The sequence below is a fragment of the Aotus nancymaae genome, unplaced genomic scaffold, assembly GCF_030222135.1.
Source record: "Aotus nancymaae isolate 86718 unplaced genomic scaffold, 86718_ANA_hifiasm-v0.15.2.pri h1tg000064l_0, whole genome shotgun sequence".
Lineage (NCBI taxonomy): Eukaryota > Metazoa > Chordata > Mammalia > Primates > Aotidae > Aotus > Aotus nancymaae.
The window spans coordinates 8,930,980-9,219,337 of NW_026988478.1; the positions used below are offsets into that span (position 1 = coordinate 8,930,980).

At 37.7% G+C, this 288,358-nt stretch overlaps 2 protein-coding genes, 1 non-coding gene and 3 pseudogenes across 3 annotated transcripts; 3 read left to right on the plus strand and 3 right to left on the minus strand.

Moving 5' to 3' along the window:
- Positions 1-37,182: 37,182 nt before the first annotated feature.
- Positions 37,183-209,434, minus strand: DTWD2 (DTW domain containing 2). The gene is made up of 6 exons (XM_021664903.2): positions 209,217-209,434; positions 167,544-167,634; positions 156,757-156,851; positions 145,599-145,791; positions 45,780-45,908; positions 37,183-38,774 (listed from the first exon to the last, which is right to left on the minus strand). The coding sequence occupies exons 1-6, from the start codon at positions 209,432-209,434 to the stop codon at positions 38,604-38,606; spliced, it is 897 nt and encodes a 298-aa protein (XP_021520578.2). The 3' UTR covers positions 37,183-38,603.
- LOC105714633 (olfactory receptor 5B21-like) lies at positions 74,163-75,085 on the minus strand (annotated as a pseudogene).
- Positions 103,212-103,641, plus strand: LOC105715297 (mitochondrial intermembrane space import and assembly protein 40-like; annotated as a pseudogene).
- Positions 209,435-226,344: 16,910 nt separating the features above from the next.
- LOC135270573 (U6 spliceosomal RNA) lies at positions 226,345-226,451 on the plus strand. Its single transcript, XR_010338730.1, has one exon. It is a non-coding gene; the product is annotated as a U6 spliceosomal RNA (small nuclear RNA).
- Positions 226,452-228,703: 2,252 nt separating this feature from the next.
- LOC105716335 (N-acylneuraminate-9-phosphatase-like) lies at positions 228,704-232,270 on the plus strand (annotated as a pseudogene).
- A 34,340-nt stretch (positions 232,271-266,610) lies between these two features.
- Positions 266,611-269,141, minus strand: LOC105715850 (transitional endoplasmic reticulum ATPase-like). Its single transcript, XM_064366109.1, is given in 1 exon segment — positions 266,611-269,141. A coding segment is annotated over 1 exon segment (2,445 nt). The 5' UTR covers positions 269,123-269,141; the 3' UTR covers positions 266,611-266,677.
- Positions 269,142-288,358: the final 19,217 nt, after the last annotated feature.

Below are 288,358 nucleotides of genomic sequence, written 5' to 3' on the forward strand. Positions count from 1 at the left end.
ATCCAAAAGAGTGAAGGTTCCAAAATCTATCTATATTTGCCCTTGCGTTTATATGTTTATGTCTGATCATTTACTTCAGTTAATGTATATGGTTTCATTCACTAAATATTAATTACTTACTTACTTTATGCCAAGTACTGTGCTAGGCGATAAATATACACATAAAATGAAGAAGGAGCAACTGCCTGCAAAGATTTTATCCTCTGGTAAGGAAAAGAAGAGAAGAGACAAGATTGTATAAAGTAAGTAAATATCATAGAATTTTAAGAAAAAAATATGCATGTATTTAGGTATATATATTACCAGAATGGGTCAAACAGCTACCAGATAAGATTTTCAAGAGCCTTACCTTGGTTAATTTTCATGTACTTGATCTGGTCTGCTTCCTAGAAAATTCAGAATCTGATTTTTTTCTTTCAGCACATTAAGCATGAATCTACCTGTGGGACATCAACTTATATTAACTGAGCTTATCAACACTAATGTATAGCCCAGAATTTTAATTAGCCAATTTACAATGAAACCTAGCATTGTCTTATAGATGATGGACAGAGGACCTGAGATGACTCAGCCAGCTCATTCTGCTTCTGAAGACAGAGCTACCACATTCTCAATCTTCGTTATACTCAGAAGAGTATTTAGATGAGTATAGAATCAAAATTAGGGGAGTTGTTTTAATGCAACATGTGTTTAATGACTTCAGACTGTAACAACCAGACTATCCACCTTCACATTAGAGACAGATGCTAAAAAGACCCAAACAGTTAAGACAACAGTCACCATACCCCCAGCCAAGGCAAAGACATGCTTTTCCTGCTGACCAAACTGTATCTTCATTAATTAAATTTTTAAGTTTAAAGAAGAACTAATACCAATTCTACTCAAACTCTTAAAAAAAAAAAAATTGAAGAGGAGGGAATACTTGCAAACTCATTCTACAAGGCCTGCATTACCCTGATAACAAAACCAGACAAGAACACAACCAAAAAGAAAACTGTGAGCAAATATCCCACATAAATATAGTGCAAAAATTCTCAACAAAATACTAGCAAGCCCAATTCAAGATCTCACCGTGACCAAAGGGATTCATACCAGGGATGCAAGCATGGTTGAATATATGCAAATCAATGAAAGTGATACATCACATTAACAGAATGAAGAACAAAATCCATATGATTATTTTAATAGATGCTTTAAAAAGCATTTGATAAAAGTCAACACTCCTTTATTAAAAAAAAAACACCTTATCAAACTGGGTATAGAAGGAACATTCCTCAAAATAATAAAGGCCAAATATTACAAGCCAACAGCTAAATCATACTGACCAAGGGAAAATTGAAAGCCTTTTTTATAAAATCTAAAGCAAGGCAAAGATGCACACCTTTACCATTTTAGTCAATATCGAACTGGAGGTCTTGGCCAAAGCAATTTGGCAAATAAAGAAAAAAAAAAATGAAGGGTATCCTAATTGGAAATGAAGAATTCAAGTTAGCCTTACTTACAGGTGACATAATCTTATATTAAGAAAAATAAAAAAAAACTAAATAATCCACCAAAAAGCCATTAGAACTGATAAATTAATTCAGTAAAGTTGCATGATACAAAATCAACATACGAAGATCAGTAGCATTTATATACGCCAATAGCAAAGAATCTGAAAAAATAAATCAAGAAAGCAATCCCATATACACTAGCTACAAAAAATATAAAATCCCTAAGAATCAATTTAACCTAAAAAAGTGAAGATATATAAAAGGAAAACTATAAAACACTGATGAAAGAAATTGAAGAGAACACAAAAAATGGAACACTGTCCCATGCCCATAGATTGGAAGATTTAATATCGTTAAAATGAGAATACTACCCAAGGCAATTTATAGATTCAGTGCAATTCCTATCAAAATACCAACGATTTTTTTACAGAAATAGAAAAAAAATCCTAAAATTGATATATAACCACAAAAGACCCCAAATAGTCAAAGGAATTGTGAGAAAAAGAACAAAGCTGGAGACATTACACTACTTGACTTCAAAATTTACTAAAAAGCTATAGTAATCATATCATGATACTGGCATGAAAACAGACACAAACCAATGAAACAGAATAGAAAACACAGATATAAATCCTCACATTTACAGTCAACTCATGTTCAACAAAGGTGCCAGAACATACAATGGGGAAAGGACAATCTCTTCAATAAATGGTGCTGGGAAAATTATGTAACTATACACAGAAAAATGAAATGAGACTCTCTCTCGCCATACAGTAAAATCAAATCAAAATGGGTAAAAGATTTAAATCTGAAACATAAAAATATATGACTACTAGATGAAAATATTGAGGAAAACATTCAGGACATTCGTCTAGGCAAAGTTTTATGTAAAATCTCAAAAGCACAGGCAAGCCAAACAGAAATAGACAAAGGGGATTACATCAAGCTAAAAGCCTTCTGCACAGCAAAGGACACAATCAACAAAGTGAAGAGACAACCCACAGAGTGGGACAAAATATTTGCCAACTATCTAGCTGACAAAAGATTAATAAACAGAATATATGAGAAGCTTCAACAAATCAATAGCAAAAAACATAAATAATTTTATTTTAAAATGGGCCAAAGATCTGAAGAGCCATTCCTCAAAAGAAGACATTCAGCAGATGTCTTGGCCAGGTGCAGTGGCTCACGCTTGTAATCCCAGCATTTTTGGAGACCAAAGTGAGCGGATCATCTCAGGTTGGGAGTTTGAGACCAGCCTAGCCAACATAGAAAAACCTCATCTATACTAAAAATACAAAATTAGCAGAGCAAGGTGGCACATGTCTGTAATCCCAGCTACTCAGGAGGCTGAGGCAGGAGAATCACTTGAACTCAGGAGGTGGGTGTTGCGGTAAGCCAAGATTACTCATTGCACTCCAGACTGGGCAACAAGAGTGAAACTCCATCTCAAAAAAACAAAACAAAACAAAACAAAAAAAGACATACATATAGCCTACAGGTATACTAACAAATGCTCAATATCACTAATCATCAGAGAAAAGCAAATCAAAACCACAGTAAGCTATCATTTCATCCCAGTTAAAATGGCTTTTATCAAGAAGACATGAAATAACAGATGCTGGCAAAGATACAGAGAAAGGAGAACCCTCATACACTGTTGGTGGGAATGTAAATTAGTACAGCCACTATGAAGAACAATATGGAGGTTCCCAAAAAAACGTAAAACAGAACTACCATATGATCCAGCAATTCTACTATTGGGTATATATCCAAAAGAAAGTAAATCAATACATCAGAAAGACATCTGCACTCCATGTTTATTGTAGCACTATTCACAATAGCCAAAATATGGAATCAATATAAATGTCCATTAACAGATGCATGAATATAGAAAATGTAGTACATATGCACCATGGAATATTATTTGCGCATATAAAAGAGTGAAATTGTGTCATTTGCAGCAACATGAGTGGAACTGGAGGCCTTTATGTTAAGTGAAATAGGCCAGGGACATAAAAACAAATATTGCATGCTCTCATTCATATGTGGGAGCAAAAAAAGTGGATCTCATGAAGATGGAGGGTAGACTCATGGTTACCAGAGGCCAGGAAGGGTGGGGAGATGGAAGATGAAGAGAAGTCAATTAATGAATACAAAATTACAGTTTGATAGAAGAAATAAGACCCAATGTTAGATAAATTAGTGGGTTAACTATTGTTTACAATAATCTATTATACATTTCAGATAGCTAGAAGAGAAGAATTGAATAGTTCCAGCATAAAGAAAAGACAAATATTTAAAGTGACATATATCCCAATTTCACTGATTTGATCTTTACAAATTATGTGAATGTATTAGATTGCCATATGTGCCTCCAAACTATGTATATCTGTTATGCAACAATTTTTCAATTTTAATTTGTCTAATGTTGTGTGTGTGTGTGTGTGTATGTGTGTGTGTCCCCACAGTAAGCTATGGGCTCTTCAATATTTTCTGCCATCATGGTGTCATACCAAAAGGTATTTTAGTTTTGCATCTAAAATACTTGAAAAACTGGAGTGCAGTAGCGCAATCTCGGCTCACTGCAACTTCTACCTCCTGGGTTCAAGCGATTCACCTGTCTTAGCCTCACAAGTAGCTAGGATTACAGGCACGCACCACCACACCCAGCTAACTTTTGTATTTTTAGTAGAGATGGGTTTCGTTACATTGGTTGACCAGGTTGGTCTCAAACTCTCAACCTCAGGTGATCCGAATGCCTCAGCCTCCCAAAGTGCTGGAATTACAGGCATAAGCCACTGCGCTTGGCAGTGAAAATTCTTAAAAGTGCTTTTAGCTCATTTACATTAGTCATTCCATCTCTTACACCTACAATTCTCCCCTACCCCAGATAAATACTTACCTCCCTCACTCAGTCCCTTCAAACCAACAATGCTTCTTCCTCACTCCACTTTCTTTTTGGTCCTTTTCCACATCAAATCTGGCTGTTATTCCAATGAGCATCCGTGCTCTTTAGCATGTCTTCCCCACTAATCTGTAGGCAGAGTGAGAGAAATAACCATGTCTTTCTTCTTTCTCTGTGTATCCCAGCATGAAGAAGAGTATGCTAAATACAGTTGTTGCTCACTGACCACATTCTCACACACACACACACACACACTCATTCCTACATACGTTTTACAGAATTTAATTAATCCTCTATATACCTTGCAATCACTTACATTGTACACCATGAGCAATTTTCTAAGTCATTACAATTATTTTCTACAGATAACTTCCCACTGGTTGCATAATATTCCACTATAGAGCTATTCCATAACTTTATCACTTCCCTATCTGGATTTTTTTTTTACTTTTGTCTGCATATATAATGCAGCAATAAATATAATTGCACATAACTGTCTATCTAAGATATTCCCTTAGAATAATTTTCTAAAAGTAAGACCGTTGGACTTGACTCAATATGAACTTTTTAACATCTCAGTATAGACTGCCAAGTTGCTTTATAAAACAGTTGCAACAATTTCATTCCCACTGCAAATAAAGGGAGTAGTGCTCTACTCCCTGAACCCTTATTTACACAGGGTACTGGAATTTTTTGTTTTTATCTTCTCAAAATCAAAATTTAAGAAGTAATATATTTATTTTGGATATTTTATTACCTTCAATAGCACTGATTTGACCTGGGAAGCAACATGTATTAAATCCTATACAATAAATTATACAGTTAAAATTTCCAAGGTGACCCTATGTCCCCTATTTCCAAGTTGATACCTTACATTTTTTTGGAACAAGGTGGAGTATAAATGAATGCATCCTCCAAGTTCTTAATGTGCACCTCACTAGTGCTGCCAGGAGAGATAGTAGAAGACTATCCCATGTGTAATAGAAACATGTAAGAAAAACTTTGGAGACAACACAGAAGATGTTTTGGAGAAGAAAAATAATCAAAAGCAGTTTTTAATGAATGTTATTTAACAGGTATACAATGAAGATAAATGAATATGCTAGATTGTTACAGTAGTGCATCAATGAGTCACATATCCTGGCATCTGGGTCCTTTCTTGCTTTTCTTTTTATTTTTTTAGAGATGGGGTCTTGCTGTGTTGCCCAGGCTGGCCTCAAATTCCTGGACTCAAGCAATCGTCCCACCTCAGCCTCCCAAAGTGCTGGAATCACAGGCATAAGCCACCATACCCAGTCTCAAGTCCTTTCATAATCCCCTCCGACACTGACTCTGAGCTTGGTTCATGACCTGCTTTGGCTGAGGGAACATCAGCAAACACAACAGAGCAGAGCCTTTATAAGTACTTGTCCAGTGGGATTTGCCCACCATCATGTGAAAACTCACAGGTGAAAAACACAAAGAGAAAGAAGTTTAGTCATTCCAATCCCAGCTGAGGCACCAGACACATAAGTAAGCCCATGTTAGACCATCTAGTCCCAGCCAAGCTGCCAGTTGACTGCAGCCACATGAGTGAGTACAAAGGAGACTAATCAAAATATCATCCAGTTACATTAATGTCATTTTCTGTCACAAATTTAGGTGGTTTGTTGTGTAGCAGTTGATAACTGATCCAACACACTCTAGGATAAGAAATGGCACTTGTCCAGCACTTACTAAATTCTTAGAGTGCACAAACCTGAGAGAAAGACTTGCATATTAAATCAAGATAACTATGTAGTGTGGAAAGAGCTGTAATATTTGATAGGTAAGGGCAAAAAAAAAAAGGAGTTGTCTGCTTCGATTAGTCAAAGACTTAACAGAAAAGAAAATACATGAATTTTGTCTTGAAAGATAACCCAGCTGACTAAGAAGACAAAGACTCAAATAGGTACAGAAAACAAAGAAGGTGTTGAGGTGAGAAACCAACAGGCTGTTCAGGAGCCTGTATGTTATTTTATCCAGTAAAAGTAATAGTGGGTATTGGAGAGAATCTAAAGATGGAAGCACTTTAGACTCAGATAAGGATTAAGTAAATTCTTAGTACCTCATTTTATAGATTTTAGGTGAGAATAGAAGTCAGTGTATGCTCTTGAGTCTACACTATTTTGCCTCTCTAAAATTTCCAATAAGAATGTTGAATATTGTCCCCCATTTTCTTCTGGCTTGTAGGGTTTCTGCTGAGAGATGTGCTGTGAGTCTGATGGGCTTTCCTTTGTGGGTAACCCAACCTGTCTCTCCGGCTGCCCTTAGCATTTTTTCCTTCATTTCAACCCTGGTGAATCTGATGATTATGTGCCTTGGGGTTGCTCTTCTTGAGGAATATCTTTGTGGAGTTCTCTGTATTTCATGGACTTGATTGTTGGCCTGCCTTGCTAGGTTGGGGAAGTTCTCCTGGATAATATCCTGCCTTCAGGATATTTTTCAAGTTTTCCAGCTTGGATTCATTCTCTCTGTCACATTTGGGTACATCTATCAAACACAGATTAGGTCTTTTCAAATAATCCCATATTTCTTGGAGGCTTTGTTCATTTCTTTTTATCCTTTTTTCTCTAATCTTGCCTTCTCATTTTATTTCATTGAGTTGATCTTCAATCTCTGATAGCCTTTCTTCTCCTTGGTCGATTCAGCTATTGAAACATGTGCATGCTTTGCGAAGTTCTCATGTTGTGCTTTTCAGCTCCATCAAGTCATTTATATTCTTTTCTAAGCTGTTTAATCTCATTAGTATTTTGTCAAACCTTTTTTCAAGGTTCTTAGTTTCTTTGCATTGGGTTAAAACATGTTCTTTTAGCTCAGAGAAGTTTGTTTTTACGCACTTTCTGAAGTTTGTTTCTGTCAGTTCATGAGACTCATTCTCCAACCATCTTTGTTCCCTTGCTGGTGAGGAGTTGTGATCCCTTTGAGGAGAAGAGGCATTCTGGCTTTTGGTGTTTTCATCCTTTTTGCACTGGTTCTTCTCATCACCGTGGTCTTTGTAGTTGGTGACTTTCAGATGGGGTCTCTGAGTGGATATCCTTTTTGTTGATGTTGATGTTATTTCTTTCTGTTTTTTAAGTTTTCCTTGTAACAGTCAGGCCCCTCTGCTGTAGGACTGCTGGAGGTCCATTCCAGATCCTGCTTGCCTGGGGATCACCTGCGGCAGCTGTAGAACAGTAAGGGTTGCTGCCAGTTTCTTCTTCTGTTATCTTTGTCCCAGAAGGGTACCCATCAGATGTCAGCTGAGCTCTCCTTTATAAGATGTCTTCTTGGATATACAGGGGTCATGGAGCTGCTTGAGGAGACAGTCTGTCCCTTATAGGAACTCAAGTGCTGAGCTGGGAACTCCATTGTTCCATTCAGAGCTGCTGGGCATGTATGTTTAAGTCTGCCTCTTTTCCCAGGTGCTCTGTCCTGGGAGGGTGGAGCTTTATTTGTAAGTTCCTGATGTGCTGCTGTCTTTTTTCAGAGATGCCCTGCCAAGCAAGGAGGTGGTCTAGTCACAGTCTGCCAGCAGAGGTGTTGCTGCACTGCCATGGGCTCTGCCTAGATGCTGTGTGAACTTTCTTGTGGTTTGCTTACAGAGGTACAACTGGAACTGCCTCAGTAATGGCAGTCTGCCTCAATAATGGTGGACTGCCTCAGTAATGGCGGACTGCCTCAGTAGTGGTGGACTGGCTTGGTAATGGCTAATGCCCTTCCCCCCACTTAGCTAGACTGGCCTGGGTCCAGTTGCACTTGCTGTGAAACTCTCAATGCAGAGCATTTCAGATTGCTGGTCTTTGTAGGGGTGGGATGCACTGAGCCAGATGCCTAGCTCCCTGTTTCAGCTCCCTTTTTTTTCAGTTGAATGGGCAGCTCTGTAACTCAGGCATTCCAGGCACCAGTTCTAATGGCCACCCAGATTTGTGTGTGTTTCTGTGTGGAGACCCACAGTGCTGTGGGAAACAGCCATGCTGGAAACTCGTGGTGCTTTTCAGCCTGGTAAGCTCCTGGTCTGTAGGCAGTAAAAACTCATTTGGAAATGCAGTGATCACTCACTCTCTGTGTTGTTCTCACTGGGAATTGCACTCCAGAGCTGTTCCTATTCAGCCATCTTTTTTTTTTTTTTTTTTTTTTTTTTTTTTTTTTTTTGAGACGGAGTTTCGCTCTTGATACCCAGGCTGGAGCGCAATGGCGCGATCTCGGCTCACCGCAATCTCCGCCTCCTGGGTTCAGGCAATTCTCCTGCCTCAGCCTCCTGAGTAGCTGGGATTACAGGCACGCGCCACCGTGCCCAGCTAATTTTTTGTATTAGTAGAGACGGGGTTTCACCATGTTGACCAGGATGGTCTCGATCTCTTGACCTCGTGATCCACCCGCCTCGGCCTCCCAAAGTGCTGGGATTACAGGCTTGAGCCACCGCGCCCGGCCTCAGCCATCTTTTTTTAATGTGAAACCTCAAAAGCACAGGCAAGCCAAACAGAAATAGACAACTGGGATCACATCAAGCTAAAAAGCTTCTGCACATCAAAGGACACACAGCAAAGTGAAGAGACAACCCACAGAACAGGAAAAAATATTTGCCAACTATCTATCTGACAAGATATTAATAAACAGAATATGTAAGAAGCTTCATTAAATCAATAGCAAAAAAAAAAAAAAAAAAAACACAGAAATAATTGACAGGCAGACAAGCAACCTCATCAAGCAGCTCCCTGAGACCACCACAGCCAGGTAAATCCACAAAGATGGGAAAAAAACAGTGCAAAAAAGATGAAACCATCAAAGACCAGAAAACTTCTTCTCCTTCAAGTGATCACAACTCCTCAACAGCATGGGAACACAACATAATTGAGAAGGAGTGCTACGAATTGACAGAAACGGGCTTCAGAAGGTGGATAATAAACTTTTCTGAGCTAAAGGAACATATTTTAACTCAATGCAAAGTAACCAAAAACACTGAAAAAAGGTTAGACAAAAATGCTAACTAGAATAACCAGCTTAGAGAAGAACATAAACAACTTGATGGAGTTGAAAAACACAGCACGAGAACTACATGAAGCAAACACAACCTTTAATAGCCAAATCAATCAAGCAGAAGAAAGGATATCAGAGATTCAAGATCAACTCAATGAAATAAAAAGGCAAGACAAGAGAAAAAAGAGTGAAAAGAAATGAACAAAGCCTCCAAGAAATATGGAATTATGTGAAAAGACCTAATCTACATTTGATTGGTGCATCTGAATATGATGGGGGAAAGAATCCAAGCTGGAAAACACGCTCCAGGATATTATCAAGGAGAACATCCCAAGCCCAACAAGGCAGTTCAATATTCAAATTCGAGAAATACAGAAAACTCCACAAAGATATTCCTCAAGAAGAACAATCCCAAGGCACATAATTGTCAGATTCACCAGGGTTGAAATGAAGGAAAAAATGCTAAGGGCAACCAGAGAGAAACGTCAGTCACCTACAGAGGGAAGCCAATCAGACTGACAGCAGATCTCTTGGCAGAAACCCTACATGCCAGAATAGAGTGGGGGCCAATATTTGACATCCTTAAAGAAAAGAACTTTCAACCCAGAATCTCATATCCAGCCAAACTAAGCTTCATAAGTGAAGAAGAAATAAAATCCTTTATGGACAAGCAATTACTGAGAGATTTTGTCACCACCAGACCTGCCCTACAAGAACTCCTGAAAGAAACACTAAGCATGGAAAGGAACATGTACCAGTCACTGCAAAAGCAAACCAGCTGGCAAAGACCAAAAATGCAATGAAGAAAATGAGTCAACTAATGGGAAAGAAAACCAGCCAGTAACAAAATGGCAGGATTAAATTCACACATAACAATATTAACATTGAATGTAAACGGCCTAAATATCCCAATCAAAAGATGCAGACTGGCAAACTGGATAAAAAGTCAAGACCCATCATTGTGCTGTATTCAGGAAACCCATCTCACATACAAAGACACACACAGACTCAATATAAAGGGATGGAAGAAGATTTACCAAGCAAATGGAGAACAAAAATAAGCCAGGGTTGCAATCCTAATCTCTGATAAAATGGACTTCAAACCAACAAAGATCAAAAGAGGCAAAGAAGGACACTATATAATGGTAAAAGGATCAATCCAACAAGAAGAGTCAAATATCCTAAATATATATGCACCCAACACAGGAGCATCGAGATATATAAAGCAAGTTCTTAAAGACATAAAACGAGATTTAGACTCCCACACAATAATAGTGGGAGACTTCAACACTCCACTGTCAATATTAGACAGATCAATGAGACAGAAAATTAACAAGGACATCCAGGACTTGAATGTAGAGCTGGACCAAGCAGACCTAATAGACATATACAGAACTTTCCACCCCAAATCCACAGAATATACATTTTTCTCAGCACCACATTGCACTTACTCCAAAATTGACCACATCATTGAAAGCAAATCACTTCTTAGCAAATTTAAAGGCATGGAAATAATAACAAACAGTTTATCAGACCACAGCACAATAAGACTAGAACTCAGGATTAAGAAACACACTCAAACCTGCACAAACACTCAGAAACTGAACAACTTGCTTCTGAGTGTCGAATGGATAAACAATGAAATGAAGGCAGAAATAAAGATGTTCTTCTAAACCAATCAGAATGAAGACACAAGTTACCAGAATCTCTGGGACATCTTTAAAGCAGTGTTGAGAGAGAAATTTATAGCAATAAATACCCATATGAGAAACAAGGAAAGATCTAAAATTGACACCCTATCATCAAAATTGAAAGAACTAGAGGAGCAAGATCAAAATAACTCAAAAGCTAGCAGAAGACAAGAAATAACTAAGATCAGAGCAGAACTGAAGGAAACAGAGACACAAAAAAACCTTCAAAAAATCAATAAATCCAGTAGCTGGTTTTTTTAAAAAATCAAAAAAATAGACTGCTAGCCAGATTAATAAAAAAGAAAAGGGAGAAGAATCAAATAGATGCAATAAAAAACGACAAAACGGATATCGCCACTGATCCCACAGAAATACAAACTACCATCAGAGATTACTACAAACAACTCTATGCACATAAACTAGTAAACCAGGAAGAAATGGATAAATTCCTAGACACTTGTACTCTACCAAGACTAAACCGGGAGGAAGTTGAAACCCTGAATAGACCAATAACAAGGGCTGAAGTAGAGGCAGTAATCAACAGCCTACCAACCAAAAAAAAGCCAAGATCCAGACGGGTTCACATCCGGATTCTACCAGATGTACAAAGAGGAGCTGGTTCCATTCCTTCTGAAACTGTATCAAACAATACAAAAGGAGGGAATCCTCCCTAACTCATTTTATGATATCAACATTATCCTGATACCAAAACAAGGCAGAGACTCGAAAAAAGAAAACTTCAGGCCAATATCCATGATGAACATCGATGCAAAAATCTTCAATAAAATACTGGCAAACAGATTGCAACAGCACATCAAGAAGCTTATCCATCATGATCAACTAGGCTTGATCCCGGGGATGTAAGGCTGGTTCAACATATGCAAATCCATAAACATAATCCATCACATAAACGGAACCAAAGACAAAAACCACATGATTATCTCAATAGATACGGAGAAGGCCTTTGATAAAATTCAACAGCCCTTTATGCTAAAAACTCAATAAACTAGGCATCGATGGAATGTATCATAAAATGATCAAAGCTATTTATGACAAACCTACAGTGAATATTATACTGAACAGGTAAAAGCTGAAAGAATTCCCTTTGGAATCAGGCACTAGCCAAGGATGCCCTCTCTCACCACTGCTATTCAATATAGTATTGGGAGTTCTAAACAGAGCAATTAGGCAAGAAAAAGAAATAAAGCGTATTCAATTAGGAAAGGAGGAAGTCAAACTGTCTCTGTTTGCAGACGACATGATTGTATATGTAGAAGACCCCATCATCTCAGCCCAAAAGCTTCTCAAACTGATAAGCAAATTCAGCAAAGACTCAGGATACAAAATCAATGTGTAGAAATTACAAGCATTTCTATGTACCAATAACAGACAAACAGAGAGCCAAATCAAGAGCGAACTCCCATTCACAATTGCTACAAAGAGAATAAAATACCTAGGAATACAACTAACAAAGGATGTAAAGGACTTCTTCAAGAAGAACTGCAAACCACTGCTGAACAAAGTAAGAGAGGACACAGATGGAAAAATATTCCATGCTCATGGTTAGGAAGAATTAATATCATGAAAATGGCTACACTGCCCAAAGTAATCTATAGAGTTAATGTTATCCCCATCAAGCTACCAATGACCTTACTCACAGAACTGGAAAAAACCACTTTAAACTTCATATGGAATCACAAGAGAGCCTGCATAGCCAAGACAATTCTAAGCAAAAAGAACAAAGCTGAAGGCATCACACTGCTGGACTTCAAACTATACTACAAGCCTACAGTAATCAAAACAGCATGGTACTGGTACCAAAACAGAGACATAGATCAATGGAACAGAACAGAGGCCCCAGAAGCAACCCCACATATCTACAACCATCTGATCTTTGACAAACCTCATAAAAACAAGCAATGAGGAAAGGACTCTATGTTTAATAAATGGTGTTGGGAAAACTAGCAATGTGTAGAAAGCGAAACTCCAGATGGATTAAAGATCTAAACATAAAACCTAACACCATAAAAACACTAGAAGAAAACGTAGGCAAAACCATCCAGGACATAGGCATAGGCAAGGACTTCATGACTAAAACACTAAAAGCAATGGCAATAAAAGCCAAGATAGACAAATGGGATCTAATTAAAATTCAGAGCTTCTGTATAGCAAAAGAAACCATTATTAGAGCAAACTGGCAACCAACAGAATGGGAAAAAATTTTTGCTATCTACCCATCTGACAAAGGGCCAATATCCAGAATTTGCAAAGAACGAAAACAGATATACAAGAAGAAAACAACCCCATTTAAAAGTGCGCAAAGGATATGAACAGACACTTTACAAAAGAAGACATATATGAGGCCAAAAAACATATGAAAAAATGCTCATCATCACCGGTCATTAGAGAAATGCAAATCAAAACCACATTGAGATATCATCTCATGCCAGTTAGAATGGCAATCATTAAAAAATCTGAAGACAACAGATGCTGAAGAGGATGTGGAGTATCAGGAAAAGTCTTACACAGTTGGTGGGAGTGTAAATTAGTTCAACCATTGTGGAAGACAGTGTGGCCATTTCACAAGGATCTAGAAATAGAAATTCCATTTGACCCAGCAATCCCATTACTAGGTATATACCCAAAGAACTATAAATCATTCTACTATAAAGACACATGCACACGTATGTTCACTGCAGCCCTGTATACAATAGCAAAGACCTGGAACCAACCCAAATGCCCATCAATGATAGACTGGCCAAAGACAGTGTGGTACATATACACCATGGAATTCTATGCAGCCATAAAAAACGATGAATTCATGTCCTTTGTAGGGACTTGGATGAATCTGGAAACCATCATTCTCAGCAAACTGACACAAGAACAGAAAGCCAAACACTGCATGTTCACACTCATAGGTGGGTGTTGAACAATGAGAACATATGGACTCAAGGAGAGGAGCATCACACACTAAGGGCAGTTGACAGGGGTAGGGGAGAGACAGCAGTGGGTGGGGAGGTTGTGGGGGAGGGATAACATGGGGAGAAATGCCAGATATAGTATGCACCTAAAGTACAATAAAGAAAAAAAAAACACAAATAATTCTATTACAATATGGCCCAAATATTTGAATAGATATTTTTCATAAGAAGACATACACACAACCTGCAGGTTTATGAACAAATGCTGAACATCACTAATCATCAGAGAAAAGCAAATCAAAACCACAATGAGATATCATTTCTCCCCAGTTAAAATAGCTATTATCAAGAAGACATAAAATAACAGATGCTGGCAAACATACAGAGAAAGGAGAACCCTCATACCTGTTGGTGGGAATGTAAATTAGTACAGCCACTATGCAGAACAGTTTGGAGGTTTCCCCAAAAATTAAAAACAGAACTACCACATGATCCAGCAATTCTTCTATTGGGTATATATCCGAAAGGAAATCAATAGATCAGATAGACATCTGCACTCCATGTTTATTGTAGCACTACTCACAATAGCCAAAATATGAATTAACCTAAGTGTCTATATACAGATGAATAGATTCAGAAACTGTGGTATATGTGCACAATGGAATATTACTCAGTGATAAAAATGAAATCCTATAATTTGCAACTACATAGATGGAATTGGAGGTTATTAAGTGAAAAAAGCCAAGCACAGAAAGACAAATGTCTTATGTTCTCACACATCTGTGGAAGATAAAAACGTGGATCTCATGAAGATTGAGAGTAGACTAGTGTTTATGAGAGGCTGGAAAGGGTAGGGAGTCTGAGGGAATGTAGAGTGGTTGATTAATGGGTACAAATGTACAGTTTGATAGAAGAAATAAGGCCTAGTGTTTGATAGATCAGTATGGTGGCTATAGTTTACAATAATCCATTGTATTTTCAAAATAGCTAGAGGAGAAGACTTTGAATGATTTCAGCATAAAAAAGACAAATTTAAGGTGACAGATATCCCAGTTTCACTGATTTTATCTTTATCATTAATAAAAATTATTAAATTATTACATGTACCCCTCTCCAAAAAAACAGAAATATCGAGGTAAATGGCAAAAGAAACAACCCCTGGGGCAAAGGAATTGAGGTGGCAATGGGTATAAATGATCAACACTATATTTCCATAATAAACTTTTTTCATTTTTATACTCTTTATGTGCAATTTACACACCAAAATAAGTTACAGAAAAAAATAATAATCTAATATTTTCTTTTAGAACCCAGAAGATTGTGGACTAAACTGCGTGTATACTCTACTTTGGAGACCACCATTTTAAACAATATGACAAATAAGATCCTATTTCAACAGCAAGACCTCCTAAGAACTCTGTAACTGAGAAGAGGTCATATAAAGAGAATACAGAGAGAATACTCCAGATATCTCAAATAATACATGAAAGACCTTTCATATTAAACCATGTAGTCTGCCTAGACTGAGCTCTAGGAATCCAGCAGTCCAGTGTCCTTTCCCTGCACAAAACAGAGATTCTCATTTCATAATGTGCAGAAAAACCACCTGGGGCACTAGTTAAAAATGCAGACTCCATACTCTGCAAGGCTGAAGACTTCTATTCAGTAGAAAATATAACACTGGAACCCAGGGAACTTCATTTTTACAATCGCCAGGTGATTTTATTACTTTGATGCTCAAATCTTAAGAAAGAATGTCAGTTGCTCTTCCTAAGTTTCATGCTGTAGGGCAGGGGTTGGCAAACTTTCTCTGTAAAGAACCAGATAGTTAATATTTTAGGCTTCAATAGTCATACAGTTTCTTTTGCAATTACTCATCTTCACTGTTGCAGTGTGAAAGCAGCCATGGATCATAAGTAAATGAATGAGTGTTACTATGTACCAATAACAACGTAGTTATGGACACCAAAATTTGGATTTTGTATTAATGGGTTACTAAAAATTATTCTTCTTTTGATTTTTTTAAACTACTTAGAAATGTAAAAAAATTCTTACCCCCAGGGCTGTAAGAAAACAAGTATGGGGCTGATTTGCCATCAGGCAGTAATTTGCTGATGAAACGTGACCACCAGTGAGTGCATGGACAGAAGGAAGCTCCAGAAACCAGAGTCTGAAAATAAATCATTCATTCTCCTTGTCACTCATTTGATAATATTTATGTGTGACAATATTGGATATAAGGATGAATAAGATTTTTCATTACCTGAAGCTGCTTTAGAGAGACTGACCCCTGTAATTAAATGTAGGTTCATAAACATGATGATTTATACATTAGTTTTCAGGGTTTCAGAAGTATTCCTATGACCAGAACATTAAAATAATTCTTTCCTCAGGGTTCAGGCTTTCATAAAGATGGCCTGATGTCTGTAAGGTTTTACTTGTCTTGTATTTTCAAGCACCACAGTTAGATCAGCAACTATCCCAATTAAAGTTTCACTACTAAATCACCTAATTAAGTTTTTTCTCTTTAATATAAAAATACATAGACCAGGCTGACATCACACTGTTTACCATCAATTTTTGTCATTGTTCTAGATTGTTTTGTGAGTAACTAAATAAACTAATCAGTATATTTTTATATCTTCAAGTTATAAATGGGAGTATTTTGAAGGAATATAATCATTTCAGATGATTTCAGAAACAAAATTTGTATATTAAGAACTCAAATTATATATCTTTGATTTCATCATGAAAGGTAATTAATGATTCCAAAATTTAGCGCAACTTAATGGTCTGTTAGAACTTGAAAATAAAAAAGAAGCAAATACTTCTGCGCAGCTTTTGCAGACCTCAGTCAACACCGAAATAATTATGTGGCCTTCGAAATGAATCTGTCTACAATCTGCCAGCAGCTCTGCCCCATTAGCCTCTTAGGTACCACTTCACATGTAGATAATTTTCAAAAAAACCAATGAAACTTTGATTTGTCCCATTCTGAGTGATTCTTACTGATTTGATTAATTATCCAACCTTAAAATTCCTTGAAAGACACTCAAAAAATATGCAAATGTCAATAGCAGTCAGGAATGCAGATGTGTAGAAATGTAGACAAGAAAAGAAGGCTTTGGCGTTTCAATTCTACACTCGGTTTATCTCATAGGTACCCTGTGTTATTTCCAATTCAGTCAGAATTATTCCCTAAAATCTTCCTTCTCCCTTCCTTTCAACCTCCTCTCCTTCATTCATTCACTTTCATTTACTGTTCCACACCCATCCTACTCTTGATGCTCTCCAGAAAGACTAGTCCCTTCAACATTTTACATTCATCTTCCAAAATTAGATTACTTCTTCAGATGCTCACTCTATAACATATTCTTTTAACACACTATTTCAATTAGAAGTAAAAAGAAAAAGAAAACATATCTCACATAAAAACTCTTCCAATTTACAGGAAAGCAACAGAAATATAATCACTTTTGCTTTAGTCTCTGTCATGAATCATCAATATCCCCTATAAACATACTAGGGAGATAAAAAGAACGATGGGGCTTCAAGGCCAGCCTAGGCAACATAGCAAGACCCGCTCTCTTCAAACATTTTCTTAAAAATTTATCAGATGTGTTGGCATACGTCTGTAGTCCCAGCTACTTGGAAAGCTGAGGTGGAACAATCACTTGAGCCCAGCAGTTTAAGGCTGCAGTGAAAAACGATCACGCCACTGCACTCCAACCTGGGCAACAGAGCAAGACACTAACTCAAAAAATAAATAAATAGAACAATGAAAGGTGAGCCGCCTCTGAATCTGGGATCAATTTAGATTCAGTGCTTCATAACATTTCCCTAACCTGCTGCTTCTGTTGTCCATTATGATAGTACTAATAAACTCGTAAAGAGTCTATTCATTCTTTAGATGGTTTCTATACATTCCTTAGTGTCTGTTCAAGACAGACATTATTCCTTCAAAGCAATTTGTTCATTATTCCTACATAATGGAAATTTTCCTCAAGTACTCCCAGTGGAAATAAAAGCATGTAAAATGTTTCCAGTACAGACAGAAGCAGAACATGTCCTCACTAACCATGCCTCAGCCACAAGGAACAAAGATTCTAAACCAATCAACTCAGTTCAAATTTAACTACTGAAATATGATCTTTTCTTTTTTACCAAAAAAACACATACATCTAAAAAACCTCCACATTCGCAGAAACACTGAAAAAAACCTTAAACAGATACAATATTATTTTTTTCCATTTATGCACCATTAGATCAGACAGATGTGGTGAGAGCTATACATCAGCATCTATACCTACAACAACCAACCTACAGAATACTGTTGGGAGCATGAAAGTGCCTTTGTTAGTATTTTCTTTGACTAAGAGAACCTCCATCTGACTATTTCCATGAAGGAATATGGGCCCAGTGAGGCCAAATCTTTTAATTTTTGAAAGAAGCCAGAAATATGGATTTTTAAAGTGAGATTTCACAGCATGAAATCCTAGTAACTAATTTTTAAACTTAAATAAGGTCCATCTTGCTTTTTAAAAAAATGTTAGTCCATGGGCTACCAGTCTGTCATATCTACTCTTAAGAAATTATTCATCATAGCCCATCCAACTCTTATCATTATGGAGCAACTCTTGAATAACTCTATGATAAAACTGAAGAATTATGTACCATCTACCACCTTCCTTAGGACTAATGATCGCATATTTTGGTAAAAGGAATATGGGACCATGATTAGAAGTGGAATAAGGTAACATTCACTTTCTTCTATCCATGATCACCTTAGTGTGTGAGAGATAAAGGCGAAGTAGGCTGAGAATGCAGTGAGGCTCTACAGAAAGGTAGCTGGCCTCTTGGAGAAAGATGATTTAGCAAACATATGTATAGAATGATGAGGTGATAGAACAGAGCTAAAGGCCAAGGTTCCACCATGTCATACATCTGCAACCCTAAGGCTTAGATCCTAGCTCCTTGTCTTGCCAGGGTAAGGGCTAGTGTTTCCCCACAATAATTCATCTTCTAAATCCCACATTCCAAAAACTGCGTATCTTGTTAGGAGCCTATCAACCAGCCATGTTATACGCCATGTTATATTTCTGTGCACAGTTTCAGATGTGAAAGACAATGAGGAACTTCATCCCTCCTACTGCTCCTCTCCTCTAAGTTTTCTCCAACAGATGCTATTACAGGACTAGGTGCACTGTCAGGTCAGTCAGTCTTGCAAGGCCTTTAAATGGACCTAGCTAGCAGAGGCTTTGGAAAGGGAGCGAGGGGAAGCTCAATATGCAGGCTGAGGCTTTAAATCAGAATGATGAAAGGAGAGTCTTTGTGATTTGAATATGGTCAAATGCAGCTCCCTAGGATTGAAGGTTAAATGGTGATTAAGGCAGGACAGAAATATAGCTACAAACGCATTTACTAGGGATTCCCCTGGGTCAGAACTCTCAGTAATAGGTGACAAAACAAGATCCAATGAAAGGAAAGTGAGCTGGGATTCACAGCTAGCAGTGGGAAGCTGATTATTTTTACTGTAGGAAAGAAGACTGCTTAAGGCAGAAAATGCTGCAACATCACAACCTGCAGCTACATCAAGATCAGCCAAGATCAGTTAGTAAAGTCTTACTATTGTTCTTCTACATTCCTGCTGTTTCAGGTCAGCATAAAATGACTGATTATAATACTGGTCAAAAAACATTAAGTTTTCCTTGGAAGATATTTTGTCCTGTTAAAAGCAGTTTATACAGAAAGTCATGTCAGTGTAGGGCTCTCCAGAAGGTTTAAAGTAAGAAGAAACAATGTCCACAAACTAGGCGTGAACTGTTAAATTGTCTAATTACCTGCGAGATGCATGAAAAAAATTTATTTGAAATTTTACAAAGTAAATATGGGGTTTTGCCATGTTACCTAGGCTGATCTCAAATTCCTGTGCTCAGGCAAACCCCCAACCTTGACCTCCCAATCTGTGAAAATTTTCAATGTGAAAATGTTGAAAAGGTAAGAGTTCATTAAGGCAGACTGGATTACTGATAAAATGAAAATCAAGATGCCTGTTAAATTAAAATTAACATGATAAAAGATTGGTAATTCCTCTGTCATAGACATTGAGCAAAAATGAAGACTTCGTTTTTTTTTTTTTTTTGGCCAGAAAATTTGTGGGGGGTACAGAAACTAACCAGTAATGAAATAAATCAGAACAAATCCCCGATATCCCAAAGCTTCATAATGTTCAAGTGCTAGACTCGTAGGTAGTGTAAATGTTGACTTTTTATTTCAAATCAGGGGAATCCTTCATAAAGAATTCATGCTACACAGGTAATTAGGCTTGATGGACAGAAATGGTAAAGTGTTTGGTTTTCAGTAATTCAAAAGAAACAAACTATAATTTCTTCACATTTTCTCAGTAAAACTAGGTTGATTTCAATTTTCTTCATATTCTGAGCTGAAATTTTTGAATACATTAGTAAATCAAAATGAACAATCAAGAGATAATTTCTTACCTTTCAAAATGTGAAAAAAAATATGATCTGGGTTCTGAACACAATTCCAAAAACATTACTAAAATATTGCAGAATATATGTACAACCACCCAATCTTATTACTCTGATCAGGACACTGCTCCTTGGGATGTATATAAACAGGTATATTTTTAAGAACTCACTTTAATAACTTTATTTAAAATTTTCTACCATGAGTATTTCATAAAGGAATCTGTATGGCTCAGGGAGGGGCTGGATATTCTTAAGATGGATGGCTACAGGTACAGCTTTTTATAGAGCTAGAAATCTTCCTTGCTGGCCTTTCTTTATGCCCCTCTTCTCTCCTGCTACCTCCTGTTTATGAAGGTCACTGTAGACTAGTAAACACTTTTTTCTTTCTTTGTCACATGTTTGGCCCATTTGAGAAAACACATTCATTTTTCATCATAAGCTCCAGAGATGCAATGAGGAAATCTCCCCATCTAGAAAGGCAACTCCACATCTAGAAAGGCAATCCTGGTATCATTCACAGGAGGTGAGGATCCTGGGCAGCATATACATGATTCCGAGTACCCTTTCTACACAGTGGGATCACTGTTAGCTGCTTGCTACAGGCTCCGTGTTTCCTCTGTGTGGTTTAACTGCTAATGTAACCATCAAGTGTCCTTTAGGACTCCTCTTCTGCTAGTCATACGAGTTTTTCTAATAGTTCTCCTTGGTTTGGGTCAACTCCCTGAACTCTAACAACATGACCAACCATTAGCTGATTCATCTTCAACACTCAGCTGGAGATAGTCATAATACAACGTCGAGAGGGAGTAATTGGGGAATGACAGTAAGGCTTTAAGCAATAAATGTGTCTTTTTCCTCAAAAGGCAGCATACACATTTTAAAATTCAGCATTTAGCAAGGACCACTGTTTCTCTTTGCTCTTCCTGACTTTTGAGCAAGTCAGGCAGTTTGAGAGTACAATACTTGATATTATGATATAGATTTTATCATTCATTTCCTACTTAAAAGGAGTGGGAAGATCCACTATTGACATTATGTTTAAGATGATGCCACAGAATCTGTTCCAGAATTTCTATCATAATTTTAAAATCTGAGAATCAGGAGACCTGTTTGCAATAAAATCAGGCTAAGTTACTCTACAAATTAGAGAGAGAGAACTTTTGGCTTTTTTTTTGTTTGTTTTTTGTTTTTTAATACACGGGCAAACCAGTTGAAAGAGGAGAAAGATGTTCTAATTGCAGTCTCAAACTCCTGAGGAAAAAAAAAACTATAACTTGTAGAATACTAGAATTGTGTACAGCTAATTGGTGGAATCCTAGCAATGCATAATAAGAATTTTATTTGTAAATTAGAAAATTCGGGTTTCATATTTTATTTGAGAAAATTTTTTGTAAAAAGAAAATAAGATATTAGAGATCTATGAGCCATTTTTTACCTTACTCCACTTATATACTCTATGTAGGCCTAAGATAAAAAATTAAAAGCAGCTGTCAGATGTATAGGATTCTTCACATATCACCCCATTTTAATTTTCCATATTATGACAGTATACTTGAGGGCTCTTTATTCCATAAGTTAATTTCAGAAATGTTTTTCTGTTTGTTTGATAAATATCTAAATGAATTTAGGAAAAAAAAGTCACCATTAAACATTAAAAAATGTATCACTTACTTTGGTGTGCGTGTGCGTGTGTGTGTATTCACGTACATGTGTGTTTATGCATAGTGCTGTTCTTATAACCAGAAAGTATTTTTTTAGTTTTATCTTTTGGGGAATCTCTGGATTCACATCAAGTAATGCAGGTACAACTCCAGAGAGCAAGCTCTCAAGCTCTTTCTGGTTCTATTTTTCAAGAGATTGTTTTGACAGCTCTAATTATGGCATACAGAAATGTCAGCTGGGTAGCTGAACTTGCATTTCAAAGACTAACCTTCAGGAATATACTTATTAAATATGAAATATGAGCATTAAGAATATTATACATTTTACATAGAATATTTTGGTTCCAACATGATTTCTTCTCTGGAATCATTGGTCAGTCCAATTTCTTGCTACTATCTTACCGGAATTATGCACTAGGCAAGGAATTTTTCTGTATAAAGCAGCAAGTAATTAGAGCAACCTCTCTGCAGGACGGCCCTGACAACACGTATTACACTCCTTTTTCTGAATTATACTCTGATGATAATAAATTGAAATAGGTTAAGAAAAGAAAATTAATTTTATTATAAGAAACACCTAATGAAGCTTTTATTCACTTAAGACAGAGATTTACCACATGGTGAGAACAACATTCTGGGCTCAAATAAAAATTCAGATTTTATTCCCCACTCAAAAAGGAAGTAGATGTGACTTGGTTTTTAGGGTGATAAATTAGGGAATTAATGGCTGGATCACAAGGATTGAGACAAACATTTTAATCTAACAAGTATATATAAAATATTACTGTTGTTATATCCTTCCTTACAAAGACCAAGATAGGATTAAAGGATTTACTAAAGACTACTGATGCCTACCACTGTGATTAAAAGTAAAAGAAAAGTAACAGGTCATTTGCCTGGGATTAACATTGTTTCTTTTCAACTAGATATTTATATCTACAAAAAGAATATTAACTGGATGGTCACGTCATACAAGTTGGCTTTCTTCTTTTAAGAGCAAGATATTATTTTAGGAATAAATATCTATGTGAAAATATCCTAGCCCTATTAATTTTTCCTGTCTAAACCCCAAAATATTGGAAAATCCAAATAGCTAGATTTTTTTTACATATATCATTGCAAAAGTAGCCATTCTGATGGCCCTGAAACACTGCTCCAGCATTCCAAAATACAATTTGAGTTAGAAAAATACTAATCATGATCAATAACTTTTTAACGTTAAATATATTTAAATTATTTGAAAATGGATATACTGTATGCATCTTAACTCTTAAATAATTAATGCAAGTAGCAAGAATAGTGTTCTCCAACTATTCTAAATAAATGTAAGGTGCACTGTACTTTTAGAGCTGTCAATAAATCTTCAAGAGTAAAACCCAAGGAATTCTCCTTTTGCAAGACTTGTTTTGATGGCTCCCAGTAGATGGACTAGAGCAAAATCCATCTTATGAGATGAAGGAAGGGAGCCCATTTGTTTTATTATTTAGAATAGTCTCTTCTGTATCTTTATCTTAGGTGCAAAAAAGGACTTCTGTACCTTAGAGAAGAAATTCAGATAATTATTTCTTTGCAGCAATAAACATGAACTGGCTTGTTTTTAACTCATGCTAAAAATAAGCATCCCTATTCTATACTAACATATATGATGTCAAAATATTTTAAACACCAAGAACAAAACATCTTTTTAAAAACTATACTATTCCTTAACTATTCATTAATTTGACAACTATTCACATTGAACATTAAGGGTTAAGCAATATGCTAGACATGTGAGGAGATAGTGGCAAGCAAAAACTTGGCAGAACTTGCAGTACAATCAAGAAGATGGATATTAATCAAATAGCTATCCAAATAAAAAAACTGTACCTGCAAAATGGTATCTGTATTAGTCCATTCTCATACTGCTAATAAAGACATATGTAGAACTGGGTTATTTATAAAGGAAAGAGGTTTAATTGACTCTCAGTTCAGAATGGTTGGGGAGGCCTCGGGAAATTTACAATCATGTTGGAAGTGGATGCAAACACATCCTTCTTCGCATGCCAGCAGCAAGAATGAGTAAAAAGGGAAAAGTCCCTTATAAAACCATCAGATCTCATGAGAACTCACTCACTATCATGACAACAGCAGCATGGGCGTAACTGCCCCCATGATTCAATTACCTCCCACCAGGTCCCTCTCATGACATGTGGGGATTATGGGAACTACAATTCAAGATCTGGGTAGGGACACAGCCAAACCATATCAGCATCAAAGAGGAGAGCATAGCCTTACGTAAACTGTATATAATAGGGCTGTGTGACTTGATGAAGTTGGTCAGGAAGGTTCTACCAAGAAAGTTGTTAGGAACCCAACATCTGAAGGATGTTAGATATTAATCAGGCCAAGAGGAAAGCAAAAGCATAGGAGAGAAAGAAAGATACAACATGTGCAAATGTCTTGCAATGGGAGGGAACCCGGCAAATATAAGGGCCTAAAAGAAGATATTCTATATCTGAGAGATAAAGGGTAGCAAAGAAGGGAACATGGCACAAGATAAGGCTGTAGACATAGGTAGAAGTTGACCATGTAGAGTAGTTTAACACATATTATGCTTTGGCTTTGTTTTTATTCTAAGTGCAACAAGAAGCCATTAAAGATATTAGATAGAAGACATACCTCCACTTTCCATTCTTCTACCCTAACCATCTATATGTTTCCACTGGCCTTTCTCTCACTGTGTTCCAGGGAAAACAGAATGCTTTATCTAATAATCAATTTGGGAAGAATCTCTAGACATGAGTAGTTCAGCTCAAAATTCCTTCTTCCTTTTGCAAGTAGGCTTGCCTCAGAAGAAGTTACAATGTAAATCTTACTTTGGCAGACCTCCCATGAAGGCAGGCTACCTGGTCCAGCACTGCCCAGGGATGGGTAGGCAAATCTTCCTGATTCTGAAGCACCGTTTTCTATTTCATTCTCAAGTAAACTACATTCTCTATGTACCTGCAGTGATAAGGATAATATTTTGGTTATTCTTTTACTTTTGATTTATTATATTGTTTATAATCCAGGAAAAAAGAGGCATGCTGTTTATTAGAGGAACTCTAAGAGACTCAGCAGAACAGTTTTCATGAGGGAGGCTACATGATAAAAAAAGAAATGGATGAAATAGTTGTTGAGGAAAGCCGAAGATTAACTTGAAAGAAAAATAAGTATGAATTAGACAAATATGGTGGCCTTTCTTGACGTTGATCATGGATTCATAATACTATCAGTGTCCTCTCTTTAAACTTTATAGCATGCTTGCCTCTTAAGGAGAGGTATAAAAAAGCCAATACTTGGGTCTCAGCCAGGGTTACAGTTTTACTAGGTAATATGACTTAAAGAAAGAGGAGCACAGAATTTCAGGATATTGGCCAAGAGTTCATCCATTTATTTACTGCTGTGTCTTCAATGTTTAGATGAGTGTCTAACAGTTATTAGATGCTAAACATCCATTTGTTGAATGAATGAATAAGATGTCTTAGAAAATGAAAAAATAAAGTCAGTGTCTGATTGAGCAAAAGAAAGTACAGGGATAAATGAACTGGAAGACCTGTTGAGGTCAAAGAATGATTACAGTGAAACTATTCATACTTGAACAAGATAGAAGAAAGGAGGCGGTAAGATATTAAAAGATCATTTTCAAATTATAGCATTTACAAGTGATATGGTGGACTATAGGGCCATGAAATGGGAGGCTGAGGAGAAGTGGAGGAAGTTATTGAGGATGTGGAGGTTAAAAACCTTGGAGGTCATGATAACAAGATATCAGGCAGGGTGATATCAAAACCTGGAAGGGATAGAAAGAGTATAACACCTGATGCCCCTTCTTCATTCAGTAGGGAATGAAGAAAAAAATTCTTGCCTAATTCATATCAGTATTTCTTGTAAATCTTCATCAATTCTACTCCTATCTTGATTCAACTCCTTCTTATCCTTAGGCTTAAGATCCATTTATAACTTTTAGCCAGAATTCATTTTCTGGAACTTTAATATTTGAGTGTACAGGAGATGAGTCCAGTAAAATTCTAATGAAATCGTACTTGTATGATTACCAATGTCATCAAACTGGGATATGAAGCATGGTGAGGATATAGAACAATTTATCACACAGCATAGAAAATAGGGTGTGATAGTTAATAGGAAAGGCTCAGGAGCCACAAAAACACAAGTTCAAATGCTAATTATACCACCATTTGCAAGGATTTGCCATTTTCTTTAAAATCTAAAAAACAAATGCCTCAGCTTCCTCATTTGTAAAATGCATATAACAACAAAACAAACTTCACAGAGTTCATATGACTATTAAATGAAATAATGCACTTAATAACTTTGTAGGATCCAAATACATGCTAAACATTTATTACTGGTTTTTATTTTACAAATGTTAAAGTATTTTAAAAGAAATACAAAATATCTTACTACATATGTACCTATCACACTGTGTGTGTGTGTGTGTGTGTGTATACACTATAAAAGAGTACAGAAAAGCTGACAATAAATAGCAACAGTCTTCTTCCCTACCTCTCTAGATACAAGTCCTTCACCAAATAAGTGACTTGTAAATCTTTTCTCCCAGTTTGTGTCTTGTCTTTCAAAGAGAAAAAATCTTAATTTTGATACAGATATGCTCATTTATTCTTTTGTAGATCATGCTTTTGGTGTTGCATCTGAGATATTTTAGACTAATATAAGGTCACAAAGATTTTCTCCACTTTCTTTTAAAAGTGTTATACTTTGAGGTCTTACATTATGTCTAGGATCCATTTACAGTTAACGTAGGTATAAAATATGAGGTTTAGGTAGAAGTTACATGTGTGTATTAAATTGTTCTGGTATGAGTTGTTGAAAAGACTATATCCTCTCTTACTGAATTGCATTTGTACCTTTTTAGAATCATCTTTTATTTTTAAAACACTTTTGAAACTTCTGCTACAAGATATTCCAGGTTTATTCATGCGCATTCTCTACTCCAGTCCTAGAATTAGCTATTTCTCCAGGGAGTATTGGTTACTTTTAATAAGAAATATGTGTGTACTTTACAGAATTTTGCTGGAAGTTCCACCCAACAACTTTCTTTTATATCTCATCCATACCCAGCTACAAAAGATGCTAGACAATATAATTTTTTAGTGTGCCAGACTTCCCACAGTACTGCTGTTATGGAAGAAAGATAAGCTAGATATTATAAAACAATTTACAATTGTTGATAAGGTGAATAATAGAGAATAATTTCTTAAGACCAAAAGCACAACTCATATTGATACACTTGATTACAATTAAATTTACTCTGGAATATATACAATCCTCAAAATATAGTCACAGTGGGAGAAGATTTATAACTTTCAAAAGGAACTTGTGTCAAAATCAAAAGAAGCCACATCTGATAAACCTTATCCACTTCTATATTTAATATAGATGGAGATATCATGGATTTTGAGCTGATGATGTAATGATATGAGTCTTCTGGGATCAGGGAAAATAATTAGTGAATTTTGAATATGGAAGGATGTCAATTGTTGCCCCAAAAGGCAAACTGAGGTAAGCTGTCTGCAAAAATAGCTGCCAAGAATTCCTACCATTCCCATATGCATCTGCCTACCTTTTTGTCAGGAGATCGAGTTTATATCGTTGTTTGAAACTCAGATGCCCAGGGCAGGTGCAGTGGCTCACGCCTGTAATCCTAGCACTTTGGGAGGCCAAGGCTATTGGATCACCTGAGGTCAAGAGTTTGAGACCAACCTGACCAACATGGAGAAACCCCATCTCTACTAAAAATATAAAAATTGGCTGGGCATGGTAGAGCATGCATGTAATCCCAGCTACTCTGGAGGCTGAGGTAGGAGAATCACTTGAACCCGGGAGGCGGAGGTGGTGGAGAGCCGAGATCACACCATTGCACTCCAGCCTGGGCAACAAGAGCAAGACTCCATCTTATAAATAAATAAATAAATAAATAGAAACTCAGATGCCCTCATAACTTGTATCAACCACTAGAATATGGTAGGAATTACATCATGTGACTTCCAAGACCTCAGCTACAAGAGGACTGGAAGCTTCTGCTTTCATTCCCTTGGGGGCCTAAGGCACCATATCAAGTAGTCTGGCCATCCTGCTCAATAGGTTACATGGAAAAAGGCCAAGAGAGCCTGTTTCAGCCATTCCAGCTGAGGCAAAAGACATGCAAATGAAGCCATCTTAGATCATCTAGCTCCAGTCAAACCTCCCAATGACTACAGCTGTATAAGCAATCTCATAAGACTAGCAGAGGAACAGCATACTTGAAACTAGTCCAACTGAGTGCAATACAGCTATCAAAATAATGAGCAAATAAATGGTGGTTGCTTTAAAGCATTAAGTTTGAGGCATTTTGCTTTAAACCAGTAGATAACTAAGTGTGATGATATTTGTAAGCCATGTAAATAACTGCCAAAGAGCAACATCAGCAGAGGAGGCAGCTGGACACAATGAACATCTATGGATATTAGTCTTTTCCTTAGCCACCCATGCTCTTGCCTAATTGGTTCATGAACAAAGTGACCATACGACAAAGATATAAATTATACATGGGCTCAGCAACATGGATTTTCATTTGCCAAGGCTACATTCACTCCTGAGTACCCAAAATGCCAATAGCAGAGACCAACATTTAACTCCACACCATTCCGTGGCTAGATCAGCCAGTCACTTAGTGACAGTTTGATTATACTGGACTATTTCCATCATAGGAAGCTCAGTGCTTCATTCTCAGTGGAACAGACATTTACCCTGGACATAAATTTGTCTTCTCTGCTGCAATCCTTCTGCCAAAACAACCATCTGTGGACTTAGAGAAACATGTACTCACTACTGTGATATTCCACACAGCATTGTTACTGACCAGGAAACTTCTTTTGTAGCAAATGAAATCTGGCAATGGGTTATGGAACTCACTGGTATTACCACATTTTCCATCATCTTGAAGCAGATGGCCTGATAAAATGATAAAACCATTTGAAAGTTCAGTTATAGCACAATGTAGGAAAACCATATGGCTGAGATAATGTCCTCCAAAAGGTGGTACATGTCCTAAATTAGCAACAAAAATATAGTACCATTTCTCCAATTGCTAAGATCCATGGCTCTGGGAATCCCAGAGGTAGAAATGGGAATGACTCCTCCTTAACCCTTAACCCCAAAGATCAACTAGCAAAATTTTTGTTTCCTGTGCCTGCAATTCTAGGGCCGGCTGGTTTAGATGTCTTAGTTCCCAAAGGAGGGACACTTCCATCAGGCCATACAACAGTGATTCCACTAAACTGGAAGCTGAGACTTCCACTTAGCCATTTCAGTTCCTCATGCCAGAAAACCAACAAGCATATGAGAAGAGGGTTATAGTTCTGACTGAGGTAACTGATCCTATCAAGGGCCACTGAGTTGCAAAATACAAAATGTGAAAAAAAGTATGTCTAGAATGTAAAAAGTGTATCTCTACTGTGTTTCTTAGTTCTCATGCGTTCTGTGATAAAAAGTTAATGGAAGAGTGGCATTAGCAAGATGGCAGAACAGAAGCTCCCCCAGCATCACTCTTTTCAAAAAAACAGAAGTAGAAATTATCCAAAGACAAGAATACTGCCCTAAATTCACAAGAATTTATGGGAGGAGCAGAGAAACTCCCTGGGCCTACAGAATGGACAGAGGCCATGACCAATAAGAGAAACAACCATTTCAGACTATGCAGCCCTCTCTTCCAATCCTGTATAACATCACTCACAAAAAACTTCCCTGGACTCATAATTTCCAAGGGATTTGAGGTGAACATCCAATCTTCCCAATAGTCTAGAAGCCTTTGTGGGAAGCCCACAGTCTGCTTCTGCCCATAGAAACCACTGAGATACCATGAGGGTACTAATATATATTCTGATCAACAGTGTCCTAGCTAGTGTTCCACTTCCTCTGCATCCTTGCCAGCATTTGTTATTTTTTTTCTTTTTAATAATCATTTTAACTGGGCTAATATCTTATTGTGGTTTCAATTTCCATTTCCCTGATTAGTGATGTTGAGCATTTTTTCATTTACCTCCTGGCCATTTGTATGTCTCCTTTTGTGAAATGTCTATTCAGTTATTTTGCCCATTTCATAATTGAATTGTAATTTTTTATTAAGTTGTTTGAGGTCTGTATATATTCTGGTTATTGATCTCTTCTCAGATGGGTAGTTTGTAGTTATTTTCTTCCATTCTATAGGTTGTTTCTTCACTCTGTTGATTGATTACCTTGCTGTACAGAAGCTTTTTAGCTTACTGTAATCTCATTTGTCTATTTTTCCTTATGTTTCCTGTGCCTTTGAGGTCTTACCCCAAAAATGTTTGCCCCAACAAATGCCCTGAAGTGTTCCCTCAAAATTTTCTTCTATTAGTTTTAAAGTGTCATTTCTGGGGTCAGGCATGTGACTCATGTATGTAATTCCAGCACTTTGGGAGGCCAAGGAAGGAGGACTGCTTGAGGCCAAGAGTTCAAGACAAGCCTTGGCAACACAGCAATGCTTGTCTCAAACTCTTGCTATGTTGTTTCTACAAAAAACAAAACATTCATAATGTCATGTCTCAGCATTAAGTTTCAATCTATTTTGATTTGACTTTTATATGTGGTGAGAGATAGGAGTCTAGTTTCATTCTCTGGCATATATTCAGTTTTCCTAGCACCATTTAGTGAAGAGACTGTCCTTTCCCTAATATATGTTCTCGGTGCCTTCATTCACAGTGAGTTGGCATTAAATGCATGGATTTGTGTATTCTCTATTAGGTTCCATTGGTCTATGTGCCTGTTTTCATGTCAGTACCATGCTGATTTACTTAGTATAGACTTGTAGTATATTTTCAAGTCTGGTGGCATGATGCCTCTAGCTTCGTTTTTTTTCTGCTCACAATTTCTTTGGCTATTTGGGGTCTTCCATGGTTGCATATGGATTTTAGATATTTTTTTTCTATTTCCGTGAAGAATGTCATTAGTATTAGGATAGCAATGGCATTGAATCCAAAGTTGACTTTGAGTAGTATGGGTATGTTAACAATATTGACTCTTCCAATCCTTAAACGTGGAATATTTTGCCATTTCATTGTGTACTCTTCAATCTCCCTCACCAATGTCTTACAGTTTTCATTGTAGAAATCTTTCAGTTCTTTGGTTAATTATCAGGTATTTAATTTTATTTGTAGCTATTGTAAATGGGATTACTTTCTTGATATGTTTTTTAGATTGTTTGCAGTTGGCGTATAAAAATGCTACTGATTTTTGTATGTTGATTTTATATCCTGCAACTTGACTGCATTTGTTGATCAGTTCTAATGGTCTTTTGGTGGAGTCTTTAGTTTTCTCCAAATATAAGTCATATCATCTGCAAGAATAATTTGACTTCTTCCTCTTTCTTTCTTCCTCTTGTATATCCTTTCCCAGGGAGAAGTCAGCATGTCTTCTGTTGTTCCATAGATACCTACATCATGGTAAGTGGAAGCATTATTTTGCTTTTTCCTTATTTGGAAGTATAGTTAAAAGGAGTGTGCCGGAAGGCCAAACAAAAGGTGAACTGTGTGTGGTCACTGTATTGTCACAACATGGTTAAACTGGGAACTCTATTTCCCAGAATTCTATTTCTTGTATGCATTCCAGTAAGGGTTGGCTTGAAGAGGAAGTTGCTTGAGATTTGGAAAGTGGAAGTAAAGAAACAGCCATTATTCTCTGAAGGCCAGGTAAGATGTTAGACAAATGAAAACCAGCCCAGCAGTTTCCAGCTTGTCCTGACTCTCTTTTCTTCTTCCTGCCTGCTAGTCCACCTGACCAACATCAGCACAAGGCCCATTAGCAGACACCCTAACTGGAACCCACAGAGACAGCAGCTATTCTGAGGCAACATCACCTCACATTCCCACTTTGGTGGCCAAAATTGCTAGAATTCTCAGAAATTTAAGATCTCACTTGCTTACCTATGCCAATGCTTCAGAAGGACTAAGTAGTGACTTCTTTTCTGATCCTCTAATTCCCCCTTTTCGACCTTCACTTTCCTAGTTCCACTCATAATTATGTAAGGTCTAATACCTACAATAAATCCCTCTTCCATAACCCTCATATTGGTTCTGTTTCCCAGACTAAACTCTAAGACAAGACCAAAGCATAGATCATATCTTAGTCTACTTTGTGCTGCTGTAACAGAATATCATAGACTGTTTATACAGAACAGAAATTTATTTTCCTCACAGTTCTGGAGGCTGGGAAGTCCCAGACTGAGGAGCTGGCATCTGGTAATGGCCTTCTTGCTGAATTATCCCATGATGGAAGGCAAAAGGTCAAGAGTCTAACAGGGGAACAAACTCACACTTTCATAATGGCACCAATTCGCCCATGAGGGGACATTCAAACCATAGCAGATCACTTATTTCAAACTTAGCTTATAATACAGGCATACCTTGGAGATATTGTGGATTCAGTTCCAGACCATCACAATAAAGTAAATATCACAATATTGATGATTGATTCCTTTGATCTATTATTTCTCTAAAAGTCATCTCTTCCAGCAAGGCTTTTCCCAACTACTGTGACTAAAGTTTCATTATGCTCTCTACTACAGAACCACTTTCATATCAGTTATCAATAACTGAAATTATTTTATTATGATCAACCATCAGAACTTCAATTTTTTAACATAGATATTCTGTCTTCTACATCACTGTATTCTCTAGCATTTAAAATAGTGCCTGGCACTTAGTAAGTGCTAATTAAAACATCTATTGAATAACTGAATGGCTTATTGGACTAATTACTGAGAATCACTAATTAAATAAACTAAAAACTGTCTACTAAACATAAAAGACAGAAGTTACAGAAAATGCTAACATATACTAAAACCTGGTATTTTATGGAAATCCAACCTTATTTCACTACTAACATAATATATTCATTATCCAAACTAACGGTACATGCATGAGGAGAGATATTAACAGACTCTCCTCTTTGCTGTTAAATACTAGATATAATTCATATATTTCAAATTAAATGTTTATATTTTAATGATAAGATTAATGAGAATCATCAATGAAAAACTATGGCAATTACATTTTTAAAAATAATTCAAATAACTTTTGTTATCAACAATAGTAAGAGCATATAACAAAATAACCATGATTATTAGTGATTTAACTATTTTTAAATGAAAATGAGGTTTAGCATTATATTAGGAATTTATTGACTACTAGATATTAGAAACTGCAGCTGTTTAGTTCTAAGTAAACTATTACTATATCCTATCAACAGAGATATTAATGAACTAAACTAAATGACGACCAATACTTTTTAAAGAAATGAAATTAGCACAAGTGAAAAGCCAAAAAGTGACACCATAATTCACTTTTCCTACTTTAACTTACTAAACACTTTACAAATTAAAGAATTAGTCACTTTGTTAATGATGTATTTTACCTTAAAGATACTCATTGTATCTACTGATCTTTACTTTTACCTTACTCACTAAGTGGATTTTTTTCTTTTATAGGAGACCATATGTGCGTTGGATGAAACTATCTGTCACTGCTTGCCACTTAGAACTTGAATTTGCAAGAGTTCAGAGAGTTACCAAAAAAGTAAGTATTAAAATATGATGCTAAAACATTGGTTTCATTTAAATAACTATTGACAATTCCAGAAATGGAAAAAAAAGGGAAGTTTTACATTTTAGACTTGAAATGACATACATTTAAAAATCTTTCTTCATTGATTTTACTAAGAAGCAACTTTAGAAATAAAGGTATTTAATAAAGCTAAAATACTACACAATAAGTTTATAAAATCTAATGATTTTGTAAATGATTTTTACAATCATATTGTAAATCATTGCCCGCTTTCCTAGCAATGATTTCCCATAAAATTACATTTGTATACAAAGAAAATCAGAAAGTTTTCCCCTTGCAAATAACATATTTGGAGGGAGAAATGAGTAAATGGTATTTGTATGCAAAATCAGTAAGGAGTACTCTGTGATGAAAACAATCCTGAGGTAGGTGCACTTTTTAAAATGTTTTAATTCTTTAATATACTTCTAAGTAACAATTAATAGTAAGTCATATAGAATAGTTTCTTATTCAAATAATTTTTTTTAAAAACCTTACATTAAAAAGTTTCTTTTAAAAATAATTCTTACATTGTTAGTTCAAGTGAATAATTCTTAAAAATTGAAAGACAATTACTTATTTCTCTAATATGCTTTTTAATAGAGTACAGGAGGTGCTACGGTCTGAATGTGTGTGTCCCCACAAAACTCACATGTTGAAACCCTAATTCCCATGGTATAGTATTAGGATGTGGAAACTTTGGGGGATGATTAGGTCCCAATGGCCCCAGAGAGCTAGCACGACCCTTCCACTACATGAAGATACAGCTAGAATGCACCATCTATCAACCAGAGAGTGGGCCCCTCACCAGACATCAAGTCTGCTGGTACCTTGATATTGTATTTCCCAGCTTCCAGACTTATGAGGAATAAATATTTGTTGATTATAAGCTATCCAGTGTCTGGTATTCTATCAGCATGGTGTAAAAAGTCATGGATTTCCATATTTCCTAAATAATTTTTAAATATAAAATTGTAAACTGTTAAGACCACTACAGTATATTTTGTTTTAAAAAATGCTTATGCAAGGATATATGAGTATCTGTATAAATAATGACCGTTAAGACATATGATAAGAACAGTAGAAAAGGAAGGAGGACAATGTAGGTGATGAAAGAAAAAGAGGAAGAGCCTGGCAAGGGGGGAAAAAGTGTGAAAAGAGAGAGAATATGCTTTAAGTTAATGTAGCCAATAAAAATTTAGATTGGACAATTTCAGAGATAGTGATTCATTCTACAAAAAGCCTACTTATGAGGCACAACTAAACGCAAAGTTTCATTCCATCTATAATGCAATATTATTTATTCATAAAAATGTCCATCCCTATTTTAAAAGAAATACATCTACATAGTAAAATATAGTTATGTAAAACTTTTGAGTTTACTAAGTCAGATCTAATTTTTTACTTGTAGCATCAATAAAATTTACTTTTGTACCAATAACAATTACATACAAGGGTCAATAATTTAGCTCCCTGAAATTCAGCATCCCTGAAATTCAATGGAAAGGATTTTCTAATAACATGATCACATTTTTAAACCTATTTAGGGCAACAGTTGGAAATATGTGATGAAGAAACTGAATAAATTATACAGAAGTGCTTTTCTATATAATTTACTAACTGAGAGGCCAAGGCAGAAGGATCGCTTGAGGCCAGGAGTTCAGGACCAGCCTAAACAACACAGCGAGACCCCCCCTATCTTCACAAAAATTAAATTAAAATTTAAAATTAGCTGAGTGTGGTAGCATGGGGCTGAGGTTCTAGCTACTTGGGAGACTTAGGCAGGAGAAACACTTGAGCCCAGGAGTATGAGGCTGCAGTGAGCTATGATTACACCACTGTACTCCAAATTGGGTGACAAAAGGAGACCCTGTCTCTTTAAAAACTAAAAACAAAAAAAATAAATCACTAACTGGTGTACAGTGAGGAGCTTATTCCTTCCAAAATCTCTGAAAAATATTACTTGTCATGGCTAAGAAAAGTATCTCTGGAGTCTTAAAATTAGAGAAAATAATTATTCCCAATATAATTCTCCTATTCCACAAAAGAAGTCTTGTAATCCAACCTGTAGAAAGTTGTCATGAACTATGACTTACTTTGTATAATATAGTTCTCAACCCTTTATACTCGTACGTGTGGGAAACTCTCAATATCTCTCATTACACATAGTGATTTTCAACATAGTATAAATGGCCTCATTAAAAGTGAGGTTACTTTATATATAAGGAAATACTAATCTCTGAGTTACATGGTTCAAATAACTCACAAAACCATCTACACCATATCAAAGTGCAGTTGGGGTACACAAGTTAAGCCTACTATCAGCTACAAATTTATAAAACCTGGAACTTCCAGGAAAATCAAGCAAACATAAAGAATCTGAATTTAAAAGCCAACTAATACAATAAAAAAGTAATTTTTTAAAAGCCTGATTAAATTTTCAGTTAAAATGCTCACATAATACTACACTTTGAATACTTTTAGTAATTAAAATAATGGCTTTTAAAACTTACTTAAAACTGTTTAAAGAAAACAGGTGACTAGAGAAGCATTTTATAGCACAGGTGATTAAATGGACTCACCTTGTTAAGAGGTCAGGCAAAAATAAGTAAAAAACAAGTGAAGTGAGTTCACAGGTCAGTAGAATTATTTGGAAAACTATACATACCTAATAGGAAACTTTATACGTTTCCAAAAACACTAAATTTAAAGCTTTTTAAGGCTTCAAAAATACTCTAAAATGTTTTATTTAAAAGATAAAAGTAGAAATTACTCTTAAAAATCAACAAAGTAAAAATATGAGTTACAAAACAGCATATTAAAAGGGGAGGGGGGAGTTTTCTTTTTAAAACATAACAATGACTAAAGGAAACTCATGAAGTTTAATATCAATGTAAAAAATTACTATAAAATGATTTTAGCCCCACTTGTTAAGAAACTATTATACATTATTATTATATGCTGCTTCATTTCTAGTAAACCAAATAATCATTTGATATTAGGTGTTTTACATTGTCAATGAGCTAGTTTTGTTTGTTTCTTTATTTTTTTGAGACAGGTCTCACTCTGTAGTGAGGCTGCAGTGCAGTGGAATGAACATAACTCTTGCAGCCTTGACCTTCTGGGTTCAAGTGATCCTCCCACCTCAGCCTCCTAAGAAGCTGAGACCACAAGAACATAGCTCCATGTCTGGCTAATTATTTATATATATATACATACACACACTAATTATTTATATATATATACTAATTATATATATATTTATATATATAATATTATTTATATATATATATTTGTATATATATATTGTGTATATATAAACAATATTTATATATATAATATTATTTTTATATATATATATATGTGTGTGTGTGTGTGTGTGTGTGTGTATATATATATATATATATATTTATTTGTGTAGAGACAGGATTTCACCATATTGCCTAGGCTGGTCTCAAACTCCTGGGCTCAAGCAATTCTCACATCTCAGCCTCCCAAAGTGCTGGGATTACAGGTGTGAGCTACTGGGCCAGCCCTAATAGTTTTTTAATCCAAAAATAAATCAACAACAGAATATAGTACTCTAACTTTTAACATTTTAAAATATTTTCTGCATAGTTTCCCCAAATATTAGCATCCTAATTGTGACTAGCATTGTAGCTTTTAATGAGTCTAATCCAAGTAAATAATAAGCAAATGAGCATGAAAACTGTGAGAAATAATCATTGGCGTATGCTTATGTTCCATAGTTATCAAGCTTACCTTTAAAGTGCATGTTTAGCTTTTCCTTACAACTTAACACTAGATACAGGAAACTCTAGAAGTCATAAACAAAGGCTAAACAAAATCCCCTATTCTTGCCAAGATGTGCACATAATTGCAGCAGACTTATGCTGAACATATACTGAACATAAATATATGCTACATATATGTCTCTTATTCTATACAAAATCTCAGTAAACATTTTCCCAAAGAGCAGGAGGAATTTGTTCTCTCAAATTGAAAGTTTTTTCTCATTAAAAAGGTTATTTTAAATAGCCCTACTTAGAGAAATATGTTCTGAAAATAAGCTTTATCACATTCCAGTTATTATTTTTCATATGAAAAAGTCAATAAAATAAGTTTACTATAGTCAATAAGCCTGTTCAATGAACACTGAAAAATAAAATTTATCCAGAGTGATCGCAAATGAAATGTTTGCTATTTCAAAATTACATGTACCTCTTTAAAAATCAGGGCAATTAATAGAACAGTTAAATCATATTAGCAGAGTTCAAATTTAGCCTCTAAACAATATTTAAAGTTTCCTTATTCCTTTATACTATTTTACAAAATAATAAATTACTTCATTATCATAATTTTCCTTTGCTACTTACTTCAAACTATAAAGTTAGGACTGCAAATCGATGTAGATATACTATTGGTCTACACCTAATTATTTATAAACATTAATGGAAACAGTACTGTTCCGATCCACCACCACAATTTCCTTCTATTTTACAAGCAAGAACTTCTAACCTAGCTCAACAACAAATCACATTTTAAATTTGGGTTTGAAAACATGTATTAAAGGTACACTTTAAAAAATTAGTACAGTGTGAAATCTTGCTTTTCAGTAAGCCAGTGAATTTTTGTTTGTTTTTATAAGTATCTGGTTTACTTCCTTCTTCTGGGCAAGATTAGTATGCAATTCTCATTCTTCTTTACCAAGTAAAAAAACCTACAGACCTACACTATATGAAAACTTTACTTGGTATTGCTAGATGAAGACAGGTAAGCTAGCACCAAATGAACAACTGTACTAAATTTTAACACTATTCATTAACAGTTCCATTTTCCTGAGTTTGCGTTTGTTCTTTGGCATTGGTTTAGGATATAATCCATTTTTCAGAAGGTGTTCCTTGCTGAGGCGAATTTGGGCACCATGCTGAAGCTGGAAAGAGCATAAAGCTTGTAGAGGGCGAAGCAAAGTCTGTTAAGAAAAAAAAAGAAACTAAAAAAGTATCTGTGACAAATCATGATATTCTATCTATATTTTTCATTCAGAAATATGTTTCTTATATTATGACTGGCTTTTAACTACGAGAAACAATAGACACTCTAATAAATATATAATTATTTCTAGATAAATAATGTCTTTAAAATTCACATCTTAATACCACACTAAGGAATTTTAGTAAAAAGATACAAATACTGATTTTCCACATAGGTAATAAAGTCTGATATTAGTTTTATACATTAACTTATTCAAACACCAGGAAAAATTGTTGCCATTATAATTGAATCTGTAACAAGCAGACTGAGACATTTAGATACAAAGATAAGTAATCATAATAGTCAATTCAGTTTCTCTCACAAATTAATGCAAGCTTACTGACACCTGATAACAATTAGATGATGGCAGCAATGGGTAAACGGTTTGCTATTTCGCTCATATTAGTTGCATGGACCACACACAACTTAGACACCCAGGTTTTAGAGCATTTGAAATCGTTCTAATAATATCTGAACCTGTCTAAACTCAAATACCTTTAGGCCAGCCATGTGACATAAACGAGTAAACCGGGTGGATCTTTATAAGCCAATCGAGAATAGTGGCAGTTGTAATACAACTGAAGTATATGCTCTACCTAAAGTTATTCAAATTAAAAAATTTAAAAAATAAATAACAACACTATGCCAGTGTTTTAAACATATTTTAGGTGAGATTCTTTTCTTGGGCCTGAGATCCCTGAGTAGATGTTTTCAAAAATAATAGCCAAAAATAAAAAACCTTAATTAAACAGATTGTTAATGGAGCACGAAAGAAACAAAGTAAAAAACTGACAGATTTAACCACAAAAAATTCACAATGTCTATGTGAAAATTTATTAACCCACATAGAAAACCCCATGTGAAGTTGTGAAGTAACCACTGCAGTAACGGTTCTCTTACATGCAGCCATATGTAATTCTCAACTATAATAACATCTGTAATCCCAGCATTTTGGGAGGCTGATGCATAACATAAGTGGTAGAAAAGGACTTAATAGCTTTAACTTACAAGGATCTCTTAAAATTAGTGATAGTCACTAGCAATTGCTTCTTCATATTCATTATTTTCTCCCTTATTAAAAGAATTCAAATTATATTCAAGGTAGCAATGTGTCCAGTTACTAATATTACATTGACTAATGACCCAACCTATCCAAGAAGATGTAAGTAGAAGTCTTCAGATGGGGCTTCTAGAGATACTCTTTAAAGGGGGCAAACTTAGCAGGCATAGGTTTTTGCCCTTTCTTCCCACCTAGAAAATGGTTGTTGAAGGTAGGACAAGCATCATGTGACTACTAGGCAAGAAACAGGAAGATTAAAGCCAAATACATAAGATAATGGACAGAAAGAAAAGAATACTTGTCCTTGAAGTCTTTTGCAAGCTGCATTCCCAGTCAGGACTGCCCACCTCAGCACTTCTGATATACAGGAGAAATATAAAACTCCATGTGAAGTAACCACTGCAGTAAGGGCTCTCTTACATGCAGCCAAATATAATTCCTTACTGTAATATACACCCTCACATCTGTAATCCCAGCATTTTGGGAGGCTTTGCTTGAGCTCAGGAGTTCGAGACCAGCCTAGGCAACATGGCAAGACCTTGTTTCTTGTAAAAAAAATATATACATAGAAAAAATCAGCCAGACATGGTGGTGTGCACCTGTGGTCCCAACTACTCAGGAGGCTGAGGTAAGAGGATCGCTTGAGCCTGGGAGGTCAAGGTGGCAGTGAGCCATGATCATGCCATTGCACTCTATCCTTGGTGACAGAATGAACGTTTCTTTAGGAAAAAAGGTCGGGGGAGAAAAAGGAAAAAAGGTAAACATCTTGGAAAGGCTCTGCACAATATTATTGTAGAAAACTTCTTAGGTATGTTCTCATCATTTATTTTAATGAAGAAAACAAGAGAGGAAATGCTAAAATAACTATATACAACTTTATGTACTTTACAGAGTGGGTACAATGGATTGATAGTATTCTGAAACACTGTACCTAGGAAACATACCTAGGACCACATACAGACCAAGAAAACTGAAGATTCTATGGATATTTTATGATATTTATTAGATTCTTGCCTACAGAAGAAAACTAATATTCCTATGATCAAAAGATTCCAACTTTTACATTCGGAAGATAAGATTCTATCAATTTTCTGAGGTAATGAAGAGAATGAATTTTGGAAACAGGCAGATCTGGGTTAGATCCCTACTCCATCTCTGTTGGCACTCCCTACAGCTATTCACAAATATGCCAGACCTCCTTCTTGGTACATAATCAGACTGCATTTTCCATCCCTTTTTAAAGTTGGGCACAGCCATATAACTCACTTTGGTTAATGAAATGCGAGTACAAGTAATACTTGTCACCTTAAGGCAGAAGCATTAAAAGTGGTGTAGGATTCATCACCTTCCTTGCCCCTTCCTTGAAAAAAGTGGAATGAATTATCTCGATAGTTCCTCCATCAGGTTGGGTGCCTGAGTGACTGCAATGAGCAAAGGTCCTCAGGGTAGTCTCACTGAACAAAGCATGAGAGACACATAAACTTTTGTCATCTTACGCCATTTCAACTTTAAAGTTTTAAAGTTGTAGCCTATCCTAGTAAATCCTTTTTGCCGCATGTGAAAAGTGACAGTTTTCAAGGAACCATTACTACCAACCATGGCATTGGGTAAAGCCAAGGCACTCAGGCTACAGCAGGAGGCTTTGCCACATCTATCTTTAAAAGTTCCTATGATAAACTTCACAAGTAGAGAAGGTTCTGTAATAAAAAACATCCCCAAGCTAAAGGCTTCCAAGATATGAAAAGTCCTAGTAAATACTACAAGAGCTAATGAAAACCACCATCTTTTAGTTCAGACTTTCTTTTGCCAATCTACAGGCAAAAATTAGAGAGGAAAGGAAGGGCAAAAGGATTAACTCTTCTTGAGTGTCTGTGTTGACAACTGTGGCAATTACTCATTATTATCTCAGTTCTTGAAATCCTATGAAATATATTATCTCAGTTCTTGAAAACAACAAATAGTTAGTTGTTTTCGTACAAGAAAACAAGTACAAAGAAATTATGTGGTCTGCCCACTTGCAAAAACTGATGATAATTAAGTTGTAATTCAAAGCCACTTCAAAGTCCACATCTTGCTACTTTCATGAAGCCATGCTTTCAGGTGGTTGAAAAACTGCTCTAGAATAAGGATGAGGATGAGACAACAGACTAACAAAGTTATTATCTACCAAGTTCTTTATTTTGAGGAGCCCTGCCTCTATAGAACGAAGTCAAGTGAAAACTTCACTTCTCTGGCGGCCCTGGAGGCTCAAGCCTGTAATTCCGACATTTTGGCAGGCCAAGGTGGATTGATCACTCAAACCTAGGAGTTCAAGACCAGTCTGGACAACATAAGACTCCCCTCACCTCTCCCATCTCTACAAAAAATGCAAATATTAGCTGGGCATGGTGGCAGGCACCTGTAGTTCCCAGCTACTTGGGAGGCTGAGGTGGGATGATCGCTTAAACCCAGGACGCAGAAGTTGCAGTGAACCAAGATCATGCCACTGCACTCCAGCCTGGGTGACAGAGCAAGACTCTGTCAGAAAAGAAAAAGAAAAAGAAAAAAGAGAGAGAGAAGCAAAGCAAAGCGATGAGAAGAGAAAAAAGAAAGGAAAAAAAAAAGAAAATTTACTATTCTTCCCCATCATCTTAAGGTTTTATTGGAATGTCCCTGATAAAAGGTTATTGGGAAAAAATGTATGTCATCGTTTTCCTCCCCGGGAAGGAAAGAAAACACCTATGTTCGGGGCAGACTCAAACTGCATTTCACAAAGATGCTAATTTATTATTGTAACTAGATGATAATTTTTTTCTTGTAACTAGATTTGAAAAGGCTGGACATGGGGTGGGGTTCCCCCACAAAGAAAACAGCTTTTACTACAAATTGTGGCTGGAGGCAATTTTTGCCATCTGTAATAATAATCAACTTGAGATGTTTCATTAGGTATTTCTTCTGCTCACGCTCCCATCATGTTATCAATACCTCCCAAATCACAGGTTTGACTGTCAAACATCCTTTTTCTACTCCTGGCCACTGTAGTCTTATGCCTGGCCACCAAAGCAAACAGAATGAGGGCTCAAAGAGCTCACTATTACCTTGGGACTTTATGATTAATTTTATCCACAGACAACAAAAACAAAAGCTGAGAGATAAAGGGTCTTGTCACCTTTCTGTTGTCTTAAACTTTGCCTTTTGTTAGACATTATACTCAGAAAGTATTTTACAAGTCTCAAGTGGTCACAATAAGGATTCCTTTTTTGGTTTTGTTTTTTAAGATATCACATCACAAAGCACAATCTAGCAAGACTCAAGTCAGTCTGTGGCTTTATGTCATCAATGCCTTGGGTTATATAAAACAATAAAAGTAATGAAAGAATGAAAAAAATGGAGAAGAAGCCCTAAAACAACATTAAGAAAGTTGTCCTAAATATATATTACACATTTTTTCAAAAAGTTCCTTATCAGTCAACTTGGAAAAAATTCATTCTAATACCCTGTAGAGTCTCGAATATTTGTAAAATAAAACCTGAAACATTCTTAGCTAATAGAATCCTAAAATAATGGTATATTAATTTTTAAATTTATCTTTTTTTTACAAGTAGATGTTATATTAATTAACACCAAAATAATATAAAACTGAAGAGAAGGCAATACTAGCAGAATTAGTAGTAGTAGTGGTAGTATATAAAAATGGAGAGAAGGGAGCACTAGTAGAATTAGTAGTAGTTGTAGCAGCAGTGGTAGTAGTAGTAGCAGTAGTAATAGTAATAGTAGCAGTAGAAACCCTATCCTTAACTCTTCACTCTATTATTCTACAACTACTATTACCATAACTACCACCATTACTAACATTAAAGTTCTGTTTTGGATTGCAGTAAAGATCTAATTCCAGTTGTAGGGATAAGAGATACAGGTTCATAGAGAATTCCTTCCAGAACAAAAAAGGAGAGAAAAGCAAGCTTTAAATATATTAGCTAAGGAATATATTCTTCCCTCAAAATTTGAACTTTCAATGGGTCTTTGATCTGATATTGTCTGATCCTAGAGTTTTACATAAACAAAAAAGAAGATACAGAGACTGTAGAGAAAGCAAGTTTAAACAACAGCACTGGGTTACATCATTCTATTAAGACACCTATAAAGGTTGTGTATGTATATATATTTGCTTAAGAAAATACAGAGATGATGGTAAATAAATGAAACAGAAAGACAGGTATAGGGTATATAAAGTACTATGTTCATGGCTAGGGACATGGGAGTAGGTGATAAGGTTAGAAGAGATGGAAAAGTGTCTGAGAACACTCCTTGCTCATTTAAAGTAAGAATCTAGGGTCTTTCATGAATATTTTTTCAAAGAACAGAGAAACTGAAATTGCCTAGACCCAAAACAAAGTCTACTCACTCACACACACACACACACACACACACACACACACAGAGGCTACATAGGAAAGCCTACTTCTTTCAAAAGAAAAGTCTCCAACTCTGACATTTTCCACAGCTTAGGGTAGAAGAGAGGAAAAAAGCAGTTCACTGCTTGTTTCTAACATTCTTTAACACTCCTTGCTTTTGAGATCTTTTTGTTCTCTTTAGGATTAATATCTTCGTAGCTAACACATTTACACTGAACTGAGCTTATATCCATTATTGAAATTTCCTTTGTGTTTAAGGCATACTCATACCTGTAACCACAATGTATAATGAGAAAGAAAGAAGGCAGGAAAGAGTTCCTCACACGTGTGTGTGCACGTATGTGTGTGCATGCATGTTTATGCTGTGTTTTGAAGGGGGAGTCATAAATCCCATTTAGTTGTGCTTGTTATCTTCTGATTTTCTTCTTAAGTTTTATTTATCAAAATTTTTCAATAATTAAACAAAAAACTAACAACTTAGGGTTTTTTCACTATTTTTTTCTTTTGCTGCAAATGCAAAGTTTCTTATATGTTCCAAAAGACTGAGATGTTAGTAAGCAAACTGAAACATTATTCTTTGCTGGTGATTATTAATTATATATAAAATCAACATGTTTTCATACAAATTAAATAAAATAATTGCAGGTTATAATGTTTTCATATTCTCTAGGCATTTTTTTTCTCAAGAAAAATGTCTTTTTGCTGGGTGCGGTGGCTCACGCCTGTAATCCCAGCACTTTGGGAGGCTGAAGTGGGCAGATCACCTGAGGTCAGGAGTTCGAGACTAGCCTGGCTAACAAGGTGAAACACCATCTCTATTAAAAATACAAAAATTAGCTGAGCGTGATGGCGGGCGCCTGTAATCCCGGCTACTTGGGAGGCTGAGGCAGGACAATCACTTGAACCCAGGAGGCAGAGGTTGCAGTGAGCTGAGTTTGCACCATTGCACTCCAGCCTGGGCAACAGAGTGAGACTCTGTCTCAGAAAAAAAGAAAAGAAAGAAAAAAAAAGAAAGAAAAATTTATTATTACACTCTAAGCAAGGTTAATAAAATAATGAGAAAGTTAGTATACCAACTCAAATAATGGCACCAATGCAAAAAGAAAAATGTTGCTATAGAATGTTCTTTTAACAAAAAAGAAGAAAAGGCTGAGCATAAGAGAATGCAAAATACAAAAAAGAAAAGAGAAAACACTAAAAGAAAAACCTATCCAAGAACTATTTAATGTTGTGCTACTTAAATGTAATTTAGCATATTACAAATGCTGTTTGCACAGCTTAGTATGAATATTTAAATAACGCAATCTGGAATGCTAAGCTAACACAGAAAAACACCAGAGGGGAAAGAAGGTTATAAAAGTACATAAATTCTGTCACAGAAGATTCTACTTGTCAAATGAGTTACAAATTTAACAAGTATGTCTAAATCTTCTATGTAAAATCTAAGAAAACTTCCACTTTCAAAAATTATAACCTTCCAAAGACATACCTCTTGTATGTAATTATTTTTCTCCAGGATGGAAAGAGCAACAGCTGCACACTCCAGTGTAGAAAGGCATCTATTAGTTGGCTGCATCCGAATTACATACTGACTAGAAATGCTAGTTTTTATCTGCACCTGAAATCAAAAACAAAATAGAATATAATTTTTGTTTTAAATTTAAAATTATAAAGTCTGTCTTTTAAATGCTGATTACTTTCCTTTCAAAACTGCCAGCAGTTTAGAAGTATTAAATGTATCAATATCTTTTATGTATAACATCCTTTTGTTGTAGTTACTGTTAAATAGTAGAAGCAAGAAGATAGCTGTACAGAAGACACATCCACAATACATACAAACTACTACATATCAAAGTAAAGAGTGAATATACACTTCATAAAAGAAGATATAAGAATGGCAAATAGGTACAAAAAAAGTGGTCAATATGATCTAATATAAATTAAAACCACATTAGGGTAATATTTCACACTCACTAGAGTAGCTAAAATCAAAAAGACTAATACCACTAAATGCCAACAATGTTTTTTTGCTTGAAACTCTCATATATTTGTAGTGGGAGTGAAAATGACATAATGACTTTGGAGAATTATTTCACAGTTGTTTTGTTAGCTGCATGGTTTTCCCTTCCATTCTTTTTTAAAGATGGTTTATTTATTTTTATTTAAGGTTCTGGGGTGCATGTGCAGGTTAATTTTTAAGTAAACTGTGTGTCTTGGGGGTTTGGTATACAGATTATTTTGTGACCTAGGTAATAAGCATAGTTATTACCTGATAGTTAGTTTTCAATCCTCTCCTTCCTCCAACAGTCCACCTACAACTAGTTGCCAGTGTCTACTGTTCCCTTCTTTGTGTCCATATGTACTCAATGTTTAGCTCACACTTATAAGAACATATGGTATTTGGTTTTCTGTTCCTGTGTTAGTCTGTTTAGGATAACGGCCTCCAGTTCTGTTCATGTTACTCCAAAGGACATGACCTAATTATTTTTGTGGCTGTACATTATTCCATTGTGTATATATACCACATTTTTTAATCCGGTCTATCATTGATGGGCATTTCGCTTGAATCCACGTCTTTGTTAGTGTGAATAGTGCCACAATGAACATATGAGTACACTTGTGTCTTTATGGTGGAATTATTTATATTCCTTTGGGTATATACCCAATGAGATTGCTGGGTCAAATGGTTGTTGTATTTTAAGTTCTTTGAGAAATTGCCACGCTGCTTTCCACAGTGGCTGAACTAATTTACATTGCTACCAGCAGTGTACAAACATTCCCTTTTCTCCACAACCTCACCAGCATCTATTATTTTTTGACTTTTTAACAATAGCCACTCTGACTGGTGTGAGAAGGTATCTCATTGTGGTTTTGATTTGTGTTTCTCTAATGATTAGTGATAGTAAGCATTTTTTCATCTGCTTATTGGCCACATGTATGTCGTCTTTTGAAAACTGTATTTTCATGTCCTTTGTCCACTTTTTAATGGGGTTCTTTGTTTTTTGCTTGTAAATTTGTTTAATCTTCTTATAGATTCTGGATATTAGACCTTTGTCAGATGCATAGTTTCTAAATATTTTCACTCATTCTGTAGGTTTTCAGTTTATTGTGTTGATAGTTTCTTTTGCTATGCAGAAACTCTTTAATTAGGTCATGTTTATTTTCTAGTATCCTCAAAGCAGTCTGAGTCTCTCACTTCTTTACACTATCAAAACTCTCCCATCAGTGGTATCTTGTCTCTCAGTCCCCTCTCTCCTCTGCATGACAGTCCCCCATGATGACAAATATGGTTCTTCTAGTCTGTGCTTTTTGTTCAAATAATTCACTACAACTTATATCATTTATTTCCTGAGGGAGAGGGGTTGAAAAAGGGAGAAACAAATTGCTACTGCTGCTATGTAGACATTATAAAAGAAGGCATTCAATTTTAGAATATGTCCTTTAAAGCAGATTTGACTAACAGTGTTTTACGTATGATTATTCTGAAACTACTGTGCATTTCTACCAGGTAGGAAAAAGATCTGGGAGGGTACAGAAGTGGAAGAAAATGGTAAAGAAACATGTACACTGATAAAAGCTAGCCTATGATTAAATAACCCTAAGAGTAGTTTACAGTGTGCACTAAGTAATTACTAACAACTTTGATATTTCACCGATATTTCACCAAAGCAACTAGAACAGACTACAGTCAACTACTTCTTTCAATACTTAATTCCAAGTTTTTATTGGAGAAATTTATAACAGACATTTGATTACAATAAAATCTTTGGGAAACATGCAAAACTCACAGGTAATTTGTTTACTGAAGCAAATTTGGTTTGTTATTTGATGGAGGAATTTTAATGTAAGAAAACTCAGAATTTGAATCTCTCCAGAAATTATAATGAAACTAGATGTAGTAAAAGACTAAATAGCTAAAATATGTCATATTTATAACTAATTGTTTGACTCTTCATGGACAACAACTGAACCAATTATGTAAAATTATAAATGTTTACATGTTAGTGTCTCAATAATTATTCTCTGTACTTTATTTTTAAATAACTTCTATTTGGTACATTTAAGGTATACAACATACTATGGGATACGTATAGATAGCAAAAAGGTTACTAAAGTGAAGCAAATTAACACATCCATCATCTCACAGCTACCCTTTTTTAATTTTTGTGACAAGAACAGCTATAATCTACTCATTTAGCATGAATCCCATATACAGAACAATTTTATGACCTGTGGTCCTCATGTTGTACATCAGACCTCCAGACTTGTTCATCTTATATATCTGCTACTTTGTATCCTCTGACCCACATCTCCCCATTTCCTGCCGCCTAACTCTCCAACCACTATTTCATTCCCTGACTCTTTATATTTGATTTTTTTAAGATTCCGCATATAAGTGAGATCATATAATATTTTTATTTCTATGTCTGGCATATTTCACTTAGCATAATGTCCTCCAAGTTCATCCATGGCAAATGGCAGGAACTTGCTTTTTCTTTAGAGCTGAATAACATTCCATTGTATATATGTAACATGGTTTCTTTATCCATTCATCTATTGATGGATACTTAGGTTACTTTCATATCTTCATTATTGTGAATAATGCTGCAATGAACATGGGATTGCAGATACCTTTACAAGATGGTGATTTCATTTCCTTCAGGTATATGCCCAGAAAAGACTGTAGGATCATATGGTAGTTATAGTTTTAATTTCTTTAGAAACTACCATCCTGTTGTTCATAATAGCTATACCAATCCATATTCCCACCAACAGTCTGCACTTTATTGAATAACTTTACAAAAAAAACTAAATAAAAGGAGACATATACTATGTTCATGGAATGGAAGGCAATTCTGGAAAACTGATTCATGAATTAATGTAATCTCAATAAAAATTTGGAGAGATACTTTTGGGGGAATTTCACAAAGCTCATTCTGAAACTATGTTAATGCAAAGGGTAAAAATACCAAATACTCTTGAAGAAAAATACAGAAGATTTTGCCCTACCAGTTAAACCTATTATAAAGCAACATTAATCAAAACACTATGAAACTGGCACAGAGAAAAATGGAACAATAGAAGAGAATTTAAAGCATAGAAATATATTTTCACTTACATGTACAAATGATAAATGCCAGAGATAATACTGCAAAGCAGTGGGTTTAAAAACGATCTTTTTAGTAAATGGTGGGCAGCCATATTGCAGGGGTGGTAAAAAAGTGAAACTATACCCATAGCTCACACTAAACACAAAAATCAATTATAGATGATTAAAGACAAATGTAAAAGGCAAAACTCTAAAGCTTTTAGAAAATAATATAAGAAACTATGAGAGATAATACAGACAACACTAACCATGAGAAAAGACTGAAAATTACAAGCACATTAAAATCCCAAATTCCATTTATCAAAACACAACAAAAGAAAAACAGTGAAAAGACAACCAGAAAAGATAGTGGACATTTGCAACTTACATAACTGTGAGATGTCTCAGAGCCAGAATACATAAAGAATTCTTAGAAATCAGTTAGAAAAATAGCCAAAAAGCTAAAAGAAAAAGTGGTTTAAAAAGGTATATAAGCACTTTAGAAAAGAGAAAATCTAAATGACTAATCATATAAGGGAAATGAAAATTTTACTACTACATATTAGAATATTGGCAAAAGTTTAAAATACCTGATGTCATCATGTGACAGAGAAGATAATTTCCATTCATTGTTGGTGGGAGTGTAAAAGGTTACAGTTGCTTTAGAATACTTTGGTTAAATCTAGTAAAATGGAAATGATGCTTAACCCATGACTCACCTATATTATACCTGAGAGAAACTCTTGCATGTGTGCACTGGCATATATCATAAGAACATTCATAGCAACACTTATTACAACAGCCCCAACGTGAAAACAACCCAAATGCCCATTAACAATAGGCAATTGTGATACATTCACATAATGGGATATTACACAGTAATGACAATGAACAAAGTACAACATGGATGAATCTTAAAGACATAATATTGAAAAAAGCAAAATACAAGAAAGTACATATATGGTTCCATTTATAGAAAGTTCAAAAATAGGCAAAACTATATTATTTAAAGGCATATACATCTATTAAAAAACAAAAAATTACAATAAAGATCAGTATATGATTACCTTGGGGAATAAGAGAAAGGTAGTGAAGGGAGTGTAACAGAGACCTTTTGAGACATAGCATATTTTTTAAATGTTCTATTTCTTGACATGAATAGTGGCTACAAGAAAGTTAACTTTTTAAGTATTTTTTTTTTACTTTACACATGTTTATGTACATCTCAATATAAAACATGTTACTAGAAATTCTAATGATAAATATTAGCTTAATAAATGTATTTTCCCATTCGAAGTTTTTTCTGCTATGCAAAAAACTAAAATCTAATTGAAAAACAGAGGACAGTTATCCATCATTATATGTGTGCCCCTGAATAGCTCACTTGCTTTTAAGTGTCTTGTTTTCCTATTACACGAAATAATGGGTTTAAATCTATCCTTAAAATTACTTCAGGTTCTAAAATTATTGAATTTTCTCTGTATCTCTCATTTTTCAGGTGAGCACTATCAGGACCCCAATTAAGACTCATGTACACTTCCTACGTTCTTTTCATTCTCCATTGTACAGCAAATGAAGAAAAAAGAATTTCATATGCAATGTCAAATAGATATACATGCAAACATAACATTTCACTGTTATTTAAGGAACAATGATCAGTCAAATTGTGAGCATGAATTACCATTTTGTCAGCCTAGTAAGTGCCAGGGGCATAAATAGATACTGATTAAGTTTTAAAAACCGAAACATACAATAAGCATCGTTTGAGAGCTGAAATGTGTGAAAGAGAATATTCATTATATTTTGTGGTATTGTAGAAACTAACTTTATTAAAGTTAAGTTTTTTATTGTCCATTCAAGTGTAGGCAACATATTGATATATTAGATAGTGCCTACACTGGTTCTGTCAATTATCTGTTTAGACTATTTAAGAGAGAAAATGAAACTGAAAAACTGAATGAATTCTTAGTCCATTTTAACACAGTCTGAGTAACATAAAGTTCCATGCAGTACCCATTAATAACATATAATACTTCCCCTCAGGAAGATGGCATAATTCCATCAACTTTGTAATATGAAAAATATATTCATAAATGTTATTCAGTTTGACAAATAAATTAGTTTTTGATGACACATATAAACTTAAGAACTGCCACCCAAAAAGTGATTAAATACCAAAAAGGGCAATGAAGAGTGAATAGAATGAGGAAAAATAGCATGAAGTGGAAAATTCTTAACAAATTACAGGAATTTCTTTTCTCTTCATAAGAAAAAAATTCTGATTTCAAATTACAGCTGAATTTTCCTAAAGTTCATCATTCATTTTTCAAATAATATAAATGGAAGCTCTATTAGGTGGTTAATCAAAACATAATGCCACCCTTCTTTGTATAAAGCAATAATTACAATAAAAGTATCCCTATGATGAAAAACAATCTTTAACAAATTGTGATTCATTGTTGCTGTTTTTCACCATCTGCTTAATGCTTCTCCCATAGCTTATCCCACTATTATCTTACTAGAATTCCCACTGCTTCCTTAATCTATATAACAGTTGTGTAAATTTAATTTATTTGCAATATTTAGAACCTAATTCCATCTATATTAATTAGTTATCTGTCCATTGGACAAGGTCAACATATTCAATCCAGGGACACAAAAACAGAAAATCTTTGTAACTACTAGCATGGCTTTTATTTTTGAGTAATTATCTTATCCTAGTTATAGTACACAATTCCAAGTCACCATCATTTCTAGCCTGGATCTCTGCAAATGCCTAACTAGACATCTTGCTTCCATTTCAGCCTTTTTAGAAATCATTCTCAAGCATCAGCCAAGTGATGTTGTAAAAATAAATAAATAAACTGATCACATTGTGACTCATGCTGAAACCCTTAAATGGCTTGCCACTAAGCAAAATACTTACCATGGCCTAAAAGTAATCCATTTCATCAATGTCACTTGACTCCCCCTCTTACTAAATAACAGACTAAAGGTGGCCTGTAAGTTTTCTGACTCCACTCTTTGCCTAGCTATTATTCGTTCATCAGTTTTCAAATTCTACAGAGGTTGTCCTGTATCCCCAACCTCAATAAAATCACCATATGAAAGTACCGTATGTTTAAAGCATTCACAGAATTTACCATAATTTGCTTATATATTTATCTAAGTGGCCATTTATATCCACACTATACATAAGCTCCATTAGGATATGGACTGTCTATTTTACTTACCATTGTATTCTAGAATCTAGAACAGTATCCAACACAGTGGCTTCTGTTCAATAAACATTAGTCGAATTAATAAGTGCTGATCATAGTAATTAACAAATAAATAAGTACAGCTAAGAATTACCAATGCCAAATCCAGCTGTTAATACTTAAATTTAGAAGGACAACAAAGGTGGCTGATGAGACACAGCCAGGAAATGCCTTTCCCACTGAAAGAAACCAAATATTGACTAATCCATCACATTTCAAACAGATCTTTTGAGAAAAAATACTGAAAGTCAAAAGAGACATAACACAGAAACTATGGTTAAAGAGGGAGGAAGCAGGGAAGCCTTCATGGAGTTACCAAGTGCAAGGACACGCTCCCAGTCCTGAATAGGTCCTAAGGAAAGAGAAAAACTGCCCAGAGAGCAGGCCAAACCTGCGCCAACCCCAGAAGGTTTTTCAATGCATGGTGCAGCTACAGCAAAATGTGACCACAGGCACCCATCACCAATGGCTGGCCTTCTTCCTCTGAGAGTGTGGATCCTGCTGGCTGCAGGCCAGGAGAAAGCAGGGCTGCCTTTCCCATGGAACTTGGGGATATCTGCTCCTAATGTATCCTTGTGCGCCTGCTCCTCCCAAGACTGCCTACTTGTGTGACACACAGGACAGCCTCCACTGCCCCACCAGAGTATTTTACCAGTGGCCTGGAAGGAGTTCAGCCCCAACAGCATAGCTGGTGTTTGACCCTAAGGGACAAGAGGAAAAAACTTGGGCCCAGCCTTGCTTCCAGGATTTAAGTACCCCACCCACAGATACTGAGTAGAGATTTGTGGCCAGAGCTTGGTCTGTGAAGGCGCCCCTACTCTCAGAACACTGTGAAGAGTGTGGTGAGGGTTTCTGTGCTGGCATGGGAGCTGGGCATCCATCCTACACAAGACTGGTCTAGGAAGGATATAGCCTGTTAACCAGCTGCAGCTTCCACCCCAGGAAGCCCCGTGGCCTATAAAAATCTGCAACAGCCCAGTGATCTGGGTACAAAAGGCTTGGAACAACGCTAGCTATTTGGGACTGCTCCTGAGGCAGATGACAGGGAGTACCAGTTTAGAGGAGCACAACCTAGGTGGGCCTCACAGGCATAAGGTGGGCAAATAAGGTGCCACACCAGCTGGACACCCTGAGTATCAATACCCTGCCAAGATCATCCAACTTTGACCCACTGCATCATTAGTCCACCTGTAGACATAACCCTATAACCCTCTCTGACTCTGACTCTGCCAAGCTCAAAGGACCAGCAGGTCCCCAGGGAGTTGTGGGTCTCCTGGTAACTTAACCTTTGGCTTGTATAACCCCTAAGGGAACAGTGAGCACAGCCCACCAAAGCTCCCATGGGGCTAAGGAAAAATAGGCCCCTAATTGAAGGGGGCTACACCAAGGCCTAAGAACAGACTCAGTGAGGGAGTCATCTCTTGTCCCCCACCTTCCCTTCCCAGAGCACACACAATGAAATACAAGAGGCACGTGGCTGAATAAGAACCTTTCAGAAGATCTTTACTCCTAAGTGCCATCTACTGGATTGATGCCTGAATTACAGCACCAAACAAAAATAAATTTCTTCAACATACCGCACCCAAGAAACCCAACACAAGGAACTAATACAACTAAGAAACTCATACAGAGTCTTAGCCCTTTGAAAGCACTCAGAAATGAAGCCAATCACCTATACATAATATACGCCACATTCAAACCATCAAGGGGAGAAAATATAAAAACAAAAGCATCAACCAAGTGACAGCGACGTCAAAAGAAAAAGAAACACCAGCTTCCTCAGATAAGGGGGAATCAGCATAATAACTCTTGAAAATTCAAAATATCAGAGTATTTATTTCCATCTAAAGTATCACATTAAGTCCCCAGCAATGGATCTTAACTAAATCAATGTCTGAAATGACAGGCAAGATTCTTGTCAGAATACAGACAGCAAGGAAATTCAATGAAATCCAAGAGAAAATTGAAATCCAATACAAGGAAGCCAGAAAAACCATCAGAGACTTGAAAGATGACATAGTCATTTTAAGAAAAAACCAGACTTAACTTCTGGAATTGAAAAATTCACTGTAGGGATTTCAAAATATAATTGGAAGCCTTAACAACAGCCTAAACCAAGCTAAGATGAAAATTTCAGCACTTAAGATCAGTAACTTGAATCAAACCAGTCAAACAAAAATGAAGAAAAAATAATTGTAAAAATGAGCAAAGCCTCCAAGAAATATGTGATTATGTAAAGAGACAAAACCTATGACTCACTGGAATTCCTAAGAGAGACAGTAAACAACATGGAAAACATATTTGAAGATATAAGCCACAAAAATTTTACCAGTCTCACTACATGCAACTTCAAAAATGTCAGAGAACCTTTGCAAGATACTGTACAAGAACAACCATCCCCAAGACACATAATCATCAGACTTTCCAAGATCAATGTGAAAGAAAGAGAGCTAGAGAAAAGGGTCAGATCACTTATAAAGTGAGGTCCATCATGTTAACAGCAAATTTCTCAGCAGAAAGCTTACAAGCCAGAGGAGACTAGGGGCCTATTTTTTTAGCATACTTAAAGAAAAGAAATTCCTACCAATTTCATATCAAGCCAAAGTAAGCTTCATAAGTAAAAAAGAAATAAAATCTCTTCCAGACCAGCAATTGCTAAGGGACTCTGTCACCACTAGACAAGACTTACAACAGACTCTTAAGGAAGTTCTCAATATGGAAACAAAAGAACAATATCTGCTATCACAAAAACTCACATAAGTACATAATCCACAAACTAAATAAAGCAACTATACAATTCAGACTACAAAGCAACTAGCTAATAACATCATAACAGGATTAAAACCTCACATATTAATATTAACCTTGAATGTCAATGGTTTAAACACCCCACTTAAAAGGCAAAAAGTTGCAAGTTGGATTAAAAAAATAGGACCCATCTTTCTGTTGTCTTCAAGAGACCCATCTCACATGTAATAACACCCATAGGCTCAAAGGAAAAAAAATAGAGAAAAATACATAAGGCAAACTGAAAACAAAAAGAGCAGGGGTTGCTATTCTTATGCCAGATAAAACAGATTTTAAACCAACAACAGTAAAAAAGTACGAAAAGGTCATTACATGATGATGAAGGGTTCAGTTAAATGAGAAGATTTAATTATCCTAAACATTACACACCAAACACTAGAGCAGCCCAATTTATAAAACAAGTACCTCTACATTAACAAAAAGACTTACACGGGTACATAATAATAGCAGGGAACTTCAATATCCAAATGACAGCATCAGACAGATCATCAAGTCTTGTAACAGATTCAACATGACCAGTTGGACCCAGTAGATATTCCCAAAATATGCCACCCAACAACCAGAGAATATACAATCTTCTCATCAACACACAGAACAAACTCTAAGATTAACTGCATACTTGGCCATAAAGCAAATCTGAATAAATTCAAATAAATCAAAATAATACAAGATATTCTCGGACGAGAATGGAATGATAACAGAAATCAATACCAAAAGAAAAAAAATGCTCAACATCACTACTGATCAGGGAACTGTAAATCAAAACCACAATACGATACCACCTTACTTATGCAAGAATGGCCATAATCAAAAAATCAAACAACGTAGATGTTGGCATGGATGTGGTGAACAGGCAACACTTCTACACTGCTGGTGGGAGTGTAAGCTAGTACACACACTATGAAAAACAGTGTGGAGATTCCTTAAAGAGCTAAAAGTAGAACTACCATTTGATCCAGCAGTCCCACTACTGAGAATCTACCCAGAAGAAAATAAGTCATTATACAAAAAAGATACTTGCACATGCATCACATGCATGTTTACAACAACACAATTCACAATTGCAAAAACATGGAACCAACCCAAATGCCCATCAATCAACAAGTGGATAAAGAAACTGTGGTGTGTGTATATATACACACACACACACACACACACACACACACACACACAATGGAATATTACTCAGCCATAAAAGGGAATGAATTAATGGCATTCACAGTGACCTGGATGAGCCTGGAGACTATTATTCTTAGTGAAGTAACTCAGGAACTGAAAACCAAACACTATATGTTATACTCACTCAAAAGTGGGAGCTAAGCTATGAGGATGCAAAGGTGTAAGAATGACATAATGGACTTTGGGGACTCGGGGGAGTAGGAAGGGGGTGAGGGATAAAATACTATAAATAGGGTGCAGTGTATACTGCTCAGGTGATGGGTGCACCAAAATCTCACAAATCACCACTGAAGATCTTACTCATGTAACCAAAGACCACCTATTCCAAAATAACCTATTGAAATAAAAAAAAAATTTTTAATATCAAGAGGATCTCACAAAGCCATAAAATTACATGTAAAATAAACAACTTGCCCCTGAATGACTTTTGAGTAAACAACAAAATTAAGGAAGAAATTTAAAAAGTTTTTAAATAAATGAAAACAAAGATGCAATATACCAAATTCTCAGGAACACAAGGCAGTGTTAATAGGATATTTATAGTGCTAAATATCTACATCAAGAAGTTAAAAAGATCTCAATTATCTAACATCACACCTAGAGAAACCAGAAAAACACAAACAAACTAAGCCCAAAGCTAGTAGAAAAAAAGAAATAACTAAAATCAGACTGGAACTAAATGAAATTGAAACCTAAAATTCCATACGAAAGCTCAACAAAATAAAAACTTAATTCTTTGAAAAAATAGGCATGATCAACAGACTACTATCTAAATTAACAAAGACCCAAATAAGCACTATCAGAAATCACAAAGGTGATGTTACAACCAACCCCACAGTAATAATACAAAAGATCCTAGGAGACTATTATGAACACCTTTATGCACACAAATTAGAAAATCCAGAGGGAATAAACAAATTCCTAGAAACACACAACTTCCCAAGATTAAATCAGGAAGAAATTGAAACCCTGAACAGACCAATAATAAATTCCAAAATTGAATCAAGAATTTAAAAACCTACCAACCAATAAAAAAGCCTTGGACCAGAGAGATTCACAGCCAATTCTATTAGACATACCAATAAAAGGTGGTGCCAATCCTACTGAAACTATTCCCAAAAAAATCAAGGAGAAGGGACTCCTCCTTAATTTATTATGTGAAACCAGCATCATCCTAACACCAAAATCTGGCAAAGGCAGAATTTAAAAAAAAACAAACTACAGGCCAATATCCCTGATAAACACAGACACAAAAATCCTCAACAAAATACTAGCAAACCAAGTCCAGCAACACCACAGTTAATTAGGCTTTATTCCAGAATGCAAGGTTGGATTGACATATACAAATCAATACATGTGATTCATGACATAAACAGAATTAAAAACAAAAACCACATGATCATCTCAATAAATTCAAAAAATACTTTCAATAAAATCCAGCATTCTTTCATGATAAAAATTCACAACAAATTAGGCATCAAGGGAAAAACCTCAAAATAATAAGAGTCATCTATGACAAACCTAGAGCCAACATCATACTGAACAGGCAAAAACAGGAACCCTTCCCCTTAGGAACTGGAACAAAACTTGGAGATCAAAAAATCCAAACAAACAAAGAAACAAACAAAAAAAAAGAACTGGAACAAAACAAGGATGCCCATTCTCACTATGTCTCACTATGACATAGTACTGGAAGTCATAGTCAGAGCAATAAAGTAAGGGAATGAAATAAAAGACATCCAAGTAGGAAGATAAGAAGTCAAATTGTCTCTCTTCACTGACAATATGATTCTATGACCTAGAAAACCCTGAAGACTCTGCCAAAAGGTTCCTAGATCTGGTAAACAACTTCAGTAAAGTCTCAGTATGCAAAATTGATATACCAAAATCAGTAGCATTTCTATACAGCAATAATATTAAAACTGAGAGCCAAATCAAGAACACAATCTCATTTAAAATAGCCACAAAAAAATAAATAAAACACCTACAAATACATCTAACCAAGGACGTAAAATATCTCTACAAGGAGAACAAAAACATACTGTTGAAGGAAATCAGAGACCATGCAAAGAAATGGAAAAACATTCCATGCTCATAGATTGGAAGAATCAATATCATTAAAATGGCCATACTGACCAAAGCAATGTACGGAGTCACTGCTATTCATATCAAACCACAAACATCATTTTTTATAGGATTAGGGAAAATTATTCTAAAATTTATATGGAACAAAAAAGAATCGTAATAGCCAAAGTAATCCTAAGCGAAAGAACAAAACCAGATGCATCACACTACCTGACTTCAAACTATGCTATAAAGCTATTTATTATAACCAAAATAGCATGGTACTGGTACAAAAACAGATACATAGACCAATGAAACAGAACGGAGAATCTAGAAATAAAGCCACATCCCTAAAATCAACTGATCTTTAACAAAGTCTACAAAAATAAAAAATGGGGAAAGAACTCCCTATTCAATAAATGGTGCTGGGATAACTGGTTAACCATATGTAGAAGAATGAAACTGGACCTCTACATATCAACATAAACAAAAATTAATTCAAGATGGCCAGATAGGGTGGCTCACACCTGTAATCCCAGCATTTTGGGAGGCCAAGGCTGGTGGATCACTTGAGGCCAGGAATTCGAAACCAGCCTGGCCAACACAGTGAAATCCTGTTTCTACTAAAAATACAAAAAAAAAAAAAATAGCCTGACGTGGTGGCACATGCCTGTAATCCCAGCTACTTGGGAGCCTGAGGCAGGAGAATCATTTGAGCCCTGGAGACAGAGGTTGCAGTGAGCCAAGACTGCACCACTGCACCCCAGCCTTGGTGACAGAGTCAGACTCCACCTAAAAAAATAATAATAATAATAATTCAAGATGATTAAAGAATTAAATATAAGACCAAGAACTATAGAAATCCTAGAAGAAAATCTAGGAAATACCCTCTGGATATCAGCCTTGGCAAAGAATTTATTACTAAGTCCTCAAAAGCAACTGCTACAAAAGCAAAAGTTGACAAGTAGAATCTAATTAAACTAAAAAGCTTCTGCAGACCAAAAGAAACTATCAACACAGTAAATCAAAAAACCTACAGAATGGGTGAAATTACTGGCAAACTATGCATCCAACAAAGATCTAATATCCAGAATCTATAAGGAGCTTAAACAAATTTCAAGCAAAAAAAACAAAGAACCCCATTAAAAAGTGGGCAAAGGATGTGAAAATACATTTTTCAAAAGGGGACATACATGTGGCCAACAAGCAGGTGAAAAAATGCTCAGTATCAATAATCATCAGATAAATGCAAATGAAAACCACAATGAGGCTGGGCACCGTGGCTCACACCTGTAATCCCAGCACTTTGGGAGGCTGAGGTGGGTGAATCACCTGAGATTGGGAGTTAGAGACCAGCCTGGCCAGCATGGTGAAACCCCATGTCTACTAAAAATACAAAAATTAGCTGGGTATGGTGGTACACATCTGTAATCCCAGCTACTCGGAAGGTTAAGGCAGGAGAATCGCTTGAACCTGAGAGGTGGAGGTTGCAGTGAGCTGAGATCATGCCACTGCACTGCAGCCTGGGTGACATAGTGAGACCCTATTTAAAAAAAAAAAAAAAAAAAAAACCCACAATGAGATACCATCTCACACAAGTCAGAAGGGCTATTATGAAAAAGTCAAAAAATAGCAAATGCCTGCAAGAGGTTATGGAGAAAAGGGAATGTTTATACACTGCTTGTGGGAATGTAAATTAGTTCAGCTACTGTGGAAAGCAGTGTGGTGATTTCTCAAAGAAATTAAAACTGAACTATTAATCGACCCAAAAATCCCATTACTGGAGATATATATACATATTTATACACACACACACACACACACACATATTTGAATTGTTCTATCATAATGACACAGTATCAACACAATATGTTGATTGCAACACTATTTACAATAGCAAAGACACAGAATCAACCATGATGGATTGAATAAAGAAAATGTAGTGCATATACACCATGGAACACTATGCATTTATAAAAAAAGAATGAAATCATGTCCTTTGCAGCAACATGGATGCAGCTGGCAGTCATCAACCTAAGTGAATTAATGCAGGAACAGAAAACCAAACCACATGTTCTCATCTCTAAGTCAGAGTTAAGTACTGGGTATACATGGACATAAAGACAGGAACAACAGACACTGGACACTACTAGAGAGAGGAAAGAGGAAGTGGGGCAAGTGCTAAAAACCTACCTATCAGGTATTATGCTCACTACCTGGGTGACAGTATCATTCATACCCTAAACCCCAGCATCACACAATACACCCATGTAACAAACCTGCACATGTACCCCCGATCTAAAATACAAGTTGAAATTATTTTTTTACATCAAAAAATAACAGATACTGGGAAGCCTGCAGAGACAAGGAGATGCTTATACACTGTGTTGGTAGGAAAGTAAATTAGTTCAACCACTGTAGAAAGCAGTTTAGAGACTTCTCAAAGAACTGAAAAGAGAACCACCATTCAACCCACCAATCCCATTACTGGCTATATACCCAAAGGAAAATAAATCATTCTACCAAAAAGATACATGCACTTATATGTTCATCACAGCACTATTCATAATAGCAAAGAAATGGAATCAACCTAGATGTCCATCAATGGTGGATCAGATAAAGAAAATGTGGTGCATATGCATACGGAATACTATATAGCCAAAAAAGAATGAAATCATGTCTTTTGCAGCAATGTAGATGCAACTGGAGGCCATTATCCTAAGCAAATTAACATAGAAAATGAAAATCAAATACTGCATGTTCTCTCTTATAAGTGGAAGCTAAACACTGGGTACACACGGACATAAAGACAGGAACCACAGACACTGGGGACTACAAGAGTGAGGAGGAAGGAAGGAGGACAAGGATTGAAAAACTATGTATTGGGTACCATGCTCACTACCTAGATGACCCCAAACCTAAGCGTCAGGCAATATACCCTTGTAACAAACCTGCACATGTACCCTCTGAATCTAAAACATTTAAAATTTTTAATACCTAAATTTTGGGGGTTTTGTGACTTTACTGGGAAAGAATATGTGGGGATAAGGAGTGGAGAAAGGGACTGTTTAAAAAGGTTAAAGATTTGTGTCTGATTTCAGGCTTACAAAGTTGATAACTACTTTAATCAATTATTAACTTTTAGTTGGAGAATTTTAAATTGGTAAACAAGTATTATTAGTCATCATTTATAACTCTGGAGAAACTTTGGTAAGCTTACAAAGTGGAGATAGCTCACTTATAGTACACATATTACAAGAATTACAAATTTAGACATTTTTTCATATTATGAAAAATGAAATATATTTCCATTTAACCTGAGAAATCTATAAAAACTCCTTAGACTTTTGATCCAAATAAGAACTGTGTTTAATTTATAACATATGTCATGCTAATCTAATCCTTTCCTAGGACTAGTAAAAGAATTGCTTTTTTTTTATTCTATGCAACTCTAATCTTTTTTTAATAATGCACAATCTGAAAACCTTATGTCAAAATATTGTCATTAATTTCTTTTAGGATACAGGAAAAATTCAACCGGAGCAAAATTTAGCATGTTACTGAAATCTACATCAAGAGCATAAATAAATAATGTTTTCCAAACATTATGCCTTAAAGTGACATTTTTAGAGCACTCATTTAGAAAAAAAATTCTAAAGACAACATGTAATTTTTAAAATTATATAGTCATATAAGAAAAGTAGATGTTAAAAAGACCTTTTATCCAACTAATATATTTGTCTAATCACATACATACAAAAGAAAACACACACAAAAACATCAAAATGGAGATTTATTTATTCTCCCATAAAAATGAAGATATACCATAACCTTCAAGGTTGTCAACTCAACCATGTACCTATTTAGGTATAAACTTAATACTATGGGAAACTAGTGTTTCATTATCAATTACATCATTCATATATTTCTAAAATATTTCACATTCTATATAAAGTTCAACTTTTTAAAAGATTTTAAATCAATCATAGGAATACGGTTTTAATAACCATAGAATTTACATTTTTGTTCCTTTAAAATTAAAATGTTGACTGGCACAGTGGCTCACACCTGTAATCTCCGCAACAGGAGGCCCAAGGTGGGAGGAGTTTGAGACTAGCCTGGGTAACAGGCCAGTTGCCTAGGTGTTAGCCATGTTAGTCAAGCATGGTGGCATGTGTCTGTAGTCCCAGTTACTTGGGAGGCTGAGACAGGAGGATCACCTGCACCTGGGAGGTTGAAGCTGCAGAGAGCCATGACTGTGCCATTGCACTCCAGCCTGGATGACAGAGCAAAACCTTGTCTCAAAAAAAAAAAAAATTAATTTTGGACCTATACCTAAGTGTAATTATGTAATTATAAGAAGCTGTGGTAGAACGTTTTGCTGCAACTTCTTATGGTTACATACTTATACTTGGCTATAAGTCCTAAAAGAGATTCTAAAAAAAACAGTGTCTTGTAGGCAAGGGATATTTATCACACAACTTTTAAATTAACTTTTACTTAAAGTGAGGGATATTAAACTTTTTAAAATTTTATTTATTGCTTTTATTTAGCCTATTCCTGCTGAATGCAGGCAATTGTTTAATAATACTGCATATAAACAGAAACCTGTATATTATACCAATAAAGAAAACACTAACCTAAATTTAGACTTATTAAAACACTGATGAAAGATAAAGATGTTCATCTGAAAGTCTGCAGTGAGAGTAAATATTGGGCCTGGTGATTGTCAAGAACAAATATCTTTAGTATTAAGATTGACATGGCAGCTTGATAGAATAGGATATAACTCAAGGTTACCACTCTTGTTAGAAATATATTGTTAAAATTTTGCATTTTTTTACTTTCTATAATTATTTTTTCTAAATATAAAAAAGCATGTTAATTATTAAAGACCTACAAGATTTAGAAATGCATAATATAAAAAGTGAAGTGCCCTGCAATGTCACCAGCCAGAGAAAATGACGATTTACTTCAACGTATTTACTCTTCCAACATCTTAACTTTTAAAATATAATTATAAAATGTTTAATATTTATAAGATAGAATAGGTAATAGTTGGGTTATGAAGTATAACACTTAAACTAATATCCTTGAATCCTCTAATAACCATTCAAGAAACTGAATATATCCAAAACGATTGACAGTACCAGTATGCTCCTCCCAGTATATTCCAGAGACAGAAAGAGAGAGAATCGAGATCCATCCAAGTTCACTTAAGAAGGTCTGTAATAAAACAGTCAAAGTTCTCCTAAAAAACTCTACCTTTCTGAAATAACTACTACTCTAAATTTTTAATAATTCTCTTACATTTTGGTATCCTAAATAAGACACTGTTCAATTTTGTCTATTTTTGAACTTTATAAAAAGCGTATGTATTCTTCTATGATTTGTCTTTTTATCTTTTTAACACTGTATCTCAGGTATTAATCTGTATCATTCTTATAGCCGCAGTATATTCATTTTATTTCTATCTTACAGTATCCCTGTCCATAAATTTGCCACAATTTATGTATTCACCGAAAGATATGGGATTTTTAAAGTTATTTGCTATTATAAACAAAGTAATAATAATTAAACATATCCTAGTCTAGGAGTACAAAAGTATCACTAGAATACATATCCAGGAGTGGAACTGATAAGTCCTAGGTTAAGCACATTTGCATCATCATGAAACAATGACAGACTGTGCTCCAAAGTAGTTATATTATATACACTCTTCCGTTCTGAATAAGAGTTCCATTTGTTCCATGTCATCTCCTACATTTAGTATTTTCAGACTTTTAAAAATGTTTGCCAATCCAGTAGGTATAAAATCGTTTCTCATTGTGCGTATTTTGTATTTTTCTTTACTATATTACTCATCAATTTATAAAGCTATTTTATATCCTTTATTCCAAAGAGGCTTAGATTTTTATTGTTCATGTTATAAACAAAGAAATGTAGATGCACACGTGTACTTCCGTCAAAAAAAAAAGTATGAAAATTTCAACAGATCTTAATAGTCTCTACCACCAACTAGATGAGTGAGTGAACTTTCCTATTCATGTGTGTGGGAGTGTGCATATGTGTTTGTTAAGCTTTTGTGGTTTTTTTTTAACTTAGGTATAACTTCTGTGTACATATGTATACATATATAATACAGAGTGTATGTCTTAATGTGTCAGGCTTGATATATTTTTACAAAATGAAAATTTTTACTTTGCCTTTATGTTGGGGATATTTTGCACTTTCCAAATGACAAATGCTATTAAGAATTTTGTCATATGCTCATTGGCCATATATCTTTTTTTGTGAAATACCTGTTAAGTCTTTTACCCCATTTTATAAATATTGGGCTTTCTGACTTCTTATTAATTTTTAAGTCTTTATATATTACAAATATCTTCTCACTGTGAATTATGTTTTCACTCTAGGTTTTTTTGATGACTAAAAGTTACTGATTTTAATGAAATATAATTTATAAATATTTTACTTTATGGTTACTGCTTTTCATATTGTGTTTAAGCAATATGAACATCAAAGTCACCTAAAAGAAAAGGTAACGGTAACTAGCAGACACAGAGTGCTGGGCTTCCCACTAGCCAGAGATCTGATGATTCACATCGTACTGTGTAGAGTACATAGAAGTCTTTCCTCAGTAGTAGAGAATAGGTAGCTCTAGATTAAACACTTGAAAACTTGTTGCACAACTGGACTTACTGCTTCCTCTTTTATATCTGCTATCATCAAGTGAATACACCTGGGATAGTTTACAGGTGTATGAGAAACAAGTAGAACTGAGTTGAATCATATCAGTGGCCTAGCCAGCCTGTGCTAGTTATAACAGTAAACCAACCAAGATTAGTAGAACTGCCTAGAAGACACCCAGCTGACCACAATGTGGGAGCAATAAGCTTATTGTTGTAGTGTTACTAAGATTTTGTAGTTGAGGCCAGGCATGGTGGCCCATGCCTACAATCCCAGCACTTTGGGAGGCTGAGGCGGGTGGATCACAAGGTCAGAAGAGCAAGACCATCATGGCTTACACAGTGAAACCCTGTCTTTACTAAGAATACAAAAAATTAGCCAGGCATGGTGGCATGCACCTGTAGTCCCAGCTACTCAGGAAGCTGGGGCAGGAAAATCGCTTGAACCAGGGAGATGGAGCTTGCAGTGAGCCGAGATTGCACCACTGCACTCCAGTCTGGGTGACAGAGCAAGACTCTGTCTCAAAAAAAAAAAAAAAAAAAAGATTTTGTCATTGTTTGTTACATAGCAGTATTGTGGCAATGTGTAACTGATAATTTCATGTGACCAAAAAAAAAAAAAAAAAAAAAAGGTTTCTGGCCTTAGAGTGATTGTTGCAGAGCTTTGTAATACTTCAAAATGAGATCTTTTTCTGTCATTTAGAATAAGAGGGTTGATTCAGAGAAAAGGTACTCAATGGAATTTAAAGGTTTCAGAAAAGAATACCTATATTCAGATAAGCTATATAATTTCAATAAAAGATTTCCCCACCCAAGTCTCTCATGTTGACACAGACATGTACTTTAATAAGGACTGTTTCAGCTGGTGAGAAGTCTCTCAGGAGAAAACTATGATTGTCTTCTCAGTGTCTATTTCATAAAATCATGTGAGTTAGAGGTTCTTCACAAACTTAAAAACTTTGTATTACTGAACTTTTCAAACATACCCTAAAGGAAAATAATATAATAAAGACTTATGTATGTATTATGTAGATTCCAGAATTATCAACATTTTGTCAATCCTGCCTGTTCTAAGCCCCCCAGTTCCTTACCATCTTTTCTTAAAACTATATTAAAGCAAATTACAAACTTCTTGCTACTTGATTCCTATAAGCTTCTGTATACAAGCATAGGTGATTATTATTTAAAATCATTACCACACTTTTATGACACCTAACAGAATTAGCAATTATACCCTAGTATCATCAAACAAATTTCTCAACCATCTCAAAACAAATGCAGCTGGTATTTTCAAACTATGATCCAAACAACGTCCACACATTGCAGTTAGCTGTTAGGTTTCTTAAGCCTCTTTTATATCATCCAATTCCTTATTTTAAGTCAGAATATTTCAAAGGTGATGTGCTGATTATTTCCCATTGTATCACATTATAAGGCACGTATGATGTCTGGTCATCTCACCTTTAGTGGCGCTAAAATTCATCATTAGTTTAAGTGTCAACACCCTGACTCCTCCATAATAAAGTTTTCTACTCACTCACCTAATGGTTGAGCATCTATTGATAATCTCTTCCTAAAACTATTATTTCCATGGAGGGTTGCATGACTATAATTTTTCTGGGTCTAATTTCCTCTGTATCTAGCTGGAATTCTTGTACCAAAAAAAAAGCCTCTTCAAGTACCTAGCAACCCCAAAATATAGTTTCTGTAGTAAAGGCAGGATAACTAAAGGGAAAGAATCACATATTCATTATCTTCAGAGTAATGAGTTGATAACCTTGCAAATGTCAATAAAGATCAATATTTTATTTTTCCTTATTTTTAAAGTATCGTTATGAATTAATGTCATATGTTTTACATGTTTCATATAGTATGGATTTTTTAAATGTTTTGATCCATTCCAGAAATTAATATTTTAGATATTCAAATTAACCCATCTTATGGATCCCTTCAATTGACTCCTGCAGCCTGTTGCTATAATGTCATTAGTTTTGCTGTCATCTTTGCTCCGGCACTAATAATTAGGTTCCTTTGTTTCCTTCGCTTTCATTTTTAATGACTGTCATTTTATGTAATTATTTATTCATAAAAAAATATTTACATAGCTGCATGGTCAAACTGTGTAATAAGATAAACTTATGGAAGTTTTGCTTCAATGTCTGTCCCCTCTATTTATTGCTTTCCTCCCTCATAGGTAACATTTTTGTTTTGCCCATCTACTACTTTTTTATAAAAAGATGAACAAATACTTAGTATATAAAAAATACAGGCCAGCAACCATGGCTTGCACCTGTAATCCCACCACTCTGGGAGACCGAGACAGAGGATCACTTGAGCCCAGGAGTTCAAAACTAGACTGGGCAACATGATAAAACCCCATCTCTACAAAAAATACAAAAATCAGCCATGTGTGGTAACATGCACCTGCAGTCCTAGGTACCTGAGGAGCTGAGGTGGGAGGATATCTTGAGCCCAAGAAGTTGAGGCTGCAGTGAGCTGTGATCATCCCCCTGCGCTCCAGCCTGCACTACTACAGAGTGAGACTCTGTCTCAAAAAATAAATATAAATATATATGAATATATGTTATATTATACTGCTACAACACATTATATATTATATAAAGGCATAGTGTGTTTATAATATCTATTGTATAAATATAATCTTAAATAAATATAACATATATACATTAACATTCTTTCCTTTCTTACACAAATGTATGCTATAAACATTGTTTGGTACCTTGCACTTTTCATTTAAGTTACTCTTAAAGATATCTGAATATCATTCCTTTTCATATTTATTTTTCTTTTTATAACAGTGTAATAGTTGATTGTGTATCTATACCATAGTTTATTCATGCAATCCACTTTTTTGATATTTGCTTTGTTTTTCTAGTCATTAGCTATTTAAAATAATAATAATAAATAGCATTGCATTAATCTTTCTGCTGGAATCCTAGGGATTGCTGGGTCAAAGGGAAAATTTACATAAATGTTCACTAAATATTATCAAATTACTCTCAATAGAGTGGTAACACTCCTACAAATAATACATGAAAACACATGTTACCCCACAAGTTCATAATAGAGCATATTGTTTAGGATTTTTGACAATCTGATAGATCAGAAATGGTATCTCAGTATAATTTTAATATGCAGCATTCTTGTTAGGACAGAGGTTGAGCCTCTCTGCCATATGTCTAAGGGCCCATTCAAACTTAGTTTTTTTCGGTAAGCTATCTATTAATATCTTCTGCCTATTCTTCTGTAAGATTAATGGTCTTTTCACTTTTAGAAATGATTACATTATATAAGTTGCACATTTTTTCCTGGTTTATCTCTTTTGACTTTAAATCTATATCCACTTTGGGGCAAGCTAAATGCAAACTGCCTCCATTTCTCAATAGAAGTCAGAAAGATGAGAATTCATTTGTATGCATGACTTTATTGCTTTACATTAGAAATGGGCTTTAAAGGACAATGTTCTCTAATTACTAATTACTGGTTTGAAAATGCCTTCACACTGAAGGGTTCTAAAAACGAAATGACAGTTGTTGCTAAATGTCTCCCAATAGTTACCTGGATTAGAGTTAAATCATTTAAGCAGACATTGTGCAATGCAGTTTTCATTGGTAGGTTCACCTGAAACTTACTTAGCCTAAAGTCTGATGTTCTAATGATACCATGAAATTGAATTTTATGATTATAGTAAAGATTTGGTAAAGCCCACTTAAATGATTTCCAAACTAAACAAATCTCATTCTTGGGACTTCATCTACCCATTTCAACAGTGCTCAGATTAGGTGCAGAAATACAAAATTTTTCCCTGAAGAAAATTTTGGCTCTGCTCAGAGGTATTATCTTGATTTGTCCTACTTATAGAGGTAGCATAGCCTTCTACTGCAATAGCTACCCTTTAAGATGCTCACCCTCACCTTCGGTTTGGCTGATAAGCCAAATACATAGGTTTTAACTAAACAAAATTTTTTAAAAAGAATAATTTCAAACTCACTATTTCTCAGTATTTTTTCTTTCAATAAACATTTACTGAGTACCAACTATGTGCCTGGTACCTAGAAAAGAGACTGAGATAAGGCAGAGACAGCAAGAGAGAAGTTTCTTGTGTCATGGGTCAGTATAGCCAAAACAGCAGAAAATGAACATAAACTCAAATAAATAATAGCACTTAGTGGTAGGTCCCAAGAAGAAAACAAAATGGGCTAACAGAGAGTAACTGGAGAGGCTCATTTAGAATGAGTAATCAGGGGAAAGACTCTGCCGAGGGAGGTAACATTTGAGCTGAGAGCTGAATTATAAAAAGCTAAAATCACAGGGATCTAAGGAAGCAAGTTCCAGGCAGAGTGAGTAACAACAGCAAAGGAGGTAAGCCAGGGGTCTCCAGCCCCCAGGCCATAGACTGGTGCTGGTCCAAGGCCTCACAGGATGTGAGTGGTGGCAGGTGGGTGAGTGAGCATTACCACCTGAGCTTTGCCTTTCGTCAGATCTGCCACAGCACTACATTCTCATAGGAACGCCAACTCTACCATGAACTGCTCATGCGAGGGATCTAGGTTGCACACTCCTTATGAGGATCTAACTAATGCCTGATGATCTGATGTGGAACAGTTTCATTCCAAAACCATCGACCCATTCATAAAAAAATTGTCTTCCAGGAAATCAGTCCCTGGTGCCAAAAAGGCTGGGGACTACTGGGCTAAGCAATAGTGGCATGTACAAGGAAAAGCTAGAAAGCTAGACTGTCTGGAGCACAGTGAGTAAAGGAGGGCATCCTTTTACATCCAGGGAGTTTTAGGTCTCTATTCCTAGGGTAAAACAAAAAGAATGTTAGAAATGGGGCAGATATGAGAAGGTATCAAGGCAGCTTTGGTTACTTCAATGTCTTTGTATACAGGTCTTTTAGTGTGATTATAAAAGGAAAAAAAAAAGTGAATATCTTGAATTTGCATCTCAAAACAGGAATCCACCTAAAATATAATTTACTTTGAAAAAATTTCAAATGCTATACATATATACCAGTTTATATCATTATACTTTTTAGTTGGTAAAACAATGTTGATTTTCTACCTAATGATCATTTACCCCACCTTCCTTGCCACCAGAACCAATTTGTTCAGATGTTCAGTTAACAATGTACTCAGAGAAGGTGGGGTTGCATTGGGGAATGAGTCATAATAACTACAAGCAAACCGTGGCTATCCCATTACTCTTTTCCAGTGATTCGTTTAGGGGTGATCATATGAGCCAATTTTGGCTAATGAGACATAAAAGGAAGCCTAATGTGGCACTTTTGGAAAAGTTTTATCTAATAAAAGCAGAGAGAGATGTTGAAAAGAAGCAGGAAGAATATACCTTATTCTTCCTGCTTCTTGCTTTGGACATTCCCATTTGGAAAGCTGATATAGAACCCTGATGGTGCTGAACTGCTGACCTAGCCAACCCTGAACTGCCTACCTCTGGACTTTTTATGAGAAAGCCCATATTTCTTCAAGCCACGTTTAGTCACATATTCTGTTACATACAGGCAATGGCAACCTCAGTAACACAAATGGACACTGCATTATGTTTTTCGGTTCATCGCTTTTACTTTAGGTTATTTAGCTATATACTTTGTACTCCCCTAAATGTCCTGAATTATAAAAACAAATAGTTGTCCCCAGAAAAGGTAGAAGTTTTACATTCAGACTTCACAAGAGAATGTTCCTACAAATCAAGTGTGTATAAATTATATGCTGCCTATATTCTTCTGAATCCTTTCCACTGTGCATTCTATCTTTAACTTAATTACATGTCATCATGCACCAAACCAAGTATGCACTAAACCATAGATGAAAACATCTTATTCAAGAGTCCTTTCCTATAAGAAGAAATATACATTCCAATGCTCTTCCATTCTTTTGAGTCAACTGCATAGCTACTGTATAAAGAAGTCCTTAATAACAGATACAGTTACTATAATTTCTGTGGTTAAGTAATGTATGTATGACTCCATACAAAAAGGAGACCTATGACTTAAAAGTTAAAAAAAAAAAATTCCAGTTCAAAAAGGTTTTGAGTCATTGTATTATAGTATTTTTGGACATAGAAGACATGTAGCTTGAGAGGAAAAGATAATTTTGGACATTCTCACGGGAGGAACAGATCCAGAGCCCTGATACTGTGCATTTACAAAGTACCTAACATAATTTTATAAATACTATTATCTCATTTAATTAGTTTCAAAGCATATATAATTGCTACTATTTCCAAATTAGGAGACTAAAGCTCAAAAACAGGTACATAACATGCCCAAAGCAATTAGCTAATAAAAGAGGAAAGGGGTGAACCCACATCTGTCCAGTCAAGGATCTTTCCCTTACACAACATGATGCATTAATACCAAGGATGGCATTAAAAAGCCCTCCACAATCCGGGCTCTATCTTATTCTCTGGCCTCTTTTCTTGCCATTTCCTTACTTTACAAGAAACCCTGATCTGCCCATAGTTTCTTACATATATGATGCTCTTTTTCTTCTCTGGGACTTTGCTCCTACCCTGCCCTCTTTAAGTGTCCTTCTCTTTCTCTGCTCATCTTCCCCTGGATGACTTTTACATATTCTTTAAGTAGGTAATACTCTTCCATTAGAAACCATTCTGTAATTTCCCCTGCCAAGATACATGGCATTTCTCTTCTCCCAAAATACCTACTAGCATTGTTCTTGGTACCCTGTATCATAATTATATTTGTGCATTTGTCCCCCTCAACTCTACTGTGATCCTTCAGAATGGAAATGTTCCTTTCCCTCCATCTTTGTATTTGCACCTAACAAAGGGATTGGCACAAAAAATATGCTGAATAAAATTTGCCTGATAACTACATGTGTAAGCAAACAGACTAGCCAACCAGTCACATTTCCTTCACAGGGAAGGATTTACCTTCTAATTTTTCCTTGCCACAGAGAAAAGTACCCTGGAAAAGGATCTCATATTGACAGAAAAATGTCCAACAAGATTTATGAAGAATACATCAAATTGGGAAGTAGTTTCTGAACTAAAATACTTACTAATAATTATGAAAAGAAAGTATATAATAGCACAGCTCTCCAGAAGTGCTTTTAATCATAAAATAATATACAGCTCCAAACATGTTTCCTATCTCTGTTTTAAGAGTTACTATTAGGCCGGGCGCGATGGCTCATGCCTGTAATACCAGCACTTTGGGAGGCCAAGGAGGGCAGATCACAAGGTCAGGAAATCGAGACCATCCTGGCTAACACAGTGAAACCCCGTCTCTACTAAAAATATAAAACAATTAGCCGGGTGTGGTGGGCGCCTGTAGTCCCAGCTACTTGGGAGGTTGAGGCAGGAGAATCGCTTGAATCTGAGAGGCAGAGGTTGCAGTGAGCTGAGATCGCACCACTGCACTCCAGCCTGGGAGACAGAGGGAGACTCCGTCTCAGGGGGAAAAAAAAGAGTTACTATTAAAAGTAAGAAACATACAAGGAAGTTGGCCTCCTAACAATCAGTCAGTAAATTTTGAAATGCAACTTCAGCAAGATTTGCTTTAAAATGTTTTAGCATAACAGCAAAATAATTTGTTTTTTTCTTGCCCTATCTTCAGCCGAATAAAAGAGTTTTTTTTAAGTAAAAGTACTACACAGTTAAAGAAAGGATAGAACTGCTTTCCACATTGGTGCTATATTTAATAATATACCAGAGTTTATATTTTGTGTCCAAGCCTTTATTTGCCTTCAAAAAGACTGCTGTACATGAAGAGAAATATATGAAGTAGAAAAAAAATCAGTTTGAAATGGTTAGTTAAGAGGCTGGTGAAATGGTAACTACTGTGATTTATTTACATTTGGCTCATAGTTCTCATCTATAGTTCTCATGTTAAAAGTTCATTAAAATCACCAAACTTAAGGGTGCTAAGAAATGCAAGCACTTAATTCAGAAGACAAATATATTTTTTCATAGCTCTAGGGAAAATAGCTTTTTTTCTCTAAACCTTCTGGAAGTTTTGGTAATTATGTTAGAAATAAGAAATACAGAAGATAATGTAGGCTCTCCAAATAAAGGTTAAAGTTTAAGTCATTCATCTATTAAAATATTTCCATAAGTCTGTATACAACAAGGTTTATTGTTTCCCCAACACCTTAGCAAAATGGAATGGCAATTGCAAAGGCACATGACCAGTGAGTAAGGGTAGGAATGTGGGTAGGGAAGGGAGAGTATGAGGTTGGAAGGATTTAATCTTCGGCCACCTGACTCTTGATTTAGTGCCCTGTCCTTTAAATTACAACTTTCTCTGAAATATCATTTAAAGTATTGAAACATCCTTTGTCTACATTAGAAAGTCCAACTTTCAAACTCACAGAACAAAGAAATAAAACACAATACTGCATGTTTAGTTGATAAATATTATAAATGAAAGTGGGATCTCTACACTAAGTTTAATAGTGAATGAAAAATTCTTACAGTTAAAAATATGGTTAGGAAAATTCAGCACATTCAGTCGTATGCTTCCATCTTCTGCTTTGATCCACATCAAAAAACTAAATCAAGAAAAGCTTAACTGTCTCATGTTGCTGTTCACTAAATACAAGATTATATCTGTGAGTAAGACTTTTCAATACGCTGCTTTTTACATCTTCTCCTGATAGCAGAAGTAACCACTGTTCTTGGGGAAAAAAGAACTGAAACCAGACAAACCTTAAAAGTCATGATGGCATTTAGGAGTGAGAGAAAGTTTATCCCTTAATTGCTTGCCTACTTCCCACTCACACTTAATATTGGGGGTAAAGTTTGTTGAGTATTTTCCAGAGAGCACTTTTCACTTCTTTGTTCCTAAGGCTGTAGATCAAGGGATTCAGCATGGGAATCACCACTGTGTAAAATACAGAGGCTATTTTGTCTGTGTTCATGGACTGGCTGGAGTTGGGTTGTACATGAAGATGATTGTGCCATACAAGATGGACACAGCAGTGAGGTGGGAAGCACAGGTGGAGAAGGCTTTCTTCTGCCCTTCAGCAGAACACATCCTTTGAATGGTGACACATATGAAGAAGTAAGAAACAAGGATGACCAGGAGAGTGAAGAAGACATTGAAGCCAACCAGAAAGAAGACCACCAACTTGCTGATGCGTGTGTTGGAGCATGAGAGAGACAGGAGTGGAGGAATGTCACAGAAGAAATGATTAATCTCATTAGAACCACAGGAGAGTCTGAAGGTGCCTGCTGCATGGATAGAGGCATTGTGGAAGCCAGAAACATAGGAACCAATAGCAAGGAGGGCACACACACCTTCTGTCATGGTGGTGGTGTAATGAGGGGGCCTACATACCACTGCATGGCGGTCATAAGCCATGGAGGCCAGAAGGTAGCACTCAACAGTGGCAAACCCCACGAAGAAGAAGAACTGAGCTGCACATCCATTGTAGATGACCTTGTCCCCTGACTGCAATGCATCCATTGTTTTGGGGGCTACAGCTGATGAGTAACCCAAGTCTACAAAGGAGAGGTTACTGAGGAAGAAGTACATTGGAGTGTGGAGATGGGAGTCTGAGTGGATGATCACCATCATTCCCCCATTCCCAACCATCGTGATGAGGCAGATGAACAAAAATGCGAGGAGGAGGGGTATCTGAAGATTGGGGTCATCTGTTAATCCCAAGAGGATAAACTCTGTGACTTCTGTGCTATTCTCCATTGTGACAAACTTGAATTAGCCTGATGATTAAAGATGAGACAGCAACAAAATTCAAATGAAAGTATGAGAGGGGATTATGGGATGATAAAAAGGTAAAAAACTAATGTATAGAGAGAATGTACTGTGTGTAAGATTCATGCTAGAATGTTCTGGTATATTATAGCTTTTAATTCATATGAGATAGATGCTATTATGCCCATCTTACAGATAAGAAAGTTAAGGCTCAGGGAGCTGAATATTGAACAAGATAGTCTATTTAGGGGTCAGAATCAAAGTTCGCCCCTTTATATTGCTGAATCCAAAGTCCATACATTCAGTTTGAATTCTTCAACATATTTACATCGTATAAAGTCAAAATATGATATGGATATAACTTTGTATATAGTTAATTATTAAACATTAAAAAATCCATCAAAAAAAGTTCATTAAAAATGAACTTTTAATGTTTATTTTTAATGAACTTTTAGCATGAGAACTATGAGATGTTTTAAAGTACAGAACTATAAAGCAAAACAAAGTTCCCTAGCTGAATTAGGAAACGACTTTCCATTAATTAAAAATACGCACTTTTCCTCATCCATAGACTTTAGCATACTATTTCCTTAGTCATGATAAGGTAGCCAAGATTAAACAGATAAGCAGGAAAAAAAAAGAAAACTGTAAAAAGTTACTTCTCTTTATATTTTTCTGGTAATATTTCATAAACAGCTTATCATGTACTATATCATTATTTTATGCAGCACTATAATTTTAATAATAACTAATGATTAAAAACAACATAAATAACATTCCTGAAGGTGATGAGGAAGAATGGAGCTGGTCTAAGTTACTCTGGAAAATGATATCTTAACTAGATACCGTTAGGCTAAAGACACAAAGAACTACATATAAACATAGCACTCTAGTGGGTAAATCCGTTTCTTGTGGGGATAGGCATTAACAATTCTGAGACTAATTTGCATGTATACTCAGTTTGAACACATAAATTATAGAATGGGAACGAGGTTTCTTCATGGTAAAGAAAGAAATTACATATAAGCAAAGAGAAAAGGGTAGAATGAAACTTGTGGTGCTGGATGAGAGTTTGAGATGCCAGTATAAACTCATTTCTCTTAATATACAGAAAATATTAATTAAAATTAATAAATTATTAATATTAAGATATTATTTTATTTATTTAATATAGTAATATTTCAACATATGTAGACAGCTAGATACAGAAATATTACACATGTACGTATACATTGGTTAGCATACATAGACATATTTCCAAGGGCTCTCAACTGAGAGAACCTAGAAACTGACACTCTACATAGCAAGGAAGACACCTAGGGCCCATACCTTGGTTTCTAAATACAATTCATCAATAAAAGGAACCCAGCTTCCTTAGAGAAATGAGTGGTTTTAGGGCTAAAGTAGGAAAATGCCAGATGAGTCTGCAGAACCTGGTAGTGACAGAAGGTAAGAAAGTGATCAAGAAAAGAAAGAGAACAAGGGGTGAGGCATGTCAAATGGATCCAGGAACCAACCTGAAGAGCTCCCAGTGACCAAAGTTAAAACAATTTGAGCAAAAAAAATTAAGATAGAACTGGATTATAAACAAAGAATAAAACAAATATCCCTGAGTCAATACTGACATAAATAAATGATTAAACAATAACAATGAGATAGAAAGAAATAATTATTATAGATACTCCTTTACAAAAAAAAATCCAAGTAATATATTTAGATATTCCTGTTTCCAGGAGGTAGATCTTAATTCTCTCCACCTTGAATGTGAACTGAATTTAGTGACTTAATTCCAATAAATACAGAACAGGAAGCTGGGTTCAGTGGCTCACACCTGTAATCCTAGCACTTCAGGAGGTTGAGGTGGGCAGATCACCTGAGGTCAGGAGCTCAATACCAGCCTGATCATGTAGAAACCCCGTCTCTACTAAAAATACAAAATTAGCTGGGTGTGGTAGTGCATGCCTGTAATCCCAGATACTCAGGAGGGTGAGGCAGGAGAATTGCTTACAGGAGGTGGAGGTTGTGGTGAGCTGAGATCGCGCCATTGCACTCCAGCCTGGGCAACAAGAGCGAAACTCCATCTCAAAAAAAAAAAAAAAAAAAAATAGAAAACAAAAATGAAAAATAGTAACTTTACAGTGGAGAAAGAAGGCAAGACCAGTGTCTTGTCATACCAGTGACAAGTCATGTTGATATAATGTGCTCCTGATATGATGAAAAGCGCGCGCGCACACACACACACACACACACACACACACACGCACGCACACATATTTTTTTTTTTTTGAGACAGATCTCATTCTATCGCCCAGGCTGGAATGCAGGGGCGTGATCTCAGCTCACTGCAACCTCGGCCTCACAAGTTCAAGCGAGTCTCCTGCCTTAGCTTCCCGAGTAGCTGGGACTACAGATGCCTGCCACCATGCCCAAATAATTTTTGTATTTTTAGTGGAGATGGGGTTTCACCATGTTGGCCAGGCTGGTTTCTAACTCCTAACCTGAAGTGATCCGCCTGCCTTGGCCTCCCAAAGTGCTGGGATTACCGGCATGAGCCACCGCGCCCCGCCACTTCTGTATTCTTTATCAAGATCTTTAACCTCAGTATCATCATGAGAAGATATCAGATAAACCCAAATTGAGTAAAAAATACTTGACTAGTACTCTTCGTAAGTGTCAAAGTCATGAAAACCTAGGATTATGTCAAACAGTGACTACAAAACTGTCAAGATTAGAGGAAAGAAATGTGACTAAATACAACATGCTATGCTGGGTTGATCCTGAAATAGAAAAAGGACATTAGTGGAAAAACTGGTGATAGCTAAATAAAGTCTGTAGTTTAGTTAATAATATTGTACCGGTGTTAATTTGTTAGTTTTAACAAATGTACCACGGTTATTTTAGATGTTAACACTGATACAGCTCTGAAGAGTGGAGGAATGCCAAAATTGGATAAAACGGCACAGACAAGTGGAGTGGTTTAAGGAGTGGAGAGTTTAACAGGCAAGAAAGAAGGGAGAGGAAAGAAGGAAGAAGCACGCATGTACAGAGACAGAGGGAAGGGGGCTCCAAAGCGGAGAGAGGAAACCCAGTGCCAGGCGTGTAACAGCCAGTTATATGAGGAGGCTAGAGGAGGCGTGTCTGATTTGCATAGGGCTCAGGGGATTGGTTTGACCAGGCATGTCATTCACGGAGTCTGCAGAAAAAAACTGGCCCACCCACCCTAGCTTTGAATATGCAAATACAGGGCGCCATGATGTTCTACACAGGTAGGAATATGTGGAGATAGCCATGATGCCAGGCACATGTGTGGGCTAGGGCAGGAGGACAACTGTGGGCATCATCACGTTTGGGTGGACCCAGTTTCTAAATGGCCTGCATTTGCATATCAATGGTCGCTGGCCAGGCTCTAAGAGCCAGGGCTTTCCTGCTAGACAAGAAATGTTTCTAGAACTGCTTTAAAAGAGAAAAAATTTCCAAGGACCCCTTTTCCTCTCTAGCTAATTTCTTAATGACTCCTAAAACAACCTTAGGGAAAGCTGGGTGAGAGGTATATAGAAAATCCCTGTACTGCCTCTGCAAATTTTCAGTGAAATATTCCAAACTAAGAAGACTTTTTTTAAAGGTGACACAAAATCAGTGAAATAAGTAAGGGTAAGGAAAGTCACGGTATTAAAAAAGAAAATGTGGCCGGGCATGGTGGCTCTCACCCCTATAATCCTAGCACTTTGGGAGACCAAGGAGAGCAGATCACTTGAGCCTAGGAGTTCAAGATCAGCCTGCACAACATGGTGAAACCACATTTCCACAAAAACTACAAAAATTAGCCAGGTATAGTGGCACAAGTGTGTCGTCCCAGCTAATGAGGCAGGACGATCAACTGAGCCTGGGAGGTAGAGGCTGCAGTGAGCCATGATCACACCAGTGCACTCCAACCTGGGCAACAGAACAAGACCCTGTCTCAAAAAACAACAACAATAAAAATGTAATTACATATGCTGTCATGTCATAAAAAAATTAAATCCATTAAGTCATTAAGGAAAATAAACTATTTCAATGTCAAAAACTATATCTATGTACTGGCATCATTTTTTGAAGGCTTTCTCATCTTCTTCTACAATGCCTTTCTTTTCATGTTAATTTTATATTTGTCTCAATTTAATAATGCTTCCAGAAATACTTCATACCTATAGCAAATACATATATATGGTGTCTCTCCCATCCACATTTTACCTGTCACTACACTATATACACTATACTGCAACCTTATTTTTTGTTTTCTTTCCCACTTACAATATAGCTTAGAGACCATTATACAGCTTTTAATAACTGTCAACTGTATTAAATGCTACTGTTGATGAAATAATTCTTCACAATAAATTATGCTCTAAAAATATACAAAAAGACACAGGACTGGGAGGAATTAGCTTATGCAAAAATTAATTATATGTTAGCAAAACCAAAAATAATTTCATAAAAATTAGTTTAAAAAATTAATACCAAAATAAAAACATTCAAATCTAAAGTGATGTCTCTGCCACCTTTTCCACATTATTAAATGTGAAAACAAGGTGCTTCAGACCTTTTAATTTACAAAGAAAACATCACCAGTTAGAGAAAATAAATATTTCCATGAATCTCACCAAGCAAGTAGGCAAATGTTTTTGGATTAATAAAATGTAGACTTATTTACTGCTAAGAGTTAATACTGCTACAAGTATTTGAATCTTAAAGGACAAATCTAAACAGATTTTTCTCAATACTTAGGTTATAAATTATATGCTAAAAACATACTCAAATTAACAGCTTTTTCTTAATTTATCTAGTTAAAAATAAAAGAAACTGGAAAATACAAATATCATTTGAAATAAACTCTGTGTGTGTGTGTGTGTGTGTGTGTGTGTGTGTGTGTGTGTGTGTGTTACTCTGGAAATACAGTAAGGAAAACTTGGAAAATGCATAAACACATTTTAGTTCTTTGGCTAAATTGAAAGTATTATACTAGTATCATTAAATGTGAACAAATATATACTTAACTAAATATGTCCACATTTAAACAAAGAGGAAGCTTTACTTGCTCTAATTACATTTTAAGTATGCAGCCCTATTCAGAAGAGTGGGAAAATGCAAGACACCATTCATTAAGGTTTTCATTTATATGGCAGATCACTTCTTTCATGGAAAAAATATAGCAATATTTACATTCATAACTTAGTGAAGACTGTGTTTGAGAACTAGAACACCTCTGTTTCAGGGAAAACATCCTGCTGCCTGGGCTTACATATATGTGCTTCATGTTTATGTTTATATGTTCAAAAAATAAAAAAATTTTTTCAAATCAGGGCTCAATGTTTTCACTGCCTAGGTCTTTAAGTTTCATTGTAGGTCTATTAGGCAAAAGATTTAAACCTTTTCCTACTGTTGCTTTATTTAAAATATAACCAACAGGAACAAAGTTTCAAAAATAATATAATAACATTCTCAAATTATTACATAGCTAAGAGCTACAATTTAAAATCTTCTATCAATGAGTATTTTTTAATGTTTATTGAACAGTCTCCAAAAGTACAAGTTATTTAAAATGCTCCACACTACTGGAGATTATAAGTATATTAAAAAGAACTTAAATCATGTTAAAGAAAAACATAAACATGTAGGGAGAAAAAAAGGAAATAACCAAGTGTTTAACTGTTATCATATATACTCTTAAGTACAAGAGGAATTGGAAATAAAGAAAAACCAGAAGACCACATAGAAGTAAGGCATATAAACAGTGTTATTAGAGGAATCTTTCTAAGAACTAGAGGAATAGACAAAACAAGTAGCTCAAGTCTTAAGCCTAGTTCTTAAATGCCTATTTGAACTTTTGATCAACCAACCAACTTGTAACTAAAAGCACTGAGAGATTATTAGGGCCCGTTCTTCTTCATTATATTTTCTGGTATTTAGGCTGTTCAACAATATGAACCAGTACCTGCAAGGACTCATAGCCTTGCCTCTTGTAACATAATCAACTTTATATCTAAGAACCAAAATATTATTTAAACCTGAGTAAAAACTGTAATTAAAAACAAACACTATTCTTATGGCCTATATACTTCCAATTGACTAAGATTAACAAATACAGATGATTTTTTAACTAAACAAATTGTTTTTAAAACACAAACTATAAAAAGAGCCACGTAAAATACTAGTGGCAAAACAGAAACACATGCTACTAAAAATATCAAAGAAGATAAAGCTATGTTTTTCACCTATTCCTAATTCTAAAATTCTAGCAGACTTACTATGTGTAAAAACTGCACAGGGTTGTGTTCCCACATACCATAATGCTCACTTATAAAACTTTTCAATTGCTAGGTTGCCAAAGCCACATTGCACATTTTCTCATAAACACAGAAGAGCAGCCCTCTTAAATGCAAATAAAATCCTTTTTGCCTACAGAAATTGTTAATGAAAGCATATACTGTCTGAAAAGTCAATTTTATGCTAATTTAAACACACACACGCACACACACAGAGCATATAATGTACATGCCTTTCCAATCTCATGGCCAATTATTCACCTCATAACCTTATAATACATCCACAATTGTGTACTTACAATTTCAGAAATACATTTGAAGTCAAATTTGAGAAAAAGCATTCCTTAACAACCAGTAGCCTTGAATCTTGGCTGATTCTAGCTTCACTAATGATAATCACTTTAAAATACGATATAAAAACAATATAAAACATGTTAAATGACATTACGACTGGCTTATACTTTATGCAAATACAGCATAAAGGAATAAAGCACTTGCTGACTCAAGAACCACTGCTTTGGACTCATGAGTATAAATATGTACTTCTATCTTTACTTTCCTTTCAGTTTGTTTCTAAATATACTATATAGCAAAAATACTGTCCATGTAAAAAAATAAAAAACAAAAATATTAGAGAAACAGAATCATACATGTAAGTAAATACATACATATTTAGAGAGTAAGAGAAAATAAAGCTTAAAATTTGAACCTTTACATTTTGGCATGGCCATGTTTTCTCAAACTTCCTTTGAAGTTAATTTTTAAAAACTGTCTAAATACATACAAATGAAAAATTTAAGAAACACAAGAGTAATTGAAGAGCCATTATATCATAAAGAAAAGTTATGCTCCTTAATTTGCCTCACTTTAGCCTCATTTTTTAAAGCTAGAAAACTGATGAGAGCAAAAATGTCCGCATTTTATCTCACTGATTCACAATAAACATTTCAAAAATGGAAATAATAAATTTTTCATTTTTTCATAAAGTATAGAATATAACCTATCTCCTTAGGATTCAATAAATCTAAAAAATAAGAACCACTTTTCAGTTGATTTACAACACATACTTAAAGCAAGGAACTTCCCTCTCTTATAGACCTTAATATCATCAAAGCTTGCTCCAGAGTAGCTGACAACCAGTAAAAGTTTATAAAATGTACTGAAGGTCTAAAAGAGGTATGTATGTGTGTGTGTCTGTGTGTGTCAGTGATTTTTGGGAAGGAGAGTAACTGATGAGCCTTAGAAGCAAAATGCCTTAACATATTCCATTTTAGAACAACCAGGCATGAAAGTTATAAATCTAAAAACTGCTAAATTATAACCTGCCTTTAAAAAATCTCTCCCACTTAAAATTAATTAGTTGTTTAACACCAGAGAAGTCACTTAAAGTTCTCAAATTAGTTTCCTCACATGAAAATTTGTGAAAGTACCAGAGACCTTACAGTTTAAAAATTGTATGATACTTAAAAAAAAAAATCATCAAAAGCATCCAAACCAAATAGTTTCTACACACAGTATACTAGTGATTATAGAATCAGAACATATTATTTCCCATGAGGAAGCCATGTGTCAATTACATTTATAATAACACTGATGCAAAAATTCTGGAGTCTTCAGAAACAAATTGCCAGTGCTATGACAAAAACATAGTTCAAAAGATGGGCAAAACATAAATGAACATTAATACTCTACAAAGGAACACAGAAGACTTGAAATAAATTGAAAGGTAAAATTTGTAAGGAAAGGAAGAATTTGATGTTATAAAAATATAATTTCTTCTTCAATTAAACTATAAATTCAATATGATTTCTAAGAAACGTACAAATGCATTATATAATTGTTATTATAATTAGAGTTGAAAAAATATTTTTAGGCTGAAAAAACAGAAAAATTCTGACAAAATGTAGTAATTACTAATCTAAATACCTACTAATCTACAAAAATACATTAAAAACTTACAGTTAAAGAAAACTAAATTTATGTTGGCCTGAAATGGACAACCATATTACAAAATAGAACAATGGAATGAGATAATGATTTATAAACTTTACAGGCAGAATATGTAATATGTTAGTTCAAAATTGAACAGCATATATCATCTAATTTATCTCAAAATAACTAATCAAAAAGAAAAAAATCATTCTATGGATCCAAGATAGAATTACTTACTCCAAAAGACTTTAAAGAATTCCGCAGGAGAAAAAAAAAAATCCTTACAACTATACTCCAGCTAAACAGCTGTTTTCAAGTAATAATTTATATTATCTATCCTCCACCTTTTCAGCAAGACAATTTTTCAAGACAGCAGAATGATTAAAAACTCTCTTGAGCCAGACTGTCTAACAGCATGTCCCTGAGCAAGTTACCTAACCTCTCTGGTCTTCCATTTTCTTAACTAAGTATTATGAAGCATCTTTGAGAAATACATATGATTACATCAGGTTGTCAGATTGACCCCAAGAATGTATTCCCTCCCCACTAATATGTCTTAAATTGATAAAAAGAAAAATATACATGAACATGCAGTCATCTATAACAACACAAAAACCATAAACTACACTGTTGAAAGAAATTAAAGAAGATACCAGTAAATGAAAAAAATCCCATATTCATGGGTTAAAAGACTCAATATTGTTAAAATGTCAATACTACCAAAAGAAGTCTACAAACCAATGCAATTCCTATCAAAATCCCAAGTCTTTTTTGCAGAAGTAAAAACAAACAAAAAATCTAAAATTCATATGGAATCTCAATAAACTACGAATAGTCAAAACAATCTTGAAAAAGAACTAAGTTGGAGATCCCATACTTCCTGATTTCAAAACTTACTCTTAAGCTATAGTAATCAAATGGAGTGGCACTAGAATAAAGACTGATTAAAACCAATGAAACAGAATAAAGAGCCCTAAAATAAACTCTGGCATAATGGTAAGATGATTTTCAATACATGTTACAGGACCATTCAATGGGAAAAGAACAATATTTTCAACAAGTGGTGTCAGAAATATGAGATACCCACATTCAAAAGAATGTACAGGCAACAAAAAAAAAAATAGATAAATTAGACAACCTCAAATTTTAAAACTGCATTAAAGAACACAATCAAGAAAGTAAAAAGGCAACTCACAGAATGGGAGAAAATATCTGCAAATCATACATCTAATAAGAGGTTAACATCCAGAACATACAAAAATTCCTACCACTCAACAATGAACACGTTGGGAGGCTAAGGCAGAAGGATTGCTTGAATCCAGGAGTTCAAGACCAGCCTGGGGCAAGACAGTGAGATTCTGACTCTACCAAAAAAATTAAAAATTAGCCAAGTGCAGTGGTGTGTACCTGTAGCCCCAGCTACTCAGGAGGCTGAGGTAGAAGGATCATTTCAGTCTGGAAAGTCGAGGCTGCAGTGAACCATGATTGCCACTGCAATCATTTTTGAGCCACAACAGCTCCAGAGGAGCAGGTGAGTTGAACTGGCAAGGAGCAACCTGCTCTCACCATGGGCCTCTGGATCCCTGGCAGGAGGGGACCCCTTGACCACCATGGACACTTGAGGTAGCAGGAAAAGCTGCTTCAAGAAGTGGTGGGGCAGCAAGCTGATGTGGAACCCAGAGGGTTTGGTGCAAGAGTGCCTATAGTGGAGCACAGCCAAGGACAGCCATCCCACTAGGCTCAACTTACTCCCATAAGAGACTTTAGCCCTAGAAGAACTGTCACACCTGAACTCTGAAGAGCAGTCTTGCACATCAGATGGGGCTGGTCTGACCTGAGCACCCCTTATTGGCTGGCCTCTCCCAGGGCCCCAGCCTAGTCACATCTGCTTAAAGAGCAGTCTTGGGTGCCCTGGGAGCCCACACCACAGCTTCTGCACAGACAACCATGCCTGACCAGTAGAGAGCTTCAGCAAGGCATCCCCTACAGCCATACAACAGCCTGCATGAAGCTTCCTCATACTGCAGCATCCCCACAAGCCCACAGCACCTCCCTACCTCACTTTGCTGGTACATGCCTACATGGTGAGTTATGCTTTACTTACACCACCAGCATGTGAGAATGCAGGATGCCACCACCCCTGCCAACCACAGCCAAATCAGAAATCTACTCCCATTCAGGCCTGCTACAAAAAGAATAAAATACTTAGGAATACAACTAACTAGGGAAGTGAAAGATCTCTTCAAGGAAAACTACAAAATACTGCTCAAAAAATTCAGAGATATCACAACAAATGGAAAAACATTAAAATGGATATACTACCCAAAGTAATTTATAGATTCAATGCTATTCGTATTAAACTCTCATTGAGATTCTTCACAGAATTAGAAAAAATTATCTTAAAATTCATATGGAACCAAAAAAGAGCCCAAATAGCCAAGGCAATCTTAAGCAAAAAGAACAAAGCTGGAAGCATCACACTACCAGACTCTGAACTATACTACAGGGCTACAGTAATCAAAACAGTATGTTACTGGTACAAAAACAGACACATAAACTAATGGAACAGAATAAAGAACCCAGAAGTAAGCCTGCACACCTACAACAGTCCTACCACAGAGAGGCCTGACTGTAAGAAGGAAAACTAAATAACAGAAAGAAATACCTTGAACATTAACAAAAAGGATGTCCACTCAGAGACCCCATCCAAAAGTCAACAACTACAAGACCACAGGTAAATAAACCCATGAAGATAGGAAGAAACCAGTGCAAAAAAGGATGAAAACACCAAAAACCAGAATGCCTCTCCTACTCCAAGAGATCACAAATCCTCAGCAGCAAGGGAACAAGATGTGAGATGGAGAATGAGTCTGATGAACTGACAGAAACAGGCTTCAGAAGGTGGGTAATAAACTTTTCCGAGCTAAAAGAACATGTTCTAACCCAATGCAAAGAAACTAAGAACCTTGTAAAAAAGGTTAGATGAAATGCTAAATAGAATAAACAGCTTAGAGAAAAATATAAATGACTTGATGGAGCTGAAAAACAGCACGAGAACTTTGCAAAGTATACACAAGTTTCAATAGCCTAATCGACCAAGCAGAAGAAAGGATATCAGAGATTGAAGGTCAACTCAACGAAATAAAACAAGAAGGCAAGATTAGAGAAAAAAGAGTAAAAAGAAATGAACAAAGTCAACAAGAAATATGGGACTATGTGAAAAGACCTAATCTACATTTGATAGGTATAGCTGAATGTGACGAAGAAAGTGAATCCAAGCTGGAAAACACTCTTCAGGATATTATCCAGGAGAACTTCCCCAATTTAGCATGGCAAGCCAACATTCAAGTCCAGGAAATAAAGAGAACACCATAAAGATATTCCTCAAAAAGAGCAATGCCAAGGCACATGATCATCAGATTCACCAGGGTTGAAATGAAGGAGAAAATGCTAAGGGCAGCCAGAGAGAAAGATCGGGTTACCCAAAAAGGGAAGCCCATCAGACTTACAGCAGATCTCTTAGCAGAAACCCTACAACCCAGAAGACAGTGGGGACCAATATTCAACATCCTTAAAGAAAAGAACTTTCAACCTAGAATTTCATATCCAGCCAAACTAAGCTTCATAAGCAAAGGAGAAAAAAAATCCTTTATGAATCAGCAATTGCTGAGAGATTTTGTCATCACCAGACCTGCCTTACAAGAGCATATGAAAGAAGCACTAAACATGGCAAGGAACAACCAGTACCAGACACTCCAAAAAATACCAAATGGTAAAGAGCATTAACACAATGAAGAAACTGCATCAACTAACAGGCAAAACAACCAGCTAGCATCAAAATGGCAGGATCAAATTCACACATAGCAATATTAACCGTCAATGTAAATAGGCTAAATGCCCCAGTCAAAAGACATAGACTGGTAAACTGGATAAAAAGTCAAAACCCATCAGTGTGCTGTATTCAGGAAACCCATCTCATGTGCAAGGACACACACAGGCTCAAAATAAAGGGATGGAGGAAGATTTACCAAACAAATGGAGAGCAAAAAAAAAGCAGGAGCTGCAATCCTAGTCTCTGATAAAATAGACTTTACAGCAACAAACATCAAAAGAGATAAAGAATGGCATTACATAAAAGAAGAGCTAACGATCCTAAATATATACGCACTCAATACAGGAGCACCCAGATACATAAAGCACGTTCTTAATGAGCTACAAAGAAACTCAGACTCCCACACAATAATAGTGAGAGATTTTAACACTCCATTGTCAATATTAGACAGATCAACGAGACAGAAAATTAACAAGGAAATCTAGGACTTGAACTCAGACCTGGACCAAGCAAACCTAATAGACATGTACAGAACTCTCCATCCCAAATCCAAAGAATACACATTCTTCTCAGCACCACACCACACCTACTCTAAAATTGACCACATAATTGGAAGTAAATCACTCCTCAGCAAATGCAAAAGAACAGAAATCGTAACAGTCTCTCAGACTACAGTGCAATCAAATTAGAACTCAGAATTCAGAAACTAACTCAGAACTGCACAACTTCATGGAAACTAAACAACTGGCTCTTGAATGATGACTGGATAAACAATGAAATGAAGGCAGAAATAAAGATGTTCTTCGAAACAAACTAGAACAAAGACAAACCGTACCAGAATCTCTGGGACACATTCAAAGCCATGTCTAGAGGAAAATTTATAGCAATAAATGACCAAACGAGAATCCAGGAAAGATCTAAAATCGACAGCCTATCATCAAAATTGAAAGAGCTAGAGGAGCAAGATCAAAAAACTCAAGCTGGCAGAAGACAAGAAATAACTAAGATCAGAGGAAAACTGAAGGAGATAGAGACACAAAAAATCCTTCAAAAAATCAATAAATCCAGGAGCTGGTTTTTTGAAAAGATCAACAAAATAGGCCACTAGCCAGATTAATAAAAAAGAAAAGAGAGAATAATCAAATAGATGCAATAAAAAACGATAAAGGGGATATCACCACAGATTCCACAGAAAAACAAACTACCATCAGAGATTACTAGAAACAATTCTATGCACATAAACCAGTAAACCTGGAAGAAATGGATAAATTCATGGACACTTACACCCTCCCAAGCCTAAACCAGGAAGAAGTTGAAACCCTGAATAGACCAATAACAAGGGCTGAAGTTCAGGCAGCAATTAATAGCCTACCAACCAAAAAAAGCCCAGGTCCAGATGGGTTCAGAGCGGAATTCTACCAGACATACAAAGAGGAGCTGGTACTACTCCTTCTGAAACTATTACAAACAATACAAAAAGAGGGAATCCTTCCCACATCATTTTATGAGACCAACATCATCTGGATACCAAATCTGGCAGAGACTCAACAAGAAAAGAAAACTTCAGGCCAATATCCATGATGAACATAGATGCAAAAATCTTGAATAAAAAAGTGGCAAACCGATTGCAACAGCACATCAAAAAGCTAATCCATCACAATCAAGTAGGCTTCATTCCAGGGATGCAAGGCTGGTTCAATATATGCAAGTCTATAAATGTAATCCACCACATAGACAGAAATCAAGAAAAAAAACCACATGATTATCTCAATAGATGCAGAGGCCTTTGACAAAATTCAACAGCACTTTATGCTAAAAACTCTCAATAAACTAGGTATCAATGGAACATATCTCAAAATAATAAAAGCTGTTTATGACAAATCCACAGCCAATACCGTACCAAATTGAAAAAAAACAGAAACATTCCCTTTGAAATCTGTCACTACAAAACGATGAGCTCTCTCACCACTCCTATTCAATATAGTATTGGAAGTTCTAGGCAAAGCAATCAGGCAAGAAAAAGAAATAAAGCGTATTCAATTAGGAAAGGAAGAAGTCAAACTGTCTCTATTTGCAGATAACATGATGGTATATTTAGAAGACCCTATTGTCTCAGCCCAAAATCTCCTGAAACTGACAAGCAACTCCAGCAAAGTCTCAGGATACAAAATCAATGTGCAGAAATCACAAGCATTCCTAATACACCAATAACAGACTAACAGAGAGCCAAGTCAAGAGTGAACTCCCATTCACAATTGCTACAAAGAGAATAAAATACCTAGGAATACAACTAACAAAGGATGTAAAGGACCTCTTCAAAGAGAACTACAAACCACTGCTCAAGGAAATAAAAGAGGACACAAACAGATGGAAAAACATTCCATGCTCATGGTTAGGAAGAATCAATAACATGAAAACGGCCATACTGACCTAAGTAATTTATAGATTCCATGCTATCCCCATCAAGCTACCAATGACCATCTTCACAGTACTGGAAAAAACCACCTTAAACTTCATATGGAATCAAAAGAGAGCCCACATAGCCAAGACAAAAAAGAACAAAGCTGGAGGCATCATGCTACCTGACTTGAAACTATATTACAAGGCTACAGTAATCAAAACAGCATGGTACTGGTACTAAAACAGAGATACAGACCAATGGAATAGAACAGAGCCTTCACAGACAATGCCACATATCTACAACCATATGATCTTTGACAAACCTGACAAAAACAAGCAATGGAGAAAGGATTCCCTGTTTAATAAACAGTGTTGGGAAAACTGGCTAGCCATGTGCAGAAAGGAGAAACTGGACCCCTTCCTGACACCTTACACTAAAATTAACTCCAGATGGATTAAAGATTTAAACATAAGACCTAACCCCATAAAAACCCTAGAAGAAAACCTAGGCAAAACCATTCAGGACAAAGGCATAGGCAAGGACTTCATGACCAAAACACCAAAAGCATTGGCAACGAAAGCCAAAATAGACAAATGGGATCTAATTAAACTCCAGAGCTTCTGTACAGCAAAAGGAGCGATCATTACAGTGAACTGGCAACCAACAGAATGGAAAAAAATTTTTGCAATCTACCCATCTGACAAAGGGCTAACATCCAGAATCTACAAAGAACTAAAACAGATTTACAAGAAAAAAACAAACCCATTCAAAAGTGGGCAAAGGATATGAACAGACACTTTTCAAAAGAAGACCTATATGAGGCCAACAAACAGATGAAAAAATGCTCATCATCACTAGTCCTTAGAGAAATGTAAATCAAAACTGCATTGAGATACCATCTCATGCCAGTTCGAATGGCGATCATGAAAAAATCTGGAGACAACACATGCTGGAGAGGATGTGAAGAAATAGGAACACTTTGACACTGTTGGTGGGAGTGTAAAATAGTTCAACCATTGTGGAAGACAGTGTAGCAATTCCTCAAGGACCTAGAAACAGAAATTCCATTTGACCCAGCAATTCCATTAATGAGTATATACTCAAAGGATTATAAATCATTCTATTATAAAGACCTATGCACATGTATGTTCACTGCAGCACTGTTTACAATAGCAAAGACCTGGAACCAACCCAAATGCCCTTCAATGATAGAATAGACAAGGAAAATGTGGCACATATATATCATGGAATACTATGCAACCATAAAAAACGATGAGTTCATGTCCTTTGTAGGGACAGGGATGAATTTGGAAGCCATCATTCTCAGCAAACTGACACAAGAACAGAAAATCAAACACCACATGTTCTCACTCACAGGTGGGTGTTGAATAATGAGAACACATGGACACAGGGAGGGGAGCATCACACACTGGGGTCTGTTGGGGAAGGGCTCAGGGAGGGATAGTGGGGGGTGGGGAAGTTGAGGAGTGATAAAATGGGGATAAATGCCAGATATAGGTGACAGGGGGATGGAGGCAGCAAACCACATTGCATGTACCTATGGAACAATCCTGCATGATCTGCATGTGTACCCCAGACCCTAAAGTACAATAAAAAATAAAAATAAAAAAAGAAATAATAATTTTTCAGGAAAGAACAAAAATCTACTTAGCTCTCCACTGATACTCAAGACCCTCTGGCTTCAGAAATATATGCATCATTCTGTTTCAATTTGCTAATAATATAATACAAAGTAAAATCTATTAACACAGAAAAAAACTGAAGTCTGTTTTCTGTCAAAAAAAAGTAAATATCATTAAATAAAATATCAATAAATAATATTTAGTGAGTATGCAGTAAAAGTCAGAAGCCATCCTAAGTGCTTTGCACCTATTATCTCACAACCATCTGTTGAGTAAATGCTACATCATTACCATTTTACAAATGAGGAAACCAAGGGCAGTGAGGTAATTTGCCAGGTCAAATAGCAAATAAGTTGTGGAGCCAGGTATAAAGCCAGTCTAACATCAGAGCCTGGGTCTACACATTTCATTACACTAGGTATAATCAAGTCCTAAACACATATGTCTTATATATAGTTCAGGAATTTGCATTTTATAAATTTTAAGGTTCTTAGATTTTAAATTAATTCATTTAAATTTCTATGTATCTTTGAAAACAAGTGGACCTTATTTTAGAAAGCAATCCTAAGGATGCAAATTAAAGCAATCAAACTCCTGATTTCATGAGTTTTGTGCTCTAATTACATGAATTTCTCTCTTTATTTCATAAGTCAAATAAATGTACCTGTAAAAAAAAGTTTTATATAATTTGTCTAATTCATTTGTGTTAAATAGTTTGGAAGCTAAAAATTTTAAATAAATAAAATGTGCATAATTCATTAGTAAGCAGAAGAACAGAGCAGAAATATATAGAGAGCTAAATGTAAAATTCTGTAAGGTGAAAAATACCTACATACTTATATAACAACTTTACCCATAATGAGATTTCATTAGTAATTTCCAGATGTAGTGGAAGAGATTTTTTACTATAACTTCTTTCCTCTGACTAAATTTGGCTAAATTTTTCCATTGGTATTTGTTTCCAAAATCTACAGGAAAATTATTCTACTTCTTTAGGAAAAAAATTATTTCATTATTAGTATGGCAATGTAATAGAAGGTCAAGTATTTTTTTTTAGCCATCTGTTCCCACTATGCAATCCACATCACTCAAACAGAGGCAGTTTTATCCATGATGACCAGTAATTGAGGCACATAATCATACAGTTGCCTAACTATGCCAAGCACGCCTGCTATGCAAACAGCTCTTCTTTCTCTGAATTAATTATGACTACTGGACCAATTTAATACAGTGCTTCTCCAGCATTACCTTTGCCAACTGTGACAGCTGTTGCAAAAAAGTCTATCACGCATACACTGCTGCTCACAGCCTACTCTCAATTGTGGCTATGCAAAATATCTCTGAATAACGTACTGCTCTGAAAGAATGTAAGCAATCAGAGGTTTAAACACCAGCAGTATCATAACATAGCTCACTAGATTTTGTACAAATATAAAGTCATTTCACTTTATTAGATGCTTTCAGATATGACTGTAACACACTAAGATTCACTGAATGATGACACTAATATTTAACAAATAAATTGAATGTATTATTAACCTTTACTAACAGAATGGTTGAAATAACAAGAATAACCAAGAAATTACTAGTGATTGAATTAAGACCAAACTGCCTTTAGGTCTCTTAACCTCAAACATTCAGAAAGAAAAACCCATAAATTTTTATACAAGTAAGAAAATAATCTAGTTCAATGCTAACAAAATATATCATGTAAGCTATATGTATAATGTTAAATGTTCTAATATCCATATTTAAAGAAGTTAAAAAGGTGAAATTAATTTTAATAATAATTTACTTAACCTAACAGATCCAAAATAAAATATTTTAACATGTAATCATTACATAGATTAGTAAGATGTTTTATTTTTCTTTTTCAAAATAATCTTTGATATCCAGTGTGCATTTTATCTATACAGAACATTTTCATTAGGAAGCTAAATTTTAATCAAAAATATTTAATCTATATTTAGATTTTATCAAATAAAGTTGAAAAAAGTAGTTCACATATCTAAGTTGTGCCAAACATACCTCAAATTTTACAATAAGATAATCATGCAAATATCTTCAAATAAATACTTAAATATTCACATACACATTGACAAATTGATAAAATTTGTTTATCTTTTTTAAATCACCAATTTAACTCAGAAGCAAAAGCATATCAGTTTAAACACTATGACTGTTCGTAGTAAGTAAACTCACTAAAATCATAATAGGATATGATAGAAATTATTCTACATATTTACTGAAGAATCTACATTTTAATTGTGATGGTTACATGAAATATATTTTTGACAAAAAGCATCAACTATATATTTTAAATAAATTCATTTTATTTCATATAAATTATATTTAAATTATTTTTAAATGCCATTTCTCACCTGTCCAATTGACAAAAAGCATTCAAAATCTTGACAACTTTGTGGGAAAGGCTACTGGGAAATACGCATTGTCATAAAATGACAGAAAATCAATACAAGGACATTTTATGGTATTTAACAAAATTACATGTGTATTTTCTATCTGATCCCACTTCTAGGAGGTTAAAAAAAAGCCTCCCTAAATATGAAACAACATATGTACAAACATTCATTACAGCATTATTTGTCAGGGCAACCTTAGAAACAATCTAAACACATTTCTATGGAAACTGGTTGAATAACTATAGCTTATCCACTTAAAGAATGTAAGAAAGAATATGGAAGCTATAAAAAACAATAAGGAAGATCTCTGAACAGATATGGAAGTGATTACTAGAAAATACTGTTAAGTAAAAAGAAAAAAAAAGCAATTTGCCAAGGAATATATACAATATTGTACTTCTGTATCAAAAAAAAGTGGAAATGAAGGGCCAAGCATGGTAGTTCACTCCTGTTATCTCAGCACTTTCAGAGGCCAAGGTGAGCCAATCACTTGAGATCAGGAGTTTGAGACCAGCCTGGCCAACATAGTGAAACCCTGTCTCTACTAAAAATACAAAAATTAGAGTGCTGCTGTGATCCAGCTATTTGGGAGGCTGAAGCATGAGAATCGCTTGAACCTGGGAAGTGGAGACTGCAGTGAGCTGATATCACACCACTGCACTCCACCCTGCGCCACAGAGAAAGACAGTCTCAAAAAAAAAAAGTGGAAATCAGACTATAAACATATGTGTGCGTATGTGTGTGTGTGTGCGCGCGCACGCGCACGTGTGCACACCAGTTTTCTGAAAAATGCAATAGAGGAAAAATAAACAAGAAGTCAATGAAATTGATTACCCATAGAGGATATGTGGAAATAAGAAAGAAGGGATATAGAAAGAAATGAGAGTTCTGAGTACACATTTTTATAGTTTTTCAATTTTTGTAGATGTGATCAAATTAAAGATGTTCCGATGGGGAGATTATACTAGATTACATGGATGGGCCCAATCTAATCACATGAATCCTTAAAACCTTTCCTAGAACTTTTACTAGTTGAGTCAGAAAGAGGAGACTGAAAAAAGAGGAGAAAGCAGAAGGGAATCAACCCACCATTGCTGGCTTTAAAAATGGAGGGTGTGAGATATGGCAAGGTTTCTCTTCAAACAGCCTGCTCAACCTTTTATTCTTTAATTTTCAGTAACCTCCCCCCAACTCCCCCTTGGCAACCTTCTTGCCATTTTCCTCTTTCTGACTTTACTACATGCCCAGGCATGACACGGCACCAGTGGCGTTATCAGAACCAGCTCATATTCTTTTCCTTATTTGGGAAAAGACTAGCTCTCTAGTTTGCCACAGACACCCCTTCCTCCTCTCCCCCTCTCCCATCACACATCCACCTTATCTAAGAAAGTTTAAATGTTTAGCCAATCTGGTCTAGTTTAGATTGTGCAGTCTGATCCCAGCCAGTGGGGAAAGGACACAACAGCAGGAGTCGCATTAGAAATGAAAACTTCTACTCTCCTTTGTTTGAGGAGCTCTTGCAGCTAGCCATATGGGAGGCACCCTTCTGTGCAGAAGTAAATTTGCTTTGCTGAGAAATCCTTTGTCTGAGTGCTCGTTTTTCCTTACAACTCTGAGCCTTATTTCTAACAGAGGGCAGGGGTGGCGGCTTACACCTGTAATTCTAGCACTTTGGGAGGCCCAGGCAGGTGGATCATGAGATCAGGAGTTCAAGACCAGCCTGGCCCATACAGTGAAATCCCATCTCTACTAAAAATACAAAAACTTAGTGGTGCACGCTTATAGTCCCAGCTACTCACAAGGCTGAGGTAGAAGAATCACTTGAATACGGGAGGCAGAAGTTGCAGTGAGCCGAGATTGCGCCACTGCACCCCAGTCTGGGCTACAGAGGAGACTCCATCTCAAAATGAAAAAAAAAATGAATGGAGAGGACCACAAGCCAAGGAGCATAAATAGCCTCTAGAAGCTGGGAACAGTCTTCAGCTGACAGCCAGCAAGAAAACAGAAATCTCGGATATATGAGCACAAATAAATGAATTCTGCCAACAAGCCAAATGAGAATGAAAGTTTCTATCTCAGATCCTGCAGAAGGGAACACAGTTGGCCAACAAACTGATTTCAGTCTGGTGAGAAATGTACCAGACTTTGGACCTTCAGAAGGGAAGAATAATAAATTTGTGCTGTTTTAAGTCACTCAGTTTGTGGCAATTTGTTATGAGAGCAACAGAAAACTTCAACAGGCCAGGCACAGTGGCACACACCTGTAATCCCAGCACACTGGGAGGCCAAGGTGGACAGATCACCTGAGGTAAGGAGTTCAAGACCAGCCTGGCCAACATAAAGAAGTCCTGTCTCTACTAAAACTACAAAAATTAGCTGGGTGTGGTGGTGCACACCTGTAGTCCAAGCTACTTGGGAGGCTGAAGCAGGAGGACCACTTGAACCTAGGGGGTGGAAGTTGCAGTAAACTGAGATCCCACCACTGCACTCCAGTCTGGGCAACAGAGGGACACACTGTATCAAAAAAGAAAAAGGTGGGGGGAAACTGATGCAGGTTTCAAAAGTATCTATACTCCCCTATAACATACCACCAGTCTTTCTTCTAGTTTTCATCATCTATGACTTAAACTCTGGCAAACTGCTCTGACTCCAGTCCTGCTCTGTTCTAACCCACTTTTAAACTCTGACAGAAGAATGGCCCTTCTAAGACATAAATCTGATTAGAAAAGGCCACTTCACTCTCTATCCATTCCTACTTGTAATTCAATATGTTACAATCCCAATCCAACTGCTAGCAACATTTTTGTTGAAAAACAAAAACTGATTCAAAAATGTATACACAGAAATGCAAAATAAAATACAACACAATTTTGATTAAAAAAAAAAGCGAGAGAGAGAATTTAAGAGATATACTACCTGATTTTCACTCTTCCCACAAAGCTATAATAATCATAGCAGTCTGATATTGATATTTAAAGACAGACATATAAATAAATAGAACAGGAAAGAGAACGCAAAAATATACATATTTGTTCAACGTATTTTCAAAAAATACATCAGGGTATCCCTGATGAACACAAATGTAAAAAGCCTCAACAAAATATTAGCAAACAGAATTTAACAACACATTAAAAAGATTATTTACCATGATTAAGGGGGATTCATCCAAGGGATACAAGCATGTTCAACACAGGCAAATCAATAAACATCATACATTACATTAACAGAACCGAGAACAAATGTTTCAACAGATGCTAAAAAGATTTCAACAAAATTCAACATCCTTTCAGATAAAAACCCTCAACAAACCTGGTATACCTCAACATGATAAAGACCATATATCACAAAACCACAGCTATTATCACACTGAATGGGGGACAACTGAAAGCTTTTCCAGTAAGAACTGGAACAAGACAAGCAAGCACACTTTCACCACTGTTATGCAACACAGTACTGAAAGTCCTAGCCAGAACAATTAGGCAAAGGAAGAAATAAAGAACATCCAAATTAGGAAGGAAAGTCAAATTAGCCTTGTTTGTAGACGACATGTCCTTATATTTAAAAAATTTAAAGACTCCACAGAAAACACGTAGAATTGACACATTTAGTAAAGTTGCAGGATGTATACAAAATCAACATGAAAAAATGAACAGCATTTCCATATACTAACAGTGATCAACCTGAAAAAAATCAAGAAAGCAATGCCATTTACAATAGCTACAAAGAAAAAAAAAAACCCTATGAATAAATTTAATCAAGGATGTTACAGATCCATACAATGAAACCTATAAAATACTGAGGAAAGTAACTGAAAAAGACATACAAAAAAATAGAAAGATATCCCATGCTCAAGGATTGGAAGAATTAATATTGCTAAAATGACCAAACTGCCCTAAGCAATCTTCAGATTCAATGCAATCCTTATCAAAATGCTAATGACATTCTTCCTAGAAATAGAAAAAGAAAATCTTACAATGCATATGGAAGCACAAAAGATGCTGAATAGCTAAAGCAATTCTGAGCAAAAAGAACAAAGCTGGCCAGGTGCGGTGGCTCACGCCTGTAATCCCAGCAGTTTGGGAGGCTGAGGCGGGTGGATCACGAGGTCAAGAGATCAAGACCATCCTGGTCAACATGGTGAAACCCCGTCTCTACTAAAAATACAAAAAATTAGCTGGGCATGGTGGCGCGTGCCTGTAATCCCAGCTACTCAGGAGGCTGAGGCAGGAGAACTGCCTGAACCCAGGAGGTGGAGGTTGCGGTGAGCCGAGATCGTGCCATTGCACTCCAGCCTGGGTCGAAATTCCGTCTCAAAAACAAACAAAAAAAAGAACAAAGCTGAAGGCATCACATTATCTGATTTCAAATTATACTATAAAGCTATAGCAACCAAAACAGCATGGTACTATCATAAAAAGACACATAGAGCAATGGAACAGAATACAGTACCCAGAAATAAATCCATACACTTACTTATAGACAACTCCTTTTCAGCAAAGCCACCAACAACATACACTGGGGAAAGATAAGTCTCTTTAATTAACAGTGATGGGAAAACTGGATATCCACATGCAGAAAAGCAGAACTATTATATATCCCTATTTTTCACTATATACAAAAATCAAACCAGAGTGGATTAAAGACGTAAATCTAAGACCTGACACTATGGAAGTAGTAGAAGTAAACATTGGGGAAAAGCTTCAGGGCATCAGTTGAGGCAAAGATTTTTGGGACAAGATCTTAAAAGCACAGTCAACAAAAGCAGAAACAGACAATTGGGATTACATCAAGCTAAAAAGCTCCTGTACAACAAAGGAAATATTAACAAAGTAAAGAGACAATCTACAGAATGAAAGGAAATATTTGCAAACTATACATCCAAAAACAGATTAATAACCAGACTATACAAGGAGCTCAAACAACATACTAGCAAAAATAAAAATTAAAAATTAAAATCCAATTGAAAACAGGCACTTCACAAAAGAAAACATACAAAGAGACAAGTATATGAAAAAAAAAGTTCAACTAATCATCAGGAAAATTCAAATCAAAACTACAATGAGATATCATCTCACCAAGTTAGAAAGGCTATTATTAAAAAGACAGTAATAAATGGCAGCAAGAATGGAGACAAAGGGGAAAGGTTGTACATGGTTGCTGAGAATGTAAAGGGGCAAACATTATGGAAAATAGTATGGAAGTGCCTCAAATACCAGCCAAGTGTGGTGATTCACTTGTGTATGTTCAGCCATTCTTGAAGACAGGAGTTTAAGACCAGCCTGGGCAACATAGGGAGACCCTGTCTTTTTTTTTTTTTTTTTTTGAGACAGAGTAGTCTTGCCCTGTCACCCAGGTTGGAGTACAATGGCACAATCATAGATCACTGTAACTGCAAACTCCTGGGTTCAAAGGATTCTCCTACCTCAGCCTCCCAAGTAGCTATGACTACAGGAGCACACCACCACACCCAGCTAATTTTTTTTTTTTTTTTTTTTTTTGTAGAGAGATGGGTTCTATGTCACCAAGAGTAGTCTCAAACTCCTGGCCTCAAGTAATCCTCCCACTTCAGGGAGGAATTCCAGCTAAAGTGCTGGAATTACAGGTATAAACCACCATACCCAGCCAATACCCTATCTCTCACACACACACACACACACAAAGGAAAAAACTAAAAATAGAACAACCATAAGATCTAGCAATACCACTGTTGAGTATATATTCAAAAGAAAGAAAATCGGTATATCAAAGAGATGTGTGCACTACTGTGTTTACTGCAACATGATTCACAACAGTAGATGTGTGGAATCAGCCTAAGTCTCCATAAATACATGAATAAACCAAGCAAATGTGGTATATACAATATGGAATATTACTTATTCATAAAAAATAATAAAATCCTGTTATTTCTAGCAAAACGGATGGAACCGGAGATCATTATGTTAAATGAGATAAACCAGGCACAGAAAGACAAAAGTCGATGTTCTTGCTCATGTGGAATCTAAAAAAGTTGATTTCATAAAGGTAGAAAGTAAAAGGGTAGTTACCAGAGGCTGAGAAAGGAAGGGAAAGGAGGGTGCAATAAAGAAAAGTTGGTTAATGAGCATATAAACACACTTAGATGGAAGGAATACATTCTAGTTTCAAAAGTACAGTAGGAAAATTATACTCAACAATAATGTGTTGTATATTTCAAAATACCTAGAACAGAAGAATTGTAATGTTCCCAACACAAACAAAAGATAAGTGCTTGAAGTGATGGACATTCTAATTACCCTGATTTGATTGTTACACATTGTATACATGTATTAAAATATTGCATATAGGCAAAAAATATATGCAACTATATCAAATTTTTTAAATGAGTCAAGGTAATTCAATAGGGGAATGAAAAATATTTTTCACAAATGGTGCTAAGACAACTAGATAGCCATATTTTTAAATAATGACATTTGACTCTTTGCAAAATACACAAAAATTAACTCAGATCATGAATATCTGCTCAAAACATATCACTCAGCTAAAAATATAAAATTTCTAAAAGAAAAAGTAGAAAAAATTGTTGTGATCTTTGAGTAGGCAAAAATTTCTTTGGATACAAAAAACATAAACCATGAAAAATAAAGATTGATAAACTTCATTAAAAATTAGAACTTTTGCTCTTCAAAATCAACAGTAAAAATTACAAAGGCAGCTGGGCGTGGTGGCTCATGTCTGTAATTCCAGCACTTTGGAAGGCTGAGGCAGGTGGATCACCTGAGGTCAGGAGTTCAAGACCAGCCTGGTCAACATGGTGAAACCCCATCTCTAGTAAAAATAGAAAAATTAGTCAGGTGTGGTGGTGCGTGCCTGTAATCCCAGCTACTTGATCGCACCACTGGACTCCAGCCTGGGTGACCAAAAAAAAAAAAAAAAAATTGCAGAACAAAATATTTGCAATACATAAATATGACAAAGAACTTACCTGCTCTTGCAACTCAGCAATAAGTAATGCCCCTACGGCCAGGCATGGTGGCTAATGAGTATAATCCCAGCACTTTGGGAGGACAGGATGGGCAGATGACTTGAGGTCAGGAGTTCAAGACCAGCCTGGCTAACATGGTGAAACCAAACACCGTCCCTACTAAAAATATCAAAAGTAGCCAGGCATGGTGGTGCACACTTGTAATCTCAACTACTTGGAAGGTTGCAGTGAGCCAAAATCATGCCACTGCACTCCAGCCTTGGCGACAGTGCGAAATTCTGTCTCAAAAAAAAAAAAAAAAAATCCCTCCAGATAGGAAAGGACAAACCTGTCACTAAGTAAGAACTAAAGATGGCAAATGAAAATGTGAAAAGATGTTCAACATCACTAATCATAATGAAAATAAAAATGCAAATTAAACCCACAATGAAACACCACTATGCTGCCATTGAAATGATTAAAATTGAAGACACTGACAAATGTTGGCAAGGATGTGGAAAAATTAGAACTCTCATATACAATGTTGATGAAGAAGTAAAATACTACAACCACTTTAGATAACTGGCAGTTTCTTACAAAGTTAAAGAAAAAATACAGAAATTCTACTCCTATGTATTTGCCCAAGATAAATAAAAACATGCAACCCAAAAAGACTTGTAAAAGAATGTTCAAAGCAGTTTCATTCATCCATTTTGCTTTCTCAGAAATATTATATACTATCAAATATCCTTTTATGTCTATGGTACACTTGACCTCTCCCTCTCAACTACAGCCTTCCTTCTGACTCAAATATGTTTGTCTTTCTTACTTGGAAATAAACACTTTCTACTGACCTCACAATTCCTTCTGGTTTCCACCTCATTTTTCTTCTTCCCAAACTAGTCAAAACAGTTTCTGTACTAATGGGATTTGATTCCTCACCTCCACTTGCCCTTAAGCCATACTGCCTGGTTTCCATCTCGAAAGTGCACCAAAACAGCTCTTACTAAAATCAACAATGCAACAATGACTATCATGTCACTAAAACTGAGCTACTCTGTCCTCATTTTAATTAATCTCACAGCAGCATTCAACTCTGGTGACATACTCTTTATTTCCAAGACACCAGACTCTCCTACATTCCCCACACCACCCCCTCCCCCCGCCCACCGCCACCTCTCTGACTATACTTTCTTAGTCTCCTCTGTGTTTTCATTCTTCTCCCCTGGCCATTAAATAGAAGAGTTTCTGAAAGCCCGATCTTAAATATTCTTTTCTTTTTACTCCATATTCTCATTCTAGATAATATCATTCATAGCCTAGCTTCACTTACCACCTACCTGGAAATGAAAGACCGGTTCTAATCATTCCTTTAAATTTCAGATTGAGAATTACTATTTTAACAAGATTCTAAATGTTCAATTTCATTTAAATAGGAATAGTTCAAATGGAAAAGATGAAAATGTGGTAAGTACGAAGATTCTACATCAAATTAATAACTTAGAATTTTCTAAGATGGTAGCATATCCCAATGGAAGAAGCATGGAAGTTCTTACTATGGTCTCAATTTCAACATACAGTGATATAGAAAAGGAAGAAGAAGGGTATAAGTTACTCCAGACTATCCACTTGCCTCAAAAGCGAGTAGCCAACAGTTCAAATTACCATGTCTTTACTGACAACAAAATGGTAGTTAATAGCCAAGATAACTCCAAGTAGTATATGGGACAAGGTAATAAGAGTCTGGGGGATAATACCATAGTCCTATCTTTAAAACAAGATACTGGCTGGGTGCAGGGGCTCACACCTGTAATCCCAGCACTTTGGGAGCCGAGACAGGTGGATCACAAGGTCAGGAGATCGAGACCATCCTGGCTAACATAGTGAAACCCCATCTCTACTAAAAATACAAAAAATTAGCCAGTCGTGCTGGCATGCACCTATAATCCCAGCTACTCAGGAGCCTTAGGCAGGAGAATTGCCTGAAGCCACGAGGTAGAAGTTGCAGTGAGTCAAGATCTCACCACTGCACTCCAATCTGGGCAACAGAGCGAGACTCCGTCTCAAAAAAAAGATCCCAACAAGTGGGTGGAGATTTAGTGATCCAGTAAGAACAGGAATTAGAGAAGGTGATGATTTAAGGTACAGTCTAAGTTGCAATGGAAGAAATAGAATGTAATATTAGATGACTGAAATATCAGCATTCCGAATGAGGGAAAGCAGAAGGAAAGCTCACTGTGATCATGAGTGTTCCAAGCTCACCCCAAATCTCTAAATACAAAGCTTCAGGCATCAAAACATTCCAAACTCTGAAGCAAATGTTATCCTGCCTGCCTTGATGAAGACTAATGATGACAACAACAATTAAAACACTAGGACTAAGGATGAAAGCACTGGTGTCCCTAAAATTGAAGAGGCATTACAAGTAAGGCCACTAGCCGTGGAATTTGGAGTCATAAGAACTCCATTCTCATTCCAGTCCTTCCTTCTTCAAACTTGATAAACCTACCCCAACCCTGCCACCAAACCTCAGTTCCTCACATAACATGGAACCATTAATAATACTTATTCAGGGAGGTCCTGGCGTGAAGCTGCAGCTGCCGCCGCTGCTTCTGCAAGGTCTCAAAGCCAGGCTGCAGCCATGTTCTACTGCCGGCAGGAAGGGAAGGATCGAATCATATTTGTAACCAAAGAAGACCATGAAACTCCAAGCAATGCAGAATTGGTGGCTGATGACCGCAATGATCCATACGAGGAGCATGGATTGATACGGCCAAATGGAAACATTAACTGTTAACTGCCCATGCCTTGGGGGAATGGCCAGAGACCCCTGTGGGGAACAGTTCAAGCCAGGCTTTTCCTACTTCCACTATAGCAAGGAGGAGATCAAGGGGTCAGACTGTGTAGACCAGTTCTGAGTCATGCAGGAATGCATGCAGAAATAACCAGACCTCTATTCCCAAGAGGATGAGGATGAGGAAGAGGAAGAAAAGAGGAAGCCAGCAGAACAAGTAGAAGAAACAGCTCCCTCTAAGGCCACTACAACCAAAGAAGAGGTGCGGTCAAGTTAATGAAGGCCACAAGGCACTGGGCTCCAGTCCTTTCACTTCGGTGATATGGACTTTTTGCAAGATGCCTTTCAGTCACCTTTCAAAAAGAGTCTTTCCCTCTGTTCTCCTGTGCATTGTAATATACAAAATAACTTATTTTCATAATCAGGGGTCTTGACCTCTTGACATATACACTGAAAAAAATGGGGGTTGTATGTGCATCCTACCTAAACCTGTAGCCACCACTTTGTTCTCTTCTCAGATTGCCCTGAATTTTGCCACTTTTAAATAATGTGCTGAATAAGCTGGGCAACAAAAACCATTACCCAGGAACATTTCTTGTAAGTGAGCTGATTTATTCTGATTCATTATATTCCTCTTAGAAGATTTTATACCCCTTGGGGAAATAATACAAGTAATAGAAACAAAAACATCTTCTTTTAAAAATGCTGACGTGGGGCCATATCTACTAGCAGAGGCCAGATGGTCAGATACAATTTGTGCAAATCCATCTTGACGTTGAGTATGTGAAGGGGTACTGTACTTCATTCCTGATACATTTTGGTTTCCATGTTGGCATTGAGTTCCTGGTTTTCTATGTTTGGACAATGAAGATTTGGACCCTCCCATTCATAGTCTCTTTCTAAGTGAAGGGAGAGGCTGGTTTGCTGTTCCTCATTATTCCAAAAACCCTGGTTTGGGCCCATGTTCACACTGGCTCTCAGTCTTGTCGGGTGCAATGTTCTTGAAATGTGAGCAGCTAATTATTACCACAGTAGCAAACTGGATAAAAAGTAAAAACCCATTGGTTTGCTGTATCCAGGAAACCCATCTGACTGCAAGGACACACATAGAATCAAAATAAATGGAAGGAGGAACATTAAACAAGCAAATGGAAAGCAAAAAAAAAGCAGGAGTTGCAATCATAGTCTCTGATAATATAGACTTTAAAGCAACAAAGATAAGAAGAGATGAAGAAGGGCATTACATAAGGTAAAAGGATCCATGCAATAAGAAGAGCTAATGATCCTAAATATATACGCACCCAATACAGGAGCACCCAGATACATAAAGCAAGTTCTTAATGAACTACAAAGAACCTTAGACTCCTACACAATAATAGTGGGAGACTTTAACACTCCATCGTCAATATTAGATCAACGAGAAAGAAAATTAACAAGGATATCCAGGACTTGAACTCAGACCTGGACCAAGCAAATCTAACAGACATTTACAGAACTCTCCACCCCAAATCCACAGAATATACATTCTTCTCAGCACCACATCACACCTACTCTAAAACTGACTAGATAATTGGAAATAAATCACTCCTCAGCAAATGCAAAAGAACAGAAACCATAACAGTCTCTCAGACCACAGTGCAATTAAATTAAAATTCAGAATTCAGAAGCTAACTCAGAACCGCACAGCTTCATGGAAACTGAACAACTGGCTCTTGAATGATGACTGGAAACAATGAAATGAAGGCAGAAATAAAGATGTGCTTTGAAACCAACGAGAACAAAGACACAATGTACCAGAATCTCTAGGACACATTTAAAGCAGTGTCTACAGGAAAATTCATAGCAATAAATACCCATATGAGAATCAAGGAAAGATCTAAAATTGACACCCTATCATCAAAATTGAAAGAGCTACAGGAGCGAGATCAAAAAAACTCAAAAGCTAGCAGAAGACAAGAAATAACTAAAATGAGAGCACAACTGAAGGAGATAGAGACACAAAAAACCCTTCAAAAAATTAATAAATCAAGGAGCTGGTTTTTTAAAAAGATCAAGAAAATAGACAGACTGCTACCCAGATTAATAAAAAAGAAAACAGAGAAGAATCAAATAGAGGGAATAAAAAACGATAAAGGGGATATCACCACAGATTCCACAGAAATACAAACTACCATCAGAGATTACTATAAACAACTCTATGCACATAGTAAACCTGGAAGAAATGGATATATTCCTGGACACTTGCACACTCCAGAGCCTAAATCAGGAAGAAGTCAAAACCCTGAATAGACCAATAACAAGGCCCGAAGTTGAGGCAGCAATTAATAACCTACCAACCAAAAAAAGCCCGAGTCCAGATGGGTTTACAGCCAAATTCTACCAGACGTACAAAGAGGAGCTGGTACCACTCCTTCTGAAACTATTCCATACAATACCAAAAGAGGGAAACCTTCCAAAATCATTTTATGAGACTAACATCAGCCTGATACCAAAACCCAGCAGAGACTCAACAAGAAAATAAAACTTCAGGCCTATTTCCATGATGAATATAGACGCAAAAATCTTCAATAAAATACTGGCAAACTGATTGCAACAGCACATCAAAAAGCTTATCCATCACCATCAGGTAGATTCGGGATGCAAGGCTGGTTCAACATACACAAGTCTATAAACGCAATTCACCACATAAGCAGAACCAAAGACAAAAACCACATGATTATCTCAATAGACGCAGAAAGGGCCTTCAACAAAATTCAATAGCCCTTTATGCTAAAAATGCTCAATAAACTAGGTATTGACAAAATGTATCTCAAAATAATAAAAGCTATTTATGACAAACCCACAGCCAGTATCATACTGAATGGGCAAAAACTAGAAAATTTCCCTTTGAAATCTGGCACTAGACAAGGATGCCCTCTCTCACCACTCCTATTCAGTATAGTATTGGAAGTTCTAGCCAGAGCAATCAGGCAAGAAAAAGAAATAAAGGGTATTCAAATAGGAAAGGAGGAAGTCAAATTGTCTCTTTTTGCAGACAACATAAGTATATCTAGAAGACCCCATCGTCTCAGCCCAAAATCTCCTGAAACTGATAAGCAACTTCAGCAAAGTCTTAGGATACAAAATCAATGTGCAAAAATCACAAGCATTCCTATACACCAGTAACAGACTTAAAGAGAGCCAAATCAAGAACGAACTGCCATTCACAATTGCTGCAAAGAGAATAAAATACCTAGGAATACAACTTACAAAGGATGTAAAGGACCTCTTCAAGGAGAACTACCCTCTTCAAGGAGAACTACAAATCACTACTCAACAAAATAAGAGAGGACACAAACAGATGGAAAAACATTCCATGCTCGTGGTTAGGAAGAATCAATATTGTGAAAATGGCCATATTGCCCAAAGTAATTTACAGATTCCATGCTATCCCCATCAAGCTACCTATGACCCTCTTCACATAACTGGAAAAAACCACCTTAAACTTCATATGGAACCAAAAGAGAGCCCGCATAGCCAAGTCAATTCTAAGCAAAAAGAACAAAGCTGGAGGCATCACGCTGCCTGACTTCAAACTATACTACAAGGCTACAGTCATCAAAACAGCATGGTACTGGTACCAAAACAGAGATATAGACCAATGGAACAGAACAGAGCCTTCACAGGCAATGCCATACATCTACAACCATATGATCTTTGACAAACCTGACAAAAACAAGCAATGGGGAAAGGATTCCCTGTTTAATAAATGGTGTTGGAAAAACTGGCTAGCCATGTGCAGAAAGCTGAAACTGGACCCCTTCCTGACACCTTATACTGAAATTAACTCCAGATGGATTAAAGACTTAAACATAAGACCTAACCCCATAAAAACCCTAGAAGAAAACCTAGAGAAAACCATTCAGGACATAGGCACAGGCAAGGACTTCATGACCAAAACACCAAAAGCATTGGCAACAAAAGCCAAAATAGACAAATGGGATCTAATTAAACTCCAGAGCTTCTGCACAGCAAAAGAAGCAATCATAAGTGTGAACCAGCAACCAACAGAATGGGAAAAAATTTTTGCAATCTACCCATCTGACAAAGGACTTATATCCAAAATCTACAAAGAACTAAAACAGATTTACAAGAAAAAAACAAACAAACCCATTCAAAAGTGAGCGAAGGATATGAACAGACACTTTTCAAAAGAAGACCTATATGAGGCCAACAAACAGATGAAAAAATGCTCATCATCACTGGTCATTAGAGAAATGCAAATCAAAACCACACTGAGATACCATCTCACGCCAGTTAGAATGGCGATCATTAAAAAATCTGGAGACAATGCATGCTGGAGAGGATGTGGAGAAATAGGAACACTTTGACACTGTTGGTGGAAGTGTCAATTAGTTCAACCATTGTGGAAGACAGTGTGGCAATTCCCCAAGGACCTAGAAATAGAAATTCCATCTGACCCAGAAATCTCATTACTGGGTATATATCCAAAGGATTACAAATCATTCTATTATTAAGACACATGCACATGTATGTTCATTGCAGCACTGTATACAATAGCACAGACGTGGAACCAACCGAAATGCCCATCAACGATAGACTGGACAGGGAAAATGTGGCACATATACACCATGGAATACTATGCAGCCATAAAAAACGATGAGTTCCTGTCCTTTTTAGGGACATGGATAAACCTGGAAACCATTATTCTCAGCAAACTGACACAAGAACAGAAAATCAAATACCGCATGTTCTCACTCATAGGTGGGTGTTGAACAATGAGAACACATGGACACAGGGAAGGGAGCATCACACACTGGGATCTGTTGGGGAGGACTAGGGGAGGGATTGCAGTGGGTAGGGAGTTGGGGAAGGATAATATGGGGAGAAATGCCAGATATAGGTGATGAGGATGGAGGCAGCAAACCACATTGCTATGTATGTACCTATGCAACAATCTGCATGTTCTTCACACGTACCCCAGAACCTAAAGTGCAATAAGATATATATTAAAAATAATAATAATAATAATACTTATTCAAACCACCTTACAATTTGTTTAAGGAATGAAATTATATAATTCATATAAAATTATTTTCTCATATGCAGTAATGTCCCATGAATATATCTATTGCTGTTAATACTAAAAATAAACATGATTACTGAATATAAATAAATTATGATTGAATAACATTCACTTAGTAGTTCTGAACATACTCAAATGTAAAAATATCAAACTATGAGTTAACATGTGAAACAACCACTGATAAGATTCAAGGATTTTTCATGTGATTCATAAAGAAGGCTCCAAGGACTCTTAGGAACTAGAAACCAGTGAATAAACAGGAAACATTTCTAATCACAGGTTGGAAAAGTTTCCATATTAAGTTAGAATAACTTCCAGTAATAAAAGCAATAATGTTTTCTGCAAAGAGAATTCATGCTTCCATAGTTCTTCTGGAGAATAAAAATTATGGTACATCTGAGCCTGTAATACTACATGTAGGTCAGATTTTTCATTTTCAGATGAAAAACATGAGTCTGAAAAAGGTTAAGATAAAAACAACTAGAACAGATACTCTCTGAGGAGGATAAAATAAAAACATTAATTCTCTTAGAAACATAAGGGACAAAAAAGGATGTTACATGTTAATAAAATCAGAGAAGGTATAGATAACATGAGCAGAAAATTATTCAAAGAATGAAAAAGAAATTCCTCAACACTTGAAAAGGTGGTTTAGGGAAAAATTCTAAAGAGTAACACAACATATTTATAAAATATGTGGCAAAATAGGGAGTTCATTACATAAATTAACAGAGCTAAGAATAAAAATATTAGTTATTTCAGATGTATAAGATTATTGAATGCATGATCTGCCTAGTCAGGGTAATCTGATTTCTTAATTGGCATTTCATGGCTCCAATACTGAGAGGCCATGTGTAGGCATTCCAGTCAACGGCCCCAACTGAGTACAACCCTTCACCCAACCTGCCAAAGCACCAGGTATGTGCATAAAGCTGTCTTGGATTCTCTTGCCCAGCCCAACCATTAGATGAAAACCACCAAGTAACCTCTATGGACATCAAGTCAAACTATGACTAAATTCCTAAGACACAATTAAATGACTGTTGCTTTAAGACACTAAGTTTTGTGGGAGTTTGTTACACAATATTTCAGGGGTACTCAAGACCACCGTCAGGTTTAGTGACTCTCTGGGATTCACAGAACTCAGTATACAATGGAACTCATGGTTAAGATTTATTACAGCAAAAAAATACAAAGCAACATCAGCAAGGAGAAAAGACACATAGGACACAATACAGAGGAAAACAGGCACAAGTTTCCAAGTGTCTTCTCTCAGTGAAATCACACAAGATGTATTTACTTAAATCTTCTAGTATTGAATTGCATCATGTGTGAAGTGTCACTACCAAAGAAGCTCATTAGAGACATAGTGTCTCTAATTTGAGGTTTATTGGAGGTTAGTCACCTAGGCACCCTTTGACTGGCATGCATCAAAATTTCAGACTCCCAGAGGAAGACTAGTGTTCAAATACATCATTCTTTGCACAAACAGTTTAGGCACAGTGAGCCACTCCTATCACTTAGGGAAAGCTTTGTATCAGTGCAGGAATTTTACCATTCACATTCTCAGATGCCAGACAAAGGTCATCCTTCTAAGCATGTTTCTAAGAAGAGTAGCCTCCGACCTGCTATGTTAATTGTTGTGTGCACATGCAGCAACAGATAACGGCAACAATAGCCACCCATCATTGTTAAAAACAATACAGACCACACAAACCACTGGCCTGACCTGATCTAAAATGGTGTATCTCCTGTTTCTGTCAGAAAATGAAATTAAAAGTAATTCAAAGGAAACTTTGTGTAAAACAAATGTACTATGTAATATTATTTTTGAAATATGTACCACTGCATATGACCTCAGAGTAAAATTAATATTTGAAAATTAAATCTTTTTTTTTTTTTGAGACAGGGTCTCACTCCCATGCCCAGGCTGGAGTGATGTCACAATCATGGCTCACTGCAGCCTTGACTTCCTGAGTTTCAGTGAACCTCTCACTTCAATTTCCCAAGTAGCTGGGACCACATGCATGTACCACCATGCCTGGCTAATTTTTTAAACTTTTAGTAGAAATGGGATTTTGCCGTGTTGCCCAGGCTGGTCTTGAATCCCTGGATTCAAGTGATCCACCTGCCCTGGCCTCCCAAAGTGCTGGGATTACAGGCACGAGTCACCGTGCCCAGCTAAAAAAAATCTTAATCTCAGTCTTTTATATTGGTACATATGATGTCTTCTAGGTGAAACTTGATATAATTTTACTCTGAAGAAACTGTATTGCATCACTTGATATGTAATCATTTAATGGTCAGTTGCTACTGAGCAAAACAAAAAAACTAGTGTATGTTACAATGAATCCCTGATTAGCAAAGAATGAGAAGATAAATTTTATGGCCAGGCACAGTGGCTCACGCCTGTAATCCCAACACTTTGGGAGGCCAAAGTAGGCAGATCACTTGAGGTCAGGAGTTCGAGACCAGCCTGGCCAACAGGGTGAAATCCTGTCTCTACTAAAAATATTTTTAAAAAATTAAAAATTAAAAATTAAAAAAACTAGCCGGGCATGGTGGCAGGCATCTGTAATCCCAACAACTTAGGAGACTGAGGCAGAAGAATCGCTTGAACCCAGGAGGCGGCGGTTGCAGTAAGCTGAGATCGCACCACTACACTCCAGCCTGGGCAACAAAGTAAGAGACTCCATCCCAAAGTTTGGCATCAAAAATTAGTTATAAAAACCTATAGTATGACACAAAAAATTCATAAAATCACTCTAGAACTCTAATTTTGATCACAAAAATTGTTATTAAAAACATTTAGTTTAAAAGGAAAAAAGTTATCCTTAGCCCACTTGCACACTTGATTTAGAAGTAAATATTTACCGAGGTACTAGCAGGTATATATTTACATATTATTTGCCAATTCTGTATCTGTGAAATCACCTGCTTACTAGAATTTATGTATAACCCCAACATGTAGAAGCACAGAACAGCAAAAACTATAGCTGCCCAATGCGTACATTCTCAGCTCAGGTAGAACTCAAGTGATGCTCTGCCTTGTTTCAGTTTTCATACTGTAAACACATGTCCTTTTCACAGTCTACTTAGTGCCACATTTTGCACTGTTGTGCTTTTTGTTGGCAATTTCACTACATGACACTACGTAACCCCCAACTTGTAGCACTGAAGTGCTGTCTGGTGTTCCTGAGCTCAAGAAAACTGTGAGGTGTCTCATGAAAAAAACGTGTCAGATAAGCTTAATTCCGGCAGGAGTTATAGTGCTTGGTTATAGTTATTGGGCATGGTTTAATGTTAATGAATCCAGGATATTTACAAAATAAGGTGTATATAAACAGTAACACACATAAAACAAGGCCACGTTGTATTGCTTGGTTAACTAAAATGTGATCAAAGGTTGGCAGGAACCTAATCCTGTATTTCTCCCAGGGACAATGGTTCAGTATTCACAGCAACTTTCTAGAACCTAACTATCAAAAATAACAAGCACTGACTGTATATATAAGCTTTTACTGGAAGTTGAATATATATACAGAAGTGCCCAAATCATAACTGTACAGCTCCATGAATCAACAAAACGAACACACTTGTGTAACTAGTACCCAAGTCAAGAAACAGAATATAACCAGAATCCACAGACCTTCTCATACTCCATTCCTGTCATTGTGCCCCCCTGCAAAAGAAACTACCTTGACATCTAAAACCATAGTTTTGTCAGTTTTAAACTTTATATAAATTGAATCACGCTTCTTTTTTTTTTTTTTTTTTTTTGAGACAGAGTCTCACTCTGTTGCCCAGGCTGGAGTACAGGTGCGTGATCTCGGCTCACTGCAACCTCCACCTCCTGGGTTCAAGCAATTCTCCCGCCTCATCCTCCCTAGTAGCTGGGATCACAGGCGCATGTCACCACACCTGACTAATTTTTTTATTTTTGGTAGAGAGGGGATTTCATCATGTTGGCCAGGCTGGTCTCAAACTCCTGACTTCAAGTGATCCGCCCACCTTGGCCTCCCAAAATGCTAGGATTACAGGCGGGAGCCACCATATCTGACCAAGACATACTTCTTTATGTCTGGCTTCTTTCACCAACATTATGTTTATGTAATTCATTCATGTTGCTATGCATAGTTTAGTTTTTACTACTACAGAGCATTCCATTGCATAGACCACCATTTGTTCATTTTGTTATTGAGGGAATTGGGGCTATTACAGATAGTGTTAAAGTGTTAATATGAATAGTGTTAATAACTTGCTAGCTTAATATTTCCGGAAACTTTTTCCCTTAATTACATTAAATGCAAATATCAAAAAAAGCTACTTGTCATATAAACATCTCTAAATCAGTAGATGTAAAGACAATAATGCTAGAAAACTGCAGGCAACTTAACAGAGATGGTACAGGAATGAAGAAAACAAGGGTAAACTTGCGGCAGTGAGCTGAATAAAGGAGCGCTCACTTTATAGGAAAAAAAAAACTTTTATTTATCTAAAACTACAGTCATAATCCTGATAAAGTATTCTGTTTTAAGATAGACTGGATGACAGGGTTAATAGATTAACCTAAAACCAGTGATGAAAAAAAATGACTCAAAATCATATTTCCTGCTATACTTTTAGTGGAGGTACTCAGTGATAATGATTATCGGAATAATTATCACTGCCCAAATATTTATGTATTCACATAAATTTTTACATTCTTTGAAGATTCAACTATATTATAAAATATATAAATATAATTACATTTATAATTACTTAAAGATTTTTAGAACTTTTAATACCATTCAGGTTATGTATTTTATCTAAAATATTTTACCTGTATTTTTTGGTAGTCACAAGACAATCAACACCCTATGATTTCCCTTTACATGATAATATTCTAAATAGTAAAAAAATGGGGCAGGAAGAATTCCAAACACATATAAGTATTTACATTACACAGTCAGTATGCCTGAAAATCCAGGGATTCAGCAAACATAACAAAAACAATGAGGAACAGTGAAACAATTAAATTTGAGGAAAACCAGACAATACAGTTTCACAATCTCTAATCAGTATCATTTTCAAAAATTTGATCTTCTCTACTTAGAATCAAATTAAAACAGGTACTAGAATGCCTCTCTGATGATTCTTTTTCTAAAGCTTGCTATCTTGCCTAAGTCAAAACTTTCATGTAGTTTAAGAAAATGCCACATATTAGTACATAATGTATTAGAGTATGCCATATGGGCCTAAAGGAAAAAGATACTTTGTATCCAGCTAAGAAAGTATCTAGTGGCAGGGTGCAGTGGCTCATGCATGTAATCCCAGTACTTTGGGAGGCCGAGGTGGGCAGATCACTTGAGGTCAGGAGTTCGAGGCCAGCCTGACCAAAACGGTGAAACTCCACCTCTACTAAAAATACAAAAATAATTAGCTGGGCATGGTGGCGGGCACCTGTAATCCCAGCTACTCAGCAGGCTAAGGCAGAGAAGTACTTGAACCCGGGAGGTGGAGGCTGCAGTGAGCCGAGATCATGCCTGAGCAACAAGAGCAAAACTCCATCTCAAAAAAAAAAAAAAAAGTATCTAGTGTAAGTGTTACCATGGGCTGCAGGTTAAATCCGAGACCTGTCAATAGAAATTAAAATAATAATTAAATGTGTCCTAAGTATCCATAAAGTTGATTATTTCCTCAGATTATCAAAAGATTAAAAGGATTTAATTGGGAATTATTATTATCATTATTATTATTATTTTAAGAAATGGTGGTCTCACTATGTTGCTCAGACTGGGCCCAAATGATCCTCTCACCTCAGCCTCTCAAGTAGCTGGGATTTCAGGCACAAGCCACTGCATCTGGCTCAGAAATGTTTATTTTTAACCCAAGCTAAACTCATAATTAAATCAGGTGATTGACTATAACCTCCAATTCTTTTTAATAACTCATACTTAATTACTTTATTATTTTGAACAATTTACCATTAAACATATTATGATAATGTGTCTATATAATCACATAACAATCCCTTATCTCACCTTATATCAACACATATCACTGTATCTAGTGATCCTGAGAAACAAAATAAGTTAGGAAAATACAATTATTTAAACTGACAAAGTACTGAATAGTGGAAGGCTACAAACATGCTACTTGAAATATCAATTATCAAATGTTCAAAGCCAAAAAGAAAAAAAAAAATCCATTGTGTTAAATAGTACCTGAAACATAGCAGAAACTCAATAAATATGTATAGAATTAGTAAAATATAAGTTGGTACATCTGTGGGAATGTACAGCTAAAGTTATGATGCACATGAATATATAACAACCATAATCTGTTTTACTTTAAAATACATCACATAATATATCACAAACTGGTAAAAGTACCCAGATTTCTGTAAGTCAAATAATTACATCTTCAGATAACGGAATCTTTACAGTTAAATTTAGTTATATCCACACATTTATCATAATTATTCTTCAACACAATTATCTCAATGGGGTTTCTTTATACTTAGAAAATATGTATGTTTTTAAATATATCAATGTAAACAGTAAAAACAATATAAACAGTAGAAACAAGAAAAAAATTTTTTTCAATCACAATCACCCCTGCAAACACCCATTTGGAAAAAGTAAGCCTGTTAATCTCTATGGTAATCATCATATTATTTTCAGTGTTCTTAATAACTACTCATATAGCAATTTTTGAGATATCTTCTACCATGTATACACAAATGGTTGCCATATGGACTTGAGATGTAGACTATATGCAAAGCTGTTAGATATCAAAGGACCAGATGCTCTAAGCTTATGAATCATACAATGTTGTTAATATCCTTTTATGCCACATAGTTTTGTATTACTACATGATCTTTTAAAAATATCTGACATTATATTACATCCTTTGGCTATGTCTATGTTGTATCACATCATAATTAAAACCAGATTTTAGTGCTAATAAATTTCTATGTTTTTAACTTAGTCATTAAAAGAATATTTAAAATTACAGTTCTAGTGAAAATAATATATCCTAAAATTCCACATTTTTCAACAAAAATTCATTTATTAATACTCATTGTACTAAAATGGTAAAAAAAAAAAAAAAAAAAAAACTTAAGTCAGTATGCCTCTAACAGTGACAAAAATATTGCCTACAAGGTTTTTCTGGGAAACAAGATAAACATTAAACAGCTGTGAAAACTATAAGCTGCTACACAAATGTTAATCATTATCAATGTGTTTTTGTAAGTATAAAAAATATTGATAATATTTGTCTAAAAAGACAGGGACAGAAATTATGAGTGACAAATGGATAAAGTATACCTTATTAACTAAGGAGTAATAACCTCCTTCACATAGTTTAACTTTTGCTTTGTTTTTCTTGAAATATCAGAAAACTTTAATCTAGTGGGAATATTAATCAGTGTTAAAGAGTTGAAAAGATTCCAATTCCACACAGTGAAAACTCAATTATACTTGAAGGTGGCTTCAAAATACTAATACAAGTATGATCTTGTCTCCAGAAGCCAAGCAGAATTTTCAAGGAGAATATTAGGATCTCCAAATCTCTAGCTAACTATGTTAAGCAGATTCTTACCACCCACATATGTTCTTTAAAAGCTCACTGAGTATCACAAACATTATATTTTGTCATTATGAAGATGAAATCCCATTAAAAATAAAATTGAATTTCCTGGAAATGTAAAATAGTTAAGAGGAACAACGAAAGGGAAATAATAAAATCTCTACCATCTTATTGTCATCATAATCTTATCTACTTACATATATTTGAAATTCAATCAAATGAAATAAGAGTTAAAGAGAAATAACTGTTATCTCTAAAAATACAGCATTCATATTAGAGAATTTTACATATATATTAGTATGAAATTATGTCAAAAGGATAGAGGCTTACAAGCTCTGTATTTCCTTATTTAGAATAATAACCAACATTTTTAATGCACACTATAGTGTGTGTACTAAATTTAGGGTAACACCAAGATTGGTGATTCAGTTAGAAAGACATTTAAAATAATAATCAGATACCACTTCACAAAAATTACAGTGATAATCCATACCCAGGGCTGTTGAGATTATGAGACCACAGACGCTCTCACAGACTGTTAGTGGACACTGATCTGGCAGTATCCTTCAAGATATAAAATACACACACCTTTTAACCCAAAATTCACTTCTAGAAATCTAATAAAAATACCCACATGTTCAAACAGCTAATGTGTTCAAAGATATTCACTAAAATATACCAATAACATCCTCACTGTCTATAAAAAGAATAGCTAAGTATATTATCATACTTACGTACTAGAGTGACATAGAAAAATATCCATGACATAGTATAAAAATAAAAAGCAAATTACTGAATAATATGTGTAAGTATGGTACCATTTTTTGTGTAACATGTACATTCATACACTTTTATGTAGCAGGAGTAAATTTTTTTTTTACTGTTTATTAATCGACTGACATTAAGGTTTCTACGTGTGTTTAGAAAAATTCCTTAGATAAGAAGGTTATATAGACAGAGAATCAAAGACCAATAGTGTCTCTCCTGAATTTGGAAATAGTGGCAAGTTAAGAAGCAAAAGAAAATAAAATGAGAAATTGGTAGAAGAAACAGACATGTAGAGAAAAAGAGCATATGGCAACATACAACTGGTAGCATGTGGAGAAAGAACAGGGTTATTCAACATTCAATTTTGAATAGTTTACCTTGTTACAACCCTCCCCTCATCACTTGACTACTCTGACATACACTAAAGTCTACATATACAAAGGCTTTCTCAGAGTGATACTAGGTAAACTGTAACAAAGGAGCTACATTACAACTCTGAATAGGCAGGTAGCAAAGAACGGAGAACATTCAAAGGAAGTAAGAGTTTAGCAGCACAGGAACTCTAAAAGGTAACCATAACATTTTTTCAAGAAACTTCCAAAGCATATTTGATAAACAGCTTGACACAATTTTATTTAAATCTCAAAAGCTAGAGCAACCTCTGCTAACAACTGCATATGCACGTATTTATGTATATGTGTGTACATGTGTACGTGTGTATTATATTAATGTATATGCGTATAAACATATGTTTTAAAACTAAAACATTACCCACATTTGATTTGTTAAAACATATTTTCTCTTTTTTTATTTCACATTGTAAATATTTAATGCTCTTTTTTCCAAGGAACTGGTAACTAATGGAATTTCTTTTAACACAGGTCCTCCTAATTAACAACTGGAGGAATTGCTAATTAGGAATTCAGAAAAGAGTCTCAGAAAGATGAGAAGAGATGTTCCCGCTCTCTCCTCTGCAGCTGCACAGCGTAGAACATTATGAGTAAGAAGGCTTGTCCTGATAAGATACAGAACTGAAAGCACTCACAATATCATAAATCTAGTATAGAAGCTGTTTACAAAGTTATAACTGTAAATCATCCTGTTCTATTTTCTATGATATAACAGTTCTTACAAATGTTATTTGTTTCTGAAGCCATCTGGATTCAAAGAATCTTACTATGACCTGTGATTCTAACCTGTATCTAAAACACTCTGGTTTTTAATTGGTTGTCTAGATTCAAAAGTGATTGCCCTGGTAAGACTATTTTAATGACGTTTCTATTTCTGAAGATAAAAATAACTTTTTTTTATATATATGGCTTTGCTAACCAGAAAGGCTTTAAAATTTTATCTCTTCCTACCCTTCATGCATAAAAGTAAAATGAGCTAACTAATTTGGTAGATTCTTTATTTTTAAAATCATGTATATGACTTTTTAAATTGATTAACTGAATTTCATCAAAAATAAGAAATTCTGCACATCTCGAGAGACTGCATAGAGGATAAAAAGATAGAGTAGGAGAAAACATTTGCAAATCACATATGCAATTAAGGACTTGTATCCAGAGCATGTAAAGAATTCTCAGACTCATTAATAAGAAAACAAAACAATATAAAATCATGAGCAAAAGATGCGAATGTACACTTCACCAAAGATGACAAATAAGCAAATGAAAAGGTGTTCCACATCATTAGTCACAGTAAATGCAAATTAAAATCACAATGAGATATCCCTACTTAACTATTAGAATAGCAAAAATTTAAAAGACCACCCATACCAAGTGTTGCTGGAGATAACAAGAAACAAGATTTCTCATAAACTACTGGTAGGAATGTAAATACTAGAGCCATTTTTGAAAACATTTTGGTTTGTTAAAGTTTAAAATACACCTACCATAGAATTGAGACATTCCACTCCTAGGAAATTATCCCAAAAAAAAAGAAAGCATGTGTTCACACAAAGACTTGTATATGAATGTTCATAACTATTTCATTTGTAACAACCAAAAATAGAAAACAACCCAAATGGTTATTTGCAGATGCCCAGATAAACAAACTGTAGAATATGCAAACAATGGACTACTATTAAGCAATAAAAACAATGAACTGATACATACAACAAAAATGAATTGTACAATAATTACGCTGAATCAAAAGCCATAAAGAGTACATAATATATGATTATATTTATATAAAATTCAAACTAATAGATAGTGACATAAACAAGATCACAGTAGCCTAAGGATGGGGAAAGAGTAGGAAGAAAAGATTACCAAGCAGATAATCCCCTGATAATCGCTTAGGGAGTAATGGATATCTTCATTATCTTGACTGCATTAATGGTTTTACAAGTGCATATGTATGTCAAAACTTAGCAAGCTGTACACTTTAAATATGTGCAGTTTATTGCATGTAGATTAAAAAAATGGAAAAAGAATTATAGCGACTCAAAATAAATATAAGGCAATGTTACATCTTATTTTTAACAGACTTTATGGAAAGAAAAGGTAATTAGACACTGAATGAGAGAGACAAATTACAATCATTAGACTTTCTAAAGGCAAAGAAAATGAGACTGGGAATATGATGACAAACCATGCTAACATAGCTTTCTTTACCTGGAAATTTTCCTGTTTACCTTAAATGATAACCCACAGAACCATGCTCCAGTGGAAACTATGCTTAAAGGTATTCACATCAAGTGCACCATGCAGTATATTACAATATCATTTCCTATGAATTAGAAAGTTTCCCCATCTCTCCTTTCAAATATAATTTTGCCATTAACCAGCTGACCCTAATTAGGAATTCATTTAACTGCATTGGGATTAATTTTTGTTCAACATTCCAAGTGGTTATTTTGGACCTGTATTAGCCAGTGTTCTCCCCAGAAACAGAACTATGAGGATATATACAGAGAAAGAAAGAGATTTCTTACAAGGAATTGAAACGTAATTATGAAGGCTGGCCATATTTACAGTGTGAGCCAGCTGGCTCAAGACCCAAGACGCTGGGCATGGTGGCTCACACCTGTAATCCCAGCACTTTGGGAGGTCTAGGCAGGCAATCACCTGAGGTCAGCAGTTCAAGACCAGCCTGGCCAACATGGTGAAACTCCATCTCTACTAAAAACACAAAAATTAGCCAGACATGGTGGCTCATGCCTGTAATCCCAGCTACTCGGAAGGCTGAGGCAGGAGAATCACTTGAACCCGAGAGGCGGAGACTGCAGTGAACCAAGATTGTGCCACTGCACTTCAGCCCAGGTGACAGCAAGACTCAGTCTCAAAAAAAAAAAAAAAAAAGACCCAGGAAACTCAATGATGCAATTTCAGTCTGAAGGCCACCTAGGAGTCAGTGGCACAGATAAAGTCCAAAAGCAGTCTGCTGGAGAATTTTTCTCTTACTCAGTGGAGGGCTGATCTTTATGTTCTATTCAGGCCTTCAACTAACTGGATAAAGCCCACCCATATTATGAAGGACAATCTGCTCTATTATAGACAATTTACTCTATTGATAAAAATGTTAATCTCCTCCAAAAATACTTGGAGAAACACTCAGAATAATGTTTAAACAAATACTTGGGCACCCAGTTGCTCACTCAAATGGACACATAAAATTAACCATCACAGGACTATATAAACTTGCCTTAAAGGTGAAGATACCAAGCAACTCTAAAATTCTTTAATTTCATGTTTATTAAAAATGAGGTCAGGACTTCTATGTTCATAAAGATGAAACAGATGTAGTTTTCCTTATTTTTCCTCCTGAGTACAACAAAAAAATTCTGGATATTACATATAAAAAATAACATGAAAAGACTCAAAAGTGAAGAGAAGACAGAAGACTGCTTAGGGACTTCAGGATCCTCAGGACCAAGGAGCGATACGGGTGAGTTCCCTGATTTTTCATTTTCCCTCATACATGCCTGGCTTGGAGCTAAAACAGCTGGCAGCCAGTGTATCCAATGCCCTAGATATGTCAATGAGTGCCAAAAACAAAAACAAAAAACCCAAGCTTCATTGAATTTCTGGGGAAACTACAGCTCAGAGAAATTAAATGAGTTGTGTTAGTCAAACAGCTAGTAATTAAGAAAACAGATTTTAAATGTATATCTTCTGATGTCAAGCCATGTCTTATATAGCCTTGAACAAACAGCAAATGAGTAGATTCTAATTTGTAGATACTGAATTATTAATGCAAGGGAAACCAACTTCTAGGGAAACCAACAAAACAAATGCACCCCACACCACCAGCAACAGGAAAAAAAAACAACAACTCACTGATATCCATCAAAATGAACAAAAGTAATAGAGAAGAAAATGTAATCTGAAGACTGCACTACCCCTCTGGTTAAAACATTTCAGTTGCAGGTGATGAAAAATTCAACTCAAATCACTTAAGCTAAAACAGAATTGATCAGGAAGAACATCAGTGAGATGGCAAAGCAGAGGATCCTAGCCTTCCTCTGCCCACAAAAAACTATTATCCATAAACAAAAATAGCCCTAAAAGAGCTCAGGAGTTGAGTTAAGAAGCTGCAGCAAGCAACACAGCAGAGCAAAAGCCCAAAAACAACTGCCCAAAGAGGGTAAGAAAAATGGTCTCATTTTTCCTGAATGAAACCAGCAATGCTTAGCAATACAAGGAAACTCCCTGACCCAAGAGTTCCCTTCACAAAAGAAAAGATTAAGGTAAGCAACCGGTTTCTCCAGCCTTTCAGGGTTCTGCTTGTTATACTCCACCCAGATTAAAGAGGAGACCATCATAGCTGAGTCATCTGGAAACAGCTAGGAACAAAGAAGAGTGTAGGCTATTGGCATCAACTACATGGCAGGTGGTGGCCTTCTCAGCAAAGGACTCTAATACCTTTCAACATGGAGAGACTCAACTTAACAGCCTTTGAGGTCACTGCAGATACCCCACAGCTTTGAGCACTGAGGACCCTCAAATGTTCAGTCATGAACCCCAGAGCCATGCTTTGCAGAGACCCCAAGAAGTTTTCATCACTGAGGAAACCAACAGTCAGCCAAGCCACTGCAGACCCCTGACAGCTTTTATTATCAAGGGCCTACCAGTTTTTCACCTTCTCAGACACCACTTGCCTAAGCTACCTTAGTAAGCAATACCATGGGCAACCCAGCCCTGGGAACCAGGGCAGCGACCTCACAAATGTCCACTATCAACCCAGGGCTCTGCCACCAAGTCCAGCTTCCACCAGTGTGCACATTCCCGCAATTAGACCCTGCAAGTGCACACATCACACTTCAGGCCTGAAGCCCCAGTGTCAGATCCATAAGCACAGATAAAAGTCCAAACAGCCCTCACAGATATCAAGGACCTCCTGCAATTCTTGCCACCAATGACTACGTAGCTGACAATAATGCAGAGAGTTGCCTGAAATGACAAGACACTGTGCCCCTGCCTCAGACCTGGAGCCACTGTATTCCCCCATACTTAGCATTCCATTCCACTAAACCTGGTGCCATAGCATGCTACAATATGCCCCCAGTCAGCCCATCTGTGCTCTCCTCCTGCACATAAGTAAAGATATTCACTTACTGAAGCCTGTGATGGGAGTAGCAGGCCCAACGATCTCCAAAATGACTTTAGGGTTATTCTTTCCTGGTCTTGGTGAACAGTACCTGGCTTCTGCCCAACCATACCAATCTCCTTATAACATGTGAGCATTCATTCATTCAGCCACACCATCGGTGTTCTCTCCCAAACACACTTCTTCATTCTTTAAAACATGGCCAGGGTGACAATTTTCCAAATCTTTAAAAGTTCTGCTTCCCTTTTGATTATAAATTCCATCTTTAATTTGTTTCTATCTTTTTACATTTTACTATATGCAGCTGAAAGAAGCCAGGCCTCACTCTCAACACTTTGCTTAGAGATTTCTTCCACCAAATACACTTTTTCATTGCTCAGTAGTTCTGCCTTCCACAAATCCCTAGGACATGAACACAGTTCTCCCAAGGGCTTGTTTCTTTATAACAATAGCTTTTCCTCTCGTTTCCAATAAAATCTTCCCATTTCCATCTGAGACCTCATCAGAATGGCTTTTACTATCCATATTTTTACTAACATTTTAATCATGATTGCTTAGGCCACCTCTAAGAAAACTGGGGCTTTCTCTGCAGTTATCTTTTTCTGAAGCCTTACCACAATTGTCCTTAATGCTCCATTCATGGCAGTATAGGCCTTTTCCAGCATGTATGCCAAATTCTTCCAGACTTTCTCCATTACCCAGTTCCAAACCTGCTTCCACATTTTTAGCTATTTGTTACAACAGCAACCCACTTCTCCGCACCAATTTTTATCTCAGTCCATTCAAGCTACTATAACAAATTACCTTAGGCTGGGTAATTAAACAACAGAAATTTATCTTTCACAATTCTGGAGCAGAGCCTGGGGAGTCCAAGATCAAGACTCCAGCAGATTTGGTGTCTGGTAAGACTTGTTTCTCATAGATGGCACCTTCTATGTGTTCTCAAATGAGGGGAAGCACAAATAAGCTCCCTCAGGCCTCTTTTATAAGGGCAGTAATCCAATTCACGAAGGCGGAGGCCTCATGACCTAACCTCTTCCCAAAGGCCCCACCTCTTAATACCATCATGTTGGGGGGGTTAGGTTTCAAATATAAATTTTGAGGAGACACAAAAATTCAGACCACAGCACCATATATCTGATAATGTCAATCTCCAAAACACATAAGGAACTTATATAACTTAATAGCAAGAACTCAACCCAATTAATAAATCAGCAAATGACCTAAACAGACATTTCTCAAAAGAAGAAATTCATGTAAGTACTGTACACTAATTGATTGTGCCACTGGAGCACCCAAAAAGAAGAAATTCAGATGGTCAACAGGCATATAATCTCTAATCATCAAGAAAATATAAAGCAAAACCATAATGAGATACCACCTCACATCTGTTAGAATAGCTATTAGCAAAGACAAATGATAACAAGCGTTAGCAAGGATGTGGAGAAAACTGAATCCTTATACACTGTTGGTGGGAAGGTAAACTGGTATAGTGTTATGGAAAACAGTAAGGAAGTTCCTCAAAGAGATAAATATATGACTACTATATGATCCAGCAATCCTACTTCTGGGTATACATCCAAAGGAATTGAAAACAGAATCATGAAAAGACATCTGCACTCCCATGTTCACAGTAGCATTATTCACAATAGTCAAGTAATAGAAACAACCTAAATATCCTTCAATGGAAGAAAAGATAAAAACAAAATGTGGTGTGTATGTGTGTGCATATATATTTTATATATATATATATATAATATTGCATTGTGTTTGTGTATGTGTGTGCATAAATATATATTTATGAATAATGCAATATTATTCACCCTTAAAAAAAAGGAGGAAATTCTGTCATTTGCAACAACATGGATGAAGCTGGAGAAGAAGTGAAATAGTATCGGTGGGACCCAATCTCCTTCTAGCTATTATCTCTGTACTTGGCTCTGCTCTCACAGAACAACTCTCCCTAGTGCCAAGATGGCCATCAGCAACTCCAAATTTCTATCCCTACTCAGGGATAGAAATGTGTGGGTGTGCATTTAGTGCACTACACGAGGTACCAAAATTAGCGAGCAAAGCAACTGAATCTAACCAACACATCACTCAGCTCTAGCATCTATGAGAAAGAGGCATATTTTTTTTCACACCAAGGCATCTTCAGCAAGTTATGCAGAAGAGGACACCTTTCTATAATTCATCCATCAGAGGGGCACTGTTTGGTAACTACTCTCACAGAGACATAACGTAAGCTAACAGACACCTGTCTCAAACAGAAATCCCAAATTCACTCTGATTAAATATAATCGTTTTGATTTAGGACACAGATCTGTCTCTGAACTAATCACTGTAGCCTAGAGGCTGGATTAAAAAAATCTCCACCAGAAGTACTTGGACTGAAAATGACAGGGATGATTTCCACCCAAAGCAAAAGCAGTGTGATGTTTCAAAGGAAGGGAGAACTGTACAGAAGATAGCAAAAACAACAAATGCCCATGGCTTCATAGTACCTTTAGAAAAAAAAACCCAAATTTCTTACTATGGCCATGAGGTCCTGCATCTGGCTTAAACCTATCCCTACAAGCCAATCTTGACTCATTCTGTCCCTCTCTCACTAAGCTCCAACCACCCTGGTCTTCATTCAGTTCCTCAAACATGCTAAGCTTTTTTCATTTCAGGTCCTTTGCCCATATTGTTTTACTCTACTGGAATATTTTCCTCAATTTTTTCATGACTAATTCCTCCTCATCTTTCAGGACTCAGAGCAAATGTAAGCTCCTCTGACAGGCCTTCTCTTTTCCAGGTATTCTCTATCTCAGTCCCCTGCTGGTTCCCTTTGAAATACATATGGCAATATTTTATTTATTATCTGATTATTTTGCCTTTTTTCTCCAGCTTACTATAAACTCCAAGAGAAAAACAATAGAATTCACCAGTATCTTATAGCATTAAAGGAACGTAGCTGAACTGCAAATGAATTGGGCAAATGTACAGATTAATCAGTGAATGAATGGATCTATACTGAAAACAAGAAAAGTCCTAAACACAAACTAAACATACCAGAGCTAACAACAAGATGCAATTTAATATGAACCACAATGAATGTCGACGCTTGGTGCTGACAACTAGTTTAAGTATAGTTAGGGCTCATTACTAAGTGGAAGGCACTCTTAACCCATTTATGCCTAGTATTCCATTATTGGAATGCTAAGCATGTGGGAGTTATTTATATCCTACTGCTCAAGGTCATTGCCAAGGTCTGATTGTAATTCAAAAAATTGCAACCTCAGGCATAAATGGGCTAAAGGATCTTCTAATTGAGCCTAGCTTCAAAGGATAGGGACCAGGGATATGGCTCATTAGGGAAGGGTGAAAGTACTGGAGCTCCTTCAGCAAGAAGGACTTCTGCCAGCAGATTGCCTTTGGACTCAAACTGTAACTCTTCCCTGGGTCTTCAGCCTACTGGTATACTCTGCAAATTTTGGTCAAGCCACAGTCACATGAACCGTGTGTGTGTGTGTGTGCTGTGTGTGTGTGTGTGTGTGTGTATATGCTTCTGTCTCTCTGGAGAATTCTGACTCATCAGTGAGTATGGTCTATAGATTGTTAAAGTTAAAAAGATGTTAACTAAGAATTACATGCCAAACCAAACTGTATTTCACTTGTCACAAGAACAAAGATTCTTAAGTATATGAGAGTTCAAGAAGTGAATGAAATCTTTATATCTTCCTGAAGTTTGTGTTAAAAACATAGTCTAGCTAACTAAAAAAGTGAATAAACATAAGAAGTCATAAAAACTGGGAAACTACAGAAAAAAGTACTAATAGTGAGCAATAAATCAATTTAAACACAATTTAAATAACTGGCAAACATGATTACAAAACCAAATATAACTGTTTAATCTTTCAAAGAAAGCTATATAATATGAAAATAATAATGTAATGACTATAAACGATGGAAATATGACAATACAACCAACAAAAACTGCTAATTAGGCTGGTAGTATAGTTTTATTTTCATTTTATAAGAAGGAAAAAAGCAAAAAAAAAAAGAAACCAAGCATAAAATAAATATAAATGAAATAAATTAATATGTATTAATGTATGAACTCATTTTTTTTTTTGAGCGAGTCACACTGTCAGCTGGGCTAGAATGCAATGATGCAATCTTGACTCACTGCAACCTCCGCCTCCCAGGTTCAAGTGATTCTCCTGCTTCAGTCTCCCAAGTAGCTGGGATTACAGGTGGCCGCCACCACACCTGGCTAATTTTTGTAGAGATGGGGTTTCACTATGTTGGCCAGGCTAGTCTCAAACTCCTGACCTCATGATCCACCCACCTTGGCCTCCAAAAGTGCTGGGATTACAGACGTGAGCCACCCTACCCGGCCACCCTTTTCTTGGTATTTTATGTTTATGATTTTGTCTCACTGCCCTTAAGTATACCTTTTTAGCAGATATATAAAGGCCTAGGGCAGTTTTGTATCCTTGGTGGTTTAAATGTGTCACCTTGCTCTGGTTTAAATGTGTCACCCAGAATTCACGTGTTGGAAACTTCCCCAATGTGACAATGTTATGACGTAGGGTCTAATGTAAGCATTTCAGTCATGAAGCTCCACCACATGAAGAGATTAATACCATCATTATTAAATAGGCTCTAGGAGTAGATTCTTTCTCCTACTCTCTTTTTGCCCTTCCACCTTTCACCAGTTGAGGACAAAGCACACTATCTTGAAATCAGAATCACCAAACCTGTCAGTGCCTTAATATTAGAATTTCCAGCCTCCAGAAATGAGACCCAGAATACCCAGTCTGTGGTTTCTGTTACAGCAGCACAAACCACCAAGACACACCTATATCAATTATATTCATTACTTATTTAAATGTTTAAGGAGCACAGTGAGCACAGGTAACAATGCAAAATCCTTGGCTACAGTAAATATAGTAAGACATTAAAAGTAACAGCAAAACAGCAATTAATTTTGCACCAACCTAATCCTGCTCCTATGGAATTTACAGTCTAATCAGCAAAATATAAAACAAAATATTAGCAAAGATAATACAGCAATACATTAAAAAGAGAACAGCTGCACTTCAGCTTAAGCAGCAAAGCTGGACTGTATCACTTAAAACAAGTAAAACAAAGCAATACAAAACAAGTAAGGGTGGTTTCTTCCAGGAATGCAGGCACAACTCAATATTAGGAAGCATTCATATAATTCACTAAATTATTAAATCAAAGGAGTAAGGCCATTTGCCTAGCATCAATGGTGCTAAATACACATTTTACAAAAATCATCAACATAACTGGTTTTTAAAAATCCTTATAAAACATAAATATATTAATTTTTCTGGCCCACACCTATAATCCCAGCACTTTGGGAGGCTGAGGAGGGTGGCTCATATGGGAGCAGGGTTCGAGACCAGCCTGGCCAATATGATGGAACCTCATCTCTATTAGAAGTACAAAAATCAGCTGGGCATGATGGTACACGCCTGTAATCCCAGCAACTCAGGAGGTTGAGGCATGAGAATCACTGGAACCCAGGAGGCAGGGGTTGCAGTGAGCTAAGACAGGGCTACTGCAATCCAGCCTGGGCAACAGAAACAGACTCTGTCTCAAAAAAGGAAGAAAAAGAAAAAAGAAGAAGAAAAAGGAAAAGGAAAAGGGAGGGAAGTAAGGAGAGGGGGGAGGGGAAGGAGGGAGGGATGGGAAGGAGGGAGAGAGGGGAGGAAGGGAAAAAGGGAGGAAGGGAAAAAGATAAAGGAAAGAAAAGAAAAGAGAAAGAAAAGAAAGAAGAAGAAAGAAAGAGAAGGGAGGGAGGAAGGAAGGAAAGAAATTAATTTTTCTTAACATAAAAAAAAATCCTGTATCATGTTTAGTGATCAGATACTAAAAGCTTTTCCATTAAAATCAGAAATAAAAATAAGGATTCCCACTATCCAGGAGAAGGCCCCAAAAATATAACCCAAATGTAAGCTAATCTTCGAAACTGAACTGAATCCAATTAAACTCTTCCCATGTGTAGTGAGTAGAAGCCTACAATTTCAAATCATCACAGGGAATTCCATCCAGGTGTGTAAGTAAAAGAGCAGGTGGCTGATGGCTTTTCTAGGTATTTTAGGATCTAGTCCTCTGGTCACCCTTGCCTTTTACCATCAACTGGCTGAGTCTACATATGGAGGATAATTCAAAAAGTAAGAGGAAGTTCTGATATCCAAATAGGAACTACTCCACAACAGTAATGCACTCTTCAAGAAGTTGGATATATAACAAAAGCGAAAGTAAATTCCCAATAAGGGATTCAGGTTGAGGGAAGGGTAGCTGCTAAGGACATTAAATAAAGCCACTCAAATTTCAAAAACTTGAGAAATTGGTTGGAAGAAAGAAGATCTGGACCAACAGGAAGACAGACAACTAATATCTCAAGGAAGCATTCAGACCCACAGTATGAAGACTGCTGGATAGAAAGGTTAGGTGTGTAGAAATGCAACTCTATTGCCTATCTGATTTGGTAGTCACCGTCTATGTTTACTCTCACATTTTATCTAAAATCAGAAATAAAAAGGATATGTGGTCCATGATTATTTTTTGTTGTTGTTTAGTGGCAGTAAATAAAAGCAATCACATACCTAATTTATATCACTAGTCTATTAAAAGACATTAAAAGAAAGCAAATCCAATGAACAAAACAAAAACATAATAGAAATGATTTTGCCTTTCAATTTAATGTGGAAGAATCTTTCCTTATGTATCTAACATGATACAACTTTAGTCATGGTTATTACTCTGAATGAATTCCAAATAGTCTTTCAACTTAACCACAAATCTCCAATCTCTTGTCACTAACTCTAGTGCTCAGAAAGATCCAGAGAAATGATCCTTGCTTTTCTTTCTGACCTCATTAGAGCTACAACTAATTACAACTACACTCATCAATGAATCTGAACCTCATGAAAATCTATGGAAATTAAAGTTGCTTCCTTCATCCTAACTTGGGCATCATAAAAAGTATTTTAAACTGACAAAAATATAACATACTAACCTAGTTTTATAAAATTATTTATATGTAGATGCTTATAATTTGACTACTAGACCAAGTAGCGAGATAGATGAGATAGAGAAGAAATCCCAAATTCGGGTTCAAGTTAACTGCTGATGTGCTGTTATCAGACAATGACAGTGCAAGAACTATAATCTTTTTACTTGCATGTCTTAATAACTGAAAGAAAATGGAAGGACGTTTTACAAAAGAACATCTTACAAAAAGAGTAGCTCTGTCTAACAGAGGGTCCCTTTCCCTAAAACAAAACACATGGAAAGAAACAATAGGGAAGGGAAATAGAAACAGCCAGGTTTTTGACTCTAAGGTCATATTAAGGATTTATCGTAGTAAGTGCACCTATGTTCAAATGCAACAATAAAATCCATTTCAAAGACATTATTAGTCCATTCTCAAACTGCTATTTAAGAAATACCCAAGACTAGGTAATTTATAAAGAAAATAGGTTTAATTGACTCACAGTTCCACAGGGCTCAAGAGGCCTCAGGAAACTTACAATCATGACAGAAGGCGAAGCAAACACATTCTTCTTCACATGGGGGCAGGAGAAAGAAGTGCCAAGCAAAGAGGAGAAAAGCCCTTTATAAAGCCATCTGATCTTGTAACCGGGTGATAGGAGCAGGGCTGTGGGGGTGTCCCAAAGACGCTCACTGTTCCCTGATAGGATGTGTTTTCCCAGGTCCTTGGGCCTCACCCAAGAATGGGGGAGAGGGCCCTGGTCGCATGGTGAGCTCGTGAGCTCATTCAAGTATCGGACAGAGAGTTTTGCTGAAAGTAATTTATTAGGGAGACGGAGGTGGGGGAGAGAGGGGGAGAGAGAGAGAGAGAAAGAGAGAGGAGAGAGAGAGAGGAGAGAGAGAGGAGAAAGAGAGGGGGTGGAGAGACAGAGAGAGAGAGAGAAAGAGAGAGAGAGAGAGAGCACGCACGTGGGCTCTCACACTATCATGGGAGGGGGTCCAGAGATGGAGTCCCTATATGTAAGGGAGTAGGGGGGATTTTAATCCCGAAGTTACTCCCACCCCATTCAAGTTCTGGTCCAGTGAGAGGAGCTTTACCAAAACTTCCTCTCGAGTGATTGGTCTTCGACTCTGATATTGGATTGGTTGCCTGGCCCGCAATTGTAGCCTCCTCCCTCGGAGCTTTTGGCGGGATTTCTAAACAAAGGAAGCACACCTGGGCTGTCTACGTTTCCCAGGTGGGAAAGTTAGACAAAGAACTCTAGGCTCCTGGATGGGGAGGTGGATGGAGGCATGGCCCTGGGAAGTTCTTGCCTTTGAAACCAAGCCCCTTGTGGACCTGGGAAGAGAAGTTAACATAGTCCCTCAATCTCATGAGAATTCATTCACTATCACTAAAACAGCATAGGGGAACTGTCCCCATTATCTAATTACCTCCCATGAGCTCCTACCCCCAACACATGGAGATTACAATTCAAGATGAGATTTTGGGTGGGGACACAGCCAAATCACAATATGGATAATGGGACATTATCTAGATTTTCAGAGGCAGCACAGAAGTCAGGAAGCCTAAATCCTTTCAGTCATTTTGTTTGTTTTTCTAAATATACAAGTAATACCCTACTCACTGAAAACGTCTGGAAAATAAAAGAAGGTGAGAAACATCAAATGGACAATCTGTCAAGAGATGACAATTTATATCAGTCAGGTTTATTACTTACAAATACCAACCAATCTGGCAAATTTAAATAGAATAGGACTTTACTGTGGCTCACGCCTGTAATCCCAACACTTTGGGAGGCTGAGGCAGGCAGTTCGCTTGAGGTCAGGAGTTTGACACCAGCCTGGTCAACATGGTGAAACCCTGTCTCTACTAAAGATACAAAAATTAACCGGGTGCAGTGGCACACGCCTGTAGTCCCAGCAACTCGGGAGGCTGAGGCAGGAGAATCACTTGAACCTGGGAGGTGGAGGTTGCAGTGAGCAGAGATTTTGCCACTGTACTTCCAGCCTGGGTAACAGAGCGAGACTCCATCTCAAAAAAAAAAACAAAAAAAAAACAGGATTTTATTATGCAGCTCACAAAATCATTGAGAGGATTATAGAAACAGACTTAAAGCTAAACTTCCAGAAGCAATATCCAAAGTTACCACAGAAGGCCTGATGAAAATGATGCTTTCATACTTTTACTATCCTCAAATGCCAAGAAGTCAACTTGATTGCAACTGCTACTGCCACCAATGCCAACACCACTAATACATCAAGAATGTGATCTCGGCCAGGCGCAGTGGCTCACAACTGAAATCCCAGCATTTTCAGAGGCCAAGGCACAAGGATCACTTGAGCCCAGGGGTTTAAGACCAGCCTGGACAACATGGTGAGACCTGTCTCTACCAGAATAAAAAAAAGAAAAAAGAAAAGGAATGTGACCTCACAACCACTGGAAAACCCATGCTGCTGCTGCTACTTTCATAACCAAAAGCAAGACACATTTGCCACCACTCACACATCAAAAATGGAGATTTGACACAGAGCCCCTTCCTGTCACTTGTCAAAATCTCACTCACAGATGGCTCTGACCTGAAAAGAAGAGGTCATTTGTCTGATGCCTAGCTGCAAGAGAGACTAGCTATTATATCCATACATCAGGAAACACAAGTTCTAGATCAGAGACAGACTTTTAATTACTCACAGAGCATCTTATGCCAGTTCCCCAATTCCCTATGGTGCAAAACAGTGAAAGTAGATGTCATCACCTGCTTGTACAAGAGTTGGAAACAAAGGAAAGGAACTCTGAAATTATGCAATGCAGAGCTTATATAGGAACTGCCAGCATACGTGCTCCTTTTCTTCAGAGAGAATGTAAACAAATCCTCTCTGTGGAGAGAAGAAAGTGGTCTATAGGTTTTTAAAACCCTTGAATTATGAGCAAATGACTCTGGGTTTTATTATCATTAGAATGCAAACTAATGGTTTCTTTAGGTCTTCCATCTTTAGAATGTGAACAAATGGCTCTGAGTCAACACACAATCTCACACTTCAAAGGCATGTGTACCAGTCATACATCCTTTAATGGAGGGGCCAGTGCTCTGCACTCAAAAAATCCTGAGTGTGCAGATACATGAAAATATTCACAGACTATTGCTTCCCCATATGAGAGACTTACAATCTGAGCTGGAATTTATTTCATATATAAGGTTCATAACAAGGGAATTCCCAGAAGATGATGATAGTCAGCCATGCATATGATAGATGTCTACCACATCGCTGTTTAAATATTATGACGTTTCTTATTCCTGTTTTTTCTTCTACCATCTATGTTTATACTGAACCAAAGATCATTCATATTTATACTATATTTATGTTTGAAATTTTATTCTCATATAATTAAATTATCCTACAAACAGTGGCATTTCATACTTGAATAAATCTTAGACATAAGCCTTACATCAAAGATATATTAATCTAAAGCTGGATTGTTTAAAATGGTGGTAGAAAACTAGGATCCCCACCAATTAGTCTCCTTTCTTTGTTTTATTATATATTACAATGTAATAAAAATAGTAATAAAGTGCACAACAAATGCAATATGCTTGAATCATCCCAAAACCATCCCACACCCCATCTCCAGTCAATGAAAAAAACTGTCTTCTACAAAACCTGTCCTTGGTGCCAAAAAGATTGGGTACCGCTGGTTTAAGCCACTCAGTTTTCGGTATTTTGTTACAGAGGCCTGAAAGGACAAAAACAGAGCCCAAGCCAACTAAAACATATCTACATACATTGATTTCAAGGAATGCTCGTATGAAACGGAAAACTGGAGTATCATATATATTACATTGTCATCCTTTTTCTTTTTTAGAAAAAAGATAAAGGGCTGGGCAAGGTGGCTCACACTTGTAAACCCAGTACTTTGTGAGGCCAAGGCAGGCAGATAACGAGGTCAGGAGTTTCAGACCAGCATGGCCAATATGGTGAAACCCTGTCTCTACTAATAATATAAAAATTAGCCAGGTGTGGCGGTGCATGCCTGTAGTCCCAGTTACTTGGGAGGCTGAGACAGGAGAACTGCTTGAACTTAGGAGGCGGAGGTTGCAGTGAGCCAAGATCACACCACTCCACTCCAGCCTAGGCAACAGAGTCAGACTCCATCTCAAAAAAAAAAAAAAAAAGAGAGAGAAAGAATCCTATACCTGTGAATACATATTATTTTAGTATATATGAACACATAAAAAGTTCTGGAAGCAAACACAACATATCTTTAACTCTAAATACCTAAAGGTATAGGTAGGGAAGTATAGGTGTGAGGTTACCTAGAATGGGAGAAAAGATTAACTTTTGCTTTAAACATAGTTCACTTTAAAGGTTTCAATACACAGATTAAGAAAATGCTGTACATCTTCCTAATCCTTTATTAGACATTTTTAAATTAAAAATGTACTTTGGATTTTATCTAATTCTTCAGCATCAATCAATGAAATCACAATTTCAAAAATATTGAACTAAACTGTATTTCTATAAAAGATGGTTCTAACTCATAAAACATTATGCTTTTATACAGTGATAGATTTTATTGGCCAGGATACTATTTAGACATATTATAGCTATATTCATAAGATTAGTCTCTTTATATCTATGTGTTATTGTCAATTTTTTTATATTATTATGCTACATTCATAAAGTAAATGGGAGAGTGTTCTTTTCTTTACCATGACCTGGGTTAGTAAACTTGGATTCAAGTTTCCTATCTGTCACTAATTATCTATGTAACCCAGTAAAAGAAGTGAGTTCACAGTTAAGAATTCAATAAAGAATGGATGGAAGTGTGGAGGCATGGAATTCCATGTCAAGATCTCTGATAACCCTTTTTAAATTATACTTTTGCATATAGGAAGATTATAGTTCCCTTATATCCTAGTCTATCACACAAAATCATATACCCAATAGAAGCAAATGTTCTTTCAAGTTAACTCAAGTTCTATTTGTAAATACTATCTACAACTTCAGAGATAAGCCTCTTAGCCTGTGAGGCGTACACAGCACCCCAAAACAGAAGCCAGAAAGATCCACAGATGTGGATATATTCTACCAACAAAATTATGACTACTATGCAAAGGTAAAAAAGTAAATCCCGGGATTTCCTCTCTGGAGTCCCCTTCCACACTCTTCATGGAAGTTTTTGGGGTTTTGTTTTGCTTTGTTTTGTTTTTCTCAAAGTAAATCCCTTGAGAGGCTGAGGCGGGAGGATAGCTTGAAGCCTGGAGTTCAAAAGCAGACTAGGCAACATAGCAAGACTCCTTATCTGAAAAAAAAAAAATGTTTAAAAATTAGTCAGGTGTGGTGGTACATACCTGCTGTCCCACCACTGAGGTCAGAGGCTAAGGTAGGAGGATTGCTTTGAGCCCAGGAGTTGGAAGCTGCATTGAGCTATAATCACGCCAATGTACTCCAGTCTAGGCAACAGAGCAAGACCCCATCTCTTAAAAAAAAATAGTAAATACAACAGCCTATTCAAAATCAACATAATGAGACTATGTTAAAATGTAAACCAACTCTGAATGCTGATAGAGATTTTAAAAACTGAAGTTTTGGATAAAATAAAAAGAATAACGATGTATTTGGCAATAGATCAGATATATAACATAAAGCAGTCTGTAACAGCTCTATGTGGACACCAGAAAAAGGTTTCATAAAAATGTTTTACCCAATGAGTGCTCCCAACACCGTTCTGCTTATCAAGTGAGAAATTAAGCTATAGTGGACATTTTAACAGCAGTAGAGTAAGGATATGCAAATACTCCATGAAAATATGCTTATGAAGAAAGCCAGGAGCCTCTACAAACATTTCCATATTCACCCTGGATTTATTCCTAGCAAATATCAAGTGTCTTGTGTGTAAAATTCCTCTGGGGGAAGAGATTCATTGCCAAATGGTCTGGATATATTAGAATTCAAGATTAAAAGGAGGCCAAGTTAATGGGTTTACATTACAATTCTTTCATTCCTCAATTATGTAAGTATGAAGTTCACATATGGTTACTTACAGATTAGGAAGAGAAAAAAACTATTTCTTCTATAAAGACAACACTCTGGACTTTAATTCTGATTTTAGTTTACTTTCTGCCATTTTTCTCTCATATATTTAGGGCAAAATTTTTACACTATTACAGAAACTGAATGGATCAATTAAGTAATAGCTAAGAATTCTATGCAAAAAAACAGGGGTGGGGGTATATGCACATTTTGGGTATAGTAAGAAAAAAATAACATTACATTTAGAAACAAAACTGAATTAATTTAAACAACATTATTTATAGATTTGGGAAACCTGCAAAAACTGATTTAAATTTTCTTTTAACATTTTTACTTTGTAGATAAGACTAAGAATTATTAAAACATTATATAGGGGCCGGGCGCGGTGGCTCACGCCTGTAATCCCAGCACTTTGGGAGGCCGAGGCGGGTGGATCACGAGGTCAAGAGATCGAGACCATTCTGGTCAACATGGTGAAACCCCGTCTCTACTAAAAATACAAAAAATTAGCTGGGCATGGTGGCACATGCCTGTAATCCCAGCTACTCAGGAGACTGAGGCAGGAGAACTGCCTGAACCCAGGAGGCAGAGGTTGCAGTGAGCCGAGATCGCGCCATTGCACTCCAGCCTGGGTAACAAGAGCGAAACTCCATCTCAAAAAAAAAAAAAAAAAAAAAATTATATAGAGCACCTTGAATAAACAAAAAAATAAGCAAAAGACTATATTTACAAATAAACTATGTGTAGTAGACTATAGTATACAGGGAGTTTTTTGTTTGCTTAGTCACATTTTTAAATCATCCTTCTGAAAACAATGGCCCATGTCTTCTGAGGAACTTCCTAATTCATGCAGTCCTCTTGTCAATAATGGAATCACTCTCCACCCCAACCCCAATAAAAGGGCCATTCAGGATTCTACTCTGGGAAAGAGAAACCATCTTTCTGTCAGCATAAATAAAACCAGGAGGCTATTGTTCTTTTTTGAGAACTCCTCAAAAGCGTTTATTCTTATTCTTTTTTTTTAACCAGCACATTGCCTGGTATACACTGCCAGATAGGCATTCAATAAGCTTTTCTTTTTAATAGGCAATTTATAACATTGAGAAAATTTCATTTCAGTGAAATGATAATCATGTTTTTGGAAACACTGAAATGAAATCTCACCTTACTTCAACTTATAAATTTTACCTCATTCTCACCTTGTTACAGATAGTTAGATAGGCATGAGCAGGGCAGGAGAGAGCTCTCCCTGGACCCACTAAGAATATCAGGTGAAGGTTTTTGACAATTATCACAATGCCCCTCTAAAAATGATAATTTGGCAGTCCACCCAGGGCGCCAGAAAGACCATTTCCTGATGATCCACAGTATTAACATTAAAGTGTTAGTTGAATACAGATGCCAGGGAGAAAAAACTTCCTAGGCATGCTCCACTAAGAGACAAAATGGTGAAATATGACCTTCCCGGTATACTCCACCAGAAAAAGGAAGCAAGCCTCAGAATACAACTTCCTAAACACACTGCACATGCTCCAAGGGTAAGGGAGGCACTGCGCAAGCGGGAAGCCCATCCTAAGGGAAGAATCATGGGAAAGAGGCAAGCCTATAAGCCCTAGGATCAAGGTTAAATTCTATGACCTTCAGGCACCCTCTTGGATCTCTTCCAAGTGAACTTTCTTTCCTGTTCTGAAGCCTTTTAAAAGGCGAAAGATTTATACGATCTGAAGAGAAACCAGAGTATTGAAGCCTTTTAAATAAACTTCCACTCCTACTCTGAGATGTGCCTCGGTCTCTTTTCCTGCTTTATATCCATTAAAGTCTTTCTTGTGAGGAGGCAAGGACTGAAGTTGGGGTAGACCTGCACAGATGTGCTGCTGGTAGCTCAGGGTAACTTGGATCTCTAATACTGGTAACAGCCTGACTCTGAATAAAAGAAGTTTTGTCCCTGCTTTTATAAGCCACCTCAGACACTAGAACATGTTAGATAACACTTAAGTGCTTTGGAAGGGCCTAAAATATTCTAAAAACATTCATGAGCTGTCATAATTGCTGGGAAGTCTGGCTTCTGCAGTCCAGTGTGGCTTCAAAGTAGTCAGAGGACACAGATTCTGTGTCCTTCCCCTACCAGGGACCTCCAGATAAACTCCTCTGGTTGATCATCAAGAGTCTTCCAAAAAGGCAGAGGGAAGACCAACAGACAGGGGCCGTGAACTCCTCCAACCGGCCCAGGTCTCACACAGCTGTTTATCAGCAGTTTTGCTGCTAAGCATGTCATACTGGAAGTACCTCTTACCAGGAGGATATTTCCTGCTTCCTACAGATAATTTCCAGTACAGGAAAGAAGTCCATTCATAAGAGAAAATCAGATAAGAAAAAGGGAAGCATAACTCAAAAACAGAACTGCCTGAGAACCAGAGCCAGTAAAGCCTGAAGCTATTCCTACTCACTCTGAGTAGGTACATGATCTATATATGTCCTTAAGTTAGTCTGAGTAGGAAATTCTGTCAGTTACCCATGAAAAAGGCATGTTAACTTATTTTTATCCATCTACTAAAGCAGGTTCCCAGGAAAGCCTATTACTTAATAAAATGAATTTATCTTCATCCAGAAAAGCTGGGGAACAGGGTTACCAATTAACTAAATCTTGTGATACACTAAAAATCATCACGTGACAGGCAGTTTTTCAAGAATTTAAAAATATATTTTAAAATAAACTTTTAGTGTTAAATAAGGTAGTTCACAACTCACCATAAAGTCACTACGATTGCCACTATCATTTTACAATTTTATAAATGTCTAAATATAAGCATATAGTTACTTTAAAAAATCAATACCTTTTTTAACTCAATTTACCTATTTATCTGTTTATATATATTTTTTGTTTGTTTGTTTTAAAGAGTAAATCTACAGATTTCATTGGTTTTTTGCAACAAGTTCCAGAAACATATTTGGTCTGATCAGGCCATACTCATATTCGGGCTGAGTACAAGAGACTCTAAAATTCCATAAATAATATTAATTCTAAGGTAATCTATATTTCTCAAGTATATTTACATGAAACTGTACAAGATATTTAACATTTGAGTTTTTCTATATTGGGTGAGGTTTTTAATTACTTTTTTTTTTTAACTTCCTGAAAATATTTAGGAAAAGACCATCTTGCTGGCCTAGAGCTAGCAAAACTTCAATTTCAAAAAGTAAAATCTGGATATCTATTCATTGCTCTCAAATGATTCAGAAAAACATAATTATACACATACCTGCATATATACAGAAAGAGAGAGAGAGAAAGGCAAATATAGTATAATGTTAATACTTGAGGAATCTGGATTAGTGTATTCAAGAGTACTTAGTATTACTCTTGAAACTTTACTGTAAGCTTATTTCATCAAAATTTACAACTTAGGATCTTGTTGTCATATGATTAACAGGGTAAAGGATGATTTTTATAAGAACATTTATTTTCTATCTGTGAACTTTTTTCAAATCTTTGGCCTGTTTTGTACTTAGATTTTCACATTTACCTTACTCATTTCCAAGAATTCTAAGCTTACAAAGTCTTTACTTGATTTCATAGTTCTTCAGAAAGCCATTTGCCTTTTCACTTGAGTTTATGTGGTATTTCAGATGATATAATCCATCTAATGTCTCCGTGAAGTATTTTGCTTTTATCCTAAGGTTGTAAAGCTTTACCTATCTCAAGTTTAAGTATCCACCTGTATTTGCTTCTGGTTTGAAAAAACAAACAGAGGAAAAGGTGATAGAAATATATAGTATAGTTGAACTGAGAAATTATTTATATACTTCCAAATCTGCTGCTCAATTTAAGGGAGAAAAATAATTCTGATGAGTTTTATCTTTTAAAACAGATTTTAATCTTTTTAACGTCACTATGTGCTTCAGCTCTGTGATAGCTGTGTAGTTACCAGAAAATGAAAGAGTAAAGATGCAGATGTGTGCATGAAAATTTTTTTCAAATACTTAGACTAAAATGTCTTACAAATGTAACACTTTTGTTAAACTTTCTCTGTATATTGGGTGATACTTAAATGTAATGTGAACCTAAAATTTTATCTGGCATGTGCCACAATCTAACAGTATTCATGCCTTTTATGAGTCAGACATCAACTCTCTGTGTGGAAGACAATGAATATCAATGAATATTTAGGAAGTCAGAGAAATTTTAAAAAGCTATTCTATGTAAATATCCTGAATCAAAGTTTTCCATTTAGAAATAGTATACCACTGTGGTTAAGACTACTAACAAGATGGGTTCAAATTGCAGCTATGCTGTGAAATAGTTATGTGATCTAAATGTCTTTGTACTTTGGTTTCCTCATCTGTTATCTAAAATACCAATACTTATTATGTCATGGGATTTGGGGAAAGATTAAATGAGTTAGTACAAGTAAAACATTTGGAATTGGGACTGCTCCATCAAAGCACTCAATGCATTAACTATTTTTTAGAATTGTGTCATATATTTTAGTCTCATCTAAAAACTACATCTGCATTTTGGTCAAAGGGAATAAAAACTATAAAGAATTTAAGATTAAAACCTCACAAGTCAGGGTTCCATTGTTATTCTTCACTAAATGTATGGCTTGTATGCATCCAACAACAAAGCAGATGAATAAATAACACAAAAACTACTGGGAATGCGGGGATAACATCATTAAAAATACAGAAGCACTGAAGCTTCTCATAAACCTTTTTCAGTACCAAACAGTCCAAGTATACCAAAAAATAAAAACATAAAGAAAAATATGATTAACAAACTTAAAAGCAATAGTATGAATACTTATATCCCTAAATGGAGAACATACATTTTTATAGTAATAGAACATGGACAAAAATCTTCCAGGTACCTATTCACACAGAAATCATAAACTTATTCAAAATAATGTGGCTAATGCTGTTTTATCACAATCCCACAAAATCAGAAATAAAAGTAAAATAATGATGAAAAGTGTTAAAACACTTAAAAATTCAGAACTCATTGATAGTATGGAGATTCCTTAAAAAACTGAAAGTAGATCTATCATTCAGTCAAGCAATCTCACTACTGGGTATTTACCCAAAGAAAAAGAAGTCATTATATGAAAAAGACATATAACTGAGTGTGATGCCTCATGCCTGTAACCCTAGCACTTTGGGAGGCCGAGGTAGGAAGAGGATCACTTGAGCCCAGACCAGCCTGGACAACACAGTGAGACCTCATTTCAATTTAAAAAGAAAAAAAAGACACATGCACGGGCATGTTTACAGCAGCAAAATTCACAATTACAAAGATGTGGAACCAATCTAAGTGCCCATCAACCAATGAGTGGATAAAGAAAATGTAGTATATATACACCATGGAATACTACTCAGTCATAAAAATGAACAAACTAATGTCTTTTGCATCAACTTGAATGGAACTAGAGGCCATTATTCTAAGTGAAATAACTCAGGAATGGAAAATCAAATTCCGTTATGTTCTCACTTATAAGTGGGAGCTAAGCTATGAGGATGCAAATACACACATAATGAATTTTGGGGACTCTGGGTGGGAGGAGAGAGGTGAGGAATAAAAGACTAAATATTGCATACAGTGTACACTGCCCAGGTGACAGGTGCACTAAAATCTCAGAAGTTACCATTAGAGAATTCAACCATGTAACCAAAACCACTTGTACCCCAAAGGCTATTGAAAGTTTTTTTAAAAATTATTCATTGATGGGAGAGATCCAAGATGGCTGATGATTAGCAGCTCGGGCACGTACCTCCCAGTGAAAGCTCAAAGAACGAGAGGATGCCACACTTTCTGACGAATATTTGTTGCTCACGGACCAGGAGATTCCCAGTGGAGGAGCCCCACGGGTCGCCAGGGCGACTCTTGTGGCCGGCGCGGCGGTTTTGCTGGTGCCTTAGCACGCCAGTTCTTGGTGCAGAGTCCGGAGATTCCCGGGCAGAAAAGCACCATCAATCTTAACACCACTGTTTTGGCCGGCTCAGTGGATTGCTCAGATCTCGGCGCAGGGAATCAACAAGTTGGACGTCAGAAACCCAGTTAGAAAGCCGGTAATTATAAAGACGACAGACGGACAAATATATAATGAAGGGAAGAAACCAGCGTAAAAAGGTAGAGAATACTCAAAATCAGAATGCCTCTCCCTCTACAGGGGATTGCAATTCCTCATCAGTAACGGAACAAGGCTTAATAGATTACACGTGTGTTCCAATAACAGAAGCAGGTTTCAAAACGTGGGTGATAAGAAACTTCTGTGAATTAAAAGAACTTGTTCTAACCCAATGCAAAGAAACTAAGAACCTTGAAAAAAGGTTTGACGAACTGTTAACGAGAATGGACAATTTAGAGAAGAATATAAGTGAATTGATGGAGCTGAAAAACACAACACGAGAACTTCGCGAAGCATGCACAAGTTTAAACAGTCGAATTGATCAAGCAGAAGGAAGGATATCAGAAGTCGAGGACCAGCTCAGTGAAATGAAACGAGAAGACAAGAATGCAGAAAAAAGGATGAAAAGGAATGAGCAAAGTCTCCAGGAAATATGGGACTATGTGAAAAGACCTAATTTACGTTTGATAGGTGTACCTGAATGTGATGAAGAGAATGAATCCAAGTTGGAAAATACTCTTCAGGATATCATTCAGGAAAATTTTCCCAACCTGGCAAGGCAGGGTAATATTCAACTCCAGGTAATACAGAGAACACCACAAAGATATTCTTCAAGAAGACCAACCCCAAGGCACATAATCGCCAGATTTATTAGGGTTGAAATGAAGGAGAAAATACTAAGGGCAGCCAGAGAGAAAGGTCAGGTTACCCATAAAGGGAAACCTATCAGACTTACAGCAGATCTCTCAGCAGAAACCCTACAAGCCAGAAAAGAGTGGGGACCAATATTTAACATCCTTAAAGAAAAGAACTTTCAACCCAGAATTTCCTATCCAGCCAAACTAAGCTTTATGAGCGAAGGAAAAATTAAATCTTTTGCGAACAAACAAGTACTTAGAGAGTTCACCACCACCAGGCCTGCTTTACAAGAGCTTCTGAAAGAAGCACTATACATATAAAGGAACAACCAATATCAGCCTTTCCAAAAATATATCAAAAAGCAAAGAACTTTAACACAATAAAAAATTTACATCAACTAATGAGCAAAACAGCCAGCTAGCATCAAACGCCGGTATTAAACCTATATATATTTTAATTGGATAAAAAGCCAAAACCCATCAGTATGCTGCATCCGGGCCCATCTTACATGCAACAATACACAAAGACTCAGAGAGAAGGAGGAAGATTTACCAATCAAACAGAGAGTAAAAATGAACTAATAAACAAAAAGCAGGAGATGCAATTCTCGCCTCTGATAAAGTAGACTTTAAAGCAACAAAGATCAAAAGAGGCGAGGAATGACATTACATAATGGCAAAAGGATCAATGCAACAAGAAGAGCTAACGATTCTATAGATCAACAAGATAGAAAATTAACAAGGATATTCAGAACTTGAACTCAGACCCGGAACAAGTAAACTTAATAAACATTTATAGAACTCTCCACTTCAAATACACAAAACATACATTACCACCTCACACCTATTCCAAAGGTGACTATATAATTGGAAGTAAATCACTCCTCAGTAATCGCATAGCATTTCATAGGTTTAAATTAAATATTGGTTGGCTGTTTGTTTGTTATCTTCTTCCCTTATTCCTTCCTGACTACATCATTAAGTATAATTATCAGTATAAAAGAGGTTTTCAATACCCATTACTAAATTGCATTCTAGCCTGGGCAAGAAAGCAATACTCCCATTCTCTCTCCCTCTTTCTTTTCCTTCTCCCTCCTCCCCATTCTCTCTCTCTCTTTCTCTTCCTTTTTCCTCCTTCCTATTCTCTCTTTCTCTTAAAAAAAAAAAAAAATTATTCATTGATAATCCATGGGTAGAATGAAATCAAAACAATTTATATCAATGCTATTGATAAAAAAAAACACTTCAACCCAAAACAATGGGACATAGAGACAGTTATACTAGGAGAAATATTGCATCCATCTCTCCCCTTTTATTCACAAAGGAAAGTAAGTATTTTTTTAGAGACAGGGTCTCTCCCTGGCACCCAGGCTGGAGTGCAGTGGCACAATCATAGCTCACTGTAATGTCAAATTCCACTTTAGCCTCTCGAGTAGCTGGAATTACAGGTATAAGCCACCAAGCCTAGCAGAACTCAGAAATCTTTTTTTTCTTTTTTCTTTCTTCTTTTTTTTTTTTTTTGAGACACAATCTCGCTCTGCCACCAGGCTGGAGTGCAGGGGTGCAATCTCAACTCATTGCAACCTCCACCTCCCGAGTTCAATCCATTCTTCTGCCTCAGCCTCCCGAGTAGCTAGGACTACAGGCATGCACCACCACGCCCAGTCAATTTCTGTATTTTTAGTAGAGACGGTTTTACCATATTGGCCAGGATGGTCTCGATCTTCTGACCTAGTGACCAGCCCTCCTTGGCTTCCCAAAGTGCTGGGATTACAGGCATGAGCCACCGCGCCCAGCCCAGAAATCTTAATAAAAAAATTTTAGTAATTGTCTTAGTCAGTTGAGGATGTTGTAACATTAATTTCTTACAGTTCTGGAAGCTGGGAAGTCTGAATCAGAGTACCTGCATTGTCAGGGTCCTGGTGAGAGCTCTCTTCCTGGCTTGCAAATGGAAGTCTTCTTGCTGTGTCCTCAAATGCAGAGAGACAGGGACAGACAGAGAGACAGAGAGAGAAAAAGAAATATCTCTCATGTCTCTTCTTCTAAAGGTACTAATCTCATCATGAGGGTACCGCCTTCATAATCTAATCACCTCCCAAAGATCCCATCTCCAAATGCCACTATATTGGAAGTTAGGGCTCCAATATATGCAGGGTTGGGGGAGGGACAGGGAACACTATTCAGTCTACAGAAGTACTCTTAGTAAAAGTCTTATAAAATCAGAAAAACAACGGAAGAAAATAAGCCCAAAAAGATGAAACATAAAATTGGTCAAGAAAAAAGTTCAACATAATGAAATAAAAATAAACTAAATAGCCAATATAAACAATATGCTTTTTAAAGCTTATACTTTTAAAGCTCAATAAAATAGAGAAACCCCTTTCAAATCTATTCGTGTAAAAAAGAAACATTTGTGTATGTGTATCTCTGTCTATGTCTGCGTGTGCATGATTAAAAACAGGAAAGAAACATTCTTGAGAAATTAAAATAATTATTTAAGAATGTATATAAGTATATGGCAATCAATCTGCTAACTTAGAGAATAGAGGCAATTCCTAGAGAAATATAAAAGTTATTAAAAACTGATCCAAATAAAAGTAGAAAGCATAAATGATTTCCTTAGAAGAGTCTGAAATAAGAATTTAAAAGCTACCATTTTTAAAGAGAACAGAACCAAGTGATTTCACCAATGAGTTCCATCTAATTTCGAAGGAGCAAGGAATTCTAGTATTATTTAGACTATTCCAAGTCATAGAAAAATATTAAAATCTCTCCAATTTACTTTAGAAATTAACATTATCTTAATATCCAAATCTGACAATGGACCAAATATACACATAATTCAATGCCATTAAATCAAATGTATTTTTCAGCAATGTATCAAAAATTCTTAATAGTCTACTCAGTAGAGTCCATTCTAGGAATACAAGAATGGAGCAATATTAAGAAATGTGTCTTCATAATTAATTACATCAAAAAACTGAAGAATAAACCATATAACTATAATAATGAATGATAAAAAGTATTTCATAAAAACTTAGTCATTCCTCATAAGAACTAGGTAATTCAGTAGCCAAATAAAAGTACTTAAATGATAATACTTCTCAATAAAAAACATTAATACATATAAAAATCATTCTTAGACTTTTCTGAGTAAATGTCTAAGAGACTCTTAATCTAGCCAAATGCCCAAACTACAGTGAAATTTGGCAGTAGGAATTGAGATGAAATGACAAATTTGAAATTTTACATATATATATTCAAAATATATATATATTCGAACTTATAAACATAAGCATATATATATCCATGTACTATATACATTCACACATATAAATACCACCAAATTCATATATAAAAATGCACATGTATCCTTCACAGAAAACATATACAATATACCTAATTACACATTTGCATTTATTCTCTGTTCAAATTACTAGCTTACCTGTTTGGGTTGTCGAAACAAGGAATTCTTATAGAAAATATCCTTAGCCTGGCTCCATGTACCATCAATGATGATGATTGTAGAAGGATAAACAGGAGAATCTAATATAAATTCTTCCAAATTAGCAGCTTCAGCCCCTGGATATAATATTAATGTACCAGACTTCCGGCAAATAGTTGAAAGTTCAGGATCTCTGAAAAAGTTTTTTTAAAAATATATCTTTATTAGCTTGTGAGAAAAAAAGGTTTTATTACGCTTACTGAATTTTCTAATAAAAGTTTCCCTATATCTAGTCATTTCTAATCAAATATATATGTTAATTAGTTCATAAAGCATGAATTTAAAAAACTCAAAATTTTGTGTACTCTTTACTGATTTATTCACCACAATTCTGCCACTCTCCTATAGGCTTTGCAATCCTCACTATTCTCTGTTAAAGCTTTTCTATCCAATTGCCAGTGTCATAATTTTAGCCCTTCCAAAGAATTCTTCCTTTTCTCACTAGCACTTCAAGGGTAATCTGATCCCCTTTATCGAAGCAAACAACTGGCATTGCCTAACAATCCTAGCACAAACAATCAGATCAATCCCAGGACAAAACCTAGTAGCAATGGAAGAACCATAAAGAGAAGTTAGGCTGCATAGGCAAGCTACATTCTCAAATTCACCTTTGTTGAAGCCAACTAAATATGGCCTGAGAAGGACTCCAAACTTCTATATTTGAGACCTTGTGGATGAACCCTAACCCATCTTAAAAGGCAGACAACATTGAAAACCTAACTTAGGAGTTTGCACCTGTAACAATGGCTGAGACTTGGCCTATCCCAGTGGCCATACTTCAACCACTCACAGACTGCTAAGTGTTCAAACTGCATTCAAAGAAGGTACACGCCAACCTGTAACCAATCCGGCTGTTTCTGTACCTCACTGCTGATTTCTGTGCATCACTTCCATTTTTTTATTTTTTATTTTTATTTTTGTCTATAAATTTGTTCTGACCACGAAGCATCCCTGGAATCTCTCTGAATCTGCTGTGATTCTGGGGACTGCCCAATTCACGAATTATTCACTGCTCAATTAAATTCCTTTAAATTTAATTTGGCTGAAGTTTTTCTTATAACACCTTATATTATCTATTGAAGGAAACCAAAATATTTCACTTCAAAATATACTTATTTGACATATATTGAGATGGCTGTTTAGAGGGCCTGCAAACAGCAGTAGCTTTGCAAAACTCTTGCATCTGTAGAGAAAAACAGATGGCAGCCAGGCATTCTCTGAGGAGCTTCCCTTGTCCTGATCTAGGAAATACTAACTGAAAGTCTGACAACCTTAATGGTCTGAAAGAAATATTTACCCTCTATTCTCTATGAAGGATGCTATCTGTGCGGTTTCATCTGCATAACAAGACCACTTTTGCTAGCCAGGCCTCCTCTTCTTCCCCTCCCATATTTTTTTGCCATCATAACTGGCTTTGTCAGGGCTCTAAGCCCCTATTCTTTCTGTAAACTCAAGATGGCATAAAAGCATCAACCATCTGGGCATTTCTTTGAGTTCTTATATTTTGTAAGACTCCCTTGTACATTAATAAATTTGTATGCCTTTCTCCCTTTAATTTGCCTTTTGTCAGATGATTTTCAACAGACCTTCAGAGGGTGAAGAGGAAGGTTCCCTTGGCCCCTACCATCATCCAGTTCAGTCATAGGGTTAGCTGATTCAACATTCATTCAAAAATGTGTCCAAGCTTTTTGGTACTGGAGATAAAATGATGAATGAGACAGCCTTTGCCCACAAGCAAAAAACAAAACAAAACACTCTTAAGGGGAGAGGAGACCAATTATCATTTTTCTTTGAAATATGATAATTTGGATTTCCAATTTCAGCTCAGACATAAAGAGCTTAAAGTCAACAAGCCCATTTTCACAAGAAAAATGCTAACGAACTGAAAATTAACAACTTTTCTTAGATCCATCAGAGAACTGAGGCCCCAGGGCAAATACTCCCAGAACTGGAGAAACAAGGTCAATACAGAGAACCAGAGCCAAATCAGTTTACTGGAGAGCAGAAACCACTAAAGCCAGTAACTGGTAGGAACACTTACACAGTCAGTGACAAATTACTGCATGCTGAGTATGGACTAGCTTGAGAGTTAAAACTCATGGGGACTCAGTATTAAGAGGAGGGTTCATACTTTCCTAATCATTACATCCAAGGGCACCCCAGGTTCTCATAGTGAAGATCTGAGAAAAATCCTGTTGTGTTTAGGGAAGGGAAAGGTAAAAAGTAACCATCTTAGCTGGGTGCAGTTGCTCACGCCTATAATCCCAGCACTTTGGGAGGCCAAGGCATGTGGATCACTGGAGGTCAGGAGTTCAAGACCAGCCTGGCCAACATGGTGAAACCCCGTCTCTACTAAAATACAAAAAATTAGCCAGGCATGGTGGCAGATGCCTGACATCCCAGCTACTACTCGGGAGGCTGAGGCAGGAATGTGGGAGGCGGAAGTTTCAGTGAGCCAAGATTGCCACCACTGCACTCCAGCCTAGGCATCAAGAATGAAACTCTGTCTCAAAAAGAAAAGGAAAGAAAAGTAACAAAGGCCTTTCCCTCAAGAGAACTACTTATCACAGCTTTTTTTCTACCTATTGTTTGATCAGAAAAAGAAACTAAGTACTAATATATGTTACAACATACATATTACAACTATGAAAACATGCTAAGCGAAAGAAGCCAGTCACAAAATTCCAAATATATTATTTCATATATATATTAGATAGCAAATATGAATATCAAATAGGAAAATCAATAGAAACACAAAGTAGACTAGCATTTGCTTAGGATTGGGAAGGGGGAGGGAGTTAGAAAAGATGGAAGGCATAGGGATAAGTAGGTGATAGTTAAAGGTAGAGGATTTCTTTTTGAGATGATGACATATTTTGAATTCACTGGTGATGGCTGCAAATATCTTTGAATATACTAGAAACCAATTAATTTGTACATTTTAAATTAGTAAGCTAAATGGTATATGAATTATATCTCAAAATAGCTGTTTTAAAAAAAAAAGGGATAGAGAAAGATATACCATGATAATACTAATGAAAAGATAACTGCAGGCCAGGCACAGTGGCTCAAACCTGTAATCCCAGCGCTTTAGGAGGCCAAGGCAGGAGCACTGCTTGAGCCTAAGAGTTTAAGACCAGACTAGGCAACACAGTGAGATGCCCATCTCTAAAAAAGTGTTTAAAAATAATTAGCCGAGCATGGTGGTGTGCACCTGTAGTCCGAGCTACCAGGGAGGCGGAGGCAGGAAAACCACTTGAACCTGGGAGGTCAAGGCTGCAGTGAACTGTGATTGTGCCACTACATTCAGCTTGGGCAACAGAACAAGACTTTGTCTCAAAAAAAAAAAAAAAAAAAAAGGTAATGGGACTAGCCTAGCTATATTAACTACAGACAAAGCAGCCATCAGAAGGAAAATTATCAGGATGAAGAGAGGCATTACATAATGACAAAAGAGTCAATTCTCCAAGAAGACATAACAATCTTTTAACATGTATATACTTAACAATTTAGTGTTCACAATATGTAAGGCAAAAACTGAGAGAACAGAAAGGAGAAATAGACAAATCCAGTAATACAGTTGGAGACTTCACTACAACCTTGTCAGTAACTGGTAGATCAAGCAGGCAAAAAAATCAATAAGGATATAGTTGGCCTGAATAGCATTATCAATCAACTTGATCTAATTGATATTTACAGAATAGTCCGCCAACAACAAAACACACATTCCTCTCAAGTTCACATGAAATACTCAACAAAATACACCACATTCTGGGCCATAAAACATATCCTGACAAATTTAAAATAGAAATCATACAAAGCATGCTCTCAGACTACAATGGAATTAAATTAGAGCCCAGAAAACTTGCTGGAAAATTCCACCATATTGGAGATTAAGCAACATACTTCTAAATAAACTACAGGTCAAGAAATAAGTCTCAAGAGAAATTTTAAAATATTTTGAACCAAATGAAAATACAACTTATCAAAATGTGTGGGATGCAGCAAAAGCACTGCTTAGGGGGATACTTATAGCATTAAAATGCATATATTAGGAAAGAAGAAAGACCTGAAAATCAACAGTCTAAGCTTCCTCCTTAAAAACACAACAGAAAGCTAGATAGGGCCAGGCATGATGGCTCATTTCTCTAATCCCAGAGGCAGGAGAGTTGCTTGAGGCCAGGAGCTCAAGACCAGTCTGAGTAATGTAGCAAGACTCTGTCTTGACAAAAAATTAAAAAAAAAAAAAAAAAAAAAAGCTAGAGAAAGAAGAGCAATTTAAGCCTAAAGAAAGCACTATAAAAAGAAAAGAAGGGCTGGGCACAGTAACTCATGTCTATAATCCCAGCACTTTGGGAGACCAAAGTGGGCAGATCACTTGAGGTCAGGAGCTCGAGACCAGCCTGGCTAACATAATGAAACCCTATCTCTACTAAAAATACAAAAAATTAGCCAGGTGTGGTGGCAGGCACCTTTAATCCTAGCTAATCAAGGAGACTGAGGCAGGAGAATCGCTTGAACCGGGGAGGCAAAGGAGGCAGAGAGCTGGGATTGCGCCACTGCACTCCAGCCTGGGCGATAGAGTGAGACTCTGTCTCAAAGAAAAAAAAAAAGAAATAGTAAAACTTAAGATGGAAATCAGTGAAGTTCAAAATAGGAAGACAATAGAGAAAATCAATGAAACCAAAAGCTGACTGTTATAGAACAAACTGTGTCCTCCCCAAAATTCACGTGTTGAAGTCCTAACACCTAGTAGCTCAGAATATGTTGGTATTTATAGATAGATAAATTATCTTTAAAGAGGTGATTAAGTTAAAATGAAGCCAGTATGGTGGTCCCTAATCTAATATAACTGGTATGATTATAAGAAGAGGAAATTTGGACACAGAAGAAGAGCTGGCAGGGGCACATCTGTCCAGAGGAATAACCATGTGAACAGGCAATGACAAGGCAACCAACTGCAAGCCAAGGAGAGGCTTCAGGAGAAAACAAATCTACTGCCCTCTTGATCTTGGACTTCTACACTCAAGAACTGTGGGAAAATAAACTTCTCTTTGGCCACTCAGTATGTGGTGTTTTATTAATGCAGTCCTAGCAAATTAATACACTGGTTCTTTGAAAAGATCAATTAAACTGATAAAACTGCAGCTGAGGTTAAAAAAAAAAAAGAACAAGACACAATTACCAATATCAGAAATAAGAAAGGGTGATCATTACTGATTCTATAATCATTAAGAGAATAATAAATACTACAAAAAACTCGATGCCCACAAATTTCATAGTTTGGATGAAATTAATTCCTTGAAAAACATAATCAAAACTCACAGAAGAAGAGAAAGGAAAACTAAAAAGCTCTAAGTCTACTAAAGAAATTGAATCAATAATTAATAATCTTCTAAGAAATAAATCACCAGGCCCAAGCGGTTTCACCAGTGAATTCTCTCAAACTTTGCAGGAAGAAATGGTATCAATTCTCTATAATCTCTTCCAGATAATGAAAACAGACAGAACATTGCCTAACTCATTCTATAAGGCCAGCATTACCCTCATATCAAAACCAAATAAAGGTATTACGAGAAAGGAAAACTATAGATTAATATCCTTTATGAACATAAAGGCAAAAATTCTCAACAAAAATATTAGCAAATTAAATCCAAAGGTGTATAAAAAATTATCTACCATCACCAAATCAGATTTAGTACAGGGATGGAGGGCTGCTTTGACATTCAAAATCCATAAATGTAATCAACCACATCAATGGACTAAAGAAGATATATCAAAGGACTGTATCAATTCACAAAGAAAATGCATTCAACAAAACCCAAAACCCACTCATGATAAAAACTCTCAACAAACTAGGAATAGGGGAGACTGGCCTCAATTTAATAAAGACCATCCACAAAATACCTATAGCTAGCATTATACCTAACAGTTTCCTAAGACTGAGAATAAAACAGGGACAAACTCTCACCACTGCTATTCAACCCCTAGCTATTGAAATAAAAGGGAACAAAAGACATACAAACTGTAAAGATGAAATGAAACCATCACTATTGCTCAGGTGACCTAATCATCTAGGTAGAAAAGCTCAGGGAATTGACAAAAGAGAGACAAAAAAACCTCCAAGAACAGCAAGGTCACAAGATACAAGGTTAATATACAAAAGTCAATTTATTTCCCACAAACTAGCAATGAAAAATTCACATTTGTAATTGCTTTAAATACCATTAAAATAGCCCTCCAAAAATGAAATTCTTAGGTGTGAATCTAATAAAATACGTAAAGTACCTAAATGTGAACAACTACAAAACACTGATAAAAAGCAAGGAGGACTGGGTGCAGTGGCTCTCGTCTGTAATCCCAGCACTTTGAAAGACCAAAGCAGGAGGATTGCTTTTGCCTGGGAGTTTAAGACTGGCCTGGGCAACATAGTGAGAACTTGTCTCTATTAAAAAAAAAAAAAAAAAAAAAGAGCAAAGAGTATCTAAATAACTGCTTTAGATTTACAAAATTATTGGCCGGGCGCAGTGGCTCATGCCTGTAATCCCAGCATTTTGGGAGGCCGAGGCGGATGGATCACCTGAGGTCAGGAGTTCGAGACCAGCCTGACCAACATGGAGAAACCCCATCTCTACTAAAAATACACAAAAAAAAATTAGCCAGACGTGGTGGCGCATGCCTGTAATCCCAGTTACATGGGAGGCTGAGGCGGGAGAAATGCTGAACCCAGGAGGCAGAGGCTGCAGTGAGCCTAGATTGCACCATTGTACTCCAGCCTGGGCAACAAGAGCGAAACTCTGTCTCAAAAAAAAAAGACTTAGAATTATTGCAAAAACAGTACAGAAAATTCCTATATACACTACACCCAATTTCCCTTATTATCTAAAAGTAAACTACATGAAAACAATAACATAAAAAATAGAAGGGGACGGCATGGAATTATATTTTTGTAAGGTTCTTTTGTTATATATTTATTGTATAACATTATTAATTCAAGATAAACTGTGATAAAGTAAGAATACATAGTATAATCCAAAGACTAACCACAAAAGGCATACCTAAAAAGCCAGCAAATAAATAGAATGGAATGCTAAAAAAATAAATTGATAACCCAGAAGAAGACATAAAAGAGGAACAAAAGATCAAATAACTGACAGGACTAACAGAAGACAAATATCAATACAGTATTCACTGGTAATGTAAAAGAAAACAAGTCAATAATTACATCCAGTGGAAATGAAATAAACTCTCCAATTAAATAACAGATTGTTAGATTAAATTTAAAAACCAAGACCCATAACATATAAACACTAGTACCCACACATAGTAGACTTTAAGACAAAGAGTAGCACCAGAGATAAAGAGAGATATTTGTGATACTGTGAAATATATATTGGGTCTTCTTTCCACTTCCTGGCATACAACTCCTAAAATCCTTAGAATCTCCAAAGTGTTGTTTTTTCGTATGCTAATGTTGACTGACAGCTTCAGGGTGGGCTTAGTCACTGGAAAGACAAAGGGGAGGGAGAGAGGCTAAAGACCAAGTTGTTCACCCATGGCCAATGGCTTTATCAATCATGAATAATGAAACCTAAATAAAAACCTAAGAGGACAGGATTCAGAGAGCTGAACATGCAGCCATTCCCGAAGGGTGGTGCCCCAGGGAAGGCATGGAAGCTCCGACCCCTTTCTCTGTACCTTGTACTATATATCTCATCTGTATCCTTTGTAATATCCTTTATCATAAACTGCTAAACATTAAGTGTTTCCAATTAACTGAACCCAAACCAAGAGTTTTGGAAGCCCCAACTTGAAGCTGATCAGTCACAAGTTCCTGAGGCCCAGACTTGCCAATGGTGTCTGAAGTGGGGAAAGGGCAGTCTTGGGAACTGAGCCCTCATCCTGTGGGATGTGACACTATCTCCAGTTAGATAGGGTCGCAACTGAATTGAAGGACACCCAACTGGCATTATTACAAAATTGACTGCCTCCTTGCTTGCTTGCTTGTGGGGAGAAATCCTCACACATTTGGGGGTCACAGAAGTCTTCTGTGTTGAAGTTTGTAGTGTTGACACCAGAGCAGAGGAAAAACGGTTAAGCGTTTTTCCAACAACATGTAATAATGATAAAAGGACCAATGCATCAAGTAAACATAACAACACTAACTACATATTCACCTAAAGAGTTTTCAAATAGATGAAATAGAAACCAAAACAACAAAACATAAAAATAAGCAAATCCCTAATTATTGCTGGAGATTTTAACATAATTTCCTTGCTATTTGAGAGAAAATGTGCTCATAAAATCAGTCAAAATACAGAAGATGATTGAACAACACTATCAACCATCTTGACCTAATTGATAATTTGTATAACATTATACCTGACAACTGAGGAATACAGTCTTTTCTTCCTTTTTTTTTTTTTTTGAGACAAAGTCTTGCTCTGTCACCCAGGCAGGAGTGAAGTGGCGTGATCTTAGAAATGGAAGGGTTTTAACATGCAGAAATCGATCAATATAATCCACTATATTAGCAGAATTTAAGAGAGAATCTACATGATCATTTCAATAGATGCATTTCACGAAACTCAACACTCACTCATAAAACTCTCAGTACTTTAGAAACTGATAAACAACATTACAAAAATAAAGATGTGCAGATCTACTGTATAACATGGTTATTCCAGAAAATGTATACTTGAAAACGGCCATGAGAGCAGGTGTTAAATGTTCTCACTGCAAAAAAATAACAAAAAAGTAAAACTATTATTATAAATGTGTTTAATACAGTTATTGCCTTGGCATTGATTTTAGGCCTGACTCTAAGTTATCTGTAATCCATCCCTGTCACCTTTGGCCTAGTTAAAACTCTCCCTCCCTGTGTGGTGTTTGCCATATAGCCTACTTGTTTCCTCATTAACCCAAAACCCAACACATCCCACATCTGCTGACCACAATAAAACGTAAAGGTCAAAACCAGAGTCATGTGAATAAGCTCCCCATTCACACTGCTCTCTTTAAACTAGCCAGTCCACAACCCACAGGGAAATCCTAAGGGATAACACCCACAGACCTTAATAAAGTCATAATCTCACAGGTCTCCCTTTCCCACCCACCCAATGGTTGAATCTCCTGCTGTTTCCAGACTTCCCTTTGGCCTTACATTGGCATCCTAACCTCTCTGGTAAATATGTGTAATAAACTTCTTTCCTTTCATGCATTTTGGCTTCACTTCCTCATTGTGTCTCACCTGACACAGCCATACTATAGTATTCTCAATATTACTGAACGTCTTGAACAAGTAACTATGTGAGGTGATGGATATGTTAATTAGCTTGACTGTGGTAATCATTTCACAATGTATACATATCTCAAAACATCACACTGTATATGGTAAATATAGCTTTTATCTATCAATTATGAGGGAGTGTGTTCTCTTTCCAGGTCCATGAGGGGGCATAGTTTTAAGGGCAAAAATTTCCCAGCGCCATGCCCCCCTCCTATCTCTCTCCATCCGGGAGATTTAACGGTTTCTGTTTGAATTTCGTGGGTGCAGGAGGAAACTAAGAGTCAATCACCCCAGTGGAAGTTTAAAGGAACTCCTTTCATTGGCCAGAGGAACTTGGGAAGGTGGGAATTTCTCCCAGGATAAATTCCCCTGCTCCTTCACCCACAGTGGATTTCCAGCTCTCTGGAATCCCCTCCTACATGGTGAGAGCTCCCTTTCCCCTCTGGGATTTTCCCCTCTGGAATCCTCTTCCATACTCTTCATGGAAGTCTTTCTCTTCTTTTTTCTCTACCTAAATAAAATCAGCTTTCTGCAACATGTCTTGGGTCCGATATTTACTTTTATGAGCATATGGTGCACCTGCAGTGGTCCCTTCGCTTATTCTTTAGGAGACTGAAGGCCAAGAACCCACAGCATTCCCTCAGGGAAGCTGTGCCTCACCAGCACCCAAGAAAAAACCCGGTTACAAATTATACCTCAATAATGCTTGAGGGGAGAAACATACAGCCAATATCATAGTTAATAATGTCCACAGAGACTGGGACCAAGGTAAAGGTGTTGGCTTTCACCATTTCTAATAAACATTATACTAAAGTTATCAGTTATTGCAATGAGGCAAGAAAAAAGTATAAGTATCAGAAAGGAATAAGTATAAATGATCCCATTTGCAGATGACAATGCTGCTTACATAGAAAGTTCCGGGGAATCTACAAAACATTCCATAACTAACAGATGAATTTAGAAAGTTACTGGATTCAGGGTTAATATATAAAAACCAACTATTTTCTGATATACTGGAAGCAAAAATTTACAAAGGACACCTTTGTTTTAAAAAAAAAAAAAAACGGTGTATATCTCTTAATCATTCCCCCATGATTTCATCATGTACTCTAACAAAAGCTGAAATTACTCAGTCAGTTACCACACTTACATTGATAGTTCTAAACTACTTTAATTTAAAATTCATCAGCAAATAATAATTTACTGGCCAGGCACAGTGGCTCATGCCTGTAGTCCCAGCTACTCAGGAAGCTGAGGTGGGAACATCACTTGAACCCAGGAGGTGGAGGTTACACTGAGCCAAAATTACACCACTGCACTCCAGCCTGGGCAACAAAGTGAGATCCTGCCTTGAAAAATAATAGTAATAATTTACTGAGTAAGCACTATATTAGGCACCATAGGAAAAAAACTGAACTAAATCTAATACAAGTACCCTGCCAAAAAAAAAATGTTGTAGAAGATATTTAAAAAAAAAAAAACAAGAACCCTACCATCTACCAACTGGAAGGCACTTTTAACAAAAATTATATAAACACTAAGTATATTTGCCTTTTAAGCTAAACATATATTACTATGAAATTCAGATAATGCTATCATTCCTTAGTTGAAACATTTTTTTATTTGATTTTGTTTTGTTTTCGTCTTGTATTATATTGTGTGGTCGGGGGTTAGCAGAACTTAAATTTTTTTACTATTTCCACTCTTTAGACCACGAATAAGCTGAAAGAAATGAATGACCTGAAAGAAACGATTATTAAAGATCTGTATAGAAAAGAATTATTTACATTGCCCTAACAGTTAATTTACCTTTCTTCACTGAAGCGACGCCCGATCTTTACTTTGCACTTGTCCTGGGGGAGGCACGCTGCTAACAGAGGAACTGTCCGCAACACTTTGTTTTCCTTTAATTAAAAAATGAATTAAAACACAGATTTTTACTTAGATTACACACTTTTAAATATTTTATGATGAACATCTGATTTATAACTTTATGTATAAGTTTCACAAGTCTTTTATTAAAGACCACAGCTTAATAAAAAGAGGTAAAATTTATTTGCTTTATCAGTATTAACAATAACACAAGCACACCTTTTTATTCTATTTGGGTATGTTTACAGGTTTACTGATCAAAGAAGATTACATTAATATACATAATGATTAAGATTATTCAAATGTAAATTTGTGTTTAGCTAAATTGAATCATTTATTCTGACAAGTTTTTTATTTCATGAGTAATTATATTTTGCACTATGTCAGCTTGAAGATAATTGCCTAGGTCTTTATGCCTCAAAAACAAGGAAGTGCTAAGAAAACAAAACAATGGGTTCTTCCCAGCATAGCCTCTTTATTTAAACTAAAAAAAAAAAAAAGAAAACATAAGAATGGGACATGTCAAAGGGACACAGAAGCCAATCTCAAAGAGCTCCCGATGGCTAAAATTGAACAATTTGAGCAACAAAATAAATAACACAATACTGGGTTATAACCCAAAGTACAAATTAAGAGTCCAGAATGATATAAATAATGACTTAATAAATAAATGGGGGAAAAGAAACAAATCTTCCTTACAAAAGAATTCCAAATAATAAATGTAAATACTTCCCCCTCTAGAACATGGAGCTTAATCTCTTCCTCCCACTTGAGTATGGCTGGATTTATGACCTTGCTTCCAATGAATATGGGGTATGGAAAGAGAACAAAAATAATAACTTTAGAGTAGAGAAATCTGGTGGCCATTTCTGAAAATGCCATTAACTTGACTATCGTGAGTGTTTTCTTCAATATTCTAGCTTCCAGCATTGGAAACCATCTTTCTTGTTGCCACGAGAATTCTATCTTGAAGCCCAAAGAGCCAAGTGATTAGTTACTCTACCTTAGGTAGTTTTAGGATATTTTCTAATGTTTAATATAACATTCTTCTCTCCTTACCATCACCATGAGACTGTGACACAGACTTAATCACTTTCTAAACCTTTATCAAAATAATACATGTATATATATCAAATTAAATAGAGCTAAAAGATTTAAAATGCCACAGTTGTTCCCAGATGTACTCCCCAGTACCACTTCCTAGAGGCAATCATTTTAACTCTTTTGGCTATTTCTTCTGGTAGTCATCTGCATATATCCACATAATACATGGTTTTTTTTTCCTATTTTTTGATTTATTAATTTTAGATATTATCTAAAAACTACCAATTATCATAACAGCTAATATTAAAGCACATATTTCTAAGTACAATACACAGAGAGAGAAATAAATCTTTTGTCATATCCATTTTACTAATGAGGAAACTGAAGCACAGAGATATTAATTAACTTGCCCAAAGTTACAGAGTTTACAGAACTATTAAGAATTTGGCCGGACACGGTGGCTCATGCCTGTAATCTCAGCACCTTGGGAGGCTGAGGCAGGTGGATCACAAGGTTAGAAGATCACGACCATCCTGGCTAACAAAGTGAAACCCCATCTCTATGAAAAACACCAAAAAAAAAAAAAAAAAATTAGTCAGGTGTGGTAGCACGTGCCTGTAGTCCCAGCTACTCAGGAGGCTGACACAGGAGAATCACTTGAACCCGGGAGGCAGAGGTTGCAGTGAGCTGAGATCTCGCCACTGCACTCTAGCCTGAGTGACAGAGCGAGACTCTGTCTCAAAAAAAAAAAAAAAGAAAAAAAAAGAATTTGAACTCAGGCAGTTTAGCTCCAGAGTCCTTAAGTAGTGCCTCTCATAACAAATGAGGATTTAGCTTTCCAACACCACTTCTTCTTCTCAGATCTAATATTTTCATTTAAGTCAATAAACAGCATTTGCATCTTCATGACTAAATATACATTGTTCACAAAGGCCAAATAGTTTAACATAAGATTTCTTTCTTGTAAAGCTTTTTGTTATTTTTGAGATAACTTTTCTGTTTTTACCCTTAAGTAATTTTATATACATGTATAGGAGTTCAGTCATGGTGGTGGGAAAAATTGTAAAATGGATACAAACCCTCTTGGAAGGTTTGGCAAAGCCTTGGGAAGAAGTTTATGGCTGAAGGTAGCCAGTGTAGGGCAAGTTACAAGAGAGTGCAAGGAAATTTATCCAGATTAGTTTGTTTACCTGTTTCCCCAGAAACCAAGCTTTGACCATCCTGAGAAAAACGGTTACCTACTCTGGAGATCCATAAAGTTAATTACCCACAAATGGTGTTTGCTTTAGGCCTTTATCATTAAATCTATACTTAGTAAAGGCCCCTAGGCCCCCTTGTCAGGCTCCTTGGGCTGCTGAATCTTTATAGCACCCTCCACACTGTCTGTGAGTGGCCTGGTTCCCTAGCCCGCTCTTTCACTGGATATCTGTGCCTGAGTGCACATTTGTTCAACCGTCGCTGGGTCAGGGTCTGTGGGTCAGACCCAATATATATGTATACCTACTCTGTGAAATGCTCCATCTTATCACCTCCATATCATCTCCTCCACCAAGTCTTCTTTTTCCAAAGCCTGCTCCAAGAGCCTATCCAAATGGTTTTTAGTAACTTTTTTATGGGAGAGTGAAAAAACTAGCACATCCTTTTATTGAAAACGATGTGCTGAAGTTAAGCACAGGTAGCCCATTATTAATAAGTTAGATGAAGACTGGAAAATTCCTTTGCTGAGAATGGCCAGGCATGGTGGCTCATGCCTGTAGTCTCCGCTCTTAGGAAGGCAGAGGCTGGAGGATACCTTGAGCCCAGGAGTTTGAGACCTACCTGGGCAATATAGCGAGACCCCATTCTTAAAAAAAGAAAAATAATAATAATAATAGAAAATTCCTATACTGAGAAGGAAAAACTGTAGGGATGTACTTGTATATGCATAAAATATATTTGTAGCACACACAATGATGAATGAATTAAACCACAGATTAATAATGGTAAAAAATAAATTTAAAACATTTGAGACCTGGGAAAAAAAGGCCGTTATGAATTCCACTGCAGGACACGTAAACATACCTGCCCAGCAGCTCTGAACAAAACAACGGAGCTCACAGCTCAGCACGTGAGCTCCCATAAGGGGCAGACCATCTCTCCTCAAGCAGCTCCCCATCCCCTGTATAACCAAAGAGACACCTCATAAAGGAGAGCTCAGGCTGACATTTGGCGGGTATCCTTCTGGAACAAAGATAACAGAAGAAGAAATTGGCAGCAACCCTTACTGTTCTGCAGCCGCTGCAGGTGATCCCCAGGCAAGCAGGGTCTGCAGTGGACCTCCAACAGTCCTATAGCAGGGGGGACTGATGGTTAGAAGGAAAACTAAGAAACAGAAAGAAATAAATTCATCAGCAACAAAAAGGACATCCACTCAGAGATCCCGTCTGAAAGTCACCAACCACAAAGATGGGAAGAAACCAGCCAAAAAGGATGAAAATACCCAAAACCAGAATGTGTCTCCTCCTCCAAGGGATCGCAACTTCTCATCAGCAAGGGAACAAGGCTGGATGGAGAATGAGTCTGATGAATTGACAGAAAAGGTTTCAGAAGGTGGGTAATAACAAACTTCTCTGAGCTAAAAGATCATGTTCTAACCCAATGCAAAGAAACTAAGATCCTTGAAAAAAGGTTTGACGAAATGCTAATGAGAATAAACAGCTTAGAGAGGAATATAAATAAACTGATGGAGCTGAAAAACACAACACGAGAATTTCGCGTAGCATACGCAAGTTTCAATAGCCGAATCGACCAAGCAGAAGAAAGGATAGCAGAGATTGAAGATCAACTCAATGAAATAAAATGAGAAGGCAAGATTAGAGAAAAGAGAGTAAGAAGAAATGAACAAAGCCTCCAAGAAATATGGGATAATGTGAAAAGACATAATCTACGTTTGACAGGTGTACCTGAATGTGATGGACAGAATGAATCCAAGCTGGAAAACACTCTTCAGGATATTATCCAGGAAAACTTCCGCAACCTAGCAAGGCAGACCAACATTCAAGTCCAGGAAATACAGAGAATACCACAAAGATATTCCACAAGAAGAGCAAGCCCAAGGCATATAATCATCAGATTCACCAGGGTTGAAATGAAGGAAAAAGTGCTAAGGGCAGCCAGAGAGAAAGGTCGGGTTACCCACAAAGGGAAGCCCATCAGACTCACAGAGGATCTCTCAGCAGACACCCTACAAGTCAGAAGAGAGTGGGGACCAATATTCAATATCCTTAAAGAAAAGAATTTTCACCCTAGAATTTCATATCCAGCCAAACTAAGCTTCATAAGTGAAGGAAAAATAAAGTTCTTTATGAACAAGCAATTGCTCAGAGATTTCATCACCACCAGGTCTGCTTTACAAGAGCTCCTGAAAGAAGCAGTAAACATAGAAAGGAACAACCAGTACCAGCCACTCCAAAAACAAACCAAATGGTAAAGAGCATCAACACAATGAAGAAACTGAATCAACTAATGGGCAAAACAACCAGCTAGCATCAAAATGGCAGGATCAAATTCACATATAACAATATTAACCTTCAATGTAAAAGACTTAAATGCCCTAATCAAAAGACACAGACTGGCAAATTAGATAAAAAGTGAAAACCCTTTGGTGTGCTATATCCAGGAAACCCTTAGCACATGCAAAGATATACATAGGTTCAAAATAAAGGGATGGAGGAAGATTTACCAAGCAAATGGGGAGCAAAAAAAAGCAGGAATTGCAATCCTAGTCTCCAATAAAATAGACTTTAAATCAACAAAGATCAAAAGAGACAAAGAAGGGCATTACATAATGGTAAAAGAATCAATGCAACAAGAAGAGCTAATAATCCTAAATATATATGTGCCCAATATAGCAGCACCCAGATACATAAAGCAAGTTCTTAATGACCAACAAAGAAACTTAGACTCCCACACAATAATATTGGGAAACTTTAACACTCCACTGTCATGAGACAGATCAACGAGACAGAAAATTAACAAGAATATCCAGGACTTGAACTCAGATCTGGACCAAGCAAACCTAATAGTCATTTACAGAACTCTCCATCCCAAATCCACAGAATATACTTTCTTCTGAGCATCACATCACACCTACTCTAAAATTGACCACATAATTGGAAATAAATCACTCCTCAGCAAATGCAAAAGAACAGAAATCATAACAAACACTCTCTCAGATCACAGTGCAATCAAATTAGAACTCAGAATTCAGAAACTCAGAACTGCACAACTTCATGAAAACTAAACAACTGGCTCTTGAATGTTCACTAGATAAACAGTGAAATGAAGGCAGAAATAAAGATGTTCTTCAAAACCAACGAGAATGAAGACACTACATACTAGAAACTCTGGGACACATTTAAAGCAGTGTCTAGAGGAAACTTTATAGCAATAAATGCCCACATGAGAAGCAAGGAAAGATCTAAAATCAACATCCTATAGTCAAAACTGAGAGTTAAAGCAAGATCAAAAAAACTTAAAAGCTAGCAGAAGACAAGAAATAACTGGAGGAGATAGAGACATAAAAAACCCTTCAAAAAATCAACAAATCCAGGAGCTGATTTTTTGAAATGATCAACAAAATAGACACACCACTAGCCAGATTAATAAAAAAGACAAGAGAGTATAATCAAATAGATGCAATAAAAAACGATAAAGGAGATAGCACCACCGATTCCACAGATATACAAACCACCATCAGAGATAACTACAAACAACTCTATGCACATAAACCAGAAAACCTTGAAGAAACAGATAAATTCCTGGACACTTGCACCCTCCCAAGCCTAAACCAGGAAGAAGTCAAAACCCTGAATAGACCAGTAACAAGAGCTGAAGTTCAGGCAGCAATTAATAGCTTACCAACCAAAAAAAGCTCAGATCCAGCTGGGTTCACAGTCGAATTCTACCAGACATACAAAGAGGAGCTAGTACCACTCCTTCGGAAACTACTCCAAACAAAACAAAAAGAGGGAATCCTCCCTAAATCATTTTATGAGACCAATATCATCCTGATACCAAAACCAGGCAGAGACTCAACAAGAAAAGAAAACTTCAGGCCAATATCCATGATGAACATAGATGCAAACATCTTCAATAAAATACTGGCAAACCGACTGCAACAGCACATCAAAAAGATTATCCATCACCATCAACTAAGCTTCATCCCCAGGACGCAAGGCTGGTTCAACATATGAAAGTCTATAAACATAATTCACCACATAAACAGAACCAAAGACAAAAACCACATGATTATCTCAATAGATGCAGAGAAGGCCTTTAACAAAATTCAACAGCCCATATGCTAAAAACTCTCAATAAACTAGGTATTGACAGAAAGTAGCTCAAAATAATAAAAGCTATTTACGAGAAACCTACAGCCAATATCATACTGAATGGGCAAGAACTGGAAACATTCCCTTTGACATGTGGCACTAGACAAGGATGCCCTCTCTCACCACTCCTATTCAATATAGTATTGGAAGTTCTAGCCAGAGCAATCAGGCAAGAAAAATAAATAAAGCATATTCAATTAGGAAAGGAGGAAGTCAAATAGTCTCTATTTGCAGACAAAATGATTGTATATTTAGAAGACCCTACCGTCTCAGCCCAAAATCTCCTGAAACTGATAAGCAACTTTAGCAAAGTCTCAGGATACAAAATCAATGTGCAAAAATCACAAGCATTCATATACACCAATAACAGACTTAAAAAGAGCCAAATCAAGAATGAACTGACATTCACGACTGCTACAAAGAGAATAAAATACCTAGGAGTACAACTAACAAAGGATGTAAAGGACCTCTTCAAGAACTACAAACCGCTGTTCAACAAAATAAGAGAGGACACAAACAGATGGAGAAGCATTCCATGCTTATGGTTAGGAACAATCAATATTGTGAAACTGGCCATACTACACAAAGTAATTTATAGATTCAACACTATCCCCATCAAGCTACCAATGACCTTCTTCACAGAACTGGAAAAAATCACCTTAAAGTTCATATGGAACCAAAAGAGAGCCCGCATAGCCAAGTCAATTCTAAGCAAAAAGAACAAAGCTGGAGGCATCATGCTACCTCATTTCAAACTATACTACAAGGCTACAGTAATCAAAACTGCATGGTACTGGTACCAAAACAGAGATATAGACCAATGAAACACAACAGAGGCTTCAGAGGCAACACCACACATTTACAACCATCTGATCTTCGGCAAACCTCACAAAAACAAGCAATGGGGAAAGAATTCCCTGTTTAATAAATGGTGTTGGCAAAACTGGCTAGCCACGTGCAGAAAGCAGAAACTGGACCCCTTCCTGACACCTTACACTAAAATTAACTCCAGATGGATTAAAGACTTAAACATAAGACCTAACACCATAAAAAACTTAGAAGAAAACCTAGGCAAAACCATTCAGGACACAAGCATAGGCAAGGACTTCATGACCAAAACACCAAAAGCATTGGCAACAAAAGCCAAAATAGACAAATGGGACCTAATCAAACTCCACAGCTTCTGTACAGCAAAAGAAACAATCATTAGAATAAACCAGCAACCAACAGAATGGGAAAAAATTTTTGCAATCTACTCATCTGACAAAGGACTTATATCCAAAATCTACAAAGAACTAAAACAGATTTACAAGAAAAAAACAAACAAACCTATTCAAAAGTGGGCAAAGGATATGAACAGACACTTTTCAAATGAAGACATTTATGAGGCCAACAAACACACGAAAAAATGCTCATCATCACTGGTCATTAGAGAAATGCAAATCAAAACCACATTGAGATACCATCTCACGCCAGTTAGAATGGCGATCATTAAAAAATTTGGAGACAACAGATGCTGGAGAGGATGTGGAGAAATAGGAACACTTTGACACTGTTGGTGGGAGTGTCAATTAGTTCAACCATTGTGGAAGACAGTGTGGCGATTCCTCAAGGACCTAGAAATAGAAATTCCATTTGACCCAGAAATCCCATTACTGGCTATATATCCAAAAGATTATAAATCATTCTATTATAAGGACACATGCACACGTATGTTCACTGCGGCACTGTTTACAATAGCAAAGACGTGGAACCAACCCAAATACCCATTGATGATAGACTGGACAGGGAAAATGTGGCACATATACACCATGGAATACTATGCAGCCATAAAAAACGATGAGTTCGTGTCCTTTGTAGGGACATGGATGAACCTGGAAGGCATTATTCTCAGCAAACTGACACAAGAACAGAGAATCAAGCACCACATGTTCTCACTCATAGGTGAGTGTTGAACAATGAGAACACATGGACACAGGGAGGGGAGCATCACACACTGAGGTCTGTTGGGGGGGACTCGGGGAGGTACAGTGTCGGGGAGGGAGTTGGGGAGGGATAACATGGGGAGAAATGCCAGATATAGGTGATGGGGATGGAGGCAGCAAACCACACTGCCATGTATGTACCTATGCAATGATCCTGCATGTTCTTTACATGTACCACAGAACCTGAAATGCAATAAAATATATATATACATATAAATTTTTGAAAACTTTTTTTTTTTTTAAGAAAGGCTACACATGATGGCTTATGCCTGCAATCCTAACACTGTGGGAGGCTGAGGCAAGAGGATCACTTGAGGCCAGGAATTCAAGATCAGCCTGGGCAACACAGTAAGACCCGGCTCTATAAAAAATAGAAAGAAAATACTAACATTGCCACAAATCAATGAAAACACCCACATTAAAAAAGCTATCTTATGTCTGGAACCACACAATAATGAAAAGGCACCATACTGTGTATACTGCAAAATGAACGCAGTATTTGTCATCAAATGTCAAGTGGTTTGGATTTGTTTTTTTTTTCTTTAAGATAGAGTCTTGCTGTATAGCCCAGGCTGGAATGCAGTGTCACAATCAGAGATCACTGCAGCCTAAAACTCCTGGGCAGAAGAGATCCTCCTACCTTAGCCTCCCAAATAGCTAGGCCTATAGACATGCACCACCACACTTGGCTAATTTTTTTTATTTGTTTGTAGAGATGGGGTCTCGCTAATGTTGCCCAGGCTAGTCTCAAACTCATGGGCTCAAATGATCCTCCTTCCTCAGCCTCCCAAAGTCAGGCCTCCTCAAAAGTCAGGCTTTGAGTTTGCTGCTAGCCTCAAACGTCAGGTTTTAACCAAACCTGCTATGGCCAACAAGCTATCATTTTACATAAATTTGAGCTGTACAATGTTTTAAGTTTAACTGCAATAAAATAGTGCTAGAGACCAAATTGTCAAAATCCTGACAAAAGCATTATGCTGTTAAGACTGAGGAAAAGGTTGCCCACCAAATGGAGTAGTTAACACTTTGCAATAAAAGAAAAAGTGTTTTTAAGAGTCTGAGGCATGAGAATTGCTTGTCCCGGGAGGCAAAGATTGCAGTGAGCTGAGATTGTGCCACTGCACTCCAGCCTGGGTGACAGACGGAGACTCTATTTCAAAAAAAAAAAAAAAAAAAGTGTTTTATCATTTGAAAGAGAGAAAAGATTAATTTCTTTTTTTTCTCTTGTTCTCTTTTTTTTTTTTTTTTTTTTTTTTTTTGAGACAGAGTCTTGCTCTGTAACCCAGGCTGGAGTGCAGCGATGCAATCTCGGCTCACTGCAACCTCTGCCTCCCAAGTTCAAGCAATTCTCCTGCCTCAGCCTTCTGAGTAGCTGGGACTACAAGTACCCAGCTAATTTTTGTATTTTTAGTAGATACGGGGTTTTATCATGTTGGCCAGGACAGTATCAATCTCCTGACCTCATGATTCACCCGCCTCAACCTCCCAAAGTGCTGGGATTACAGGCATGCACCACCATGCCTGGCCGGTTAATTTCTTTTATGTCTCTGTTACAGTCTTCCAGTGATACAGACTTTAGAAATTTAAAAAATAATTATACCTTCTTAGAAAGCCTGATTGGGTCTATGATGTCCTCAGTTCCTAAATACTGAAAGACTTTTAACCAGAGTTTGCACTAAATACATTTCATAGTATGCATTGAGTAGTTTTGTATTAATTATAATTTATGGTTTTCTATGACCTCCTTCCTTCCCGCTTCATTATGCAGCTGATCAAGAGTTACAAACACACATATACACTGGCACATATGCATAATTTTACCAGTACAAGAGAGTACTGATTTTAAAATCTTTACATATAACATGCATTATAAAATATACATGTTCCTTCTATTCATCTAAAATAAACCAAAAATTTATTTATACATTCACACTGTAAGACTAAAATTGCCAAAGTTACCTCTACTGCAGCAAGAAAAGACATCAAGGAACATAAGCTATGACAAAAATTTAAAAAGCAATGATTTTCTTAGCTCTTTACTCACAAAAATCTCATTTTTTCTTCATAAAAAATTGTTGGAGTTTTAAATTTCTATACTATTCAGTAACATAGATTTTATGAAATGTTATCTCTCTCTAGAGCACATGATTCTATACTATCATATGAAATTAAAAAGAAACTATCTTTTCCAAAAGAGAAAGCATTTATCATCAACTTCTTTTCAGAAATGCTAAGTAGCTGGTAAGGAAAAGTATGTTTATCTTGGTGTTTCCTCTTGTGGACTCACATTCTGTTTGAAATGGTGTATTTTACAAAATCTTACCTCTGCTGGATGCTGAATTATATACAAGTGGGTAGAGATAGGCAGAGGGCGCGCTGGGAGAAATGGACACAAACACACTTTCTGAGGCCGGCTAAAAGGTAAAAAAAAAAATTAAACTGGTAAATTTTTAAAATACAATAACAATTTCTTAAAATGAACTTAATCCCACTACATTTGTACAAAAAGGTTTGCTAAAGCTGCATTCTTTTCAAAATAAAATACCAAGAATGAATTTAATCAATCAGACTTTAGACATGGAAATTTGGAGAAGATTCAAGTAAATTCTTTACCACTTATGTAGATTAATGCACCTCAAAAAAATATCTTATCTTAGTTATATTTAGAGAAAGAATACCTATAAGTCACCTGGTCCCTTTATTCAAAAAGACACTTCTAATTTGCATTCCAAATCAAGAAGAGATCCCACATCAGAGAGAAACCTGGCAACCCTTCTATATCACTTGAAGTTGAGTAAACAATAAGATGATAAAATATTAAAATACAAATACCATCTAGAGAAAAATACTAATCAGACTTAGCCATCAATCAATACAGAGAGTTTATCAATTGTTAGAATAAACTCAAATAGACACGACCAAATTATATTTGGCTAGAATATACTAAAAGAGTATTTGCCTTTCCCATTTAACTTATCCTTTGTTACTCTTTACATTGTCATTTTTATTTTACTTGCTTTTTAGTGCTTTACTATTATTTAGGTAACTCTTACACACAATACAAAGTTCAGATAGAATTAAAGGGTATACTTCTCATCTCTGTCCTCCAGTCTATGGTATTCTCTTCCTTCAGGGGCAACCAATGATCAGTTTTTTATGTGTCCCTCCAAAGGTACTGTATGAATAAATATTTATATTTTACCATTAAATCTTGTATTTTGTATGTATTTATAATGTGAAATTCATTAGGCAGCCAGAGTCCAGATATGGGAGTAAATTTTTCACAAATGATCACAGGCCAATGTTATATGCCATTACAATAGTATACAAACAAATGTTCTTTGTTTGTAAATGGAATTCCCAATAAATAGCATATACACTACTACAAAGCTGATCACTGTCAACTCTTTCCACAACTTTACTTATGTGGAATTTTAGACTGAGGTTAAAAAAATGTTTATTAATAAATCATAGAATGTGGGTAAATTGGCTCAAACATGTTATATATATCCTCTCATTCTGTAAGAAACTGCCAAATCTATGCTCTGAATGAAGAAATTATCTAAATATCTTAGGCAGAAGTAAAATCACATGATATATATCCCCACCTTTTCTTTCCAACCTCACTGAGCCTGGAAGGGAAGATTAACCCAAGGAAAATCAATACACCTGATTTCCAGTGACTTCTGAGATGATTTGGTATGATTGTTCTGCCCCAAACTCGATTTCCTCTCAGGAATATGAGGAGATTTATGAGATGGAAAGTCTTTCTGTGGTCACAAGAGGAAACACAAAAGAGGGGCAAACAGCAATTGATGGAAATGGGTGCACTGACAAACAGATCGAGGACTGCTATAAGAAAGGATTCCTTACTCAGTAGAAAGAGGAACAGGATGAGGTGCATTCAAATTCTAAAAAATAAGATTCTGATTCTTTATATTAAGTTAATCAAAACCATAAACTAAAATTATTCAAAAAATAAATACGTCAAGCAACAGAAGAATCAAGTAAAAACTGATGTTTCTCGAACATAACCAGGCAAATTTACATAAAGTATCTATATCCTAATAGTATTCCAATATGGTGGGTGGGGTTTTTGTGGTGGGTGAGTTTGACTTTGAACTTTTAGAAATCTATTCAAATTTTGACTGAAGAAAAGCTGTGAGTCCACAAACATTAGCTTTAATCTCTTAAAAAAATAAACAAACAAACAAACAAAAAACAAATCTCACTCTGTTACCAGGCTGGAGTGCAGTGGCACAATCTCAGCTCACTGCAACTTCTGCCTCCTGGGTTCAAGCGATTCTAGTGTCACAGCCTCCTGAATGGCTGGGATTACAGGCACACGTCACCACGCCCAGCTAATTTTTTGTATTTTTAGAGAGAGAGGGTTTCACCATATTGGCCAGGCTGATCTCAAATCTCTGACCTCCAGTGATCGGCCCACCTCAGCCTCTCAAAGTGCTGGTGAAACAGAAGATTTTCCTAGACCCCTTCCCAGACCTCATGACAGGAGTGCCTTGCTTACTCAGCCCACAGCTCTCAACCCCTGAAGCCCTAGAGGGTGTGTGTTACGGTGCTGTTTTAGCTTTGCACCCGTACCTGTAGCACCCAAGCTCTTGTTTGGCATTGAGGAAAAATCAGGTCACATGAATTAATTGAAGGGTGGTAAACATGGAGGATTTTATTGCTGATGAAAGAGGCTCTCAGTGGGAAGGAAAGCTGGAAGAGGGATGGAGTGAGAAGGTGATCTTCCCCCGGAGTCCGGCTGTCCCTGGCTGGACTCCTCTCTGAAGCAATGCAGTCAGCCATCCCTCTCAAGTCAAGCTACTTTTCTCTAACGTCAAACTGCAGTCTCCACTGTACAGCTGCCTTTCCTCCTCTCCCCTTCTCTTCTCTCTGCCAGTTGAGTCAGGGGTTTTTCTGGGTACAGGATGGCGGTAGAATGGGCCATGTGTGGTTGCTGAAAAGGCAGCATTCAAGAGGGAAAATAGAAATGCATGTTCTCACTTTGGGGCACAGTTCCAGGCTGGAGGGTGGGGCTTCACCAGGGACCTTGCCCTTTTCTGCCTAGAATTTCTCTGCCTCCTGTTCCTATCACTGGAATTACAGGCGTGAGCCACCATACTCAGCCAACTTTAATCTTTTACAGATAAAAATCCTAATATGATAGTATCCTGTGTTGCCCCAATAATATTTTACCTAAAAGGCTGATTTCTTTTTTTTTTTAATAAATGGGTTTCATTTTAATTTAGCACCAAAGAGTTAATATCAAGCCACAAAACTTTTGACGTGAACTTGCTTTGCTAATCATTTTCGATGACAATATTTTGAAAGAATTTAGTTCATGTATGTGCTTGCAAATAAGGTATAATCTTGCAAGATATTCAAGATTGCTCTGTCATTGGGCATGAATGAAGTAGGTTTCTTTGTATCATTGGGCATTTGAAAGAATGTATAAAAAGGGGAGGATGACTCCTAACTGGTATGTAATGTTTCCAACTTTGCTATTTGAAAGTTCAAAGCCAGTCTGACTCTTGATCCTTAAATATGTGCTTTTTCTCCTCTCCAGAAGCTTTGAAGATCCCTTTGTCTCTGATGTTCTGAAGTTTCACAATCATGTGTGCTGGTATGTCTTTCCCCATTCTGTTTTGAGTGGATCCTTAGGCTCTAGAAATTGATTTCTTGCAGAACTATTTATTGTTGACCTACTGTGTGTCTGGTTCTATTCTAGGCAATGATCAAACATACAAAATCCTTGCCATGGAGGGTATCACATTATAGGTAGATATTGGACATTCAGCAGTGATCCAACAATTTATTTTTTTTCCTCTTCAATTTCCATCTTCTTGTGTTTTTGTTCTTCTTCCTCAAAGAGTCTTCAATTTCATCTTCCAACTCATTTATTAAGTTTTTGCTCCTGCTATATGTTCAATTTTCAAGGGCTCTGTATTATTTCGTAAGCACAAAACTTCCCTTCTCTCTCTAAAGATGTCTTTAACAGTTTTATTATTTATTTATTTATTTATTTTACTTCTTGCATTATCTCAATACCTCTACATTTTGTTGTCCTGGTTATTTGTTTTGGTCTCTATTTTTTTATTTATTTATTTTTTAATTTTCTTTCTATTGCATTTTAGGTTTTGGGGTACATGTGAAGAACATGCAGATTGTTGCATAGGTACATACGTGGCAGTGTGATTTGCTGCCTTCCTCCCCATCACCTATATCTGGCATTTCTCCCGATGCTATCTCTCCCCAACTCCCCACCCTCCGCTGTCCCTCCCCTATTTCCCCTCCAACAGACCTCAGTGTGTGATGCTCCCCTCCCTGTGTCCATGTGTTCCCATTGTTCAACACCCGCCTATGAGTGAGAACATTCGGTGTTTGATTTTCTGTTCTTGTGTCAGTTGGCTGAGAATGATGGTTTCCAGGTTCATCTATGTCCCTACAAAGGACATGAACTCATAGTTTTTCATGGCTGCATAGCATTCCATGATGTATATGTGCCACATTTTCCCTGTCAATCTAGCATCGATGGGCATTTGGGTTGGTTCCACGTCTTTGCTATTGTAAACAGTGCTGCAATGAACATTTGTGTGCACGTGTCCTTATAGAAGAATGATTTATAATCTTCTGGATATATACCCAGTAATGGGATTGCTGAGTCAAACAGAATTTCTATTTCTAGGTCCTTGAGGAATCGCCACACTGTCTTCCACAATGGTTGAACTAATTGACACTCCCACCAACAGTGTCAAAGTGTTCCTATTTCTCCACATCCTCTCCAGCATCTGTTGTCTCCAGATTTTTTAATGATCGCCATTCTAACTGGCGTGAGATAGTATCTCAACGTGGTTTTGATTTGCATTTCTCTAATAACCAGTGATGATGAGCATTTTTTCATATGTTTGTTGGCCTCATACATGTCTTCTTTTGTAAAGTGTCTGTTCATATCCTTTGCCCACTTTTTGATGGGGTTGTTTGTTTTTTTCTTGTAAATCTATTTTTGTTTTTTGTAGATTCTGGATATTAGTCCTTTGTCAGATGGGTAGATTGCAAAAATTTTTTCCCATTCTGTCGGTTGCTGATTCACTCTAATGACTGTTTCTTTTGCTGTGCAGAAGTTGTGGAGTCTGGTTAGGTCCCATTTGTCTATTTTGGCTTTTGTTGCCAATGCTTTTGGTGTTTTGTTCATGAAGTCCCTGCCTATGTAAAAGGCTGATTTCTAACCTTTGGTAGATGAGCTACCTATTATACTATGTTTTTATAATATATTTTATCATTCATCAAATGTGTTATGCAATATTTATTAAAGTGAGTCTAACTTGAATTCACTTTGGGGATTTTTAGAACTATATAAAACCTCAATATAACTGAAGTTCCTCAATAGTATCACAAAATCAACTTATTTGAACTGCCCTTTTTAAACATTCTACAAAAATTGTTAATTTATCCTCATGCACTCAGTGAAAATGTCAAATGAGATGAATTTTTTTCTTTTTTGAGACAAGGTCTCACTCTGTCACCCAGACTGAGGTGCAATGTCACAATCACAGCTCACTACAGCCTCTAACTCCCAAGCTCAAACAATCCTCCCACCTCACCCTCCCAAGTAGCAGGTGGAACTAGAGGTGCACACCACCACACTTGGCTAATTTTTTATTTTTTTGTAGAGACAGGGTTTTGCCATGTTGCCCAAGCTGGTCTCAAACTATCCTCCTGCCTTGGTCTCCCAAAGTGCTGGAATTACAGGCGTGAGCCACTGGGTATGGAATTCTTTTAAATAATAAATCAAACTATAATATTTTAGCCTTTTAAATGCAGCTTTGAATATCTAAATAATAGCCAAGTATGATGATTCATATCTGTAATCCTAGCACTTTGGGAGACCAAGGCTTGAGCACAAGAGTTCGAGACCAGCCTGGGAACATAGCAAGATGCCAAGCATGATGGCAGGCACCTGTAGTCTTAGCTACTTGGGAGGCTGAGGCCAGAGGATCACTTGAGCCCAGGAGATTGAGGCTGCAGTGAGCTATTACTGTACCACTGCACTCCAACCTGGGTGACAGAGCAAGATCCTGTCTCAAAAAAAAGAAAAAGGAAATAATAGAAAGTTGAAATAACTAAATATAACTCTCTACAAAAATCAAGTTATCTTCGTATCCTGGAACCTTTAAGAACATTTACAAACTCTGCTCCAAAAGTCTTTTTAAAAGTTGGTTGTCTGGAACTGGTTAGATTCTTAGCCCACAACAGTAAGTCTTTAACCTATAAATCTGTGCAATATTCACAACATTATTTTAAGTACAGTATCTAACCAGGACCACATTGTTTATGCTCCAGGACACACCTCTCATCTTGTTTGCAAGTCTCTGTTACTCTCAGGGCTGAATTCACTTTCTTTTATTTTAGTCATATATATTTTTTTTAGATTCCTATTAATACTTCTAGTTAAACACTTGGCCACATATGACAAAATTCTGTTTTCACATCTTTCTCTCACTTCTAGATGCTGAACCCTCTAAGAGCAGGGTTTTCATTTAATTTTGTATCCCCTAGTACAGTGATTCCCAAACTTTTGCTGTTATCAGAATCACCTAGAGGACTTATTATACTAGATAGCAGAGACCCAGCCCTCAGAGCTTCTGATTCAGTAAACCTGAGAATGTGCATTTCTAACAAATTCCTAGGTGGTGCTGATGCTGCTGGTGGGTAAGGAGTGAGGGGGTGAAGAATGTGAAGACCACAGTTTGATGTTCAAGGCTCTAGAGGTGTCTGCTGCAGTGAGCCTTTTTTTTTTCAAGTGAAAAAATTCATTCGTATCTATATCCTGCCCACTTACCCATTCCTGTCTACACCTGAAAGCTGCCAAAGCTTGATCAACTTTTGTGAGAAGTAGTAATTAAAGAATAATAAACAACAAAGCTATGGACAAAAAGGCTTATCCAAAACCCTTCCCTCTACTTGAAAATTTGATCTTTGCTTAACTAACTAGTTTGTTACCCTGGCAACATGAAACCTACATTGCTAAGCAATACTGTATGTGATTTCAATGACCCCTGACTGGTAGATAGAATGCATATGGGCTGCAGACCTATAAAGACCCTATGATGAGACCATACTTTGGGCTTCCCTAAATTGGAACCCTAGAAACTTTCTAGAGAGTTGTTACAAAAGAGGTTGGCTCCTGTGGGCATAAAGCTATTAGGCTATCATATCTGCCTAGTGTGGAACATATCACCTTCCACCTGAGCTGGATGCTATGCCAGACTGCCACAAGGATGCCAGCAGAAAAGGATCATCTAAGATTGCTCTACAATGCCACAAATGCAAGTTGTGGCTCCTGGCCTATATCCTTCTGGTATTAGGTGTGGCCTAAAGTAGTCTTATGCACCCGAATGTCTAGCAACTGGTGCTCTGCCTGGTGTCTTATCCCAGATATCTGCAGAACTTAATGATTCACTTAGTCCAGGTCTTTGCTCCAGTGCTCCATTCTAAAATAATCCAAGGCTCAGCATGGTGGCTCATGCCTGTAATCTCAGCATTTTTCAGAGGCTGAGGAGAAAGGATCACTTAAGCATGGGAATTTGAGATCAGCCTGGGAAACACAGCAAGATCTCATCTTTACTAAAAATTTAAAACTTTAAAAATGCGCCAGACATGGTGGTGCACACCTGTAGTCCCAGCTACTTGGGAGGCTGAAGCAGAAGATAGCTGAAGCCAAGTTCTTTGAGAATGCAGTCAGCTATGATCATAGCACTGCACTCCAGCCTGGGCGAAGGAGATAGGGAGAGAGACAGAGAGAGAGAGAGAGAGAGACAGATAGACTGACCCTGGCAATCAATCAATCAAATGATCCACCTCTTCTCTCACTATCCCTCTCTATTCCCTTATTCTGATAGATTTTTCTTCACAGCATTTTACAACTATTTGACATTATGTTATTTGAATGTGGGTTTCCTTCTCTATAATATAAGCTACATGGAGGCAAGGACTTAGCCTACATTTTTCACTGCTATATCCCTAGCAAATGGTATAGAAGGCGCTCAATAGATATTGCTGAATACATAAAGAAATATCTTTTTTTTCTTTTTGAGACAGGTGTCACTCTGTCACCCAAGGTGGAGTGCAGTGGCATGATCTCGGCTCACTGCAACCTCCGCCTCCCGGGTTCAAGCAATTCTCTTGCCTCAGCCTCCTGAGAAGCTGAAATTACAGGTGTGCACCACCACACCTGGCTAATTTTTGTATTTGAATAATGAATGGTATTTTTCAATTTTTTTGAAGAGATGGGGTTTCTCGAACTCCTGGCCTCAAGTGATCCACCCTCCTCGGACTCCCAAAGTGCTGAAATTACAGGCATGAGCCACCATGCCCAGCCTGAAGAAACATCTTACGTTCCCTCTTCTCTACACCTTAGAGTGCTTTTCTCCTCCTATACAATTTTCTATCCCATTCTTTCCTTTTCTTATTTATCAAAGTTTGATTTCTCCTTTATGCCCTGTCTAGTATTTATAATACATGTGTATTACAAATGAAATTCAGTGTCAGGTCTTCCTTTTTTATACTTTGTGATCATTTTTGATAAGTGATCGCACATAAAAGGCAAAAATATTAAGTGAAAAAAACAGTTACAAAAAATAGCTAAGCAATTTATGTGTAAACATCATAAGTATGATTTAAGGTAAAACTAATTGCTTTGACTCATGATTTTATATGCTCACAAAACATCATTACCTATTTATTTTAAAGCATATTATATTAACCTAATTTTAATTACAATTACTCCAAACTAATAAAACTGTAGTTACTTAAAACATTTCAACTAGCTTTATATTTAGCAAGTTTCTTTATGAGATGTATTTCTGCTTATTACCTTACTATCAATCTTTCCTTCCCAACAATGCTCTGCATGCATGATGATGGTGATTAGCTGACCAACTGCTAAAACACCATCTCTTCCTAAACTAGTGAGTAACTGCAGAGTTACTGCTCTCCTTATTCTAAAACCTCTCTAGAAAGTTTAAATATTTAAATAATGGATTGAATAATTTATAAATTTAACAAATTTTTATTCAAATATTTAGTGCATACCCAAGTGCCAGATAATAGTCACTGGGGACAATAAAATGAACAAAGATTTCTACCCTCATGGAGCTTATTCGTTCTCACTCTGCCAGAAATAATTTTTTTTAAGTTCCTTGCTTCTCCAGGCACAGTAGCGTGCACCTGTAATCCCAGCTACTCAGGAGGCTGAGGCAGGAGGATCACTTGAGCCCACTTCTGAGGCTGTAGTAGTACACCCAGTGAATAGCCACTACACTCCAGCATGGACAACACAGCAAGACCCTTATCTCTTAAAAAAAAAAAAAAAGTTCCTTGCCTCCCATGAACTATTATACTTGACAGGCAAAAACTACCATATAATTATATATATAAACTGATTATTTGTAAATAATGAATATTTACTTTTTTAAATCAAGCTACTTCTAGAATTTATATAGACATAAGGAATAAAAATTAATATCTAAAGGAATACAAACTGGTAAATTGGGTATAGGCTTGAGGAATAACTATTAAAATATCACTGGCAGTATTATCATCTTGCTGTGTGACCTTGGGCAGGTCACAGATTTTCAATTTCCTTCCTCACAAAACTGGTAACAAAAAGGCAACAAGAAAGTTCTGGGGAATAACTCCTGCACTACAGACAACATTCTGGCTATTATCTTGAGCTAATTAATAACAGAAAGACCAAAATAGGTGCTGAGATTTTTCCCTTCTCTATATTTATAATATATTTACAATTTATTTTTCCGCTCAGGGGGTTTACCTTCTTTAAAACCTATACAACCCAATTAATGTTCATTACAATCTTAAAATAAAAATGAAACCTTCAAATCATTTCCCCAAGGATATTTTATGAAATAAGCTTTTTCTTCTTTTCTCATTAAGGATGTAGAAATAAATACATGGGCTTCCTGTCACACTGAGATTGACTTGCTTCCTAAACAAATGCTGTAATACAAAGATAATGTATCACTCTAGGCATACTATCTCTGACAGCCTATGGGCTAATAAAATTATATCTGACATATGACCAGAAATGCTAAGACCTACAAAAACATCTTTTAAAACTTTAATTAAATTTCTTATATAATATTCACTGAAAGCTTTTTTCTCACAATACTGATTTTAATCAAGATAATCTCAAATAAGTAAACTTTAAAGGTTAGTGAAGAGATTTACAAGTACTCTTTTTAAAGGATTTCTTTTACCTTCTAAACAAAAGCAAATGTGGAACCCAGAAAAATAGTGCAGCTCAAATTTACCAACACTCAACAAAATTTTTATGCTCCCAACAGAGTGAAAAAGCAAAGAACAAAAAGTTTCATAGTTTTTCACTGAACTAGTCGAATACACTGCATTACACATAAAAATGGCAAAAAGTTTCCAATTTTAAAAGTGGCTTTGGAAAACTAAATACCATAGTGCCCTCTGCTGTCTTTTTAAAGAAACTCAAATGATCTGTAAGATAGTCATTTTCAAATTTCTGAAATTATATATTCAACATAACCAATAAAAGTAGAAACAGCTTTACATTATTAATATTACAATACGTTTTCATCTGCAAAATAGAAGTAGGTAACATCTTCCATGTCTGACTGCTTCAAGTATAAATAATATTCCCATACCCTCCAAAATTGTTTTCCTTACTAGATTCTCATAACTGGCTTCAGGAGTGGAGGAAGGATAGACTTAGAAAAAAACCACTCTTGTGATTTTTTAATCACAGTGTGAAGTTGTCCTATCCTACAACGGTGGTATCTATATCTATATCTATATGTTTTAAATGTACTTGTATACACATTTTTTTTCTTTTTGCGAATTGGGCAGCATCCCACAACAGAATAGATTCAGAGATACTCCCAAGAATAAACGTCTTTAGATGAGAGTTTCAGAGACCTGTGCCCCAGCATGCCTAGAGCAGTGAAGAAATTATCAAGATTTCTTGAACTGTAGACTCTCATCTTACTATCCTTAACAGGGAATCTCACCCTAAATATATACTGTGCTTTGAGATAATGAATAATAATAGTGATACTCCATTATACTATCATTAATGACCAAGATATTTTTAAAGACTTTATCTCACCAATACGTCTTCCTTTTTTGATATCTAGTTTTGTGTATGTTTTATGAGGTGCATCATTTACTAATATATAAATGCATGTAATTAGAGAAAAATAAGCCTACTTGTTAAAAATGCATCCTAATTTTTAAAAATCAACTGCAGTATGTGATAAAATAACTATATTGCTGACCTAAATATGTTTTCTCCTACTAGATATATAATCAATAAAAGTTTTCATGTGAAATCAGAAGTTGGTTATTTGAAAGAAAATGAGACAAACCACTAGCTAGACTAACAAAGAAAAAAAGAAAATCCAAATAAAGAATCCAAAATGACAAAAAGAACATTAACACCAACCCCACAGAAAGACAAAAAAAAAAAAAAAAAAAAAAAACAGAGACTATTATGAACACCTCTATGCACATAAACTAGAAAACCTAAAAGAAATGCAAACTACAGGCCACTCTCCTTGGTGAACATAAATGCAAAAATCCTCAACAAAATATCAGCAAATCGAATCTAGCAGCACATCAAAAAGTGAATCCACCATCATCTGATCAAGTAGGTTTTACCCTTGGGATGCAAGACTGGTTCAATATACGAAAATAAATGTGATTCATCGCACAAAGAGAACTAAAAACAAAAACCACGTGATCATATTAATCGACACAGAAAAGGCTTTCAATAAAATTCAGCATCCCTTCATGTTAAAAATCCTCACAAACGAGGCACTGAAGGAACTTACCTCAAAATAATAAGAGCCATCTATGCCAAACCCACAGCCAACACCATACTGGATGGGCAAAAGCCAAAAGCATTCCCCTTGAGAAGTGGAACATGACAAGTCTGCCCACTCTCACCACTCCTATTTAACATAGTATTGGAAGTCCTGGCCAGAGAAATCAGGCAACAAAAATAAATAAAAGACAACCAAATAGGAAGAGAGAAAGTCAAACTATCTCTTTTTGCAGACAATATTCTTTTTTGCCTAGAAAACCCCATCGTCTCTGCCCAAAAGCTCCTAGATCTGATAAAAAACTTCAGCAAAGTTTCAGGATACAAAATCAATGTACAAAAATCAGTAGCATTTCTATACATCAATAATGTCCAAGCTGAGTGCCAAATCGAGAGCACAATACCACTCACAAGAGCCACAAAAAGGATAAAATATTTAGGAATATAGCTAATCAGGGAGGTAAAAGATCTCTACAATGAGAATTACAAAGCACTGCTCAAAGAAATCAGAGATGACACAAACAAATGGCCGAAAAGCATCCCAAGCTCATGGATAGGAAGAGTAAACATTGTTAAAATGACCATACTATCCAAAACAATATACAGATTCAATCCTATTTCTGTCAAACTACCAATGGCATTCTTTACAGAATTAGGGGAAAAAAAAATTCTAAAATTCATATGGAACCAAAAAAGAGCCCAAATAACAACTGCAATTCTAAGCAAAAAGAACAAAGCTGGAGCAAACACATTACCAGACTTCAAACTATACTATAAGGCTACAGTAACCAAAACAGCATGGTACTGGTACAAAAACAGACATACAGATTAATGATACCAAATAGAGTAAAGCCACGTGCCTACAACCCTCTGATCTTTGACAAAGCTGGCAAAAACAAGCAATGAAAAAAAGTTGCTGGGATAAGCAGCTAACTGTATGTAGAAGACTGAAATTGGACCTCTTCCTTATACCATATACAAAAATTAACCCAAGATAGATTAAAAACTTCAATGTAAAACCTAAAACTACAAAACCCTCAAAGATAATCTAGAAAACACCACTACAGTTATATACATTGGCAAAGATTTTATGATGAAGATGTCAAAAGCAACTGCAACAAAAATTGAAATTAACAAATGGGACCTAATTAAACTAAAAAGCTTCTGCAGAGCAAAACAAACCTACCAACAGAGTAAACAGACAACCTACAAAATGGGAGAAAATATGTGCAAACTATGCATCTGACAAAGGTCTATTATTCAGAAACTATAGGAAACTTAAATCTACAAGCAAAAAACAACCCCAATAAAAAGTGAGCAAAAGACATAAACAGACACTTTCCAAAAGGAGACATACACACGGCCAAGAAGTATATGAAAAAAATGCTCAATGTCACTAATTATCAGAGAAATGCAAATCAAAATCACAATGAGATACCATCTCACACCAGTAAAAATGGCTATTTTTAAAATGTCAAAAAAACAACATGCTGCAGCAAGGCTGCAGAGAAAAGGGAACACTTATATACTGCTGGTGGGAATGTAAATTAGTTCAGCCACTATAGAAAGCAGTTTGGCAATTTCTCAAAGAACTTAAAACAGAATTACCATTCCATCCAGCAACCCCATTATTGGGTACATACCCAAAGGAATATAAATTGTTCTACCATAAAGACCCATGCACGTATATGTTCATTGCAGCCCTATTCACCACAGGAAAGACATGGAATCAACCTAAATGCTCATCAGTGGTAGACTGGATAAAGAAAATATGGTATATACAGACCATGGAATATTATGCAGCCATAAAAAAGAACAAAATCATGTCCTTTGCAGCAACATGGAGCTTGAGGCCATTATCCTAAGTGAACTAATGCAAGAACAGAAAACCAAACACTGCATATTCTCACTTATAAGTGGGAGCTAAACACTGAGTACTCATGGACACAAAGAAGAAAACAATAGACATTGAGGCCTACTTGAGGGTGGAGGGTGGGAGGAGGATGAGGATCAAAAAATTACCTAGTAGATACTATGCTACTTACCTGGGTGACACAATAAAATGTATACAAAACCCCCATGACATACAGTTTCTCTATAGATTCAACCTGCACATGTACCCCTGAAACTAAAATAAAAGTTAAGAAAAAAAGTAAGGTTTCCGAATGGGTGCTGGACACGTACATTAAAAAGAAAAAAAGTAAAGTTTTAGTGAGTGTTATAATTAAGAAGGCTTCAGAGAGGCCAGATGCCTAGAGAACAAAAGTCTCATGTCTTGAGAGATGAATATAAACAGCAGCTATAAAAGCCCCTACTAAAAGTGTGATAACAGATACGGATCAACTAAGACTCAGAATCTTATTATCATAATCATCTTATGGTCAGTTAACCTATTATTTACTTCCTTTTTATAGAAATAGAAACAAATATAAAATACAGTAAACAGCTTTCTTAACAGCAAATTAATTTAATCACCATTTCCTCTGCAAATGAGTATTTTATACTTCCATAATTTATCTTAAATATTACTTAGACACATTTTCTCTCATACTTAATTCACTACATGTTCTAAAGGTAACAATTTCTTGATCGTTTTTTATGACACCAGTTTCGCGTCTACTTTGTAATGGATATTGAATAAATAATGATTGAACAAATAAAGAACATCCACATGATTTATTCAAACTGAGCCTCCAGGTCCTCATGGAGCATAATCCTCTGCTCTTTATTCACTGGCTGCATGAACATCCATCCTTAGAAGCAGGACTCAAAGGTTAAAGTAGAGATATTTTGCAAAGAATAGAATGAGAAGACAACATTAAGCATGATATCTATTTTGCTTATTCTCTCATCTCCTTCACTTATCTAAAAACTGTCTATATTTTAAAACACAGCTTTTTGTATACTTGCTTTATTGGGGGAGCATACTTCCTTATTTTACATCAATGTCCATTTTGTCAAAAAAAAAAGCACAAAAAGTTAAAAATTTTCTTTGCTACAAAGTACAGAAAATATATTAAAATTTAGGTTAGTATTACATTACTACATAAGAAAATACAATGGTGCTATGAATAAGCCACTGATTTTGAGAGTTAAAAATCTGCTTATAAAGTAGGGAAAATATATTAAGATTTAGGTTATTATTACATTACTACATAAAAGAATACAATAGCGCTAAAATAAGCTACTCATTTTGATGCCTTCCCCCCAAAAAAGTGATTTTCATCAACGCAACACTTATGTACAGCTGAGAATTGAGTACTACTGAAAGTACCAGAATGACAAAATTTCATTACGAGGCAATTTAGAGATGGTGACCCGGAGCACTAACATATGCAAAATTATGAATGTGCCCATAACTCCTGAATCTACAAAAACTACCCTGAAAGTGAAGAAGCTGGATATTAGCAAAACAGACTAATTTCATAAACAGTAATGATGTTTCATGGAGAAGAAAAAGGAAGTAGGATTAGGGAGAAAACATAGAGAGGAGGAAAAGGAGAAGGGAGAGGAAGAGAAGGGACAGGTAAAAACAAAGAATGTAACATTTCTTCCACACTTTTATGTTTTAGGCACTAAGGTAAATACTTTATTTAGTTCTCACAAAACCTGTCAGCAGGAGGTAGTATTTTTAGCCTAATTTAAAGATGACAAAACTAAGGTTTAGAGAGGTTAAGTAACTTTTTTAAGAGAAAACAGAGCTGGGGCTACAGCATAGTTCTGTCTGATTCTAAAATGCATGCTTTTAATCAATACATTTGATTGAGTCCATATAAGCAGTTAATATTCAATGAAAAGTTTTTTTTTTTAAATTGCATTTTAGGTTTTGGGGTACATGTGAAAAACATGCAAGGTTGTTGCATTGGTGCATACGTGGCAGTGTGATTTGCTGCCTTCCTCCCCTTCACCTATATGTGGCATTTCTCCCCATGCTATCTCTCCCCGACTCCCCACCCCCTGCTGTTCCCCCAACTCCCCCGCAACAGACCCCAGTGTATAGTGCTCCCCTCCCTGTGTCCATGTGTTCCCATTGTTCAATACCCATCTATGAGCAAGAACATGCGATGTTTGATTTTGTGTTCTTGTGTCAGTTTGCTGAGAATGATGGTTTCCAGGTTTGTCCATGTCCCTACAAAGGACGCGAACTCATCGTTTTTGATGGCTGCATAATATTCCATGGTGTATATGTGCCACATTTTTCCTGTCCAGTCTATCATCGATGGGCATCTGGGTTGGTTCCAGGTCTTTGCTATTGTAAACTGTGCTGCAATGAACGTTCGTGTGCATGTGTCCTTATAGTAGAACGATTTATAATCCTTTGGATATATACCCAGTAATGGGACTGCTGGGTCAATGAAAAGTTTTAACACATAGCTCTATCTAGCTGCCCTAGATACCAGAAGACCTAGAACTAGAATTAAAACATTTCTAGATAAATAAACAAACCTGAAGGTCTAAAGAAGATCCAGAAGAAAAGTTCAAAGCCAAACATTCATAATATTCCTCAGTATAAAATAGCTAAAAGTAATTAAGGATATATGGTTAAAGCCAGGCACAGTGGCTCATGCCTGTAATCCCAGCACTTCGAGAAGCTAAGAAGGACAGATCACAAAGTCAAGAGATTGAGACCATCCTGGTCAACATGGTGAAACCTCGCCTCTACTAAAAATACAAAAAATTAGCTGGGTGTGGTGGCATGCACCTGTAATCTCAGCTACTCGGGAGGCCGAGGCAGAATTGTTTGAACCCGGGAGACAGAGGTTGCAGTGAGCCGAGATCATGCCACTGCACTCCAGCCTGGTGACATAGCGAGACTCTATCTCAAAAAAAAAAAAAAAAAAAAAAGTTATGTGGTTAAAGATACCATAAGAAATACGAGAAGGCTGACCCACAGGAAGCTAACGATATACAAGAGAAAAATGACAAAGTGAGGAGTTGGAATAAGAAAGTATTCAAACTTGGGAGAGAGCTAGAAGGGTAAGAAATGGTTTCATGCAAGACATGGAACTTGAGCTGTACCTTGAAACAGAGTATGATTGCAGACAGCAGAGATGAGGGAGGAGCTTTTCACAGAGAAAGAATAACAGAACAAAGGCATAGGCGCAAACATTAAAAAAACACCTGTTTAGGGGAGCGGTTCAGTGTAGCTAGAGAAAGAGGTGTGTGGAGGAGGAAGTGAGGAGTGGGCAGGCTGGGAACTGAAATGCAAGACTTGGATGTTACACAGAAGATTCTGAACTCCTTTCTTTACCTAAAATATAAGCATAGAAGGTCTTCAGGAAAGGAATAAAATGAGCAGAAAGACATGTTAAAAATATAAAGAACTTCATTAAACAGGAATTGAACAGATCAAATGGAGTTTAGGAAACTACTTCAGTTAGTACAGGACTGAAAAAATTCACTGCAGAGTGAGGGCACAGAGAAAAGCCAGGCACTAAAGAGTAGTTTAAATAAAAAAGTATTTAAGCTACTCTTTAGTGCCTGGCTTTTCTCTTGGAACTTAGGAGTTCCAAGCAGGAATCCCTCCCACCTCTGCACTCCTAAACCACACTATTCATGTTATATTACAATTACTGGCTTATCTGTGTTTCTCCCCTTAAAGTTCCTTATGGTAATAACCAACTTTCATTCATTTTAATACCCCCAGTACCTAGCTTGGTGATTGATTACAGGCTCACACCTGTAATCCCAGCACTTCGGGAGGCCCAGGCAGGTGGATCGCTTGAGGTCACGTGCTCAAGACCAGCCTGGTCAACATGGTGAAACTTCATCTCTACTAAAAATACAAAAATTAGCTGGGCGAGGTGGTGCACATTTGTAATTCCAGCTACTTGGGAGGCTGAGGCAGGAGAATCACTTGAACTCACAAGGCGGAGGTTATGGTGAGCCGAGACTGCACCACTGCACTCCAGCATGGGCAACAGAGCAAGACTCCATCTCAAAAAAAAAAAAAAAAATTTGCAGAATGAAACATCTGAGATGTGTTTACTCATTAAAAAGATATGACTGCAGGATGAGATTGGTTCCAAATTATACTTCATGTAAGGCACCAAGTTGTGGTCATTTGGTGGTTCAAAGAGATGTCAGGAAGAAGTATCTCCTAATTCCTTGTTTTTCACTTGTCACTGGGCATTATGCACATACCAGTATTTCTCTTGGGAAACTCATAAAGATATCAGTTATGGTTTGGGTGCAGTCACGCATTGCCTGGTACCCTGCCCAGAAAAATACCTTAATACTATCAAAATCCCACAATGTCTCCTAACATCTGTATCAGTTTCCTACATATACAGTAGGATCTGGCCGTTTCTCTACCACTTTGGCAAATTTACAAAAGTAAACCTCCAAAGATGATGATAAAATGTTCAAGTTTAAAAAGCACTGAACAGTTACCTTGTATATGTGGGTGCGTGGTGGTTGTCATAAAGGGTTATGAGGAATTTCTGTATGTTTCATTTATATCTGTAATGTGTGACTTTTTCTTCTGAGTATCCACGTCTTTTGTCTTCGGAAAAAAACATATTTTTTTTTTTTTTTTTTTTTTTTTTTTTTTTTTGAGACGGAGTTTCGCTCGTTACCCAGGCTGGAGTGCAATGGCGCGATCTCGGCTCACCGCAACCTCCGCCTCCTGGGTTCAGGCAATTCTCCTGCCTCAGCCTCCTGAGTAGCTGGGATTACAGGCACGCGCCACCATGCCCAGCTAATTTTTTGTATTAGTAGAGACGGGGTTTCACCATGTTGACCAGGATGGTCTCGATCTCTTGACCTCGTGATCCACCCGCCTCGGCCTCCCAAAGTGCTGGGATTACAGGCTTGAGCCACCGCGCCCGGCCAGAAAAAAACATATTTTTAAGAAGCACTGAATACATGTCACCTCAAAGTTACTCCAACAATCTGTGGTTTTCAGATCTTTTCACAAGAAAAGATGTTTAATATTTTCTCATGATCATATTCAGGCAAACTAGTTGATGATATGCTATAATGCCAATCTTGTATCTTTAGCATATTACATTATATAAGGCAAAGTAATGAAATAGTAATTAAAGAAGGAAAAGTTGATAGGAACTATACTTAATTAAACTGATAAAAGTTATCACTATCAAAATCCATCTCCTGTGATGTTGCTTTTCCTAACAGTTCCCCAGAATTACAAATTAAAAGTCAATCAGAGGCCAGGCACGGTGGCTCACACCTGTAATCCCAGCACTGAGGCGGGAGGATCACTTGAGGTCAGGTGTTCGAGACCAGCTTGGCCAATGTAGTGAAGCCCTATCTCTACTAAAATTAGCCGGGCATGGTGGCAGATGCCTGTTAAGTCCCAGCTACTTGGGAGGCTAAGGCAAGAGAATCTCTTAAACCTGGGAGGTGGAGGTTGCAGTGAGCCAAGATTGCACCACTGCACTCCAGCCTGGGCAACAGAGCAAGATTCTGTCTCAAAAAAAAAGAAAAAGAAAAAAAAAAGTCAATCACTAACAGAAGTATGGGTTGGCAATTCTGAAACAACTATATGTGTAGATTAGGGTTGAACTAATAAGCAAACATGTTGTAGATAAAGAGAGTCAGATTTCTTACTGTCAAAGAAATAAACTACAAATAGAGAAAGGAGGAAGGTGAGAATGAACCCTGTGGTATTGAATGAAATTCATGGTTTCTTGATATACGTGTATGTCTACACATAGATTCAGAAATAGATATAGGTAAATGCATGGGTTAGTATATAAACAGAAATCCTAGCTCTGTCCACTGATAAAATAAACATCTCAATAGCAATGAGCACACCAAGCACTCAGATCCTGGTTTTTTTTTTTTTTTTTTGAGGTGGAGTTTCACTCTGTCACCCAGGCTGGAGTGCAATAGTGCGATCTCGGCTCACTGCAACCACTGTCTCCCAGGTTCAAGTGATTCTCCTGCCTCAGCCTCCTGAGTAGCTGGGATTATAGGTGTGCGCCACCATGCCCGGCTAATTTTTTGTATTTTTAGTAGAGACAGGGTTTCACCATATTGGTCAGGCTGATCTCAAACTCCCAACCTCATGATCCACCCACCTTGGCCTCCCAAAGTGCTGGGATTACAGGCGTGAGCCACCGAGCCCGGCCTGAATATCATTTTCAAATAAACCAGGGCTTCCTAGAAAAGGTGGTTGATTCTAGGGCTGGGCCAGGGAAAATATAAGCCTGGATCATCTTACAGTGTCTTAAAGTAAGAAAGTTCTCAAAAAAGGATAAGCATGTCAAAAGGGTCCAGGAACCAACCTAAAGAGTTCTCAGTGGCCCAGGAGGGAAAAATTTGAGCAGTAAAATAAATAACAATAGTATTGGGTTATGATCCAATAACAAAATATCCATAATTCCATACAGATATACGCAAATAATTGAATAAATAAATGGGGAGAAAAAGACACAGGTCTTCCATATAGAAACATTCCAATCAATCAATGTAGAATAAATGGGGAAAATAGAAATTCACTATCAGAGCACCATAGCCATAACTGTTACAAACAAGATGGATACTAAAATCAGTGAGCAAAAACTTGAGCAGAAACAGTACATTTGTAACGTCTCAAAGTAAATTCCTCCCCAAGATGTTTATTAACTACAAAGGGAACAAAAGTAACTGCACAGTAGAAAAACACAGCAGAGATGACATTAACCAAATGATCTATGTTAATTTCACCAAGAATAATGCATATTGATATTACAAATCTCTGATATGATATGCTAAAAAGGGAACATGCAGCTAGTCTTGCCAAAAATGTATAACCTTGCTCTAATCATGAGAAATCATTCAAACCCAATTTGACATTCTACAAAATAACTGACCAGAATTCTTCAAAAGTATCAAGATCATGAAAAACAAAAAAAAAAAGAAAAGCCTAAGGAACCATCACAAACTAGAAAGGACTAACAAGACATGACAATTAATACAATGTGGGATACTGAGTTAGATCCTGGACCAGAAAAACTGAACTTGAGTGGAAAAACTGGTAAATTCTGAACACAGTTAACAGAACTGTACCAAAAGCAGCTGCAGTCAGCAGCTACCACAGAGAAGAACGAAAACAGCAAATGAAATTCTGAACCTTCAACTGAGGTATCCAGGTTCTCACAGTGGGACTCACTAGGTGGATGGCTCAACCCACAGAGAGTGAGGAAAAGCAGGGTGGGGAGACAGCCCCTCTTGAAGCTGGGGAAGCCCCACCCCCAGTCAAGGGAGGCAGTGAGTGTGCAACTCCACCCAGGAAACCATGCTTTTCCCATGGATCTTTGCAACCTGTAAATCAGGAGATCCCCTCGTGAGCCCATACAATCAAGACCTTGGGTCCAAAGCATAGCGCTATGTGGAGTCTCAGCAGAGTGACTCAGGCACACAGAGACCCAGGAATTTTGCATATTCCGACCCTGGGAATTCCAGCAAGGTGGGAAATGCATCCATGCATTCCCCTAGAAAGGAGACTGAATCCAGGGAGCCAAGCAGCATTGTTCTGCAGGCCCCACTCCCATGGCACCTCACATGTAAATACCCACTGGCTTGGAATTCCAGTGTTCTAACCCAATGCAAAGAAGCTAAGAATCATGATAAAACAATACAGGAGCTGATAACGAGAATATCCAGTTAAGAGAGGAACATAAGTGACATGATGAAGCTGAAAAACACAACATGAGAAATTCACAATGCAATCACAAGTATCAACAGCAAAATAGACCAAGCAGAAGAAAGAATCTCAGAGCTGGAAGGCTATCTTTCTAAAATAAGACAAGCAGACAAAAATAGAAAAAAAAAAATAATGAGACTGGGCACAGTGGCTCACGCATGCAATACCAGCACTTTGGGAGGCTAAGATAGGCAGATCACCTGAGGTCAGGAGTTTGAGACCAGCTTGGTTAACATGGAAAACCCCCATCTCTACTAAAAATACAAAAATTAGCCAGGCATGGTGGCAGACGCCTGTAATCCCAGCTACTAGGGAGGCTGAGGCATGAGAATCACTTGAACCAAGGAGGCAGAGACTGAAGTGAACCGAGATTGCACCACTGTACTCCAGCCTGGGCAACAGAGCAAGACTCTGACTCAAAAAAAAGAAAAAAGAAGAAAAGAAAAGACAATGAACAAAACCTCTGAGAAATATGGGATTATGTAAAAGGACCAAACCTACGACTGACTTGGCAGAGACAGCGAATTTGAAGAACGTTAGAAAACATACTTCAGGATCACATCCAGGAGAATTTCCCCAACCTAGCCAGATAAACCAACATTCAAATTCAGGAAATCCAGAACCCCAGTAAGATACTCCATGAGAAGATCAACCCCAAGACACATAATCATCAGATTCTCCAAGATAAAAATTAAAGAAAAAATGTTAAGGGCAGCCAGAGAGAAAGGCCAGGTCACCTACAAAGGAAAGTCCATCAGACTGACAGCAGAACGCTCATTGAAAACTCTACAAGCCAGAAGAGATTAGGGTCCAATATTCAACATCCTTAAAGAAAGGAAATTTCAACCCAGAATTTCATATCTGTCCAAACTAAACTTCGTAAGTGAAGGAGAATTAAGATCCTTTTCAGACAAGCAAATGCTGAGGAGGGACTTCATCACCACCAGCGCTGCCTTTCAAGATCTCCTGAAGGAAGCACTAAATATGGAAAGGAAAAATCATTACCAGCGACTACAAAAACCCACTGAAGTATACAAATCACTGACACTATGAAGCAACCACTTAAACAAGTCTGCAAAATAACCAGCTAGCTTCATGATGACAGGATCAAATTCACACATAACAATATGAACCTTAAGTGTAAATGGCTTAAATGTCCCAACTAAAAGACACAGAATGGCAAGCTGGAGAAAGAGTCACAATCCATCTGTATGCTGTCTTCAAGAGACCCGTCTCACATGCAAAGACACATATACGCTCAAAACAAAGGTATGAAGAAAAATTTACCAAGCAAATGGAAAACAGAAAAAAGCAGGGGTCACAATTCTAGTTTCTGACTAAACAGACTTTAGACCAACAAAGATCAAAACAGACAAAGAAGAACAGAAAGAAATAACTTCATCAGCAGCAAAAGGGACATCCACTTAGAGATCCCATCTGAAAGTCACCAACCACAAAGACCACAGGTAGATAAATCCACAAAGATGGGAAGAAACCAGCCAAAAAGGAGATAAAATACCCAAAACCAGAAAGCCTCTCCTCCTCCAAGGGATCATAACTCCTCACCAGCAAGGGAACAAGGCTGGATGGAGAACGAGTCTGATGAATTGATAGAAACAGGCTTCAGAAGGTGGGTAATAACAAAATTCTTTGAGCTAAAAGATCATGTTCTAACCCAATGCAAAGAAACTAAGAATGTTGAAAAAAAGGTTTGACGAAATGCTAACAAGAATAAACAGCTTAGAGAGGAACATAAATGAATTGATGGACCTGAAAAACACAACACGAGAACTTTGTGAAGCATATACAAGTTTCAGTAGCCGAATCGACCAAGCAGAAGAAAGGATATCAGAGATTGAATATCAACTCAATGAAATAAAACAAGAAAGCAAGATTAGAGAAAAAAGAGTAAAAAGAAATGAACAAAGCCTCCAAGAAATATGGGATTATGTGAAAAGACCTAATCAACGTTTCACAGGTGTACCTGAATCTGACAGACAGAATGAATCCAAGCTGGAAAACGCTCTTCAGGATATTATCCAGGAAAACTTCCCCAACCCAGCAAGGCAGGCCAACATTCAAGTCCAAGAAATACAGAGAACACCACAAAGATATTCCTTAAGAAGAGCAACCCCAAGGAACATAATCGTCAGATTCAGCAGGGTTGAAATGAAGAAGAAAATGCTAAGGGCAGCAAGAGAGAAAGGTCGGGTTACCCACAAAAGGAAGCCCATCAGACTCACAGCAGATCTCTCAGCAGAAACCCTACAAGCCAGAAGACAGTGGGGGCCAATAGTCAACATCCTTAAAGAAAAGAACTTTCAACCCAGAATTTCATATCCAGCCAAACTAAGCTTCATAAGTGAAGGAGAAATAAAATACCTTATGAACGAGCAATTGCTCAGAGATTTCATGACTACCAGGCCTGCTTTACAAGAGCTCCTGAAAGAAGCATTAAACATAGAAAGGAACAACCGGTACCAGCCACTCCAAAAACATACCAAATGGTAAAGAGCATCAATACAATGAAGAAATTGCATCAACTAATGGGTAAAACAACTAGCTAGCATCAAAATGGCAGGATCAAATTCACACATAACAATATTAACCTTCAATGTAAATGGGCTAAATGCCCCAATCAAAAGACACAGACTGGCAAATTGGATAAAAAGTCAAAACCCATCGATGTGCTGTATCCAGGAAACCAATCTCACATGCAAGGATACACATAGGCTCAAAATAAAGGGATGGAGGAAGACCTACCAAGTGAATGGAGAGCAAAAATAAGCAGGAGTTGCATTCCTACTCTCCAATAAAATACATTTTAAACCAACAAAGATCAAAAGAGACAAAGAGGGATATTATATAATGGTAAAAAACGATCAATCCAACAAGAAAAGCTAATGATCTTATATATACATATACATGCCCAATACAGGAGCACTCAGATACATAAAGCATGTTCTTAATGAGCTACAAAGATACTGAGACTCCTGCACAATAATATTGGGAGACTTTAACACGTCACTGTCAATATCAGACAGATCAACAAGACAGAAAATTAACAAGGATAGCCAGGACTTGAACTCAGATCTGGACCAAGCAAACCTAATAGACATTTACAGAACTTTCCATCCCAAATCCACAGAATGCACATTCTTCTCAGCACCACATCATACCTACTCTAAAACTGACCACACAATTGGAAGTAAATCATTCCTCAGCAAATGCAAAAGAACAGAAATCATAACAAACAGTCTCTCAGACCACAGTGCAATCAAATTAGAACTCAGAATTCAGAAACTAACTCAGAACTGCACAAATTCATGGAAACTGAACAACTGGCTCATGATTGTTGACTGGATAAACAATGAAATGAAGGCAGAAATAAAGTTGTTCTTCGAAATCAATGAGAACGAAGATACAATGTACCAGAATCTCTGGGAGACATTTGAAGCAGTGTCTAGAGGAAACTTTATAGCAATAAATGCCCACATGAGAAGCAAGGAAAGATCAAAAACTGACATCCTATCATCAAAATTGAAAGAGGCAGAGAAGCAAGATCAAAAAAACTCAAAACCTAGCAGAAGACAAGAAATAACTAAGATCAGAGCGGAACTGAAGGAGATAGAGACACAAACAACCCTTCAAAAAATCAATAAATCCAGGAGCTGGTTTTTTGAAAAGATCAACAAAATAGACTGCTAGCCAGACTAATAAAAAAGAAAAGAGAGAATAATAAAATAGATGCAATAAAAAATGATAAAGGGGATATCATCACAGATTCCACAGAAAAATAAACCACCATCAGAGATTACTACAAACGACTCTATGCACATAAACCAGTAAACCTGGAAGAAATGGATAAATTCCTGAACACTTGCACCCTCCCAAGCCTAAACCAGAAAGAAGCTGAAACCCTGAATAGACCAATAACAAGGGCTGAAGTTCAGGCAGCAATTAATAGCTTACCAACCAAAAAAAGCCCAGGTCCAGATGGGTTCACAGCCAAATTCTACCAGAGATACAAAGAGGAGCTTGTACTACTCCTTCTGAAACTGTTCCAAACAATACAAAAAGAGGGAATCCTTTCCAAATCATTTTATGAGACCAGCATCATCCTGACACCAAAACCCAGAAGAGACTCAACAAGAAAAGAAAACTTCGGCCCAATATCCATGATGAACATCAACACAAAAATATTCAATAAAATACTGGCAAACTGACTGCAATAGCACATCAAAAAGCTTATCCATCACGATCAAGTAGGCTTCATCCCAAGGATGCAAGGCTGGTTCAACATATGAAAGTCTATAAATGTAATCCATCACATAAACAGAACCAAAGACAGAAACCACAAGATTATCTCAATAGATGCAGAGAAGGCTTTCGACAAAATTCAACAGCCCTGTATGCTAAAAACCCTCAATAAACTAGGTATCGATGGTATGTATCACAAAATAATAAAAGCTATTTATGACAAACCAACAACCAATATGATACTAAATGGGCAAAAACTGGAAGCATTCCCTTTGAAATCTGGCACTAGACAAGGATGCCCTCTCTCACCACTCCTGTATAATATAGTATTGGAAGTTCTAGCCAGAGCAATCAGGCAAGAAAAAGAAATAAAGGGTATTCAGTCACGAAAAGAGGAAGTCAAATTGTCTCTATTTGCAGATGACATGATTGTATATTTAGAAGACCCCATTGTATCAGCCCAAAATCTCCTCAAACTGATAAGCAACTTTAGCAAAGTCTCAGGATACAAAATCAATGTGCAAAAATCACAAGCATTCCCATACACCAATAACAGAAAGCCAAATCAAGAATGAACTGCCATTCACAACTGCTACAAAGAGAATAAAATACCTAGGAATGCAACTAAGAAAGGAAGTAAAGGATCTCTTCAAGGAGAACTACAAACCACTGCTCAATAAAACGAGAGGACACAGACAGACAGAGAAACATTCCATGCTCATGGTAAGGAAGAGTCAGTATTGTGAAAATCGCCATACTGCCCAAAGTAATTTATAAATTCAACACTATCCCCATCAAGTTACAATGACCTTCTTCACAGAACTGGAAAAAATCACCTTAAACTTCATATGGAACCAAAAGAGAGCCCGCATAGCCAAGTCAATTCTAAGCAAAAAGAACAAAGCTGGAGGCATCACGCTACCTGACTTCAAACTATACTACAAGGCTACAGTTATTAAAACAGCATGCTACTGGTACCAAAACAGAGATACAGACCAATGGAACAGAACAGAGGCCTCGGAGGCAACACCACACATCTACAACCATCTGATCTTTGACAGACCTCACAAAAACAAGCAATGGGGAAAGGATTCCCTGTTTAACAAATGGTGTTGGGAAAACTGGCTAGCCATGTGCAGAAAGCAGAAACTGGACCCCTTCCTGACACCTTACATTAAAATTAACTCCAGATGGATTAAAGACTTAAACATAAGACCTAACACCATAAAAACCTTAGAAGAAAACATAGGCAAAACCATTCAGGACATAGGCATAGGCCAGGACTTCGTGACTAAAACACCAAAAGCATTGTTAACAAAAGCCAAAATAGACAAATGGGATCTAATTAAACTCCAGAGCTTCTGTACAGCAAAAGGTGCAATCATTAGAGTGAACCGGCAACCAACAGAATGGGAAAAAATTTTTGCAATCTACCCATCTGACAAAGGGCTAATATCCAGAATCTACAAAGAACTAAAACAGATTTACAAGAAAAAAACAAACAAACCCATTCAAAAGTGGATGAAGGACATGAACAGACACTTTTCAAAAAAAGATATATATGAGGCCAACAAACAAACACATGAAAAAATGCTCATCATCACTGGTCATCAGAGAAATGCAAATCAAAACCACATTAAGATACCATCTCACGCCAGTTAGAATGGTGATTATTAAAAAATCTGGAGACAACAGATGCTGGAGAGGATGTGGAGAAATAGGAACACTTTGACACTGTTGGTGGGAGTGTAAATTAGTTCAACCATTGTGGAAGATAGTGTGGCGATTCCTCAAGGACCTAGAAATAGAAATTCCATTTGACCCAGAAATCCCATTACTGGCTATATATCCAAAGCATTATAAATCGTTCTATTATAAGGACACATGCACACGTATGTTCACTGCGGCACTGTTTACAATAGCAAAGACGTGGAACCAACCCAAATGCCCATCGATGATAGACTGGATGGGGAAAATGTGGCACATATACATCATGGAATACTATGCAGCCATAAAAAATGATGCGTTCATGTCCTTTGTAGGGACATGGATGAACCTGGAAGGCATCATTCTCAGCAAACTGACACAAGAACAGAAAATCAAACACCATATGTTCTCACTCATAGGTGGGTGTTGAACAATGAGAACAAATGGAGGAAGGGGAGCATCACACACTGAAGTCTGCGGCGGGGGTGGGGACCAGGGGAGGGACAGTGAGGGGTAGGGAGTTGGGGAGGGATGACATGCGGAGAAATGCCAGATATAGGTGATGGGGATGGAGGCAGCAAACCACATTGCCGTGTATGTACCTATGCAACAATCCTGCACGTTCTTTACATGTACCCCAGAACCTAAAATGCAAGAAAATATATATAAAAATAAATAATTTTTAAAAAGAATAAAATAAGTTATCATTTTTTAAAAAAATAGACAAAGTAGGACATTACATAATGTAAAGGGTTCAATTCAACAAGAAAAGCTAACTATCCTAAATATATATATGCACCCAATACAGGAGCACCCAGATTCACAAAACAAGTTCTTAGAGATCTATAAAGAGACTCAGAGTCCCACACAATAATAATGAGAGACTTTAACACCCCATTGACAATATTAGATCATCAAGACAGAAAATTAACAAAGATACTCAGGACCTGAACTCAGCTCTGGATCAAGCCAACCTGACAGACATCTACAGAACTCTCCATCCAAAAATAACAGAATATACATTTTTCTCATTGTCACATGGCACTTACTCCAAAATTGATAACATAATTATAAGTAAATCACTTCCCAGCAAATGCAAAAGAACTAAAATCATAATAAATAGTCTTTCAGACCACAGTGCAATCAAATTAGAACTCAAGATTAAGAAACTCACTCAAAACCACACAACTATGTGGAAACTGAACAACCTGCTCTTGAATGACTCCCAGGTAAATTAAATAGCCTACCAACTATAAAAAGCCCAGGACAGTACAAATTTACAGCTGAATTCTACCAGAGGTGCAAAGACAAGCTGGTACCATTTCTACTGAAACTATTCCAAATAATTGAAAAGGAGGGACTCCTCCCTAACTCATTTTATGAAGCCAGCATCACCCTGATACCAAAACCTGGCAGAGATATAACAAAAAAAAGATAACTGTCCTCCAATATCCCTAATGAACATCAATGTAAAAATCCTCAATAAAATGCTGGCAAACCGAATCCAGCAGCACATCAAAAAGCTTATCCATCATGATCAAGTTGGCTTCAACCCTGGGATACAAGGTTGGTTCAACATATGCCAATCCATAAATGTAATTCACCATATAAACAGAACTAAAGACAAAAACCAAGATTATCTCAATAGATGCAGAAAGGCTTTCAATAAAACTCAATGTCCATATATATATATATATATATATATTTTTTTTTTTTTTTTTTTTTTTTTTTTTTGAGATGGAGACTCACTCTGACTCCCAGGCTGGAGTACAGTGGTGTGATCTCAGCTCACTTCAACCTCCAACTCCCAGGTTCAAGCAATTCTCCTGCCTCAGGCTCCCACACAGCTGGGACTACAGGTGCATACCATCACACCCAGCTAATTTTTGTATTTCTGGTAGAGACAGGGTTTCACCATGTGGGTCAGGCTGGTCTCAAACTGCTGACCTCAAGCAATTTGCCCACCTCAACCTCCCAAATTGCTGGAATTACAGGCAACATTCCTTTATGTTAAAAACTCTCAATATTCCCAGGGAAGGGTAGACAAAAAAAGAAAATAATAAAATAAATAAATTAAAAGTCTCAATAAACCAGGTATTGAAGGAGCATACCTCAGAATAATAAGAGCCACATATAACAAACCCATAGCAATTATCATACTGAATAGGAAAAAGCTGGAAGCATTCCCTTTGAAAACTGGCACAAGGTAGGATGCTCTCTCTCACCACTCATATTCAATATAGTATTGAAAGTTCTGGCAAGGACATTCAGGCAGGAGAAAGCAAGCAAGCATATTCACATAGCAAGAGAGAAAATCAAATTACTTTGTTTGCAAAATGCATAAACCTGTATTTAGAAAACACCATCCTCTCAACCCAAGAACTTTTTAAGCTGATAAGCAACTTCATCAAAGTCTCAGGATACAAAATCAATGTGCAAAAATCACTAGCATTCCTATAGGGACAACAACAGGCAAGCAGAGAGTCAAAGCATGAATGAACTCCCATTAGCAATTGCTACAAAGAGAATAAAATACCTAGAAATACAACAAACAAGGGAAGTGGAGGACCTCTTCAAGGAGAACTACAAGCTACTGCTCAAGAAAATCAGAAGACACAAACAAATGGGAAAACATTCCATGCTCATGGATAGGAAGAATCAATACTGTGAAAATGGCCATACTGCCCAATTTATAGATTCAATGCTATTCCAATTAAACTACCGTGACATTCTCACAGAATTAGAAGGAAAAAAAACTATTTTAAAATTAATATGGAACCAAAAAAGAACCTGAATAGCTAAGACAATCCTAAGGAAAGAACAAAACTGGAGGCGTTATATTACCTGACTTCAAACTATACTACAAGGCTACAGTAATTAAAACAGCACGGTACTGGTACAAACACAGACACAAAGACCAATGGAACAGAATAGAGAACTCAGAAAAAAGACTACACACCTACAACCACCTGATCTTCAACAAACCTGAAAAAAAACAAGCAATGCAGAAAGGATTCCCTACTTAATAAATGGTGCTGGGAGAACTGGCTAGCCATATGCAGAAAGTTAAAACTGGACCTCTTCCTTACACCTTATACAAAAACTAACTCAAGATGGATTAAAGACACAAATGTAAAACTCAAAACTAGAAAAACCATAGAAAAAAATATAAGCAACACCATTCAGGGCATAGGCATGGGCAAATATTTCATGACAAAAACGCCAAAAGCAATTTTGCAACAAAAGCAAAAATTGATAAATGGGAAGAAACTATCATCAGAGTGAACAGACAACCTACAGAACGGGGAAAAGTTTGGCAATCTATCCATCTGACAAAGGTCTAATATTCAGAGTCTACATTGAATTTAAAACAAATATATAAGAAAAAAACTAACAACCCCATTAAGAAGCGGGCAAAGGACATGAACAGAGACTTCTCTAAAGAAGATATTCATGTAGCCAACAAACATATGAAAAGAAGCTCAACATCACTGATTATAGAAATCCAAATCAAAACCACAGTGAGATGCCATCTCATGACAGTCAGAATGGTGACTACTAAAAAGAAACGGCCAGGCAAAGTGGCTAACGCCTGTAATTCCAACACTTTGGGAGGTCAAGGAGGGTGGATCACTTGAGGTCAGGAGTTCAAGATCAGCATGGACAATATGGTGAAACCCCATCTACAACAAAAACACAAAACATTAGCCAATGTAGTGGTGCACACCTGTAATCCTAGCTACTAGGGAGGCTGAAACAGGAGGATTGCTTGAGCCCGGGAGATAAGAGTTTGCAGTGAGCCGACACTGCATAACTGCACTCCAGCCTGGGTGACAGAGTGAGATGCCATCTCAAAAAAATAATAAATAAATAAAAGGTCAAGAAACAAGAGATGCTGGTGGGGTTGCAGAGAAAAACACTTTTATACTGTTGGTGGGAATGTAAATTAGTTCAACCATTGAGGAAGACAATGGGGCAATTCCTCAAAGATCTAGAAGCACAAATATCATGTGACCTAGCAGTTCCATTAATGGGTATGTTGCCAAAGGAATATAAATCATTCTATTATAAAGATATATGCACATGTCTGTTCATTGCAGCACTATTCACAATAGCAAAGACGTGGAATCAACCCAAATGTCCATCAATAATTGACTGGATAAAGAAAATGTGGTACAAATATACCATGGAATACTATGCAGCCATAAAAATGAATGAGATCATGTCCTTTGCAGGGACATGAATGAAGCTGGATGCTTTATCCTCAGCAAACTAATGCAGGAACAGAAAGCCAAACACCACATATTCTCACTTATAAGTGGAAACTGAACAATGAGAACACACAGACACATTGCAGGGAGTAACACACATTGGGGCCTGTCAGGAGGACATGGGGCAAGAGAGCATCAGGAAGAATAGCTAATGGAGGCTCAGCTTAACGCCTAGGGAATGCGTCGATCTGTGCATCAAACCACCATGGCACACGTTTACCTATGTGACAAACCTGCACATCCTGCGCATGTACCCTGGAACTTAAAAGTTGAAAAGAAAAATAGTACTGTACCAATGTTCATTTCTTCATTTTGGTAACTGAACTTTGGAGGTAACTCTCCATGGGTCTCATATATTTCTGTATGTTTTTGTGAGTGAGATACTAACTAACCTTTTGTTCTGGACTATCTTTTCAAAGATATCGATATGATGAACAGGCTTGGAAGAGAGGTAAGTTCTCCTGATGGAAGAAGTGCAGGTTTACTTGCAACCCATTATAAAAAATTCATGAAGACACTAAGTTCAAGGTCTTTTGGCCAGGATGCAAACCCACTGTGTGCACAGCATCTACCTAATTATCTCTGAAATCCCTGTAGGGCTTGGAATGGGAGAGGAGAACAAGGGAAACAACACAAACATGAAACTCATACCCTCTGTTGTGCCTTGAGTAATAAAGTCCTTTGTCTTTGGCCCAGGAATTTCATGTCTTTTGCCAGCATCCATGAAACTGTGACAGGCTACCTTGTCCACTTGCAAATAAATAAATAATCAGGCCCTTATAGTTCTACATAGCATGATGCTTATGTATAATAACCATACTGAGTCAGTGGGTAAAAGATAAACAGGAACTCTCAGTACAATTTTTACAACTTTCAGTGAGTCTAAAATTACTTCAAAACTAAAACTTAAAAATAAAATCAGCCAGTAGTCAAATACTAATACTCCATATCAAAAGAAAATAATATAATAGTTGATATGATTTGGCTCTGTGTCCTCACCCAAATCTCATCTTCGATTGTACTTCCATAATTCCCACATGCTGTGGAAGGGCCTGGTGGGAGATAATGGAATCATGGGGGTGGTGCCCCCATACTGTTCTCATGGTAGTGAATAAGATCTGATGGTTTTATCAGGGTTTCTGCTTTTGCGCCTTCCTTATTCTCTTTGCCTGCTGCCATCCATGTAAGATGGGGCTTGCTCCCCCTTGCCTTCCACCATGTGAGACTTCCCCAGACGTGTGGAACTGTAAGTCCATTAACCACTTTCTTTGTAAATTGCCCAGTCTCCAGTATGTCTTTATCAGCAGCATGAAAACAAAGTAATACAATAGTAATGGGGTCATCATTGCCACCATGTAATTGATACATATTACATTAGGTTCTCTCAAAGAATTCATGGTTAGCTCTAGCAATGGTAATTACTGCATTTTTTTCAGATTTATTTTGGGGGTATGCATTAAAAGATTCAGTTTCAAGCACATTAAGCATCATATACCTGCTTTCTTTGTTAAGTACTTAGGTAACCGTGTATCATCAATTTCAATGGCAATTGTGCCTTCAAGAATTCACTCTATCAGGGTTGAGAGTGGAGTGACTCAGGAACAAATTACTCTCCTATGGCAAGGGAAGACTGTACTTAAATACCACAAAGATCTCATTACAAAGCAACTTGCTTTCAGGACAGTGTCATGACTTTTGCCACAGAACAATTGTAATGAGATAAGATTACTTATAAAATCAAAAACATAAAATAAAAATAAAAATAAATTTTATAACAAAATCTTCTAATGATAAGTATTAATAGTTTTACCTTGCAAAAGTTATTTATACTTCCTGTATTAATTGCTTTCATGTACATTAACCTCTCTGATCCTATAAAGTAGGTTATATTCCTGTTACAGATAAACAAAAGCACCAAGAATTCAAGTACTTCACCCAAAGTCACACAGTTGATTAGCAAAGAGTTGGTAAAACAAAACCAATTAGTTGTGTTGTCACTACTGAACAATATCTTATATTTTCTTTTTTCTTTAATCATCCTATACTTCACTTCAAAATTAATATATTTTCTAATGGTTAAAATGGTAAATTTTGTGTTTTATGTATTTTACCACAAAAAAGTTCTTTAAAAAACATATTTTACATATTAACTAGAATTCACTTTTCTTTCATAAGTCAAGGCAAAGCATTCTCAGATTCCTAAAAATAAATGTAACATTTATTGAGCATTATACAAAAGGCACTGTTCTGAGCACTCTATATATATTAAATCATTTGATCCTCTTAAGAGCACTGTGACGCAAATAACTATTATTGTCCCACTTTTACATTTGGCAAAGGTGAAACACAAAGATGTTCAGTAACTTGTTCAATGTTACAGAGTCAGAATTTAGACTCAGGCAGCCTAACTTTAGAGCCTACTTATTACAATTTGCCTGCCAAAAGGATTTGAATGGACGTTTTTCCAAAGAAGATAGGCAATTGGCCAAAAAGAACATGAAAAGATGTTAAACATTATTAGTCAGCAAAACACAAATCAAAACCACAATGAAAGATCACTTAATGCCTCCTAAGATGGGCATAATAAAATGCATAATAGTAAGTGTTGGCAGAAATGTGGAAAAAAAACAGTAAGTTCATACATTGCTGGTAGGAATGTAGATGGTGCAGCTATTGTGGAAAATGGTTTGGCAATTCCTCAAAAAGTTAAACATAAAACTACTGTATGACCCAGCAATTCCACTCCTAGGTAATAATGGCAAAAACCGCAATTACTTTTGCACCAAACTAAAATATATATTAAGAAAAACTGAGAGAAGAAACTAGAACAAATTATTTGTATACCAATATTCATTGCAGCATTGTTGACAATAGCCAAAAGGCAAAAACAATCCAAGTATTCATCAACAGATGAATGGATAACAGATCGGCAAAACGTGGTTACAGACATACAATTTGCCATAAAATTAAGTGAAATTTTCATTCATTTGCTACAATATGGATGGACCTTGAAAACATTATGCTAGGTGGAATTAGCCAGACACAGACAGATAAATATGATTCCACTTAAATCTAAAATAGGTAAATCTAGACTAGGTAAATTCATAGAAACAAAAAGTAGGATAGGAGGTTACCAGGGACTAGGGGAAGGGAAAATTGGAAATTATAGTTTTATGAACAGAGTTTATGTTGGGATGATTAAAAGGCTTGGGGTATATATCATGGTGATGGCTTATACAATATTACACATTTAATGTCACTAAACTGGTTAAAATGGTAAAAACTATGTTATGTAAATGTTACCACAATTTTTGAAAAAAAAAAAAAAAAAAATAGCCTGCCAAATAACTTGCCTACATAAACAAACAGATCAGAGACATTTCTGTCAGGTCAATTTCTCTACCCTTTGCAAGGTCAACAGGCTCAATACATACTTTTTCAACTAGGCTTCCAATAGTGAAAAATGAAAAACAAGAAAACAAACAATAAATTCAACAGAGAAAAAAAAATCCAACCTCTCTCTCTCTCTCTCTCTCTAAGAGATGGGGTCTCACTCTGTCACCCAGGAAAGAGTGCATCAGCGCTTTCATACCTTATTGCAGCCTCAAACTCCTGGGCTCAAGTGATCCACCCACCTCAGCCTCCCCAAATCTGCCTTTCTAACTAAAAATGAAAAGCCAGCAACAGAAATGAGAATCTCATCACAGACAGATAAAGAATACAGGAGATACAGGCTTGACCTTAAAAAAGACAGTAATTTAAAAATTGCCCATCTTAAAATAATTAAAAACAGCCATGGCCAAAGAAAAAGGAAAAGAATCTTTAGATTAGAGGCCAGGCATGGTGGCTCATGCCTATAATCCTAGCAATTTGGGAGGCCAAGGCTGGCCGATTGCCTGAGCTCAGAAGTTCAAGATCACCCCGGGCAACACGGTGAAACCCTGTCTCTACTAAAATACAAAAAATTAGCTAGGCATGGCAGCATGTACCTGTAGTTCCATCTACTCGGGACGCTGAGGCAAGAGAATTACTTGAACCTGGGAGGCAGAGATGGCAGTGAGCCAAGATAGAGCCACTGCACTCCAGCCTGGGTGACAGAGCAAGACTCCCTCTCCAAAATACATATGCATTAGAAGAAGGTAAAGCAACACCTCATGCAAATACTTATTATATGCAAGAAAAACAAATGCAGTCATACTGTTCATTTATGTATAACTCATTATTATGTGGTGTAGCAATAAAAATATGAAAGCTAAAGCAGCTCTGCCTCTTATTAGTGATCTGACCTTGAGAGTCTATAAAACAGAGTAACACTATTTAAATCATAAGGTTGTCTCATGTATTAAACGAAAATGTAAAAGTACTTTGTAGCTTGCGAACTCTTTTTAAGTGATACCAAATTTTACGCTAGACTATAATATATTCTCTAACTACATAAGCACTAATAGAAACTATAAATTATTAATTTTGGGCAAATGAACTCAAGGAATTAATGTGCTTTTATGGTCTTTGAAGAAAATTTCTACCTATCAGAGGGTAAAAATATAATTCCTATTTTTCCTAGGGAAAATAAATCACTTAGAAAGCTCTAATGTGGTTTTTAAAACTGGTCATTCCTCTTTGGAGACTTAATTAAGGTTATGAAAAAGATTCCCTCTTTACATACATCATCTTTGCTCAACTTTGAACATACAATCAGCCTGCACAGTGATTTGTAAATCAGTTAGCTTTTCACATCTATTATGAATGAACTACTTCAAAGAATAAACATATTTTCTATACTAACAGGAAAGAACAAATTAATGTAATAATTTTCTCTTGAGAATATATTTTTGGTATGCACAAAAATTAAACTTCAGAATACCCAAATTTTCACCCTAAAAATTATAAATAATATAGCAGATTTTAAATTTACCAAATAGTTTGTTTTCTAAGTGCTGATACAGGTTCAACAGTTTCAGTTATTTTACATTAACTACCCTGGGAATTACCACTTTTCACTTTTCCCACCAAACTTGAAGACTGATTTACCTGTTGCTCAGTCAGACCAGGCACAGTGATGTACAGGAGGTCCAAAATCAAAACATAAATAAATGCCTATGGGGGGCCAACAGTTAACCACAAATGAGTTAAGCAGGAATGACTGGGAGCTACAGTGACATGGAGAGATCATGCCCAATAGATGGGTAAAGCCAATAATACTGAGCTTAACTAACTACGGCTGAGGAAGATGGTCTCTGAGCTGTCGGATCTTCCTATTGTCATAAAAGCCAGAAATCTGGATTTTTATATAAAACACCTTGACTTTGAACTATTAGCCACTAATTTAAAAGCTGATAAAACACAGTTCAAAGCAAAATACCTGTAAGACTACCAGTTTGTGGCTCGTGCATTTTTCTTAAACACTTGTAGTCTTCCTTTCTCTCTCTCCTTCCCCCACTTCATCTCTCTGTCTCTCTCTTATGATGTTCCCCCCATCACTTTTTCCTCCAGAATATCCAAGCCTAAAGAATAAGGAAAAGGTTATGTGGAATTAAAAAGCCAGAGAAAATACTAAAATTCAGGCATCCTGTTACTAACTTAAAAAGTCTGAAAATCTTGCAGTCTTAATGATGCCACTTCAACTGGTGATAATTCCTACTGTGAAAACAAAATCTTAATGGAATCTTAGGGAATCAAGTGGACTTGAGCTAGAGACCCAATTCTGCTACTTGCCTGTTACCTCTATTTCCTCATCATTTAAAAGCAAACAATTGCTGGGCACAGTGGCTCTCACCTGTAACCCCAGTACTTTGGGAGGCCAAGGCAGGCAGATCACCTGAGGTCAGGAGTTCAAGACCAGCCTGGCTAACAAGGCAGAAACCCTGTCTCTACTAAAAACACAAAAAATAGGCCAGGCATGGTGCCTCATGCCTGTAATCCCAGCACTTTGGGAGGCAAAGGAGGGCGGATCACCTGAGGTCAGGAGTTCGAGACCAGCCTGGCTAGCAAGGCAGAAACCCTGTCTCTACTAAAAACACAAAAATTAGGCCAGGCATGGTGGCTCACGTCTGTAATCCCAGCACTTTGGGAGGCCAAGGAGGGCGGATTACCTGAGGTCAGGAGTTCGAGAGCAGCCTGGCCAACAAGGTGGAAAACCTGTCTCTACTAAAAATATAAAAATTAGGCCGGGCATGGTGGCTCACACCTGTAATCTCAGCACTTTGGGAGGCCGAGGAGGGCGGATCACCTGAGGTCAGGAGTTCGAGACCAGCCTGGCCAACATGGTGAAACCCCATCTCAAAAAAAAATAAAAATACAAAAATTAGCCAGATGTGGTGGTGGGCAGCTGTAGTCTCAGCTACTTGGGAGGCTGAGGCAGGAGAATGGCTTGAACCCAGGAGGCAGAGGTTGCAATGAGCTGAGATTGTGCCACTGCAATCCAGCCTGGGCAACAGAGCAAGATTCAGTTTGAAAAAAAAAGAAGCAATCTAAAAGTTTGTTATAAGAACTGACTAAAATATTATCATATATAAAACACCTAGGCCTGTTATGTGCCTGGCAGATGGCTGGTGTTTAGTAAATGGGTGTTAAACACACAGATATGGTTTATTATAATTCTTACAGCTTGTTACTTTCGAAAAGAAAACACTAGAGAGACAAAAGCTTCCATCTCAGGGTTATCTGATTCAGTTTGTATGCACACTCTCTCTGCTGTTTCTTCCCTTAAAAAGGTTTTAAAACACACTGTTTTTAGACATTATTCCGTAATTCCTATGATCAGTGACTTGCAAGTGGTTTATGACTCATCCTCAAATGCATAGCAATATCTATAGAAGATGTAAAAGTATAATTAAGATGCCTAAAATATTTCTGGAATGAGGCCCTAATTCTTTCCAGTCAAGCTTGGACCCTTTTATCACCATCCAGTTGTATAAAATTAAAAAGTATAAATCATACAGCTAAAAGTAACCTACAAAAGTCAAATATCACCACCACTCAAATATAAAAATACTACAGTGGCTGGCTTGTTGGGTTCTAGAGCATTAGGCCCAAACTCCCTGACACAGTTTATCTTGCCCTGCCTGGGGCCACTACCACTAATCTCTGCAGCCTTTTCTCTCACTACTCCCTCCCTTCTGCCAAACTCTCCAAATACACTATATACGCTATACACAGAACTCTTGAACGATGTTCTCTCAACCAGAGCTCACTTTTTCCTCCCTCAAGCCCTCCCCATAGCCAGTCTCTTCCCTAATTAATCCTAAATATTAGAATCCAGATTAAATATTTTGTTATGTCCTTCAGTCTCAGCTTACATGTCACTTCTAAGATTTCCCTGATCTTTTCCTCACCTCCACTGCACAAACTTAGGGTTAGAAGCACCTTTTTATGTGTTCCTATAACACCTTACATATACCTATCTAAGAAAGAAGCTGATAGTGTAGAATTCAAAAAGGAAAAGTCCGCATGCTTATGTGTATAATATATATATATACGCATATATACATACATATACACATGTACATTACGTTTTATTTCCTAACAAAATTAAAGATTCTAGTAAAATCTCAGAAGCACTACTTGGTGAACATGCATCCTTTAACCTTCTGATTCTTAATCCCATCATGGCCTAATTTCAAAGACTGCCATAGGATATCAAATACATATAAAAAGTGTTTAAATCTTTCCACTCTGATGTTATATAATTTAAATAAGATTATTTAAATTAGCAAAATAAATTTAACCTGAACAGTTATTTTACAAATATTTTTACTTTGAAAAATTCAAAAAACACTTTTTGCTGTTTTCTTCAGAGCCTCAAAAATGTGATGTTTTTCAAACTCTTTTTAAATATATTCTCTACTACATATGAGGGTGCATGTAACAAAAGTTTCACTGTGGTTCGTTACCTATAATTTGAAAAAAACAGAAGGAAAATAATAATAATTTGAAAAAACTGCCCTACATCATTGAATTTTTAATCTGAGGGCTCCCCATTTAAACAGATATGCTACTTTCCACTAGATCCTGAGCTACAGGAGAATTAAAACAACCTCTTTTTCATCTTTGTATTTCATAGTTGTGTGCCTATCACACTGTCTGGAAGTAGGGTCTCCAAAAATATTTGTGGAACAACTGAATTTTACCAAGTAGTTCAACAAATCTTTTGTGCACCTACCATGTCCCATGACCCTCAGCCTTCTTATTTTATCTCAAATAACGTTAACAATACATACTTTGGGGAGCTCAACCAAGGTTTTGTCTTCATCTGAACAAAGATAATTTTATATGTTTGGGAATAGGGGATAGAAAAGGTATTCTAAGAGGTAAATGAAATACAGGCAGGTTTTGAAAACAAGACATACATAAAGGACAGAATACATTTATAGAATCTATATCCTGCAAATAATACAAGTTTGGGATCTTTTAAGAATATTCCATTCATATGTAAGATATGTTGTATTTCTAATGAGCAAGATTCTGCTGAAAAGTTAAACTGAGTTTGCACTTCCTGAACAAACCTAATTTCTGGAACTCCCCTAGGCTGTGATATTTGTAGTAACATGTTCAGAGAAATGAATACAGCTTAAGTAAATAGCCAAATAACTGTGACTTACTGATCAAACAAATCTAATAATGCATTTTTAAAAACTATTTTAAGCATAAATGTAAAGAAGTTCACCCAGGGTACTAGCAGAACTCTAATAGCCTAATAAAAATAAAAAGCCATTAATTCACTTACATTTTATTGAAAAAAACTAAATATTCTCCATTATTCTAGAATTATATTCTACCCAATGAAAGCAAATAAAATGCATAGCATGATAAGAGGCAGAAGAGCTTTTCACAGGTAGCAAATTTCACCAGAATAAGCAAAGTGCAGAAATGTTGGGGAAAACTGTAATCCTAAAGTATTAACTAAATGTAACTGAAAAAAAAGATAAAATTCAGCAAGTCATTTTTATTTTTAAAAAAGCATCATAAATCTCTGCTAAACAGATTTTTTAACTATATATTTATAATTAACAGTTCTGAACAGACTAAAAACTACATAATAAAGCTAGCACAGTAATTTAGCCTTCGATTTATATTTCAAACACTTTTCTTTCAGTATCCTATTGAGATCCGTCCAAACATTTTTAAATGTTTTCCCTAACCCCTTCAGACGACTTGTTTAAATTAATTGTATTCACAAACCCCTAAGTTCAAAATCGCAGTCTCTAAATCACAAATTTTCCATCCTCCTCAAAGGTTTACTGAGCGTCAACTATACATAGTACACTTAGAAAATATAAAAACATTCTATATTCAAGAGCCCTTCCTCTGAAGTCCTACAATCTAGCCCTAGGAAAAGGTCGAAATGTCCAAAGTAAGATACTCCAAGTACTCAAGCAGTAAAGACCTTCAACCATATTCAGTCCTTCTGTTCCGATTCTTGGAACGCTTTTCCCCTGGCTGGATTCTTCTCATCTTTCAGGTCTCAGAGATAGTTCCTGACACCATCTAGCTATTTTCTACAATAGCATCCCATTCCTATCCCTCATTGCTTTTTTCCCAGTTTGTAATTACATATTTGTTTGCTTGTTTACTGGTTTATCATCTGTGTCCAGTAAGAGAATACTCTACAAAGACATGGACTCCAATGCATTGTCAGTGATTATCAAAGCACTCAATAAACACCTGATAAATTAATGCACAGTTTTGGTGCTCAGAAGAAAGGTCTGAACTAGATACACTAGGATGTAGGTGATAATTTACTATGAAAACTGATTTTAAAAATTACCATTGCGACGTGTGTAGGGTTAGAAGAGGACCCAAATGAAGACCTGAAAAGGCCCTATATTTAGAGTTTTGGCAGGACAGGCAAAGGAGACTGTCTCTCTCCTCCAATCCACCTTATGTTTTTTAAATGTGATATGACTACGCCACTTAAGTATGACTGTGAAACTACAAGTATTATTGTCATCACTCCTTACTTTCCCTATCGGACACTTAAGTTTCTTGGAAACAGAACTGATGTCTGCTCACTTCATGATACGCATAATATGTTGCAGGAAGTAAGGTTAAATAATCATGAACCTGGATAAAGGGCTTCTAAGTCGGTGTGCCCGGCATTTCCGGGATATCCAAGGTGAAACCGCCGACCTAAGCGCAGAGCTGCCCAAACCGCCGCCTCCCCTGCAGAGGGCGCCGCAGCCTCCTACGAAGGCCGCCGCTGGCTGCAGTCCCCGCCCCCGGCCCCGCGGTCACCTGCAACGGCTGCACTCGGGCCTCCGCTCGGCCGGCTCCGCCGGCAGCTCCCATAGCCCGTCCGCACTGGTGTCGTCCGCCTCTGCGCCGAGGGCAGCCGCCGCCGGCACTGCGCCGCCCTCCTGCCGCTCCTTGTCCTTCGGTGTCTGAGACCTTGAGGCCCCAGGCGGCCGCTCGACAGGCTCCTGGAGTGTTCGCGCCTCTTTCTGCGACTCCATGGCGGACGCTCCAGTCAGGCCGTGGCATTGAAGCCCCGCTACCGCCGGGGGGCGCCAAGCGCTGGAGAAACCGGTCCGCGCCGCACAGCGCCCTGCACGCACGCCACGTACGGGGGGCGGGTCTCCGAAGCCCGGCTCGAGGTCCCACCCTGCCGCTGAGAAGGAACTAGCGCATTGGCCAAGCCCAGTGGGATAGTTCACCTAGAACCCGGAAGGGAACTGTGGGTAGTGCTGGAGTGCAGGTGAGATTAAGTAGCGTCGGTGGGAGAGGTAAGGGAAGCCTCCCTGAGAGCACCACAGTACCAAGCCCGAATTTAACCCCTTGAAAAGTGAAAATAAAATGAAATTCTGCATTTTCCACCTTGGGATGGCAGTTTAACAATTTGCAGGGTTCCCACGAGTGCACGCAGCGCAGTTGCAGCAGCTGATTTACTTACTATTTAAAGGCCAACAAAGGAAAGGTTATATACACTGGAAACTACTCACAGCTGGTCCGTTTCATTATGTGAATTTCTTGCCGTTCTGTGTCTTGTGCTAATATGGTATTCTCGGCATCAAGCACACTGTTTTACACTGGACACCAAATATTTGTTAAATGAGGTTTTTAGATTGTCCATGGCCCCCGGATCAGGAAGCAATAGGAGAGCTGGCCTGGGGTTCCATTAGGTTTTATGTATAAGGAAACAAGCCCTAGAAAGGTAACTACGTTGCCCAGGTGTTTACAACTACTGGATACGGCAGTATAGCACAGTGGCTGTTTCTGAAAAGCCAAAATGAAATCTACGTTAGCTTGAAGGCAGAAATGCTATATACCCAAAATGGGTGTCGAATTCCTTTCATCTATTAATGCTTTGTGTTACTTCCAGCAATACACAACATTTAAACAGAGACTTAAGCTTGGTTTTCATTAATCATGTGAATTAAGTTTAGGAATCACAGTTGTCTTAACTCTATAGTTGTAATATATTAAATGTGAAGCAAAGTAGACAACATAGGAATAGAGCAAACACTGTATTAAAGTGTTTATTTCACTATTAAATTTTTTAGTCATCTTAAAATCAATTTGTGAATAAAATACTGGGCTGTTGTATTCAACTATCCTGCATTCTTTCCCCCAAAAAACAGCACCCCTCTTTTCCTTTGGAGGGCCCTATGTGAGGGATCGAAAAAGGCGGAAACACCCACCTGTTGATGGATGTTGAGTGGGAGAAAGAACTAGCAATTATGCCATTCGGAATTGGAGGATAAACAAAACCCAGAAACTGTAGGAAAGGAGGTGAATCAGAAAATTCCTCTTAGCTGCAGATTTAAGTTGGAGGACCAATTCTTCAACTGCCAAAATTAAATTCTCATGTGACTTATCTTTAAACAAAGGGAAACTGCTCATCTTTAATTTCAAGAGGTGAAATGTGCTCAAGTCATGTAAGGTCCCTTGAAACTCCCAATTGTGTGGTGTGAGAAGGCAGATGATAAGGAAAAAAAACCTTTAAGGAATGCAAGCAGTCATGTCTCACTCTCCCTTGAGCTAAACAATTACCTCTTGAAGCCACTTGCTATGCAGGCTCTAGAATGACACCAAGTAGCCATAAAGTGCCATAGTTCAACCCTATATATAGTTCAACAACGTATATAGCCAATCATTAACCAATGTTATTTCTGTAAACAAATGAGACTTCCTGAGAAATAGCTTTTGTAATGCCCCCCTCTGCTGATTCGTTCTCTTTTCTTTAAAAACTCCAGCTAGTTTTGTTCTCCAGAGCACTCTTCTTGGCAACCTGGAAGTATGTCCTAGGCTGCAGTCCTCAACCTTGGCCCAATTAAACTCTCTATATTAATTTTGCCTCTGCTTCTTTTAGGGTGACATGAGCCTACTTATTTTGGACTTTCTTTAACACCCCATGTTAGATTATTGGCTTTACCCTTCAAAGTATTCAAAATTCGAACATTTAGCTCACCTACTACGTCTGCCCTGGTTCAGGCCTCCATCATCTGTTGCATAGAATATTGCCAAAGATACATGAGTGGTCTCCTGCTCCATCTCTGCTCCTTATGAAGAAAATCCCCTATAAGTCCTTTTTCTCAGAGGCTGACCAGAATCAAAGAAAGCATCTATCCAGGCAGGGTACAGTCAGAGTTGAGAAAGGAAAGGCATTTTCCTCTATGGGAAGTAGGAGATTCACCCAATATCCAGGTTTGTGAACAATGACCTTCAGAAGCCTAAGGAAACATGCAGGTGAGGTTACCAGCTTGGGGCCGACCCAGGTATCAGACCATCAGTGACCCAACTTCTGGGAAGTGCCAAGACACCAGGAAGGGGAGTAAAATATCATGGGATATAGACAACTTACTAGTGTCAGGATAATTTATTGAGGTTAATGTATGTTTTATTTATCTCCCAACTTCAAGTAGAAAACCAGACTTTTATGCTGCTTTGCCTCAGGAGAGTTTGGGTAGTAAAAACTGAGGACAATCTCAGGACTATGCCTGGTGTTGTGGGAAAAGGAGATCTTCTTACTGGTAGAGGAAAGGGCCTCAATAATGTACGGGATTGAATATCCTGCCAGTCTTGCCATATGAGGATTCAGCATTGGATAAGCTTTGATTTAAATAAAATTAAAATATGGTATTTTTTTGCTGCATTCATTTTCTATTAACTGTGAAACTAATAACCACAAATTTAGTGGCTTTTTACTTTTTTTTTTTTTAAGTGAAAACAAGTTTATTAGGAAAGTAAAGGAATAAAGAATGGCTACTCCATAGGCAGAGCAGCAGCTTAGGCTGCTCCACCAAAGATGCTTAGTTATTACTTGATTATATGTTAAACAAAGGGTGAATTATTCATGAGTTTCCCAGGAAAGGTGTGGGCAATTTCTAGGACTGAGGGCTCCTCCCCTTTTCAGACCCTATAGGATTACTTCCTGATGTTGCCTTGGCATTTGTAAGCTGTCATGGCACTGATGGGAGTGTCTTTTAGCATACTAATGCATTATAATTAGCATATAATGAGCTGTGAGGACCACCAGATGTCACTTTCTTGGCCATCTTGGTTTTGATGGGATTTGGCCAGCTTCTTTATCACATCTTTATGACCTACACCTTGTGCTGACCTCCTGTCTCATCCTGTGACTTAGAATACCTAACCTCCTGGGAATGCAGCTGTCTCAGCCTTAGTTTCCCCCTTTGGGGAGGGAAAAGCTCCCCATGCATGCTCCATGGTCCTGTACGTGCCTAGTCCTGTCACCCATAGCCATCAGCAAAGAATGCAAGGCAGATTAATCCATGGAGAATAATGGTTAACTTCCCATAATACCAAATCTATTTTTAACCAAAAGGGACATTACTTAGAGGATGGCCTCTAACCCCCTAAATCTTAATAAGGACTCTAACCTTCCTAAGTTGAGCCTTGAACCCAGGTTTTGGTCAAGTATCCTTGCCTTTTATTAAGAGGGGCTTTTAACCCACTCTGTCTTAGGAGAGGCTCTAACTCCCCTAATTTGGGCCTCTTACTCAATCCTATCCTTTACCCAGCTACTCCACCACTTACCCAAAGTCAGCCAGTCAGTGCTGCAATCTGTTTCCTTTGAGTCCAGGGTCTCTTCAGTATTGTCTCTTTGGGGTTCACCAGGAAGATGTTACTGGAAAGGGGTCCTGATCCAGACTCCAAGAGAGCGTTCTTGGACCTCACACAAGAAAGAATTCAAGGCAAATTCATAAAGTGAAAGCAAGTTTATTAGGAAAGTAAAGGAATAAAGAATGGCTACTCCATAGATGGAGTAGTCAACTTAGTGGCTTTTTAACACATATTTTTTTTCCTCCACCCTCCACCCCCTCCTTTAAACATACATTATTTATCTTACAGTTCTGTATGTCAGAAATCTGACATAGATCCCACAGGACTAAAATCTAGATGTTGGTAGGCTGGATTCCTTTGAGGCTCTATGAGATATCTATTTTCTTGCTTATTTAGGTGTTGGCAGAATTCAGTTCCTTGTGGTGGTTATTTTCTTGCTGACAGTCAACTAGAAGCTAGTCTCAGCTTCTAGAGGTAACACATGTTCTCTGGCTCATGGCCTCCGTCCTCCATCTGTGAAGCCAGCAGGGAGGGGTTGAGTCCTTCTCATTTTCTGAATCTCTCCTGCCTCTTGGATTTCCATCACATTTTTTTTAACCAACTCTCTGACTTCCTGTTTCACTTCTATTTCTACCCAGATAATCCAGGAGAATCTCCCTATTTAAAAATCAAATGGTTAGCAAACCTAATTCCCTTTTGCTGTGTGAAGTAACATACTCACAACCCTTTATACCAGAGGATAAAGATCACAGGTGCCAAAATTCTGCCTACCATAAATTTGCTCACCTAAATTCCCACTTGTAAATTCATACAAACTACGTATGGAAAAAAAAATGGAAATATATATACCCAAAAATCAATATTTCTATCAAGATGTTGAGATTAATGGTCTGGTTGTGTTCTTCTTGTATCTTACAAAAATTCCACACAATGACCATGTAAATACTATTTTCAAAAGAAGAATATGGAACATTAACTAGACATCAAAATCTAATAATGGTCTGTTTAATACCAAGTTATATAAGTGGAAGATAGTTTTTATTAATTCTAGTCTTTGGTTTAGTTGGCTGACCTTTCCTTAATAATGTATTTCTAATTTTTTTTTTTGAGATGGAATTTTGCTTTGTTGACCAGGCTGGAAATGCAGTGGCGTGATCTCAGCTCTCTGCAATCTCCACCTCCCAGGTTCAAGCCACGCTCCTGCCTCAGCTTCCCAAATAGCTGGGATTACAGGCATGTGCCACCACACCTGGCTGATTTTTGTATTTTTAGTAAAGACAGGGTTTCACCATGTTGGCCAAGCTGATCTCGAACTTCTGACCTCAGATGATCTACCTGCCTCAGCCTCCCAAAGTGCTGGGATTACAGGTATGAGCCACCACTCCCAGCCATATTTCTAATTTTCTAATGTGAATTAGTAGTGAGTTCAGTGATGCTAATATTTAATGCAAGATCCTCAAGTACAACTATCATGATTATTTTTATATAAGTTATTCTTAAATTACTTCGTTGATGATAGAGAGGTGCTCTTCTTTTTCTCATCCTCCAGATTGAGATAGGTTTTCTCAGGCCAGGGCCTTCCTTTACAGCATCATGCCTTTCACCCTTTCACCCAAATTGTCACCAATATCTTCTGTACCCTCTTCATTAGTTATACCATTTGTATAATACTTATCTTTTTGTTTAAGTTTTCTGACACTACCTAGCTATAAAAATGTCTTTGTTTTTCTGCCTGATTTTCCTCAGGGATCTATTCTGATTTTTCTGGTTTTTTTGGCTCTGCAGTGTTGCTTTTATATTTTCTTAAAATTCTAGGTTTATTAAATTGGATATTTATTGTTTCTTTTTTTTCCATATGTGAAGACCCACTATATTATTTGTTTTCCTTTTATTTTCTATGTATTTTTGGGGGGAGTACTTCTTTTTTTTAATTGTACTTTAAGTTCTGGGCTACATGTGCAGAACATACAGGTTTGTTACATAGGTATACACGTGCCATGGTGGTTGGCTGCATCCATCACCCTGTCATCTACATTAGGTATTTCTCCTAATGCTATCCTTCCCCTAGCGCCCCCACCCCCTGACAGGCCCCAGTGTGTGGTGTTCCCCTCCCTGTGTCCATGTGTTCTCACTGTTCAACTGCCACTTATGAGTGAGAACATGTGGTGTTTTGTTTTCTCTTCTTGCTTAGTTTGCTGAGAATGATGGTTTCCAGCTTCATCCATGTCCCTCCAAAGGGCATGAACTCATCCTTTTTTTATGGCTGCATAGTATTCCATGGTGTATATGTACTACATTTTCTTTATCCAGCCTATCATAGATGGGCATTTGGGTTGGTTCCAAGTCTTTGCTGTTATCAAGTGCTGCAATAAACATATGTGCGCATGTGTCCTTATGATAGAATGATTTATAATTCTTTGGATATATACCCAGTAATGGGATTGCTGGGTCAAATGGAATTTCTATTTATAGATCCTTGAGGAATTGCCATACTGTCTTCCACAGTGATTGAACTAACACTCCCACCAACAGTGTAAAAACGTTCCTATTTCTCCACATCCTCTCCACCATCTGTTGTCTCCTGACTTTTTGATGATTGCCATTCTAACTGGCATGAGATGGTATCTCATGTGGTTTTGATTTGCATTTCTGTAATGACCAGTGATGATTAGCTTTTTTTCATATGTTTGTTGGCTGCATAAATGTCTTCTTTTGAAAAGTCTCTGCTCATATCTTTCACCCATTTATTGATGGGGTTGTTTTTTTCCTGTAAATTTGTTTAAGTTCTTTGTAGTTTCTGGATATTATCCCTTTGTCAGATGCGTAGACTGCAAAAATGTTCTTCCATTCTGTTGGTTGCCTGTTTACTCTAATGATAGTTTCTTTTGCTATGCAGAAGCTATTAAGTTTAATTAGATCCCATTTGTCTATTTTGGCTTTTGTTGCCATTGTTTTTGGTGTTTAAGTCGTGAAGTCTTTGCCCATGCCTATGTCCTAAATGGTATTGCCTAGGTTTTCTTGTAGGCTTTTTATGGTTTTAGGTCTTGCATTTAAATCTTTAATCCATCTGGAGTTAATTTTTGTATAAAGTGTAAGGAAGGGATCCAGTTTCAGCTTTCTGCATATGTCTAGCCAGTTTTCCCAATACTGTTTATTAAATAGGGAATCCTTTTCCCATTGTTTGTTTTTGTCATATTTGTTGAAGATCAGATGGTTGTAGGTGTGTGGCATTATTTCTGAGGCCTCTGTTCTGTTCCATTGGTCTATATCTCTGTTTTGGTACCAGTACCATGCTGTTTTGGTTACAGTAGCCTTGTAGTATAATTTGAAGTCAGGTAGTGTGATGCATCCAGCTTTCTTCTTTTTGCTTAGGATTGTCTTGGCTATGCAGGTTCTTTTTTGGTTCCATATGAAATTTAAGGTGGTTTTTTCCAATTCTGTGAAGATAGTCAATGGTAGCTTGATGGGGATAGCATTAAATCTATAGATTACTTTGAGCAGTATGGCCATTTTCACATTATTGATTCTTTCTAACCATGAGCATGGAATGTTTTTCCATTTTTTGTATCCTCTCTTATTTCCTTGAGCAGTGGTTTGTAGTTCTCCTTGAAGAAGTCCTTCACATCCCTTGTAAGTTGTATTCCTAGGTATTTAATTCTCTTTGTAGTGATTGTGATTGGGAGTTCACTCATGATTTGGCTCCCTGTTTGTCTGTTATTAGTGTATAGGAATGCTTGTGATTTTTGCACATTGATTTTGTATCCTGAGACTTGGCTAAAGTTGCTTATCAGCTTAAGGAGATTTTGGGCTAAGACAATGGGGTCTTCTAAATATACAATCATGTCGTCTGCAAATAGGGACAATTTGACTTTCTCTTTACCTACTTGAATACCCTTTATTTCTTTCTCTTGCCTGCTTGCCGTGGCCAGAACTTCCAATACTATGTTGAATAGGAATGGTGAGAGAGGGCATCCTTGTCTATGCTGGTTTTCAATGGGAATGCTTCCAGTTTTTGCCCATTCAGTATGATATTGGCTGTGGGTTTTTCATAAATAGCTCTTATTATTTTGAGACACATTCCATCAATACCCTTGTTATTAAGAGTTTTTAGCATGAAGGTTGTTGAATTTTGTCAAAGGCCTTCTCTGCATCTGTTGAGATAATCACATGGTTTTGTCTTTGGTTCTGTTTATGTGATGGATTGTGTTTATTGATTTGCATACATTGAACCAGCCTTGCATCCCAGGGATGAAGCAGACTTGATCATGATGGATAAGCTTCTTGATATGCTGTTAGATTCCGTTTGCCAGTATTTTATTGAGGGTTTTCGCATCGATGTTCATCAGGGATATTGGCCTGAAATTTTCTTTTTCAGTTGTGTCTCTGCCAGGTTTTTGTATCAGAATGATGTTGGCCTCATAAAATAACTTAGGAACGATGCTCTCTTTTCCTATTGTTTGGAATAGTTTCAGAAGGAATGGTATGAGCTCCTCTTTGTACCTCTGGTAGAATTCAGCTGTGAAACCATCTTGTCCTGGACTTTTTGGGGGTGGTAGGCTATTAATTGCTGCCTCAATTTCAGATCTTCTTATTGGTCTATTTAGGGATTCAGCTTCTTCCTGGTTTAGTCTTGGGAAGGTGTAAATGTCCAGGAATTTATCCATTTCTTCTAGATTTTCTGTATTATTTGCATAGAGGTGTTTACAGTATTCTCTGATGGTAGTTTGTATTTCTATGGGATCGGCAGTGATATCGCCTTTATCATTTTTTATTGCATCTATTTGATTCTTCTTTCTTTACTTCTTTATTAGTCTGTCTAGCAGTCTGTCTATTTTGTTGATCTTTTCAAAAAAACAGCTCCTGGATTCATTGATTTTTTTTTTGAAAGGTTTTTTAATGTCTCTATCTCCTTCAGTTCTGCTCTGATCTTAGTTATTTTTTGTCTTCTGCTGGCTTTTGAATTTGTTTTCTCTTGCTCCTCTAGTTCTTTTAATTGTGACTTTAGGGTGTCAATTTTACATCTTTCCTGCTTTTCTCTGTTGGTCATTTAGTGCTATGAATTTCCCCTCTACACACTGCTTTAAATGTGTCCCAGAGATTCTGGTACATTGTGTCTTTGTTCTCATTGGTTTCAGAGAGCATCTTTATTTCTGCCTTCATTTCATTATTTATCCAGTAGTCATTCAGGAGCAGGTTGTTCAGTTTCCATGTATTTATGTGGTTTTGAGTGAGTTTCTTAATCCTGAGTTTTATTTGATTTCCCTGTCATCTGAGAGACTGTTATGATTTCCGTTCTTTTGCATTTGCTTAGGAGTGTTTTATTTCCAATTATGTGTTCAATTTTAGAATAGGTGTGATATGGTGCTGAGAAGAATGTATATTCTGTTGATTTGGGGTGGAAGGTTCTATAGATGTCTATTAGGTCTGCTTGGTCCAGAGCTGAGTTCAAGTCTTGGATATCCTTGTTAATTTTCTATTTTGTTGATCTGTCTAATATTGACAGTGAGATGTTAAAGTCTCCCACTATTATTGTGTGGGGGTCTAAGGCTCTTTGTAGGTCTCTAAGAATTTGCCTTATGAATCTGGGTGCTCCTGCATTGGGTGCATATATATTTAGGATAGTTAGCTCTTCTTGTTGCATTCATCCCTTTACCATCATGTAATGCCCTTGTCTCTTTTGATCTTTGATGGTTTAAAGTCTGTTTTATCAAAGACTAGGATTGCAAGCCCTGCTTTTTTTTTTTCTTTCCATTTCCTTGGCAAATCTTCCTCCATCCCTTTATTTTGAGACTATGTGTGTCTTTGCACATGAGATAGGTCTCCTGAATACAGCACACCAATAGATCTTGACTCTTTATCCAATTTGCCAGTCTGTGTCTTTTGATTGGGGCATTTAGCCCATTTACATTTAATGTTAGTATCGTTATGTGTAAATTTGGTCCTGCCATTATGATGCTAGCTGGTTATTTTGCCCATTGGTTGATGCAGTTTCTTCCTAGCATCAATGGTCTTTACCATTTGGTATGTTTTTGGAGTGGCTGGTACTGGTTGTTCCTTTCCATGTTTAGTGCTTCCTTCGGGAGCTTGTGTAGAGCAGGCCTGGTGGTGACAAAATCTCTCAGCAATTGCTTGTCCATAAAGGATTTTATTTCTCCTTCACTTATGAAGCTTAGTTTGGCTGGATATGAAATTCTGGGTTAAAAATTCTTCTCTTTAAGGATTTTCAATGTTGGCCTCCACTCTCTTCTGGCCTGTAGGGTTTCTGCCAAGAGATTCACTGTTAGTCTGATGGGCTTCCCTCTGTGGGTAACCCCACCTTTCCTTCTTGCTGCCCTTAGTATTTTTTCCTTCATTTCAACCTTGGTGAATCTGATAATTTTGTGCCTTGGGGTTGCTCTTCTCAAGGAGTATCTTTGTGATATTCTCTGTATTTCCTGAATTTGAATGTTGGCCTTCCTTGCTAGGTTGGAGAAGTTCTCCTAGATAATATCCTGAAGTGTGTTTTCCAACTTGGTTTCTTTTCCCCCATCACATTCAGGTACACTGATCAAATGTAGATTTGGTCTTTTCATGTAATCCCATATTTCTCGGAGGCTTTGTTCATTTCTTTTCACTCTTTTTTCTCTAGTCTTGTCTTCTCACTTTATTTCATTGAATTGATCTTCAATCTCTGATATCCTTTCTTCCATTTGATCGATTCAGCTATTGAAACTTGTGTATGCTTCACAAATTTCATGTGTTTTTCAGCTTCATCAGGTAGTTTATGTTCTTCTCTAAACTGGTTAATCTGGTTAGCATTTCATCGAACCTTTTTTCAAGATTCTTAGCTTCCTTGCATTGGGTTAGAACATGTTCCTTTAGCTCGGAGAAATTTGTGATTATCCACCTTCTAAAGCCTACTTCTGTCAGTTCTTCAAACTCATTCTCCATCCAGTTTTGTTCAGTTGCTGGCGACAAGTTGTGATCCCTTAAAGGAGAAGAGGCCTTCTGGTTTTTGGAGTTTTCAGCCTTTTTGTGCTAGTTTCTTCCCATCTTTGTGAATTTATCTTCCTTTGGTCTTTGAGGTCAGTGACCTTCAATGGGGTCTCTGAGTGGACATCCTTTTTGTTGATGTTGAAACTATTTCTTTCTATTTGTTAGTTTTCCTTCTAACAGTCAGGCCCCTCTGCTGCAGGTCTGCTGGAGTTTGCTGGAGTCCACTCCAGACCCTGCTTGCCTGGGAATCACCAGCAGAGACTGCAGAACAGCAAAGATTTCTGCCTTTTCCTTCTTCTGGTAGCTTCATCCCAGAGGGGTACCCACCAGATGCCAGGCAGAGCTCTCCTATATGAGGTATCTCTCAGCCCCTACTGGGAAGTGTCTCCCAGTCAGAATACATGGGGTCAGGGAGCCACTTGAGGAGGCAGTCTATCCCTTATCAGAGCTCAAACACTGTGTTGGGAAATGCCCTGCTCTCTTCAGAGCTGCCAGGCAGGGACATTTAGGTCTGCTGAAGCTATACCCACTACCATCCTTTTCCCCAGGTGTTCTGTCCCAGGAAGGTGGGGTCTTCATTTATAAGTCCCTGATGGGCTGCTCCCTCTTTTCAGAGATGCCCTACCCAGCAAGGACATCTAGTGAGACAGTGCCTGTAGCTGCTGAGCTGTGTTGGGCTCCATGTTCGAATATCCCGGCACCTCTGCTTATACTGTGGGGTTGAAACCACCTGCTCAAGCCTCAGCAATGGCAGACACCCCTCCCCACACATCTAGTGAGACAATGCCTGTAGCTGCTGACCTGTGTTGGGCTTCATGTTCAAATATCCTAGCAGCTCTGCTTGTACTGTGGGGTTGAAACTGTCTACGTGAGCCTCAGCAATGGCAGACACCCCTCCCCACACCAAGCTTGAACGAGCCAGGTCAAGCTCAGACTGCTATGCTAGCTGCAAGAATTTCAAGCCAGTGGATCTTAACTTGCTGGTCTCCATGGGGGTGGGACCCACCAAGCCAGACCACTTGGCTCCCTGGCTTCAGCCCCGTTTCCAAGGGAGTGAACAGTTCTGTCTCACTGGCGTTCCAGGCACCACTGGGGTATGAAAAAAAACTGCTGTAGCTAGTTCAGTTTCTGCCCAAATGGCACCCAGTTTTGTGCTGGAAACCCAGGGCCTTGGTGGTTGTGTAGGTACCAGAGGGAATCTCCTGGTATGCAGGTTGTGAAGACTGTGGGAAAAGTGCAGTGTCTAGGCCGGAGTGCAGGGAATAGTCCCTAATGGCTTCCCTTGGCTAGGAGAGGGAGTTCCCTGGCCCCTTGTGCTTCCTGGGTGAGGCGATGCCCCATTCTGCTTCAGCTCACCCTCCTTGGGCTGCACCTACTGTCCAACCAGTCCCAGTGAGATGAACCAGGTACCTTAGCTGGAAATGCGGAAATCACTCACCTTCTGCATCAGTCTCACTGGGAGCTGCACACTGGAGCTGTTCCTATTCAGCAATCTTGCCCCAAGACCCACTGTATTATTTCTTATCCACACATAGAATATATAATCTTAAAATAATCTTAGTTTTCTGCCTGTAGGATTTTTTTCTTTTTTTTTTAACTAGCAGTTTGAAAATCAAGCCCGTAGGTTTTTTTTTAGAGGAAACAGAGTCATGCTATATTGCCCAGGATGGACTGCAACTCCTGGCCTCAAGCAATCCTTCCACCTCCTAATTATTGGGAGTTATAGGCACCAACTGCTGCACCCAGCAAAGGATTTGTTTTTCTTTTTTCTTTTCTTTTCTTGTTTTTTTTTTTTGTTTTTGCTCCATCATGGTGAATACAGGGATTATTTTCTAAAGCACTTTATTTGCTTGGATTTGTTTGTTTCACCAATCAGTTTTATAACAGGATATATATACACATTTTTTTTCGATGGAGTCTCACTCTGTCACCCAGACTGGGGTGCAGTGGCTCAATCTCCCCTGGGTTCAAGTCATTCTCCTGCCTCAGCCTCCTGAGTAGCTGAGACTATGGGCACACACCACCACACCCAGCTAATTTTTGTATTTTTATAGTAGAGACAGGGTTTCACCATGTTGGCCAGGTTGGTCTTGAACTCCTGACCTCAAATGATCTGTTCGCCTTGGCCTCCCAAAGTGCTAGGATTACAGGTGTGAGTCAACACATCCTGGCCTATTTTTTATTTTGAATTAAATATTCCTACTTGAAGTTAAATAATTAAAACTTTAAAACACAATTCGAATGACTGGGAATTTAACTTAACTATTTGAATGAAATAAAAATTAACTCTATTACTAGAACCATCTAATTTTCAAGCAAGAATGGAATTTAAAGATTGCATAGCACAGTACTTTTCCAGCCTGGCTTACATTGGAATCACATGAGGAATCTCTCCCCAGACCAATTAAATTAGATCCTGGTACGGGGAAGAAACCTATAGGCATCAGTACTCCTAGGAAATCTGTCTTGGAGCTTTCATTGAAAATCACTGATCTAATCTAAGATTTTACTTTTACATACAGATGAGAAAGCTGAAGCCCAGAGAGGAAAATGACCAGGTAGAAAATTCAAGCCTCCTGACTTCAAACCTACTGAGTTTTCTACTCCACAGGTTGTTCTCCATCTTTGGGGTGTTTGAAGGCTTCTCTGGAGCATTCATAACTGTTCATAAAGTCCTAGGTTCTACCTCAAAGCTAATGAAACAAAATTTGCACTCCTTAGGTAATCCAAATGAGCATCAAAGTTGAGAACCATTACAAGTTACAGTTACCTAAAGTAATGAGGTTATCATATGAAAAAAAAAATAACTGAGTTTTCTCTCTTCCATTTTTTAAATTGATGGCTCTTTGTTTTTCTTAGATTATATATTGTTATTGTTTTTTAATGTACCACAATCCAATTTGGGGGACATTTTCACCAGAGCAGTAGTTCATTACCACAACCACATTTCTTACCCTTGTTTTTCCTCCCCTTTTATAGTCCTAAATCCTAAATATGTTGAGATGAGGCAATAAGTAATTGAACTGGAAAAATATGATGGAAAATGATTAAAACTAGAATGTCTAAATAGCTACAAAGGCCCTGGAAGATATAATTGTTTAATTACTCTAGAAAAATATAATTTAGGATGAATGCAGTGGGTCACACCTATAATCCCAGCACATTTGGAGGCAGAGGTGGGCAGATCACTTGAGGTCAGGAATTCAAGACCAGCCTGGCCAACATGCCGAAACCCTGTCTCTACTAAAAATACAAAAATTAGCCAGGCCTGGTGTCACATGCCTGTAATCCCAGCTACTGGGGAGACTGAGGCAGGAGAATCGCTCTAACCTAGGAGGAGGAAGTTGCAGTGAGCCAAGACTGTGCCATGGCACTCCAGCCTGGGCAAAGAAATAAGACTCTGTCTAAAAAAAAAGGGGGGAGGTGGAATATAATTTAGTTAATAGTTAAGTAAGTCTTAGCAAGAAGAACATTTATTGAAAACTCTCCATTTGTCAGGCACTATACTAAGCACTTTGCATGTAATCCTAAGACTATCTTATAATCTTAGGATTAACCCTATAAGATAAATATTATGTTTACCTCTATCTACAAAGAAAGAGACTACAGCACAGAGAGATTAAGTAACACCAGGCATAGTGGTTCACACCTGTAATCCCAACACTTTGGGAGGCCTCGGCAGGCGGATCACTTGAGGTCAGGGGTTCGAGACCAGACTGGCCAACATGGCGAAACCCAGTCTCTACTAAAACTGCAAAAATTATCCAGGCGTGATGCCAGGCACCTGTGATCCCAGCTACTTGGGAGGCTGAGGCAAGAGAATTGCTTGAACCTGGAAGGTGGAGGTTGCAGTGAGCTGAGATCACACCACTGCACTCCAGCCTGGGCAACAGAGCAATATTTCATCTCAAAAAAAAGAGAGAAAGAGATATTAAGTAACTTGGTCACAGTCACACAACAATAACTTTGAGAATTTATAAATTGGAATCATTAACAAAGGTGTCCAATACCGAGGAACTTGTCTGTCTCCTTAAAAGAACTGAATAGACACAAACAGTTCTAGAAGTTAGCAGTATTGAATACACAGAAGAACAGCTGAGAAGGCATTGAGCTACTTTCATATCTTATACTTTATATTAACTCAATTTTTCAAGACTGCTGGCTCTCCTTATGATTTTCTGGAAATTTTAACTGCAAAACTTGACACAGAAACAAAATAGAACACCTGAATAGACCAATACCATGAAAAATGTGTCAAAGAATTGCCTCCAGTATACTCTAGGCTCAAGTAATTCTGTAAATGCATAATTTCAAACATTAGAAGCTTAAATGTGATTAAAACTGTCATGAAAACATGGAAATCTATTCAGTATTTTATTTTATTTTATCTTATTTTTGAGGCAGGGTCTCACTCTATCACCTGGGCTAGAGTGCAGTGGCATGATTATGGCTCACTGCAGCCTCAAACTCCTGGATTCAAGTAATCCTCCTGCCTCAGCCTACCAAAGTGCTGGGATTACAGGCATGAGCCACCATGCATGGCTCAGATATTGGTTTCTAATACTGTTTAATTAAAGGAGTCAGGGCTCTTTGAAGAAATCGTCAATTCTAAAAATGAGGCAGGAAATAAACAAGGTAAGTATTGAGAATCTTGTAGTACCAGAAAGTAAGGAAGTATAAAAATTAACATAATTTTGAGGCTGGGCACGATGGCTCACGCCTGTAATCCCAGCACTTTGGAAGGCCAAGGCGGGTGGATCATGAGGTCAGGAGTTCAAGACCAGACTGACCAACATGGTGAAACCCCATCTCTACTTAAAAATACAAAAATTAGCTGGGCATGGTGGCTCATGCCTGTAATCCCAGCTACTTGGGAGGCTGAGGTAGGAGAATAGCTTGAACTGGGACCCAGGAGGTGGAGTTTGCGGTGAGCCAAGATCGTACCACTGCACTCCAGCCTGGGCTACAGAGCGAGACTCCATCTCAAAAAAAAAATTTAAAAACATAATTTTAAATAATTCATAAGCACAATGATGGAGGTACATCAAAGGGACAGAGAAGCCAATGGAAAGACCTCCCACTGACCAAAGCTAGAACAATTTAAGTCACAAAATAGTTTTAATAAATAATAAGTCTGGGCACTGTGGCTCATGCCAGCATTTTGGGAAACTGAGGTGGAGAATTGATTGATCCCAGGCATTCAAGACCAGTCTGGGAAGCATAGTGAGACCTTGTCTCTACAAAAACTTTAAAAAATTAGCTGGGTGTGGTAGCATGCACCTGTAGTTCCAGCTACTTGGGAGGCAAAGGTGGGAGGATTGCTTGAACCCAGGAGGCTGAGGCTGCAGGGAGCCATGATTGTGCCAGTGTACTCCAGCCTAAACAAGACCCTGTCTCAAAAAAAAAGGGAAATATTAGATTATATTGGATTATAACCCAATGTGTAAAATGAAAACCCATGAGTTTATAGTGGTATAGATAAATAATTGAATAAATAAATAAATGTGGGAGGACGACAAACCTCCCATGCAGAAGAATCTCAAATAATTTATGTAGGTATTCCATTTTCAAGGAGGGGGAACATAATTTCTCACTTGCTAAGAGTGATCTGTGCATAATAACTTTCTTCCAAAGAATACAGAATGGAAAGGGGGTGGGAAAGAGTAATTTTTCAGTGTAAAAATTTGACAAACACTACCTCAAGGTCAACATGAACAGTGACAAGTCATGATGGTAGTGTGACTACACCCTTATATCAGGTGATGAAAATGGCAATTGGTTTCCTGTGGTCTTACTTCTAAAACCCAGAACCCCAGTCTAATTATAAGAAAAACACCAGACAAATCCCAATTGAGGGGTATTCTGTAAGTTACCTTATCACTACTCCTCAAGGTTATTAAAAACAAAGCAAAACAAAGGTCTGAGAAACCATCACAAACAAGAGAAGCCAAAGAACATGTTATTAGCAAATATAATGTGGTACCTTGGATGGAATCCTGGAATGGAAAGAGGACATTAGGTAAAAGCAAAGGACATCTGAATAAAGTATGGATTTTAGTAAATACTAATGTATTAATATTGGCTCTTAAATTATAATGAATATACAAGACTAACATAAGATGTTTATAGTAGGGAAACTAGATACTGGATATGTAGAAACTTTCTGTACTATCTTCACAATTTTTCTGCAAATCTAAAACCAATCTGAAAAATATTAATGTTTTTTAAGGAAGATAATTGTAGGCAGTTAAAACATAAACTAAATAAAAGTTCTTTTTCACAATAGAAACATGAAATACTTAGGACTGATCCTAATAGGAAATTAACAAGACCTATATGATGAAAAGACATAAAACTTCAGAGTGTGCTTGCTTCAGCAATACATATACTAAAATTTGAATGATACAGAGAAGCTTAACATGGCCCCTGCACAAGGATGATATGAAGGAAATAAAAATTAAAAAGAAAAAGAAAAAAACAACTTCACTGAGTGATGTGAACATTTTTAATAACTAAAAATGTACAGCATTTGTCTTTATAGAAAACTGAATATCACTAACACATTGTTTCTTCACAAACTATATAATGTTAATTCAAACCTAAAAGTGGCTTATTCACTGCTGGTAAAAATGTAAAATGGTAGTACTATGGCAGTTTCTTAGAATTCAAATACATACCTACCTTTGGACCCAGCTTTTTTACTCCTCCCCAAAAGAAATGAAAATACATTTCTTAAGTACAAACACTTGTACTTAAATGTTCATAGTAATTTTGTTTGCAATATTCCTCTCAGCAGGGGCTACTATAACAAAAATGCCATATACTGCATGGCTTATAAACAACAGAAGTTTATTCCTCACAGTTCTGGAGGCTGGGAAGTCCAAGATCAAGCAACAGGCAGATTCAGTTTTTGGTGAGGCCCCACTTTCTTGTTCATAGACAGATGGCCATCTTGTTATCATTTCTTCACACAGCAGAAGGAGCAGAGGAACTCTCTGATGCCTTTTTTTTTTTTATAAGGACAGTAATCCTATCCATAAGAGCTCCAACCATATGACTTGTCATCTCCAAAGGCCCCACCTCCCAACAACCATATGACCTATCATTTCCCAAAGGCCCCACCTCCAACACTGTCACATTAGGGGTTAGTTTTCAACATATGTATTTTAGGAAGACACAAACATTCATTTTATAGAAATTTCAAAACTGGGGGAAAAATCAGAAATATTGATCAGTAGATCAGTGGATAAAGAATATGGTATATCTATACAAATGGAATAACAACAAAAAAAGAATTAACTATTAATAACTGCAACAATATTGTTGAATCTCAAAATCGTTATGCTGAGTGAAAGAAGCCAGACACACCATATGATTTCACACATAAAAAGTTCTAGAAAATGCAAACTAACATATACTGACAGAGATCAGATCAGTGGCTGCATAGAGCTAAGGGCAGAAGGTGGGGGGTTATATGCAAAGTGGCTCAAGAAAACAGAGGTATACTCTAGTTTCTCTTCAAGTCTCATAAATCTTTCACCTTTTACTAAAGAAAACAGAGGTGACAGAAATGTTCCATACATGGTGTAGTACAACTTTCACAGGGGTTATACATCTGTCAAATATCGCCAGATTTTACCTTTTAAATGTATGCAAGTTATGCATACATTTGTATGTATGTAAGTTATGCATACATTTGTATGTATGTAAGTTATACCTCCAAAAAGTTTTTTAAAAACCTAAATCAAGTGGGGGCCAGATATAGCAAAATAATTTTTTCTTACATGAGAATATGAAAGAAAAAATTTTTAACAAAAGGTAATGAGTGGGTCTTGTCAAATAAAAAGCAAACCCAGACTTAGTAAGGAGAGACTTTGTTGGAAGGATTATTATAAGAGGAAAAGAGTCTCTTTCAATAGGAGAAGGAGAGCTATTGCAATAATAGTAACTCTCTGACCATAATACCTGCATGCTTCTCACAAGTTAGGTGAAAAGAGCTTTTCTTTTATAGAGAGGAGTAAACTACATTAGAAAGATTTGGATGTGGACAAGTGGGTAAGAGAATGGGATTAAAGAATGTTTTACCCTGAAGCCAGCCTTCTCTCTGGAGCTGCTGTTGAAGAGGGGTTACATGCTGACTCAGACTGAGGATGGGCCAAGGTCCATCTGGGGGATGGACAGAATCTTAACTAACATGTGATTAACAAGCATTTTGTTCCCATTGATCATTAGTACAGACAAGTTTAGTTAATAATTTATGAGGCAAAGAGTAGGAATTTGGTGTCTGTGTCTGGCCTTGTCATAGGTAAACAAGGCACTTTATGTGAGTTTTATTTAAATTATATGGGAAAGGGTGCTTCTTTGCAGCAAGGTCTTTCTGAAACACAAAAGAGTGGGAGATTTCTCCATCTTTGCTCTTTTCCAGGAGCACAGAACTTAGGCAAAATTCAACACTGTCAGTTTCTCCTAGACAAGGCTGCCATGTTGTGCAATTCTAGAGGCATTTTATTCTTTCCTAGATAGGCATGTAAAGTTATGATAATTAAGACTAATCAATTGAACAAAATAACTCTTGAAGGGAATTTATTAGCATACATAGAAGAACCTGAAACATGATAAAGAATGTAATATGCATCAATGAAAAAAATCATATATTATTAAAAGTATGACGTTGCCAGGACACCTACCTCACACGTGCAAGGGTCACAGGAGCCATGGGGGCTATGGGGATGAGCCATGTACTGGCCTTTTTCTTTGACCTGGACAATACGCTCATCGACATGGCCAGGGCAAGCGGGAGAGACCTGTTGGAGGTGATAAAGCTCTTACAATCAAAGTATCATTTTAAGAAAAGGCTGAAATCATCTGTGATAAAGTTCAAGTTAAACTCAGGAAGGAATGTTTTCTTTTTTTTTTTTTTTTTTTTTTTTTTTTTTTTTTTTTACTTTAACTGTGCTTAAAAAGATTGAGAGCAAAGAGGGCAGTTTTCCTTTGTTAACATGTTAATCTTTTTCCCTATTTGGTTTTTGGGGCCTCAGGATAATGAAGCTTTCAGAAGTGTCTTATGAAGCAGTTGAGTATTGACCAAGATGTTGACATTCATCATCATGATGCCTTCATCTGGAAATCCATTCTCAATTTTTTCGTTTCCTATAGTGATTCAGGTTTTAGAAAGCTTTGGTCACAGTAGTAATTCTTAGGTCTAACAGAAAAAGAGCATAGCAATTGCAAATGTTTAATATTCAGTGCATGACTCCTTGCCAAAAATATAAAACTACCCAGAGTAGCTATGATACTTTTTCTTTTCATATTTAAAAATCACTTATATGTACTCAGACATAATGTATCTTGAAATAGGTTGAAAGGCTTTGAATATAGCAGTATAACTGCCCCTTCTGCTCCCTCAAACAGATGCATGGTGTCCCTTTACTTCACCTACTGAGTCCAAAGCATTTCTCTGTACTTGCCACCTTAGTGAGATTTGGCATGGTTGAAATGTTATTTTCTTTTTTTTTTTTTTTTTTTTTTTTTTTAGAGAAAGAGAGAGAGAGAATAGGAAGGAGAAAAAAGGAAGAGAGAGAGAGAGAGAGAATGGGGAGGAGGGAGAAGGAAAAGAAAGAGGGAGAGAGAATGGGAGTATTGCTTTCTTGCCCAGGCTAGAATGCAATTTAGTAATGGGTATTGAAAACCTCTTTTATACTGATAATTATACTTAATGATGTAATCAGGAAGGAGTAAGGGAAGAAGATAACAAACAAACAGCCAACCAATATTTAATTTAAACCTATGAAATGCTATGCGATTACTGAGGAGTGATTTACTTCCAATTATATAGTCACCTTTGGAATAGGTGTGAGGTGGTAATGTATGTTTTGTGTATTTGAAGTGGAGAGTACTATAAATATTTATTAAGTTTACTTGTTCCGGGTCTGAGTTCAAGTTCTGAATATCCTTGTTAATTTTCTATCTCGTTGATCTATAGAATCGTTAGCTCTTCTTGTTGCATTGATCCTTTTGCCATTATGTAATGTCATTCCTCGCCTCTTTTGATCTTTGTTGCTTTAAAGTCTACTTTATCAGAGGTGAGAATTGCATCTGCTGCTTTTTGTTTATTAGTTTATTTTTACTCTCTGTTCAATTGGTAAATCTTCCTCCTTCTCTCTGAGTCTTTGTGTATTGTTTCATGTAAGATGGGCCCGGATGCAGCATACCGATGGGTTTTGGCTTTTTATCCAATTAAAATATATGTAAGTTTAATACCAGCATTTGATACTAGCTGGCTGTTTTGCCCATTAGTTGATGTGAATTTTTTATTGTGTTAAAGTTCTTTGCTTTTTGATATATTTTTGGAAAGGCTGATATTGGTTGTTCCTTTATATGTATAGTGCTTCTTTCAGAAGCTCTTGTAAAGCAGGCCTGGTGGTGGTGAACTCTCTAAGTACTTGTTTGTTCGCAAAAGATTTAATTTTTCCTTCGCACATAAAGCTTAGTTTGGCTGGATAGGAAATTCTGGGTTGAAAGTTCTTTTCTTTAAGGATGTTAAATATTGGTCCCCACTCTTTTCTGGCTTGTAGGGTTTCTGCTGAGAGATCTGCTGTAAGTCTGATAGGTTTCCCTTTATGGGTAACCTGAACTTTCTCTCTAGCTGCCCTTAGTATTTTCTCCTTCATTTCAACCCTAATAAATCTGGCAATTATGTGCCTTGGGGTTGGTCTTCTTGAAGAATATCTTTGTGGTGTTCTCTGTATTACCTGGAGTTGAATATTACCCTGCCTTGCCAGGTTGGGAAAATTTTCCTGAATGATATCCTGAAGAGTATTTTCCAACTTGGATTCATTCTCTTCATCACATTCAGGTACACCTATCAAACGTAAATTAGGTCTTTTCACATAGTCCCATATTTCCTGGAGACTTTGCTCATTCCTTTTCATCCTTTTTTCTGCATTTTTGTCTTCTCGTTTCATTTCACTGAGTTGGTCCTCGACTTCTGATATCCTTCCTTCCGCTTGATCAATTCGACTGTTTAAACTTGTGCATGCTTCGCGAAGTTCTCGTGTTATGTTTTTCAGCTCCATCAATTCACTTATATTCTTCTCTAAATTGTCCATTCTCATTAACATTTCGTTAAACCTTTTTTCAAGGTTCTTAGTTTCTTTGCATTGGGTTAGAATAAGTTCTTTTAATTCACAGAAGTTTCTTATCACCCACGTTTGGAAACCTGCTTCTGTTATTGGAATACCGGTGTAATCTATTAAGCCTTGTTCCGTTACTGATGAGGAATTGCAATCCCCTGTAGAGGGAGAGGCATTCTGATTTTGAGTATTCTCTACCTTTTTACGCTGGTTTCTTCCCTTCATTATATATTTGTCCGTCTGTCGTCTTTATAATTACCGACTTTCTAACTGGGTCTCTGACGTCCAACTTGTTGATTCCCTGCGCCGAAATCTGAGCAATCCACTGTGCCGGCCAAAACAGCGGTGTTAAGATTGATGGTGCTTTTCTGCCCGGGAATATCCGGACTCTGCACCAAGAACTGGCGTGCTAAGGCACCAGCAAAACCGCCACGCCGGCCACAAGAGTCGCCCTGGCGACCCGTGGAGCTCCTCCACTGGGAATCTCGTGGTCCGTGAGCAACTAATATTCGTCTGAAAGTGTGGCGTCCTCTCGTTCTTTGCGCTTTCACTGGGAGGTACGTGCCCGAGCTGCTAATCATCAGCCATCTTGGATCTCTCTCTGGAATGTTTTCATCCTTACAGTACATGTATTATTGATGTAGGACTTCAGTTGGGAAGAAGCAGTCCAGGAAACAAAAGGTGATGCAGCCAACAAAAAATTGACTGAAGAATGTCACTTCCTTTGGAAATTACACATTTACAGCTTACGACACTAGCAGAAGATATCAAAGCCATCTCACCAAACTTTGAAAGGAGGTCTGCCTATTTCTGTTAAGGAATGGGTACAGACGGACCCAGAAGGAGAAGATTGAGGCTTCTGCCTGTCAGTCATATTTCCATGCTATTGTAGGTAGAGAGCAGAGAGAGAAGCCAGCACCATCCATATTTTATTATTGCTACAATAATCCTCGAAGTACAACCTGGGGACAGTGTGACGGTCAGTGACACGTTAGAAACTGACATCCAAGGAGGCCTCAATGCAGGATTGAAAGCAACAGTCTAGATCAGTAAAAATGGAATAGTGCCACTGAAGTTCTGCATTACATGGTTTCTTCTGTGCTGGAGTTACCTGCTCTCTTACGAAGTATATACCACAAAGTCACTATGTCCATTTAAAGCACATAAAAGGGCATGATTATGACCTTTGTAATCAATTTGCAGAGTTTGAACTAAGAAAAGTTAGGGCAGTCCACTTAACTATGGTCTAGTTCTAAGAATAATTTTACTTATGATTTAATGACCAATATTGCAAAGGTCCTCCCAACCCTGCTTTTAAGTTTTAACAAACGACCATTGACTGGTATTTATATCTGAAAATTCAGATTGCATTCATACAAAGTAGTACAGCCCAGAAAAATTGAGGAAATATAATATTTGTTAGTCTGTGACAGGAGATTTTTTAAATAATTGTATTAATCTTTTAGTATATTGGCTGCATGATACCAAGCAGGCTAGCTTACACATGGATGCACAAATGCAGGGTTTATCTTCTGGCTTAAAACTAGATATTTTTAAAAAATAGATTTTCTAAAACACAGATTTATCACAACAACTGAAACTGGTTAATATGAAATGAGTTCTAAGTCACATGCAAATCAAGGTATTTCGTCATGAAATTATTTTGCATTTTTAAAAAACATAAACCATATGTTTACCTACTCTGGAGGTATACATTGTTTTCTATTATGAATCTGATTTTTTTGCATAATCCTTTTTTTTGCAGAGGAGGACACAATTTTTTTTGTGTGGTGTGTGACAGATTCCTCCAGTTTTAAAAAAGAAACTGTTAAAATCTACACATGGTCCATCTTTCTCACTTGTGCACGGTGAGCCTGTAGCGTCCTTGTAGTCTTTATTTCTCAAGGAGATGTTTTTACCGTCCTCTCCCAGACACACAATGGAGTTGAGGGAGTTCGGCTGTCTTGCTGTAGGTAAGTGCAAGCCACATGGCACCAAAAGTCATTTTTCTTCTGTGGATCCATAGAAGCAAAATTTCCTTGGTACAGGCTAACCATGCAGCCCTGCTTCTGTTCTCCCTGCCAGTGGTCTCAGCCATATGATGAACCTAATAGAAAATTCACTTTTGCTATAAGTCTATTTCCAGAGTGCCATTTTAATACTCAAGTGACTCTTTCTTAGAGTTACCATCTGCCTCAAATCTCCTGTTTTTCACATTTTGGGATAAATAATTGTTTTGCAAATTTCTATATCTAATTCAGGGATTACTTGGAGCTTAATTATTAATGGTTCTATAGCAAGGCATCATTTTGCAAGCAGAGATGGTTTCTCTGGACCATTAGGCTAGACATTCTCATGATTACACTTACCAAACTTGGAGTAAAGTGGTTAATAAAAGAATAAAGGAGGTTATTAAAGTGGTTAATAAATATAATTGGATTGGTTTTTGGTGGGTTTTTCTTTTAACTGTTGTATAATAAACTAGTAATGCAGCTGTACACAGTGGCTCATACTTGTAATCCTAGCATTTTGGGAGGCCAAGGCAGGTGGATCACTTGAGGGCAGGAGTTCAAGGCCAGCCTGGCCAACATGGTGAAACCCCGTCTCTACTAAAAATACTAAAATTAGCCAGAAATCACTTGAACACGGGAGCCAGAGGTTGCACTGAGCCAAGATACCACTGCCCTCCATCCTGGGCTTACTCTTGATTTTTAAAAATGTGATTGTACCTTTGACTGTTCCAAGGTGTTGTCTCTATAACACTGAACATTTGTGAACAGGATATATTTGAAGTTCCAGATACAGTACCCATATGACCTTGATCATATTTTAGCTATTTAAAAATTAAGTTGGAGAATTTTGGCAAAAGTACTTATACGCAAATTTGCTCTAATAGACTGGTTGGCATGTGTGATGCTGAGGGCTCATTCTTTCAGCTGTCCCACAGGATGGAAGTAGGCAGTGTCACATTCATTATGCTAAGGGTAAAGGTTCATCCCTCCTACATCATGGTGACAAATCTCAACAAGATAGCTCCTAGGATTTTTTGTTTTTGTTTTGTTTTGTTTTTGAGATGAAGTTGCCCAGGCTGGAGTGCAGTGTCTCGATCTCGGCTCACTGCAACCTCCACCTCCCAGGTTCAAGTGATTCTCCCTCCTCAGTCTCCCGAGTAGCTGGGATTACAGGCACACACCACCATGCCCAGCTAATTTTTGTATTTTTAGTAGAGATGGGGTTTCGCCATGTTGGTTAGGCTGGTCTCCAACTTCTGACCTCAAGTGATCTACCTGCCTTGGACTCCCAAAATGCTGGGATTACAGGCATGAACCACCATGCCTGGCCTGCTCCTAGGATGTTAAGTGAGCAGTTCTTCAGCAAAAATGACATGAGAAAAAAATGGAATTATTTAATTTCCTTGTCTTCACAGTTTGTGTTCTACATAGTACAGTAAGACAATATTAAATTCCATTTGCACTGTTCCTCACAGAAGAAATTTGTAGTTATCTATCTTCTCAGTGGAATGTTACTGAAGATATTTTTAAATATTGAAATAAACCTATGATTTTATTAATAATGTTTTTCATTTTAGAATAAGATTCCTTAAAATTAAAAAATGTTATATGAGTGTTAAAAATGAAAAAAAGTATGATGTTGGGAAAATAGAATATTTGGATAAAAAGCAAGTTAGAACTACACATGACATGAAAAACTAAAACAGGTTACAGAGAAAAAGTTGAATTTAAAAATAATACCACCAGGTCAAGCATGTGGCTCATGCCTGCCTGGAATCCCAACACTTTGGAAGGTGAGGCAGGAGGGTCACTTGAGGCTGGGAGTTTGAGACTAGCCTAGGCAACTCAGCAAAACACTGTCTCTACAAAAACTAAAAAATTAGCTGGGCATGGTGGCTCGTACCTGTAGTAAAAACTACTCAGGAGGCTGAGGCAGGAGGATTGCTTGAGCCCAGGAGGTTGAGATTGCAAAAAGCCAAAATTGCGCCACTGTACCCAAGCCTGGGCAACAGAGTGAGACCCTGTCTCATAAAAGAAAAAGAAAAACATCTGTTTTTAGTTTACTGTTTGTGGGGACAGGAGTTGATGGAGAAAGCAATGGAGAACAAATGAATTAAGGGAAAAAAAATCTAATAATTTTCAAACCAAAAGTATATCATTGAAACAGTGTATGTATGAGCTAACAAAAATAGAATCAGAATTCTAAAATAAATATCCTTTGAATTTCATCATACCAACCTAGAAATTTCTGCAAAGATGAATATGATATAGCCTTGCCACTGACGTACCCCTTTCAATAGTCTGAAATAGAGCAGCATTATGTTGAATTCCATGCTGTAGCAGATGGTACTATAGCAAAGCCTGAGTGTTATTTCCGAAATTATAAATTCTCAATTTGTAAAGTCCTTTTACCAACACTATTTAATTTTATACTTTCTTACAGCCTTAAAATATAAATAAAATATTATCATCTGTATTTGATACATGAAGAAAATGACAGCCTCTGAAAAATGAAATGGCTCGTCTAAAGTAACATGGCTATTTTAAGTGAAAAGACTGTGTTTAGAAGCCAGATCTTCTAACTCCTGGCTGACTTCTCTTTCTGTGACATCATAAAGCCTCTTTCATCCTTCCCACAATGTTGAGTGGCTATTTATTACTAGTTTCCTCAATTTTATAAGGTATAAAGTCAAAATGACATTGAGTAAAACTAATAACTGACACCATGAAATTACATCAGAAAGAGCTAAAATTAAAGTTTATATTTCCTAAGTTGCTATTTCTTAACTAATCCATTAAATAATCACTGACAACTCAGCTATAGATGTTTACTATTGTTTCTTTTGGCAGTAACCATATAAATACCCTGAGCTAAACCTATGGGGAAAATATGCCTGGCATACATTATCTTAAGAATGTTTGGGCTGGAGGATCCAAGATGGCCAAATAGGAACAGCTCTGGAGTGCAGTTCCCAGTGATAACAATGCAGAGGGTGAGTGAATACCACATTTCCAAATGAGTTATTACTGCCCACAGACCAGGAGATCCTGGGCTGAAAAGCACCACAAGTTTCCAGCATGGCTGTTTCAGCCAGTGCAGTGGGTCTCTGCACAAAATCTCACACAAATCTGGGCAGCCATTTCAACTGGTGCCTAGAACGCCTGGGAGACAGAGCCACCCATTCAACTGAGAAAAAGGGGGCTAAAACAGGGAGCCAGGTGATCTGACTCAGCGGGTCCCACCCCCACAAAGACAAGCAATTTGAAACACTCTGGATTTGAGAGTTTCACAGCAAGCACAGCTGGACCCAGGATGGTCCAGCTCTGTGGCGGGAAGGGCATCTGCCATTACTGAGGCAGTCCACCACTACCAAGGCAGTCCGCCATTACAGTCGGACATTACTGAGGCAGACTGCCATTACCGAGACAGTTCTAACTATACCTTTGTAAACAAAACCACAAAGAAGTTCACAAAGCAGCTGGGCAGAGCCCACGGCAGCTCAGAAACACCTCTGCTGGCAGACTGTGACCAGGCTACCTCCTTGCTGGTCAGGGCATCTCTGAAAAAAGGCAGCAGCACATCAGGAACTTATAAATAAAGCCCCAACTTCCCAGGAAAGAGCACCGGGGAAAAAAGACAGTTATGAGTCCCACTGCAGCAGACATAAACATACCTGCCCAGCAGCTCTGAACAGAACAATGGAGCTTACAGCTCAGCAGTTAAACTCCTATAAGGGACAGACTGTCTCCTCAAGCAGCTCCCCAACTCCCATATATTGAAAGAGACACCTCATACAGGAAAGCTCAGGCTGACATCTAGTGGGTATCCTTCTGGGATGAAGATAACAGAAGAAGAAACTGGCAGCAACCCTTACTGTTCTGCAGTAGCTTAAGGTGATCCCCAGGCAAGCAGGGTCTGGAGTGGACCTCCAGCAGTCCTACAGCAGAGGGGCCTGCTAGAAGGAAAAATAAAAAACAGAAAGAACTTCAACATCAACAAAAAGGACATCCACACAGAGACCCCATCCAAAAGTCAACAACTACAAAGACCACAGGTAGATAAATCCACAAAGGTGGGAAGAAACCACTGAAAAAAGGATGAAAACACCAAAAATCAGAACATCTCTCCTCCTCCAAGGGATCACAACTCCTCACCAATAATGGAACAAGCTGGATGGAGAATGAATCTGATTAATTGACAGAAACAGCTTCAGAAGGTGGGTAATAACAAACTTCTATGAGCTAAAAGAACATGTTCTAAACCAATGCAAAGAAACTAAGAACTTTTTAAAAAGGTTTGGCGAAATGTTAAAGGGAATAAACAGCTTAGAGAACAATATAAATGACTTAATGGAGCTGAAAAACAACATGAGAACTTTGCAAGGCATACTCAAGTTTCAATAGCCGAATCAATGAATCAGAAGAAAGAATATCAGAGACTGAAGATCAACTCAATGAAATAAAATGAGAAGGCAAGATTAGAGAAAAAAAAAGGTGAAAAGAAATGAACAAAGCCTCCAAGAAATATGGGATTATGTGAAAAGACCTAATCTACGTTTGATAGATGTACCTGAATGTGATGGAGAGAATGAATCCAAGCTGAAAAGTCCTCTTCAGGATATTATCCAGGAGAACTTCCCAAACTAGCAAGGCAGGCCAACATTCAAATTCAGGAAATACAGAGAACACCACAAAGATATTCCTCAAGAAGAGCAACCTCAAGGCACATAATCATCTGATTCACCAGGGTTGAAATGAAGGAAAAAATATTAAGGGTAGCCAGAGAGAAAAGTTGGGTTACCCACAAAGGGAAGCCAATCAGACTCACAGCAGATCTCTCGGGAGAAGCCCAACAAGCCAGAAGAGAGTGGGGGCCAATATTCAACATCCTTGAAGAAAAGAACTTTCAACCTAGAATTTCATATACAGCCAAACTAAGCTTCATAAGTGAAGGAGAGATTAAATCCTTTATGAACAAGCAATTGCTGAGAAATTTCATCACCACTGGGCCTGCCTTAGAAGAGCTCCTGAAAGAAGAACTAAACATAGAAAGGAACAACCAGTACCAGCCATTCCAAAAACGTACCAAATGGTAAAGAGCATCGACACAATGAAGAAACTGTGTCAACTAATGGACAAAACAACCAGCTAGCATTAAAATGGCAGGATCAAATTCACACATAACAATATTAACCTTAAATGTAAATGGGCTAAATGCCCCAATCAAAAGACACAGACTGGCAAATTGGATAAAAAGTCAAAACCCATCAGTATGCTGTATCCTGGAAACCCATCTCACGTACAAGGACACAATAGTATCAAAGGGATTGGAGGAAGATTTACCAAGCAAATGGAGAGCAAAAATAAGCAGGAGTTGCAATCCTAGCCTCTGATAAAATACACTTTAAACCAACAAATATCAAAAGAGACAAAGAAGGGCATGACATAATGGTAAAAGGATCAATGCAACAAGAAGAGCTAATGATCCTAAATATATATGCACCCAATACAGGAGCATCGAGATACATAAAGCAAGTTCTTAATGAACTACAAAGAGACTTAGACTCCCACACAATAATAGTGGGAGACTTTAACACTCCAATGTCAATATTAGACAGATCAACAAGACAGAAAATTAACAAGGATCTTGAGGAATTGAACTCAGATCTGGACCAAGCAAACCTAATAGACATCTACAGAACTCTCCACCCCAAATCCACAGAATATACGTTCTTCTCAGCACCACATCGCACCTACTCTAAAATGAACCACATAATTGGAAGTAAATCACTCCTCAGCAAATGCAAAAGAACAGAAATCATAACAAACAGTCTCTCAGACCACAGTGCAATCAAATTAGAACTCAGGATTAAGAAACTAACTGAAACTGCACAACTTCATGAAAACAGAACAACTGGCTCTTGAATGTCAACTGGATAAACAATAAAATGAGGACAGAAATAAAGATGTTCTTTGAAACCAGCAAGAATGAAGACACAACATACCAGAATCTCTGGGACACATTTAAAGCAGTGTCTAAAGGAAAATTTTTAGCAATAAATGCCCACATGAGAAGCAAGGAGAGATAAAAAATTGACACCCTATCATCAAAATTGAAAGAGCTAGAGGAGCAAGATCAAAAAAACTCAAAAGCTAGCAGAAGACAAAAAATAACTAAGATCAGAGCAGAACTAAAGGAGATAGAGACACAAACTACCCTTCAAAAAAATCAATAAATCCGGGAGCTGGTTTTTTGAAAAGATCAAGAAAATAGACAGACTGCTAGCCGGATTAATAAAAAAGAAGAGAGAAGAATCAAATAGATGCAATAAAAAATGATAGAGAGGATATCACCACAGATTCCACAGAAATACAAACTACCATCAGAGATTACTACAAACAACTCTATGCACATAAACCAGTAAACCTGGAAGAAGTGGATAAATTCCTGGACACTTGCACCCTCCTGAACATAAACCAGGAAGAAGTCAAAACCCTGAATAGACCAATAACAAGGGCTGAAGTTGAGGCAGCAATTAATAGCCTACCAACCAAAAAAAGCCAAGGTCAAGATGGGTTCACAGCCAAATTCTACCAGACATACTAAGAGGAGTTGGTACCACTCCTTCTGAAACTATTCTGAAGCATACAAAAAGAGGGAATCCTTCTGAAATCATTTTATGAGACCAACATCATCCTGATACCAAATCTGGCAGAGACTCAATAAGAAAAGAAGACTTCAGGCCAATATCCATGATGAACATCAACACAAAAATATTCAATAAAATACTGGCAAACTGATTGCAACAGCACATCAAAAAGCTTATCCATCACGATCAAGTAGGCTTCATCCCAGGGATGCAAGGCTGGTTCAAAATAGGCAAGTCTATAAACATAATTCACCACATAAACAGAACAAAAGACAAAAACCACAAGATTATCTCAATAGATGCAGAGAAGGCCTTCAACAAAATTCAACAGCCCTTTATGCTAAAAACCCTCAATAAACTAGGTATCGATGGTATGTATCACAAAATAATAAAAGCTATTTATGACAAACCAACAACCAATATGATACTAAATGGGCAAAAACTGGAAGCATTCCCTTTGAAATCTGGCACTAGACAAGGATGCCCTCTCTCATCACTCCTGTATAATATAGTATTGGAAGTTCTAGCCAGAGCAATCAGGGAAGAAAAAGAAATAAAGTGTATTCAATCAGGAAAGGAGGAAGTCAAATTGTCTCTATTTGCAGATGACATGATTTTATATTTAGAAGACCCCATTGTCTCAGCCCAAAAATCTCCTGAAACTGATAAGCAACTTCAGCAAAGTCTAAGGATACAAAAACAATGTGGAGAAATCACAAGCATTCCTATACACCAATAATAGACTTAAAGAGAACCAAATCAAGAATGAATTGCCATTCACAATTGCCACAAAGAGAATAAAATACCTAGGAATACAACTTACAAAGGATGTAAGGACCTCTTCAAGGAGAACTACAAACCACTGCTCAAGGAAATAAAAGAGGACACAAACAGATGGAAAAACATTCCATGCCCATGGTTAGGAAGAATCAATATTGTGAAAATGGCCATATTGCCCAAAGTAATTTATAGATTCAACACTATCCCCATCAAGCTACCTATGACTCTCTTCACAGAACTGGAAAAAAACAACAACACCTTAAACTTCATATGGAACCAAAAGAGAGCCCGCAGAGCCAAGATAATCCTAAGCAAAAAGAACAAAGCTGGAGGTATCATGCTACCTGATTTCAAACTATACTACAAGGCTACAGTAATCAAAACAGCATGGTACTGGTACCAAAACAGAGATATAGACCAATGGAACAGAACAGAGGCCTCGGAGGCAACACCACACATCTACAACCATCTGATCTTTGATAGACCTCACAAAAACAAGCAATGGGGAAAGGATTCCCTGTTTAGTAAATGGTGTTGGGAAAACTGGATAGCCATATGCAGAAAGCAGAAACTGGACCCCTTCCTGACACCTTACATTAAAATTAACTCCAGATGGATTAAAGACTTAAACATAAGACCTAACACCATAAAAACCTTAGAAGAAAACATAGGCAAAACCATTCAGGACATAGGCATAGGCAAGGACTTCGTGACTAAAACACCAAAAGCATTGTTAACAAAAGCCAAAATATACAAATGGGATCTAATTAAACTCCAGAGCTTCTGTACAGCAAAAAGTGCAATCATTAGAGTGAACTGGCAACCAACAGAATGGGAAAAAAATTTTTGCAATCTACCCATCTGACAAAGGGCTAATATCCAGAATCTACAAAGAACTAAAATAGACTTACAAGAAAAAAACAGACAAACCCATTCAAAAGTGGATGAAGGATATGAACAGACACTTTACAAAGGAAGACATATATGAGGCCAACAAACATGAAAAAATACTCATCATCACTGGTCATTAGAGAAATGCAAATCAAAACCACATTGAAATACCACCTCACGCCAGTTAGAATGGTGATCATTAAAAAATCTGGAGACAACAGATGCTGGAGAGGATGTGGAGAAATAGGAACACTTTGACACTGTTGGTGGGAGTGTAAATTAGTTCAACCATTGTAGAAGACAGTGTGGTGATTCCTCAAGGACCTAGAAATAGAAATTCCATTTGACCCAGAAATCCCATTATTGGCTATATATCCAAAGGGTTATAAATCATTCTATTATAAAGATACATGCATTGTGGCACATTTTACAATAGCAAAGAACTGGAACCAACCCAAATGCCCATCAATGATAGACTGGACAAGGAAAATATGGCACATATACACCATGGAATACTATGCAGCCATACAAAGCAATGAGTTCATGTCTTTTGTAGGGACATGGATGAATCTGGAAACCATCATTCTCAGCAAACTTACACAGGAATAGAAAATCAAACACTGCATGTTCTCACTCATAGACTGGTGTTGAACAATGAGAACACATGGACACAGGGAGGGGAGCATCACACACTGAGGTCTGTTGAGGGGAAATAGGGGAGAGACAGCAGGGGGCAGGGAGGTTGGGGAGGGATAACATGGGGAGAAATGCCAGATATTGGTGACAGGGGGATGGAGGCAGCTAACCACATTGCCATGTATGTACCTATGCAACAATCCTGCATGTTCTGCACATGTACCCCAGAACCTAAAGTGCAATAAAAAAAAAAATATATATATATATATATATATATACTTAAAAGAATGCTTGGGCTGAATGTGGTGGTTCACTTCTGTAATCCCAGCACTTTGGGAGGCCAAGGTGGGCAGATGACCTAAGGTCAGAAGTTCAAGTCCAGCCTGGCCAACATGGTGAAGCCCCTTCTCTACTAAAAATACAAAAACTAGTCAGATATGATGGTGCACACCTGTAATCCCAGCTATTCAAGAAGCCCAGGCAGAAGAATTGCTTGAACCTGGAGCCAGAGGTTGCAGTGAGCCGAGATTGCACCACTGCACTCCAGCCTGGGCCACAGAGTGAGATTCTATATAATAATAATAATAATAATAATGCTTATAATTCCATTTCCCAATATTTTTACTATATTTTTCCAAGTTTCCAAAGAGATAATGATTTATATTATACAAGCAGCATACATGTTTTTAAAACCTTTTTGCAGAAGGAAGTTTAAAAATCAGAGAATTGCTAAAGCAGATGTGGTCATTACCAAAAAAGCAAAAAAAAAAGAGGAAGTTTAAAGAAAAACTAAATATAGAAATAATGTTAGACTATCAGATGTTAGAATGCATGAATGGACTTATTGTGGCAGCCACACATGGGAAATCGTAGATTTTACATTTTGGGACATGTTCTACACAATACCCCTATTCACTGAAATTGCTATTATATGAGCATATGATGGATGATTGATTTTGTTTATTTTAGGAGTGATGAGAGTGCAGTTTAAGAAAAGCCCAGAGAATAGCAAGTTGGAATGTTTCTCTTCTAGATATCATGTTTTTCTTCTAAAATGCCTTTTTTTATTTAAAAAAAAATTCTTATATTCATATAATAGCTTTCAAATATAAGCTCCAAAATTACCTGGTGCGGTGGCTCACGCCTGTAATCCCAGCACTTTGGGAGGCTGAGGCAGGTGGATCACGAGGTCAAGATATCGAGACCATCCTGGTCAACATGGTGAAACCCCATCTCTACTAAAAATACAAAAAATTAGCTGGGCATTGTGGCGCGCACCTGTAATCCCAGCTACTCAGGAGGCTGAGGCAGGAGAATTGCCTGAACCCAGGAGGCGGAGGTTGCAGTGAGCTGAGATCACGCCATTGCACTCCAGCCTGGATAACAAGAGCGAAACTCTGTCTCAAAAAAAAAAAAAAACTCCAAAATTAAAATTAAATATGGTAACAAGTCAGTTGACAACGGTTAATTTTGGCCCAAGTCATGTAATTACAGTCTCAATTGACTTGTTATTTACCCTTAGAAAATCACTCCCAGCTGGGTGTGGTGATGAGTACCTGTAGTCCCAGCTAATCGGGAGTCTGAGGAAGAAGGATTGCATGAGTCCAGAAGTTGGAAGCTGCAGTGAGCTGTGATTGTGCCGCTGTGATTGTGCCACCGTACTCCAGCCTGAGCAACAGAACAAGACTCTGTCTCTAAAAAAAAAACAAGTTACTCCTATACTAAAAACACATATAGTGACCCACAACTGTTACATAAAACAGACTAATAATTGAAGATTGAAAAAATTCATACTCTGCCATATATGTGTTCAACTAAACCAAAATTATTCTAAAACAGTATAATCCATAATGTGGAAGATCACTAGTGTATATAATCCAGAATAGTCCATAACCCTGAAAGAGGAATTAAGGACATGCATTTTGGTAAGACGTAAATATGTGACATCCTGATAGTTCCTACCTCAAGATCAAAGTATATTATGAATACTAAAGATCTGACTAGATAAGAGCTAAGTTTTATATTCTGGCTCCTAACTACAATATTTTCTTTCTTTCTTTTTTCTCACTGCAACCTCTGCCTCCCAGGTTCAAGTGCTTCTCCAGCCTCAGCATCCTAAGTAGCTGGGATTACAGGCCCTGCCACTGTGCCTGGCTAATTTTGTATCTTTAGTAGAGACAGGAATTTCACCGTGTTGGCCAAGCTGGTCTCAAACTCCTGACTTCAGATGATCCACCTGCCTGGGCCTCTGAAAGTGTTGGCATCACAGGCATGAAACACCGTGCCCAGCCACCCTAATTACAATATTTTCAAATAAAAAATCATAATAAATAATCTTAAATATTCTGAAACCAGCCCTGCTATTTATAATTGGGCTGGCCAGCCCATTTCTGGCTCCTAGCCCAGTTTCCTGCCCCAGTACTCCAAAGCCCTCTTCCTAAGACATAAGTTCTTGGTTCCCTGCCTGGCTGTAAGCTTTAGAAACAGTGCTGCCTTTCCTCAAGTAGGACAGCGCAAAAGTTATTTTATTATGCTTTTTTGTGTTTTCTAAGTTTTCTATAATAAACAATTTAAAAACCAGTTTTTAAGAAGCAATAAAAATATTTTAAGGAATTTACATTCAATATGCTAGTGATTCGATAATAAACGATACGTGATCTTGCCATTTGTTGCATCCTTGTTCTGATTTCCCTTAACAATTACCATACTCATAACCTAGGCCTTCCTGGTTGGAGATTGTCTTGTTCCCTCTGCCGCCACAGAGGACTTAGAGCCCTTCACTGAGCCCTTCCCCCTTCCACTCTCATGGAAATGGGACCCTGTTAACTGCTGGCTTACTTTTCCCAAATTGCATGCCGTAACAACACTCACACTCAGGTTTCCCCTGTTACACCTGTGTGAACCTTCCTGCTAGGAACCACTTTTCTGGCTCACCACTACTACCTGTTGCTGTTTTCCTTAGAGACCAAGTTCTGTAAGTCTTGAGGAGGTTGCAAACTGATGGCGCAAAGGGCAAATTTAGCCCGCTAACATATTGGATTTGGCACATTCAATGTTTGAAATGTTTACATTTGAACGTCCTTAGGCCAGACATATGTTCCCCAGTTCGCCACAGTCTCCAGTACTCCCTACTGTGTATCTGCCCCTTTACTGGTTTACTTATTTGCCTGGAACATGAAGTCATTTGAGTTAGATCCTTAGGGAGAGAGTCCCTCCCTCTTCTATCCCTAAAGAACTCACTGTCTCAGCTGGGCTCTATTTACTTACTACCTCAACAGAATGTCTAATTCTAAGGCTCAATTTTGCCTAGTCTTTCTGGCTCCATTGATGTCAGCAAGTCCATTATGTGACATAACAATACTGCCTCAATTGCAAGAAAAAGAGGTAGGGAGACGGTAGATATTTGATGCTACTCTAGAATTACTGACTTGTTTACTACATCCCTCCAAATTACAGCTACTCTCTGAAGAAATCTAAAAAAAGGAAACTCACCAGAAGAGGGAAGCAAAGAACAGCCCCGATTTGCATAAACATACAAATCTGATGGCTACTGAAGCAAGCATTACTGCACTTTGTGATGACTTTAAGCAACTCTCATAAGGATGGATGTTCATTGCCCAACCTTTCCATATATAGTAGGTCCAGAAAATGCACCCAGACCCAGGCCCACATTCACTATGGATTCATTCCTTTATTCTCTACTGCATATTGATAATTTATTGAGTTTGAGAAAACATATCATATCATTTAGAGGAAAATTTGGAGGGGGAAAGAGTCCAGATAGGTGGAACAATGAAGGAGAAGTCAGAATAGAATAAGAAACAAGCAAGCAAGCATGGGCGGAAGTAAAGAGGAAGGGAGAGGCCAGGCATAGTGGCTCATACCCATAATCCTAGCACTTTGGGTTGTCTAGCAGGGAGGACTGCTTGGAGCCAGGAATTTGAGACCAGCCAGGGCAACAAAGCAAGACTCTATCTCTACCAAAAAAAATTTTTTTTTAATTAGCGAGGCATGGTGGAGCACACCTGTGGTCTCATCTACTCAGGAGGTTGAGGCAGGATGAACACTTGAGCTCACGAGTTCCCAGGAGTTCAAGGTTACAGTGAGCTATGATCACACCACTGCACTTCAGGCTGAGTCACAAAGTGAGACCCCATCTCTGGGAAAAAAAAAAAAAAAAAGGAGGAAGGGAGGAGGGAAGGCAGTGGAGCAGGAAAGCAAGTTAACAATTTATTGAGCATGTACACATGCGTACTTGATCCTTTCATAGACATCATTTCATTTAATACTCACACCTTACTAAAGGTCACCGGGGCTCAAAGCAACAAAGTTGGAATGTATGTGAAACCAAATCTGTGACTCAAAAGTCCATGCCCTTTTGATAACACCACAACTCTCTCAAAGGTGATTTATTTTAATCTGTGTAGCAAACTTACACATAAGAGCTAACTCAAGAGCACTTCATACATGAGTTTAATGAATAGATCAATTTAACTTTCAAAACAATCCTGTGAGGTACTCTTGGCACTCCTTATCTGTAAGTTTAATGTCCGCAGAGTCAACCAAACATAGATCAAAAATAGTTTTTAAAATGAAAAATAATACAAATGTTAGAAAATATAGTACAACTATTTACATAACATTTACATTGTATTAGGGATTATAAGTAACCTAGAGGTGATTTAAAGTATACAGGAAGATGTGCATAGGTTATATGCAAATGTTATGCCATTTTATATGAGGGACGTAAGCATCAGTGGGTTTTGGTATTCACAAGTGATGATGGAACTAATCCTTCCCCCAACAAGAGGGATGACTGTATTGTGTTTTCCATTTTCACAGATGAGAAAACTAAGGATCACAAAAGTGAAATAGTATGCTGCCAGCCAAGGGCTCTTGCAAACATCTGCAGTATCACTGGTTGTGTACGCCACAGGCAGAAAGGTTGGGTTACTCCATTCTCTGGGCATCTTGTAAAGAAGTGAGCTAAGTAGGGCCAGGGTGCAGCTGGATGCAATACTAGGCTGCGTTTGAAGAGAGGAATCCACCCTGTTCCTGTCCCCTTTATAGGGCAAGATGAAAGTGGAATTACAAGCAGGGGACATAAAGTCTGGTCTGGGACACTAAATGGTCTGAATTTAGGTGCCAGTCATCTGGCAACACTACTTGTTAGTTCCTATGGAAAGTTGATTTTGGTCACAGTTCTGCCCACTGGGAGAAAAGGCGCAAATTGTACCAAGATAAGTTGTTTCAGACATAGCCACTTTCACTGGCAAAAAGAGAGGAGGCCTCAGCTTTAGCTAGTTCATCCAAACAACCTAGGGAGAACTTCTAGTGTCAAGATGTCTTTAATCATTCACCAAAAATAGGGACAGAGCCAGGACTTGAATCCAGGTCTCTTTATCTCAGAATCCAAGTAGGAACTATAAAGCTAGTCCTTCATGAGTGAAGGGCAACAGCTAAATACAATAGCTATAGCAAATTTGAGGTTGTTTCATATGACTTATTTAAGATTTCAGTTGTTCAAATGGCAGGTGAGAGCCAAACAAGGAAATAGTTCCAAGAGAAGGATTCATTCATAACACCCCAGACACGGCTAGGGACATGAAGAAAAAGAACTGGAAGAAAAAAGGTACCTCAGAGACTAACAAAGGAATCATTCAGTTTCTTTTCTTTTTCTTTTTTTTTTTTTTTGAGACAGGGTTTCACCATGTTGGTCAGGCTGGTCTCAAACTCCTGACCTCAGGTGATCCACCCACCCCAGCCTCCGAAAGTGCTGGGATTATAGGCGTGAGCCACCATACCCAGCCTAGTTTTCTTAATGAATTATTATTATTTTTTTTAACTTTAAGTTCTGTGATACATGTGCTAAACATGCAGGTTTGTTACATAGGTATACATGTGCCATGGTGGTTTGCTGCACCTATCAACCCATCATCTAGGTTTTAAGCCCCACATGCATTAGGTATTTGTCCTAATGTTCTCCCTCCCCTAGTCCCCACCCCCTGACAGGCCCCAGTGTATGATGTTCCCCTCCTTGTCCATATGTTCTCATTGTTCAACTCCTACCTAAGAGTGAAAACATGTGGTCTTTGGTTTTCTGTTACTGTATTAGTTTGCTGAGGATGATGGTTTCCAGCTTCATCCATGTCCCTGCAAAGGACATGAACTCATTTCTTTTTATGGCTGCATAGTATTCCATGGTGTACATGTGCCACATTTTCTTTATCCAGTCTATCATTGATGGGCATTTGGGTTAGTTCCAAGTCTTTGCTATTGTAAACAGTGCTGCAATAAACATACATGTGCATGTGTCTTTATAGCAGAATGATTTATAATCCTTTGGGTATATACCCAGTAATGGAATTGCTGGTTCAAATGGTATTTCTGGTGGTAGATCCTTGAGGGATTACCACACTGTCTTCCACAATGGTTGAACTAACTTACACTCCCACCAACAGTGTCTTCTTTTGAAAAGTGATCTGCTCATATCCTCTGCCCACTTTTTGATGGGGTTGTTTGTTTTTTTCTTGTAAATTGGTTTAAGTTTCTCTAGATTCTGGATATTAGACCTTTGTTTGATGGATAGATTGCAAAAATGTTCTCCCATTCTATAGGTTGCCTGTTCACTGTAGTATAGTTTATTCTGCTGAGCAGAAACTCTTTAGTTTAATTAGATCCCATTTGTCAGTTTTTGCTTTTGTTGCAATTGCTTTTGGTGTTTTGGTCATGAAGTCTTTGCCCATACCGATCTCCTGAATGGTATTGCCTAGGTTTTCTTCTAGGATTTTTATGGTTTTAGGTTTTATGTCTAAGTCTTTAATCCATCTTGAATTAATTTTTGTATAAGGTGTAAGGAATGGATCTTGTTTCAGCTTTCTGCATATGACTAGCCAATTTTCCCATCACCATTTATTAAATAGGGAATCCTTTCCTCATTGCTTGTTTTTGTCAGGTCTATCAAAGATCAGATGGTTGTAGATGTATGGTGTTACTTCTGAGGCCTCTGTTCTGTTCCATTGGTCTATATATCTGTTTTCATACCAGTACCATGATGCTTTGGTTACGGTAGCCTTATAGTATAGTTTGAAGTCAAGTAATGTGATGCATCCAGTTTTGTTCTTTTTGCTTAGAATTGTCTTGGCTATACAAGCTCTTTTTCAGTTACATATGAAATTTCAAGTAGTTTTTTTCTAGTTCTATGAAGAAAGTCAATGATAGCTTGTGGAAATCTCATTGAATCTATAAATTACTTTGGGCAGTATGGCCATTTTCACAATATTGATTCTTCCTATCCATGAGCATGGAATGTTTTTTCCATTTGTTTGCGTTCTCTGTTATTTCCTTGAGCAGTGGTTTGTAGTTCTCCTTGAAGAGGTCCCTCACATCCCTTGAAAGTTGTATTTCTAGGTATCTTATTCTCTTTGTAGCAATTGTGAATGGGAGTTCATTTAGGATTTGGCTGTTTGTCTATTATTGATGTATAGGAATGCTTATGATTTTGACATTGATTTCATATCCTGAGGCTTTGCTGAAGTTGCTTATCAGCTTAAGGAGTTTTTAGGCTGAGACGATGGGGTCTTCTAAATATACTATCATGTCGTCTACTATTTGCAGACAATTTGACTTCCTCTCTTCCTAGTTAAATATCCTTTATTTCTTTCTCTTACCTGATAACCCTGGCCAGAACTTCCAATACTATGTTGAATAGGAGTGGTGAGAGATGGCATCCTTGTCTTGTGCCAGTTTTCAAAGGGAATGCTTTCAGCTTTTGCCCATTCAGTATGATATTGGCTATGGGTTTGTCATAAATGTCTCTTATTGTTTTGAGATATATTCCATCAATACCTAGTTTATTGAGAGTTTTTTTTAGCATAAAAGAGTACTGAATTTTATTGAAGGCCTTTTCTGCATCTATTGTGATAATCATGTGGTTTTTGTCATTGGTTCTGTTTATGTGATGGATTACATTTATTGATTTGAGTGTGTTGAACCAGCCTTGCATCCCAGGGATGAAGCCGACTCAATCATGGTGTATAAGCTTTTTGATGTGCTGCTGGATTTGGTTTGCCATCAGGAATATTGGCCTGAAATTTTCTTTTTTGGTTGTGTCTCTGCCAGGTTTTTGAATCAGGATGATGCTGACCTCATAAAATAGTTAGGGAGGGCCACGCGTGGTGGTTCACGCCTGTAATCCCAGCACTTTGGGAGGCTGAGATGGGTGGATCACGAGGTCAGGAGTTCAAGACCAGCCTGGCCAACATGGTGAAACCCTCTCTATTTATTTTTTAAAAATTTAAAATAAATAAATAAATAAAAATAAATTTAAAAACATAAATAAAAATAAGAAAATAGTTAGGGAGGAGTCCCATTATTTGGAATAGTTTCAGATGGAATGGTATCAGCTGTTCTTTGTACCTCTGGTAGAATTTAGTTGTGAATCTGTCTGGTCCTGGGCTTTTTTTGGTTGGCAAGCTATTAATTACTGCCTCAATTTCAGAACTTGCTATTGGTCTATTTAGGTATTCAACTTCTTCCTGGTTTAGGGAGTCACTCAATTTTCAACCTTTTCAGTTAAAACTTACTGTTTGAATTAAAGGACAACCTCATGAATAACTGTGCTCACTGTTCTTCACCAAAAAGTCTCTTTATGAATAAAATTTCTGTATAAACAAATACAAGAGCTCAAAGAGCATTTCTACTCTACAAGGCTTGGATCTGTGTCACTTATTTATGCCATATTTTGCTTTTAAAATAAAGTTGACTGTATATAAGAAGTCTTATTAGCCGGGCGCAGTGGCTCACGCCTTTAATCCCAGAATTTTGGGAGGCTGAGGCAAGTGGATCACCTGAGGTCAGGAGTTCGAGAACAGCCTGACCAACATGGCGAAACCCTGTCTCTACTAAAAATACAAAAATAGCTGGGCATGGTGGTGCATGCCTGTAATCCCAGCTACTCGGGAGGCTGAGGCAGAAGAATCCCTTGAACCTGGGAGGCGGAGGTTGCGGTGAGCCAAGACCATGCCATCGCATTCCAGCCTGGGCAAAAAGAGTGAAACTCTGTTTCAAAAAGTTAAAAAAAAAAAAAAAAAAAAAAAGAAGAAGAAGTCTTATTGTGAATACTTTTGTAAATACCTGCCCCATCATTTTTCAAAAAATATCCAATACTTTTGTAAATACCTACCCCATAATGTTTTTTAATTTTTTGAGATGAAGTCCCACTCTGTCACCCAGGCTGGAGTGCAGTGGTGCCATCTCCCATCTCAGCTCACAGCAACCTCTGCCTCCCAGGTTTAAGCAATTCTCCTGCCTCAGCCTCCTGAGTAGCTGAGATTACAGGCACCTGCCACTATGCCCAGCTAATTTTTGTATTTTTTGTAGCGACAGGGTTAGATCATGTTAGCCAGTTTGGTCTCAAACTCTTGACCTCAGGTGATCTGCCTGCCTTGGCCTCTCAAAGTGCTGAGACTACAGATGCGAGCCACCACTCTCAGCCTTCAATTAATTTTGAAATCATAATTGAGATTTAAAATACAGATTTCTTTGACTATTTTATACTTCTTTATACTATTTCTTTATACTCACATATTTCTATGACTATTATATTTGTGTTTTACCTCTGTATAGATCTGGAGCAAAGCCTTGCATTTTTTTCCTTTGAAAGATTTAGAGGTGTTTTGTTACGTCGTGTGGAGAACCGTTCTTACTAAACTGGAGCTGATCTAAGAATGCTCCTGGTTTTATTCCTTTCTATCCCAATAATGAACCAAAGATGAGAGGGAATCAAGTTTTTTCAATTCATTTCTTTAGTCACAAACAGCTCATTTGATGAAGTAATATTACCTTTTTTGCATAAGATCAAAATTAGGGCCTTAGTGTTCATTTATTCCTACATTTGCTCCTTGGAGGCATGGGTCTGTGGATCAAATGACACATTGTTAGTGTTTATGAATCACAAAGGCCATTTAAAAACAGAGCATTCACTCTGTATGTAGATGTATTTTTTTCTCTCCCTTTTTGTATTCTATTTTCTTACCACTTTCTTTCTTGCCTTCTTTCATTTTTTTTCTTCTTTTAGCTGTAAACACTATAATTTAACTCATACACGAAACTAATATTAATACAATTATGTTTTATGATAAATGGAATAACTGAGTATTAAAATATGAGCATGAGGCCAGGCACAGTGGCTCACGCCTGTAATCCAAGCACTTTGGGAGGCCGAGGCGGGCAGATCATGAGATCAAGAGATCGAGACCATCCTGGCCAACATGATAAAACCCCGTCTCTACTAAAAATACAAAAATTAGCTGGGCATGGTGGCGCGTGCCTGTAGTCCCAGCTACTCTGGAGGCTAAGGCAGGAGAATTGCTTCAACCCAGGAGGCGGAGATTGCAGTGAGCCGAGATCGTGCCACTGCACTCCAGCCTGGCACCTGGCAACAGAGTGAGACGCTGTCTCAAAAAATAAATAAATAAATATGAGCATGAGAAAGTAAAGTTTTTCTTCCTAAATTTGTACTATATTTTACTGTGTACATATATCTCATTATATTGCTAATGTAATATGCTTTGAACCTGTATGTTTGTAGTTTTTACAAGACTGATTTTTGGTACTTGGGATCAGGAGGTAGGTGAGTGGGGTGTGTGACTTTTGTGGGGTTTCCCCAGAAGCTATACTGAGACAAGAATTTGAATACAGGTCGTTTACTTGGGAAGTGAGTCCCAGAAGCACCCGTAGAGGAATAGAGAAGTTGTCCAGGGAAGGGAAAAAAGAAAACCAACAATGTTACCTTCATCAAGCAGATTACAGCTGTGGACAACTGAGGCTCAATTCTGCTAGATAATTCTGGCAGACGGGTAGAAGTTGTGGTTGACTAATCCCTCTGAGAGCCACAGCTCTCCATGAGGAAGAGAGATACAAATATGGAATGAGGGAGAATAAGAAAGACCCTGTGGCATTTGAATAGAATTATTGATATTTGTATGAACTCAACATTTTTAAAAGTGTGTGTGTATGTACACTTACATGGGCACAGAGCAATAAGCATAACTAGCGGGAGACTGAGGGTTTTGTTTACATTTGGGTCAAAGTTTTTAAGGAAGGAGCCTATCTCTGAAGGAACCGAGGTAAGTGGTAGTGACCTGAAACAATGAAAAATCCCCAAAGAGGAAACCTAGAGGTAAAAAGTTTTCTCCTCCTTTTTGGACAATATACTTCAAGAGATCTTCTCTGCACTAAGCAGGAAATACTTTGCTGGAAATACTTTGCTTTTTTTTTTTTTTTCTTCGACCTTGTTGCTCAGGCTGTAGTTCAACAGCAGGATCTTGGCTCACTGCAACCTCTGCTCCCTGGGTTCAAGCGATTCTCCTGCCTCAGCTTCCCGAGTAGCTGGGACTACAGGCATGTGCCACCAAACCCGGCTAATTTTGTATTTTTAGTAAAGACGGAGTTTCTCCATGTTGATCAGGCTGGTGTCAAACTCCTGACCTCAGGTCATCCGACCGCCTCTGCCTTCCAAAGTGCTGGGATTACAGGCATGAGCCACCGCACCTGGCTGCATATTTATTTAATGAGGAAAACACCTGAGAAGTAATTTTATTTTCTTTCTTCTTTTTTTTAAAACCACTAAACTAATGAGGAAGAAATCACTTTTCTTAGTCAGTTCAAGAAAGAAGGATAACATTTGTCATAAAATAAGCTTTTCTTCACTTTTATAAAATAAACATAAGTGAATAAGTCTACAAACTTAATATTTGATTTTTTTTTAAAAAGAGGGTCATAGGAAGTGGAGGTGTAGCATTAAGTAAAAGATTTAGTCCAGGTGCAATGGCCCACACCTACAATCCCAGTGCTTTGAGATGTCAAAACAGAAGGATCACTTGAAGCCAGGAGTTAAAGACCAGCCTGGGCAACATAGCAAGACCTAGCTCTACAAAAAATAAATTAGCTGGGCATGGTGGCATGCACCTATAATCCTAGCTACTTGGGAGACTGAGGCAGGAGGATCACTTGAGTCCAGAAGTTCAGCTATGAGCTCTGATTGCACCACTGCACTCCAGCCTAGGTGATAGTGTGAGTCCACATCTGTTAATTAATTTACTAATCAAATAAAAGATTTGGGTCGGGCATGGTGGGTCATGACTATAATCCTAGCACTTTGAGAGCGTGAGGTGGGTGGATCACTTGTGGTCAGGAATTCGAGACCAGCCTGGCCAACATGGTAAAACCTTGTCTCTACTAAAAATGCAAAAATTAGCTGGGCGTGGTGGTGTGTGCCTGTAATCCCAGCTACTTGGAAGGCTGAGGCAGGAGAATCACTTGAACCCAAAAGGCAGAGGTTGAAGTGAGCCAAGATGGTGATACTCCAATCCAGCCTGGACAGCAAAGCAAGACTCCATCTCAAACAAACAAACAAACAAAAAAAAGATTTGATTCTTTTTTAGAAAAACACAGTGTGGATATCTGATTCCAGTAGTGGCAGACAAGGTGCTATAGTTTGACTGTGTCTCCCAAATTTCGTGTGTTGGAAACTTAAATCCCATTGCAATAGTGTTAGTAGGTGGGGCTAATGAGAGGTGTTTAGGTCACGAGGTTGTCAAAAGACGCTAGAGAAAATTATTTCTAAATATATTGAGTTTACTTGTGAATAGAAATGAGGATTATAATCTGGAATGCATGAAATGGCAAGCCACCAGTGCATTCAGTGAAGAAAGAGTAACAAGAGCCTTTATTAGCAAAAAATATTTACATGAGCTGCTTAGAAATGGCTCATTGGTCATGGAGTTTCTAAGCCAAGAGTTGTTAGTTCATTGGTAGAAATGCCATTGCTGGGCAAAGGTTTTTCCAAGAACATCTTAACTTAATCACTGCAGTCTTAAAGAATGTCTTGTGATTAATCTTGTTTTTTTTTTTTTGAGATGGAGTCTTGCTCTGTTGCCCAGGTTGCAGTGCAGTGGCACGATCTCAGCTCACTGCAATCTCCGCCTCCCGGTTCAAGCAATTCTCTTGCCTTAGCCTCCCAAGTAGCTGAGATTACAGTCATGTGCCACCACAACCGGCTCATTTTTGTGTTTCTAGTAGATACAAGGTTTCATTATGTTGGCCAGCCTGGTCTCAAAGTCCTCACCTCAAGTGATCCGCCCTCCTCAGCCTCCCAAAGTGCTGGGATTATAGGCGTGAGCCACTTATGATAAATCTTATAAACGATGCATGAAAGAAGTGAAAGGATTTTTAGGAAGTTCTTGGAAACAGTTCTTATCTCAGATATATAAGCATGAGCCTCCTCTCCTTCAGGCCTTGCTGCCCCTATTTTGCATGGGTCTGACAAAAGTGAGTTCATTCTGTTGTCTGCAAACTTTCTACCATCATAAATGGCTTAATGCCAATTATAAAAAGGTCTTGAGGCAAGTTCAATCTCTTGCTGTCTTTTTCTTTCATTCTCTTTTGCCCTTCCACTTTCCACAAAGGGATGGCACAGTAAAAAGTCCTGTGCCAAATGCCAATGCCATATTCTTGGACTTCACAGCCTCCAGAACTGTGAGACAATACATTTCTGTTCCCTATCACTTACCCAGTCTCAGATATTGTTATAGCACCACTAATAGACTAAGACACAAGATCATTTGTATGACTTTCTCAGTAAGAAAAACTATAACTCTACTAGAAATATAAAACATCTGATTATGAGCATCAATGAGATAACAAGTGAATAAAGTATTGGGTAAAGATGAAGGCTAAAGCTGGGCACAGTGGCTTATGCCTATAATCCCAGCACTTTGGGAGGCCGAGGCAGGCAGATCACAAGGTCAGGAGTTTGAGACCAGCCTGGCCAATATGGAGAAACCCCATTTCTACTATAGTACAAAACTATTGGTGGCAGGTGCCTGTAGTCCCAGCTACTCAGGAGGCTGAGGCAGGATAATTGCTTGAACCCAGGAGGCGGAGACTGCAGTGAGCCAAGATCACACCATTGCACTTCAGCCTGGGCAACAGAGCAAGACTCCATCTCAAAACAAAACAAAAGTTGCTAAAGCAGGACTCCAGAAAATAAACCTGATATTTGGAATTATTTCTGTTCTGATTGTTTATCAGTTTCTTAAGAGGTAGGTGAAAGTCTGAACATCCTTTTGATAGCTTTGTAGTGCTAGATATTCAAAAGTTGGAAGTCACAGTGGCAGACAGAAGGGGTTTTATAAACCATCACACTTTTGGTTGATGTTGTGGGGCTCTACTATAGGATACTGTGTGAACCAGAATTAGACTAAAACTAGATTGATAGATTTTTTGGAGATATAAAATAAACTGTAGGCTGGCAAATTTGCCAAAGAGAACTGGGGACAGAGACAGCTTGAAAGAGCGTGGGATCACAAAAAAATCTGAAACACTAGTCTGGGTACAGTGGCTTATGCCTGTAATGCTAACACTGTGGGAGGCTGAAACAGAAGGATCACTTGAAGCCAGGAATTCAAGACCAGCCTGGACAACAAAGTAAGCCCCCATAACTAAAGGAAAAAATCTTAAACACTGACATTGAGAACTGTCTCTTTAAAAAAGCCTAAGTTTCACAGAGAGACAAATTGGACAAAGATGCAAGACTCAACTGTATGCTGTCTTCAAGAGATCCATCTCATGCAATGATACCCAAAGGCTCAAAATAAAGAAATGAAGAAAAATTTACAAAATAAAACAAAAAAACAGCAGAGAGGTTGCTATTCTAATTTCTGATGAAAGGCTGGGCATAGTGGCTCATGCCTGTAATCCCAGCACTTTGGGAGGCTGAGGTGGGTGGATCACTGGAAGTCAGGAGTTCAAGACCATCCTGACCAACATGGTGAAACCTCATCTCTACTAAAAAAATACAAAAATTAGCCTGGCATGGTGAGGGGCACCTGTAATCCCAGCTACTCGGCATGCTGAGGCAGGAGAATCGCTTGAACCCAGGTGGTGAAGGTTGCAGTGAGCCAAGATCGCACCACTGCACTCTAGCCTGGGCGACAGACCAAGACTCAGTCTCAAAAAATAGAAAAAGTAAAAAAAAAAAAATTCTGATAAAACAGACTTTAAACCAACAATTTAAAAAGGACAAAGAAGGGCATTACATAATGATAAAGAGTTCAACTCAACAAGAAGACCTAACTATCCTAAATATATATGCATCCAACACTAATGGACCGAGATTCATAAAACAAATTCTTACAGACCTATGAAGAGACTTAGATAAACACACAATAATATTGGAATACTTCAACATCTCACTATTAGACAGATCATCAAGGCAGAAAACTAGCAAAGATATTCAGAACCTAAACTCGGCGCTTGATGAAATAGACCTATGGACCTCTACAGAACATTCCACCCAACAACAGAATATACATTCTTCTCATCTGCACACAACACATATTCTAAAATCAAACACAATTGGCCATAAAGCAATCTCAACACATTTTTAAAAACCGAAATCATACCAACAACACTCTTGGACCATAGTGCAAAAAAAATTAATAAATAAAAATTAATACTAAGAAGGTCTCCCAAATGATATAATTACATGGAAATTAAACAACCTGTTACTGAATGACTTTTGGGTAAACAATGAAATTAAAGCAGAAACCAAGGAATTCTTTGAAACTAATGAAAATGAAGATATAGCATACCAAAATATCTGAGATACAGCTAAAGCAGTATTAAGAGGAAAGTTTAGTTTTTTTCTCTGCCTCCACGCTGCAGACCTTAAAGGCCCTCCCCTCCCTCACAATACTCCGCAACACTCCACACCCCCCTATACCCCACCGTACTCCACCCCCAACACCCCCACACTCCCTTGTGGCCTAGGGAACCTCCACCCTGGCTGGAACCCATTGTTCTTTGATCAGTGTATTAGTCCATTTTCACACTGCTATAACCTGAGACTGGGTGATTTGTAAAGGAAAGAGGTTTAATTGACTCACAGTTCCACATGTCTAGGGAAGCCTCAGGAAACAGAATCATGAAAGAAGGCAAAGGGGAAGCAAAGCACATCTTACACGTTGGCAGGAAAGAGAGAGAGCGAGTGGCAAAGTGCCACACTTTGAAATCATTAGATCTCATGAGAATTCACTCACTATCATAAAAACAACGTGGGGGAAACTGCCCCCATGATCCAATCACCTCCCACCAGTTCCCCCCCGGCCGCCCCGGCCACTGACATGTCAGAATTGTAATTCAAGAGGAGATTTGGGTGGGGACGCAGAGCTAAACCGTTTCATTCCACCCCTGGCTTCTACCAAATCTCATGTCATTCTCACATTCCAACACACAATGATGTTTTCCCAACAGTCCCCAAAAGAAAAAAATCATGGCTAGTCCCTTGGGCAGTTGATATAACTCATACCAATATTTGTATAGAAGCAGCATGTTCCGAGTAGTCACAATTGAATCACGGACTCAGAGGTAAAAAGATATAGCCTCAGAAAATGTGGCATACCTAAAATATTCGTGAATCTTCTTACTCATTTAAATAAACTAAATATGAATTTCAAATTCACTGACTTTTCCTATTACTATGATGTGATACAGGAAGCATCCTTCAAGATTTATACTTTCTAAAAAACAAATGACTATTATATGCTATTTTTCAACAGGACAAATGTTACAGGAAATGAGCATACAAAATAGGAAACAGAAAGCGGAGGCGGTTAGCAATGACTTTAATTTGCCTCCTTACTTTCACACAGACAAAAACACCTGCAGAGAGCTTCAAATACTATGCATATGCTGATGATTCTCAAATTTACAACTTCTGAAAAAGTATTTTCTCTACCACCCCCATGCCCTCTTGTTCATTCTTCAGATCTCAGCCTAAAAAAGGTCAATTTCCAGAAAATCCCTTTCCTGAGAACCAAGACTAGGACAGGTTTTGTTTGTTTGTTTGTTTGTTTTTTGAGACGGAGTCTCACTCTGTTGCCCAGGCTGGATGCAGTGGCATGATCTTCATTCACTGCAACCTCTGCCTCCCGGGTTCAAGTGATTCACCTGCCTTAGCCTCCTGAGTTGCTGAGATTACAGGCGCACACCACCATGCCCTAATTTTTGTATTTTTAGTAGAGACGGGGTTTCACCATGCTGGTCAGGCTGGTCTTGAACTCCTGACCTCATGATCCTCCCACCTCGGTCTCCCAAAATGCTGGGATTACAGGCGTGAGCCTCTGTGCCCAGCAAGACTAGGTCAGTTTTAAAACAGAGATTTTCAATCCTTTTGACCTAGACTCACCATAAGAAATATATTTTGTATCATGATCTGGTGCACATACAGGCAGATATGCATTCTTAAACAAATGATTATCTCTACCTGCCAGTCGCTATTATAAAGCACTAGGTATGCAAAGTGAATAAAACATATAAAAACTTTGCTTTTTTTTATTATTGTACTTTAAGTTCTGGGGTACATGTGCAGATCTTGCAGGATTGTTGCATAGGTACACACATGCCATGGTGGTTTGCTGCCTCCATCCCTCCCGTCACCTACATCAGGCATTTCTCCCAATATTATCCCTCCCCACACCCCGCTGTCCCTCCCCTAGTCCCCCACCCCCTAACAGACCCCAGTGTGTGATGCTCTCACTCATAGGCGTGTGTTAAACAATAAGAACACATGGGCACAGGGAGGGGAATAAAACTTTGCTTTAATGGAATTTACATTCTAATCCTGTTTCTGCCTTTTTCTTAAAACTATTCTCAATCCTGCAGCCAAAGTGATCCTATTAAAACATAAATCAGATATGTCACTCTTTTGCTCAATGCCGTCCAATGGCTTCCCATCTCACTCAGAGTCGAAACCAAGGCCCTGCCTACTACAAATCACAGAGCCTTACATGATCTGCCACACTGACCTCCACTGACCCTTACTCACCCTCTTTCCTCATCACCTACAAGTCCTCCCAGGCACTCCCCTTCAGTCATATTGGCCTTGCTTCTCTTCAGACTGGCCAGCCACGCTCAGGGCCTTTGCACTGACTTCCTCCCGCCTGGAATGTTCCTCCACCAAACATCCACATGGTTAGCTCCCTCAAATATTTGAGATCTTTAACCACAAGGTGCCTTCCCAAAGAAGTCTTCTCTGGCTACCCTTCATAAAATTTTAACACCCACCCTTCACATTTTATATACTCCCTCTTCTTGCCTTTTGTTTTTCAGTTTCTTGTCATCTTATAATATACTCCATATTTTACTAATTTATCTTGTTTATTATCTATCTTTTCTCTTGAAAGCATACTCTAGAAGCCTTTGGATTTTTGTATTTATTCACTGACAATGTAAACAGAAATAAAAATTTCACAAAAGAATACTTCTCCTTATTATCTGCAATTTACTAGGACATTTTTTATTTATTTTGTTAAAAACACTGGTCTTAAGCCACTAGATAGATTTCATGACCCATTCGTAGATCATTATCACTGCCTTAATGTAAGCTTTCATTGTATCTGACGAATTTGTTTCATAGCACATCATGACTGTGTGTGTGTGTGTGTGTGTGTGTGTGTGTGTGTGTTTATTCCCTGCCCCACTGTGAGTCCCATGAGGGGCTGTGAAGTCAGGGCTTCCTTACTCATTGCTATGTTTCCAGCACCTAGCATAGTTCTATAACAAGTCCAAGTCATGTGGACACAGAAGTTAAAAGGGAGCAGAAACAAGCAGAAGTTAGCCACCAGGAAGACAATGAACAGAAACACAGAGGGAAGTAGAAACTGACCCAGGAGAGGGAGAAACAGAGCTGTAGATCCAGTTCTCAGTCCATAAGTTTCTTTACCCCCATTCTTTTAGACTGAGCTTTTGTTTTTTGGAACTAATACTATATAAATAGCAGATGAATTAAACATCTTGATCAGTCAGAGCAAACAATCCAAAACTTCAGTAAATATCAATATTTTCCAAATTTTAGGAAAGTATTATTGGATAAATGGGTAAATTTTCAGAAAGCATTAGTGGGTCATTTCGTAGTCCAGAGATGGGGAAGGCAGAAAACCATGTTTGCTTCTGTAACCTCCATGTCCTCTACCACCTAGCCAACTTGCTTTGCTCTGCTGCTTAGCTCTGCCACACAGGAAGGGCTCCTGCCTGACCCCTTGCCCTGTAGGAGGAAGGATAGCCTACAGTGTACTAGGAAGACACTTTCAAAGGTAAATGGCACTCACAGGAATGATCTCTGTCTCTGTCTCTCTCTCCCTCAGTGTCCTCTCTTCTAGGAGCCTTATGTAAAATAGGCCTGATCCTCACTCAGGGAAGTGTCTAACTTAGCAATCCAGGCCAGCTCAAGTTGAGGTATTTGGACTTGCTCTTTTCCATGCTAGCACATTTAACCACTCCCTACTTCATTTTATATAAGAATTGTAAAATCTGAGATTCAAATTTGACCATTTAGTTGGTCCAGTCTAACTCGCTAGATTCTGTATCGGAGAAGGGATAGAAATAGTGTTCCTATGAAGACGCTGTTTTTTCTTTCATATATATATATATATATATATATAGACACACATATATATGAAACCACACACACAGATATGGGAATATGTAATTTTGGTGTTATTTTACATTCATAAATTATTTTACTTTCATAAATGTTCTTAGTCGTGACAGACTTATCCATAAAGCTAACAAACCTTAAACTTCAGTGCTTCACATTGCTTGGGCCCCTTCTAAGAAATGAACCTAATTTTGTCCTTTATTTTGAACAGGGCCTTTCAAACTGTATAATCTTCATGCCCCATAAAATCTGGATCTACTAGCCAGGCATGGTGGCTCACGCCTGTAATCCCAGCACTTTGGGAGGCCGAGGCCGGTAGATCACGAGGTCAAGAAATCGAGATCATCCTGGCCAACATGGTGAAACCCTGTCTCTACTAAAAATACAAAAATTAGCCGGACATGGTGGCGTGCGCTTATAGTCCCAGCTACTTGGGAGGCTGAGGCAGGAGAATCACTTGAACCCAGGAGGCGGAGATTGCAGTGAGCTGAGATGGCGCCACTACACTCCAGCCTGGCAACAGAGTGAGACTCTGTCTAAAAAAAAAAAAAAAAAAATCTGAATCTACCTATACCTTCAGAAATGTTATCTGTGATATTGACTGAGTAGGGTTAAAGGTCTGACCAGCAGCCCTAGCTCTCATAAGGAAAAAAAAAGTATTATATAGGACAAAATAATAATAATATATAGGCCAACAACAGAGAAGTCCACTCATTTTATGCTTGCTATATTTAAAAACCTTTAAATCTGCAAGGCTATATGGTTCTCTCTGAAAGCAAAAATTGGAGTATAATGTAGGCTTGCTATTTATCCCATCAGTAAGAAACTTTGGTGGCAGGATGAAAAAATAAATCCTCGTCTTTCTCAGGAATGGAACTGTTATGTTCAGTAAGTTTGCTTGTGGCCACTGCATCTCCAAAGCCTCTGCAGCATATCTGCAGTAAGCAGCCCAGAAGAAGACTAAGGACAGTGTATGAGACTGCATCAATGCATATAAATTGACTCGAATGATAATTGCAGAGTCGTTATAAGCTTCGTCTTTTTTCCAGCCAGTAAAGCTTAAGCAGTCAGTTCTTACATTGCTGTACTACCATGAGACAGCAGTAGAATTGTTCTCAGGCTCAACACAGAGTCCCCCAGGGAAACAACAGCCTCTTAGAATCATTGAACATCAAATGGACCTTTCCAGTACATATTCAACCTTCCAAAGTAGTATTAGATATGGGCAAGAAACGCATATTAGGCCCAGCATATACCACAGGACTTTATATTTCTCTCTGGCCATTTTTAGCCTGAACATTAAGGTTAAAACAAATGTGTTGGCTGGGCGTGGTGGCTCACGCCTGTAATCCCAGAACTCTGGGAGGTGGAGGCGGGTGGATCACCGGAGGTCAGGAATTCGAGACCAGCCTGGCCAACATGGTGAAACCTCGTGTCTACTAAAAATACAAAATTAGCCAGGCATGGTGGTGGGCGCCAGTAATCCCAGCTACTTGGGAGGCTGAGGCGGGAGAATTGCTTGAACCCGGGAGGCGGAGGTTGCAGTGAGCTGAGGTCGCTCCACTGCACTCCAGCCTGGCGCCTGGTGACAGAGTGAGACTCTGTCTCAAAAAAAAAAAAAAAAAAAAAAATTTTTTTTTAATTAGCAGGAGGCCAGATATGGTAGGCTGTGTCTATAACCTTAGCATTCTGGGTGACTGAGGTAGAGGATCACTTAAGCCCAGGAGTTCTAGACCAGCCTGGGCAACATGATGAGACCCACCCCCCGCACCCCTGACATCTCTTAAAAAAAAAAAAAAAGCAAGGATCGGTAGCATGCCCCTGTAGTTCCAACTACTCAGGAGGCTGAGGTATGAGGATTCCCTGAGCCCTGAGGCTCCTCCTTGGGTTCAAAGCTGCTGCACTCTAGCCTGGGCAACAGAGCTAGACCTTGTCTCTAAAAGAACCAAAAATGAAAAAATAAACAACAATGTAAGTATGTCAAAGCAACATTGGAGGCAACTGAAAGAATTTCCAGTGGCCAAAGCTGAAACAATTTGAGCCACAAGATAAAGTAGCATTAGATTATAAACCAATGTATAACATAAAAATCTATGAATCCATGCTGATATAAACAATGATTGGATAAATAAATGATCAAGGGAGAATAGACAAATCTCATGCAAAAAAAATCCAAATAACTTATATAGATATTCCACCCTCAAGAAGGGGGAACTTAATTTCCAACTCTAAGTGTGGTCTGTGCATAATGACTTTTTTCCAAAAAGCACAATATAGGAAGGAGGAAAAATAAATTTCCAATGGAGAAACTTGACAAACATTGTGTCAGCCAGGTGACAAGGTCAACATGACCAGAGATAAATCAGTTGGTATATATAGCCTTAACACTATGTGATGAAAATAGTACTTCAGCATGGTGCAGTGGCTTACGCCTGTAATCCCAGCACTTTGGGAGGCCGAGATGGACAGATCACAAAGTCAGATGTTCAAGACCAGCCTGGCCAACATGGTGAAACCCCGTCTCTATTAAAAATACAAAAATTATCCTGGTGTGGTGGTGTGTGCCTGTAATCCCAGCTATTCAGGAGACTGAGGCAGGAGAATCACTTGACTTTAACCTGGGAGGCGGAGGTTGTGATGAGCCAAGATCTCATCATTGCACTCCAGCCTGGGTGACAGAGTGTGACTCCATCTCCAAGAAAAAGAAGAAGAAAAAGAAAATAGTACTTCACCTCTGTGTTCTTCTCCCAAAATCATACAGCTTCAGTACAATCAAGAGAAAACGGTCAGAGAAACCTCCATAGAGGGATATGCTACCAACTACTTCACCAGTACTCCTCAAAACTGTCAAAGTCATCAGAAACAGAAGATATCTGAGAAAGTATCATAGACAAGAGGAGCCTAAGGACACATAATAACTAAATGTAGGTCAGGCACGGTGGCTCACGCCTGTAATCCCAGCACTTTGGGAGACCAAGGCGGACGGATCACAAGGTCAAGAGATCAAGACCATCCTGGCCAACATGGTGAAACCCTGTCTCTAAAAAAAAAAAAAACTAAATGTAATGTGATATGCTTAATAAAATCCTGGGAAAGAAAAAGCATATTGGGTCCAAGAAATAAGAATAAACCATGGACATTAGTAAATAATGTATCAATATTGGTTCATTAATTTTAACAAATATACCATATTAATATATGTTAATAACAGAGAAAGTGCTATGGGGTGTACGGGAATGCTGTACTATCTTCTCAATTTTTCCGTAAATCTAAACGTGTTATTTAAAAAGTCTATTATTTTTTAAAAGTTTTGTTATTCTAATAAAAGCATATTGTTTACACATTAAATCATACTTTCTGTTTGGTGAAGTCATTTTTGAAGGCTAATATTGGTGAATCTTTAAAAAGTTATGCTACAGATAGGCTTAATTTTACTTTAAAGTGAAATAAGCAACTGATTTAATTAGTCTATGGTATGCTTTTGATATTGTGTGGATTTTTAAATTAGCAAAAAATTTAAATTAAATTCAAGAAGAAATGCTTCAATTTATTCCGTTTAGCATAATCATCAGAAGCCTACAGAAGCTCTAAGACTTCTTAATGAGACATTTCATATTGAAGGGAGGAAATGTTTTTAATCCCCTACATAAAAAGATTATTTCAGAATTGATCTATACCAAAACTAAAACATCTTTTGAAGTTCTATGAAACCATGTGGTAACATAAGACTCTCCAACCTTGTAATTTTCTAGCACCTTTTATCTGTGCAGTCAGGCATTTCACAGCACCTTACGATGCATTTATAGTGACTTTTCCTAAATGGGAGAAGCAGATGAGTCAAATGACTTAAACTAGATTTTCCATGAGTCAGAGGTACAACTGTTCCAATGAGTCATTACCTACTGTCCTGAAGTAATTGTCAGGAGAATCGTTTAAATATAAACCCCTGAAAATCGTACATGGAAAGAACATTTTAAAACATAGCTGTTTTCCTACCAGTTTCTAACAATAAATTGTTTGAGAATAAATTTAGAGGGATTCAAATACCTAAAGACATTGTTTGTTTTTTTATATTAACAAAAAGCTATTTTTTTAATCATACAAATTACATAAAATAAAACTGGACACAACTGTAAGTGATCACCAACCAGGGGATGAATGTTCGAGATTTTTAGATGCATTAGAAGGGAGTATAGAGAATATCCACCTGCAAATGGATATTCTTTTGCAACCCTAGGATTTTCAAATGGCACCTCAACACAGTCCTTGGTCAGGATGTGGGATTCTGCAGGCCTAGCCTTAGCATCCACATCAAATGGGCAGAGGGAAGCCACATTCTCCACATTTGGGGGCTCCATCAGGCTGTTCCCTTTCCACCAGTCCTATTCAGTGATACTGCAGACACAGGATGAGGAAAAAGGAGACATCATACCGATGTTGATCAGGAGAGCAAGAAGGTGCAATCTTAACTTCCAGGATTTCACATTTGAAAGAATGCCTTGGCAGTGGTGGGTAGCCCAAGGCCCTTCCCGGGAAAAGAAGCAGGCACAGGGCCCAGTACTCAGGCTCCATTTTGACCCAACGTTTATTGTCCTTTTACAACAAGTCATTGTTTGGTTTAGAAACTGCTTGTGATTAGTTTTCCAACATTAACTCAAAAGCATGTAAAATAAAATCAACCTACTCTATAAACACCCAGCAACTGTGGCCCCTACCCGCCTACCCAGGTTGGACAAGGGGAAGGGAGGACTCGGGCAGCATTGAGTCAAGTGCAGATGCTATACTGTGGCAGGTGGCAGTAGCGTCTTGGCTCACACCCCACACAGGTCCCCTGCACTGCCCCAAACTACAAGAGAAATGGCATAGGCCCAAGGCCCAATTCCCTGTTGGTAATTCACTCTCCGCCTACCAAATGAAAATCACTTTTATTTTATCGCTTTTGTTTTGTATTTTTGCAACAGAAACCCCTGTCCATAGTCAAGACTGTAGCTGAACTGTTCACACTGAAGAATGGAGCAGGCTGTGGGCGCACCCCTGGTTCCTCTCCTGGGAAAGCGGCCCCCACCCCCAGGGAACAAGGTCCAGGCAGGCCAGCTCACTGCATGCTGGCCACCAGCACTTTGCCATACAGGTCATCGTCATTGTCTTCCATGTATACACTGCCACCTGTGCCGCCTCCACTGCCCTGACTGGGGCCAGCTCCACCCTGGTTCCCTGAAGGGAATCTGAAGCTGCCAAAGCCCCGACTCTGCTGAAGGGTCTGGGCGAACATCTCATACTTCCGAATGTCATTGTCACTGACAGAACGGCGCACAAAGTGCATGGCTTCTTCAAAGTGATCTCGACGGATCTCAGGCACTGGATCATCCTTTTCTACCTCCATGACTGATGGGTTTGTCTGTCTTTCTCGTTCTCGCCTAATCTCACTCTCGATGGATTCACGGATGGCCAACTTGCAAGCATGCTGGCAAATCTCTGTCAGGTCAGCTCCAGAGAAGCCATTAGTCATTTTAGCCAGGAACTCCAAGTCCACATCCTTGGCAACTGGGGACTTGCGCAGGTTGGCCTTGAGGATGGCAATACAGGACTTCTTATCAGGAAGTGGTATATAGATGAGCTGATCAAGACGGCCAGGTCTGAGGATGGCAGGATCAATGATGTCAGGCCGGTTGGTAGCGCCAATTATGAACACATTCTTTTTTGTGGACATACCATCCATTTCTGTCAGGATCTGGTTGATGACTCGGTCAGCAGCCCCACCACCATCTCCAATGTTACCTCCACGAGCCTTGGCAATCGAATCCAGCTCATCAAAGAATAGCACACAGCGGGCAGCTTGGCGGGCCTTGTCAAAGATTTCTCTGACATTGGCCTCAGACTTCCCAAACCACATGGTGAGAAGCTCAGGACCCTTGATGGAGATGAAGTTGGCCTGGCATTCGTTAGCAATGGCTTTGGCCAACAAAGTTTTCCCACAGCCAGGAGGTCCATAAAACAGAACTCCCTTGGAGGGTGTCATGACAAACTTGAGGAATTTGTCTGGGTGCTCCACAGGATACTGGACCAGCTCCTGAAGTTCACGTTTGACATCCTCTAGGCCGCTGATGTCTTCCCAGGTTACCTGTGGCACCTCTACCATGGTTTCCCGCAGTGCTGATGGGTTACTCTGGCTCAAAGCCCACCGGAAGTCATCCATAGTAACTGCTAGAGAGTTCATGACCTCGGCATCAATGGTTTCATCCTCTAGGTCAATGAGATCCATCTTCTTGTGGATGGCTTGCAGAGCAGCCTCTGAGCACAGGGCTGCTAAGTCAGCACCCACATGCCCATGAGTCTCATTGGCTACCTGTTCCAGGTCCACATCATCTGCCAGCTTCATGTTCTTGGTATGGATCTGAAGAATTTCCAAGCGTCCTGTAGCATCAGGAATTCCAATATCTACCTCCCGGTCAAAACGACCAAATCGCCGTAGAGCTGGGTCAATGCTGTTGGGTCTGTTGGTTGCTGCCATGACAATAACATGTGCTCTCTCCTTTAGGCCATCCATGAGGGTCAACAACTGTGATACAATACGCCACTCCACCTTGCCATGAGTTTTCTCTCTTTTGGGAGTGATGGCATCCAGCTTATAAATGAAAATGATGGCAGGAGCATTTTTCTCAACCTCCTCAAAGGCTTTACGAAGGTTGCTCTCAGACTCACCTGCCAATTTGCTCATGATCTCAGGACCATTGATCAAAAAAAAGAAGGCTCCAGTCTCATTTGCTACAGCTCGAGCAATCAGGGTCTTCCCTGTCCCAGGAGGTCCATAAAGCAGGATTCCTCTAGGAGGCTTCACACCAATTGCCTTAAAGAGGGCAGGATGTCTCAGGGGCAGTTCCACCATCTCCTTTATCTGAGCTAGCTGCTTCCTACAGCCACCAATATCATCATACCCTACTTCATTCAAGGACTCTTCCTCATCCTCTCGTTTGATAGACTCCCCTTCGCAGTGGATCACTGTGTCTGGAGCAACAATGCAGTAAGGGCTAGGATCTGTTTCCACCACTTTGAACTCCACAGCACGCATCCCACCACCGACAAGAAAAATGTCTCCTTTCCGGATGGGTCAATAAGCTTCCAAGAAGTACGGCTTAAGGTATACCTCAAAGAGATTACCAGTAATGCCTTCCACCGTGTCATCAATGGGCAGCACATGGATACATTTGCCATACTTCACATCAGGGCATGGCTGGATGCTGATGACATCCCCTAGGCGTACACGAAGGTTATTCCGAACAACTCTATTCATTCGAATCTTCTCATCAGAACACGTGTCATCAGAAAGGACGATGCAAACAGCTTCTCGTCTCTTCCTTCCTTTCAACAACACTGTGTCACCTCGGAACAACTGCAATTCATCCATCTTGGGCTGGGACAAGGACACCACACTGTTGTCCTCATCGATGGCTTCATCAACTATTAACCGATTGGGACGGTTCTTCTGTTTGAGAATGGCTGTTGATAAGTCATCACCTTTTGAATCGGCTCCAGAAGCCATGGCGCGCGCCTCTCCCGGCCGGCGGCTGTGGCGACCCGCGGGTAACGGCTACGAAGGGTGGCAAGTGACTGACTGAGCCGGGGCTCGGCTCTCCCAGGCGGTGGGCGAGCAGCGGCGACAAACCCGCAAGCGGCTTCCCTCTCGCTTCCTCCCACCGGCAGCTAGGCGTCGGGCGAACAACGCTGGCTCCTGATCCGCGAGGTGGCCGTGGCAGCGGCAGCTACGACTCAAACGACGGCCGCAGACGCTTCGCTGAGACCGAGCCGAGAAGAGCCGAATCATCGGAAGGGAAGCTGCTCCCACCTCAGCCAATCACCGCCTGCCCTGCGGACTCTCGCCCGCCTCTCCGCGCCTCTCCCCAGCAACCCCAAGACATTGCTAAAATGCAATACAAAGATATAGATTTTTGTTTGTTTGTTTATTTGTTTTGAAACATAATCTCTTTCTGTCACCCAGGTTGGAGTGCAGCGGCATGATCTCGGCTTACTGCAACCTCCTCCTCCCAGGTTCAAGCTACTCTCATGCCTCAGTCTCCCAAGTAACTGAGATTACAGGCATGCGTCACCACGCCTAGCTAATTTTTGTATTCTTAGTAGAGAAAGGCTGGCTAAATTGGCCAGGCTGGTCTCGAACTCCTGACCTCAGGTGATCCCCCCCATCTTGGCCTCCCAAGATAAACCGATATCTGTTGAATTTAGGATAGCCTATATAGGAAGTACATTAGACAAGTCAGTAGTTTTCTACTAGTTCTGCCATTACTATATTGGTATCCTAGCTTGTAAGATAACCACCTTATAAGTAATCTAACAAATAACACTGTGGCAGAAATATATAATTATGAAATTATTAGATGTTATAAAACAAGAACATCTGATCGCAGAGTTTTTGCTACTTTGTCCTTTAGTGATAAAGTTTCTTGTGAAAACACATACCAGAAATAAAGCACTAATATTTTGTATACAAGTCTAAACTTTTATAATAATTAGTGTTCACATAGACTAAAAAATAGGTTGGGCCCAGATAACCTTGTTTTCAACTTATAAAATGTAAGATTGTGCTAGTAAAACACTGTATTTCAGATAACCCATTTAAAGCAGTGTGGTTTTAAAAAGTGAATAATATGTAGAAAAACACTTGATCTAAAGCTCACTGGGAAAAAGATATGTTAACATAAGAGATCCAGTAATTCTAGAAAGGGATGACATTGGCACGGGAATCTCTAACCTTGTTGGTGGAGGCTTTGAGGTCAGTAAGAATTGTGTGCCAAGCAAACAGTAGATTCTAATCAAATTCCTGGTTGCCTGGTTACAGTACTTGATAATGAAAAATGAAAATCCTGTTCTTTTTTTTTTTTTGAGACAGAGTCTCGCTCCGTCACCAGGCACCAGGCTGGAGTGCAATGGCGCTATCTCGGCTCACTGCAACCTCCGCCTCCCGGGTTCAAGCAATTCTCCTGCCTCAGCCTCCCGAGTAGCTGGGACTAAAAGCACTCACCACCATGCCTAGCTAATTTTTGTATTTTTAGTAGAGATGGGGTTTCACCATGTTGGCCAAGATGGTCTCGATCTCTTGACTTCATGATCCACCCGCCTCGGCCTCCCAAAGTGCTGGGATTACAGGCATAAGACACTGCGCCCGGCTGAAAACCTTGTTCTTATTAGTTAGTACATGTTCTGTTAGTATAACTTTATAGTGACAGAACTAATAAAACCCTGAGATTTTTCCCTAAGGGTATGTGCATAATGTAAGTTCTTGTCGAATCCAGCAAAATGGTATGAACTACAGGAAAAGCCCAAAAGCCCTCATTAGAATTGAATCTTGGCTGGGTGAGGTGGCGCATGCCTGTAATCCCAGCTATCTGGGAGGCTGAGGCGGGTGGATCACTGGAGGTTAGGAGTTTGAGACCAGCCTGGCCAACATGGTGAAACCCGTCTCTACTAAAAATACAAAAATTATCCAGGTGGGGAGGGGGCACTGGTAATCCCAGCTACTCAGGAGGCTGAGGCTGGAGAATCACTTGAACCTCAGGAGGCAGAGGTTGCAGTGAGCTGAGATTGAGCTATTGCACTCCAGCCTGGGGGACAATAATAAAACTCCGTCTCAGAAAAAAAAAAGAAAAGAAAAAAGAAAGGAATCTGATTGTGGACCCAATATGTACCCTGAGGACAATACCTTACCTTATATCTTCACTCTAACACCCTTTGCAGGACCCCAATAGGGAATTCATTGTGAATGGGACCACGTACCTTCCTTCAGGATCACCTCACAAATAATTTCCCTTTCTATAAACTAAGACACACCTGCATCATCAAGGAAAGTCCAATCTCACTAAATACCTGTTCAATTTAAGTTTCTATTTTTTGAACAAATTCCCGTATCCAAACAAATGACCCATTAATAGTAATGCAGTTTACATGGTTCAACAAATTGTACTGAATGGAAAGCACCATATAAAAGTTTTGTTCCCGGGCCGGGCACGGTGGCTCACGCCTGTAATCCCAGCACTTTGGGAGGCCGAGGCAGGTGGATCAGGAGGTCAAGAGATCGAGACCATCCTGGTCAACATGGTGAAACCCCGTCTCTACTAAAAATACAAAAAATTAGCTGGGCATGGTGGCGCGTGCCTGTAATCCCAGCTACTCAGGAGGCTGAGGCAGGAGAATTGCCTGAACCCAGGAGGCGGAGGTTGCGGTGAGCCAAGATCGCGCCATTGTAATCCAGCCTGGGTAACAAGAGCGAAACTCCGTCTCAAAAAAAAAAAAATAATAAAATAAGTTTTGTTCCCAAACACCAGTATATCCAACATGATTACTCTGGACGTGACTACTCTGGAATTAATTCTTTATGCTGTAACTGTGTTTGTAAGCTAGGACCTTAATGGGCTGCAAAACAGAGAAGAAGAACAGAGAATTGAGGTAGACAGGAATAGACCCACTGGGCAACACTGAAAAGGTGTAAAACTCAAATGCTGGCAGAATAGAGGAGCTAGGCTAAGGAAAAGGAAAGAAAAAAGAAAGGAATCTTATTATGGACCCAATATGACCCTGGGGACAATACCTTACTTTATACCTTCACTATAATATCCTTTGCAGGGGTGTTATTGCCTTTATTTATTTACTTTTTTATTATGAGTTTCAATCTTGTCTCCCAGGCTGGAGTAAAATGGCATGATCTCAATTCACTGAAACCTCCACCTCTGGGATTCAAGCAATTCTCCTGCCTCAGCCTCCCAAGTAGCTGGGGTTACAGGCACCCGTCACCATGCCCAGATAATTATCACACTTTCAGTAGAGACGAGTTTCACCTTGTTGGCCAGGCTGGTCTCAAACTCCTGACCTCAGGTGATCCACCAGTCTTGGCCTCCTAAAGTGCTGGAATTACAGGTGTCAGCCACCTTGTCCAGCCGATTATTGCTTTTATTTATTTATTTATTTATTTATTTATTTATGTTTTTGAGATGGAGTTTTGCTCTTTGTTCCCCAGTCCAGAGTGCAGTGGCACGACCTCAACTCACTGCAACCTTCAACTTTAGGGTTCAAGAGATTCTCCTGTCTCAGCCTCCTGAGTAGCTGGGATTACAGGCACCTGCCACAATGCCCAGCTAATTTCTGTGTTTTTGGTAGAGATGGGGTTTCACCATGTTGGCCAGGCTGGTCTCAAACTCCAGACCTCAGGTGAGCCTCCTGCCTCGGCCTCCCAAAGTGCTGGGACTATAGGCGTGAGCCACCACACCAGCCTGCAATGCTTGCTTTGAAAGTGCAGGGAGAGGGATAAAGGAAGAGTTACTGGACTGAGTGTGGTGGCACACACCTGTAATCCAGCACTTTAGGAAGCTGATCCAGGAGAATCACTTGAGTCTATGAGTTCGAGACTAGGCTGGGGAACATAGTGAAACTCCCTATCTCTACAAAAAATAGGAAAAAAATCAGCTGGGCATGGTGGTACATGCCTGTAGTCCCAGCTACTTGTGAAGCTGAGGAAGGAGGATTGCTTGAGCCCAGAAGATTGAGGCTGCAGTGAGCTGTGATCATGCCACTACACTCTCATTCTGTCTCGGGTGACAGAATGAGACCTCGTCTCAAGAAAAAAAGTTGAAGGGGGGAAGAGTGGGGCACTGTGCAAATGGATTTGAAGCCTAATCTGACATAAATCATGTTCCACATGACAAGATTAAAGCAACAACAAAGAATTCCCTGATATAAAATCATCCTGTTTACTAACAAACCAACCCAAAAGATGCTTTCTTTTATTATTGTCATTATTAAGACAGAGTTTTGCTCTTGTTGCTCAGGCTTGAGTGCAGTGGCGCAATCTGGGCTTATTGCAACCTCTGCCTCCCAGATTCAAGCAATTCTTCTGCCTCAGCCTCCTGAGTAGCTGGGATTAAAGGCACAGGTCACCATGTCCAGCTAATTTTTTGTATTTTTAGTAGGGACAGGGTTTCCTCATATTGGCCAAGCCGGTCTCAAACTCCTGACCTCAGGTGATCCACCCACCTTGGCCTCTCAAAGTGCAGGGATTACAGGCGTAAGCCACCACACCCAGCCTATTATTAGTATTATTTAAATATTTTTTTTGAGACAGAGTCTCACTGTCTTGCCCAGGCTGGAGTGCAGTGGCACAATCTTGGCTCACTGCAACCTCTGCCTCCCAGGTTCAAGTGATTTTCCTGCCTCAGCCTCGAGAGTAGCTGGGACTACAGGGGCCCACCACCACCCCCAGCTTATATATATATATATATATATATATATATATATATATATATATTTTTTTTTTTTTTTTTTTTTTTTTTTTTTAGTAGAGATGGGGTTTTGCCATGTTGGCCAGGCTGGTCTTCTCAATCTCCTAACCTCAGGTGATCCACCCGCCTCAGCCTCCCAAAGTGCTGGAATTACAGGCGTGAGCCACTGCACCCAGCCTACTATTTTTATGTATGTATGTATTTATTTATTTATTTATTTATTGAGATGGAGTTTTGCTCTTGTTGCCCAGGCTGGAGTGCAATGGTGCAATCTCGGCTCACGGAAACCTCTGCCTCCCGGGTTCAAGCTATTCTTCTGCCTCAGCCTCCCCAGTAGCTGGGGTTACAGGCTTGCGCCACTATGCCTGGCTAACTTTGTAGTTTTAGTAGAGATGGGGTTTCTCCATGTTGGTCAGGCTGGTCTCGAACTCCTGATCTCAGGTGATCCACCAGCCTCGGCTTCTCAAAGTGTTGGGATTACAGGTGTGAGCCACTGCACCTGGCTGCTTTATTAATTTTTAAGAACATTTGTGATCTACACTTACAGCAATTGATTTCTTTTAAACATTATTTAAATAAAACCAACAATTTTAACATCCTATTAGTTTGTTCATATAGGTGTTTAATTACACTGAATTTTTCCATTTCATAAATTAATTCATAGCAAATGGCCAGTGGGGAGAAATGACACTTCTAGGAAATAACTGAATCTGACCTTTAGGGGCTGAGCCAAATGTCTGCTTAGATTAAATGAGATGTGAGAAAAATCAGCATGAGTTCCTGTCCTTGTAGTAAAAAAAAACAAAATAACTTTTTAAAAAAAATCAATCCAGGCATGGTGGCTCATGCCGGTAGTCCCAGTTATTTGGGAGGCTAAGATGGGAAGATCTCTTAAGCCCAGGAGTTTGAGTCCAGCTTGGACAAAATATCAAGACCCCATTCCTAACAACAACAAAAAATAAATCTAAATAAGTAAATAAAAAGAAAATCAGTATTAGAATATATCTAGGCTGGGAATGGTGGTTCACACCTGTAATCCCAGCACTTTGGGAGACCGAGGCAGGCAGATCACAAGACCAAGAGTTTAAGATCAGCCTGGCCAACATGGTAAAACCCTGTCTTTACTAAAATAATACAAAATTAGGGGATTGTTGTTGGCACATGCCTGTAATCCCAGCTACTTGGAAGGCTGAGGCAGGAGAATCGCTTGAACCCAGGAGGCAGAGGTTTCAGTGAGTTGAGATTGTGTCACTGCACTGTAGCCTGGGCAATAGAGCAAGATTCTGTCTCAGAAAAAAAATAATAATAATATGTTGAATATGTCTAGAAGAATACCCAAAACACAGTGATCACCTCCAGGAACTAGGTAGCTGGAAGACAAGGACAGGAGAAAAACATCTCACTATACACCCTTTTGAATCTTTTGAATTTTAGCCACATAAATGTACTATCTATTCAAAAAAAGGAAACAGAATTTTTTAATTAAATTAACAGTTTCCCTTGAAATATTATAAAGACAGATAACATAATCTATTGGGAAAATCCTATTCCTAAAACAATAAAATACACAGCAAATGTTATCCTAACCCTTAGGTTAATGAGCTGTGCTATCTTGCAATCAGGAAGACTGTAGTCAATCAAGTGTCTTTTGGAGTCAAAGAACAGTACTCCGAAAGCCATATTAACAATTATATTTCATTGTGTGCCATCATATGTTATTTAATATGCTTCTTAGAGTGAAAAATAGATGTGGTTCCAAAATTAAATCTTTCAGCTTCTATGGATAAAAGGGTAAGTTATAGTACAGAGGGAAAATAATGTTAAGCTTCTTTTTCCTTTTAAACTTCAGAAGGTTTTATTAATCCCAAGACTGACAGAGACAAAAAACCCAAACTCTGATAAAGGAGATGGACAAGAACATATACAATAAATTACGAATTATTCATTGTAGCCTATTTTAAATCCTGCATTTAAAAATACTTCCAGTATTGTTACTGCTGATGGGGATTCAAATGATTGAATCCACTAGTAACAAAAAGAAAATTTTTTTTGAAATTACTTTTCTTTAATACTAGTATCAAGAAATTTGATAGAGACACAGAACTGCAGGCAGCTGGGTGTAGGTAAGAGGCAGAAGAATATAACAGCAATACTGCTTTTTTAGGCCCACTTCTCTGACCCTATCTCTAACTCCATACCAACACACATTTCTTCCCTTCCTTCCAATAGATTATCCCAGGCAGCAGGAATTGTAGAAACTGTCTCCTGGACAGGTAAACAAATAACCAAACAAATAGTATACAGCTAATAAATGATAAATGCCATGAGCAAAGCGCTATGGACACACAGAAACACAGCTGGTGGCACTCTGACCTGGCCACATTCTAGTGCTATGAGTACTAGCATTGCCACAGCACATCCGTGACCCACTGCAAATGAAGATAAAGTTTACATTAAGTGCTGTGGTAGAGGAAACAAAATTTAATAAATAATCTACTGTAAGTACAGTATATGAATGGATACATACAACTTTGCTTCCCTTTGGGAATTAATGGCAATTTTTTTTTCTGCTAAAATCTTTTTTTTCTTATCTTGGGCCACATGGAGGAAGAAAAAAAGGAAAAGAAAAAAAATTTGTGAACTTATTACAATTTTTAAATATGTTTCTCTCTTTAAATGATGGGTGGGTGGCAGTGCTATGAATATTTGAGAGCAATTCATAATGTCAAACCTCAGTTGTGCTTTAGAATGTATTTGAGAAAGAAGGGAGCAAAATGTTCACCTTCCTTATTGCATTTTGCTTAAGCTAATACTACAATTAATTTTAACCTGTTAAGACATTAATGATGTTTAAGCTGAGTAAATTGGATGAAGAAAAATGCTAACTAAAATTTTGCAGAGTTGCCCATAGAGAAGGTAATTCAAACTCCAACATACATGTGAGGTATTTAAGTCCAAGAAAATAATATCTTGTTCTTAAACTTCTTTTTTTTTTTTAAGACAGAGTCTTGCTCTGTCACCCAGACTGGAGTGCAGTGGCGTGATCTTGGCTCACTGCAACTCCACCTCCTGGGTTCAAGCAATTCTTCTGCCTCAGCCTCCCAAGTAGCTGGGACTATAGGTGCGCACCACCACACCCAGCTAATTTTTGTATTTTTAGTAGAGATGGTGTTTCACCATATTGGCCAGGCTGGTCTTGAACTCCTGACCTCATGATCCGCCCACCTCAGCCTCCCAAAGTACTGGGATTACAGGAGTGAGCCACCTCGCCTGACCTAATATCTTGTTCTTTTTTTTTTTTTTTTTTTTTTTTCGAGACGGAGTCTTTGTCACCCAGGCTGGAGTGCAGGTGTGATCGCAGCTCACTGCAACCTCCACCTCCCGGGTTCAAGTGATTCTCCTTGCCTCAGTGTCCTGAGTAGCTGGGATTACAGGTGCACGCCACCACACCCGGCTAATTTTTGTATTTTTAGTAGAGATGAGGTTTCACCATGTTGGCCAGGCTGGTCTCGAACTCCTGACCTCAGGTGATCCGCCTATCTCGGCCTCCCAAAGTGCTGGAATTTCAGGCATAAGCCACTGAACCCAGCTTTTTTTCTTATTACTATTAAAATGTTTTCCTAAACTTTCCATACTTTCTCAATGTCTACTCTAACGCTAACTTGCCATACTTCTTCCAGCTGCTTCCAACATTCAGATCGAGATGAGACTAGATACAGCAGGACCTAGTGATAGCATAAACAACACCCTCAGCTAAACTGGCTTGAGACTGGTAAAACAAAACAAAACAAACTCTTAGAGACAGCTGTGAGGTTCACAGAGAAAAGTTAAACATTCAGTTTATCGACAGGGGCATTCATTAACAACATTTATTTGAGTGTCTACTATGGACCAAGCTTAGGATTGTTCCAGGATTGTTTAGAAATGTATACATCTACAATGAGAGGCCCTAATTCTAACCACATTTAAATTTGATAATGATAGTTAAAACGAGGAAGTATCAGAAGGCTCTTATATGCCTTGTTATTTTATTTTTTTAATTCTTTTTCATTTTTTAAGAGATGAGATCTCACTATCTTGCCCAGGCTAGTCTAGAACTCATGAGCTTGAGTGATCCTCCTGCTTCAGCCTCCCCAAATACTAGGATTACAAGTGTGAGCCACTGCCTCAGCCACCTTGTTATTTTAAATAAAATAACAGCGACAACCATTAACATTTACTATTAATAACATTAAGTATTTACTGTTTGTCAGAAACTGAGCCAAGCACTTTACTTATCTAAACCTCTCTCATCTAAACAACTCCATGACGAAGGCACTGGGTTTTTGTTTGGTCTGGTTTTGTTTGTTTTTGTTTTTTTGAGACGTAGTGTTGCTCTGTCACCCAGGCTGGAGTGCAATGGCACAATCTCGGCTCACTGCAACCTCCGCCTCCTGGGCTCAAGTGATTCTCCTGCCTCAGCCTCCTGAGTAGCTGGGATACAGGCACTCACCACCATGCCCGGCTAATTTTTGTATTTTTAGTAGAGACGGAGTTTCACCGTATTGGTCAGGCTGGTCTCCAACTCCTGACCTCAGGTGATCCGCCCGCCTCAGCCTCCCAGAGTGCTGGGATTACAGGCGTGAGCCATTGCACCTGGCCAAAGGCACTGTTTTTACCATTTTACAGATGGAGAAACCAAGGCAAAGACATACAGTATCATGGCTGACCAAAAAGCTTATATACTTACCCTGCTATACAAACTTTTGGGATTTTAGCAATGAAGAGGAACAAATTGGTATGATGTATATGACTATGAAGTGATACGTGCCGGGCAGGGTGGCTCACACCTGAATCCCAGCACTCTGGGAGGCCAACGGATCAAGTGGAACACTTGAGGTCAGGGGTTCAAGACCAGACTGGCAACATAGCGAAACCCCATCTCGATTAAACACACAAAAATTAGCCAGGCATGGTGGTGTGTGCCTGTAGTACACACCACCCCAAGTACAGCTCCCAAGTAGCTGGGAGGCTGAGGCAGGAGAATCACTTGAACCTGGGAGGCAGAGGTTGCAGTGAGCCAAGATTTTGCCACTATACTCCAGTCTGGGCAGAAGAACGAGACTCTGTCTCAAAAAATAAATAAAATAAAATAAAGTGATACATGTTGGCATCTTAATAGTAAGTATGCGTATAAATTATTTCAATTTAGTTCAATTTTATCTACCAACTTCTACCTTTCAGGTAACCACATCCCAATTAGGCATACAGTTTTGGCTATAAAACTAATAGTTAATATTAATTGAGCTTTTAATATGGTGCAGGTGCTGATCTAATTCGTGAGGTAGGTGCTGTTTTGGTCATCCCTAGTAAAGCCCTGAGGGGTTAAAGTTACACAGCCCGTGAGGTCCAGAGCCAGGATTCAAACACAGGCAGTCTGGCCCAAGCCTAACCACTGCTCTGTAGAGCCCCTCAACTAAGAGGCTAATGAGCCAATTACAATGAATCTTGTGCTTTGAGAAATGAGGGTCAAAGCATACAGTTCCTTACAGGAGCCAGGAGTTCCATCATTTTTACAACAAAATCTTTCCTCCTTTGTTTTTAACCCTATAGGGGAGCTAAATTTTATGTCAGCATTAGGCATTGAAAGAGAGAGGAATGGCCGTGGTTATTCAGATAGCCTAGACACCCCTAATATCACTGAAAGTCTGGTCATTCGTTCAACCCTCTTCCTAAAGGAGCAACTGGTAAGGTTCACTGAGGACTTGTTTACTATTAGAAAATAAACATGAACTCCTTCACCAAAGACGAGTTTCCTTTCTAATTGTTCCTTAGTCACTTGCTCCTCCCGTCACTATCTTACTGAGTCCATAACCTTGGGCAGGTTAAATGCTTTATGCTGGTTCACCTTTGAAATGGCTTATTAATGCTGAGTTGAAGAAACATTATAAATACAAAATATTAATTATACACAACTCCAGGATTGTAAACATAACTAGATTCTTCATTGAGATGACATAAATTAACATTGATTTAGTGCTTTAAATTTTTGCAATCTTACTTACATACAATTGCAATGCCATTTTCATTCCTCACTTGCAGAAATAGAATCACAGTTTTGCAAAGTTACTTGCTTAAAGTTATATGACATACTAGTAGTTGGGATTCCTAGCCTGGACTACTCTTTCTCCATATGTCCATGTTCAAAATTCTTTTTTTTTTTTTTTTTTGAGACAGGGTCTTGCTCTGTCACCCTGTCTGGAGTGCAGTGACATGATCACATCTCATTGCAGCCTTACCCAGCTAGGCTCAGGGGATCCTCCCACCTCAGCCTTCAGAGTAGCTGGAACTACAGATGCATGCCATTATGCCTGACTAACTTTTTCATAATTTTTATAGAGACGGGGTCTCACTATATGCCCAGTTCTGGACTTGATCTCTTGTACTCAAGTGATTCACCCACCTTGGTGTCCCAAAGTTCTGGGATTACAGGCATGAGCCACCACACCGAGCTCATATTCAAAATTCAGAGAAAATGAACTCTCAGAGATGTCAAACCATTTTCCTAAAATCATATGTTTATTAAGTGGCACAGAACCTAGTCTCTCTGACTACAGAGCATTTCTAGGATTTCATTTTGATCTAAACCCTGGGGAATGGGATACCACATGTGAAATATTTCTCTTACCCAAAACACAAAACAAATGATGCAATGTGCCATGAACAAGGAAGTTAGCTTAACCTTCTAAACCTGAGGTCCAGAACTAAAAGGAAAAAAAGGATATGACATATTTCTGTTTCCATCATTAGGTTTTTCTTCACTTATATTCTGAAAATAATGTATGTATACTCTTTATAATAATATTTATTTATATGATTTATATTAATATGACAATATATTTATATTACTCAGTAAAAATACTGAGTAAGGCTGGGTGCAGTGGCTCTTGCCTGTAATCCCAGCACTTTGGGAGACCAAGACAGGCAGATCACCTGAAGAGAGGAGTTTGAGACCAGCCTGGCCAACATGGTGAAACCCCGTCTCTACTAAAAATACAAAAATTAGCTAGGTGTAGTGGAGGTTGCCTGTAATTCCAGCTACTCAGAAGGCTGAGGCAGGAGAAGTCCTTAAGCCCAGGAGGCAGAGATTGCAGTGAGTGAGATTGCACCATTGCACTCCAGCCTGGGCAACAGGAGCGAGACTCTGTCTCAAAAAAAAAAAAAAAAAACCGAGTAAGGAAGGGCATTGAATTGTGGTTCAGTTGGTTTACTGTAATACTTCTCCTCATGTACAGTGTTTACTAACAACAGTGCTACATAACAATAATTAAAAAACCATCAGATGATAGAATGGAATGTTGGCTTCAGGTTATAATACTACAAAAATAGAAATGATATTTGTGTGTACACATCCACAGATACAAGCACATAGACAAACACATAAAAAATATATAAATTTGTTATATATAAAAATATATACATATATAAATATGTTACATAAAATATATATATATTACATATATATATATATTTGTTGTTGTTGTTGTTATTCAGGTATAAGAATAAAGGCAGCCAGGCGTGGTGGCTCACGTCTGTGATTCCAGCTCTTCGGGAGGCCAAAGAGGGCAGATTGCTTGAGTCCAGGAGTTCAGGAGCAGCCTAGGCAACATGGTGACACCCCATCTCTACTAAAAATGTATAAATTAGCTGTGCACAGTGGCATGAGCCTGTGGTCCCAGCTACTCAGGAAGCTTGCATGGTGGGAGGATTGCCTGCGCCCAGGAGACAGAGGTTGCATTGAGCATGACTGCACTCCAGCCTGGGCAACAGAGCGAGAGACCCTGTCTCAAATGAAAAGAAAGAAAGAAAGAAAGAATACAGGCCATCTCTGTAAGTATCCTGAATATCAGAACATAATTGCTTTCCAATTGATAACATCTGGTTAAAAGTAAACATATTCTCATGAATTTATGCTTATCTAGAATCCAGAATGAGGTTTTAAAATCTTGCAGCAACTGGGTTATGGTGGAGAAAGTATGTCAATAGAATTGGATATATGGCGCAATTCTTTTCTTAAGCTAAGTTTTAGGGCACTTAAGAAATAAATGAGACTATCAGAATCAAGATATATTTATAATAGTAAAAATCAGAAGTTTTTCAGCTAAAACAGTCTATGTACTAATATAAAATTATGCTTTTACCAAATCCCTTCCCTTCTTCCAGATTTCTTTATTTGAGGTAGGGATCAAGGTAGACATATTTTTCACAATAAATTACCAAAGAACAAAGAAGAGATAATACAAACTGTAGATCCCTGAATCTGCCACACAAACTCTTTGTAGGTCCCTGAACTGGCCAAGCTGCTTCATAAGACTTGCTTAAGCTGCCTTTGCTTATGCTAGCCACTCGGCCTGGAAAGCCCTCCCTTTCCAGAAGAGTCCAGAAGAAACTGCTCCATATCCATCACTATTCCCTTCCCTTTCTCAAAAACTGATGATTTCCTTCACATGGCAAATCTCGTTTGCCTGACAGGTTACTTCTGTAAGGGTATTTATATCGGTTATTGCATTTACTTGATTACATGCTTCTCCCACATAGCTGGATAGTGAGCTCTGTCGAATGCTGGCATTTTGCAGACTCTTTGATCCTCTTCAAATATGTAGCTTTTTGAAGGGTCATGAGGGCGAGGATCTTAGCTGAGTGCCAGAGCATTTTTTATGTACTCCTACTTTAATAATAGCTACCTCCTTAGGAAACACTAGAATACTCAAAATTCTTTAATTAGCTAACCATTCTTTTGTTGTTAAGATAGGGTCTCTGTTGCCCAGGCTGGAGTGCAATGACATAATCATAGCTCACTGTAGCCTCTAACTCCTGGACTCAAGCAATCCTCCTGCCTCAGCCTCCTGAGTAGCTAGGATTACAGGTGCATGCCACCATGCCCAGCTACTTTTTGAAATAAATTTTTTTTTGTAGAGACAGGGTCTCACTATGTTGTCCAGGCTGATCTTGAACTCCTGGTCTCAAGCGATCCTCCCGCCTTAGCTTTTCAAAATTTTGAGATGATAGGTGTTAGCCACTGCATCCAACCCAAATGACCATTCTTAATTGGGCTCCTTATGAGGTCGAGAGTCCTCAGGAGCACTTAAACTCATGAACTATCCCCAAACATATCTACTTTCTCTGTAAATGTTAACATTCTAATCTGGCTAACAAGCTCTACTGAGCACAGTGAGTTTAAAGCCATCTTTTCAGGGTAAACAAGAATTCTGGACAGAAATATAGCTATAATTAAGTATTATCAGGCTGTACTTTGACCCACTTCCTTGTACTCTAAAATCATCTAACACTATATACTGACCATTTGCATTCCCATTTTTCCTATCGATAGGATTTCTGATGTTAGTATCGTAAGGCTTTGTTTAAGAATTGCTTAAGCAGGCCACACGATTGCTCATGCCTGTAATCCCAGCACTTTGGGAGGCCAAGGCAGGCAGATCACCTGAGGTCAGGAGTTCAAGACCAGCCTGGCCAACATGTCGAAACTCCATCCCTACTAAAAATACAAAAATTAGCCAGGCGTGGCGGTGGGTGCCTGTAATCCCAGCTACTTGGGAGGCTGAGGTAAGAGAATCGCTTGAACCCAGGTGGAGGTTGCAGTGAGCTGAGATCACACCACTGCACTCCAGCCTGGGTGACAAGAGTGAAATTACATCTCAAAAAAAAAACTCTTTCTCTGCTGCAACATAGTGTCTCAGCATATTGACTTGCTGTGCGTATCAGGCAATGGATATATACAGCAAGTCAATTATGGTTACGAGTTCTCCCATTTCTGGCAAAGGGTTATATTCTAGGGGTGAATTTAGTTATTTTTTTTAACAGTGTATTCTATGTGACACTTTTCTGTTTTAATGTTAAAATATGACCCACCGACAAACAAGGTTAGGTCTGGATTTTCTAAAGGAATTTCTAATCTATTTAGTGCACAGATATTTCACAAACATAGGTTAGATAGTCAAGAATTTCCTTTTCTTCAGGTGATGGAAGGAAAGTAATAGGATTTTCAAAGATTATAGCAATGATTATAAACATGTAACAGAGAAAGTAATAGGATTTCATAAGAGATAAGCTTATTTACTAAGAAAAGTTGTATATGTTCAGTGAGAACCAAAGATTATACAGTATGAAGGACCATGAAATTTAAAGGAGACTCCAAAAAAGTTGCTGAAATCTCTACTAGTTTAGCTACTGTGGCTACTGTCAGACAAACCACACAAAGCTGCCCAAGGGCTCATTTTTAACTCAAGAAAGACTCGTTTATGTTTAGATTCCCAAAGAAGAGGTTTGTTACAAAGACTGGTTAAGTCATATAGCTTCTTTGAACAGACACTTGTTGGAGTTCAGAAAATAATACCTGAACCAGGAACGATGGCTCACAACTGTAATCCCAGGACATTGGGAGGCTGGGGCAAGATGATTACTTGAGCCCAGAAGTTTAAGACCAAACTGGGAAACATAGTGAAACCCTGTATCTACAGGAAATAAAATAAAAATTTAGCTGAGTGTGGTAGTATGTACCTGTAGTCCCAACTACTTGGGAGGCTAAGGCAGGAGGATGCTTGAGCCTAGGAGTTTGAGGCTGCAGTGATCTATGATTGCACCACTGTACTCCAGCCTAGGGAACAGAGCAAGACCCTGACTCAGAAAAAAAGAAAAATAAAATGATACCCCAAAATATGGTGCTTTGACATGCTACACTGAAGAAGCAGACTTCTCTCTAAGCTACCTCCCTGTCTCTCATTCTCTTTCCCAAAGCACCGAGAGGGATTCTCCTCTGGAATTTCCTTATGGGACTGAAAAAACTTCTTCCAAAAGAAAGGTAATTGTCCCAGCTGGCCAACATGGTGAAACCTCATCTCTACTAAAAATACAAAAATTAGCCAGGGATAGTGGCACTCCTCTATAATCCCAGCTATTCGAGAGGCTGAAGCAGGAGAATCACTTGAACCCTGGAGGCAGAGGTTGCAGTGAGCTGAGATCAAGCCACTGCACTCCAGCCTGGGTGACGGAGTGAGACATGTCAAAAGAAAGAAGAAAGAAAGAAAGAACGAACGAACGAAAGAAAGAAAGAAAGAAAGAAAGAAAAGAGAGAAAGGGAAAGAAAAAGAAAGGGAAAGAAAAAGAAAGAGAGAGAGAAAGAAAGAGAGAGAGAAAGAGAAAGAAAGAAACACAATTGCCTTTTGGCTCACGCCTGTAATCCCAGCACTTTGGGAGGCTGAGGCGGGTGGATCACGAGGTCAAGAGATCGAGACCATCCTGGTCAACATGGTGAAACCCCGTCTCTACTAAAAATACAAAAAATTAGCTGGGCATGGTGGCGCGTGCCTGTAATCCCAGCTACTCGGGAGGCTGAGGCAGGAGAATTGCCTGAACCCAGGAGGCGGAGGTTGCGGTGAGCCGAGATCGCGCCATTGCACTCCAGCCTGGGTAACAAGAGCGAAACTCCGTCTCAAAGAAAAAAAAAAAAAAAAGAACCCCTCCCGAGGAATCTCATCAAATAACCAGGAAAAATTAGCCATCTAGAGAGAAGAAGCTACTAGGAATCACCACACCCAGACAGGCTTTTCATCTATTCATCCGAGGGCAGTGCCCAGAGATTATCTGGAGGACTTTAACTGCATAATGAGACAAGCTTTGTTTCTGTGCCATTCTGCCCCTCCCCTTTCATAGCTTGCAACCCCTGGTCTCCTCAGCCTCTAAAGAGAATCATTTACAATAGTGTCTGCCTCCATAAATCTCTTCCCTGTGAAAAGAGTATATAGGCCTCAACCATTTGGCTTCTCTAGTCTCATACTTTGTATATGGCTCCCGTATCCATATACATGTTAATAAGTTTTGTATGCCTTTTTCTCCTATTAATCTGCTTATTGTAACTTAATTTTCAGTGAAAATTTAGAAGGTGGGGGGAAGCTTTCCCTTGGCTTCTACACACTGTTGGGAGCCCACTGCCTGAAAATAAATGTCAACAGGGTGTCCTCTTAATTGTGTCTTAGTTACTGGCTTAGCAGTTTCAAACGGCCTATAGTCTGTCAGAAGGATTTGTCTCCTTGGGATGTGCTATGGTCTGAATGTTTCTGTACCCCAAAAAAACTTATATTTTGAAATCCTAAGCCCCAAGGTGATGGTGTTTGAAGATAGGGCCTTTGAGGTGATGAGGTCCTGAGGGCTGAGCCCTTATGAATAAGACTAGTGCCTTTATAAAAGAGACACAAGACGGTGCAGTGATATGTGCCTGTAGTCATAGCTATCTGGGAGGCTGAGTCAGGAGGACCTTTGTACCTAGGAGTTCGAGTCCAGCCTCGGCAACATAGTGAGACCCCATTTCTAAAAAATTCTTTGTAAGGAAAATTCGGTTTAAAAAACAAACAAACAAAGACACAGAGAGACCCTTGCCCCTTCTGCCATGTAAAGACACATAGAAAAGGCACTATGAGGTGAGGTGAGAATGAGGGGCCTCAGCAGACACTGAATCTGCCTTAATCCTGGACTTCCCAGTCTCCAGAACTGTGAGAAATAAATTTCTGTTTTTTATAAGCTATCTAGTTGATGATATTTTCTTATGGCAGATTGAACCAACTAAGGATAAATCGTGTCCTAGCTAACGAACTTCACTTTGATAAAATCATAACTTCTCTTTACAAACCTTATATCCTTTCTGAGCTAAAATAGCAAGTAAAGCAATGGAATCAGTCTTAGGATTCATCTCATCTTTAGAACACAACAAAAAGTAATCTACAATTGGGTTTATTTTGTTTATCTTTGTTGTTGTTGTTTATTTGTGTTTTCACTTAGACACACCATGTTATTATGTTGCCCAGGCTGGTCTTGAACTCTTGGTCTCAAGCAATCCTCCCACCTCAGCCTCCAGAGTAACTGGGACTACAGGTATGCACCACCACACCTGTCTTCCATTTTGAATATAGGTAGAATCACTGAGAAATTTACATTATTTGAGTTCTTGGTTAAGGAATTATGAAAAGTAGTGTACCTCAATAAAATTCTAGGTATAATTCTAGGTATAATTGCCCAGGACTATTGTTGATTTTCCCAGGAAAAGGCAAACAAATATAAACTCTTGATCTAAAATATGAAAGGGCGGGGAATGGTGACTCATACCTGTAATCCCAGTATTGGGGGAGGGTGAGGCAGGAGGATTGCTTGAGGCCAGCAGTTCAAGACCAGCCTGAGAAACCTAGTGAGATCCCATCTCTGTGAGAAAAGCTTTAAAAATTAGCCAGGTGTGGTGGCATGTGCCTGTAGTCCCAGCTACTCAGGAGCCTGAGGTAGGAGATTGCTTGAGCCCAGAAGGTTGAGGCTTCAGTATGCCATGATCATGCCATTGTACTCTAGCCTAGGTAACATAGTAAGACCCTGTCCCTAAATTAATTATTTAATTTAGAAAAATAGCAAACAGTGGAATTTCCTGGGAGAACCATCAACTCTTCAATAGAAGTTATCAAACAGCTTACATCATGAATCTCACCACAAAATTCTTACCTTGCTGTGTCTACCAATTCTAAACTATAAATCCATTTAATCCATGTAATGATCTATATCCAATCCTAATCAACACCATCACACATACTGGAATTAAAAGACTTGCCTTAAATCAAATTTCAACATCTCAATAAATATTTCAACTTCGTTCTTCCCTCTCTGAGACATGATTAAGACTGTTGAAGGCCGGGCACAGAGGCTCACGCCTGTAATACCAGCACTTTGGGAGGCCAAGATGGGTGGATTACGAGGTCAGGAGTTCAAGATCAGCCTGGCCAACATGGTGGAACCCCATCTCTATATTTGTTTAAAAAAAAAAAAAAGGCTGTTGAAGTACGGTTCTCTTTCACCGCAGTAAGCAATGAACAACTTTGTCTTCTCAACAGGTTGATTAGGTGAGATGGGGTAGCCAGCATTAGACAGTCGCTGGAGATCAAAGATTATTTCTTATTAATTTCTGTGTTTTGTAACATCTGGTAAGGCATAAGGTACTTACTAAACACTTATTTATTCAGGGTCTCACTCTGTTGCCCATGCTGGAGTGCAGGGGTGTGATCATGGCTCACTGCTGCCACAGTCTCCCAGGCTCAAGTGATCCTCCCACTTTAGCCACAAAGTAGCTAGGACTACAGACACATGCCACCATACCTGGCTAATTTTTTATTTTTTGTAGAGACAGGGTCTCTCTATGTTGCCCAGGCTGGTCTCAAACTCCTGGGCTCAAACGATCCTCCTGTCTTGGCCTCCTAAAGTGTTGGCATTTACAGATGTGTGCCAACATGCCTGACCAATAAACACTAAAATGTTGCAAATCAATATTTGCCGAATGAATGGATGATTGCAATATTTTAAGCTCTGGAATATTGAGCAAGTTGGCAAGGCTCTTTCTGAGAGGAGATGGTTCTCATAAGAGTTGTTACTACTCTAGGAAGCCTAAGGATTAGAATTGTTAGATTTAA

What these genes read in the sequence shown, in the direction of transcription:
- DTWD2 (XM_021664903.2), bottom strand. Translation starts at nt 209,434, where the DNA reads ATGGAGTCGCAGAAAGAGGCGCGAACACTCCAGGAGCCTGTCGAGCGG. An exon ending in CGTCGCTTCAGTGAAGAAAG is followed by an intron (nt 145,792 to 156,756) that starts GTAAATTAACTG and finishes AAACTTTTTCAG; the next exon opens with AGATCCTGAACTTTCAACTA. An exon ending in AAAATAATTACATACAAGAG is followed by an intron (nt 38,775 to 45,779) that starts GTATGTCTTTGG and finishes TTTTCTTAACAG; the next exon opens with ACTTTGCTTCGCCCTCTACA.